Source organism: Anopheles gambiae, chromosome 2 (assembly GCF_943734735.2).
Source record: "Anopheles gambiae chromosome 2, idAnoGambNW_F1_1, whole genome shotgun sequence".
Classification (NCBI taxonomy): Eukaryota; Metazoa; Arthropoda; class Insecta; order Diptera; family Culicidae; genus Anopheles; species Anopheles gambiae.
In genome coordinates this window covers 74,619,303-74,883,067 of record NC_064601.1, presented here as the reverse complement: position 1 = coordinate 74,883,067, position 263,765 = coordinate 74,619,303, and the positions used below count along the sequence as shown (strand labels likewise).

General features: G+C 42.5%; 18 protein-coding genes and 3 non-coding genes across 43 annotated transcripts; 11 read left to right on the top strand and 10 right to left on the bottom strand.

Moving 5' to 3' along the window:
• Positions 1–2,147: 2,147 nt before the first annotated feature.
• LOC133391776 (fibrinogen- and Ig-binding protein-like) lies at positions 2,148–6,558 on the bottom strand. Of its 2 annotated transcripts, none has more exons than XM_061647960.1 (10): positions 6,260–6,558; positions 6,074–6,188; positions 5,886–6,010; positions 5,781–5,832; positions 4,143–4,183; positions 4,019–4,070; positions 3,838–3,932; positions 3,706–3,757; positions 3,470–3,618; positions 2,148–3,397 (listed from the first exon to the last, which is right to left on the bottom strand). In XM_061647960.1, exons 1-10 carry the CDS (start codon positions 6,407–6,409, stop codon positions 3,293–3,295), a joined length of 936 nt encoding a protein of 311 aa, XP_061503944.1. In that variant the 5' UTR covers positions 6,410–6,558; the 3' UTR covers positions 2,148–3,292. The 2 variants fall into 2 exon arrangements, with proteins under 2 accessions (XP_061503944.1, XP_061503943.1); XM_061647959.1 differs by having other exon boundaries at positions 4,131–4,183; positions 6,260–6,557.
• A 10,546-nt stretch (positions 6,559–17,104) lies between these two features.
• Positions 17,105–19,032, top strand: LOC133391624 (uncharacterized protein K02A2.6-like). Of its 3 annotated transcripts, none has more exons than XM_061646935.1 (2): positions 17,105–18,795; positions 18,869–19,032. In XM_061646935.1, the coding sequence occupies exons 1-2, from the start codon at positions 17,529–17,531 to the stop codon at positions 18,883–18,885; spliced, it is 1,284 nt and encodes a 427-aa protein (XP_061502919.1). In that variant the 5' UTR covers positions 17,105–17,528; the 3' UTR covers positions 18,886–19,032. The 3 variants fall into 3 exon arrangements, with proteins under 3 accessions (XP_061502919.1, XP_061502918.1, XP_061502917.1); XM_061646934.1 differs by having other exon boundaries at positions 17,105–18,806; positions 18,869–19,004; XM_061646933.1 differs by having other exon boundaries at positions 17,105–18,812; positions 18,869–18,958.
• Positions 19,033–32,171: 13,139 nt separating this feature from the next.
• Positions 32,172–36,910, top strand: LOC133391962 (putative nuclease HARBI1). The gene is made up of 3 exons (XM_061649147.1): positions 32,172–32,382; positions 33,244–33,539; positions 34,801–36,910. The coding sequence occupies exons 2-3, from the start codon at positions 33,244–33,246 to the stop codon at positions 35,651–35,653; spliced, it is 1,149 nt and encodes a 382-aa protein (XP_061505131.1). The 5' UTR covers positions 32,172–32,382; the 3' UTR covers positions 35,654–36,910.
• A 40,307-nt stretch (positions 36,911–77,217) lies between these two features.
• LOC1275743 (cAMP-dependent protein kinase type II regulatory subunit) lies at positions 77,218–115,488 on the bottom strand. 9 transcript variants are annotated; one of them, XR_009767173.1, is made up of 11 exons: positions 115,183–115,474; positions 113,536–113,846; positions 100,184–100,418; positions 85,864–86,045; positions 84,825–84,925; positions 84,640–84,741; positions 84,427–84,574; positions 84,262–84,337; positions 83,973–84,155; positions 82,492–83,424; positions 82,091–82,202 (listed from the first exon to the last, which is right to left on the bottom strand). XR_009767173.1 is itself a non-coding variant. In XM_061663454.1 (10 exons), the coding sequence occupies exons 3-10, from the start codon at positions 100,395–100,397 to the stop codon at positions 82,072–82,074; spliced, it is 1,137 nt and encodes a 378-aa protein (XP_061519438.1). In that variant the 5' UTR covers positions 100,398–100,418; positions 113,536–113,846; positions 115,183–115,488; the 3' UTR covers positions 77,218–82,071. The 9 variants fall into 9 exon arrangements, 8 of the variants coding, with proteins under 8 accessions (XP_061519438.1, XP_061519441.1, XP_061519440.1 ...); XM_061663454.1 differs by lacking the exon at positions 82,492–83,424 and having other exon boundaries at positions 77,218–82,202; positions 115,183–115,488; XM_061663457.1 differs by lacking the exon at positions 82,492–83,424 and having other exon boundaries at positions 77,218–82,202; positions 115,380–115,488.
• Positions 115,489–116,634: 1,146 nt separating this feature from the next.
• Positions 116,635–120,791, top strand: LOC1275741 (palmitoyltransferase ZDHHC15). 3 transcript variants are annotated; one of them, XM_061645040.1, is made up of 6 exons: positions 116,635–117,104; positions 117,184–117,305; positions 117,441–117,785; positions 117,844–117,967; positions 118,040–118,169; positions 119,919–120,791. In XM_061645040.1, exons 1-6 carry the CDS (start codon positions 116,933–116,935, stop codon positions 120,073–120,075), a joined length of 1,050 nt encoding a protein of 349 aa, XP_061501024.1. In that variant the 5' UTR covers positions 116,635–116,932; the 3' UTR covers positions 120,076–120,791. The 3 variants fall into 3 exon arrangements, with proteins under 3 accessions (XP_061501024.1, XP_315027.5, XP_061501023.1); XM_315027.5 differs by having other exon boundaries at positions 118,874–120,791; XM_061645039.1 differs by having other exon boundaries at positions 117,844–118,169.
• Positions 120,792–121,295: 504 nt separating this feature from the next.
• On the top strand, positions 121,296–134,784 carry LOC1275740 (cold shock domain-containing protein E1). 2 transcript variants are annotated; one of them, XM_061650665.1, is made up of 13 exons: positions 121,296–121,384; positions 121,856–123,098; positions 123,178–126,552; positions 127,043–127,410; positions 127,508–127,920; positions 128,006–128,213; positions 128,296–128,742; positions 128,850–129,173; positions 129,345–129,641; positions 129,704–130,126; positions 130,204–130,380; positions 130,532–130,727; positions 130,850–134,784. In XM_061650665.1, exons 3-13 carry the CDS (start codon positions 126,516–126,518, stop codon positions 130,870–130,872), a joined length of 2,913 nt encoding a protein of 970 aa, XP_061506649.1. In that variant the 5' UTR covers positions 121,296–121,384; positions 121,856–123,098; positions 123,178–126,515; the 3' UTR covers positions 130,873–134,784. The 2 variants fall into 2 exon arrangements, with proteins under 2 accessions (XP_061506649.1, XP_061506650.1); XM_061650666.1 differs by lacking the exons at positions 121,296–121,384; positions 121,856–123,098; positions 123,178–126,552 and adding an exon at positions 126,910–126,943.
• Positions 134,785–135,202: 418 nt separating this feature from the next.
• LOC4576352 (neurogenic locus notch homolog protein 1) lies at positions 135,203–137,311 on the bottom strand. Its single transcript, XM_061650667.1, has 4 exons — positions 136,661–137,311; positions 136,235–136,383; positions 135,953–136,082; positions 135,203–135,854 (listed from the first exon to the last, which is right to left on the bottom strand). Exons 1-4 carry the CDS (start codon positions 136,713–136,715, stop codon positions 135,790–135,792), a joined length of 399 nt encoding a protein of 132 aa, XP_061506651.1. The 5' UTR covers positions 136,716–137,311; the 3' UTR covers positions 135,203–135,789.
• Positions 137,312–137,512: 201 nt separating this feature from the next.
• Positions 137,513–140,866, bottom strand: LOC3289870 (uncharacterized). Its single transcript, XM_557569.4, has 3 exons — positions 140,775–140,866; positions 138,958–140,704; positions 137,513–138,896 (listed from the first exon to the last, which is right to left on the bottom strand). The coding sequence occupies exons 2-3, from the start codon at positions 140,405–140,407 to the stop codon at positions 137,680–137,682; spliced, it is 2,667 nt and encodes an 888-aa protein (XP_557569.4). The 5' UTR covers positions 140,408–140,704; positions 140,775–140,866; the 3' UTR covers positions 137,513–137,679.
• Positions 140,867–142,357: 1,491 nt separating this feature from the next.
• Positions 142,358–148,436, top strand: LOC1275738 (tectonin beta-propeller repeat-containing protein). Of its 2 annotated transcripts, XM_061650662.1 has the most exons (4): positions 142,359–145,290; positions 145,359–146,430; positions 147,441–147,896; positions 147,972–148,436. In XM_061650662.1, exons 1-4 carry the CDS (start codon positions 142,817–142,819, stop codon positions 148,011–148,013), a joined length of 4,044 nt encoding a protein of 1,347 aa, XP_061506646.1. In that variant the 5' UTR covers positions 142,359–142,816; the 3' UTR covers positions 148,014–148,436. The 2 variants fall into 2 exon arrangements, with proteins under 2 accessions (XP_061506645.1, XP_061506646.1); XM_061650661.1 differs by having other exon boundaries at positions 142,358–145,290; positions 147,441–148,436.
• A 490-nt stretch (positions 148,437–148,926) lies between these two features.
• Positions 148,927–150,643, top strand: LOC1275736 (ankyrin repeat and MYND domain-containing protein 2). Its single transcript, XM_315022.5, has 2 exons — positions 148,927–149,053; positions 149,132–150,643. Exon 2 carries the CDS (start codon positions 149,145–149,147, stop codon positions 150,393–150,395), a length of 1,251 nt encoding a protein of 416 aa, XP_315022.4. The 5' UTR covers positions 148,927–149,053; positions 149,132–149,144; the 3' UTR covers positions 150,396–150,643.
• A 3,547-nt stretch (positions 150,644–154,190) lies between these two features.
• On the top strand, positions 154,191–155,141 carry LOC133392107 (cilia- and flagella-associated protein 251-like). The gene has a single exon (XM_061650660.1). It carries the CDS (start codon positions 154,266–154,268, stop codon positions 154,899–154,901), a length of 636 nt encoding a protein of 211 aa, XP_061506644.1. The 5' UTR covers positions 154,191–154,265; the 3' UTR covers positions 154,902–155,141.
• Position 155,142: 1 nt separating this feature from the next.
• On the bottom strand, positions 155,143–207,142 carry LOC1275734 (sodium- and chloride-dependent neutral and basic amino acid transporter B(0+)). 4 transcript variants are annotated; one of them, XM_061650656.1, is made up of 9 exons: positions 206,621–207,142; positions 191,129–191,487; positions 185,407–185,997; positions 160,551–160,782; positions 158,601–158,758; positions 158,444–158,487; positions 158,206–158,298; positions 157,857–158,123; positions 155,143–157,748 (listed from the first exon to the last, which is right to left on the bottom strand). In XM_061650656.1, the coding sequence occupies exons 2-9, from the start codon at positions 191,159–191,161 to the stop codon at positions 156,125–156,127; spliced, it is 3,042 nt and encodes a 1,013-aa protein (XP_061506640.1). In that variant the 5' UTR covers positions 191,162–191,487; positions 206,621–207,142; the 3' UTR covers positions 155,143–156,124. The 4 variants fall into 4 exon arrangements, with proteins under 4 accessions (XP_061506640.1, XP_061506641.1, XP_061506642.1 ...); XM_061650657.1 differs by having other exon boundaries at positions 206,990–207,142; XM_061650658.1 differs by lacking the exons at positions 185,407–185,997; positions 191,129–191,487; positions 206,621–207,142 and adding exons at positions 161,490–162,864; positions 168,765–168,947.
• Positions 207,143–208,777: 1,635 nt separating this feature from the next.
• LOC1275732 (RAB6-interacting golgin) lies at positions 208,778–216,720 on the bottom strand. 2 transcript variants are annotated; one of them, XM_315018.5, is made up of 4 exons: positions 216,544–216,719; positions 216,048–216,468; positions 215,836–215,976; positions 208,778–209,683 (listed from the first exon to the last, which is right to left on the bottom strand). In XM_315018.5, exons 1-4 carry the CDS (start codon positions 216,617–216,619, stop codon positions 209,413–209,415), a joined length of 909 nt encoding a protein of 302 aa, XP_315018.5. In that variant the 5' UTR covers positions 216,620–216,719; the 3' UTR covers positions 208,778–209,412. The 2 variants fall into 2 exon arrangements, 1 of the variants encoding a protein (XP_315018.5); XR_009764698.1 differs by having other exon boundaries at positions 209,567–209,683; positions 215,769–215,976; positions 216,544–216,720.
• A 581-nt stretch (positions 216,721–217,301) lies between these two features.
• LOC133390979 (uncharacterized) lies at positions 217,302–221,637 on the bottom strand. Its single transcript, XM_061640487.1, has 3 exons — positions 221,627–221,637; positions 221,226–221,400; positions 217,302–221,109 (listed from the first exon to the last, which is right to left on the bottom strand). The coding sequence occupies exons 1-3, from the start codon at positions 221,635–221,637 to the stop codon at positions 217,408–217,410; spliced, it is 3,888 nt and encodes a 1,295-aa protein (XP_061496471.1). The 3' UTR covers positions 217,302–217,407.
• Positions 221,638–225,470: 3,833 nt separating this feature from the next.
• Positions 225,471–228,046, bottom strand: LOC1275731 (protein trapped in endoderm-1). Of its 2 annotated transcripts, XM_315017.5 has the most exons (5): positions 227,650–228,046; positions 226,940–227,544; positions 226,432–226,799; positions 225,855–226,351; positions 225,471–225,727 (listed from the first exon to the last, which is right to left on the bottom strand). In XM_315017.5, exons 2-5 carry the CDS (start codon positions 227,061–227,063, stop codon positions 225,550–225,552), a joined length of 1,167 nt encoding a protein of 388 aa, XP_315017.5. In that variant the 5' UTR covers positions 227,064–227,544; positions 227,650–228,046; the 3' UTR covers positions 225,471–225,549. The 2 variants fall into 2 exon arrangements, with proteins under 2 accessions (XP_315017.5, XP_061503333.1); XM_061647349.1 differs by lacking the exon at positions 227,650–228,046 and having other exon boundaries at positions 226,956–227,046.
• Positions 228,047–232,498: 4,452 nt separating this feature from the next.
• Positions 232,499–233,811, bottom strand: LOC1275730 (eukaryotic translation elongation factor 1 epsilon-1). Its single transcript, XM_061645532.1, has 4 exons — positions 233,613–233,811; positions 233,129–233,341; positions 232,965–233,060; positions 232,499–232,879 (listed from the first exon to the last, which is right to left on the bottom strand). The coding sequence occupies exons 1-4, from the start codon at positions 233,691–233,693 to the stop codon at positions 232,727–232,729; spliced, it is 543 nt and encodes a 180-aa protein (XP_061501516.1). The 5' UTR covers positions 233,694–233,811; the 3' UTR covers positions 232,499–232,726.
• A 1,704-nt stretch (positions 233,812–235,515) lies between these two features.
• Positions 235,516–240,470, top strand: LOC1275729 (LITAF domain-containing protein). 2 transcript variants are annotated; one of them, XM_315015.5, is made up of 3 exons: positions 235,516–236,126; positions 237,452–237,726; positions 239,131–240,470. In XM_315015.5, exons 2-3 carry the CDS (start codon positions 237,452–237,454, stop codon positions 239,234–239,236), a joined length of 381 nt encoding a protein of 126 aa, XP_315015.1. In that variant the 5' UTR covers positions 235,516–236,126; the 3' UTR covers positions 239,237–240,470. The 2 variants fall into 2 exon arrangements, with proteins under 2 accessions (XP_315015.1, XP_061498670.1); XM_061642686.1 differs by lacking the exon at positions 235,516–236,126 and adding an exon at positions 236,379–237,376.
• A 133-nt stretch (positions 240,471–240,603) lies between these two features.
• On the top strand, positions 240,604–263,558 carry LOC1275727 (ionotropic receptor 75a). 2 transcript variants are annotated; one of them, XM_061642683.1, is made up of 10 exons: positions 240,604–242,411; positions 242,983–243,344; positions 245,447–245,719; positions 246,199–246,366; positions 246,465–246,616; positions 249,966–250,326; positions 251,413–251,735; positions 257,434–257,645; positions 258,609–258,904; positions 262,652–263,558. In XM_061642683.1, the coding sequence occupies exons 1-10, from the start codon at positions 241,986–241,988 to the stop codon at positions 262,977–262,979; spliced, it is 2,901 nt and encodes a 966-aa protein (XP_061498667.1). In that variant the 5' UTR covers positions 240,604–241,985; the 3' UTR covers positions 262,980–263,558. The 2 variants fall into 2 exon arrangements, with proteins under 2 accessions (XP_061498667.1, XP_061498668.1); XM_061642684.1 differs by having other exon boundaries at positions 262,620–262,720.
• Trnav-cac (transfer RNA valine (anticodon CAC)) lies at positions 243,830–243,902 on the bottom strand. The gene has a single exon. It is a non-coding gene; the product is annotated as a tRNA-Val (tRNA).
• On the top strand, positions 247,503–247,574 carry Trnap-cgg (transfer RNA proline (anticodon CGG)). Its single transcript has one exon. It is a non-coding gene; the product is annotated as a tRNA-Pro (tRNA).
• Trnap-agg (transfer RNA proline (anticodon AGG)) lies at positions 249,490–249,561 on the top strand. Its single transcript has one exon. It is a non-coding gene; the product is annotated as a tRNA-Pro (tRNA).
• Positions 263,559–263,765: the final 207 nt, after the last annotated feature.

Here is a 263,765-nt window from a genome sequence, read left to right as displayed (position 1 = left end):
TTCGGCATTTCGATTATTTTTATCCTTAATCTAAATCCTTTAGGCTTAAGCGTAATCATATCATTTTGGTTTTGATTTTTGGGGAGGCTGGAAATTACATTAATTCGTCTTGCAGAATGTTAGGTACAAATAATTCCAACTTGGCTACAATCATTTTTATTAACATTTATGGTGGCATGATTATGACAAAAAAACAGAAGTGGCTTCAATCGAACATCAAAGATGTAACTTTTTAAGGTCGGAGCCATGCAAATCCGTTCGGAGAAATTCGGAGCCGAATGAATCCTTTACTCGGCAGACGGGGGCATGGAGATTGACAAATTCGGTGGGACAACCGATGACTCCAACGGTTCTGAATGGCTCTAAACGGCTCTATACGCTTCGGACGGCACCGAACGGAACTGTTGGTTTGATTTGGCCGGATTCGAAGTCGGAATAGCTATGATCGGAAATGGTTTTGAGCCGTGGATGCGATTCCGACAATCAAACACTAGTTGTTGCAAAGTTTCCTAGTGTATGTATCAAGTTATTTTCATTCCTTTTTCGTTTGTAGACAGTTGACGCAAATCTATTTTTCCATACAGAATGTGCAGTCGAGTGTGCACAAAATTATGTTAATATTCAGAATTTAATCGAAACATAATACGACTGAGCTTGCATTCGATTCAATGATTCTTAAGGGTCTCGATTGATATGTACGTTTGTGCAGAATAAGTTTATGAGATGTGATGGGTACATTCATGTTAGTTTAAAAAAATATACCAACAAAAGGATTGTTCTTCTCTGGAAAATTTAATACACTTTGACACTTTGATAGTTTATCATGTGTACAGCAGAATCCCACACGAAAACAACTCCAAACGATGTTTTTAAAAAAACATCATCGGTATCAATTCGTAGCTTTTTACACCGGCACCCACAGTCTGATGACAGCTCCACAGTACGCTTGCAACATTCCCCTAATCGATTGCACAACTCCCCTAAGTGATTGCACACATCCACAGCTTGCTTGCAACATTCCCCTACCGATTTGCAACATTCCCCTAAGTGGTTGAACTATTCCCTTATATGATTCGAAACCCTGTAAACGAATCAGAAGAGCCAAAGCTAGTGCGGCGTTCCTCCACGTACCGTTCGCAGTACCGCTCTAGCTCGGAGCGATCGCAGCGTGACTTACATTACGACTTACGAAAGAAGCGTCGGCGAGTCGATCCGATTGTCAAAAATTCCCGCGACAAACAGCTTCTGAGCGTTGCAGATCCGTTGCTTCATAGCCCCTCATAGCCCAGTTGGACACTCCAGGAGTGCAAAGCGAACCGCGTGAACTTGCGCAGGATCGACTCAAAACATGCCAGAAGGCGAGCAGCTGAAGGCCACCATATTACCGAAGCGTATTCCAGCACTGACCGCACCAAAGCGCAGTACAGCGTCTTGATGCAGAGACCGGGTCAATGATGTCACGTGCAATTTGTTTTAGTAAGCCGATGAATTAGTTCAACTTTTCATCAAGGAGCACTCCTAGGTCCCTGACACACTCGAACATAATCGAACACTGAGGGCCATTAAAGACCACTCCTAGAGCATCAGGACTGGAAAGCACTTAAAGTGACTTGAAGGCGGAGTTGATCTGACCGGTCGCGGATCGGCAGGAATAGTTAAGTATAGTAGGTGGACATAAGGATGAGGCACCCCTGTTACGTCATTTATATAAATGACGAACGACAGCGGTCCAAGGTTACTCCCTTGAGGCACCCCCGATAAAGCAGCAATACGGCGCAACGCATGGGGTCCCATTTTCACGGATTATGTGCGATCGGTAAGGTAGGAGCGAATCCAGGCACAGGCAGGCCGAGCGTCTGGAGCTTTGTGAGTAGCAAGGCGTGTGGAACGATATCGAAGCCAGCCTTGATGTACGTGTAGACCGCGTCGATCGGCGAGCCGGCATCGATAACTAACTAAGATAACTAAGCTATGCCTATGCTAAGCTATGCGATATGCCGCAGGCTCAGTCCGTGCGTGATTTAAACATATTACCGACATGTTTACTTGATAACCGATAAACATTTCTAGCATTTTAATTTGACATTTCAATATTTTATTTTATTATTTTTATTTTACATTAAATTTTGGCCTATGAAAACAACATGTGATGAGAAGAAGGATAGTAATTACTCAACATTTATTGTTATCATTCATTATATACTTTGAATGTAATTGGAACTAGCAATGCATTACAAAAGCAATATACAAATTAGGTTATAAATATAACATAGTTCACCCGATGAAAGAATAATGAAAAATATCATGTTATATTTTGTAGCTAATGAACAATATAAATTTCGCCGTGATCATTTTCGACCTTTCCTTCTGAGCAAGAGTAAATTTATAGGGCATAATATAGCACGAACACAAGCACGAATACAGTAACATCAACATGGAAATTTGCATTAGTTGTTATTCTGTTTCCCTAAAACAACCGATGAACAAGTTTCCTAAACGTTCTAGATAACTCACACTAGAGATTCGTGATGGTTGCAAAATAAATGCTTCGTCTTCTATAATGAAAACAATCTCCTAATATTCTACAATTTTCAATAATTTTAATACATAAACAGACTAGCGGCTCTACATCATCGTCCTGGAATATGATCAATTTAGCCAACAATGCGGTCAAGAACGGTCTATATAGCGATTTTAGCTGCAACTCGTTCCATATACGATACGGCTTTTCTTACAATCATAATTCTATGTGTCGAGCAAACACTTTTGTTTAAGGACTTAGATACAATATATATAATATTGAATTTTAAAAGAAATTTGCCTTTGCAGTGCGAACTCCAAACTATATGTCTGCGCCTACACGCGAGGTCCAAAACAGCCGAAGTCATACAAAATCATGAAAAAGTCTGCGCCCTTTTGTTCCGGCGTCCTCATGAAGTTTACCGAGCCGAACCGAATAGTTGTGTTCGATAAACATGTGTTGCGTATCAGGTAGCAGCATTTGTACTGCTTACCTGGCGTATGCCGCTGTGATACTGAGCGAGACGCATAGACAACGCATCAAAAGGACATGTGTAGCCGTGAGGAAATTTTTCTTTGTCTCTTTTGCCTTGTCCTTGCCTTTAGATCCTGATGAGTAGCAGCATGCTTACATTTCGGGTACGTTCGGGGTATAAGCTCTGTCCCTCTCATGTTAAAATTAATTAATGGTGAAGATAGAATCGTATGCCATCGGCTCTGCATTCGGACGTGGGCAGGCCCGTGGACGCCGTCTGTTCTCACGCTATGGGTTTTATTTTGATTGATTTTCAAGCGCTGTCAGCTTCTGTTGCAGTAGCGCATTGTCACGTAAAGCCTGATGTTCCCGTGCTATTGCAGCTTGCAATTCACCATGAAGCTATTAGTTTTCAACAAGTTGGAAATAGTGTAAATGCTTATATCTAAAGATTACAGTGTGGAATGATTTTACCAGTCTGATTTGGCAATCCAGTTCAGCTTTCTCATACTCCGATTTCTGCAAGGTTTCGTGTAGCTTTTTCATTTCTAAACGTTGCTGATCATCCGTCTCATCGAAAGCTCTACTTAGATCCTTGCGTTGTTTTGAAATTTGATTAAGTTCTGCAAATTAAATGGTAATTTTAATAGTAGTCTTGTTAACAAAGTTTTAGGTGAATATACTATATCTATAGAACGCGAGATCCTGACCTGTTCTACAGCTTTCCAAAGTTTCCTCCAGATCCTGTGTCTTCATTGATTGCTACAATCGAAAATATGTTTAACACTTATTGTAATCCTCGAAATGTGTACCATTTATCGTTATTAAATCAAAAACCATACCCTAATCAACTCTGAAGCAGCTTTTGTGAGTTCCAATTCAAGTCGGTTAACTTCTGTCTTATGATCTACATTTTGTTTCTGACACTCAAGCAAATCTATGTAATCGAATGGTAGATTATTAATTTAGTTTGAATTGATCAAAACAATACAACTTCTTTTCAATAAATACTTTCTTACTGACCTGTTTGCAGGCGAGCATTATCGGTCTTTACTGTCGAAAGCTGCCCTTCCAACTGAAATAAAAAAGAGACATTTTTATCTTTTTCTTTTCGTTTTGTTCAAACAACCGATACCTTCGTTATTACCTCCGACAGTTCTCCAATTTTAGTTTTCAATCGTATACATTCTGTAACATTTTTTTTCCATCAGTAAACGTGGTACATAAAGTAGATGCTCAAAAAAACTTATGTTATAGTAATACAGGGTTTTACCAAGTCATTTTGCAATGTTACTACGCTAATGACTCAGCGAATACAGGGTTTCGAATCATATAAGGGAATAGTTCAATCACTTAGGGGAATGTTGCAAATCGGTAGGGGAATATTGCATGCAAGCTGTGGATGTTTTCAATCACTTAGGGGAATGTTGCAATCGATTAGGGGAATTTTGCAAGCGTACTGTGGAGCTGTCATCAGACTGTGGGTGCCGCTGTAAATACCTTAAAATATTTTCGTCAATCTTACTAACTTATCATGTTTAATTATGGCTCCACAGCAGGATTTATTTAGTTTATCATGTGTACAGCAGAATCCCACACGAAAATAACTCCAAATGATGTTTTTGAAAAAACAACATCGGTATCAATTTGAAGCTTTTTACACCGGCACCCACAGTCTGATGACAGCTCCACAGCTTGCTTGCAACATTCCCCTAAGTGATTGAACTATTCCCTTATATGATTCGAAACCCTGTAAAACGAGTTATGGGTCAAACGACCCATCATTTTAAAGCTTAAGTCTTCTTCTTTCCGTTTTTGTGCATCAAATGTGTCAAAAAGTGTAAAGTAATATAGAAAACATAGGAAAACCTGCACCTCGATAGGGCTGTCAAAATTAACATTGGCCCAGTCCAAGTACGCACTAGGAGTCAAAGTAAATTTCGTGCTCGACAAAATATGTAGCACACATTGCAAAATGACTTGTAAAACCCTGTATTACATACTCACATACATCATATTTTCATTTTTGGTTTAAGGAGTCTAGAGTGTGCAGCTCCATGGAAAACAATTATTAACGCAAAAATTTGGTTGTACATAGCTATGTTACGCACTTTCAATAAGCTTTACCAGCACCTTGACTTCCGTCCATCAACGAGCACAGAGAACGCTTACGCTTTGTTCAATAAGATGTTAATATAAAGTAGGGCGTTTATTTATGTCCTCCTTATTTTGCCATATGTCGTTAAGAACAATTAAATTTAAGTTGAATATAAACGGGTGAAGTCGAAAATTGGCGTACCTATTATTGGTTAATAAATAATAATAATAAATAATATACTGCATTTTGTATTTTCCTTCTTTTCTTGTTTATTTTAACTAGTATAGAATATTTAACCAAGAACGCAAAGCGGTTGTAGCGCCGGATAAGTAAGTAAGTAAATAAAATATTTATGGAATTCTTTGGGGACCACGGTGAGTTTACTTTAGGTGCTAGGATAAAAATAAAGCATTGGATATAATCATAGGCGAAGATATTGGTTCGCTTACGAGGTAGATAATTAAACATATTAATTCAATATAAATTTAAAATTTTCAGGTAATAAAAAAGTGTGAGGAGCCATGAGTATACCATATTGTCCTGTGTAAATGTTGAATATTTTTATGCTTTTTTATTCAGGAGGGACGGTTTTTTAGGATTATATTGCAGCAATTTCTATATGAAAAACGTGACAGTACCATTGGACATTTGTAGTTTGTTTATAGCTATTATGTTTACACTACTTACCATTATGTTTAACTTGTTGCATCTTTTTCATCTTTTCAATTTTGTTTTCCAACTGAAAGTAATTGAGTATTTAAACCAGTGTATTTACGATAAAAAAATACTTACATTTTTAATCGTTTCTTTATCTTGCGAAAGCGATTCATCGCGCTTATTTGCCACTGGTTGCGATGGATTGGTGTTCTGATTTGTTGCATTTAAATTGATATCTAAGTCCCACTTGCATAATGAACCTGGAGTTATGAGAAAAAAAACTAAGCGTAACATGTAAAGAAATATTTTCCATCATTACTCACAACAGTGTTTTCCAAAGCGTTCAGGGCAGTTGGTACAGGTTATACAGCTCACACAGCTCAGACTTTTTACTATCCAATCACAAAATTCTTCTTCTAATTGTTCATGATTCACCTCCTACCATCGAAACACAAAATTATTAGCTCTAAAAATAAAATAAAAACCAGTCGCTCCCATTGATACTTTACAGCTGTTTTAATTTCCTCGTTTTTTTCCCCTTCATTGTCTTCAAGATCTTTATCACTTTGATCGTTTAATATTGACTTGGAATCAACATTTTTTTCATCACCAGAATTTTCACTCTCAATTACTACCACATCAATCGCATCTAAATCCATAATATTGTTTGAAATTTTGGTTTATCTTTTAGCAGCGTCGACAACACCGGAAAGTACTAAATGTTTGATGCGATAAGAAAGCTGAATCAATTAATATACGTGTTTGTAGAATGACAGTGGGAAATAGAGTGTTTTGAGCACTTTGTTTCGCTTTCCAATCTTTAGAATCACGCATGCGTGTAACAACATTGCATTTAAAAAAATATGCGCAACACTCATTTTGCACTCATTGTACGAGCCACTCGGTTAAAAAAAAAATTAATAAACATGATGTGTTTGGAAATGCTTGTTGTATATGATTGTTAGAACATGTAAATTGAACCCAATTGAATGAAAATAAATTTGTGATCTTTTTGAGTAACAGAGTCGTCATTATGCTCGTATTTAAATATTTCACACATATTTTTAGTGCTTTAATATTTGCAATTGAAAGTACGTCCTATACAAATAAGAAGTAAGAAGTGACGCTCACATGTTATTCTCACGTTACGCTCACGTTACGCTCATAGGTGGCAATTGCTCACTATAGAACGGTGGTGGTAACCAACCATGGGTGCTTGTATGATATTTATTTCTTTGCGGAGTTTCCTTTCTTCGAGGCAAAAAGCAATGGTAGAGTGATTAAATCATTGAGGTATTCAAATTGCAAGAAGTCTTTGTTTTCTTCTACCGACGTGTTGTAAATGTATAAACAATTACCAAATTATTCGCAGTGATGCTAAACAATTCTGTGGCAGAGATTCTACCCCGTTCCATCCATTTGATCGTGCGTTGTAGTGTTGTCTGGTACAAAACGTTTGAATAACAAGTAAGACAAATATGTTGTTTGCTATGAGACGTTTGGTTTTGTGAATTGGGAGATGACAGACGTTTATGACGTTAGGATGACAGGTTTTGTTTTGACAGAAGGAGTTGTACACACGTCCAGATAGAGAAACAGAAGAAGAATTAAGAAACACAACGTAGGATCTGAATATAGGAATTCCAAACTAAACATTGGTGCCGTAGTGACCAAGATTGTGAAAATTGTGGAAATTGACGGATTTCAGCTCGGACGAAGAAGCTTTCCTTGGGTTTAAAGATTCATCTGTTAATGAAACGATGTTGCCGGCCTGCCAACCACAGCAACCTATGTCAAGCAAGATGGCGGACAAGTACGATGAGCAAGCGCAGCTAGCCCGTAAAAGTAATGAACAAACGAAAATAGCCGGCAAGAAAGCGCAGAGAGACGCCATCTTGCGTTGCATCGAACGGATCGACAATTTTGCAGCGCGAGCAAACGGCATAACGCAGGAGCAAGCAACGACTCGACTCAATCGATTGGAAAAATGCTGGATGGAATTTGAGGCAATTGCCAACGAGTTGCGACTCTCACGTGGGTTAGTGGTGGTCGATTCAGTCGTTAACCCACCAAATTTTAGAACAATCGGACCTGTCAGTTCTAATAAGATGTATTGACCTTGCCTGCGCTTGGCCCACCTTTTCCAAACATGTTGACGAGGAAAAGATGGATGAAGGGCGGGCTAGGGTAAATATGCTTAACAGGATTTAACACATCGATTACTTTAACTCATTCACTTATATCACAGCATAACTTCGTCAATATTGTAAATGTATAAACTGTGCACTGACCAGCTAGATGGATGAGTCCATTTGCAAATAAACAAACACACACAAGTATGTTTTACAACAAACGAACTTAAACCCACGCGTTTAATCGCTTCCTTTGCATAGTTAAACACATTTTAGGGTGTATAAAAACTTACTTCAACAACATTGAAGTGGCCGCTTCTGTGGCCGTGTGGCTTAATCCACCAAACTGACAGTGCTTTGGCTTTGTTTGATACAACTGGATTTTTAGTACAGGAAATTGGTGGCGTTTTCGGTATCTTGGTTATTTGGGTCATCAGATTGAAGATTATTAAGCCCCCACCAGTAGAAGCTCCAGCAGTGCGAGTGAAAGAGTCGGCAAGTCAAATGCAAGATAGTATGAGTGAATCAAGCTGCCTTATCAAGTTACCAAACTTGTCGCTTCCAGTTTTTTCAGGAAAATACGACGAATGGCTACCTTTCCGCGATATGTTTGAGGCAAACATTCACACTAATACAACTCTAGCGCCTGTGCACTAAATAGCTTATTTGAAGCAATCGTTGAAAGGAGAAGCTGCTAGCCTGATTAATTCTTTTCCATCGACAGGAGCAAGCTATATGCCAGCCTGGAACGCTCTTGTTGAGCGATTTTCGAATGAGTATGTACTAAAAAAGCGTTACGTTAATTCTTTATTGCAGTATCCCGCTTTGAAATCCTCCAGCCAGAAGGAAATTCACTCATTAGTGGACACGTTTGAGCGAAATATAAAGCTTCTGAAGCAGTTAGGAGAGAGTACCGATGAATGGAGTATGCTTATTATCCAAGTTATGCTATCAAAGCTGGATGAAAAAACACACCATGATTGGGAGAAATATGTAGAAAATTCAAAAAAACACAGTTTGGATGATTTAGTGAAATTTCTTCATGTTCAGTCTCGAGTTCTAGATGCTGTTACAGAGGATCGTGTTCAAACCGGCAAATTAAGAAAGACAGTAGAACGACAATTGGCAATGAACGTAACATCCCAGATTCAGATTTGCGTAAAATGTGGAGAGCAACACCTACTTCATACATGCAATCTATTTAACAACATTTCAATTGATGACAAATATCAATTTGTAAGCGAAAAACGGCTTTGCCGTAACTGTCTACGCCCGGGGCACGTCTCTATGGCATGCAAAATGAGATTTCGATGTTCCGAATGTCATAAAAAACACCATACTCTTCTGCATAGAGAACAGCTAAATGGATCGCTATCGGAACAAATGAATGAGTTGAACGTGAACGAATCGAATAGCACCACATCGTCAGTAAATGCAGCTATAACCGCATCGCAAAATCATATATTTTTATCTACTGCGATTATTTTTGTTAAAAATTCTTCAGGAAAGCAGAAACAAGCAAGAGCGTTGATCGATAGCGGTGCACAAGTAAATATTATATCAGAAGCTCTATGTCGCAGTTTGCATCTGAACGGAAAAGGTCGCAGCCAAGAGCTAGTAGGCGTAGGCAAATGCCCGGTATTTACAGCTAAAACCGTTGAAGCGGAAATAGCATCAAGGAACTTCGCCTACAAACGTCGAATGAATTTTTCGGTGCTACCAATGATTACTGGCTACCATCCGGAACGTATCGACACGTCACTACTTAATCGTGATTTTCAATTGGCTGATCCCGAGGCTGGCAATGGCGGTCAAATTGATATTTTGCTGGGCTCAGAATATTACCATGAATTGTTGCAGACAAAGGGCCATGGTACAGTCAAAGTTCGGAAGCCTGTCGGAAACATGCCAGCGTTTATTGATTCTGTCTTTGGGTGGTTAGCGACCGGTAAAGTAAAGGGTGAAGCTGATGATAATAAGAGCATCGTTCCGCAGTCGATCATGCATGTTGGTACTAAACCTTCGCTCGAAGAGCTCATTGTTAAATTTTGGGAAATAGAGCAAATTCCAGAGGCCGTTAAATGGACGTCCGAGGAACAAGAGTGCGATGACAGCTTTCAGCAACAACATGATCGCGATTCCTCCGGGAGATATATTGTGAGATTACCGTTCAAGCACGCTGGAGTGGCTAAAAACATAGGTGAGTCTAAATCTTTTGCTATGCGACGTTTTTAGCAGCTAGAACGCCGTTTCGACCGAAACCCTGCTTTGAAAAATGAATATGCGGCAGTGATTAATGAATACGTTAGTCGAGGTTATCTGCAAAAGGCTAAAGGTGATAACGATATATCCGTACAATGTTTCCTGCCTCACCATCCTGTAGTAAAAGAATGCAGCACTAGCACTAAAATTCCGTCCAGTGTTTAATGGATCGGCTAAGACAGCGAGCGGCTGCTCGTTGAATGACGTATTAATGAAAGGCCCGGTCATCCAAGATAGTTTGCTGAACCTTTTGCTAAGATTTCGATTGTATCCAATCGCTATAGCAGCCGATATAGAGAAAATGTACCTGCAAATAAAAGTCCATCCAGACCACACCCCGTTACAACGTATACTTTGGAGGAGCGATCAATCTCAGCCGGTAGAAACCTATGAGTTGCAGCGAGTAACCTTTGGTTTGTCACCGTCTTCATTTTTAGCGACTCGTGTTTTAAAACAACTTGCTCTCGATGAAGGCGATAATTTTCCGGTCGCAAAGAAGGCACTCTTAAATGATTTCTACGTAGATGATTATATAGGAGGCGCCGATACAGAAGACGAAGCCTTGCAGTTATATGAGCAACTCGTGAAGCTACTTGCGAAAGGAGGTTTCCGTTTACAAAAATGGAGTACGAATTCAAAAATGTTGTTAACAAAAATCAACCCTGCTGATCGCGCTTCGAAAACTGCTGTTAATTTTATATCTGATGATCCAGTAAAAACTCTCGGAGTCGTTTGGCTACCAGCATCTGATCATCTTTATGTTCAAGCCAACACCATAGAAGAGAAGAATTTACTCCATGATCGCCAGGTTGTTTGACCCGTTTGGTTTGATAGCTCCAATTATTTCTTGGGCAAAAATAAGGATGCAGAAGCTGTGGATTGTGTTGAAAGTATGCAATTTCCTACCCCTCAAATATAACGCATATGCGAATTGTCACTTGGGCAGGGAAACATTTCACCAACACTGTAAATACATGTAAGCGATTCATTCCGCCAATGTGTTTCGTACAATAAACACACACTTAAATACGACTGCGCAAGTGTCCTGCTATTTCTCCCTTCCAACAGGTTATGGGCCCAGGCAAAGTTCCAAGAAAGGTTTCTCGGAAAGTTTAAGTCGTGTGTGTAGAAGTTAATCTTCTGTTTTCTGGCGTGAATCGAAAAAGGTCCAGTATGGCAGATGCCGGAAAGTTTTCGTTTGCCAGGTTGAATAACCAAAACTATCAGGGCTGGAAGTTTCGCATGGAAATGCTTATGATTCGCGAAGAGCTCTGGTACGTGATCGACGAACCAAAGGTTGAACCAGTGACGCCACAATGGATCAAGGATGATAAAAGGGCTCGAGCAACTATTGGACTATGTGTTGAGGAAAACCAATTCAGCATAGTGAAAAAGGCAGATTCGGCGAAAGAATTCTGGGAAAAGCTGCGTGAGTACCATGAAAAGACAACCGTTACCTCAAGGGTGTCCCTATTGAAAAAGTTGTGTAATCTGAACCTGGGCGAAAACGGTGATATGGAATGCCATCTTATGCAGGTTGATGAACTCTTCGATCGACTCACAATTGCGGGACAGGCAATGGAAGAATCGCTTAAAATCGCCATGATTCTGCGTAGCTTGCCAGAATCATACGGTGGCTTGGTTACGGCGTTAGAGAGTCGCCCAGATAGTGATTTAACCATGCATTTGGTAAAGTCGAAGCTACTAGACGAGTACGAGCGAAGAAAAGAGCGATCATGTGGTACGGTGAGTGAAGAAAAGGCCATGAAAAGTTCCACCAGACAACCGCCCTCAAACAAAAGAGTTTGCTTCAGCTGTGGTAAGCCGGGCCATCTTAAAAGAAACTGTCGTTCCCGTTCTGATGCACAACAAAGCGACAGAGTGAGAAGGCCGAGGGAATCGAAACATAATGGCTACCAAGCCGAGTGTAGCAGTATGTGTTTTATGGTGGGAGAAGCACACCGTGATGTGTGGCTCATCGACAGCGGTGCTAGTTGCCACATGACGAACAACATGCGTTTCTTCAAAGAGCTGTACAACACAAAAGGACCGAGCGTAATTTTGGCGGATGGTAATGTCGCGGAAGCAAGCGGTTACGGTCATGGATTACTGTGCTGTGCAAATGGAAATGGCGGCGTGGTGGAAATAACACTACAAAATGTGTTATACGTTCCGTCGTTAAAAACGGGACTCATTTCAGTGGACAAAATTACCGCCAACGGATTTTCAGCGGTGTTTAAAGCAGATAGTTGCGAGGTTCGCAATGCGGATGGAAAATTGATGACTGTGAGGACGCGTTCCGGTTGTTTATACCAGCTACAATTAGCTGAAGCATCAAGAATGGCTAAGGAAAAGGAACATAACAGCAATTGCTTGCATTCGTGGCATCGGCGACTTGGACATCGAGACCCAAATATGATCCTAAGGATGGTAAACGAGGATTTGGGCACAGGAATGAAGTTCGTCGACTGCGGTATTCACCAATCCTGCGAAACGTGTATGGAGGGTAAGTCAGTACGTAACCCTTTTCCTACAGCAACTGAGAAGAGATCGACGAAGATTTTGGACCTGGTTTACACTGATTTATGCGGTCCAATGCGTACGGCTACACCCGGGGGAAAGAGATACCTGATGACGATGATAGACGACTTCAGCCGGTATACCTTCGTGTATTTGTTAGAGAGGAAATCCGAAGCAGCTGAAAAGATAAAGGAGTATGTTCGTTACGTGGAGAATCTCTTTGCACGCAAGCCTCGAACAATAAGATCTGATGGTGGTGGTGAGTACGTTAATGAAAACCTACGTATTTTCTTTGTAGAAGAAGGCATTAAGGCACAATACACGACAGCCTACTCACCACAACAAAATGGCGTAGCAGAGAGGAAAAATCGTTCTATAGAGGAGATGACAACAACGATGCTTCTGGATGCCGGATTGGATAAGCGATACTGGGGCGAGGCAGCTCTAACGGCTGTATACTTGCAAAACAGATTACCATCACGATCTGTAAGTACTACTCCCTATGAGCTGTGGTTTGGTCGGAAGCCGGAAATAGATCACCTTAAAGTGTATGGTTGTCCAGCATACGTACACATTCCTAACGTCAATAGAGGAAAGTTTGACAGTAAGGCTCAAAAACTAATTTTCATAGGGTACTCGCCAGATCATAAAGGATACCGTTTCGTTAACACTGAGACCAACAAGATCACGATTAGCCGGGACGTAACATTTTTGGAAGATGGTATGATGTCTACCCATTGTAATAGTCCCGTAATGAAGCAGAGAAAAATAACAGAACCGTCGCAAGAACAGGAATGGAATGATGATTCCAATGAAAGCGATATAGAATATTTCTTATCGAGTCCATCAAAGCGTAATACTACGGAAGATAGTCCACTTGTATTTGCTGATGACGAAAGCGAAAATGTCGAGTTTTTCGATGTCGATAATAACGAGGATCCGCTCGCATTTTCACATGAAGACAGAGATGATCAGATGCAGGAAGATACAGATACAGGTAAACGGGCTGTTATAGTGAATCGTGGTAAACCTCCTAGTAGATTGGGCGACTACGTAGTGGGGGTTGTGACCGAAAGGACAGGAGAGCCTTCTAGCTACAAGGAAGCGATTTCGAGCGTAGATCGAACGTCTTGGAAGCAAGCGATGGAGAGTGAGATGCAGTCTCACATGCAAAACCAGAGTTGGGAATTGGTTGAACTTCCCAAGGGAAAACGTGCATTTGGTAGCAAGTGGGTCTTCAAACAAAAGCGGAACGAATCAGACGAGATCGTTAGATATAAAGCACGGATCGTAGCTCAAGGCTTTAATCAACGATACGGTGAAGACTACGACGAGGTTTATGCTCCGGTCACAAAATACAGTACTCTTCGAACACTGTTGGCCCTGGCGGGAAAGAAGAATTTGTTTCTTCAACATTTCGACGTACGTACTGCCTATCTCTACGGTGATATCGATGAGGAGATCTACATGTGTCAGCCGCAAGGGTACGAGGTTCGAGGAAAGGAGGAGTTGGTGTGTCGCCTGCGGAAGAGCATTTACGGACTGAAACAATCGGCTCGGTGTTGGAACGAGAAGCTGTCGAAAGTGCTTGGAAAGCTGGGGTTCATAGCGAGTTCGGCCGATCCATGCTTGTATACGGCGAACAGGAGTGGTGAGACGGTGTATCTCATCGTCTACGTCGATGACATTCTCGTGGGTTGTAAGAACGAGAAAATCATAGCTGGCGTTTATGAACATTTACGAAGGCATTTCGAGATAGCTAATCTTGGTCATGTAAAATTCTTTTTAGGATTGGAAATTCGAAAAGAAGATGGTGTATACAGCATCGGGCTAAACAACTACATTAACAAGCTAGTTAACACCGTGGGATTTGTTGAGGCGAAGACATCAAAGACACCAATGGACCAGGGTTTCCTGAAGGACACAGCTGACACCAAGCTGTTGGAAGACAACACCAAGTATCGATCCGTTGTTGGAGCAATACTCTACATAGCTGTTTGTGCGCGACCCGACATAATGGCAACGGCTACTGTACTAGGTAGAAAAGTTAGTGCCCCAACGGAAAAAGACTGGACGGCAGCCAAGCGTGCGGTAAGGTATCTTAAGGATACCAAAGATTGGAAGCTGAAGATGGGTGGAGAGCATGGTGTAACCGACTGCGGTGACTTAATCGCGTTTTCCGATGCGGATTGGGCAGGCGACTCTTCATCACGGAAATCAACAACCGGTTACGTGGTGTACTTCTCAGGAGGAGCAGTGTCCTGGGCTAGCCGTAAGCAGAGCAACGTTACGTTATCTACGATGGAGGCTGAGTACGTTGCGTTGGCCGAGACCTGCCAGGAGGTACTGTGGTTGCGTAGACTCCTTAGTGATTTGGGGGAAGTTCAGCATAGCGTAACAATAGTGAATGGAGACAATCAAGCTTGTCTTTCATTTGCTCAATCGGAGAAATCCAGCAAGCGCTCCAAACATATAGAAACAAAACGTCATTTCATACGGGATCTATGCCAGCGAGGCGATATTAAGTTGAGGTACTGCCCTACTGAGAGCATGAATGCGGATATACTAACTAAGCCATTAGGAACGGTAAAGCACAATATGTTCGCGATTCGTTTGGGATTGATGAGAGGTAATTTGAGGGCTATTAATTGAGGAGGAGATTTGAAAGTATGCAATTTCCTACCCCTCAAATATAACGCATATGCGAATTGTCACTTGGGCAGGGAAACATTTCACCAACACTGTAAATACATGTAAGCGATTCATTCCGCCAATGTGTTTCGTACAATAAACACACACTTAAATACGACTGCGCAAGTGTCCTGCTATTTCTCCCTTCCAACAGATTGCGTGTCACGACTGGGATGACCCATTATCGTGAGAGCTTGCAGAAGAATGGAAAGGATTTCATGCTAATCTACCCTTGCTATCCGACCTCAAGATTCCGAGATACGTCCGTTTGCCAAAATCGACATCGATGCAGCTTCATTGTTTTGCCAATGCATCCGAAGCGGCATATGGAGCAGTCCTGTATTTAAGATCAACGGATAGTGATGGGCAAATAAAGGTCGAAATACTTGCTGCAAAATCTAGACCAGCTTCGTTAAAGAGAATCAGCTTGGCCCGATTGGAGCTTGGTGCGGCAGTGGTGGCGATAAATTTGTGGAATCATGTAAGCAAATCAATGGGCATGCAAGAAATCGAAACATTTATGTGGAGTGATTCTAGAGTGGTTTTGCATTGGCTCAAATCTCCTTCGTATACATGGGTCACTTTTGTAGCAAATCGGGTATCGTTGATACAGGACATCGGAAAGTGCTGCAAATGGATGCACATTAGAGGTACAGAAAATCCGGCTGATGTAGTTTCAAGAGGAGCTCTACCTCAACAGCTATTATCGTGCGATTTGTGGTTCCATGGCCCTAGTTGGTTGTCATCGCCACGAGAAGAGTGGATGGAAAGTAAGATGATAGAAATTCCACCTGAGGAAATGATGGAGCGCAACAAGCAGAACATAGCAGCAATTTCGATTGATTCGGTGAATTGGGTAAAACGTTTTTCTTGCTATTGGAAGGCACTAAGATTCACGGCATACTGTTTGCGATGGAAAGGGTACAGGCGCCAACAGAATCCCTCCAGGGAAGCATTTATTGCCACCATAGATCTGGAGAACGCAAAAATAACGTTCGTCGAAATGCTTCAAAACGTCTACTTTCCGAACGACATGCGAGACTTATCATCCGGAAAACCTGTACGTGCAACTTCTCGTTTGAAATCTCTGCATCCTTTTATCGATGCAGATGGATTACTCCGTGTTGGTGGCCGTCTACAGCAAACTGGGATCGAGTACTCTGGAAAACACCCTTTGCTACTACAAGGAAGTAGTCATTTTGCCAAACTAATAGCAGTCGAATATCACCGCCGATTGCTTCACGCAGGTCCTCGCACCACGTTGGCTGAAATGCGAAAAGAATATTGGGTGATCGACGGCCGACGAATTGCTAATTCGGTTTGCAAGAGCTGCGTAACGTGCTTTAGAGCAGATCCTAAAACAGTATCTCAACCTATGGGGCAACTTCCTGAATCTCGTGCTACGCCTACGCGCCCTTTCTCGGTTGTAGGAGTTGACTTTACGTGGTGTACTTCTCAGGAGGAGCAGTGTCCTGGGCTAGCCGTAAGCAGAGCAACGTTACGTTATCTACGATGGAGGCTGAGTACGTTGCGTTGGCCGAGACCTGCCAGGAGGTACTGTGGTTGCGTAGACTCCTTAGTGATTTGGGGGAAGTTCAGCATAGCGTAACAATAGTGAATGGAGACAATCAAGCTTGTCTTTCATTTGCTCAATCGGAGAAATCCAGCAAGCGCTCCAAACATATAGAAACAAAACGTCATTTCATACGGGATCTATGCCAGCGAGGCGATATTAAGTTGAGGTACTGTTGTGAGCTAACCTGGACCGGATGGATTGCTACTAGTAACTCACCGTTGGCGCGTGAGTGATCATCGGTTGATGTGTGCGTGCAATCCCTCCGGGTCATCGTTTGCGCGGTCAACGGGGTCGACCGGCGAACACGCCGGCACTTGGCAACTGGCAATATAGGATAGCGCACGGAACGGGAACGGCGGGAAACAGTCTTCGTTTATTTTACGTTAGAACGTCTTTTATGTTAATACAGTTTTATGTTCGTTTATGTTACAAACGCGTGTACCTCTCTGAGTAATAATAGCATAGAAAGAAAGGAACATAACAGTGGCGACGAGGAGTAAAAAAAAAAAACAGAAAAAGGCTTGTGATTAGTTGTGTGCGAATTTAGTGCTGTTCATAAAAAAAAAAATTACTCGACCGCGAGCAAAGCGTAGAAGGATGAACACCGGCGAAAATGGTGCACCGGACTTCTCTATGGAAGTGGACCAGAGAAGAGCATCTCTGCTGCGTGCGAGTGCGTTTGCCCCGTCGCAGCATCTTTTGCCGCCCACCAGCGAAGGGCAAGCGTCGATGGTGCAATCGCCATCGCAGAATGCAGCTTCGCAGCCATCGCCAGCCGCAGTTCCAGCGCCCACCACCGATTCGGCGATGATGATGCAGATGATGCAGCTAATGCAACAGCAGATGCAGCAGCAGCAGAAACAGATGGAGCAGCAGCAGCAGCTCATTTCGCGTATGCTGCAACAGCCACAGTCACTATCACAGCCGAGCCAGACTGTTCCCTCACAGGCCGTTGCCCCCGGCAATCCCGAACTCATCATGGAAGCGCTGTCGGGCAGCATCATGGAATTCCGCTATGAGGCGGAGTCGGATATCACCTTTGCTTCGTGGTTTGCCCGATATGAGGATCTTTTCGCGCAAGATGCCTCTCGTCTTGATGATGCAGCGAAAGTGCGCTTGCTGGTACGCAAGCTGGGCCCTGCAGAATACGCGCGCTACGCCAGCTTCATACTGCCAAGTGTCCCTCGTTATGTGCCGTTTGATGAAACGGTTAAGAAGCTGACCGCTCTATTTGGGAGAGCGGAAACCCTCGTGAGCAAGCGATATAAATGCTTGCAGCTGATTAAATCACGCAATGAAGACCTGTTGTCGTTTGTCTGCCGCGTTAACCGCTCTTGTGTTAATTTTCAGCTATCGGCGATGAGCGAAGAGCAGTTCAAGTGCTTGATACTGGTGTGCGGCTTGAAGGACGATGCCGATGCAGACGTGAGGACGAGATTGCTCTCCCGCATCGAGGAGAGAGCCGATGTCACGTTGGAGCAACTCTCCGCTGAGTGTGAGCGAATCTCCAGTCTAAAGGTGGACAGCGCCATGATCGCTACTCAGGCGGAGGAGAAAGTCCTAGCGATACACAGTGCAAGTAGAAGTAAAGTGCAGCAACAGAAACAACAAACACAGGTGCGTAGGTTTCAGCAAGGGCAGCAGAATCAGCAGCGGAAGAATTTCGAGGGAACAAGCAAGCCGCCCAGATCTTGTTGGTTGTGTGGCGATCCACACTGGGCCAGGGAGTGCCCGTATGCCCTACACAAGTGTTGTGATTGCGGAAGAACGGGCCACCGCGAAGGATTTTGTAACCAGCGGAAGAAGTGGTGGCCAAAGAAGAGAAAGTTCAACAAGTGGAACAAAAATACACCGGTGGACACACGTACAGTTACCGTGAATGTACACAGCGTGCGCCATGCAAGAAAATTTGTTAATGTTTTGATCAATCGCTACAGGGTTCGCCTACAGCTAGACACCGGCTCCGATATAACTGTCATTGGACGAAAAATTTGGCAGCAGCTTGATGAGCCAACATTGAGACCGGTAGAAGTCCATGCGAGAACAGCGTCTGGTTCTCACCTTCAGCTGGATGGTGAATTCTGTGCTCAGGTAACGATTGGGGACATAACGAGGGTTGCCGTAATACGGGTAATAGCTTCTGATTTGCAGCTTCTGGGAGCCGATTTAATAGAGCTATTTGAGCTTGGTTCTGTACCGATGGATCATTTCTATAATAGAATCGAAGCTGAATCTGGAAAATGGGAGAGCCGATTCCCCGAGGTGTTTAGCGGCACTGGACTGTGCACCAAGGCAAACATCCAGATAAAGCTAAAAGAAAATCACCGTTCGGTGTTTTGCCCGAAGCGCCCTGTGGCATATGCGATGCAAGCAACGGTGGATAAAGAGCTCGATCGCTTGCAAGGCTTAGGTGTGATTACCCCAGTCGACTATTCGGACTGGGCAGCCCCAATCGTAGTGGTGCGGAAGAAAAATGGCAGAATAAGAATATGTGGAGATTATTCGACTGGCCTGAACGCTGCTCTCCAGTCATATGAGTATCCACTCCCACTGCCAGACGATATATTTGCCAGATTGGCACAATGCAAATTTTTCAGCAAGATAGATTTGTCCGATGCATTTCTGCAAGTCGAGATAAACGAGCAATATCGTCCTCTTCTAACTATTAACACGCATCGCGGATTGTATCACTATAATCGTTTACCGCCAGGCATAAAGATCGCCCCAGCCGCGTTTCAACAACTAATCGATGCAATGCTCGCTGGATTGAAATGTACTTCTGGGTACTTGGATGATGTAGTTGTTGGCGGAAGAACAGAACGCGAGCATGATGAGAACCTCCTCAATCTTTTCCGTCGTATAAAGGACTACGGATTTACAATCCGTGCGGAAAAATGCTCATTTAAAATGGTGCAGATTGAGTACCTGGGCTTTGTGATCGATAGACAGGGTCTTAGGCCAAACCCAGCGAAGATCGACGTTATACGCAAAATGCCAGCACCAACAAACGTGAGCGAAGTTCGGTCCTTTTTAGGAGCCGTGAACTATTATGGTAAATTCCTACCGAAGATGCGAGAGCTCCGATACCCGCTGGATGAACTACTGAAGAACGACAGAAATTTTGTATGGACGCACAAGTGTGAGCAATCTTTCAAAAGGTTTAAGGAGCTGTTATCGTCTGATTTGCTGCTCACGCATTACGACCCAAATGCGGAAATAGTTGTGTCTGCAGATGCTTCGTCGATAGGTCTAGGCGCGACGATTAGCCATCGTTTTATGGATGGCTCCCTGAAAGTCGTGCAGCATGCATCGAGAGCCCTCACGAAGGCCGAAGCCAACTACAGTCAGATCGACCGCGAAGGATTGGCCATTATCTTTGCTGTGAAGAAATTTCACAAGATGCTGTTTGGGCGCCATTTTCGACTACAGACCGACCATCGACCTTTGCTACGGATTTTTGGGTCTAGCAAAGGTATTCCGGTGTACACAGCCAACAGATTGCAGCGATTTGCATTGCAGTTGCAAATGTACGATTTCAGCATCGAGTATGTGCAGACCGAGAAGTTTGGCAATGCGGACGTGCTTTCGAGACTGATTAATGAGCACGCAAAACCGGATCCGGAATACATTATCGCAAGCGCTGAGTTGGAAGATGACGTAAGATACGTAGCATTAAATTCTATTAATATATTTCCACTCAATTTTAGTGACGTTGCGAAGGCTACGGCATCCGATCCGGTGCTGCAACAAGTTTACAAGTACATCATGAATGGGTGGCCCCAAAACATCACCTACGCTACAGAATTGGCTTGCTTCTACCACAGAGGCGAGGCCCTCACCACGGTCCGAGGTTGCATTCTGTTCGGGGAAAGGGTGGTAATCCCAACCAAACTTCAGCAGCGATGCCTAAAACAGCTGCATGAAGGGCACCCAGGAATCCAGAGGATGAAATCCATAGCTCGGAGTTATGTCTATTGGCCGTCAATAGACGGAGATGTAGTAGACTATGTTAAAACATGTCATGCTTGCGCGATAGCGTCAAAGTCCACGCCACGCGAGATACCGATGTCCTGGCCGAGGACAAAGAAGCCGTGGCAGCGCATTCACATCGATTTCGCCGGGCCGATCGAAGGTGATTACTTTTTGATAGCGGTAGATGCGCACACGAAGTGGCCAGAAGTGGTAAAAATGCGAACAACAACAACCAGAGCAACCATCGCAGTACTAAGAAGCATTTTCGCGAGATTCGGATACCCAGAAACACTGGTCAGCGATAATGGGCCGCAATTCGTCAGTGCAGAATTTTCAGCGTATTGCAGCAGTCGTGGCATTCAGCACATCACAACGGCGCCATTTCATCCCCAGTCAAACGGGCAGGCCGAGCGCTTCGTAGACACTTTCAAGAGGTCAACAAGGAAGATTGAGGAAGGCGGAGCAACTCGTGAGGAAGCTCTTGACATATTTTTAGAAACCTACCGTACGACTCCCAATCCGGCGCTAGAGAATAAACAATCGCCAGCGGAAGGTATGCTTGGGCGAAAAGTTCGAACGGCTCTGGAACTGCTAAAACCTCCTCTTGCGGCACGAGATGAACCGGCAGTTTTAGTTCATAAACGTTTTCAGCGTGGTGACCGCGTTTATGCAAAGCTGTTTGTGCGGAACTCGTGGAAATGGGTGTCTGCACGAGTAAAACGGGAGCTGGGCAGCGTAATGTACGAAGTGGAGACGAATGATTTTCGGGTACATCGTCGACACGTAAACCAGCTACGTAGGCGTGATTCACTTAGCGTGCGTGAATCAAGCAATGATTCTGAAGAGCCAAGTCGTTTACCGCTAGACATTTTAATGGGCAGAGCAACAGCGGAAACGGTTGTTACACCAACGGAGCAGCAAAGCAACACATCCCCTGCACAGCCGTCCCTGAGTCCAGTCCCTTTGGCAGTCCAAAGGCGTCAGCAGCCGATACGATCGCCACGCCGATCTTCTAGAGATAGAAGGCTCCCGCGTCGGTTCGAAGGGTATCGTCTTTATTAAACAGGGGGAGATGTTGTGAGCTAACCTGGACCGGATGGATTGCTACTAGTAACTCACCGTTGGCGCGTGAGTGATCATCGGTTGATGTGTGCGTGCAATCCCTCCGGGTCATCGTTTGCGCGGTCAACGGGGTCGACCGGCGAACACGCCGGCACTTGGCAACTGGCAATATAGGATAGCGCACGGAACGGGAACGGCGGGAAACAGTCTTCGTTTATTTTACGTTAGAACGTCTTTTATGTTAATACAGTTTTATGTTCGTTTATGTTACAAACGCGTGTACCTCTCTGAGTAATAATAGCATAGAAAGAAAGGAACATAACAGGTACTGCCCTACTGAGAGCATGAATGCGGATATACTAACTAAGCCATTAGCAACGGTAAAGCATAATATGTTCGCGATTCGTTTGGGATTGATGAGAGGTAATTTGAGGGCTATTAATTGAGGAGGAGATTTGAAAGTATGCAATTTCCTACCCCTCAAATATAACGCATATGCGAATTGTCACTTGGGCAGGGAAACATTTCACCAACACTGTAAATACATGTAAGCGATTCATTCCGCCAATGTGTTTCGTACAATAAACACACACTTAAATACGACTGCGCAAGTGTCCTGCTATTTCTCCCTTCCAACAGATTGCGTGTCACGACTGGGATGACCCATTATCGTGAGAGCTTGCAGAAGAATGGAAAGGATTTCATGCTAATCTACCCTTGCTATCCGACCTCAAGATTCCGAGATACGTCCGTTTGCCAAAATCGACATCGATGCAGCTTCATTGTTTTGCCAATGCATCCGAAGCGGCATATGGAGCAGTCCTGTATTTAAGATCAACGGATAGTGATGGGCAAATAAAGGTCGAAATACTTGCTGCAAAATCTAGACCAGCTTCGTTAAAGAGAATCAGCTTGGCCCGATTGGAGCTTGGTGCGGCAGTGGTGGCGATAAATTTGTGGAATCATGTAAGCAAATCAATGGGCATGCAAGAAATCGAAACATTTATGTGGAGTGATTCTAGAGTGGTTTTGCATTGGCTCAAATCTCCTTCGTATACATGGGTCACTTTTGTAGCAAATCGGGTATCGTTGATACAGGACATCGGAAAGTGCTGCAAATGGATGCACATTAGAGGTACAGAAAATCCGGCTGATGTAGTTTCAAGAGGAGCTCTACCTCAACAGCTATTATCGTGCGATTTGTGGTTCCATGGCCCTAGTTGGTTGTCATCGCCACGAGAAGAGTGGAAGGAAAGTAAGATGATAGAAGTTCCACCTGAGGAAATGATGGAGCGCAAGAAGCAGAACATAGCAGCAATTTCGATTGATTCGGTGAATTGGGTGAAACGTTTTTCTTGCTATTGGAAGGCACTAAGATTCACGGCATACTGTTTGCGATGGAAAGGGTACAGGCGCCAACAGAATCCCTCCAGGGAAGCATTTATTAACACCATAGATCTGGAGAACGCAAAAATAACGTTCGTCGAAATGCTTCAAAACGTCTACTTTCCGAACGACATGCGAGAAATATCATCCGGAAAACCTGTACGTACAACTTCTCGTTTATCGATGCAGATGGATTACTCCGTGTTGGTGGCCGTCTACAGCAAACTGGGATCGAGTACTCTGGAAAACACCCTTTGCTACTACAAGGAAGTAGTCATTTTGCCAAACTAATAGCAGTCGAATATCACCGCCGATTGCTTCACGCAGGTCCTCGCACCACGTTGGCTGAAATGCGAAAAGAATATTGGGTGATCGACGGCCGACGAATTGCTAATTCGGTTTGCAAGAGCTGCGTAACGTGCTTTAGAGCAGATCCTAAAACAGTATCTCAACCTATGGGGCAACTTCCTGAATCTCGTGCTACGCCTACGCGCCCTTTCTCGGTTGTAGGAGTTGACTCTTGCGGGCCATTCTATCTCAAGCCCGCTCATCGTAGGGCTGCTGCAACAAAGGCACACGCGGCTGTATTTGTCTGCTTTGCAGTCAAAGCAGTACATTTGAGTTAGTGGAGGATTTGTCTACGGCGGCATTCCTTGCAACATTCCGTCGTTTCGTTTCGCGTAGAGGATTTCCTACTGAGGTTTACTCAGACAATGGGCTAAACTTTCGAGGAGCAAACACTGAGCTAATGGAGTTGCATCGTCTTCTCAACGATCCGCATCATAAGGAGGCTGTACTGGCGGAATGTGCTAGAAACAAGGTAGAATGGCACTTCATACCCCCGCGTGCGCCTAATTTTGGTGGACTATGGGAGGCAGCAGTCAAGTCGGCGAAACGTACCTTGCGAAAGCTTTTTCGCCTGCAATCGTTTGGGGAGATGTCAACAGTGCTGGTGCAAATAGAGGCGCAAATGAACAGCCGCCCTTTAACTCCCTTATCTGAAGATCCTAGTGAAGTAGATGCCCTAACACCGGGGCATTTTCTCATCGGGACGGCTTTGATGGCGCTGCCTGATAATAATGTTGTGGACGTCCCTGAGAACCGCGTGCGCCGATTTCAATTGCTTCAACACCTAGTGCAGCGGCACTGGAAGAGATGGAGGACCGAGTATTTGTGTGAACTACACAACAACAATCAACGGATTCTTGTTCCTCAGCGTGTGGCCGTCGGCCAAATGGTGATCTTGAAGGAGGATAACGATTTAGGTGGGCGTAATGTTTGCTATGAGACGTTTGGTTTTGTGAATTGGGAGATGACAGACGTTTATGACGTTAGGATGACAGGTTTTATTTTGACAGAAGGAGTTGTACACACGTCCAGATAGAGAAACAGAAGAAGAATTAAGAAACACAACGTAGGATCTGAATAAAGGAATTCCAAACTAAACATATGTACTTGCTTCGAACTATCATCCCCGACAAACCGACGTGACACTTCGAACAAAATTAGCTTCAAAAGTTGTCTCCTTATTTCAAATGAAAATACGTTAAACACTAGCGCCATCTCTATTATGATTTGCTTACTGCACTGACACAGAAGAGAAACTGCTGAAACCCCTTTTTGTTTTTCTCCCCAACTTCCAACGAGGAATATTTTCTCCACTTCTCACATCATTTGTATTGATTTGGAAACCCATCAAATGATTTTTCTGGGTATTTTGTCCAATTATTTTCATAAAATCTTGCCAAACACTTCCTCCACCATTTGTACTTGGAAAAGTTGTTTCCATCTAATCAGCCGCGAACAGAGCTCATGTTGGCAAAAGTGATCGCCTTCATTGCAAATGACAGTACTTTCGTGTGGGACAGTTTTGTAACGCAAGTGTCACGTCGGTTTGTCGGTGCTACACTTTTTAGGGTCAATTGTGCTTTTTCTGCACAAAACCTAGTGTAACTATACATTTCCTTCTCATGTACGTGGCATGGAGTAGTTTTTTCACTAATTCATCACTTAAAAAACGACCTCAATCAGAAAACTAGCCCCTTAGCTTTAGTCCTCTTGCGCTGCACATGATTTCGTCCTAATTTTGGGCACTGATCTTGTTATAATCAATAATTGTACTATAATTTTATCTTTTCTTGATATTTGTCAACTTTTTAAGTGCAATATTACGAACAAATGTAAAAATGACCGTTAATGCATTCAGACCACTGCATGCACAACAACTAAAACCTCAACGTATGCTACGATGAAACTATTGAAGCTTTTTCATCCAGCTGTCAAAACTTTCCCACGCTTTTTGATCAAATGTTCTGGACGACTCGACCTCTGTATTATATAGACTTTGGGTGCTATCATCCTATTGAAGTTAAATGCTCGCTTGAAAGGATTGCAAAATCGTACGCTATGAACGTTGAACAATTACAATTTTTCATTATAGATTAACCCAAAAATTCGTGGTACAATGCAATATAGTGAACCCGTCGGAGCTGCATAACAAGGACTTTAAAACCATCTTTAAATCTTTAAAACAAAAATAAAAATATTTAAAACATGCATATAACGGTGTTGGATCCCAGTTACCGCACGGATAATGGAAGTTGAACAGATCCCAGCTACCACAGGGATAATGGAAGACGAAAAGGCAATGGAAACTCATACCAACATACAGAGCAAGATCTATTAAGGAGAACAGGTCGATGCAAAGCCCGTTGCTAGGTTGCCATTTTCAGCTCGCTTTTGACAGTTTCATGAAAAGGTGTTTACAAAAAACGGCTAATAGTTAACGTGGAAAAGTGGACGAATTTACTATTAGGAAGATTATATTGGTTAAATTTCTTGCGGTCAATCACTGCTGAAGAATAAAGGAGAAGTAATTGCAGTCTCTGCTCTCATTGCTCTGTAATGGGATGGGATCCGAAGCCCTCCGAGGGATAACATAGGCTCTTCCATCCAACTCCTATTCCGACACGTCCTCGTCGTGCAGAGTGGTAACATGTGCCTCCATATATCCTAGCTTGGGTACACGGGCTAGATCCAACCCCTTGGACGGATGGTGGCATATGGCGAACCAGGAGGGGGGTGGGTATCCCGGGAAACTGGGTGCCTGAACGTCGGGGGGGCAACCCGACGCTAAATAAAACGGCCACGTGGGCGCAGGGCCAGTCACCCAGTCTCATGGAACAACTGACTACAGAAAGCATCAGAAGTAAGTAGAATTGCAGTCTACTCTGTATACTGATAACCTCATTGCTTGCCATTCCGTGGCCACGAATGACTACCGTTTGCAACGGTCCTGCTGGAAGAACGATAAGTTCAATAGGCATAAAACAGTACAGTACATGTTCCAAGTGGGTAATAGAAGTCCTATTTACTTTCATTTAAACACTAAGAGTAAAATGAAACATCGAATCGGCACACACAAGTACAATATGCATACCATCAACGCATCTGTAGCCGTGAGGAATTTTTTCAGTGTCTCTTTTGCCTTGTCCTTGCCTTTAGATCCTGATGAGTGAAGCATGCATACCTTTCGGGTACGTTCGTGGTATAAGCTCTGTCTCTCTCATGTTAATGGTGAAGATAGAATCGTATGCCATCGGCTCTGCATTCGAGCGTGGGCAGGCCCGTGGACGCCGTTTGTTCGCACGCAATAGATCTTGGTATCTATTGCGGGAAAAATAATCTTATTCAGCCGTACCGGCGAACTCGTTCGACGAGAAACATTCGTCGCTCATGAGTGGACAGGGTTGTACTGGCAGGTTGACCAGAACAAAATCTATACGGTTTTCTAATTTTTGATCTAGAGGGCTATGAAATGAGTGAAAATGAGCGTCGCGGCGAACGTTCCCAGGAACGAACGAGTTCGCCGGTACGGCTGATTGGCTGGTATTATTGAATCCGTTCGTAGCGGCGACGTACGTCCCGACACTCATTTTCCTAACGTACTAGATGGTTGCTACAGTTATTCACCGCAGCGTTGTAGGACCGGGCTCAAGAAATGTGTTGCCATCCCTAGAATTTCATGTGAGCGCCGTACGTCCCCGCTACGAACGGATTCAATAATACCAGCCATTGTTCAGCAAAGGCATTCAGTGTTGTAAACTGTTGATTTTTTTATTATTATTATTATTTATTAATCTTCAACGGGCCCTATGGCCTAATTAAGATGTAACAGTTCATTAAAAAAAACATAACAAAACATGATTTTCAGCGCAATTCACTGCGGCCATGGCAAAAGCCGGAGACGTTCCTTGAAGCACTGAGTTGAGATGTCGAAGTCGAAGCAATCCGAGACAGTGTTGAAGACAGCCGACATGCGGAACATAGGGTCAGGCCGACCAGCGCTGGAACGGGGTTGAGCCAGCCGTAGAGTTTCTCTAGACCTAAGTGTTCGGGATGGTGCATAGATATCGACTCGATGCAACAAAGGCGATGAGTCAATAGAGCCATTTAGCAATCCAGCGATGAAAGAGCACTGTGCATTGCGTCTTCTAACCGAAAGAGGTTCAAGGCCTAGAAGACGGCACCGCGCAGCATACGGAGGAAGATTATTTCGATCCTGCCAGGGAAGTAGGCGTAGGGCATATCTCGTGAGCTTACGTTGAATCGCCTCAAGTCGAGCAATTGAAGAAGCGGTAGTTGGGCTCCAGACTACGCACGAATATTCCAGAACCGAACGAACGATACAGTTGTACACAGCTTTGATGCACATGGGGTTGCGGAATTCATTAGTTGTCCGGATAACCACGCCAAGTAATTGATTTCCTCTGGCTACAACGTCATCGATATGCTGTTTAAAGTTCAAACTAGAGTCAAGCAGAACGCCCAGGTCTTTGGCATGATTCTGTCGATTAAGTGCAGTGCCGTCCATGAAGTAGGTCCCAGTCACTGGGCTCCTGCATCGACTAAAAGACACACAGTAGCATTTCTCGATGCAGATAGTCAGTCCATTACGCTTGCACCACGAACAGAAAATTTCGATGCAGTCTTGCAGGAATGTACAATCACCTGTGTTGTGAATAGGCGCAAACATTTTTGCGTCGTCGGCAAACAGACTTATACTGTCGGGAGGTAAAGCGAGGGTAACATCGTTGATAAACAATATGAAGAGAAGCGGGCCAATATTGCTTCCTTGTGGCACACCCGAGCTGCTGACTATTTCTTTGGACATGTGCTTATCAATTTTCACGATGTATGTGCGATTAATTAGGTAAGACTTAAGCCACTGTACGAGCGAGCTGGGAAGTCCTAGCTTATCGAGTTTAGCGAGAAGAATTGCGTGCGGAAGAGAGTCGAATGCTGCTTTCAGATCTGTATAAATTGCATCGACTTGAGCTCCGGCATCAATTTGACTAGTGCAATAGGTTACAAATTCAACCAGGTTCGTGGTAGTCGACTTTTTTTGGCACGAATCCATGTTGATACGGGCTTAGGTAGCTGCGGCATGCATGTAGCAGATTTTTGTATATCACTAGTTCGAACACCTTGGCAATTGGCACACAAAGATGTAATACCCCGGTAGTTGATGGCATCTGTCCTGTCGCCCTTTTTGTAAATAGGAACCATCCAAGATTTCCTCCATGTTTTGGGAAAGTAGCCATTGGCTAGCGATGCATTGAACAATTTTGCAAGGATAGGTGCTACTGTCGTTTGACAGCGTTTCAGCACGGTAGAAGGAATTCCGTCGGGTCCAGGAGCGAAGGAAGGCTTTAGTTGCGCTAGGGCAGATAAAACGATCTCACTGTCGATGAAAGGAGTGCTCATGTTAATTGCGCCAGCCGGAGTGTTGACGAGAGCAGCATCAATGGTATCGGTATCATTCATGACCGGTGAAAAGCAATCTGCGAAGCGATCCGCGAAGAGATTGCACATTTCATTAGTGTTGGCACTTGTTGCTCCTTTGTACGTAATGGATTTCGGTGTATGCGTGGATTTTGTTTTGCTGTTGTAGAAGCGCCAAAACGAGTCAGGCCACCTGCAGAGGTTACGTTGAATTTTACTCAAATATCTGCCATATCGAAACCTGTTATAGCTGCAGTATAAAGAGTGCGTGTCAAAGTAGATCGAGCGAGATCTTTGGCAGCGGCGCGTTTGGTAGTGACGATAAGCAGCTCTTTTTACACGTTTGAGTCGTTTGAGTGTGCGGTCCGCCCAGGGGGGGTTAGGTTTAGGACGCTGAACTGGGACGCATACAACAAAGGCTTGCAGCATGAAGGACGAGAATGAACATACTGCTTCGTCAAGTGAAATAAAATTGGAACAATGAAAGCTATTGTTAAATATTGATATCATGTCGTTCAGTTTCACATAGTCAGCTTTAGCAAAGTTATAACGATAAAATGCGGTTGTCGTCGAGTTTTGTCGAGTCGTCGAATTGCGTCGGGTCGACGAGTTAATACGTAGGGGAAAGCGGGGCAAAATGGGCATGTTAAGCAATTTACTGAATATTCCTTTGAATATTCCACAAAACACAATTTTTGTTTCATTATGGTATACCTCCACCATTTATCTATGGATTAAAATTGCCACATATAATGAAAACAACTTAAAAACAATAAAATAATGTAAAATAAAAGTTGATGTTTTACGAGAAGCTATTTTGACACACGGGGTAAAATGGGCATAGCCCTGGGGCAAAATGGGCATATGTAAACAAACTGTGAAACGTCAAAACACTGGGGTAAAATGGGCCACAACAACTGCGCTTAGGTAATGGTCTATGCTTTTGCGCACGTTTCGTGAAATGTATTTTTCGTTCTATCTTTTGATTTGCTGGTCAGAAAAGCCCTTAAAATTCTTCCAAAAATATGTTATCAAAATTATAACAGTTTTTACACGTTTAAATCTACAAAATCGAATGTTTTGAAGCTGTGCCTGTTATCATTATTGAGGCGACAAATACAACACCATAGCCTCACCACGCGCCGTATGTCAAAAGCATCTGCCCATTTTGCCCCAAGCGTAACTGCCCATTTTGCCCCACGTGAAGCATTTTTGTACTTTTTATTATATTAGTAAAAATACGCATTCAATTGCCTTGCTTTCTTCAGACAAATTGTAAAGAAATATCATATCTTTAAAAATATATCATGAAAAACTTCAACGCATCCCTGTGACACACGTTTAAGCTTATTTTCGAAGTGGCAAAAATTACATCAATATGCTGCTAAACCTTATTTTGCATTTTTCTTAGTTATTTGTTATGTAAGGGTTATGAAACTTACATGGTGTTCATAGAACACTCTAATGAATACATTTTGAGCATTGGAAAGCATCTTTGTAGTCAAATAATGCTTAAATAGAGGGTGCCCATTTTGCCCCACATGCCCATTTTGCCCCGCTTTCCCCTATATTGAAGTCAAACGCCGGATGGTAGGAGTCAAGAGGTACAAGCGGAACAACACTTGGAAAGACAGGCGAACACAATTTAGCTGCAGCATTGTTAGCGTAGAGCAGGTCAAGCATGCGTCCGTGCGAATTATTGATGTGATTAAGTTGCACTAATCCGTTAAATTTAAATCCATCCACAAAGGTGTTGTTGGCCAGTGAGCGCGCAGTTGGTTCATAGTGCGTGATTGATGAGTATGCTGGCGAGGACGAAGGATCAACTGTGGACCAGCTTATGCTAGGCTGATTGAAATCGCCAATAACAAACAGCAGCTCCGAAGGCTTCAGTGTGAGAGTGAAGCTACTGATACAAACATGTAGAGAGCGAAGAGTCGATACCTCGGAGCTAAGCTGCGGTGGAATGTATACTACCATGACGTACAGATTTGCGTTATTGCAGGCGACGCGCACACAAATATACTCGAGAGAACGATCACGGGAAGGTAATTCTATCGACTCGTATGCGTTAGAAACGGCTAGCAAAACACCACCACCGCGAGAGCTAGAGCCGCTGAGAGAGCGATCACAGCGGTAAACAGAGAAGTTGTTGTTGAAGAGAAGAGCAGATGGAATGTTGTCAACAAGCCAAGTTTCCGTGAGGGCGATGAGATCGAAGTCAGCCTCCGATACAGCTAAGGCACTGGTCTAATCTTGTTGCGCGCAACATTGTTGCTGGCAAAATGTATGGATTTTGACAGCTAGCGCAACTTTGTTGCCGGCCAAAATCAAACCAATTTGATTTTTGTCTGGCAACATTTTCTATTTACCTTGGCCATGGTAATCGGGTGTATGAAATGACACAGCAGCAGTGTGCGTTTTGTTGACATCCGCTAAATTTGGATTTTAAGCATTTATAATACATTTTTTGGTGTATATTTTGTTTTTTCAACACTTCATTCAATAAGTGAATGATAAAAAATAAACTCTGAGCTGTTAATTGGCAATTTTTTTACGCTAAACAATGTCAAAGCGAAATGTTGCCAGCAACATTCATAGACCACCTCAGCGATATGTTGCCGAGCAACAATGTTGCGCGCAACAAGATTAGACCGCTGCCTAAGTGAAATTCTTTTGTTTTAGTACGCAAACCTCTAACGTTTTGATAATAGCAGCTTAAATACTCAGCGGTAGCGTTGTCATTGTGGCGGTTGGATAAAGCGGGTATACGGTAAGTCAATTGAGCTGCGTTGTCAGAGCATGAGGCTTAGCGTGTTTGTTGCGTGCAATGAGCGGAACTTCGTCTAGTTGAGAAAAAAGCGATCGATTGTAGACTGGTGTAGGTGCGGAGATGAAGCACGGTGGTTTTGGGGCGGTCCAGAAACAAGTGTTGAGTTGGGTGCTTCAATTTTTTTTTTACATTTGCAGTAGGCTGCTGGACCAAATCATTTTTCTGTTGAAGAACGACATTCATTTCTGTAGTTAGGCCCGTGTCTGTGCTCCATCGGATGCGATTTTATCGTAATGCGAATCGCAAGTGGTGTCTGTGCTCTTCCGATTCGCATTGCGATTTTGAGTTTGACGTTTGGCGAAGGAAAACAAAACATTATCGAAGAATAAACAAACCAGAGAAAAGGCTGTTCTATTCGTTTAACTAAACAAAGACTGTTCTGTTGTATTGACTGTAAATAGAAGTGTCTTAAACGTAAGTTAACTATTAGAATAATGTACTGTAAGTTTGAGATATTTTGTTTTTATGTTTGTTCAGTAATGCATTTGGTTTTGTGCAATGAAATCTAGAACAGTGTGGTTCATAATGGCTCTAGCATCTAGTTTTTTTTCCACCACAGGTAAAATCATTTTGGTTACTCATGAAATAAACTTTCCAACTTCTTTTGAGTTCTAGATGCCGTTGATTTTGTTGGCCACCATTCCACGATGAGAATTTCTGATCAGATCAGCTCCAACTCCATCATGCGGCTGGATGTTTTGCTTCCTCCGATCAAGGGTATTACACATGGGTGATAGGCAAATTCATAAAAAAAAATCCAGAATCGGTTCCGAATGACTCCGCGAAAATCGGAAGCAGAAGGTAGGTTCCAACACTCCAAACTTGGAACCGTCCGTAGTTGTCCAGAACTACTAATCAGTAGTCGGAGTCGTCCGGAAAAGGAATTGTCCAGAAACTCCGGCTGCACAAAGCTAAGGAGAAGCCTTTGGGTCAATTACGATACCTTCTGTAACGTTTGAACACTATCAAATATTGGCGATACACTTGATACCCACGGAAATTTCCCCGCCAATACGTTTTCCGTTATCAGTGCACCACCTAGAGGACAGAGCTCAGCGCAACTACTTTCGGAATTAAATGACAAAGAGTATTATCAAAACGAAGAACTTATCCAGGTCGAGCAAGAATATTAATTTTAACGGGTATCTCTGTTGCTTCTAATCGCTACTGCTTTTACTTTATTCTTGAGCATAACGGCGCTCTACGAATCAATTATCATAACCATCAATCATTTTCATGTGGGCTAAACTTTTTTCTTATTTTTTTTATTTGTAGATGGATTCGGATTCTGACTCTGAGGTCATGTTGAGTACAAATTTCTCTTTGCGTTACATCTTACTAAAGAAACGGCGCAATAAAACCAACGATCTGTGGAAACATCGTAAGCGAAATGGACAGTACTATGTGTTATTTCCCGAGTTATTGAAACAAGAAGACAAGTTTTTCCAGTATATGAGAATGTCGAAAAAAACATTTTACTTTATATTGAGAAAGATAGAACCTTTCATCGCCAAGTTGCCTACACATACTCCATATATCTCTCCGGAAGAACGATTGATGGTAACTCTCAGGTATATGTTATTTATATTTTATTTTCAAATATTTTGATATAAAATAACGTAAACGAGCGTGTGACGTGGTTGTTCAAAATAACTTTTTCGTTTTGACTCGTTGAATGCTAAACCTGAACAAAACCCAATGAACTGAGTGGCAGCTTGGCTGGACATCGGCTGGCTCGATGGCGAGCTGGCTGGCGGGATGGCGGGTTGTCAAGCTGACAGGCTGGTCGCCTGGTGGACAAGCTGGCAGGATAGATTGTTCAATCGAGTATTACTGAAGTGCTGGCCGAATGCGCGCGTCGACACGCAGGAGTCTGGTTGCTGTTGCTGGGTACACCGCACAGTAATGTTGCGTTGCTGTTACTTGGCGTACGCGTAAACACGTGGCAATAGCAGAGCTATATGGTTAACTATATTTAAAAAAAAGTAATCGATAACAACTGTTCCACTATAGTTCAACTTTTTTTTATTTTGTCTTAGTTTTAGTCCATAAAAATAGTTCATAATAATTTGTTAAGCATCTAGTAATGTACTAATTTAACTAGTTATAATATCCTTTTTTTTCACGAATAACCCTATGAGCAAATTGTATTATTTGCTCACGAGCATCCATTTGATCCTCTTCTGACAACGAATCCAGAAGAGGAACAAAACTCATCATAGCATGGTAGTTGCCAGTTTTTTCTTTATGCTCTTTTAATATATTATGTCTCTCTTTCTCTAAGTTTACTAACTCCTCCAAAACAGCACCATCTTGTCGCCGTTTTTTTCCGGCTGCCTCCTTTAACGAATTATCAACTGGTTCCGTTTCAAATAAGTCGTCTTCACAAACGTATTCGTCGAGATATTCCGGAGCAGTGGCTGTTTAGAAAAATAGCAAAAGAAAATTGCTAGTTACTATAAATATCAAAATTCAAACATTTTTATATTCATATATACCTTCTACTTCTTCCAAATTTCCCGATCTGGGTCGGGATGTAAGCGTATCCTTCAGGAAGCTCATCTGCTCAAAGTACTTCCATCGAACATGCTTATATCCCGACCCAGATGGCTGATTTAGTTCAGCGAGTTTTCGCGAGAATGTGTCGCGTAAATTTCTCCACTTATTTTTGGCGACGATACCTAAAATATTAAAGGAATTTACAATTTCAGTTAATAATTTATACGTTCGCATCTGCATTATGTAGTGCTATAATCAAATCAAATAGTATTTACACTAGAAAAATGATTTAATATCAATGTCTAAACAATGTTTTTTTCTTCTATTTTTCAGATTTCTTTCTACAGGATTGCCGTTCAAATCACTGTCGTTCACTTTCTGCATCGCTCACAATACGATTGGTACAATTGTTTATGAAACATGTGAAGCAATTTGGAAGACATTGAACGAAGAGTTCATTCCTTTTCCAACAACGTCAGCTTTCAACAAAGTGGAAAGAGAGTTTCTTAACAAATGGAAATTTCCTAATTGCATTGGTGCCATCGATGGCAAACATGTAAGGGTGAAGGCACCGTCAAAATCCGGTACTCAATATTTCAATTACAAGAAATATTTTTCTTTGCATTTGCAAGCAGTAGCTGATGCCAATAGCAAATTTATAGCCGTTGATGTTGGTGAATATGGGAGTCGTTGTGATAGTGGTGTTTTTAAGTCATCAACGTTGTATCAACTAATACAGTCGAATCGCCTGAATATTCCTCCTCCCAAGCCACTTCCTGGCACTAGACAAGATGTGCCTCACGTGCTCATTGGCGATCAAGGCTACCCATTGAAAACTTTTTTACTGCGTCCCTACCCAGATAGTGAAGATCCAGCCAAACTTCATTTCAATGAATTGTTAAGCATAGCAAGACGTTGCGTTGAATGTGCTTTTGGCATACTAGTCGCTAAATGGCGATGCTTAAAAACAGAATTACAAGTAACTCCAGAGCATGTCACGTTAATAGTCCAAACAACATGTTTGTTACACAATATTTGTATGGAATTTAAAGAACCACTACCAAATCCAGCTAAAAACACAAGGGCTTCAGATATCAATTATAATAGAGCTAACAACCATTCATCTCACCAGGCAACGGATTTAAGAGATTATTTCAAAAATTACTTCTTTAATCACATCGATTGATATAATATAATGCTAGAAATAGATCTACGTAAACATGTTTCGGTAAAATATATGTTTCTCAATTTTTTCTTATTTCAAAATAGTTACTGAAAAAACATTTTAAAATGATTTTGTTTCCTGATAAATGGCTGGTTGTGGTGCAGAAATTTTCCTACAGTTTGTGGTGTTAATAAAATAATGCATTTTCTTTCAAAATATCACCATTTCTTCGGATGTTACTTTCAATACTGGCTCGTAAAATTTCATGTGGGATAAAAAGTGAAATTTATTAATAAAAAAGTGCAATCAAAAACATCTATCTTTAGTTTCATCCGGAGCAATTTCATGAACTATACTTTTTTATAGAACAAATGGTATGAGAACACACAAATTCGTACATAAGAGTTTTGCGGTAATTATTCGGTAGGCTGGCATGAATTGATACGGTAGGGTTGCATGGAATTATGCTTATAGGGATGTGATATTTGAAATTAGTATAGAAATTAGGTCCCTCATGCAAGAATCCATGCAGGGGCTTTAAGGCTAAAAAAACATAAAATAAATGAAATAATCTGCTATTACCAATACACCTGCCAGCGAAATGCGTCTGAAATGCTCTGAACTGCTTAGGATAGTGGGACTCAACATCACACATTTCCATTTGCCGGTGTCATAGAATGTGCAGATGGTATTTCTTTATTCCAGTTTTTCTATTGGACATTTTCGGATGTTATTGCTTTAGGATTTCGGATGTAGTTGCTTCCGGGTTTAGGATGTCGCTAACAAAACCATGTAACAAGTGACAATTTTACCAACACCGTGTTAGGCCCGACCATCCTCGATAGCAAAGCTTCTTGCTCCCTTTCGTTCAAGATGAAGATAATACGTACCGTTTATTTGAAGCTGATTTCCGATCATATCCCATGTATTCTTTTTTAAAAAATTGTCTTTGTACCTCGAATCGCGAAGATCCCAAAGAAAAGGATGCTCCTGTACCAAAATTATAAGTTTTTCATCATCAACACGTGAATTCGCCATGGCTCTAACAAGATTGTGTTTGTTTACTTTCGCGCTAACATTTCTTGTAAAATCAACTCTTTTCTGAGTTTATATTCCTGAGTTTAGATTGACAGATAAAATCGGATGCGGCGTCCGACGAAATCAAAAAATTTTGATTCCGTCGTACGACGAAATCGCACGTCCGACGTTATCTGTCAAATTCCATATAAAATTTTGACAGGCCTTCCGATAAAATCGCATCCGATGGAGCACAGACACGGGCCTTAATGTCAATGTCTTTGCTATGCCATGATCAAAGTGTATGAATATCAGGTGGTCTCGTCCCATACAAATTGACAACTAATTTCGAAATCAAAAAAATTTCCTTTTGACAGAATGGGTGAAGTGAATTTCCATAGGAACCGTTCGCTTTGTTCTTAGCAACACATACGTAGTACACATTGGTGTCCTCATCGACGGCATTATTTTGATCCAAAAATGGATTTTAATTAGTTCAGATTTGGTTTAGCTTACAGTAACATATATTTTGAGTGCTTTTTAAGATATTTCAGTGCAAATAACAAAGATTCTAAGATTGTTTGTGTGTAGGGCAAGTCGTCAGAAAGCTTGCTTGGGGAAATGTTTTCACCCATGCTGTCAAAAAGTGACGTTCAACTTTTGCTATAAAAAACAGGCTATGAGACCACCTGATATTCATACACTTTGCCTTTACCAATCGTAAATGACTGAAAAATTAAATATTTTCACTCGACCAGTCCGAAAATCACTATCATCTTGCTGGTGTACACAAATTTAAAAGAAAAAAGTTTTACAAAGGAGAAGGAAATCTAGTGCACTCGGAAATGAAAGTCAAATGAATTTCGCCAAAAAATGTCGTCGAATCGAACGACATTTTTTGACGTGACTGTAGAATGAAAGAGTGAAAACTGAATGCGAAGCTTCAAATCGTGTCAAAGTAGGCAATTTCATGTCGAAGAACGTCATCGCTAACAACACTAGTCAGAACATCAAAACAAAACAATACGGTACCCGTTTGCTAGTGATATGCAAAAAGATTGGGCAGGCGCATACAGGCATCCCGATAAAATTTCTGGTGAGATTTCGGCTTACAAAATTAATTTGACACAATTGCCAGCCGTGTTAGTGTGTAAAATCTTACCTGTGCTCGCTGAAATTTCGTGGTGTCTGTGAGCGCTTACTGAATCATCAAAACTTGTTCTAAAATTCTAAAATTAATGACATTTGCTCAATCAATACGTTGTTAACCGGTTTATTTAAAGAGCTTATTATAGTTTTCAGTAGAAATAAGGTTCACCAATTACGAATAAGTAAAAACAAATCGGATCGATGCTACGATAACGACTAAAACTCCGAAAAAAGGCGGGAAAAAGTAGTAGATAACGACGTAACATACTTAAATCATTGACTGTACAGTCTTACCCCGAGTTACGCAAATAATGCGTTCCGGAGAGATTCGCGTAACTCGGATTTTCGCGTAAGTCGAATATCAGGTTTTACAGCCAAATATACTTGATTAATAATGATTTTTGATTGAGTTCAGTTCATATATGTAATATATTACTTATTTAATGCAATTCGTGGGGGAAATTCGATTATTTCTGTCTTTTTAGTGATTTAAACCTTTTGGAAATCTTGAAAATTATTTTTCATTTGACAATTGATGGAGAAAATTGTACTGATTAGACATATGAATCGTCGAAAAAAAAATTGCCGTAACTCGAATTCGCGTAACTCGGAGGAAGAATGTATTACTAAATTGTCATAAAATAAAACCTCGGACTAATTTATATCCGTAATAGATTTTTGATAATGCTGGAATCTAATACGCTTATAACGCGCTACGATAGGCAAATTATACGTGATAAAGCATTCCAACCGGAGCCCAATTCCACACCAGACCACAGTGTTCAGTGTTAGACATTTACGAGCAGATATCTCAAGCGTGGTCTGTCCGCGTTTCGTCGCGGATTTGGCGAAAGCATTAATGTATTCAGTGTAATTATTTAATTTTTGTTTAGTGTCGTCTATACCCGGTTTGATTTTTTGTTTTGTTTTGTTCTCTTTAGGACAAGTTTTATTTGCAGCGCTTCTTTGCTGCTGCTAGTACCGTTGCTCTGTGCAGCATTCATGTTTTTGTGCGCTGACATGACGTGTACCATAAGGAACTGGTCTCCCAGCGAGGAAGGCTCATTTTTGCTTTGCCACATCCCGAACGCAACTTATTTGTTAAAGCTTATCAATCTTAAAACCAACACATTCAACTTTGACACTGTGAACAGGGCGATAAACAATGTAATCGAGGTCGAGGTAGAACGATCTTCCGTTCAAAAGGTGGTAATACCGTCTGCCGCTACCATATCACGTCTGAAGCTCAAACAAACGTATCTCAGCGATATTACGCTCGAAGTAGGCAATGAATGGTTAAGCTTTCTTACCATTACCGACAGCCGGATGAAAAGCGTTCCGGCCACGATCGCGCATCTGGTAGTGTTGGAGATGCTCGAAATATCAAAATCATCCATTGAAACGGTCAACTTGAATCTATTCAGCAAACTAACGCAACTGCGTCATCTGAACCTGTGCGATAACAAAATACTGTTTCTTCATCTGTCCGACGCAGCGAGGGGCAATTTCGCGCAGCTGAGAGACTTGTTTCTCAGTGGCAATTTGCTGACCACGATCGACTTGAGCGGCTTCAGCAATATGAAGCTGCTGCAGACGCTAGATCTCCATAGAAATCGGATCAGGCGAATGCAAGGGGCGTTGGTGTCGAATAGCTTGACATTTCTCGATCTATCTGAGAATCGTATTGAGACGCTTAACTGTTGCGAGTGGAACATTACCAGCTTGAACCGGTTCATGCTGAGTAGTAATGAATTGGTGACGTTACCAAGCTGTCTACCGTTGACCATGCCCAACGTCATGTACCTCATACTCCAAAGGAACGCGCTGACTGATGGCGATTCGTGGTACAACCTTTTTACGCTGGAAAGATTGTTTCAGTTAGACATTAGCTACAACCGGCTGACGAAGGCGGTATTCGACAACGTTTCGCTATCGTTATTAATTCTCGGCCTGCAAAACAATAACATTAAAGTGCTGAGTGTTCCAGCAGCGGGTTACGGTCTGAATATTCTGGCATCCTTTAATTCGATCGATACGTTCGATATCAAAAGCCTGTCACCGAACGTTACGTCCCTGGAAATGTTAGGCAACCCGATCGACTGCACGTTCGATCGCGCACGTATGCTGATTGGACAAGAACCAGTGTGCTGCATCCGTAACACATCTCAAATACTTAATTAAATTTATTAGGGTAAATCAATTGTGGGAAATATTGAGATATTTCAAAATGTTTTGAGCCGTTTTCAATTTTAGCTGTCATCTAATCGATTGAAGAGCATGAAATTTATTAAATCTTATATAGCGCCTAATATAGATCAAAACAAAGGTAGATCATCTTTCGACGTGGATTTTGTGTAGAATTCTGCTTACTGGTGTGCAGTTAACGGACTCATTTCAACGGACAATAAATATTTATTAAGTATTTAATATGTATCCAAGCTGGCAATCACTTGACTACCGGGCGAATCGTACTACGTGTTATCTGTCAAATTGCTAAAAATAGATCTCATAATCAATACTTTTGTATTATTGCCAATTAATTTTTGGGGAATTTGTCAATTAATATTTCTGCTTATTACAATAAAGCGTATAACATTTATGAACCAAGATTAAGAGCGTGACCGTCCTGCTCCCGCTCCCTGTTTCCAAGAGAGGCATGATCCTCCTTCCGATCGTACCGTGTGGCATCTCGGGCTCGCTAAGTGATCAGCCAGTGAGAGCCGAACTATTAATGCAGGTAGGCTCACTTCTCGCATTTCATCATAAAACTCCTCCATAAGAAATACACTAGAACACCGCTAATGGGTCACTTATGTGGCTAATAGATTTTTAAATAGGTGTGAGGTTTTTACTCGCTTCGACATTTGGCCCGCCAAAATGCGATATTTTTCCACCGTAGTTTTCAAAATTTTGCTTATAAGGTTATTGGAATGGTTCGATTGTAGTATATTTCTACAATCTGCAGTATCTCAGTGATGTTATGAAAAACTATATTTATTTCTTTCGCTCTTCTCACGCCATCGTTTTCAACTAAAAACTGGATTCAATTGTACTAAATAGAGTCAGTGATGATCGTGACCTTGGTACCCTTCTTGATGTGAAACTTCTTTTCAATCGAAAATTATTATAGATACAGCAATCGCTTATAGCCTAGCCTATCGAAGTAGTCAACATCAGCATAGTGTAATAGTTTTAATAAAACCCCCAGCCAGGGCTGACCTCTTTAGGTTATGGACCTAGACAAGTAGAAAGAAGTAGCGGTTCAGGAAATCCCACACTTTTCCAGAGCAGGAAAATGGAACACTTGGTCGAATTGTATTTGAAAGCCTTGAAAGTGTCGGGCGCAGTTGTAAAGCGTGTTCTAGCAGCGACTAGTGAAGTGGCCATGTTAAAAAAATAAACACCAAGAAAATCTCTGCTTTGTTTCAGATGATTACTTGGGATATATTCGAGAAAAATCCATCTCTTGGGATATATCATCTAAAGTTAAAGGGAGGGACATCATTACGCGCTCATATTTAACAATTTGAGGATCTAGTTCATCAGCTGGATGGGTAACTGCATCGAAACATGAATAAATTTACGTCTGTTCGGCTTTATGTTTAACCCTTCCAAAATCCTACGATTCCCTGATGACTGCATTGGAAAACCCTTCCGAATCTTTATTAACTTATGGGTTAATGAAGACTCGATTGCTAGGCGACGAATGCAAGCGCATTGATTGAATTGAAAATTCCGAGAAGAAGCATACGACATTCGCTAGGAAAAACGTAATAGGAACGGATACGAAAAAAATAAACGGAAAGTGTTCCAATTGCGGAAAGAAAGGACATATGAAAAAGAACTGCCGAATTAAAACGAAAGCCAACGATGTCAGTGGATCAAGACAAATTGTGTTCATGGCGGATGGAACCAGACATACGTTGCAAACCGGTAATTAGCTTCAATTATCAGCTGGGTTCAGGACCCACTGTCTATATGGTTATATCAAAGCAGTATTTTTCATCCGTAAAAACTTTCAATCAAGGAAATAGACACGTGAGCACTCGTCAAACGAAACAGAAGTGTTGCGTTTTGAATTCACTTTATTGAAAAGAATGTAATAATGAGGAGAATAAAAGAGTGGAAGTTCACGAGCCAATGACGCTGACTCGTCTAGAGCTCTTTTAGTTGATGCCAGGTCGGGGTGCATCAGGAGCGATGACAATCATCACCGCTCATACATAGGGTGTTCCATATACAACAAGAAGTATCGAAAAAGGGTTCAGATAATACATCTACTGGAGGCCATGCGAGTGTTAAGTAACTTCCAACCACCCAAACAGCCAAAATTGCTTAAGCAGCCAATGTGAATTGAGCGGTTGCAAAATCTTTTTACGCGTATTGCGATCCGATGACTATTTGGACGAGATTCTACTCCTCTACTACCTTACTCAATTCGATGCCAAATGCTAGGACTTTCAACACTTGAATATCGTCGGCACGAGCTCAAGCGGTGTTCATCGCTGACATTATCCTCGGTGATGCGGATGCTCCTTCCCTTTCTCTCTCTTATTCCGTTTTACGTTCCGTGTCACTCCCTTCGTCCCAGTCCCATGTTAGCCCTCCTAACCCGTCGCACGCGCTATGGTTCTGACGACCCTCTCTTGACAGATGTTTATAGTTCTGATGATTCTAATGTTCTGACCTCTTTGAGTTATCTATGTCTTTTGTAGTAGATAAACAGAATCAAAGTTCCATGTTCTCCTTCTAAATAGCACCTAAACAGCTTCCTTATGCCAGGGTGCCGGGGATAAAACTTTGTTCGAAGCGGACTTTTCAACACTTGATCGTCCAGGCGATCATAAAAACCTTTAGGAGGTTTCCCTTACTGGATACGTTGGAGTTTAGAGGCCTTACCTTGGGTAGGGGGACATAACTAAACTCTTTAAATGAGAAGTCTATAGATGTTTTATGGGCATAGTCCTATCCTGACATTCCGAACGAATCTGACATGTCACGGTCGGAATTGGTTTTATTTATACTCAATGCCTGCGCCTACACGTATGGTCCAAAACAGCCGAAGTCATACAAAATCATGACAAAATCTGCGCCCTTTTGTTCCGGCGTCCTCGTGAAGTTTACCGAGCCGAACCGAATAGTTGTGTTCGATAAAAATGTGTGCGTATCAGCTAGCAGCATTTGTACTGCTTACCTGCCGTATGCCGCTGTGATACCGAGCGAGACGCATAGACAACGCGTCTAGAGAACATGTGTAGCCGTGTAACTTTTCTATGTCTCTTTTGCCTTGTCCTTGCCTTTAGATCCTGATGAGCATTCGGACGTTGGCAGGACCGTGGGCGTCATATGGATGCTCGCAATAGGGTTCGTACATTTGGTTTTGGAATGTGTTTTTGTCCTAATTAAAGGTTATTGATATGAGGTGCAATTTATACATTGTATGGGAGTGAGGTGTATGTCATGTTGTGCCTATGCTGCACTTTTAGTGTTTTTACGAAGGTTCTGGAAAGTTTCAACTGTTCTAGCCAAAGAACGAGTGCGTTCGTTGATCTTTGCCTACACTGCGCTTTTAGCGTTCTTCTTCTTCTTGCGAGAGGGGATGTATCCTCCTATGTGGTTCAAACTCTTGTTTGAAACAGCATATTCACAGGCTTACTCTCTCTGTAAAGACTTCGACTATCTAGAGTCATATGTCTTTTGGTTCGGGAGCGTATTTTCTTTTTCCTGTTTTTTTTTCTGTGTTGTGTTGTTTGCTCTTTCATTGTGTCAGTTTTCTAAATGTATCTGTTTATAAGTTGGTGTGTACTTCTTGTATTGAGATTTAAGAATATCTTTTCTTCTAAATTTCGATGTTGTTTTCTTTCATGAAACGGATGATTTCTTTTATCGTTGTTCCTGTTTTTTCTTTCCAATTGCATATAAAATTATTCCAAGATATGAGAGGATTTGAGTCTCTTTGAATTTTGTATTTTGTGCAGTAGAAAATTTTATGGCGTCCCGTTTCTGGAGTATGGCAAGTTGGACAATCACCGTTTTCTTCGATCTTCATTTTAGCTAACCAATATCTCGAGAGGTCATGGTCAACCAGTAATTTATTTGTAGTTTTGATTTCATTTGCGCTTAGTGGGATTTCGTCGTACCAAGGTTTAAATTGGAATTCTTTATGAAATTCTTCCAACTTCTTCCCTTTCTCTCTACACTCTGCTGTGTACCAATCTTCAGTTTCTTTTCTCATTGTGTTCTTTATGTTGATTGTTGTGTCACTGATTCGTAGTTTGTTTTCAATTATTTTTTCTGATAAGCTTCCTTTTTTGGCCAATCGGTCGGCTTTCTCATTTCCTGCTATGTTCATGTGTGCTGGTATCCATATTATCTCAGCATTGAGTTTTTCGCTTGTTTATAGGATGTTATGTATTACTTCGTCAATGTAGCATTTCTCTTGTGCTTCTTTTAAGATATAGCATGCTGCCTGGCTATCTGTATATATTGTCGGGTTTTTTTAGATTATTTTGATTTGAAATTTGTAGGGCTTTTTCAATTGCTGTTATCTCTACAGAAGTTATTGGAACCGTGTTTTTTAGTTTAAAGTGGGATGCTATATACTGATTTGGTTTGTTGTGTGGTTTTATATATATGCCAATTCCACATTTGTCTTCTATTTTGATTCCGTCTGTATATATGATCGGTTTCATTTTTTCTAGGTTTCTGATTTGTTGTTCAAATTGTTGTCTCAATATTATTTCTCTATGAGGGGTATCTTTTGGAATTTCTTCGTCTGGTTTTATGATGAATTAGAATTCTCACTTCTATGTTATTTATCTTTATTTTTGCCATTTTTTCAAGTAGTTCCCTGTTTTCGGTAATAATTTTTTCTACGTATATTTTGTCTTTTTTTCTGCGATGCTGTTTATGTTGGTTGTTATTTGGTTCTGTTGAATTTTTGAATATGTTATTGTCTTTAAGGTTTCTTTTGTTGCTATGTATTTGCTTCTTATATGTAATGGTACTTCAGCAGCTATTGCCATTAAGGAGTTGATTGGTGTGGTTTTAGTGCAGCCTGTTATTTTTCGTAAGGACTGATTTGCTATTGTTTGCAGTGATTTTTTTAATGTTTTTGACGCATTTCCAGTGCAGGATGCCCCTTGTTCCAGTATTCCTCGGATTATGGATCTCTGTACTGTGATTGTTTTCTTCGGACTAAATTTATTGTTTTTATTGCATATGCATCTTATTATATTTAATCCTTTCCTGGCTTTGCTTTGTAATTCCTCAATTTGCTTTTTAAATTTTAGGTTTCCGTCCATCCATGTTCCCAAGTATTTAAAATTGGTGACTCTTGGTATGTTTGTGTTTTCTATCTTAATACTTATGGTTTGTGATATTTTTCCGAACATCATATAGTTGGTTTTTTCAGTGTTTATCGGGAGTTTCAGTTTTTTTGCTTCCTGTATAAATTTGTTTAATGTTATTTGAAGTTGGTTCTGCAATTCTTGTGTGGTTTTTGCTTGTTGTATTATTGCGAAGTCATCCGCATATTGAATTATGGTTGGTTTTCCATTTTTTTTAATGAAATTGTTCGGTGTAAATATTGAAAAAGGTAGGTGAAAGTTCGTCATCTTGTGGTAGTCCATCAGAGACTAGTTTTTTAATTGTCTTGTTTTCAGATGTTATTTCCACAGTGCGGTTATTTAAAAAGGATGCAATCCATCTTATGATATCTAGGGAAATGTCTTTTTCTCTTAGTTTTTTTAATTAGTGTTTCTGTTTGTACATTATTGTATACGTTTGTTAGATCTACAAATATTATACCAGTTATAGTTTTATTTCTCTTGTTGTTGTATATCTCGTTGATTAAGTAGTTTATACACTGATTGATTGAATGGTTTGGCCTGAATCCTAAAGATGATGTTGGTATTATTTCTTTCATTGCGCATTGTTTTTGAATTTTTTTTAATACGGCCATATTTATTATTTTTGTTCTTGTGGGCAGTAATGCAATAGGTCTATAGTTTTGGATGTCATTTGGGTTTTGGAGTTGCTATAATTTTTATTTTTTTGTACTGTTTTTTAAGCTTTCCTTTTTTCCACATTTCGTTGGCTTCTGGTATGAAAACATTTGTCGTTTCTCTATTTAAGTTTTTTAGGATTTCGTAAGATATATTGTCTTCTCCAGGTGCAGTGTTTTTTTATGGTTTAACCTTTAAGTTGGCAACCGGATACCCGGGTATTTTTTTCAACTTTAAACTGCCATAGCTTTTGATTCATTGCTTTTATTGACCTGAAATTGTCCGTAGCCTCCCAACTTTAAATTTATGATTTTTTGGTGCATAAGTTGTAATTTTAAACAGCCTGTAAGTATTTTATTTTGAATTTTTTTTAACTTTACCACGTAAGTTGGCAACCAGCATACCCGGGTATTCCATACATTTTGTATGGAGAATGACGTTTCCCATATAACCAAGATACCGAAAACGCCACCAATTTCTCGTACTAAAAATCCAGTTCCATCAAACAAAGCTAAAAAACTATCAGTTTGGTGGGTTAAGCCACACGGGTACAGAAGCAGCCACTTCAATTTTGTTAAAGTCAGTTATTATGCTCGGGCAATTTATTTGCTCAACATGTTTCACCTGTGTTAAAATGTTATTGAATTGTGCAAAGGAAACAATTAAACGTGTGTGTTTAAGTTGGTTTGTTGCAAAACATTCATGTGTAATATGTGTATATGTGTGTTTGTTTACTTGCGAATGATCTCTCCATATTGCTGAAGTTTAAGTGCAGTGATGTAAGTGAATGAATGTAATCAATCGAAGATTTAAAATCCTGTTCAGCATATTGACCTTAGCCAACCCTTGACCAAACTTTTCCTCAAAGCATTTTTGGAAAAGGTGTTAGCAGAATCGTAATGAATTAACGCAGCACACTTGAGGGGTAGAGTTCAGAACGCAGAGAGAGAGTTTATTCAACATAGCAACTTACTTTATACCCTACCTCCTGTCACTTAACATTATATTCATGCCAGGTAGCATCACGCCTGACAGTGGTAAACCATTATTCCACACTCCTCCTCATGAATATATTGTTCGATCGGATCCTACATTAACGAGTCCTAATCCTATCGATAATTCCTTAAGCTTTTGTGCTCCTAGAGGTTTAGTTAATAAATCGGCTAACATTCTATCTGAAGCACAATATTTTAATTTAACAATATTCTTCGTGCAAAGATCTCTTGTGTAATGGTATCTAGTATCGATGTGTTTCGATTTTCTTTTTTCATGATGTAATGATGTAAAATCAATACAACTTCTATTATCTTCGTAAATTAGAGTTGCTCCTTCTTGTTTTAGATCCATGTCCTCTAATAACCTACGTAGCCAAACAGCCTGTTGACTTGCTTCCGAAAGAGCTATGTACTCTGCCTCCATTGTAGACATCGATACGCACGTTTGCTTTCTACTAGTCCAGCTAATAGTGCCTCCTCCTAAACAGTATAGGAATCCGCTACAGGATTTTCTATCACTGGTATCGCCTGCCCAGTCCGCATCACAAAAACCTACAAGTTCAATTGTTTCATTTGAACTTCCTAGCTTTAAAGCATAATTGATCGTATGTAGCAAATATCTAATCTTCAAGCCAATCTGCTTCGGTAGGCTTGCTAACAAATCTACTTAATATGCCTGTAACAGCTGCTATGTCTGGGCGTGTATAAGTTGCTAAATATAGCAAACTACCTATAATTTTCTGATAAGTATCATTACTTTCCATTTCTTTACTGCTCATTCGATTATTGAAATGGTTTGGATCCATAGGGTATTTGGAATCTCTTGCCTGGTCTAAATTGAAACGGGATGCTATTTTTTGTATGAAACTGTCCTGTATCAAGCTGTAAAAACCGTCTCTATTCTTGATTACACGCATCCCTAAAAACCAGTTAATGTCCCCTAAGGATGATACTTGTAAAATTTTACTAATTGATTTAACAACATCTTTGATCATTTCCTCATTATTTCCTGCTATGATCATATCGTCGACGTATATAAGCAAATATATTATGTTATCTTTACGCCTCATTTTGAATAAACATGTATCTCCTATGCATTGATCGAATCCTGTTTGCATCAATATACCGGATATCGTTTGATACCAGACTCTTGCAGCTTGCTTGAGTCCATACATACTTTTCTTTAAGCGACAAACTAACTTTTCTTTTCCTTTCTTTATGAATCCTTGTGGTTGATACATATATATCGTTTCGTTCAGCGTTCCGTATAAATATGCTGTTTTTATATCCAAGTGTTTTACGTAAAGTTTCTTATGCCCTGCTATGGTTAGTAATATTCTTAACGTGCTCTGATTTGCTACTGGTGCCGAAACTTCTTCATAATCGCATCCTTTTCTCTGTCCGAAACCTTGTGCAACAAGTCTCGCTTTATAACGTTCAACCTCTCCTCTCGCGTCCAACTTTTTCTTAAAAACCCACTTGCATCCGATAATGTTACAGTTAGGTGGAGGATAAGTGAGCTCCCACGTGTTGTTGCTCTCGAGGGAATGAAACTCATCATCAATAGCAGCTATCCACTCCTCCTTTTCCTCGGAAGCAACAGCCTCATTATAGGACACTGGCTCATCGAAACTCGTCTTCACCAGACCTAAAAAATAATCAGAAAATTTAGCTGGTGGTTTACCTCTTGTTGAGCGTTTTGAAGAGGTTGCAGCAGGTTCGTCTTGGCCATCAGAACTCGATGCAGAATTTTCGTCACTTTCTGCCGAATCGAATTCCTCCTCCTGCTCGTCAGTCGGGCTGCATTCGTCATCAACGTCATCAGGGCTACGTTCTCCATTAACGTCATCAATGCTGCATTCGTCATCAACGTCATCAGGGCTGCATTCACCATTAACGTCATCAGGTCGAAATTGTTGATATCGGTTGGAATCAACGTCGAATTCAACCACCTCAGCCGGACCACTATTTCCTTGCTCGGATGATGCAGACGCTTCGTTGAATATAACGTCACGGCTAATCACTATACGATCGGAGCTCGTATCCACAAGCCTGTACGCTTTCTCTTGAACACAATAGCCAACTAGTCTCAATCGCCTTGCTTTGGGCTCCATCTTGCCTCGTTTTTCTGTTGGTATTTGTGCCCACGCTTCACACCCAAACACTTTAAAATGGTCGTAAGATGGCTTTTTACCGAACCATTTTTCGAACGATGACATACCAATTGTACGCGATGGTAGTCTATTTTGAGTGTATGCGGCAGTGAGAATGGCTTCGCCCCAGTACTTTATATCCATGTGTGCGTCTTGCAACATGCACAATGCCATTTCTTGTAGGTGCCGGTTTTTTCGCTCGGCGACACCATTTTGTTGTGGCGAATATGGCACTGTTAGTTGGCTCGCTATGCCTTCATTTTTGTAGAAATTTTGTAGCGTCTTTCCCGTGTACTCTCCACCATTGTCCGACCGTATGGCTTTCGGAACCATGCCAAACTGGGTTTTGCAAAAGGCTACAAAATCCCGTATAAGTCTCTCCGCGTCGGATTTATTTTTCAAGAGATACACAAACGCCATCCTCGAATAATCATCGATAAATGTGATAAAATAGCGATTACCACTCGGTGTATGTGGAAAGGGACCACATACGTCAGTGTGAACAATATCTAAAATATTTTCACTTCTTTTGTCCAGCCGCTTAAATGGCGATCGCGCCATTTTTCCTTCTAAGCAACTCACACACACACTCTTAACACCGCACTCCTTCAGCTTAGGATCACCATTAAAAAGTTGCTGAATTATCTGTGTGTCGCGATGCCCGAGCCTTCTATGCCATAAATGTAGACAAGCATCTTCTTTTCTAGCGGTTGTACTCACCAAAGCATCCACGCCGCTGCTCAGCTTGTACAAATTTCCGCATCTCTCCGCCACGGCGATCACTCTGTCCCGCAGCTTTATTTCACATGTATTCACATGAAACACCACATGCATGCCTTTTTTCACCAAACTGCTTACAGATATTAGTCCGCTTGCCAATTTCGGTACGTATAGCACTTCACACACTTTTATTGCCGCTCGTTCTCCATCCTGGTTCACACACACTAATGTCCCGGAACCAACGCCTTCGATCTTAGCTTTTCCACCATCGGCTAGTGTTACGTGCATTTCACTGCAACTCTCCATTCTTTCAAAGAAAGTTCTATCGCTCGTCATGTGTCGCGATGCACCACTATCGACGTACCAGTTTCCTGGCGCTGCACTGTTTGTCATCCAAGCCATCGGTTCTGCCGCTTCGCTGTGAGCGACTTTCGCCGAATTACCGCTCTCACCTTTGCTTTGTGCTTGAGCACGGTTCAACAAACGACAATTTCGCTTCATGTGGCCAGCCTTGCCACAATGGTAACACACTACACTTGTATTAGTGTCTCGCTCAGACCTTTTGTATTTGCTCGCCGATACACGAAATACTTTGTTTTCTTGTGAACCACTACACGCGCGTTCACGTCGCTTCTCTCCTTCAGCAAGTAATTTGCTCTTCACCAACTCTAATGTGAGATTATTGGCGGAAACCTGTTCTAATGCCGTCGTTAAAGGATCGTACGATTCCGGCAAAGAACACAATAACATGGCTACTTGCCATTTTTTCGGTATTGGCTCTCCTAAATCTGCTATCTGCTGGACGATATTGGAAAACGTCTGTAGGTGGTTTTCCATGTCGCCTCCTTCCGCTAATTCAAGGCGCGTAAGCCGCTTTAGCAGGTACACCTCCGACCCCGCCCCGTGGTACTCTTTCAACGCAGTCCACGCATCCTTTGCCGTTGCCGCGTTTCGCACTAAACTCACTTGGTTATCATCAACACACAAACCGATTGTCGCACGAGCACGCGAATCTTTTAGGCTCCACGCAGGCGTCACTGGCTCTGGTTTTTGTTCACTTATTGTGCACCATAGCTCATCGCGTTCGAGGAGCATTTGCATTTTAAAATTCCACGTTTGGTAGTTTTGGTTCGTCAACCTTTGCACAATAAATCGTTGGGAGTCCGCCATTTCGCCTGGGCCCATAACCTGTTAGCAGAATCGTAATGAATTAACGCAGCACACTTGAGGGGTAGAGTTCAGAACGCAGAGAGAGAGTTTATTCAACATAGCAACTTACTTTATACCCTACCTCCTGTCACTTAACATTATATTCATGCCAGGTAGCATCACGCCTGACAGTGGTAAACCATTATTCCACAAAAGGTGGGTTAAGGGTGGGCAAGATAAATACAGGCGGTCCCCGAGATACACGGTACCTCTTATACGCGGATTCGGAGATACGCGGTTTTCTAAATTTGACAGTTCTTTGAGCAAATTGTACTGATTTGACACATCAATTGTATATTGCCAAATAATTTCCATTTCGATCGAATGTTAAAAACTATTTCAAAAAGTTTAAAACTGTTATATACAGTCAGAATCATATCAAATAACTCATAAAGTGACTAAAACCGCCCCCTACTTGCAAAATTACACGAAAATTAGTGAAATTTTAGCTGGAAATCACGAGATTCGACTTACGCGGAAATTCGAGATACGCGGTATTTTGCGGCCGTTTTCGGTCCCCATTAACCGTGTATCTCGGGGACCGCCTGTACATCGGATCGGAACTGGCAGCTCCGATTGTTTTAAAATTTGGTGGGTTAACGACTGAATCGACCACCACAAACCCACGTGGGTTTGAAGTGGCTTTACAGTGGGTTAAGGACGATTTGGTTATTTGGGTTCTCTTCTTCCTCTTTTCGTATTGTGCTTATTTTCGAGTCAAATTCAAGCGATTCCAAATTTCAATATGACCGTTATTTTTATATTAAAATGAAAAAAAACTTAATGAATAAATGAAATAGAAGAGAATATATGGTCGGCATTACTTGCTTACAGCATTAAAATACAGAAAGCATTGTTTACCTATGAAAATCGATAATTTTTTGCATCAAAACGTGTGGAATACCCGGGTATGCCGGTTGCCAACTTACGTGTGTAAATCTGGTTGCCAACTCTACGGTTAATATATGCTTCCAATTTTCTTCGTTTAGTATATCTTCTGGTGTTGGGATGCTTTTACATATGTTTTTGTCGCCTCTAGAATTTTTGTTGAAATTGTTTTTTAGAAATTCTTTAGCAGCTTCTATGTTTGTTTCGATAAGGTTTTCTGCTTTGTTGTTATTTTCTTTTCCTTCTATTTGTCTCATAAATTGCCATAATTCGGTGGTTTTTGTGTTTGTTTTATCTATTTTGTCCAATTTGTCTTCTATTTTTTTGATTTTGTTTGTTCGTTTTTGAAGTCTAAAAATTGCTATGGCCTTCTTGTATTCTATTTCATTTTCAATATTTTTATTTCCATTATATATTTTTTTCTTTTTTCTTTTTTGAACTTCCATGCCTTTTCAGTTGCAATATTCCACCAGATGCGCGGTTTACGGCTTGTTAGTTTTGTATTTTTTTAAACTATTGTTTATATTTTTTTGCACATCTCTGTTGAAGTTGAGTCTTGAAATATTTTGAGGTCTTTAATTTCTTTCATGATTTTGTGTTTGTTGGTTACTTTAATTTTTCTATTATTTGTTTTTTCTTGTATTTTTGTTGTGATCGTTTTGTGGTTTGTTGCTCCCATGTGGTGTTCTAAAATTTCTCTTTCGCATTGTTCATGATATCCTCGGATATTATGGTTAAGTCTTTAGGGGCGCCACAAAAGTGGTCCCTATTTTTTTAAAAGATACGCAACACGCTTGGCGAACTACGTTTAGGTAGAATTCGATTTATTTTTTTCTTTTAAGCCGCGGAACGGTGGGTTCGGGAGAGACGCGAAAATTAGTGTTGTTCGTTCGAGAGTTGCCGGAGAAGAAGTGTGTGTAGCAATCCACCGGATAATCGAGGCGGTGAAGCGTGCTGTCACTGGTTGTCTCGCTCTAGTTCGCCCGTCGAACATTTTTGGTCGTGGTTCTAGGTGTATGCACCAGATGGAACTCTGGTCGCTACAGGATTCCCCTCCTAGATCGGTGTTATCGGTATCGCAGAGGAATTACTACTCTTCGTTGAGATCTGGTAACACCGGTCGATACGTTTTGATCCTTGCGTAAGATAGGCGGTGGTGGGGCGAAGCTGGTGGTTGCTTTGGCTGGTTGTAGCGACGGCATGGGTGATGTTCGTGTGGCGCGGTTCCGGGCTATCGGCGGTTGGTTTGTTGACGGCAGCTGTATGGTCGAAGGCAATTGTGTGGCCGTTGGCTGTTGGTCTGGCAGCGACGACTGGTTGGACGATGGCAGCTGGTCGAGCGTCGACGGTCCGGGCATCGGAGTTGTGAGACGCTGGCTCATCGTCGATTGTTGCGTCGACGGTGGTTGGGCCACCGGAGTAGCATGTCGTTGGCTCGTCAGCAGTTGGTCGGGTGACGGTTGTTGCGGGGCTGACGAGATTATTCCTTCGGTTGTATATGCTGGCTTTAGGCGGTCGACGGACACAAGCGAGGGGTGTCCGTTTAGTAGGATCTGAAAAGACTTTGAATTTCGAGTAAGTACTTGGTATGGGCCGTGATAAGGTGTGGTTAACGCGGGACGGACGGTGTCATTGCGCACAAACACATGCGAGCATTTGTTCAAGTCGGAGTGCACAAACGATGTTCGGTTGGTGTGCCAGGCGGTGTTAGAAGGTCGAATTTTGCTCATCGCTTCTCGGAGTGACTTGGCAAAGTCGGACTGGTTGACCAGTGCTGGTTGCGGTTTTTCGACGAGAAATTCGGCGGGAATGGTGAGGGTCGTTCCGTACACGAGTTCTGCAGGCGACGCATTAATGTCGTTCTTGAATGTAGTGCGTAATCCGAGCAGTATGAGTGGGAGATGTTCGCTCCACTTCGATGTATCTTTACAGCAAATTGCAGCTTTGAGAGTGCGATGCCATCTCTCGATCAACCCGTTTGCCTGCGGGTGATACGCGGTCGTTCGAATGTGTTTTGTTCCAAGAGCTCGCGTCAACTCCTTGAACAGGGAGGACTCGAATTGTCGTCCCTGATCGGTTGTCACGTGAGACGGAACTCCGAATCGTGCAATCCAATGGTACAGCAGTGCTGATACAACCGTAGTCGCGGTGATGTCTGGAATCGGTATAGCTTCCGGCCAGCGGGTATATCGGTCTATGATCGTGAGGCAGTATCGGTTGCCGTTGCTAATTGGAAATGGCCCGATGATATCGATGTTTATATGGCTGAACCTGTCTTGCGTTGCCGGGTACGGTACGAGCGGGCTTTTCGTGTGTCTGCCTATCTTAGCGCGTTGGCATGCCAAGCAGTTTCTGGCGAATTCCTGAGCGTCCCTTTTGATATCCAGCCAAACAAATCGCTCTGTCATTAATTTGGCAGTGGCTCTCGCTCCAGGATGGCTAAGGTCGTGTACGGCGTGTAGAAGCTGATTCCGGAATGATCTTGTGATGTACGGTCGAATTATTCCACCAGGGCAGTCGGCGTATAGCGATTGGGTGCTTCCTGGTATCGGCGTTTTTTGAAGGAAAAGGTCGGTTCGTGTTTTACCGCTGAGTATATCGGCGAGCTCAGGGTCGTTTGTTTGCTCTTCGGCGAGACGTTCAAAATCGATTGCAGGTGATGTGTTTACAATTTCGATTCGTGAGAGTAGGTCGGCGGTGATGTTTTCTTCTCCCGATACGTGGCGAATGTTGGTGGAGACTTTCTTGATCGCACCCGTAGATGGAAGCACACACAAACGGAAAATTCCCAGTAGCACGAGGTGTAGAAACAGCTTGCGAGGCGGTGACCGGCGTCAAGGAGACCACCAGCGGAGATTGTCGTCGATCCGCTTCCAGGAATTGCGTCGATTGCGTCAGCCGTCGAAAGAAGGATGGAATTTTTCTGCTGCGCCGATGATGGTGTGTGTGCGCTTGTCGCGCTTCGAGGCGGCGCGCGTGTGTGCGGGTGGCTCTTTTGTTCACCGAATGCAGGAACGCTCCGTGTAGATACGGGCGCACTAACACGGCGTTGCTGCGTTTTTCCGTCGGTCCGCACTCAACGTCCTGTGAATGATGAAAGGGCGCTCGTTGCACACTTTACAGGGAAAGGGGGGAGGAGGCCAGCTGCGTTGCCGGTACCTCTAACGCTGGTAGCACTCCCGGTCGTAGGCCTCACACACACACGTTGTCTTCTCTGCGTCGATCTCCGCTGCCGGTGGCACGTTTTAACACGTTCAACGCGGTACAAGTTTGCGATGCGTAGTACACACACACACACTCACGTACGAATTCGCGGCGTCGGTTGCGGATCACGTCGGGGTCACCAGTTTTAGGGGCGCCACAAAAGTGGTCCCTATTTTTTTAAAAGATACGCAACACGCTTGGCGAACTACGTTTAGGTAGAATTCGATTTATTTTTTTCTTTTAAGCCGCGGAACGGTGGGTTCGGGAGAGACGCGAAAATTAGTGTTGTTCGTTCGAGAGTTGCCGGAGAAGAAGTGTGTGTAGCAATCCACCGGATAATCGAGGCGGTGAAGCGTGCTGTCACTGGTTGTCTCGCTCTAGTTCGCCCGTCGAACATTTTTGGTCGTGGTTCTAGGTGTATGCACCAGATGGAACTCTGGTCGCTACAAGTCTATTGCAGTACATCTTTTTGAAAGGTCTGTTGGAATAAAGGTTAAAATAAAGGGTTTCGTTTCTATGTAGTAAAATGAATTTTGTTTCTTCTATTTCTTCTATGAGGAATTTTCCTTTTACATCATTGTACGGGTTTCCCCATGCCGTATGATGGCAATTTAGATCTGTGGCAATGAATGTTTTTGTTGACGTATATGGATCGTTTAATATTTGTTCAATCACTGTTTTGAATTTGGTTATGTTTGTGGTTGGTGCTGCATACATAGCTATTATTGCTAGTTTATTTTCTATCAGTAAGATCTCTGTAATTTGTATGTCGTCGTCATATGTGAATCTGTTTTTAGTTCTGTATTTTATGTCTTTTCTTATGTAAATTGCGGTTCCTCCATACCCATCCACTCTATTGTTCGCTATGAGGTTGTAATTTGTTATTTTCGATTTTTTTTTGTGTTTCACTGTCTAACCATGTTTCCATTATGCAAGCTGCAGTTATATTTTGAGCTTTTAGTATTCTTTCCAGTTCGTTTTTATTTTTGTTTAAGCTAATTATATTTGTTTGCAGTATTGTAATATTGGCCATTTCTTATGTATTGAAATTTTATGTTGTTCTTATTTGTGTATCTTATTTTTCTTTGTAACTAATTGAAAATTATTGTTCTCATTATTTTCATTTTTTTCTACACCTGACGATACATTTTCATCAGATCCCAGTCTTTTGCCCGTTGCACTTAGCACTGTGCTGGCGCCTTTCTCATAATTCATTCTTTGGAACAAAGTGGGTTTATTATACAGGTGGGCTTATCCCGAACAAATTGACAACCGTGCTATAGAAAAATGAAAACGAAATGACAGGAGGGGATTCGATCATTTGTTGATGTATGCGTGTGAATTCCAATGGCTGTTTTGGTTGATGTGTCGTAGTGTGGGTGAAAAACTACGTATCACAATCGAATCCACTTCTGTCATTCGTTCATTCAATATGGTCTTCCCGCCAAACCTATAAGCCCACCTAGTCCCTATACCCACTTTGCTTTGGAAATTAATATTTTTTGGGGGGTCCATTTTATTGATCTGTCTTGGTGTGAGTGTGCCGATTTCTGGTTGCTTCACACTACCACTTGGTTGCGCATTCTTTGTGCTATTGTATTGCCCACTTGCTGTCCCACTTGTCGTCACTTCTGAGAACAGCCGGCTGTTCACACTAGTCTTTGGATTCGATGCCTTTCGGTTTTGGGTGCATGTTACACCGTAGTGGTTTTTTTCGTCGCAAAAAGCGCAGGTGGCTATTTGCCCACGATATGCGATTTTCACTCTTTCTCCTTTGATGGAGATGTAAGATGGGATCGGTTTTTCAATTTGCATTGTCGCCGCTCTATTGCCGTCCTTTATTCCTGTGATAGGAGATGGGTGTAGTGACCGGAGGGGGAAATACGCTTTTCGGATCTCATTAATACGCCACGCACTCACAGTATATGTGTTCCAGCTGACAGTTCTAACTCAACTGACGATTTATTTTCTTCAATTCCATTCCTTGTCCTTCTCTCGCTGTTGATACAACTATCCATCTATCTCCTTTTTTCTCTTTTTCTCTCTCACTCTCTTCCTCCCATACCTTATAATCCCTACAATCTACCTCTCTTCTACTCTCCGGTATTGAAATTTCAAATTAGTAATTATATGTAAAAACAATTATTTTATAAAAATACAACAAAAAATCCCATCCCTTAAACACCGAAACCTGTTTTTTATATGTTTTTTTTTATCCAATTTCGTCTACTTATTCCAAGAATCTAGTACAATCTAATATAATTCCATATCGTTTAACCATACTGGTTTTCGTATCTGGCGTTGTGGTCTCTGCATTTCTATCCTATCATTCGTACATGGAACCTGTGATGAATCTATTATCTCTTCCATATTTTGGTCATTTTCATCTTCCATTAAGCCTTCATTTCCTGCACTGCTTGGGATTAGTTTAACGTCTCGCACATTTCTTGTAAACTCAGTACCGCTCTCACCGCGAACAACCACCTTTGCGCCGTCCCTAGCCAAAACTGTGTAGCTTTCTTTAGAAAACGAAGGATCTGTCTTCATGATGTTTGCGAGTGTTATGTAGGTGGACATACTCCTCGAGGGCTTCACGTCAGTTTCGCTTTTCTATTTTCGCCGCAGCTATTGCTTTAATAATACCTTGGTTTTGACGTTCAACAGCTCCATTGGACTGAGCGCTTAGTGGTATGGACTTACGAACCTTTACTCCCTTATGCTCCCAAAATTCTATAAACTCTTTACTTTGAAAAGGAGGCCCATTATCACTTTGGATAGCTAGTGGTAAACCCCATGTCTTGAAAATCTTGCATAATGATGCATTGGTTGAACTTGCATCAATAAGCCTTAACTCCATAACGTGCAAAAAACGAGAATACGTATCTATGCAAACCAGTAAATGACCTGAGCTACACTCTTGTACTGAAAGAAAAGCAATTTGTAGTACCTCCCACGGCCCTTCCGGAAGATTTCGACTTATTAATGAGACTGGTGGATTTCTCTTTGACATGGATAAACAGGTCATACAGTTACTAACGTAAATCTGGGCCTCTTTAGACATATTGGGCCACCAGAAATGGTCCCGTAGAATTCTTTTGGTGGCGCTGCTGCCCACATGACCTTCATGTGCTGTAGTCAATGCCTTTTCCCTTAACGATTTAGGCAAAACAACTATATCGTCTTTGAAAACTAGGGAATCAAGGGTCCTCAGCTGCTTTGACAAACATTCGAAACGACTCAGATGCCGTGGCCATTTACCTGATTTTATACCTAGCCGTACTTCTGCTAACTCTTCATCTTCTTCTGATGCAAGCTCGATATCTGACCATGACATACTCATATTCAACGTATCAAGAGCGTATAACATATGCCTTTCGTTGTCGTCGTCGAACGGCTCATCTACTTGAGACTCATTTATCAGGCGAGACAATACATCTGCAATGTTCTGATCTCCGGGAATACATTTAATTTGGAAATTAAATGGTAAGAGATGAAGGGCCCACGTTTCTGCGCGTGTAACCGATCTTTTCCCTGATCTATATTGGCTGCCAAAGATAAATTTGTTTGCTTCCGAATCAGTCCAAATGGTAAAACTGATATTCGTAAGGTAATAACTAAATCGCTCGACTGCCCATACTATAGCTAACGCCTCCTTCTGTGTGTGAGGGTAACGCTTTTCTACTTTCGTTAACGACTTCGAGATACAAGCTATTATTCGAGGCTTTTCAACTTCATCGAACTGAACCAGTACCGCTCCTAATCCAAGTGGGGAGGCATCCACAAATAACTCCGTCCTATCTTTGTGATCAAAGTATCCTAGTTTTGCGATTGAATTTAAGGCTATCTTTTTTATCTCGTCGAACTCAAAATCTTCATACTTCGTCCAATAAAATGTATTTGAATTTGCTAGTGCTCTCAACTTTTCTGTCTTTTCGGCTCTGCTGGGAGTAAATTTCTCTATAAAATTTGTTGTGTCTTTGGTTTGAACTCAGGTACTTTATTACATACAAAATTACAGTACACATAATAAATATAAACTCACAAGCACAATACACATTAAAATACTCGGCCGCGCGCCAGCCGTACCGTGCCCTGCCGGGAGCCCTGCTCGACCGGCTGCTCGCAACACCTGCTTGTCCGAGCACACAACACACACTAAGCGGCCCGCGCTTAGTGTGCGTACGACAGTGTGCGTGACACACTGTCGTCCCCTGGACATTGACCAGTGGTAGCACAACTACCACGGCAAGTCCAGGGGTCGGCACGGCTGCCCACAACATCTCCCCCTTTTACTTATCCGGAGGGGGTCGAACCGACACGCGCGTATTCCATTGCGGGAATATCGTTGTGGTGACACCCTTCGGCCATAGACCCTTGTCCTGGGGCATTTTTGCGCAAATGCTGCTCCTAAGCTGCGACTCTGCTACCCGGCTACCGCAACGCTGCTACGACGTTGCAGGAAATCTCCCCGGCGGCGACCGTAATGTCCCGCTAGCCTCATCCGGCAGGAGAGCATTACCCAGCAACTCGTTCCGCACGCTGCTACGCTGCTGCTGGCGATCTCTCCGGCAGCGACCGGTTTGTCCCGCAAGCCTCATCCGGCTGAAGAGCATATCCCAGCAGCCCGTTATGGCATCCTGTAGCGGTGGTACAATTGCTGCAGCAAGGACGGCACACATTTCGCCCTTCACGTCGGGAACAACACGTCGGTGCTGCAGCTGGGGACGGAATGCGACCTCCCCCTCTCTCCGACGAATAAAAACGGCAGCAGCGGGGCGGCATGGGACCTCGCCCCCTCTCCGTTGACACAACGGCAGCAGCGGGGCGGCATGGGACCTCGCCCCCTCTCCGTTGACACTACGGCAGCATCGGGGCGGAATGAAACATCGCCCTCCTCTCCGTCAAACACAACGGCAGCAGCGGGGCGGCATGGGACATCGCCCCCCTCTCCGTTGACACTACTGCAGCGGGGCGGCATGGAGCCTCGCCCCCTCTCACTGGTCTACGACGGCTGCAGCGGGGCGGCATGGAACCTCGCCCTCCTCTCCGTCCAACACGACGGCTACAGCGGGGCATGGCATCTCGCCCCCTCTCCGTCGAACACAGCGGCAGCAACACAGTGACCTCTCGCGTCACCAATGATGGCCCGGCAGCTAGGCAGAAAGACAATTCGCCTCTTACACTGCCGGCGCTCCTTGGGCTGCAGCCCGACGACACCTAGCGTCGCCGCAGATGGCCCGGCAATCAGGCTTCGACCTTTCCATTGCCGGCGCTCCCTGGGCCTGCAGCCCGGCGAATCAAACATCGCCGAGTGTGTGTGTGCGGGACGGCCACGGTCTTAACGGCGGCGGCGGCAGCGGTCCTCGTCGAACGGCGTCCCACTGTCGCGGGGACCCGTGCCATCGCGATGGCGCCGGCTCCAACCGACGCGCTCGATCGCGATGGCGACCGCGGGTTCTTCTAGGGATCCTCCTTACGCAAGAGGATCCCATCCTCGTCGCCACTGTTGTGTCTTTGGCTTGAACTCAGGTACTTTATTACATACAAAATTACAGTACACATAATAAATATAAACTCACAATACACATTAAAATACTCGGCCGCGCGCCAGCCGTACCGTGCCCTGCCGGGAGCCCTGCTCGACCGGCTGCTCGCAACACCTGCTTGTCCGAGCGCACAACACACACTAAGCGGCCCGCGCTTAGTGTGCGTACGACAGTGTGCGTGACACACTGTCGTCCCCTGGACATTGACCAGTGGTAGCACAACTACCACGGCAAGTCCAGGGGTCGGCATGGCTGCCCACAACAAAATTTATAAGACCCAAAAAACTTTTCACTTCTTGAATAGTTTCTAGCTTGCGGAATCCTGCAATAGCTTTCCTTTTATCTTCATCAACACGCCAACCGTCGTGAGAAAGAAGGAAGCCTAAAAATTGTACGGATTGTTTACCAAAAACACATTTAGCCGGGTTTAACATAACATTATGTTGTCGCAAGCGAGATAAAACATCACCAAGATTTCGATCATGCTCTTCTTTCGTGTTCCCAAATACGAGGATATCGTCAAGGTAATTCACCGTACCGGGACAATTTCCTAACACAACTGTCTGCAGAGTTTCCTGGAATATGTCTGGAGCATTGCACAGGCCGAAAGGTAAACGAATGAATCGATATGTATCGCTCCTAGAGAAAAAATTTGTTGAGTGTCGGCACGACTCGTCTAAAACGATATGGTAAAAAGCGTTGGTGAGATCGATGGTTGAGAACCAGTGAGCCTCTCGAAGTCTAGCAAGTATTTCTTCCAAAGTAGGCATCCTAAAAGGAGTTCTTATGACGCATTTGTTTGGCCCTCTCAAATCTACAACTAATCTAATATCCTGTTTACCCTTAGGCACTACTAATAGTGACGAGCAAAACGATTTATGGTTACCTTCTCTATTATATCGGATGCTAATAAGTCCTGCAGCCTCATCTCAACCTCTGCTTTAAATGCCGGAGGAATGTTTGTAAACACTTTCCTTGATGGTGGCAAATTTCTGTCATAGGAAAGCAATACCGGTGGCACATTAAACTTTGGAAAATGCGTTTGCACTTCTACAGCACACATTTCTCGTGGACTTGCAACATGTTTCATTTCTTTTGAGTCTATTATTGGAACCTGTAGACCTAGCTGTAATACGCTATACCTAGTTGCTGTGCTACGCCCTAACAGTGCTTTCGCTCCCGGAACCACATAAAATTTTTCAAGCAAGCAAGGGCGGTCTGCTGTGATGGTAAATTCGGCTAAGAAAGAAGCCACGACCTTTATCGGCTGGGTAGTTGCGTATGCCTTCAATGGTTTGTCAGTTCCTTCCTTTATGGCGTAAATTGGGTGAGATAAAGGATCACTCATCAGCCGATTGAAAACGCCGTCCCCGATAGTGTTCACCTCAGCACCCGAATCTATTAAAAAATTAACAGCAACTCCGGCCACAGAACCTATAACAGAACCTGTGCTTTCCATACCAAGCCGGTCCAATGAGCACATCACGTATTCCTTTTTTACTTTTCCTTCTGATGCACCGTTAAATAATGCTGTAGCAGGATTAATCGCTGCACATGCGTTGTCCTTCGATTCTGCAATAGTCTGTGGATAACAGATCCGCTGAACAATAGTACTTACTGGTCCGAATGTGCCCCCGCCTATTGTTCTGATGGCGTTGCTCCCTGGTGAATTTGGTGCAATATTCTAAAATTAAAAAATAAGTATGAATACACAAGGCAAATTGCATTTTCTTTTCCAACGAAAGAACTTCTAATCATAATTTATTCTAAATAGTGAACAACATAATGTGACCCCTTCAGGAAGGATTAGAGCCCTCATATCCCGCACTTACAACTTGCTCGTCTAATTCAGCCGTCAGTGCTGCGATTTTTCGTGTTTTTGGTAAGGGTGCCTTTTCTCCTTCTTCAATGTTTTCACGCTTCGTACTGTGGGAGCGATTAAAAGACGATGTAAACCGTTCTAAGAGTGAACTAAGACTAACTACATTTATTCGATATTCAGTGTAACCACGGTTGCTGTAACCAATGGCTACTTGATTACAACCAAGACATTGCTATAAGCAATCCACCACAGAGTCCCCCTCAGTTACGCCAAGAACCGAACACGGTGACCGGATGGCGTAACTTTTGTTCTTTCGTTATCTTCATTCGAATCCTTTTCGCAAATATATGCTGGTTTAATACGATCAATCGAAATCCTTCGTTTCTCACCGTTCATATTTAAGTCCATATACTTTTCATGCCTTTCGATTATTTGAAAAGGTCCCTCGTATGGGTGTGTAAGAGGCCGCTTGACTGAATCGATTCGAACAAAAACGCTTTTGCAACTTTGCAAGTCCTTCGGAACAAATACCGATCGTTTGTCATGATGCGAGTTTCTGATTGGTCCAATTTGTTGCATGGTCCGGCAAAGCAGTTTGGCAAATCGCCAGGATTTCGCAGTGGCTGTCCGTATGTCATCTCGGCAACAGAACAATCGATATCTTCCCTGATAGCAGTTCGCAAACCGAGCAGGACCAACGGCAGTTTATCGCACCAACGTTTCGAATCGACACAAGTGAGCGAAGTTTTTAACGTTCGATGAAAACGTTCGATAAGACCGTTAGCTTCGGGATGATACGCTGTAGTACGAATACGGAGAGCCCCAAGAAGCCGCGTCAATTCCGTGAACAATTCGGATTCAAATTGTCGTCCTTGATCGGTCGTGATTGTTTCTGGAACACCAAACCGATAAATCCAACATTCGCAAAATGCTTTAGCGACTGTTTCAGCTAGTATATCTGGCAAAGGAACTGCTTCCGGCCAACGACTAAACCGGTCGATCATCGTTAATAAATACCGCTTTCCGTTCGACGTCGGAAGTGGTCCAACCAAATCGATATGAACATGGCGGAAACGACTTTTTGGAAGCTCGAATTCGTTGAGCGCCGCAGATGTATGCCGATGGATTTTCGATCGTTGACAATCAATACAAGATCTGACGAAGCGGGCGACGTCTCGATTCATTGAGGGCCAAACAAACCTTCGCGCAACCATTTTTCTCGTTGCTCGAACACCGGGATGAGAAAGGCAATGGATGTTGCGAAGAACTTCTAACCGTAACTTCTCTGGTACATACGGTCTGACATGTACATTATCCGACACATCACAATACAGCAATTGATTAGTTGAAACAGATGATCTTAACTGCAAGTTCATTGATGTAGTTCGATCAGCAAGTAGCTTCTGTAGTTCTAGATCGTCATGCTGCGCTTTCGATAATAATTCAAAATCCACTGTTGAAGGAGCTGAGATGGTGTTGACTCTGGATAATGCGTCTGCAGCAGAATTGTCTTTGCCACTAATGTGCCGAATATCTTTTGTAAAACTCGAAATGTACTGCAAATATCGTTCTTCATGAGGAAGATGATTTGAATTAGAATTCAGAGCATACGTGAGCGGACGATGATCAGTATAAATAGTGAATTCTCTCCCTTCCACTAGATGTCGAAAATACTGCACCGCTAATTTCATGGCTGTTAACTCGCGACCGAAGACAGAATACTTTTTCTGTGAAGGGGAAAATTTCTGCGAGAAGAACCCCAGCGGTTGCCATGCGCCAGCGACATTTTGTTGTAGAGTAGCTCCTGCCGCTGTATCCGAAGCATCAATCATCAGTCCCATTCGTTTTGACGAGTCAGGATAGGACAATAAAGCTGCGTTTGCTAAACTTTCCTTGCATTTCACGAAAGCTTCGTCTGCTTCGATCGTCCACTGAAGTTTTCTTGTATCGTTTTTTCGATTCCCAATAATGAGTGCTTGCAATGGTTGTTGCAATGAGACAGCATTCCGGATGAAGCGTTTGTAACTATTCAGCAATGCCAAAAATCGTCGAAGATCCTTCACCGTAATCGGACGAATGTAATCAACAACGGCTTGAACGCGATTAGCTTGAGGTTTGATACCAGATGCATTGATGTGATACCCCAAAAAGTTGACTTCTGTTTGGACAAACTTGCATTTGTCCAAGTTCAGTACCAAGCCGTTTGATTTGAGACGCTCAAAGACAGTTCGCACGTGCGATAGGTGTTCCTCCTCATTAGACGATGCAATGCATATATCATCGACAAACACCACCACAAAATCCAAATCACCGAAGACATGATGCATAAAGCGCTGAAATGTCTGGCTCGCGTTGCATAATCCAAATTGCATCTTGGTAAATTCAAAGAGCCCGAACGGAGTGATTACAGCAGTCTTTGGAACGTCGCTTTCCTCGACCGGAACAAAATGATATGCTCGTACCAAATCTAGAGTGGTAAAACAATTCTTACCTAAGAAATTGTTTAGCAAATCGTGAATATGTGGCACAGGATAACGATCTGGCACAGTTATCCGGTTTAAACTCCTGTAATCTCCGACAAAGCGCCATTGACCATTCTTTTTCGGTACGCAATGAAGTGGACTTGCCCAACTGCTTTTGGAAGGGCGACAAATCCCGAGCTCCATCATGGTCTCAAATTCTTTTTTAGCGGCTTGAAGTTTGTCTGGCGGCATTCTACGAGGTTTGGAAACAACTGGAGGTCCAGTGGTTTGAATATGATGGGTTACATTATGTCTTACCTCAGTGCGCATTGTCGGCGGGGCGGTGATTTCTCGAAATTTGACCAGCAAGTCTCGAAAAGGATGATCTTTTGCTATAGTTGTTACACCGTAAACCGAAGATTTCGATAATCCGCAAACAGTGTGTAATTTCGTACCACCATCAATAAGTTTTCTGTTTCCAAGATCTACAAGAAGACCAAAATGCGCGAGGAAATCGGCACCAATAATTGCAGAAGTAACGTCGGCTTGCAAAAAATTCCACGAAAACTTTCGGCGTAGTGCGAGATCCACTGAAACACACTTGCTCCCATACGTTCGTATTTTCGTTCCGTTTGCTGCATGGAGTAAAAACGGCGATGGTTCTCGAGTCTTCTCTATCTTGGATGCAGGTATTATCGATACATCCGATCCCGTGTCGATTAAGAACCGAATACCAGAAGATTTGTCGAAGATTTGCAGACGGCGACTGGCTCTTAATCCGCCCACCTCGCCGATTTCGGATGGGCGGAAATCTAGTTTTTTGACTGATGATACTGGCAAGGGCTTCGACATCGCGTAGCTCGATTTCCATACTTCCGGTGATACCAACAGATGTTTTCATTGGTACGATTTTGAGAAGTGGAACGCAATCGACCGCGCTCAGGTTGCCGTGCTTTCATTTGGCGTAGCTCTACTTTCATGGCAGCAACTTCTTCTGCTAAATTTTCCATCATTTCTTTTTGCACAGAAGCATGGATAACTGATGTTTGAGGAGCCATTTCTATCATTTTATCTGCCATCTCCGCTAGCTTCGAAAGACTTCCATCATGGATGCTAAGTATTGCACGTATATTAGCTGGAAGTTTTTGCAGGAATAGTCTTTTTAACAAGGAATCATTCACATTCAATCCGGCAGCAAGTTCCTGCATCTTCGTTAAAAGATGCGTAGGACGAAGGTCTCCAAAATCGTACGATCCAAGTAGCTGATCCATTTTGGCTTGTTCCGTGAGCTCGAATCGAGATATGAGGCGCTGCTTAACGGCTTCATATTTTCCTGTCGCAGGAGGCTGTTTTACATAATCGGCGATATGACAAAGCACGGATTGTTCGAGTTTAGCGACAATATGATAAAATTTTGTTTCATCCTTATGAACGCCGGCCAACAAAAACTGAATTTCAGCTTGCGAAAACCACAACGATGGATCGTTCTTCCAGAATTCCGGAAGTTTAATCGAAACGGCTGCAGTAGCAGGGGAAGTTTCTTCGTTAGAAACGTTTTCGGTAGACATGTTCGTTCACAAATTTTCAAATTAGGATAACAAATAACAATCCGGAGATCACGTCGGGGTCACCAATGTGGGAGCGATTAAAAGACGATGTAAACCGTTCTAAGAGTGAACTAAGACTAACTACATTTATTCGATATTCAGTGTAACCACGGTTGCTGTAACCAATGGCTACTTGATTACAACCAAGACATTGCTATAAGCAATCCACCACAGTACCATGAGATCAAGGTGTATGGATATTAGGAGGTGAAGTGCTTCAGAGCAAATTGACATTTCACGACTTGACATAACAATACTGGGGGCTCCGGTATTAAAATCGGGGAGGGCTGTAGGGGGGTATAGAAAATTGTATGCGATTTGACATAACAATACTCAATGATGGCGCCCGGAAAACGCGCTAGCAATTCACCTCCTTAATAAACACACCTTGCATGAGATGTACACGCTCTTTGAATGTGGCCCTTTGTTTGACATCGATGACAGAATTTTTCTGAAGCAACTATCTGGGCGATGACCCGTACTTGTGCAACGCCAACAAGGTTTTGTCGTATAAAAACTAGGCCCATTCGCACGATGCAATCCTCCTCGATTCCGCGGAAAATGACCCCGTCCTCGAAAGTCTGATGTTGATATGCGTAGGAATCGAGGGTCTGCATAGGACACTGCCATTACACTCGCCATGTCTTTCTTGGGATGATTCTTACTAAAAATCTCCTCAGCCTGCTTTTCTATCTCCGTACTCCGTACCCAATCTACAAGTTCTTGAAGGGAGCTTCCCTTACGAGCAGCTTTTCTAGCAACGTCTCGCACTTTCCGATGATTGGCATTGTGTTGAATTACATCAGCCACTGTTTCCACGAGTTGATCGTTCACGTACCTACAAAGTTTAGCCACTGTCGCTACACGTCGCACGTACTTAAGATCCGGTTCATCCGTACCCTGTGGCATGGATCGAAGTTTTTGACGTTGGAACAAAACATAGTCTCGCGAACCAAAGTATTCTCGAAGCCGATGAATCGCGTTCGAGTATGGATGAGAAACCACGTTAGGGCCGTTCTTGCTTAATGTACCGTCAAGCATATCTAGCAACTTAGAACCGGCTTTCATCTTAAAAATGTTGGCTTTTACTGATTCATCGTTGATGCCGGCCAACGCCATTGATGATTCCAAAATATCGAGCCATCTATCGAAGGTGATTTAGTCGATCTCTTCTTCTCCTTCCATTGGCTTACATTCGCCAATCTGGAGCGTAGCAAACGATAGAGAAGAAGAAGTAGAGGGTCCTGCGATGAACGCCACTGATTCTCTAGTCTTGGCACAATCTGATGAGCTAGATGTATCGCCTTGATTGGAATTATCTTCGACCAACCACACTGAATTCTTCTTGTTATACGTTTTAGCGAAACCGCGCTTCATTTTGCTTCAATTTGATAATTTGCGATGATTTAAAGTTTACTGGCCTTGTCAACGATCTGAACACGACTATTCTCTATCCAAAATGGACGAAATTGATAGATGTTGTGCAAGGTGTATGGATATTAAGAGGTGAAGTGTTTCAGAGCTAATTGACATTTCACGACTTGACATAACAATATTAGGGGCTCCGGTATTAAAATCGGAAAGGACTGGAGAAGGGTATAGAAAATTGTATGCGATTTGACATTGTTAAGTTTTCCTGTACTTTATTGTTGCACTACCCGTTCTCACGCGTCTCTTGTGCAATTCTCTTGATTCCATGTGCCCCCGGTATACGGCAGCTGTCACTTGTTATTCCCCGAGGTGCGTATAGAAAAACCGGTGGACGCACTGCTAGCCAAAGCCGGTCACCTTCTAAATAAACACACCTTGCGTATTGGGTTAAATAACACCACTACTATGAAATAATCACCTCACAAATGTATGTTACAAGGCTTATACGCTTATACGTGTGTATATTCCTGGTTGCATCGGTCCCCGTAGGAATGTGCTTCACTAGTTATTTATTCCTGCATCGATCCCATAAAGGAATGTGCGAAACAATTACTTTCATCGACATCGATTCCCTTAAAGGAATGTGTGTGAATCCGTCTGTCCGTGCATGCGCATCCTGTTTATAGGTGTGTGTATTCATGTTTGCATCGATCCCCGTAGGAATGTGCTGTACTAGTTATTAATACTTACATCGTTCCCTTGAAGAAATGTGCGTGAGTCTGCTCTTTTTAATCTATATCAATACATATTATCCAATCCAAAATGCCAGAGCTACTCACCCATGACGCACAGATTGATTCACTCATTTTACCAATGCGTATGTCTTCCGCAATACTGATTCGTATCCCTCCTAACTGCGCCATTGTAGTGACCGGAGGAGGAAACACGCTTTTCGGATCTCATTAATACGCCACGCACTCACAGTATATATGTTCCAGCTGACAGTTCTAACTCAACTGACGATTTATTTTCTTCAATTCCATTCCTTGTCCTTCTCTCGCTGTTGATACAACTATCCATCTATCTCCTTTTTTCTCTTTTTCTCTCTCACTCTCTTCCTCCCATACCTTATAATCCCTAAAATGGGGTTTCCCAGAATAACTCTTTGACTTCTTGTACTTTACCATATTGTGCCAAGGATTCCTTTATCTCCTCATTGGAGATGTTTGATGAGCAATCCATGATTTTTATTATCTCAGAGTTGTCATCCATTCGTATTTGAATCTTGTATTCCACACCGTCAAAAACCATGCCGTGTTTGTTGTCGTGGTTTTCCACGAATTCTCGTGCTTCGTTTGCCTTTTTCATCTGTATCACTGCTTCCTGTGATGCATGTAGAAGTTGTACTTTCTCCAACTTTTCAGTCACTAATTGTAGTTTTTCAGATAGGAACCTAACGATGTCCCCACGATTGATCTTCTTTTGTATTATGGCAAAATCTAAAGAAGAACACTCTTTTCCGCCATTTCAAAAGGATTTCGTATTTCTGTCACTTTCCAAAACTGTACGTGTTGTCACTATGACTGTCGACACTGAACGGCTTTTAGCGTTAAGTTGCTATGCGTTCTCTGTTTGTCTATTTTGCTACAGTAACGCTTGAATTGCTTATGTTGCGCATTTCGGTTGTTTTCGATAAATGTGTCTCAATTGTTTTTTTTTTTTTCTATGAACTGGATGGTCTGGGTGTATTGCTATGGTGTGGATTAATTTGCTGATGTGTTATAATGAACATGTCGCAATGGTGAGATTTGGCTCTCCGAAGTGTATTACAATGTGGCTGTTAGGATTCATTCATAATTTAAATTAACGGAATGAGGAACTACCGTTGTGCGGATTTTGTTAGTTGGGAACGGATAGGATTGTGTCCGTCAGGAACGACAGGTTCTAGAGAAGGGTATATAAGAAGTCTGAATTTTGTATCGTTCTCTTTTTGCACTGCAATTTCGCTCAAATAAAAACACAACGTAGGAAAACAGACATAATCTTTTGGTCCCAACAGTGGCTATAGCTGATAGTGTGTATTATAATAAGTTATGTATAGTAGATATGATACACTGTGTTGTCTATAACAGCAGGCGTATCATTCGAGTTTTCATGACATGTTTCTTCCCTATTTCCAACAATATCGACCGATCTGTTCGTAGTTTCAATGTTTGTATTTTTCACGTTTCCAATGCCCTCAGTCGATGTCTTCAAATAATAGCCAAATACTTCTAGATGTCGAACAGTAAATTCAATATTACGATGACAAAATACCATCTGAAACGAGACACATTTGGCTTGTGCCCGAACCACAATTCGTATGGAGTTTTGCTCATACTTAAAGATGAGGACGGACTTCGATTGATCAGATGTACTGCCGTCAAAACCGCTTCATTCCACATCGATCGTTTGAATATTGAATCGTCCAAAATAGCTCGTTCACGTTCCATAATCATCCTGTTCATGCGTTCAGCAACTCCGTTTTGCTGCGGTGTATTTGGATCGATTGGTTCCATTACAATGCCCTGTTCCTCACAAAAATGAGTAAAATTTGAGTTGATATATTCACGGCCATTATCGCATCTTACTCGGGATATTCGACGATCAAAGTGAGCTGTTGCCATCGCTGGGTACTTAACAAAAGCGTCGAAAACTTCTGCCTTTGATTTCAACACGTACACTGCTGTAAATGCGTATAATCATCAATAAAGCTAACGAACATCTTCTTACTATCCCAGGAAGCTGGTTTGAACGGCCCACAAACATCGGAATGGATCAATTCCAATGGTCGCGAGGATCGAGGTCGAGGAACTGTTTCAAATGGTAGCCTTGTTTGTTTTCCCATTATACACGATTCACAGACTCCTGCGTGCGGTTTCACATTTCCACAGTTGTCGATTCCTTCAACCATTTCAGCTTGGATGAGCTTCACTAGACCCGTATTTCCAATATGACCATACCGACGATGCCATATTGTCCGCAAATCTTGAGAATCAGTAACCATGGCAGATTCGATACTTGGTGTTAAAATATCCAATTCATATAATCGACCTTTTCGACCTGCAGTGCACAAAACCTTAGATCCACGCATGATTTTTGCACCATTTTCGCAGAATTTTACTTCCATTCCTCATTCAACGGCTCGTTTCACGAAGAACAAACACGCAAAAAGTCCAGGTATATACAATACATCGTGTACTGTGTAAGGCAACTGCTCGTCTTGAATTTTCACAAATATCTTAAAATCTCCAATTACATTATTGGTTAGTGATACTCCCGACTTGGCTACATTTGTAACAATCGATGAATTCAGTTTTCGTATAGGGTAACTGTACCAGTATTCGGCAGTGTACCTGTTTTCGGCAGGATAACTAAACACGGGAAATTACGCAAAAACGCGTTGAAAATAGTCTCCACACATATTTTTTAAATAGAGATATACTCATTTGGTATTCATTTACGAAGTATCATATTATTTCCTTGCATATTTTTCAAAATATCAAACGAAATGTGCAGAGTTCAACATGTTTCGGCAAATTTGCTGTTAGCCAATAGTTCGACAGGTTTCATTATTAAGGGAGTGTGTTTCTATGAAAGATTCTATGGTTGTAGAATTTATTCTAACCCGCTAAGAATTTTAAAATCACAAAAAACAAATAAATATTCACTTTAAATGCTGCCGAAAATAGGTACACGGTGAATGTTGATTTTTGACAGATCAATGCCGAAATTTGAAACGAAAACACACTTTTGATTTCGTTGAATATTCCTTTAAAACTTTATCAGAAAACTGCAATGCGTATGTCGACACATTAAAGGACATTTCTTTTATCAAATATCACCAATTTCATTATAAATTATCCAATAACTGGAGAGAAAAATAATAATGTGTAAGCCAGTCGGAGCCGTACTCTGCAGCCGCCAGACTGTCTCATTTTTTCAGTGCCTACTTTGTTTGTAACTCAAATCAAAATGACTGTAAAAATTGCCAGCAAAATGCACAAAATTAGCAACATAAAATTAATAATTTAAGTACTTTTCAACACCAATCTTAGAAAAGTGAGAGTGTAAAACTTTTTTAAACATTTTTGTCTATCTATTGACATTAATTAAAACATTTACCGACCCTAATTCACGTTGCCGAAAATAGGAGCACAGCCTGCCGAAAATAGGACCAAACTGCCGAAAATGGGAACAAAAACAGTGTTTGCATTTTCACGAATATCTCTAAAAATACATTTAAATTGGCAAATAAAAAATATCACAATACAATACGATAGTTTATCGTTCAAAATAATGTCATTTTCATGTAAAATGATAAAAATTGTAAGTGTACCAGCAGTTTTAGTGAAACTGCTGCACTAACCTGCCCAATACTGGTACATTTACCCTATTCTGCAGATACTTTTTAATGTTTACCATATGTTCTGATGCACCACTATCGAGTATCCATTGGAAATTATACGCTTGTGTGTTAAGCATGACATTTCAAAACAAATACTCCAGTATTTCCAGGTTTCCCAACTCTTCCAGAAAAGGCTGTGCTGGTTTCGACTGTTTCCACGTTGAATTGTCGTTTAACAGCTTCATCTAGCAAACGTGCTTTAACAAATTCCATCGAGCACTGTTCAACCGGCAACATTTCCAATACCGTAATCAGGTGTTCAAATGATTTCAGCATCGATTGTAGCAAAAAGAACACTAATACCGACTTATCTAACTTGATGTTAGCCGATTCAAGTTCCCTGACGAGCTTTTCGAATGATAGAATATGTTCTTGCAATGTTCGCTTTTCAACTAACTTCATCGTAGATAGCTGTTTCAGCAAATAAAACATTCCGGAAACTCCTTTCTTCTCGAAATTTTCCTTTAACATCAACCAAATTGCTCTAGGAGATGTTTTTCCTCGAATATATTCCAGTTGATTATCGGCTATTTTATGAAATAAAACCGATTTACACTTCGCATCCTGTTGCTTTCGTTTTTGCCGTTTTTCTTCATTTAGCACTTCAATAACTGTCGTCGGATTCACTTGAAAAAAATCTTCCTCTTCCAGAAAAAATGCGATCAAAAACTTATTTTCTATTTAAAGCTCCAAATAAAGCTTGAGTGGCTTTATCAATTTCTCAGAGTGAGAAAAATTGACAATGGCTCACGTCTGAGAACAAGTTTTGAGTGCTTGAGAAACTTAAATGAGTGCCTGAGAATGTTTTCTCAGCTTGAGAAAGCCCCGTGGCTTTATGTTTTCGAATCGTCTAGTGATACCAGAAGTCTTCAGAAAACGTGTTCAGAAACAACTTCATAGCGGAAATCGAGGAATAGAGCGGATAAAAGCATTAGCTCGCAGTCACGTTTTCTGGTTCAGGATTGATGAAAACATCAAGGAGTATGTGAAATCTGAGGTCACCTTGCCTCTGGGAATCTGGGACTCTCCTGTCTGCTCTTCAACATCGCCCTGGAAAGTGTCATGCGAAGCGCGGGGCTAGACAACGACATCCGTGGCACGATCCTCTACAACGCACGGGTCTCTCCAATTTCTTGGCCTCGTGGATGACATCGACATCATCGGCAGAACAACATCGAAGGTGCGTGAGGCGTACACCCGACTCAAACGCGAAGCAGCAAGAATTGCATTGAGAATCAATGCGACGAAGACGAAGTACCTGCTTGCCGGAGCAGACCATCTGGGAAGCAGTGTATAAGTTGACGGCGACAATCTCGAGGTAGTATAGGAGTTTTGCTATCTCAGGACGTTCGTTACTTTGGACAACGACAACCGCAGCGAAATACGCAGACGCATTGTCAGCACAGCGAACTCGATAGCTGGACCAGATGAAGCGAGACCTGTCGCAGATCGGGTGTCTGCATGGATGAACAGTATTCAACACATGCGTATTCCGCACTACTACCCACAAACAAACGGACAAGCGGATCGTTTTATAGACACTTTGAAAACGGCATTGCGAAAAATCAAAAAGGGGGAAAAGTCTATGATTCTCTTCAAGCTTTTATGCAAGTTTACAGGTCGGATTTTTAGAGGGTCAAACACCATGCCAGCTGTTGATGCGCAAAAACATACGGACAACATTAAGTCTGCTGCAACCCAGTGAACCCAGTAATTCCATCAATTAATGTTGCACAGAATGAACAATCCAATCGGAAACATGGTGTGACATGGCGAAGTTTACGTGCAGGAGACAAGGTAGGTAAAGACGGACACTGCGGGTAAGATGGACACTTCTCATAAATGCATGAAAAAGGCAATTTTCGAGTAATTCAACAATTTAGAATCCAAACTGAAGGTAAAACAACACATTTGAGAACATTTTTGACATAATATATATAAAATTGGTTAAATCCACGAACAAAACAAATTTTCAATCATGTGCACCCTTGTGGATCTAATTTAACTACTGCCGATCTTAAGCTCTACAACTTGTATTGTTTATATTTCCGGAAGTTTTATTTCATGAATGGGTTGTCGTGATCATTAATGAAAAAACTGGCGAAATAACGAGGGTAAAAGCAATACAAAATATTGTTGAATTCATTGATTTCCCCCCCACCTTGTTGTAGGGAAAAATGGACACCGAATTCATTGATTTTTTACATCTTATATATTGGTGATGAATATATTTCTTCAAATATCTTAAATAAGGGTATTCCGATGCTATAAATCAATCAGTAACTAGAGAAAGTATTGAAATAAGCGAGAAATGAAACACCGGTCAAAATAGTAGTCATTCGTTATGCTATTACTTGCTCGACGCTGATGAGTCGCTTCACGAAATCCAATATCTTCTCACGACTTGGACAACTTTAAGCAATAAAAAGATGAGGCATTTATACGACATTGTTCAGGAATAGATGAGAAATTCTATTGGATTACAAAAATCAAAAGTTGAATTTTGACAAGGTGGAAAATGGATTAAACTATTAACAAGTCCCTCATAAATACCGGGGTCGTGGACTTTTTGCGGAGTAATTTCCTAAAAGGAAGTTCTAGACTGTTGTTCTGTAAGCTGGAGCAACGTCAGCTGTAAGTGCGCGATATGTCAATAATGCTTTAGATGCTGCATTCTACGATATATTACAAGCGCCGTTTACAATTCCTAAATTCATGGCTGAATGAATCGCCGTTGCAATAGACCAAGAATTTGTTTATAAACGTACCAGGACGTGGAAAGCGATAGAATTTGTTAAACTGCTGTAAAACTCTTCATTTTCTAACCTTTTCTACAGGTGTCCATCTTACCCTTGATGGTGTCCATCTTTCCCATATCAGGTGTCCGTCTTACCCGAACATTTCAAAACTGCACGAAAAAAAACATGTTTTTCATTCATGAACAAAACGCAAAAATCGATGGAAACTAAAAAGTTTCAACACATTTTCTGATAAAACATGAGTGTAAGGCTGGAAATAGACGAACCGAGATCGTCGCGGTACCGCGAAATTCGCGCCTTGTTTATAACAGTTGTAGAACAGTAGAGCTGTCAAATCTTCCGCGCCTCCAATCGCGCCTGCTGTTTCGCAGAGATACAAAACTTCGGTATTGCTGAGATTTTCGCGGTAGCGCGAACCGATTATTTTTACTTTTTCTGGCGGATTTGTGTGAAAACTCGTGTCGAGAAATGAGTTTTGTATTTTATTTTGCATAAACTATGTGAAATAAATAATTTGATTCGCAAATTGATAGAAAAATATTTCTTCTTGGCACATTCAATCGTCACCAGACCTCGGATGATTCCATACACGAACCGCGATTATCTCGCCTATCTGTCAGATTTTATAACATAATTGACAACTCAAGTCATACGCGCTTTTCGCGGTACCGCGATGATCTCGGTTCGTCTAATGTATGCACATTTTCAAGGTCGTTGCACTTATATATCCCTAGATTTTTACCATTTCCCTTAACGTGTCCGTCTTTACCTACCTTCCCCTACGTCCCGACACTCATTTTCCTAACTAACTAGATGGTTGCAACTTGCAACAGTTATTCCCCGCGGCGTTGTATGACCGGGCTCAAGAAATGTGTTGCCATTCCTAGAATTTCATGTGAGCGCCGTACGTTTCCGCTTCGAACGGATTCAATAATACCAGCCAAGGTGTATGCTAAAAATACACCAATCCAACACCAAATGGAAATTGTGTCCTGGGCATATCACTGAAGTAATCGGGAAGGTGACGTACAATGTTCTTGCGTAAGAATGGCACGGAAGGCGTAAATTGATTCGTTTGGATGCAAATCAATGGAGACTTCGAAGAAAACTACCATCAACCTTCTTTATCTATTGACCAACCAACATCTCCGTTAACTATATTCGTGGATGAATTGACTGGATGAATGGACTTACCTATCCTTCAGAAGTGTCTAGGTTACAAGTAGAAGAATCAGAAGCGCCAGTTCCGGATTCTACAATAGCTCAGGAAGTAATTCCTTAAATTCTGCAAACATCGAGGATGAAGGTTCAAACGATGACAGCGAAGCTTTCGCGGAATGTGTAGAAGAACCGATACAATCGATTCTTTCGAACGACCAAGAAGACAAATCAGAATGTGTTGAGCGGAGTTATTACACAGTGAAAAATATCAGAAACTAAATACCAACTTGAGTGCAATGTATTTGAAACAAGACTAACTATAATGAACATTTCTTAAAGACTACTATGATGTGCGTTACTTTCTCAACAGAATGCCTTCCATACTTCGTATTCTTGAAATAAGAAGGTAGTTGAATGTTGAAATGAATGAAAAAGACAAAAATAACCATTTGAAATAACCAACGACAAAACCGCAAGAACATAGAACCCAATACTACACCACAAACAAGAACATATAGAAAAAAAAATAATTTGAAAAACGAAAAAAATGCGTTCCTACAAGGGAGCAGAGTACGAACCAAAAGCAAATACCTCTGGACAGTGAAAGTAAGCCCTTGAATATGGGAATTCGGTAATATTCAGCCGTACCGGTGAAATCGTTCTTCGAAAACCATTCGGCGCTCATGAATACGGCTGAATATTTCTAAACTAACTAAATATAATATAACTAAATCTTACATATTCCGTTGTCATCATCACATCAACTCGGTTATTTTTTGCATTTTCTTCTCAAACAATATATATATTTGTATTGAATAATATCGTTTGAGTTGCAATTATACAGTGTTTCTCTATCTCAACACAGTAAGCTTCATTTGTAATCCGTAAAATCCCTTTTCAACATTGTCAAATATATGTCTAGCGTACATCAAGCAACCAATCACCGATCATTCAAGTTTCGATTGTTATTGTTTAAATGTATTTTACGGGATTGAATTGTTCGGTTACGGTGTTGAGCTGGCTAGAGAAACCCTGTATTTAGAAAAATAATTATTGTACTTCATTGGCGTATGATTTGTTTCTACTTTCATTTTTATTTCCTTTTATTTCATTAAATACGACACCTTCATTAACGAGACAGCAACATGTTGTTTTTTTTGTTATTTTGTGTTGTTTTGCTTCATTTTCATTTGTTTGTTGTTTGTTACGCATATTTGTGTTGTGTGATTTTTTTTGTCTTTAAAATTAGCAACTCAATCGTGTAATATTCAACGAAATCGAACTGTTAACTACACTTGATACATGCTTTATATTCTGTTTGTGTTTTTTCCTTTTTGTTGTTATGTTTTCAAAATAGATTTATCCTACATCCTTAAGCCAGTTCGGTGTTTCTAAACCAATTCGCCCGATTTATGTGTTCAGAGGAAGCATAGAGCTGCTCATTTATAGTAGCATTTGGAATTTTACGTCACTTTTCATCTTTACCGGAAAGTAGAAAAGATATAAACTGCACAACAATAGTAATTAAATATGCAAAGAAACTTCATTGTTTTATTGATGGAAAAGATTAGTTTAAACTTTCCATTCAATTTAATTAATCGGTTTGCCCTAAATGTTAAAATATAGTTTTGTTTTTCGTGAAGAGTTTCCTCGAATCAAACTAAGTTATTGTATTTTTTCTTTATTTCTTTAATTATAATTTAAGTTTCAAGTGTGTGTGTGTGTTGGCCTACAATATCATTAAGCGCTTTTACTATGCTAAGGGTAAAATTTATAGTAAACAATGAAATAAAGAAAGGTGAAACATAAACGAAAACATTTTAATAAGGAAACAATACACAAACCACTAGTTGTTATGCGCTTTTTACCTCAAAATCTGCTATTAGTGCTATCGGTTCCTTCTACCCAAAGCGGAGCTAGCCGAAGAGTAGCTTGAACCAACCTTTCATTGTGCCGTAAAATTAACATTAAATAAACAACGCTTAAAACGAAAATGGCCAGCATTTTCCCTAGTGCGCTATATGTTGGAGCAACTAGTATACGACCAGCCTTGCGCCTTGACTGTCCGCTTAGCAAGCGTAAGCCATACAAACTGTTGGCCCGATTCTGATACGGAGTTTAATATATTCATTATGCCACATGATGATGCATGATTTCGTGGTTGGGAAAAGCAAAATGAACCTTCTTAAATCATTCTTGTGGGTTACGTTGCAAGCTGATCTTTTTATTTAAAAAAAACGTAAACGTAGTAAAAGGAAGTGTTTTCTCAATAAATGTGCAGCGGAAGTGTAGACAAACGTACGTACGTTGTATTCCATGCTGTGACCTGTGCTGTGTGTATCATGTGGAACGCATTTTGCGCCATTGGTTGCATGATTGACTGTTTTAAATCTGTTACAAAAAGCATGTTTACACTGTTATCGCACTCTGCACGCACGTTTTTCTGCGTTACTGAGCTTGACACGCTCGATTTTCACTTCTCTTTAAATGTCACTGGCACTGGCACAGCTGCATTGCAAGATACGTCTGATTATTTCCCTCTTTTCCCTAGATAAGCTCTTCATATACCTAACAGAAAAAAATACTAGAAGTGTAGAAGTTCGAAAATACCTTCCTCTAACGAATGCCTCTGGCATATCTTGTCAACTTTTCCTTCTGCATCGGTGTGCAGGTAATGCCTCTGCATTCTATCCCAGTGATTGATCAGCCGTTTTGCAGCAGGATTCCTTGGCGCGGAATCCAACGAATTTATATGAGCGTAACTGCTTGCCTGTCTTGTAGCCTTACTTTTCGTGCGCGACTAAGTATGATTAAGGATATTTCATCTCATTTTGTGTGTGTGTGTGTGTGTATGTATATTCATCTCTTTTGGATAAAAGGGCACATTTAAGATGTCAACGAGTTTTTTGTTTGTTTGTTTGTTTATTATTTGTTTACTTTTGCCATCTACTCTTCGCCTCACGCATTCTTTGCACAAGATCTTTCTTCGTTAAGCTTTTTAAAGATGTGTATACTTCTTCTCATCTCTGCATACTTTTGATCTTTTACTGTTAGCACTGATTTTGCTTCTCAAGAGGTACTGTGGACAGTGTTACAGACGCGGGTGTGATAGAGATGGATCCATTTATTACGTTTATTTTACGCGATTGTGTTAGGGTATGTCACATAAGCCCGCCTCGGCGGAAGAGAAAGCTGCGGTTGGGAAGTTTAGATTTGGTTCTTGTCCTATAAGACTGCACACCTTTGCCATTGTCAATAGGCAAAAAAGAGCCAACAGTTTGCCGCGCTTGCCTCACCGGGAACTACACTGGAGCGTTTTCTTATATCGCTACTAATGATACTACTACTAATGATGTCAATACACAGGATCACCAATGTGTAGGCTAGCGTACACAAGGATCCATTTGGAGGCGTTATGGATACGTCTGGTACGAATTGCGGGACAAAGGGTCTGCGTGGATCCTTCTCATCAACATGCATCGTACAAATGCTATATCATGATATGTTGAATGTTAAAACAAAACATGTAAATTTCAACGCAACACTTTTAGACGAACCGTTCCACAGTAGTATCTGCAGTCCGCTCGATTATATCTGTTCTGTTTTATGATTCTCTGGATGTTGGTTGTGTTTGTGTGCTACTTGAAACCGTTCAAAGCGTCAGGAAAGGTGTATAGAAACAGCATTAAGGTGAAAACATAGATTTTGATTGCCGGAGTACTGATGAGAGATTCTTCGAAAACGCTTTAGAAGTGTGTAGTGAATGTTGCGGAAACGTATTTACTTTCGTTTTACGTTTTTTTCTCTAGCAAACGTCATATATGTATATGTGGGCATGAGAATATTCCATTACAAGGGATCCATAAAACACTAATATCAGAGCTTTCATTCATCGTTACATTCTCTTGTACGTTTAGCAAGTATTGTATCGCTAAACTAAAACAACTCCCAACTCAAGTAACTGTTTCTTTTCCGTCATGTTGCCTTTCCACGCACGCTTTTTTCTATAAGCGGAAAGCATACATGCATTAAGAAACTCCCGAAGTGGGATTTTCCGATCCTTATTATGCACAAAATTATGTTTCATTTTTGAAGTTTGCACGGCGGTAAACGTTGAATGGAAACTAATCTGACAACATATTTCTTCTGTTGGTATCATTCTTATTTGCCATAGATGCCTGGTTGAAGTGTATATCTATTTCATTATATATCGTTTAATGTTGTATCCACCCTCTCTTCACCATCACGCTGCAAACATCTACCCTTAATGCAATACAAAACCATATATTCTTGATATCATCTCAATTGTTTCTGCAAGCAAATCTACGCACCACCTTATGCGTTCTTCTACATTTTTGTCACCTTGATACGTTTTTTTCTCATGTTTATTACAAGTGTTTACTGCTTACTAGCTATTTCATTTCGTTTATGGCATTTTATGATCGTTTCTGACGCTGTATGATACGTGTGTGTGTATGCAAATGATGATCATCTATCGCGTAGCATTTTTTTTCTAATATAATTTATATGCAGCCATACATTTCACGTCATCCATGATGATCCGGACACATCATTCCTTCTTTTCGATGAACATGTTCACGAAATTATTCCGTCACGTAAATTCTTTATTTTTACACGCATGAAACGGCATTCCAGTGTTTTTGTTTTTCGTTCTACTGTTTCTTATTTTGGTCGTAACCATTGCAAAATAATACTAATATAACAATCACCAATAATAACCATCCTTTTGCTGAACCACTATAACGATGTTTGCTTCTTTTTTGCTCATTGGCAGCATAATAAATAACAGAGAAAAAACACATACCAATAAATTAGCATTTCAAAATAATACAACGCACTTCCTGAACTAAAGGCCGAAAAAACTCAGTTAACGTTTTCTAAACATTTAGCCGTAAAGGATAAACTACAGTCTGCTGCGTTCGTTATTTGTTTTTAACTCAATTTTAATACACTTCTCAGCATACACACTTAATGCTTTAATCGCCCTAAGGTTATCATATCGAACAACACGACATAATGAGTAAGAAAAGTTATTTTCATGTTTTACCATAAAGTCTACATACACAATTACGATGTATCTTACTCACTACACGTCCACCCTCATGCTCGATTAATGTGTCCGTCATCTGAATATTCAGCGTCAGCTTAATGCACACACGAATCGCCACTTCACACCACGTTCAACAGACTCTACACAATTTCAGTTTACAATTTTAAATTTACTTGCGCATCAGATTCGTTCAACTAAAGAGCTTGGGTCGTGTCTTACTCCATTCACCATGATGCATTTCATGTATCTGCGTACTTGTATCTATAGCATGTACGGCGGCGGTAGTGGCGACTTTTTCAAATATTTATCTTTTAAGTTTTTTTTTTTGTTTGTGTATTCATCAGCCAAAAAAATATTTCTAATCTAATTTTATCATCCTACCTTCAAGTCCATCGCGTTGTTGCTCAATCATCGTCGCTACAATCCCGAAACATCGCATGTTTACGAACCTTGGTTTCGTTACAATGGCAATGGCTTTTTACGTTTCAGCACTGTCGATGATTTTGTGCGATCACGATCACGAGCAGCCACTAATTTGGTTTCAAGTATCAAGTAACATTATCTATGCTGGCGACTCGCAATGTGATTTAATTTGGAGTAAGTGGCAGGTAGGCTCTTATTCAATCATCATTCTTACCCTCCTCGTGTCTACAATGTTTGTGAAGCAGGATCCCTGCATCCGTAGAGTGTAGCCTTCTAGTCCAAAAGATAGTTTCGTCTAAAATTATGGCGCTGTTTATCCCGCTCGATTGGTTTTCATCGTTTTTCGTCGTGGAGTGTAGAATTTTTCATGCAGCATATATTTCTAGTTGATTAGAATTCCCATTTGATTGATTTTGAACCAGCAACGCTTTATCGGATGTCGGTGATGTTGTTTTTGCTGCCAAAGATTTTAACTAGCTGCGTTTCGTAATCTCCGATGTTACGCTTCATAATATTCATGCACGGTCCGAGTAGACGTTCGAACGCGTCCACATCCAGAACTGTAAGGCAAGAAAGCAAAATATTGATTGTTTTCATTAATGACATAAATTAAATTATTTGTACAAAAGCGCATTGAGTAAAATGACACCAAATATACAACAAACTATTCTATTTACCTACATTAGGAGTAATTTTGCGAACAATAACATAACGACAAAACAATATCTACTCAGTGCATTCTTACGAACTACTTAAAGTTATCTTTCTTTTTTAATTTAGTTTCACATAAAGTTGGCTGATTGAGGGACCAATTAGTGATTTGTGAAGGTTAAACTGGTTATCGCTTACCTTTTTCGGTTAACCATCACGAAAATATTAGTGAGTGCAATACATTGTGAGAGTCACATATGGTAGTGATGTGGTGTTGCAATGTTGAACATTTATATGTATGTGTAGATGTTTTTTTTTTTAATTAGTATATCGAACGTTAAAGGATTATAATTTAACATAAAATCTCTCAAAAAATGCAATTAAAACTTGGATCTGGATGCTTGGAAATGTATTTCGTATTAAGTAGCGTTATTATATCATTCCATAAATGGAATAAACAAAATAAAAAATGCATTTCCCAACAAACACTAAACCAACATGCTGATATAAACCATTAAAGTAATAACCAATAAAATTTTTTACAAAAATCAAAAATCGATAGAGCAATTTTGGCGAAGGTGAATGGCAAACAAGATTACAAGCCAAACACATTTCGTAGCAAGAACATAAAGCAAAGCAGGGCAAAAATTTACTCGTTCGTTTGACCGAAACCACTTGCCACACAACCCATAAAAAAGGTATTTTTACATAAATAGTATTAAATTGCATCATCGCAGTTTTGTTTTGAGCCTGCTTACTATGGGACTTGATAGGCATTGTAAACACAGTGGAGCATAAAAGCTTTTTTAAAATTGTTATTTGCTTTTTACATTTGCACATGTTACCATTAACTTAATTAGAATAATGTAGACAATGAAATCAGTAAATCTATAAAACATTGAACTAAATTGAAATGTTATAACGTTTGGCATCATTATATTCCAAATATAGACATTGTTTTCATAACAAAGCTTAATTGAAACACACTTCCAACAGCTTGTTATGCCTTTTGGCAAGCTTGTCGAATCATTTCATAAACAGCATCATCAATGTAACGATAATGTTGCATGCTTCGAAGCAGCAAATCAATGCAGTTTCCAAGTAATCGTTCGAAGCATTCTGTTTCTAAAACTGTTTCACACGCAACCAAGTGGAGCACATTTATGTTTTAATATATTATTATTCGAGGCAAATTATTATTTCAGTAAAAGGTGTATAACATAATGTATGGGATGTTAGATAGTTTTCAGATGTGTGTTAAAGGAGTGGGTAAGTAGTGTGATTGTATGTTGTGAATATATGTTAAGTGAAGCGAATCCCGTTATCCAGGAGGTTGAGAAGAAACACACGCGTCACACATGGAGGAATTAACAGAATATGTTAATGAAAGTCGTCATGCAAAAATATCGAAAAAGAAAGAAAAAAATTAATATGATATAAAATTATACACAAAAGGGCTCTACTACCAGCATTACTAACATTAGATGGTCATACAATACTCAAACTACCACTCAATTACAGTAGCCAGAGCGATAGATTCAATAGCTAGTGATAATGTAATATGCATGCCTTGCACAGTTACTGGTCGCACACTCGTATAGATACAGATGCAGTGCTTATGCTGCTAACCACGTTTAGGTGCACTATAGTGCAATGTTAACGCACTGCACAATACTTACATGCCACTTTTACATTGTCGACTGCGTATGCGGATGCAGCTCGTGGCCTATGTGTTACCAGCGCAAGCTCGCCGAAGTATCCGCCCTTTTCTAAATTGGAAATTTCTACCTCGCCGGCATCCTGTTGGATGCGAATGGACACTTTACCATCCTCAATAAAGTACATGCCATCGGCAGCGTCACCTGAAAAGGAAGTAAAAATGACACACGCAAGCGTAAGCAAAGAATGTAAAAAATAAACCAGTAAACATTTTCAGTTCAGTACTGAAAATTTAATTTTCATACTCACCTTGTTTGATAATTCGATCACCTTTAGCGTATGTTTGAGGTATCAGCGCATCGGCCAAGTTCATCCGTTCATAGTTCTTTGAAAAAAAAAGCGATTTAATTAAGCAAAATTGCAACGATGCATCTGAATTTTCTTTCATATGAAAACCTTATTCAATAGTATTACCTGCAGCGTTTTTAGCATCGGCACAGCATCGAGAAGAGCTTCATACATTTTCCGTTTCCTGAATGCAGACTTTAGTAAAATCCTTCGGAATGTTTGACGATCCATTGCCCACAATTTGCCGTCCGTTTCTGCTTGAATAGTAGCAGCTCTGAAAAAGAGAACAAAAAGGAGTATTAAAATGCCTCCACAAGATGAATTTTTATGTTGGCTTACCTTGGCATATTGTATAGCAAAGCCAACTCTCCAAAGCTTCCTCTATTATCATATGTGTGTATGTGCTTTTGATCTTCACCCACATACGCGTTGTAGATTCCACTATAGGAATGAGAATAATTTTACATAGTTAAACACTGAAACACTCATATCGCATCGTAGCTCTCCACATCCTAAACACTTACGACTCAATGACGTAAAAGTTGTCGCCATCATCACCCTGCTTGATGATGTAGTCTTTCGCTTGAACTATCTTTTCGAACATCGCATCTAGAACCTCATTCATCTGCAAAGATATTGCATACCACACAAAATAGTAATTATATCGAGCTGCTTCCAAACATTGACTGTTTCGGTGACAAATTATTAATAATCAGCAAAAATACCGTCGGGTATTGTTATCGCATACCGCTCGGTACTGCTACTCATGCACTCATCCCTGCCAAGACAGTGGACGGTAACAAAACGAAACCCCATTACGACTTTTGACGGCCAATAAACTAGATTTCCGCCGACTCACTATTGGCCTGGCGGACGTACGACAAACTCCATTAAGCAGTTAGTAACTTTGTCCATTAAAATTGCATATATTATAAGCCGTCCAATCTTCAGCCGACAAACCGAGCCTGGTGCCATCAGCCGGCGATGGTGGTACCGCCGTACAGCACACCGAGATGGAAGAGAAGAAAACGGTCTGCACACTGGCACGGGATACGGTATTCCCTACTCGGCTGGGGTCTTCAGCCCAACTCACACACACACACCTATCGCAGATAAAATTCGATCATCTTGTACATTGTGCTTTGCACTCAGGTAGTAATAAAAATTGTAATTGAAAAAGTTTTCGGAGCAAAGTAAAAGAGACTTCATAAAATGCTCTAGATGCTAGCGTCTAGGTGAACGGCCATTTCCACAGTTAGTCAATTTACTTATCTATTTTTAAATAACAGATTGTTTGACTCATTCATATTTACTCTTCAAGACGAACAGATTCAAGACACATTGGATACCATCTAAGAAGTGTGAATTTAATTTGTAACGATCAATATAGCCTCTGTTTATGCCACATAGGACACAGCACAACTATACAAAAAAGCTATTTTCCGTATAACTGAAACACACGTTTCATTTTATTGCAGATTATTTTTGCGTAATATTGAATAGTTTGATTGCTTTTTAACGTATATCAAAGAAAAACATGTCTTGCGAGCTACCCAAACATACCTGTTCCTTGTCCAACGATCGGAAAAGTAGAATGTTTTTGACTGAATCACACAACCGGGCCCGCTGTTCGTCCGTTTTGGGAAAGATTGCTCGCGCGCCCTCGTCTTCGTCATCGTTTTCAGGATCGTACGTTTCGGCAAACACAGATTTCCTACGCGATGCATATCGATTCACTAGCGGTTCTGGAAAAAAAATAGAGAAAATAACAAAGCAAATGGTACAAGGTTAGTGGTATGATGATGATTAACCAACTCCTGTCGAGATCGAAACTAATGACAAAGCGACGAATGAAACCGAATCAATCTTATTTATAAGATTCTGAAACTTCTGATACTGGAGTGGTTGAAAAATTGGGTAGATAGAGCTTTATCAAGTGTTACATAAGCCGGACGCAAACACTTTCTTTAAATTATTCTCAAACAAACACTTTCACTCAAACACGTTAAAGCTTCAATGGGAGTAACTAACACACTAACACTACGCAATCATATACGGGGCCTCACGTATAATGTGAATTACAACCTTAATGCCTACAACGTGTCACCATGTGACCCCGTACATCTCCATCTTGTTTAACATTTTTTATTGCATCTCTCCCATCTTGTTTGCTAATCCACACGCGCTTGAATGCTCTCAACAAATCCTAACGCAATCACCCACCAATGTATTCTATCCATAATCCTTTCTACACTAGGATATGAGTCACAATGGTTGCCGGCCTGACGCTGGACAAAGATTAACCGTAATAACACTGATTCATCGTATGTCAGGCAATTAAATACTGCGTTGCAAATTGTATAATTATTTTATCTGTACTCCTCCATCCAATGCTACACAGATACCCCCCGCGCCATCGTGTGTCCACGGCAGCAGTCATCAGCAGTCTCGTGAAGCGTATCCCAACAAATGAGTGGTTAGCAGGAATACGTACATCTTTTTATATTATTATTCTTAATCAGCCTTTAACCATCCCGTCGGCATAACGACGGGTGGCCATTCTAACGCTTTTAGAGCGCAAGAACATCCGCAAACCACAGGCGGCACCAGCAGCAAAGCATCGAAACAGTGGCGTAGTCTGTCGCAAAGTGTAGCATAAATTTTCATTCTCTTTGTCGCTGCAGCAACTATAGAGCGCACAATATGCTCTCCAGCTGTTGCTTTGGCCGAGACAGCGGCCAACACCGACAAACCAACGCCGGGTCGTTTGAGTGTTGCTCCTTTCACCTTCAGCACGCGCGCATGTAAGACTGTTTGCCGTGCTACAGCAGAAAATCATCATCCCGAGGAGCTCATCGCGTTTCGCAATTCACATCTCATTCATCGTTGCATTTTCATCAGCAACTGAAGACAAGACTCGTTGGCTGGTTTCTGCTGCTCTGCCTAGAAAGATAAAATAAAACATCCAGGCGAGGGGAAATTCTTTTTCCCTGTCTTGGAGCATTCATTGCCTTGTTGTACCATATCAAACCCCTTTTTGCGGCAAGCTATTATCGTTGCAGTGTTGTACCAGTCGCTGTAAATGTGATTCTAATGAGAAACGGGTGTAAGCCGCTAGGACCAATTTGTTGGTAGTTGTTTGTTACTTGAATAAATTAAAGATCGCTTGCGAACAGTTTGTTGGTTTGCATGCGCAGTTGAAGAAAGTATATCTTTTATGAATTATCATAACTTTTTACTTTATCGAGAGGATACATACATCTCATTTCTGAGGAATACTAACTTAATTAGACTGCATGCATGTGAGGATGTCTCGAACTATTTCATTCAAGAATAGATGTAAAGCCATCAAATCAAACACCAATGTTTCCCTACACAACCTGTACTCCAATGTGCGTTCAATTCGGAAGAAAATTGAAGAGTAAAACCGGGCTAGTGCTTTCTCCACATCATACGTAATCTGGCGAGTGATGCACTTTCAAGTTGCATTTATCCGCCCATCCAACCCACGCCAACACAAAATGCACGCAGTCGCGCCCACTCTTTCTCTCTCTCTCTCTCTCTCTGTGCGAAACAAACTACATCGACCTAGAATCGAAGGTTTTCTCATGCACCTCCCAAACTAACAGCCAGCCGGCAATCAGTACACGGCACAGCAACATGCAGCCACGTGTGTTTGTGTACATGTGTGTGTGTATTCGCCCTTTGCATCCGCCAGCGGGGCACTTTATCTAAATTTAAAATCTGTTAACTGCTCAAAATGCAAAGCAATTAAAGCAAATCAGTGCCGTCGACGTGCGACGTCAAGGTGGAAGTATTCGTGTCAAACCCAATCTTTGCACGCCAGTCGGGTGAGGGTGGGTACCACCATCGTCCCACAGCACACATAGCGGATGCAACGATGCAACATGTGCAAACGTGCGCCTGGGTGTGAGATGGCTGGACAAGAGCTACACGAACCCACACATGCACGTTGCGTGCAGCGGGTGAGGGGAGAGGGATCATTTCCAATACCCCAGGCGGCGGGCCTGGGCGACGAGGGGCGATAATTGAAATGTTGGTACTAATTCAAGTGAATGAACGTAGCTTCAAACCCTCCCACCATCCACAATGTGTTGTACTGCTGGTACGAAGTGCTACAAACCGAATGTAGCTCGATGCGCTACATCAGTTAAGTTCCCACGGTGTATGGTGGGGTAAATAGCGCTGCTCTAATGAAACGTGTGCGTATGTTTTAGTTAGCCGCTCCATATCAACCAGCTTATCTAATCCACCCGGAGACGTTGCCACACTACAGCATACCAACTTCTCAACGATGATGCATTCTTGGCAAAGTGTCGACCTACGACCAGCTCCCAATTAACTATGCACACACTCACACACGGAAGTTCGAGTTTATAACGCACCATTGGTTGTGTGCATATTGTGCGGGGTCGTTCGGAGTATTCTTTGAGTCTGGACAACGCTCCATCACCGTTATCGATGAAAAAAAATCCTATCGTGTTTGCGAAACGACCTCCCCCAGCCGACAGGATACCATGTTTAATCCTGGCGTTTATAGCCCGAAGAGCAGCACACAAAGCCGGATCGGTTCAGTGAGCATATCTGTACACTCCATATGTACGCTTGTTTCTATGTTGCGAGACTACTCCTCTCATTAAAGCGTTTCCACGGAGATTAAGCTTTTCTGCCAGCGGAAATCCATGCACTACCTACAAAAGCGATGCATGTAGAGAATATATTATAAAATTTCCTGAAATTGAGCTTGCATGAGTGCACTTTAAAGCGTGTTTCCTTTACAAATAAAGACCAAAGAATCAGAAGAACACTGCTTCCGAATGAAATATGCAAATGTAAAGTTTCACACTAATTCACCGCCACCGTCCCACCAAATGAATTGTTAATTAAAAAATTGTAAGATTTGTACCATGATTTCCCCCATTCCCATGGCAAATTAAATCAACAATCATAACAAGAAAACAATACTCTGGCCTTTTACCATTCGATGCTTATCTCCCTCCTGAGCAAATACAATTATCATTCCAAAACAGCTATCTGATACACTCGACATGAACACCACCTCTTACAGAAAGAGTGGGGAGGGCCTTCCTTCCTCCCTTGTGGACCCTTCTCTTTCTTATCAATATTTACACGCTGTCACAACCTTATCAAATATCATATAATTTTTCCAACTTTCCACCCCCTCCTTCCCACCTATCTGCTAGGGAGCTGCAAATTCTCCTCTCGGTTGAACGGAACATGCAACAGGTCGGATCAAAATTGACTGCCAGACATTCTATACGCACACCCGTTCCACCGATTTCCGCCCGTTGTTCGACCAGCATCATCAACACGACCGGTAGTGCAAAGACAGCCAAAAGTACATACAGAGGGCGCGCGCGCGCGCCTCCGTTATCACAAATATTTACCCTAATAAAAGTGGTTGCTGGTGGTGTTCAACTGTTGATAACATCGCCAATAGAGCGTCCGATAGCGCACCAACCCGTACTACCCCCACACTACGACAATGTAAAATGAAAAGGCTCTGCGGGTGTGCCACCCTGGTACGCCTCACTCTAAACAAGAGCTATCAGTCTTAATAAGGCTGGAAACACCAACCAGATAACATTGTCCTAAATGATGCTCTTCCCGGTTTTGGTGTGGGCTTTGTGCCTAAAACACAAGCGCCAAACACTATCCATTCGTCGCTGGTGGTAGGTGACCAGTTCGAATTGGCTGCCCTAGCATTTACTACAATGGTGGCAATTTTTAGTCCAACACCTACATCCATTACTGTTGGTCGGAGTTACCCATCAAATTAAAACCATCTCATCACACAAACACACTAAACACAATCACCAACAGGATCTCCGGCTGTTAGGGGTTTAATTATCTAGAAAATGGTTCATGATTGTAGCACTTATCCAGTAATTATCTACGAAAGGATGCGGCACCTGGCCACCAGTTTGCTTACCGTTTACCGACGACAGGACGTCGTAATTTTGTGTCTGTACAGACATGTTTCTTTGGCTAGTGCAGATGTGTGCCAAGCTGATTTCACCCAATGCGTGCCCGGTGGTGTACACTACTACTGTGACGACGGTGCCAAAATTATACACACTCCACGATTTGCAAAAGGATTACCACAACGCTGTACGGTTTATCACACACTACAAAACACTAGTGACACAATTTACATGTTTGCCAGAGAATTTTGATAAAATGACAACCACAACAATGTCTACCACCTGTTAACAGATAGTATAAAGGATGCTCTAGTTTCTGTAGTTGTATAAAATGAATTTCACTGAAAAAGTTTAATTCGTTAAAGCTGTCTAAAAAATAACTTTATGAAAAGATACAACATAGATGAAAGCTCCTTTGACAAGTAACATCATTATCTAAACAAATGGAGAAATACATCAGGTTCAAACAGCCATATCCAGATTTTATTAGGATTGTTTCAACGAATAACAAAGTGCCATGCCATAAATTTCACCGATGGAACTATTGTCTATCGTCTTGGAGGCGTGTATGACTCGGTCAGTTCTTCCGAGTGTTATCCAATGCCATCGTTTTCTCGAATTTTATTTCTTTAAACCAAACTTAAGAGTGACATTATCTTAAAGATACTTCCGTCTTTTTCGTACCTGTATTGAGGAAAGAGAAGGGACTTATCATCATATTAATTCCCTATATGCAATACGACCGAGCCGTCTCTATTAAATAATAAATTAAATGTGCCAATTCCCGTCCAATGTGCCATGAGTAAATGAATTGTGTATGTTATACCGAGCGACCATTACCAATACCGCGTGCACGGACACTGATCTCACCTCGGGATTTTTTACGCAAAAAGCGTCCAAAGAACTTCCGATTTCTTCGTTCCATTGGAGTGCTACCGTTACTTATAATTTACGAAACACTCAACTTTTGCCAATTGGATGCTAAATAAAAACTTTCCCACTATAAAACCCACTATTTGAATTCTCAACTGTAAAAGACACTTCTCCTCACTAACGTTATACACACTCAGCTTCACCAGTCATCAACCAACATGCTACTGCAACGCTACAAAATCCGACACTTCCATCCGTTGGAGCATTCAGAAAACAACACTGACACATGTGCCTGCACTGCAGTGACACCATTATTCCTACGACACAATGCATTCGGGATCGAACTTCACCTAACGCAGCACAATTCAAATAAAACAACTACCGGCCCCGAGACACATTGGCCATGTTTATCCAGTTGCAAAAAAAAACCTGTTTGGCCAAACCTTCCAGACACCCTGGCCTTTTAAAGGCCCGCCTACATACAGACAGGCGTATGGGAAAGAAGGGGAGGTCATCGGGCAGACTAAACGCCATATTCACAATGAATTGAATAATGAAACACACATCACTCCTCTGCTGGCTCTAAACGCAGCGAGCCGCGCGATCAACCGGACGGAGCGAACGTACAACGATGATGCAGGCCACACAGTTCTCTTGCCCACGTGTTGCACAGTTTTGCCCGTCGCGCACCATCCAGATCGCATGTCAACCGTGTTTTCGCCAGTCTGCAAAAGTTGACCGTTTCGTTCGCGTACGAAATGAATCGAAGGTTTGCGATCAGCTATTAAAACCAACATTCAACCGGACCGACCCCACATCGATGATTCTTTCATCCAACGATGGTGATGTCTATATACGACAATACACAAACACACAGACAGTTTTGTGAAACTGAAAGCAGAAGCAGAACCTCGCGAGAGTGGACGACGGGTCTGGGACCTTTTTTGTGACCGATCACTGCAAGCTCCTTCGTACGACTGACCGTGCGCCGTGCTGAAAGAAGTCGATCTTTTCCGACCAGCGCACTACACACGGACAAACTTGCACCCTCCAAGAGTGGTGGGCGAAACTGCTGGATGGGGGGTGGAGTGGTTAGGAAGTAGCGATGCGTCCTGCAATGCAACGACGACGACGTGTGGAGTTGGGTAATTGCTGGACGGTATGAAGTAAACACGATACACGACGACGGCCAACCAACATCCGAGGCCATCGGAGACCAGGCGGGTGTGTGTAGTATGTTGTACAGAAATCAATATTTGATTCCCGCTCTCACCCCCAGCATTGCGGAGGCTGCGAAATAGAAAACCAACGTGTCCTTGTCTAGGCAAAGAGCTGGAGGGTGAATTGGGAGGGTCGCTGCCTGTTGCTTCTCTACCGGTCAAAGGGATTCGTTCACTGGAGTGAAAAATCCTGTCCAAGCGAGGTGAACACAAAAAAAGCTCCCGCCCCGGTCGGTTGCAAAGTGAGGCATGAGGAAAATATTAAAACTCCTCGCTTCGCTTCACTTTCACCCGTCAGACATTTCTCCGCTCTTCCACCTGTAGCCTGGATGAACCGCAAACTTAACGCCCTATTCAAAGGCTACAGAGTTTTCCAACCAGTGTGTTTGTGTATACCTGTGATCAAATGAGTGAGGTGTAAAGGGTGTGTAGATATAGAGGACATAAAGCATATATTCTCTCTTGGGTGTGCTGGTAAATGGTTTGGGGTAGGTTTATGTAAATCCATGCTTACATGGTTCATTGCTACTGCGAATGGGATAAGAGAACATACTACCCCCCCCCCCAGTCAAGTTTCACGCGACTGCGGACGGATTCTGCCCATAAAATATAGCACACCGCCTCGCGATACAAACGCGATGCCTGCCACTCTCTTTAGGCATGAATACGCACCGAAGCCTATATTTGCTTAAAAGCTGATCATCATCTCAGCATGTCGTCCTTTCAACCCAACCGATATCGAATCGATGGTGATTATCATCAGCACGAAGAAGCCTCATACCCAGATGCTTTTCCATTGACCTTCACCGTTTAACCGATGTTTCCCAGTAGGCCCACACTTCCTAACCCTATTGCTTTTTGCTGGCAGTAATGTAAGTACTCGAATAACGTAAAAAAACACACACACACTTATTACTTTATGTTCATTTCGTCACCGAGCAACTAAATGCTATTAAACCGATCCCCAATTTCGGACTGCACTCAGCAGAAACATCTACGGCTATTAATAGGTCAAACGAAGAGACATAAACCCCAATTATGACAGTAGTTGCTTTTTTTCGCATCCCAACACAAGAAGTACACGAACAAAATGAGAAAAACAAAGTACCGAAAACGACTAACGCCAGGTCAACCAAGCCTCGGTCCATCGTTCCAAGGGTCGGGGGAGGTTTGCTTTAAATTGCTTTTACGAGCTCGTTTGAAGTACAGCCGAGAACCGAGGCAATGGGTGGGAAGTACTACGAGAGCGCGAGCGCCCATTTTGGAGGTAATTAAACTTTCTACTTTGGCGATGGTGCTCTTCCTCCACTTCTGTGCAGCCCACAATTTGAACCGAGGCAACAGTGCGTGGGACACATCCCTAAGACCGGCCATCAAAGCGATCGGGCTACGACCAAGCTACGCGTTAGCGAGAGGGCAGAAATCGGTGGAACAATATGAAGGTCCTTGAGTGCCGCACAGAAGCATCGAACTCAATGTCCAGCCGTCATGATGATACAGTCGATGGAAAGCCTGTACTTTCACTGTATCGAACAAGTTAATTTAGGATAGTACAGTTATATTTACATTCACCGTTACGGAATAATGTTTTTTTTTGTCTACGCTACAGTCCACCAGACCAGTCAAACAAACGCACGTTGACATCGAAATATAGTCACAGCGAATGATTACCGATGTATTACGAGACTCAGAGTTTGCCTCTGTGTCTCCTTGTGCAAAAGTCAGCAAACTGGAAGTCACCGTGACCGTCGTCCAAACCGAGACAGGCAAACCGACACCGGATGCTTCTGCAATGCTCGCTTCCTATGAAGCACATCTTCAACAGCATGACAAACAATCTTCGATATGTTTCATCCCTCTCGCTATCAATTCCGGACAGCATTCAATATGCAACAAGTAGACCTTTGACTTTGCAACAAACATCATTCGTTGTGTTCTGTACAGCTTCCCGTTCCTCTAATCATCAATCATCCTGGACTCCCTCCCCCGCCGCCATTGCATTAGCAGCAAACCTGGAAACACCGCAGCTTGCCGGTTTGCCTTTCTAAATCAATACTGAAAGATGAGTTGAAGAAATACTTTTCCGCAAACGCTTTTTCGTTCGTTCGAATTTCCACTTCAATTGCGCGGGGCTTCAGATAATGTACTTTGAGCAAACGAACCGCTCAAAAACTCACTCTTACGAAGGATAATTTTCGTGGACCAAAGAGGAAACATAAAAAAGGCGTGCAGTAAATCTCTGAATAAATAACCATCAGGCCCGCGCTCAGATAGCTGCGGCAGCTCCGACCTTGGCTGGGAAGACGGAGCTGGCCTCGCGAGCGCTCGGAATGGATTATGTAACTGTCTCCCGGTTGAAAATGTATGTTATCACACCTTCGTGATAGAATTTGTTCTCTCCCGCCCCGCAAAACAAGCACACACACGCTCGCACTCAGCCGACGTTGGAAATAAAGTTCATCCACGCATAAATCCCGTTTCATATCAAATCAAACTCAATCGCCTGATTTGACAAACCTTCTCACCGGCTTCAACCGCTATTCACCGGCACTGGCGGCAGAAGATGCTGGAGCGAAAATACATGCGTGATTGTATGAAATATTCAACCACTCTTCACACCGAATTATCCGTCTCAATCGGTGGTGGTGTTGTGTTGCCACCGTGTGGGCGTTCTGAAATGGTGTGCGAATCATTTACATGTATCAAAAAACGGAGCACATGAAATCGATAGTCTTGTAAAATAAAAGCTTTAGCGAATGATGGCTGGTGTAGAAAAGCTTTCGCAGAAAAGGCGTAGACATGTTGCTAAAGCGCCTAGCCGAAAAGCAACAGTTAAAAACACCAACATTTACATGGTTGATACATTTTAAACGGAACCAAAATCAGTCATTTTTTCATTTATACAAGAATATGTATTCATGTTTTACATTATTATTTTACTAAAAGTATTTGAATAAAATAAATACAGTTGTTCAATATCAGTGATATTGATATGGTTTACATATTAGAGCAGGATACAACCAAATAACTCCGAACTGATAAAAAAAATCAACCCTGTAAAAGCACATAATCGGTTGCGCACTTTTTTGTAATACACAACAGGCGAGCAATAAATTTCCCTACTGCTAATTTGTAGTCTTTTGCAATCGTTGATGGCGGACCGGGGAGACAAATTGTTCGAAAAGATGTTCGATTACAATCTACAAACGCGCGCGCTTCTGGTGACGATTGCCATAAAGCGCAGGTCGCATGCATGATCACGATGTTGTGACACCACACCAACAGCGAACGAGTCAAGGGAAAAAATAGCTTTTAAGCATGAAGCAGAATATACGTATATCGCGGCAGTACGATCGATCGTACGCAACGTTTAAAAACAAAACCGGACCTGCTTGCACTTGCAGCAGAGTGGCGGCACGCACATTCTCCACCTTCACCCTGGGCCCCCTCTCAAAACGCATATCCGTTGGCAATTTTCTTTCCCCATGTTCATGCTCTCAACCTGCACAGACGGTGTGTAATGAGGGCTCGACGAATGAAAAGAAAAACAAAACCGGTACCGAGGAGCCCACGGTTCGCGAAATTATAAATTCGTCCGTCTGCCAGATTGTGCCCGCTTTTGCATCGATCGCATGACCAAATCAGGCCACACGCACACGATCTATACGCAAGCTGAACAACAACGGTCGTCAGGTATGACAACAAGGGTCATGTGACTTGTGCGGAACCGCTTTTGCCACACTCATGACGCGATAGTTTCACCAAGGAGTACACATACCGTACAATACACCACGCACAGTGTAGTAAGAAGCCCTTTACCATTCTAATTGATTCTGGTAAACCATATTTTCCAGAACTTTATATTATGTCATTTTCAAGAAATTTTATGCTTGGTATTACCCACAGCTTCATTAAAATGCGTATGCTATTTTTATCTCACTTTTGAACGAAGGAACTGACTCAAGCTGGAGATATTTAAGAAATAATTAGATATTCAGCGAATTTCGCTACATCTTTCATTGAAAAATGCGATGGTTTCCACGTAACGCTAGCTTGATGTCTTAATATTCCTATAATTCTATCGCGTTAAACACACGCCATACATCGCAGCCAGCTGAAGCAGTGGACGACTTTTGCACTCACACGATAGCGTAGCGAAAAAAAACCCCAAACAAAAAGTGGATAGCTTCATCAATCTTCATCACCAGCATCATTAGACGAAACCTTCCCCGGACCTTTTTCGAATACCGTGGATTTTTGTTGCCGTCGTCGTTGTTGTTGTGTATTAATGCAGCACTGGACCTGGGCTCGCTCCTCTCTCGGCTGGAATCCATTTATTGCTATCGAATCAAGTAGATCGCTGTTGGGTTAGTGCTGCACGGCTGGGTCGCCCCGGTACGCGTCCTGAATGCACACGAGGCGCACGTGTAGATTGCAAGTGGTGGCGCAGCAGATAGCAGTGATTAAGCAAGTAATATATCACACCACTGCCGCTGAACGAGGACACCCGATGCATCGACGGTGCACCAGCCGGTGCTAGGACGCAATGCTATATCGCGTCAGTTTGAGAAAATCGTGCGGTGCATATCAACGTGGCACGCACTATTGGCTGAGCTTGCCTTACACCGAGCAGCAGCATGTGGCCTTGTTATCGCTTAATAGAGGCGCGTTCGTCCAGCCAGCGGCCGAGCTAGAGATAGTGGGTGTTTTAAATTTGGATCCAAAGAGAGAGAGAGAGACAGAGAATTACATCTAATTAATGGCCACTTCGACAGAAGTTGGCAGTGCACTATATCCTACACTTCGCTGCAAATAACTTTCCCAGGACGGACGGCTTTTATGATCCATCGCAGCGTGTGTCGTACACATTGGAGCTCGTGTGACGCAAAAACAAAATCAGTACCCTTAGCGGGATCGAATAATAGAATCAGCTATGTCGGTTTGCCGTCAAAGCGCACTTTTAAATTTAGCTCCTTTAACAGTAGCAGCACACGCGTCCCGATCAATTGGGCGATTGGTTCAAGGATCTAAAGGGCCCGCGGGCGAAACTGGGGCCAATTGACGACTAACGACATCTTCCGATTCCGAACCCTGGCACGCTGTGCGTTCCCCCGAAGATCGGGAGAGTTCTCGGCACACCAATAATAACACTAATTGCCCTGTACCCACACCACCACCACCATGCTCCTTTTCCGATGAACGTCTAAGTTCTGCTGCATTTTCCACTGATTGTGTTTATCTATTCTTAATTGAATATTTTAGCGAAACAGAACGATTGTGCGCGAAACTAGGCAATTGATTGGCTGGTTGCTTCGGTTCGAGATGATGCTTCAACTGACGGGGTGGTGGCGGACTGATGAGGGGGGCACTTCCTAGCTTCCATTTGCTTTACCCCCGCCTCCAAGCAGATCGCACCTCCAGTCTAATGAACGTGCGAGAAACACTTAAGCCCTGTTCTGTTTACACAACAGAATACACATACGGGAGAGGAGGGCAGGCAGAGCCAGAAATCAATCGATGAAAATGAAGTTATTTTTCATTTAGTTCTAGTCCAATCCGGTCCACGAATTGAGCTGTACCCGTGAAAACAAATTGACGTATATCGGGCGCCCTTGGCAATTTATGGACAACGAGCGCTAGAGAGGCCGACCTAAAGCAGTCAGCAGTCCGTGATGAATAATTTGTCGGACAATTTTATAGTTTATCGATGATATAATAAAACTCTTCCATCGCGTACGCGTACCAATTTGGACCAGTCCTGTTTATGCAACAGTGTTGGTTTCACAGCGTACTTTAGAATAATTTGCAATAATCACCTGATACAGTTGTGCGCTTCTCGTAAAGCCCGCTTACATAAACCATCTGCGAAGGGAGCCACTCGTTGAGTTTGAGTGGGAGAGTATTAGCTAGTGAGCCAATCGGGCAACAGAACAGCAGCACGCTTCAGCTAAGATAAGGCAACTGATACAGCAAAGGCTTCTTCTTTCCAGGAACGTACGCACTTCTATTTGCGCCCCTCTCTAACCCGCCTCCGACCGCCGTCAGTGAGTTAACACTGCCAAGCTGAACAAATAAAGTAAGTGCGAAGGGGCCTATTGAGCAAGGTAATTGTAGGGCGAAAGGCCTATGAATGATGCCCATTGTGTGGCGAGGCAGCAAGACTCCGAGATCCGACCGCGAGAGCCATTAAAACAATACGAACGGTAAAGCATGGGCGAGGACATTGAAAATGGAAAGACGCATTTGTTGTTTGCGACATAAAGTACATCCATTGATCCTCATCTACATTTTACACCCAGCGAGGACGACCGAGTTGCTTTGCCTCACCGCTACTGTCTTTACCTTCGTACACATAGTTTGTTTGAAAGCATTCAAAAACAAATCAACACGATTAACGAAAGCAGTCAAATTAAAGCATTCCCACTCTATCGGTAATGTTAAAATTTCCAACTGGTTCCATTCCCACCATACAATACACACACACACACACACACACACACACACACACACACACACACACACACACACACACACACACACACACGAACACCACGTGTTTTCCCGTTTCATGCCATACCCCGACAAGTACACACACGGTGCACATAAATTGCAAAATGAATACTTTGTGTAACACACTACCCCCAGTAGGCGCACAACAGCACGTCGTGTCGTATTCTTATCTCACAACCGCTGTTGTGCGCTCGCCGTAAGATCCGCAAAGCCCAGGGTGTAAACAATCGTTCACGAACATATGGTGTACTACCACGGAGGCGGACGAATAATATCGTGACGCATGTATTGTTGGACCGTATTTGCCCACTCTTTCTCACCGTTGGCGCGCGGAGAAGAACCCAACCACGCGCTGCGGGGACAAAACCACAAGCCAAGAAAGTGGCAAAGGCGTACATAGCTTCTGTCAGCTCCGCTTGACGTCGTGTAGCGATAGAACCGTGTTAGACACGGTACACGAGACACAAAGATGTACGTAAAAGCTAGATGGATACGATCGAAAATGTATACGCAGCATGTATGTGGATTTACTGTGCGTACATTGCTTTCGTAGGCGACGCTCTTCATTCACTCTAGAATTAACCCATTCACCTGTCGATGGCGTCAAACCGCTGTTCTGGCAGCTACAATAAATGATACATATTGCATATATACTATTTCACCGTACCAAAGAACAATTATCATTCTTTCGTTTGCACTGGTCGGACTGGAAAAATCAATAATTTTGCCAAATCTTGCACACACACACGTACACAACCAGTCACATGTTAAGCCGCCCGATAGGTGTATGAAGCCTATGTAGGGCATGATAATTTTAGTGTATCCTTGCCAAGCGACATAGGGCGCCTTGGAAGTGGATATGGTTCTTTTTTCGTCATTGAGCGTGTTAGTTTCGGAGGTGCTAGCTGTGGGTGAAAACTTGCCAACTCAAACCCCCCAGCACGCGAACATATCACACCCACCCACATACACACCAACATTAGAAGGTGGAAGGTTTCATTTGTCCACGTTGGAAGACCATCCGTGGTGGTAGAGCGCATGCTTTACGGCTGGATACACGCTGCCCGACGGAGCTTGGCGATGGAACCGTAACGTTTCGGTCAGTTTTGACACGAAATGCCATTGAATTTTACCACTACGTAATAGCACCAGGGGCATTATTGGATCTACTGTGGACGGTACCGCAAAGGACAACGAATTATCCTACTACAGCACGTGAGACCAAATTTCCCAACATTCCGAACAATCTTGTCTAACGTGGCAGCATATTTTTCATTATCAAAATCGAAATCAAACCCATTTAACTGTACCTACCTTCGTCATGTGACATTATGCTCTCGTCAGGCGAGGTTGGCTCGGCAGACGTGATCATCGTTGTTTTGCGGTCCTCCTGCAGCTTTGTAAAGAACGTTACCGCGTAATCGATCACATCGCCCGGCTGCTCCAGCAGGTACGCTATCGAAAACTCCAGCAGCACATCCCTTAGGCCGTCGGGAACCTGAATCCGATGCTTCTGTTGACTCGACATAGTTCGTTTGTCTTGCGTAATCTGCGGGAGGGGTAAAAAGCATACAAAAACACATTAAATCAGATACATAATTTGGCTACGGCCACACGAATTGTGAAGTTTGCGCTTTATTGAGAATGAAAGAATACAACATCTGCGTGCATAGCATCGAATGAAAGGCTTCGTATCTAGAGCAAATCACGACGTCCACCATGCAACAGGAAATCTCTGTGGAGCAATTAAGAGGAAAAGTCAGGGCACAGGGATCCCCCGCGTCCCTCGTCACTCTGCCGCCACTGTGTCTCCACACTCAACTAGCTCACATTGCAAGACCTAATCCAAAGTGCCATCAATGAGGGAAACGCGAGATGCGACTGGAACAGAAGAAGACCGAACCGCCCCATCCCCTCGCAGCGAAACGCCGAGACGTTTAATTGACTTTAATTAAATTCGCAATCATGTCCGGAGCGAAGTCAAAGAATGGTTACCCGATCTTGCTTTTCCAACTGCACAGGCCGACTACTATCTCTGACTGGCTGAAGTATTGCTGCTAGGTGTTAGCAAAACCGATGGTCTATCTTTGCCAATCGGTAAACGGTTTGGTTTTATGCGGTGCTAATAGCCTGAATCCAACTGTCACGATACACTTGTACATCACATGCTACTTAACAGGCAACAGGGATCATTCCATTAAGTACGTGCAGCGTCGAATATAGACAGTTCATTTAATTTGTATAATTACTTGTTATGTCGACACGTAAATATGCGTTACATACTACATCATATATACTTGTTCGTTTCAGCTTGCCTTTTAATAATTCGAATGTGATTAATTTCTGTTTTCGTCTTCATATGAGCAATTTTGGGAGACCAACGTTTGTAATTTACAAAATTTTGATGTCATAAAGCTGTTCACAATGTTCACAATTCAACAATGTTCCGAAGTATTCCAGGTTTAACAATTGACAAGACAGGCTAATATAATATCTACTTTCAATTCTCCATTTGATGATTATTGTTAAAAACATAGGACTAGAAAATACATTCACACAATACAATACCAATATTGTGTACCGTTTAAGAAGATGTTGAACATGTAGATACATAAATTAAAAATAATGCACGTGTTTTTATACACACAACCATTTGCTGTTATGGAAAATTATGCCACCCCGACATTACCCTGGCTCTCTCTTCTCTCCAGATCATTGTCGAGATCGAGCGCTGTTCTCCAACTCTCCCCGGAGCGGGACACATTGCTTTCGAGCCAACTGAAACTGGCTCAAAATCACGAAGGCATCACTATTCATCCCCTCTCGCCAGGGACGTCCTGGGATGACCTGGGATTCAAGCACGTACGAGCAGCAGAACGACCAAAGGCGAACGAGTACACACCATGATGCCACGCGCCACTTCTTTCCCCTCAGCGGTGTCTATTCCGTACCATGACATCACGAAGCGTTCGATAATCGATACTACACACAGACCACGCAGTTTGAAGAGCACAGAAAAAATCACTCTTGTAAAACCAGAGCATTGAGGGGGGGTTGGTAGTACCATTTAACCGCCGCTGCCGCAGCCGCCGCTGCCACAGCCGCCGGTCGGCAGAAGCTGTTAAAACACAGTCAATAACATAGATTCCAACGCTTTATTTCCTACAATTATACTACTGCCCCAGGCCGGTCCGACGCGTTCGATACCTTCTTCCCTGCTTTTTCATCTCTGCCATTAAATGACCTTCCCTTCCCGCTGACGAATGCTGGTTCCGTGATGCAAAGTCGTACATCCGACCCCCCCTACGAACCCCCGCTCTCTTCTTCTCGCTGTGCCAATCGGAAGAATGTTTGCGTAAACAATCGAATTGTTTTATTGCTCATAGACTATTTATTTTTGCCCTGCTTCACTCTGCTGGCTGGCCCCCGGAGCTACGATTTGCTGAAACTCATCTCCATCAATAGCAGCAGCAAGTGGAAACTCCAGTTCCGCCACTACAGCTACTAGAAATACTAATATTTTCAACCGTCGTCCCCAATTTGCTACATGGTTTTGTTACAATTTTTTTACATTATTACTGATGAACTGTATACCGGAACTATATCCGCACAGAAACATGCATATTGCAAGATATTTTGACAGGACAAACCGGGGAGAGTGCAAGAGCCATAGACCATAACAGTACAACTTACTTCAACGCGAACCGCTAACGTGTTGAATGAGAACAGTCACCTGACGTCTACTTGGCACGTACGCCAGAGCTCTACCAACACTACCAAATCCACCGCCAATGCAGTACTACTTCAGTCTCACTCATCTCGCTGACATTTCCCAACGCTCCTGCTGCCCTTTCCCCGCCGCCAGTAAGTTTACAGCATTTTGCTGGCAAACCAGATGCACCAAAAGAACCTGATCTACCACTGGTCGTTGCGCGTACCACCGAACACAGCATAAGGTACGTCGCCATTACATGGCCAAAGAGGTATGCTCACCTTCGCGTGAAAGACAGAGAGACTTAGTTCTTTCATCTCGGCTGAGCGAAACGAATCAGTAACGAGTGTATGAAAACGGTATGCCTACAGATGAGCGAGATAAGACACGGGGGGGAGGCCAAAGTGCCAAGAAGTCGCGTACGCTGTATCATGCTCAGAGCAAACACACACATACACACACAGACACCCACCCCTCCATGCACTTCAAAAGGTAGCAGCTGAAAACTCTTAAAATTAGGAACCACGCGTTTGAGACCGCTCACAATACGAGGGCGTATGCCGACGACATGTTAGTTGGCTTCAGAAGATGGTCCCCGCAAGTATCGTTTTTGCTTCGCGTGTACAGCCAACACACTGCGCGAATTCGCGAATTGTACCATAAGTTTAACTCTTTATCGTTCCCCAGCTACCCTGTAATGACACAGGGCTGGCGCAACACATGCCGGCCCCATCGCCACCGCTGTGTGTATGGAAGAATCTCGGCCAGTTGATGATAAGAGCAATAAGCGATGCACGTGGTCGTACGGTCCAAAACGGCGCAACGACGACGACCACATGTCGATCTCTCACTCATTACGTAGAAACATTCCCTACCCCCTTCCTAACGCTACTTGACGACACCGTGGTGTCACACGCCTCGCACCGCTAGACACACGGTCACATGATGGACAAAATGGGTTAATTTGGCCGGCACGACACACCGGTGGTGTTGGGCGGAAGTAGGTGAGATGATTCTCTCGGACTTCCAATCACTGTTTCCTTCCAAATACTGTTTTATGCTAGTGACGGCGGACCGGCCGACGTCGACAACGGCGGCGTGCCGACCGAAACCAACGCAAACCAGCGTGCGGAAGTAACAGGAATGGGGAGCAAGGGTTATAATTGCGTCACAAATAAGAACACATTAGCACGTGAGACATGAATGCGTCGTCACGACGGATTGTTTGCAACGGGCAGGCGGGCGGCAGGCCGATCCGAAGTCGAATGCGCTGTTGCTGGCCTTGCCCTTAGCGCGCAAACCACACCGGCTCGTACGGGAAGGAAGCTTGTAGTCATCTTTGGGCCGTGATCATTTTTGTTTTTGTTTTTTTTTTTTTGTTTTTTTTCTATACCCCCTAGTACATCGTTTATATAATCTCAACCAAGAGATCTGCATCATTTCGAACACATCTCATCCCCGCTGGGTGGTTTTCTTTTTTGCATGGTGTAGAGATGATGGCTTGGTTTTTATTGCGCACCCTGCCCCAGACTACATCAAGGGTAGTGGAGCACACCACATATCACTGGAGGTGGTGGAATCATTTGTCTAAATGAACTAAACTAAATGCGCTAGCGCTAGCCAATCTTTTCCCCTCTCATCCAGAGCCGGAGAGTCAAAAAATCATCTCGATTTTGTTTACACAAACCGCCAAAACGAATCAATCCTTGCAGCACAATTTGTTTTATTTTCGTTGCCCCACCGGCTTGCAAAGAATTCCAGCTGTCTGTGTGTTCCCGGGACAGGCGCAGGCACAGGCGTACAGTAAATTCACGCAGTTTTTTAAAGATATACTTCCAATGAGCGCAACTCCTTCACGGCAAAAGCAGTTAGCCACCCGTCGACTTTTTAGTTCTAATTTCTACAACACTCGCTCGTGATGAGCTCGCTGAAGGTTCTCGCGGCCGGTGGTGTACCACCGACCGTTCCACGACCGATCTGCGCATAACATTTGCACACGCTTGTGGGAGAAACGAGCTCTTGCCAGTCTCCCGCGTCCTGTTTCTATGACTGTTTTTGAGCTGATCGATAAATTACCCAAGTTTGTTATTTTCTCCCTGTCAGAGAGTGTAAGAATCAAAGTGGTGCTTTATAAGTTACCACCGATCAGGAACGAAATTTTCAGGAAATGTAAACAACCTTTAAATGACCTTAGATTGTGTATTTGCAACAGCTTTAAACCGTATCATCTGCTAACAAAAATGATCATGTAGAACATTATACACATTAAATGACACTTTTTCCGTATAATTACCATTTTACCCACAGCAAACTGGCGATGATTATCAAATAAGAAAATGCAAGAACCAATGACAGGATAAAAAAACATATGAATTTACACCCCTAACGTCCCGCATATCGCGCAAAAGACCCGCAACAAACTAACCATTGTTAAGCGCAATAAGGTACGCATCGTCATGCAACTTCCATAAACTGTTGGACCAGAGTGTAGAATTCCTTCCGGCTAATTACACGCTTGAAAGGCAGGGTTTGTGAATTTTTCAAAGTGCGACACGTACGACAAACACTCCGATGCTTCGCTGGCGGCCATTTTTCTACATCTTACTGGCGACGACTCTGTGTAAGCGCTCGTGAGACTCGCGACAAATGCCACCCAAACGCGAAACAGCACTTCACCGTCTGTTGAAAGTACTTAAAACTCTAAGATAACGGTTGCCAAGCAATTCTCCACTGTCGCAACTCCAGCAAAAGCTCACGTCTCTGCCAAACTCTTGTCTTTTAGCGCATTTTCTTTGCAGCGTTTTTTTTCTTTGTTCGTATGGCGTATCGTTCCTGATCCCCCTTACCTCTGAGCTGGCGAAACCCGTGAAGCGATGCTGGATCCGGTCGTAAATTTCGCGACCTTCCTAAATTTTCATTATTTACCAAGCACAACGGAGCACACGGCCGTCCGCATGCTGAAAGGCTGGCTCGGCAAACAAGAACGCCGAAAAGGAAACTATTCCATAACGCACCGGAACCGTCGCATACACAATGGTGCTGCCAGGATTTGCGCAAGGCTACACGTCTGCCAGCAAAAAAAAGGATAGCATGGTGTCCTCCCGTAGACACCAGAGCGGATGTGTTTAGAAGTAGTGTTGTTTCAATGCTTTCACCCAAGCGATCGACCACACACCGAGAAGATGTTAGGAACACGACCAGGAACACCACAGAGCATAGCCGTGTGTCAGTCGCTGAGGGAGTTTGGGATGGCTAGTAATGAATTTATCATTGTATCCAGCGCGCAAGAAACCCCTGGACATTAGTTGGAGCGTGCAGCGATCGCTACCTTCAACACAAGGAACAAATTTCTCTGTGTGTTCTTTCATGTCCCTGTAGGGCCAGCAGTGGACAAACACGTGCAGAGCATAAACTATAAGATTTCATGAGTATCCGATAAATAATGCGTCGTGATGCTAACTTCACGCAGACCAAACCCAAAACGAAGGTAGCGTCATAACCCTAAAGCCGTTTTTAAATCATGTTTGGATACTTTTGTAACATTAGCAAACAAGTGTGAAAGTACTGCAAGAGATCCACCACATTAGATGTGTGATTCCACTAGACAAATTCTGAAGCAAAAATTCATTGTAAACAACAACGATTAGAAAACGTTCTTCTGTCACGACCAAAAACAAGACCACCAAAACACCCAATTATGCAGCCGAAAATGGCAGCAAAGGTAACAAAAGGGAACAACAAATCGAGCAAAGCATAAGAAAACCACACAAACATAGCCAAGAGGAGTGTGCGCCGCGATACGATTAATCTGATGCGACGAAGCATTCGCCAAAGATGAATTGCAATGTGATGCATCAACATCATGATGCACCAATTTGTTTCCTTTTCCAGTGAGCTACAAATGCTACAAATGCATGCACGTGCTGGCGGCGGCTGCTGTTTCTGCAGTTGCAGCATAATTTGCTGCTCTGGATTTATGCAATGAAAAGATTTCTCACTTTGTCCCACTCTCTTTCTCTCTCTTTCTGGCTCACACAAAATCGACTTGCAGAGCGGGGATAGTTTTGTGGCCTCATTTATGTTCTTGTGCATGTACATGTGAACACACACACACACACTCGTCTTTCGCTATCGCAATGTCACCCCGTTCGCTGCGCTTATGCTCACCATTCCAGGCGCACATGAAAGCGCACGGGAGCTTCCCTGCTGCGCCGGCTGCTACCATACGTTCCTCAAAGCAAAAGTGCTGTAGGCAGCATAGCCGGGCAAAACGCAACAATATGGCAACTGTTCTCCCCACATTCAAGTTATTTTAATGTTTTTGCGTTTGTTTTCCCCTTTCGTGTTGCCGCACACACACACAGGCACTCGGGTAAAAGAAAGCAAGGAAGAGAGTGAGGGGAACACGAACATTGGTTAAAAGTGGTAAAGATGCAGCCACACAAATAGCAGCAACAAAAACAAAACAAAATCACTGAAAATAATGACGAAACAAGATGTTGCTACCACTCCATGGTACCGAGGGGTTGTAATATTTCACGACTGCAGGATAACATGTTTTTACTCTTACCATTCACAACACCACCACCCCCCCCCCCCCCCCCCTTCCCCTTTGAAGAGTGTCTCGCAGCACGGGCCGTGATGGATTTTGTGTCTATTTTTCTTTTCCTTATAGCTTAATAAACTCAAACGAACACATCGCGAACCTTGCGTGTTGCCTGTATCCGTCTTTGCCAATAGAATCACTTTTTACCATAAAATGTTTTTCCCTCCCCAATCCATCCTTTCTTCCCCATACAAACGGTTAATCTTGCAGTGGGCGACAGTCCATCATAAGTGGGCACGCTCCGAACAGCAATGCTGATAAGAGATGGAAACAGCAGAACAGAATCGCGCTATAATCTGTTCATTTTTTTTTTTTTTTGTAATAAAGCCCAGTTTTGGTGTGCAAATCCTTCAATATACCAAATCGAAGGATACACGTAAAGCAAACGCGTTCGGGAGGCGGTGGATTACCCCGTTTTGCATATCGAACTCTTGGGCTCTTTCACATCATCGTCGTTGTCGTCGTCATCCCATTTGAATGGTCACCAACGAACCACAAAAATACACCCTCTCGAAAACCACCCCAAGAGGCAATAGAGAAGACGGTTCGTGTCGATGCGTGCGAGCCCGTTCGTATGCCAGTCGGCGGTTTGGGTTGGAGCACCCGGCAAACTCCCTACCTATCCGCTCTACACCGGGGACAGGATTTGAACTACTTCGGACGCTGAAGAACCCGGCCATTCGATCGATAGCAGACGCTTCGGCTCCTGCCAACCAGTTGCCCCCCCCCCCCCCCCCCCCCTTGGGTCGCTCGTACGCAGCAGCAGCAGCGGCAGCAGCAGGACAACACTATATGTGCCCATCGAGAGAATAAGTATCCATTTTTAATGCTCTTTTTGTGCATAAAGGGCCCGCGCGCAAGCAAACTCTTTCAGGGCCACTGATCCAATTGAAAAGATTTTAGGAGGTCAAAAGGTGTCGTCGTCGAGCGGCGAGCAGAAAGGCATTTGAAATATAATCAGGTTCTTTCTGCTTGGGTGCAGCTAGGGAAAAAAGACCCGACACCCCGTTACCTTGTTTTTTTTTTTGGCCAGCGCGAGCCAAACGAAGCTTGTTTGTTAGTTTATCGAACCGGGGGCGCTGTTTTGGGCCGAGTGCTGCAGTTTTGGTGCAGCCTAAAAGCAGCCCACTGGACTGGATAGCTGGCAGTTAAAAGTTCACCTGCTTCGCGTTACGCACACAACGCTATCCTTCCTTTGCGCAGGCACCGATTGAATCATGCTGGCAGCAGCGCTCCCCATTTCTACATGTTGAGGGGTTGTTTATTTGCTTCCTTTTCTCGTCATTTTTTGTAGTTAGAGTGTGCATACCTGTCGTTTCCGAAAGTGACGCATGTAGAGCATCATTGACATTTTGACTACCCCTTTTTCCTCCCCCCCCCAACTCATGCTCTGGCACCTATTGCAAGAGCATTTGCTGCACACTGTTGTTGCTGCTGTTGTACGCAGCACTAGCGTCGTTCACAAAACTATTTTTAGTTTAAAATGAATGACCCGCAGCACGGCAGAAGGACCTGAACAACAACAACGAAAAAACTGCAATCCAAGATACTGCATGTGTCGGCCAAGAACTTCCCCCTTCTTTCTATTTCACCGAGCCGCTTTTCTCGTTGGGCTGTTGTCTATAGATAGGTTTTCTTATGAAACTGTTCTGCACTGTGAAGAGGTACTGTTTTTTTTTTATTTTCTCTTTTTAACCATTGCCGCTCGGCTGTCAAGTTTTGCGAGACATTTTAGTTTTCGTTCACTCACTTCCCACCAAACTCACAGCTTGAAGGGACATTTTTCTACGCCATTGAGTGGACATTCCTGCGCTGCTGAGTCGTTTGCTGCCGTGGTCCCATACTAAACTTATGAGCATACCGAAGCGGTTGGTTATCGAATTGGCTCCATCGCCGCACGCCAAGTAAATCTGTCCTCGCAACAATGTTTCCCGCATAAAAAGCGGTACTGGGGCACAGCAAGTGGCCCAAGCCTTTCCCATACACAGCCACGTCTACGTCCAAATCCCTGCCGGAAGTGGTGCAGCACTGTGTGTTACCACCATCGGAACATAAACTTGCTCCTGATGAAATATTCACGTAACCTTTTCCAGCGGAATGTCCACGAAATGACCGTGTATAGCGCTGCTCCTCCGTGCAGCCTTTGTGAGGGAATACACACAACAACAAAAACACGGTAACGGTAGCCACAGCAAAAGATTCGAGTTTACAGTCGCGGGTGACAGGTTTATGTTTCGTACCATTCCCACCGCCAAGCCTTCCTTCTGCTCACTGCTTATGGGAATGAGTTTCCTGACAGATGATGTCTATAGCCACGTTACGCCACCTTTACCTTGTCCTAATTATACATACACACACACACAAGTACAAACATTCACACGCACCGTTCTTCTGTGTGTAGACACACGCGTCCGACATCCTTGCGCAAGTCCTTTTTGTTATGCAAAACAAACCCGCACCACTACACCAGAAACGGAGCTGCTGACCTTCGTTTGCGGACCGATTCCCGGACCGTGTCATGGCAGGGCAGGGAAGCAATGAAACGGCCAGCCAGCAGCCAATCTTTTAGAATCCTTTCTCCACAAAAAAAACTCGAATCGAGCGAAGAATACGACTGCGGCGCGACGAACGTCCTTCGCTTCGTGAGGCAATGTGCGGGCGGAGGTGATCCCACCTTTGCCGGGCAATAGCACGGTCGCTCGCTAAACATCCTGGCTGAGGGGGCGCCCAAACCACAGCCGAAGACAAAAATATCAAAGGGAAATTGAAAAGGAAATGCAGCAGGAAATAAGAAAATTCCGCAATACATCGTTCGCATGGCGCATGCATGGAGGACACTCATTCAGCAGATTCTGTAGCTCTCTGGTTCTTTTCCATTTGAAAATCAATGAGAGGCTTGGTGGAGGCGACGCAGGGTGTACTAAATGCGGGAAAGCTTTTATAAAATAATGAACGCAGTTATTATTGGGGACGCGGAAGCAAATCCTCACGAAAGGTCACCAGTATCAACGCAGCAAATGCAGATGTTTTAAAGAATCCTCGCCAAATCACGTACATCTGTCTACTCATTTACTTTCCTATTTAAGTAACCAAGTGTATAAATGGAAAAATAGACGTGGAAAGTAAACAGTCCGGACATAATACAATAGTTTACTCAACGAATACATAACGCAATACATAATGCAAAACAATAATTTATTTTCTTCTCTTAGATCTTTGAAGAATTTAATTTGCTAGGCCCTAGAGGCCTTGGATGCTTGCTTCAATAATGTACAATAATCGAAGCTTATCAACACGCTCTAGATACATGTCTTAGTATAAATAATGCACGCCCTAGAGGCCTAGTTGATTGATTTGTTTATAAGGATATAGCATTGAATGACTATTCGACTGCTCCATGTAAGCATATAATGAAGTTATTGAAGCCAAAAATTAGATAAATTAGTCGAAATTTTTGATGAAAACTGATACACACATCGCAAAAGATTATATTGTAAATTTTATTTTTGTGTTAAAATTGATACAAATAGTATTTCAAATACAACAGTGTAATTTATAAGCGCAGTTGTCCAGACATCTAAAATTTATAGAACAATTTGACATAATAGTCCCAAAATTTTAAACATACAACAAACTTTTTTTTGTAAATACAGTTGAATAAATAATTATATTGATAAAACCACCAACATCAGTCAAAAATAACCCATAAATTAGATACATGTTGGCTGCGAACAACGTAATTCGACTTCCAACAATCCTACGAGTTACCATTACTAGTGTATCTCGAATAAAACCAGGACTAAAAGTTTAATTTCTTCTATGTTTGTACAACAACCACTATCTGGCGTATCTGATACTGCATCATCCAGTGATCTGCACTATCGATATCTAGTGGCTAATGTATTGGATCAACTTATATTTTGCTTCTTTAGCACAATGCATGAGAATGAACTAGCCATGTCTTAGATCTCTTCAAGGGCTATTCTTCACACACATCGGACAGCATCGCCGAATACGTATTGTAAATCTATTACAGTGGACAATCCCATAACGAGTATCCTTTTAAGGAACTGCATAACGTGCAAGTTGAATTGGACCATAAATCCACCTTTAACGATCAAAATCTCGCATATCAAACAACAATATTTGCGTTACTGGTGTTTTTTTATAACGAACGTTATTGGTGTTAGAATAAAAAGTGAAGTTAAAAAACTATAATTCTTTTTGTGCTAAAGTGCTTTTTGTTCCCAAAAGGCAAGACTTTTTATGCTCAACATTGATTTGTATGTAGCGGCATCCAGGGAGAGAACTGTAGAGTATATTCTCATTAACAAATGAAAAATTTGTAAAAAAATATCTTACGATTTTTTACGTTTGCAGATTAATAACAAAAAAGTTCACTATGTTCTAGCATTGCCTTAACCCTGGAACTGAATCATACGAATAAGTATATGAATAGTAAAGAGTTTTCCAAATAACGAGTTTTTCGTCCAACGATTGTGTCAGTGGGAAGCATTAAACTCGTTATGCGAGAGTTTTCTGTATCTTCATTCATTTCATTGCTTTTATATAATTAAGTTTCACTGGCATACCAAATAGATTGCTATTATCCTGCTTTCAGAAATGAATAATATCATTTATCCATCTAAACGATAACAACATCGTTGACAGAATGTATGCAATATACGTCCATTTTCAATTCGAAGAATCAAACACTTTGTTTTCGTGTAGTAAAATGTTTACAAAACTAAAGACAATTATAACTCATTTTGATTTAATTTTTACTCATTTTCAAATATTCCCAATGAATATTTTTTTAGAGAAAAATTGAAAATTTTTATACAAAAAAAATGGTGCTTTAGCATCAAATTCATATAAAATCGTAAGTGTCGTAAGTGTAAAAAGTTTGACTGACACATACAGTACAAATTTCAAAGACTAACAAATGAGGTAATGTTTTGGTAAGGGCAACAACATAATAAAAGAGCGAATGCGGCGGATATTGCCCTCTTTTGACACAAACACACTAGTGAGGTTATGTTGTAAAATCGCGTACAACATAAAAAAATGTTTTTCAAGATTACGCTATAATATACCTACGCTAGTATTTTCTAACAAATACGAAAAAGGATGTTGGTTTTATAAAACAAATTTTCACAAGCAGGTAGATTAATTAAAACAACTGTACATACGTACTAAGCTTCTCCAGTACTCTCGCTATACATTTACAACACCAAAACGAAACATATTGTATAGTACAAATATTACATATTTCTCATCCTTGCGAGCGCAGCTAGCTTTTTCGGGTTTTTCGCTCGAGGACCCTTTGGGGCAGCTGGCAGCCGTGTGTCTATGCGCTCTGCGTACTAGCGCTAGCGCTGTATTGGTGAAGCTTTGGGAACTTATGAGAGCACACACCTGTGTGCTGTGAAATGAAAACTTGTTTGGTTTACAGCAGCTACAAACACTACGCCAGCAGTACCACTACTACAAGCCGAGCGAGCGCGTTCGTCTGCCGACGAAGGCGTAGAGAACTTTCAAGCGGAAAATTCTGCTCCTAGCAGCGCTACACTACGTTGCCAAGATAGGGGACAGGCTTCCAAATAGGAGTTGAAAAAAGCTACTAAGTAAAACCGAATCGTGATGCCATCTTTTGCTGGATTGATTTAAAAATGGTGGAACTTCAGCCAGACTGCTCACAATTCAAACCGAACCGAATCAAGGCCGTTAATTACTATGAGGCTGATTAGAAGTTTAATAATAGATCAGCCACAATAGTCTACCCACTCGAATGCCCATTAAACTTTGCCACCTTTAAACCACCTCTCGCCAACCTTTTCTATCAGCCGTCTTCTCTCGCTCTTCCCCTCCTGAACTCTCGTTCACGATCTTTCTCTCTCGCTCTCCAATGTTTTTTGCGTTTGATATTTTCTCGATCTAGTGTATCCCTTACGCTTCGATTTCTTTCCATCCTAGTGCACCACCTGGGCTGACCTAGGGCGGTCGGACCAGTGTGTGCGTAAAACGTATACAAATACATTTTAGGGATTATCATGATTCCAACAACAGCGTTCCCTCGCGGCGGCCGTCAACGGCGGACGCGAATCTTTTTGGATCAGAAAATATCCTTCGCTTCCGCAGTCGGTGCTAATGGCTCGTGTACCATAATGTTCTACGTGATTGGCGTAACATACTGGTGTACCTTTTCCACTAATGGGCAGCAAATGGTTCCAACTTACGAGCCACTTTGCAACGGAAACCAAATTTTAATCCAGAAAGTTTTTGTGTTTCACGCAAGAAATTGAAAAATGTACATTTTACGGTGTGCATATCTCAGTATTAAATTACCTGTCTGTCGAGCCTTCGAGGGGATTAATGCTGGGTTATTCCTTGAGGTCGCAATCAACTATCGAAACTTTATTTCACCTTGAATGGGACGATACAATGTGACGTATCCAAAAGGGCCGAGGAAGTATGGTCGAGAGTTTCAACTTTACAGACACTACCGACACACTATCGTCACGCACTTCTCGCACTGCTCGCACCACTAGCTCACTAACGATGCACGAATGCACTGCTGGAAAACGTTTGAAGTAACACGCACGCTGTGGATGTGGTCAATGGGTACAGGATACGGACTGTAGACGGATGATTTGGTACTAAAAATAAACAAAACAATTCGAAATAAAGCTAGCTACACTATCTCCTGGTAACACACTAGAGCCTATACGGTCTATTATATGAAGCTTTGTTGTGTCTTTAGCACCCTTGTCAAACGTTTTTGGGCTAAATTTTTCGTAAGCTCTCACAGTTTTCACTCCACACCGAGCGTTGAGGTACGCTTTTTTCCCGGCAAGATCCGGAACCAGCCAGCTTCTCACAACTTGTTACACATCATCCCCTGGAAAGCTGGTCTTTTTCTTTTTTTTTTTTCTTACTAGCTCCCGCTCTCACTGCTAGTGGTTGCTGCTGCTCTCGAAAAGGAAAATTTATCAATCGAACCAACTTTCGCACGCAGCAGGCGAGTACGAGAGGTGAGGGAGATAGCGCAAATATCCAACATACACACACACACACACACACACACACACACACACATCCGCTCACGCACACGCACCTTCGCACAGCACACCAATTCCGGAGACAAACGTTGAAGAAAGAGAAAGAGTGAGAGAGAGATAGAGAAGGTAGAGGAGAGTGAGATGGAGGATATGGGGTCAACCGAAATGATAGCTGCACACGATATGCGAGGAATTACCGGTGGAGGGAAAGGGAGCGGACGGGTGGCAAGTCTCATACAATCACAAAAGCGCAACCAACCAAAAACGCGACACGCGCGCACACTTTGCCAGCGACAGAAACGTGACAAACGCACACACAGCGAGCACCGTGAGCTCACCTTGCACCGAACGTTCACAACACGCACACACACACGCGCGCGCGCGCAAGCACACCTGATGTCAAAAGTGATTTCCTTTGAATCACAGCCAGCCAGCCCATTCTCCTCTCCGGTGTGTTTGTTCTCTACGCTCTCACGACAGTGTGCGCTGCTCTTGCTCAGTAAAGTTAGGCATGTTTGCCCCGCTTCGCAAAGGGACGACCGTTTTCTTCGCAGCTCCACATTGGGAGTTGGGGAGAGATTCGATCATCTCCTACCACCTGTCCGTACAACAAAAAAAAACCCTTAACGCCGGAATCGATTTTCAAATTTTCACATTTTTCACACGCACTGCTTGCAGTGCAACAGCACCACCTTGGGACTTTTCACGACGAGCTACACAGTACGACGATCGACGAATTCACCCCTTTAATCTACAAACCGCGGCCAAAACCCGTCACATGCCATGCAAAAGCGCACAAGTGCCCGCAGGCTACGAAAGATATTCCCACAGCACCCTTTTCGAAAGGTCAACGAACAAACTGGCACTGGCACATTTTTCAGCCACTGTTATGTCTGCAGAACACGAACGAAGAAATGCCCCTCGTAATACCAACCACTGTCACACGACTGCTTCGATCCTCCGGGCAGCAAACACCACCTTTCGCGACGCCTTCTGGACACACTGGCACAGTATGACTTGGAGCACAGCACCGTCGCCTATCGATGGGTAAAACTGCACCAGTTTCGGCCGGAAGCACGGAGTGCGGGACCGGAAAGCGCTTCAATGGCGGCAAAGAAAAAATAAAACAACCTTCACAAGGTGGTCACTTTTTCACAGCTCGCACGCACGGCTGGTAGCTTTCACTTCAGTTCTAGCAGTGAAGCCGCTATCTCTTTCGGGTCCAGCCTGCAGCTTCACTCTCTCTCACGACTGTACGCGCGTTCCGTACAGCTAGTGCGCTCTCGCACATTCTCTTGCATTTCGCCGCTCCGGGTCTCTCATTCCTTTTTCGCCATTCTCTTTCTCTCTCTGTGTGTGTGTGTGTATGTGGCCCGTGGGGCATGTTGGGCTTGCTTGAAGGTTTCTTGCGCAAGGAACGTATGCGAGAGCCCTGCTCTCTTCAACACTCCAGGTGGGTTTTATCCGGATAGGCTTTTTTGCTCACATGCTGTTTCTATTCCGCTTATCACATCTCTGTTACCAAGAACCATACAAAAAGCGTAAAAGCATTAGGAACCATTTGATCCCGCAGCATTGATGAGATTTTGTCTGCTTTACAGTGTGGTACGCTTCATTGTTTATGCTTGAACGTAAAATAACTGACAAATTGAAAATCTTTACACCCATACTATGAGGTTGTTAACCATTTGTATATTGTTCATTTTTTACATGATAAAGAATACAACTAAAAGCGCTCAAAACAAATATCAATACATCAATCAATCAAAATCAATACATGTTCAAAATTAAAGTACAGGCGGTCCCCGAGATACACGGTTAATGGGGACCGAAAACGGCCGCAAAATACCGCGTATCTCGAATTTCCGCGTAAGTCGAATCTCGTGATTTCCTGCTAAAATATCACAAATTTTCGTGTAATTTTGCAAGTAGGGGGCGATTTTAGTCACTTTATGAATTATTTGATATGATTCTGACTGAAAATAACTGTTTTAAACCTTTTGAAATAGTTTTTAACATTCGATCGAAATGGAAATTATTTGGCAATTTGAAATTGATGTGTCAAATCAGTACTATTTGCTCAAAGAATTGTCAAATTTAGAAAACCGCGTATCTCCGAATCCTCGTATAAGAGGTACCGTGTATCTCGGGGACCGCCTGTACAACATTTAATTCTTAAAGCTTGCACCGCAATAAATACACATTGTTGTGCGTATCGCTTAAATAATAATAATAATAATAACCGAGATATTGAAATTTTTAAATGAAATTAAATTAAAATCATTTTTTCTGCAGACTGTGACTCTTGTGCTACCGTGTAGACTCTGCTTATCTTACGTCAAGATTGTTGAAGCTGTCACTCATTGCAGCATAAGGTAATTAGAGTATTTCGCCCTCTATGTAGCTTGGTTGCCTTGCAAAACAAAAAGAAGCTGACATTCAGATTTCCTAATGTGATGGGAATTGCAGCTCGCAACTTTTTCCTTGTTTATCGGTGCTAGTTAGTAGCGAAAAGGTGCATAATTTCGTTTTTACAATCGCCAACCTTGAGCACCACTCTTCGCGCCAGATCGCATTTTAATTCGAGACAACTGTGGCGGCCAAGGAATTTGCCGCAAAGGGATCGTCCTCACTGGTCCCACCAGCAGTAGAAGGTCGGGGGAGGTGTAAAGTAACGCTACTGCATGATGTCGATGCCTCACGGACAGAGCTATGATTATCATCGAACCACGTTCGATGGGGAACGAAACGAGCGCTGCGGATGCTGCGTTCGTACGATGAAATGGTTTCCAGTGCTGTTTATTGCCTCTGTGATCGGTTGGTCATACTACGCGTTTGTGATACAACTTTCCTTTTGTAAGTGTGACTCGCTCCCCTTTCTCGCGATGTAATAGAAGCTAATGCGGGCTCACACCGTGCTTTCCACCCATCACAGTTACCGTCACCAACATTGTTCAGAGGATATTGTTCCTGCTCTTCTACCATGCCGTGCTGGTTATGTTCCTGTGGTCGTACTACCAAACAGTATTCACCGACATCGGTCGGGTTCCCTCCAGGGTAGGTGGTTCGGGGCGACGATTACTCATCGCTTCGCTGGTCAACCCGTTTGCGCTCCAGCGCACACCGCGCCAGTAATCTTTTGGATGGTGTGATAAGATAACAATAAACCGTTCACGATTTTTACCATTCCAGTTTCACGTTCCGCGAGCAGAGCTCGACCGAATAGTACGTGCTACGAATGAGGTGGAGCAGAAGGAAATACTCGAAACGTTTGCGAAGGAACTTCCGGTGGTGACGCGAACGTTAAACGCATCCGTGCGCTTCTGCGACAAATGCCGGCTCATCAAACCGGATCGGGCACATCACTGCAGCGTGTGCGGCGTTTGTGTCCTGAAGCTGGACCATCACTGCCCCTGGGTTAACAATTGCATCAATTTCACCAACTACAAGTACTTCATTCTATTTCTGGGCTATGCACTGTTATACTGTGTGTATGTAGCATGCAGTACCATCCCCTATATGGAGCTATTGTGGACGGTAAAGGGATGAACCATGCACTTTTACAACATATTCTGACCGTGATTCGTACTTCCAGGGTAAAATTGATGGTAGATTTCATATTTTGTTCCTGTTTTTCGTCTCCGTTATGTTTGCAATCAGCTTGGTTAGCCTGTTCGGCTATCACGTTTACCTGGTGCTTCTAAATAGGACGACGTTAGGTAAGCTTTCGTCGATTTTTACACATTTGATAGCATCAAAATCACACCACATCCATTGCTACTTCATTGTAGAATCATTTCGTACACCAATTTTCCGATTCGGCGGTCCAGATAAGAATGGGTTCAGCTTGGGAAAGCTGAACAATTTTCAGGAAGTTTTTGGAGATGATTGGCGGCTGTGGTTCGTTCCAGTGTATACTAGGTAAGTGAATGATTAAAGGGTAAATTATTTTTTTTGCTTTCTTTTTTTCTCTCTTTTTTGTGGTTTTGGGTTTCAACAGTATTGCACCTACTTTTGCAACAGAGCACGATCACAAGCAACTTCTATCAGTCTTTCGTGCATTGTAGAAACAACAATGATGGCTCTATTATGCAGAGTTGTATCTATGTTTAACCGTTGGGTTGATGGATCTTATGGTTTGAAAATTCTTACTTCTGTTTTTTGTTTCTCGTCTATTGTTATAATGAAAAAATCAGGATGGTTTGGAATTCAGCAAATGCAAATGGGATGTGTATTTCATTTAATGAGTAACTATTAGTAAAATGTTGTGACTAATCCTATTGAACAGTAAGCTAAATCAAAACGTAGAGCTGAAACAGCTCAACTAAACATCACTAAACACACTTTTGGATCGAACTAATCATGTACATAAAGTATTTTGGAATGTTTTTTTTCGCATGTTTTTTTCTGCAAAATGGTTCCCAGTGAATAAAAGGTGAATTTTATCCTTCAGAATCAATCAATTACTCCTGGTCTCTGGCCTGAACTAATTTTGTTTAATAATTCTCTTCTCCTTATCTACTTTTCTTACACCATCCAATACGTTCTTGAAAATCAAAATCGAAAACCACTCGCCTTACCGAATCTCTCTCTCTCTCTTTCTTTGACTTTTCGTTCATTTGTAGCCTTGGGGATGGGATAGTATTTCCCTGCCGCGATGTAGCACCATATAGCATCGAATTCGCCGCATGAAGTAATGTCCCCGTAGCGCCCCTGACCGCTATCACCATTGGCAGTCAATGTTGTAACGGCGCGGTTGCAAGTAGCACCGTTCGGGTCGATCCAAAAGCTCAAACGATCATATTAGAACACCTCGACGAAACAAAGGAGGGCGGTGGGCACCGTCGCCAGGGTCAGCAACAAACTGTGGTCATGTCGCTCAGCACAAACGGCTTGCCCACTGTAGGAAACCAAAGAGTGCTTCGTGTCCACTAAACCTTCCTGGGCAGTAGTTAGAGCTAGTGACTGGTAGAGAGCAGGAGGAGAGTGGTTATGAAGGATAAAGTTCTTAAATTTTGCTCACTGGTGGGTCGTACTCAGTAACAGCCCTGATTCGCATTGTGCGTTGCCTTAATCTTTGAAAAACAAAAATGCTGCTTATGGGATTCGCAATCCAATGGACTTCTGTTATTCAATCGAATTAGATATTAAGAGCCTTAGTTGTCTTATGTCAAACGTTTCTTCCTTGCTATTTTGTACAAGTAACGAATGACCCTAGAGGAGAATTGGAATACAAGATTTCGTATGTTTCTAAACTTAAAATAAGGTACAAACGACAGAATCAATATGGATAAATATGTAATGAACTCTAGAAACTTGAAATTCGCTAATAACAATGGATTCCATTCCTCTGTTCAATGATACTGTTAAGTTGTTCGTAAGCAATGCATCGACTTAATTAATATCTTACAAAAGTATTTGATGAAAATGGTATTTATAAAAAGAACTGGAAATAAATGTTACATATATCCCGGGAGGAATAGGAGCGGTCCTTGATATAAATTTTGTTTTTTTTTTTTACATTTACGTTTTAAACCAATACAAGATAAAACATTTTTTTGTTAATTTTGTAATTTGAAATTCAATCAAATAGCAATAATGTGTTGTTGTCCGGTGATGATTTTTCAAAACAGAACGATAAAGAAGATTCACTACTTTACTCTCTTTCAGCATGGGCGACGGCGTAGTGTACCCAATGCGATGCTATGACGAGGACGCCGAAGCATTGCTAGGTGGCGAACAGCATGGTAATCGTTCCGGAACGGAAAACCTTCACGATTTCGAAGCAGCAACGTTTTTGAATGAATATGGCAATCTAATGAACTGAACAATAATAATGCTATGTTTTAAAACGCGTAGTTAAGCGCTTAGAGTGTGGATCGTAACTATTGTTTAGTTAGTTAATTTGCTATAGGCATAGCACGTACCAGACTCGGCAGCAGTAGTATGCAAATAGGCAAAAGATGGATATTAACAATGCAATAGACCGTAGGAAACGTCAACTTAAACACGAACAAAATTACGATATTCCAGCTTTAATGTTCAAATGTGATGTAAGTCATATCCATCAAACAGTCTTTAAGGAAAGCATTTAAAAATCACCTGTAATTCAATCGTTCCCCCAGATGCTGACTTGAGACTATTTTACGTGAGCCAGTATGCATTTATTTATCAAACTCAACACCATTCCAGTGATGCGTAAATGACGAAATTCTTCTTGGCAGTCCGATTTGTATGTGTTTTTAAATGATACTGATTAGTACTGTTAACACATTCGATAGATATAATATGACATCGGTAGCAAATAAAAGAGTGTTATTTACCGTAAAGATAAATTGAAACAGTGACATCGCTACGGACTGAACGCTGTTCATACAAGGGAACTAGGAAAGCGATAAATCTACGACAAGGAAAAGGTTTTAGCCGCTGCTGTACCATTAGGGTGGGCCTTGTACAATATAAAAGGGACGAATGTTGGACTGAAGAAAATGAAACACGGTAGAAGCTTAGATTGTGTAAGAAATAAAATGTCTTTCTATATGATATCAGTTCGTACTTTTTCGTAAGTTGAACGTAAATTATAAATATCACGTCAGACACCAAAGCGTACGCATTTGCGCGCTATTATTTTGAAATAATAACCCACAGGGCAAAACGAGCTTTTTGACGAGCCTCAAAAACCCTCGCTCGAAACGACAAAAACCGTCACAATTTCTTTCAAAAAGCATCTCCAGCGAGGGAAAATCGCACCGATCGCACCGGAGCGTTGGCGAGCTCGCGAAAACCGGTTTTTGGACCTGCGGGTGCCAACCGTTAAACCCGATTATTCGGGCCGATTGGTCAGAAATGACAAACTATCCAATATGGCGTTGAGAAAAACTTGGTAATTTTTTAATCTCGTAATTGTTGCGATTTTTTATTTTAGGACCAATATTTTTGCAGTTCTATATATTATGGAACAATTAAAGTCTGATTTAAGGACGAATTAAATGATGAAACATTCGACACAAAACACGCAGACAAATCATGATCCAACCCATTTGCTGCATCTTGTTACGCTAGTGCCATCTACCGGCCGCTAAACCAAGAACAAAAATGACATGGCTGACTGTGTCGTTAGTGTGTGCTTGGTCGTGGTAAGATTTTTCTTCATCTAAATTTGCTATGCAAAATTGTTTTATTCTGGCTAAAAATACTACCCAAAGAAAGTGGAAAACTTGCTGAACAATTTAAGATAGTTAGATTTCCCGTTTCGCTCGATCCGAAGCTGGTATCATTGATTGAAAAAGTGAAACCCATTCCTTGCTTGTGTTAGCGAATACCGAAAAAATTAGATGAATGTGCGAAAGAGAGCTAGAACATCGGGGGTGCATGGTAGAGTGAAACGGCTTGAGTGAGAAGTAAAAAATGGAGAAATTGGAGCCGTCAAAGCTTTCACACGCACATCGGAACGGAGCTACTTTTGCAACCACTTTGCTACCTGTCTCCGCCACACCACCACCACACCAACACCAGTAGTCTAGAAACTGTCTGCACATGACAAATCTTCCGATTGCGATACTTCTTCATTGTTCTAACAGGTCTTGTTGTGCTCTTCTCTTTCACAGCTTGTGTAACTAAACCGCTATTTTAGACTAAAGAGCAGTATAATCGAATCTACATCTACCAACAACTCCAAAACCAACAAAACAGCTGCAAAAATCAAACAAAATCCCAACAATATTGTTTCATTAAAGACAACAAAAAAAAACTCACTGGAAAAATACTCAACCATTTTTACCAAAAAAAAAGGAAGGGAAAGTAAAAGGAAACCAAGAACTATTACCGAGAAAAAATCGAAAAATCGATGCATAGCAAAACCCTTGCAGGAGGCATTTGCATCCGCTAATGCAACCAACGGCATCGGTGCATCGATGAAAATGATGCGCGAGTAGTCGCAAGCAAATGTTTCAATCCGCATGGACTGTGCAGGAACGCTAAAATAAGGGAAGAAAAACAGGGCGTAAGGCACACCAGCGAACCCGAACCGTGCTAAGCGTAACAGACAGAAACGAGCGTAAAAAACACACTAGCATAAAGCCTTATGAACCGTAAAAAATTGTGATCTCCAGTTTTCATCTTTTTTTCAAATTCGTCAAATCAAGCTACTGGACGGAGCAGAAGAAAAAAAAATCGCACCAGAACTGCTACTCCCAGCAGAAGGACGAAACACTAGGAAACGAAGAAATAGTAGTTAATGCTACGGAGCAGCGGTAGAAGTAAGCAGTAAAACGGTCAGCAATTTATGCCTAACATCCCGGAGGATCAGGAAGGATCTGCAGCAAGAGTGAGTGTTGCGAAAAGTTTTGCACACGCGTTCGTTTGAGGTAAATGTGAGTGTATAATAACAGCAGCATTCATCAGCAATAGTCGGCCACAAAATTCCGTACAGATTCAAACACACAAAGGACAACTTAGCACGCATTTACGACATTTACGGTTCCGCACGCAAGCAAGCGAAGCAGGCGCACGGGGTAACGAAAACAGTTAAGAGAGAGAGAGAAAGAGAGGACAAAACAACAAACTGTATAATTTGCCATCATTTTCTCTCGAGTACCGGAACCATCCCCCCGTGTCCCGTATAAAGAACGCACAGTTTGTTTGCGCGACGCCTCTCAAGATCAAGGAAGGGTGGAACAAAAGATCAGCAGCAGTCATATAACAATAATATCAATATACTGAAACAGAAACGAGGAACAAACGACATCAGCTCAGCCATAGCAGTCAGATATAAAATACATTAATATTCATCATAATCGTAGCCAGCAGCAGCAGCAGCAGCGGACATTTGCCTGACGACCAAAACACACAGTACGTACGTCTGGAAGTGTATGGGAGTAATCCGACACTAGTAGTAACACCAAAAATCAATTCGCAATTACGTTTTAAGCGATTTTGTACCACGCAACACAAGGACCGTCGAAAGAAGAGCAAAAAGGTGGAAAAAGTCAACAGTAACAGTAACAGCAGCAGCAGCAGCAACAATAACATAATAGGAAGTGAAACCCATCGTGCATGGTGTGTGGTGTAGTGTTTATACGAAACTAGTTGGTTCACTGATTAAACTATAGAACGATAGAACTTTTGTGACTAAACACCGAGAAGTGATTAGTGTTTCAGTTCAGTTTTGATTTCCCTTTTTTCGTTTCGATTTTTATGTGCAAAGTGAGTAGCCAAGTCAAGATCGCGACCGTTTTGCATTCGCAACATCCTTTTAGCTGGTTCCCGTTTTGATCGTAAGCAAACAACACCGATTCTGCATCGTGTGTACAGCGCTTATCGCTCACGTGTTAGTGGTGCTCCCAATAGAAATAGCAAAACATTCATGAAGATTTGTCCAGAAAGAGTATCTGTGCTGCCGATCGGAAACTGCGAACTACAAAAACCAAATCGTCAAAAATAGAAGTACAAACTATCACCACAATACAGTCATGTTGCTGGCACACTTCATCGAATCACACGCATAATAGTGTGGGATAAAATAGGAAGCCACAAGTTCTACCCGGTAACGATAATCGACTCCACTGACACTGGTCTGGCCATCGCAAAATAAATGGTGGAGTAACGAAAGCAACCAACAACACGCATAAACCCCGTTTGGTCGAGAATACACCGTGCCGAGGATTCCAAAGTGCATCGATAGACGATTGGGAAACCCTTAACAAACAACAACATACAGCAATATTTTTCGCTTTGCCTACATACGTTTACACAAGAGCTGGGCAGGACAACCGTTTTATTACTCTATCCCAGTGTCTAGTGAGAAACAGCAAACACGCACATAAAGTATACTTCCTCATCTTTGGGCACCCTAATACCGCCCCAGAGCTGTTGTTAAGCTGGAATATCGTGTACCGCTTCCGTTGATCTGACGGCGCTTTGAAAAGCAACCCGGTAAACCGCTTTCCGTCTCCGCAACAACGGATGGTTATGTGTTGGTAGTGTGTGTTTGTGTGTGTGTGAGGTGAAACACTATAGTGCGCACAGTGGTGTGTTGTATTGTGGACGTAAAATAACACCGGACTGATAAGGTGCGTTTCGTGTATAGTTTGCGTGTGTGCGTGTGTGTTTGGGGTGTAAATTCGCTGATAGTAAAAGTGATTAGTGTACGCAAACCATGAACACTTGCCATTCGTCGGAAATGGTAGCTTGAATAATTAAAAAAAAACAAGACTGTCGTAAAACAATTTGCAGCGAAGCGAAGAGAAAACACGGTGAGAAACACAAAAAATAAGTCAAGCGAGGGAGTGATAGAGAAAAACATACAAATAAAACCATTCTGTGATAAAATTTAAAAAATATAACAAAATAAGCATATGTTTATTAAAGTGAAACTAAGTTAGGCTTACCGTAACCAAAACACAAGACAAACGAGAACGTAAAGCAAAACAAAAAAAAAACAATACAAGAAAACAAACACACACTTTTGTGGCATAATGCTACGGTGCTGCGTTATAGCGAGACATTGAAACAAAGAATACGCCTGCAAATTCGTTCCTGAGCGAGTTCGTCTAAACTAGTAAATAAAAACTCAACGCATTTGGATGAAAATCATCGCCAGCAGCTACGGCACAAGTGTGTTCTATTCGTACGTACACACGTGCAGGTGTGGGCAGCATTATCCGCGGTTCTGCTGTATGCATTTGAGAAGCCACATAGGACAAAAGTAAGCGAAACATTCAGCAACTTCGTATGATAAACCGTTCCCCCGTTCATCCGTCGCGGTATTTTGTTCGTGCGTTCCCGTATTGCGGCAACGAACATTATTTCAATCTATCCAGTCCGGTTGTATGCTGAATCTCCGATATATCATGTACATTCGTTGACTTGCTCCAAAAGCGTAAAGTGTTTGTGTTATAGCAGTTCAAAAAATCCGCCGAACAAAGTAGTGAATAAAGCTCCGTAAAACAAACGGTCGTCGTAATTGAAGTGTGATTTGGCTCTGTGAAATTTGCAAAAGAATAAAAACTGTTTCAAATTCCAAGGAACAGATTCCGTTTGCTGCAAAGCGCTCAAATGCTCGCGTAAGATCTTGGACCCATTACGAAGATTACACGATTTTACGCTTCACAAAATTGTTTCATCAAACACGACGGATTGACGGAGAGCTGGTATCTTCCAGTCCCGAAATAGTGATTGTTCTAGCTTCTCATATTGAAGAACACTTCAATTTTTCCTAATACTGTGACACTTGTTTTTTAAACCCCATCCCGTGGTGATACAATCGCATTTGCTAAAAACAAAAATAATAAAAACCACAGCAAAACAAACTTGTAAAGTGTTCGGAAACGTAAAACACACAACAATCGGGGTAGTAGAAATCAACTACAGCGCTTGTCGTTGCAGCATAAACATAGCGCGCCACATACAAAAAAAAAAACACACACACACATACATACACGAATATCTGATAAGGCTGATTTGTGAATATAACGGAAACCAAACTAAGCGATAAACAAGCGAAACAATTGCATACTACTAAAAATAAAAGTAACAAAAAAACAACAACACAACAAAGCGCTAGCGTGTAAGATAGTAGCGGAGTGTTAGAAACAGTAGAACACACTTGAAACAAGTAAAAGTGACGATATACAAACATTAGTAACAAATTCAGGACGAAAAGAGCTGCATGCAAACTTCCCAAACACGCACGATAAAAACGGATCGTGAGAAAAATCGCTTGTGGGATTAGTGAAGTGTGAGCGGTGCGTGCGTGTGCGTGAGATAGAACTGAGATAGAGATTAACCAGCAGTCGGAAAATTGTATCAACGGAATCGAACCAAAGGCGAGAACGGTGAAATTAATAGACCTTTTTCGGGTGAGGCGTAGAAAACAATACAGGCAAGATTTGGGTTAAACCAATATACTAAAACGCATTACAATTAGTCCACCATTGCAACCCGGTTCGTGAACGGTGAAGTGGAAGAAGAGTCGATCCTCCGGACACCAACGCAGTCCGTAGCGACGGCGAAGTGTGTGTGGTTCTTTTAAGTTTTCCATCCAGAAGAAAGTGTCAAATTTGCAATCTGTGAGGCTTCTAAACCCGTAACGTGATCACATTTGCTGTTTATCGGAAGGAACGGTACGCATTACTACTCATTGAACGTGTCACTTTGACGGCGAGTCTATCGTTTTTTTTTGTCTGATTGGTTGATTTGTCTCAACAAACAAAACAAGCAAACAAAAGCCAAGAACCTTCTTTTCGTGTGTCAACGATCATCATCACCATGGGAAGCCAAACGAAACCTTTTCGTTCTGCCGATGGTAAGTGTTGCTTGGATGGGCGTTAGCGAAATGATTATGCTATAACAAAATGGGTTTATAAGATTGAAATTATAATAAGTGGCGCTTCGTTATTTAATTGCTCTCGTGTTGGATTTTTAAAACTTTGTACTGTACGAGCTAAATTCTTTATCTTAATTGTTCATACCATAATGCAAATCCAAACGCTAAACCTTTAAAGTGATTTTGTGTTTTACCTGTTCATTAGGAACGGGGCTGTTCGTATTGTTTTTGAAAGCGATCATAGTAACATACAAAAACATACACCATTCTAGTACATATGCTCTACGAGAAAATAGGGCCGTGGGAACAGGGATGATCAAAATTTAGAACTTCTAGTTTACGCCGTAGATTATGGAGTATTTGAAAATCGGTGATGGCAATTAACGATCAGTGACCAGTTTGACCGAATCAAAAATGAATGTTACAATCATTTAATGTAATGTTTTTTGCATTTACCGTTTATTTATAGCTTCATTTATGGATTATGTTGCGTACGGCCAGCGCAGCGATGTGTTCTACAGCGGCCAAACGAACCAACCGTCTGCTCCCCGGCAATCTATAAACCCATCGAATGTTTTCCCACCGATCGGTACGTTTAGCATCGAAGCGACTACGATGGCAGCTCCAAATCAAGGTGTTTTCGGTGGTGGCGATGCCATGAGCGTGATGGGCAATACCGGCACGACGGGCACTATCGGAGTGTTCAATGCTAACGCCATGATGAGCGTTCCGAACAACATGAACAGTGCGAACAATTCGTACTCGTCCGGCCAGAACACGAATGGTGTCGACGCTAGCCAGGGAACGCGCGAGACTGGCATCATTGAAAAATTGCTGGTACGTTCGCAATCGGAGGACATGTAAAGCAGAATGAGCGACCAAGATTCATTTGATGATGTTACAAATGTGTCTGTCACCTTCCATTTATTTACAGCATTCGTACGGGTTTATCCAGTGCTGTGAGCGACAGGCTCGACTCTTCTTCCACTTCTCGCAGTTCGGTGGCAATATCGAGCATCTGAAGATTGGCGATCCAGTGGAGTTTGAAATGACGTACGACAGACGTACCGGGAAACCGATCGCTAGCCAGGTGACGAAGATCGCCCCGGAGGTAGTACTGTCCGAGGAGCGCGTTACCGGCACCGTTACGACCGAGCTGAAGTGCGACTCCGCCCCTTCGGGAAGCAATACGAGCTCTTCCACCTCGAGCGACACTACGACCGGGCGCATTAGCTATGAGAACCGGGGCGAATGCTTCTTCCTACCGTATACCAAAGATGATGTCGAAGGAAACGTTTCGCTACGTTCGGGTGACAAGGTTAGCTTTCAAATAGCTACGAATCAAAGGTAAGCGACACTTCTGCTGCATATCCTTGCATAGCTACAGCAGTAGATCATTGCATTGTATTGTGTTTCTGTTGGAATTGTACAGAGGTAACCTCGGTGCTTGTCACATCCGGCTGGAAAACCCGGCACACCCGGTAAAGTATCGCGGTGTCGTCTGCTCTATGAAAGACACATTCGGCTTTATCGAGCGGGCCGATGTGGTGAAAGAGATCTTTTTCCATTTCTCGGAAGCGGATAACACTATCGAACTTCGTCCTGGCGACGATGTTGAATTTATTATCCAAACCAGAAATGTAAGTGTTCACTAATCCCTTTACTCATACCGGAAATGAGTGCAATAATGGACGAAATATTTTCTTCTTGTGTGTGTATCAGGGGAAAGAAGTGGCATGCAATATTGCTCGTTTGCCACCGGGATCGGTAATCTTCGAGGATGTCGATACGACCATCTACAAGGGACAGGTGCTGAAGCCACTTGATCGCAATAATCCGGCACGTCAGCAGACAAACGATCCGCTGCCGGGGCGCATTCGCTACCGTGCAGCCGACCACTCGGAGGTAGAAGTGCCATTCGGAGACAAGGATCAGAAAGGAGACTACACGCTGCGTCACGGAGACTGGGTACAGTTTTTGCTGGCGACCGATCGCCGCGATCAGTTGCAACGGGCCACATCCATTTCCCTGCTCGACGAAACATTCCAAGTGAGCGGTGAAAAGCGTGAGCAAGGCGTTGTCGCATCGTTAAAGGAAGGCTTTGGCTTTCTGCGCTGCGTCGAGCGAAGCGTTCGTCTATTTTTCCATTTTACTGAAGTGCTAGATACGGTAAGTGTAACGGATTTTAGGATAGACGTTACTGCTCTTAGACTGGTGCTAATCTTAATTTTCATCTTTTTCATCTGATTAATTCATTCCTTCCGTTTTTTTTTCAGAGCCGTGAAATTTGCGTTGATGACGAGGTTGAATTTACCGTCATTCAAGATCCTGGATCGAGCTTTGCTAACAACCGCCAAAGCGCTATCCGTATCAAACATTTGCCCATTGGTACGGTTAAGTTTGAAACTCTGATCGAGAGCAACGTTGAAGGCGTCGTATCCCGAGAGGCGCCTAAAAGTCCTATCAAATCACAGGAACGCACCGAGGGCGGCGTCATAACATACGGCCAAGGTCCAAACAAAAAGACTATAATGTATTTCTTGAAAGATTGTGATAAGCCACCACGTGTGGGTGATAAAGTCAGATTCAATATTTGTCAGGTAAAGTAAAGGCTGGTTTAGTTCTCTTAATGCGCTTAAACGCCAATCATCCCATCAATCGATGACGTGAACAGAAAGTCCATCGAGGAGGTTTCGCGGGATCAGTTTGGCGTTTAGCGAAATAATTTCCATGTTTCAACCGAATAATGTTCTTGATCTTGGTTAATGTAGGTAAAACGTAACAAAGAATTGATCGCAACGAACATTGTGGAGATCACTTCTAACACGCATCAAGCTCTGCAACAGCCGCAACTATTGCATCAACAACCCATGCAGCAGCAATTGCAGCAATCTCCCATTGCTGTCGATACGCAGCTAACGGTTGGAACGGTTCAATCGTCACAATCGCCTACGTCTGGCCTTAGCAATGGGTCTAGAGCGAATGGTAATTCGGTATTGAAGTCTAACTATACCAATGGCAATATTAAGCCAGGCAAAATTCACCATGGATTCATTGCGGTCTTGAAGGTACGACAAGTGCGTCCGATATACTATTATTTCCAACGATAATCTACGAATTTATTTTGCAGGAAAATTTCGGTTTCATTGAAACGGTCGAGCACGACCAGGAAGTATTTTTCCACTTCAGCAACTTTGTCGGCAATAGCAATACATTGGAGTTGGGACATGAAGTAGAATATACGCTCTCTACCCGTAATGCCATCAATGCGGGCAACTGCATTCCGGCAGAGAACGTTAAAGTGCTACCGAAAGGAACGATTCAGCAACCGAAAGTTTTACCCTCTAGCTTCAATGGATCCGTCCTGCGTCCGTTGCGCTGCATCAATCCGGAACAGGTCGAATACAGTGGTTTGGTGCAGGTGAAGAACGAGCACGGCGATACATTGTCGACCCACGAGTTTGGTATTACCAGTCTAAAGAATCATCGCGATCTGCTGCAGAAGGATGATGTAGTAACATTCAAGATCGACGAGCTAAATCGCGCAATGGAGGTATGTACTGTTTGTGATACTGTTCATAACTCGTAGCTTCTATATGATTTTCCGTAATTCTTGTTTTTCCGTTCCAGATTGCTCCCGTTCGTACCAAAAAGCAAGCCAAGGTAGATTCAATTAAGGGACAGTTCGGATTTTTGGATTTCGAAGTGGACGAAGGGAAAAAGTTATTTTTCCACATGTCCGATGTTCAAGGCAACGTAAATCTCTATCTCGGAGATACGGTGGAGTTTTCCATCGTTACTAATCAGGCAAGTGTATAGTATGCGTACCACTGTTTATACAAAATGAAAATGATGTTTTTACATTGTGTTAGAAAATAATTTGGATGTTGATATGAAATGTCATACTGAACGGGTTGGTGATATCATTATTAATCCCTTGTCATTTTCTATTGAACAGCGGAATGGTAAAACCTCTGCATGCAACGTTGTTAAAATAAACGATGCGAATGGACCGCGGCCCGAACGACTGATTTCCCGCATCAAGCTAAACTCCGTAGACGATAGTGGACCACGTCTAACTGTCATTCGTGCACCGAAAGGGCCGGACGGTACGAAAGGCTTCCATGCATCTGCCAGAACTCCTCGTTTAGTTGGTATGTAAAATGTTCATTTCTTATGTTTCTTTCTTCAAATTGTTTACGAAAGCTGAGAGGCCATTATTTTATTATTTCGTTCTTATTGGTTTATTTTTATTTTTTCTTCAATTATGTCGCAGGTATATATCCAGCAAATGAATAATAAGTAACGAAAACGAAATTAGCAGATTGTAATAAAATTATACCAATTACTCTTCATTTTTACTCAGTTTCATGTTTGTATTTCGGTTTCTTTGAAAAACAAAAAAAAAACAAAAAAGTTGTGTATGCCTATCCATTTTAGTTAATCAATTGAACGTTTAAAATAATTTGCTGTAAAAAGTAACGCGTTGCAGGAGGCATACGAAACAATAATAAATACAATGCAAAAAGTATCATCAATGGAACATAAACAACACATGTGATGAAACCAAAACTTTGTTTTCTGGTTACTGCTTGCGAAACGAAGCAAAATACTACGCTTATTGTTGCGTTGATCATTTCGCACTGCCAAACAGGATGTGTGAATTAAAAAAAACTATCTTCATTTAAAAAAAAGAAACACGAAAAGTGTTTGAAACCTTAGTTACAGCCTAATTTACATCGAAGACTAATTTTAACATTCATAAACAAACAACAGGATACCTTATCTGGAAACAAATGTGCCCGAAGATTTAACGTATATTTACATTATCCTTATTGTCGGTAGACAATTGATTAGCTATTATTTAGAATTATGGTAAAAAGTACCGGTTCTTCATTTCTGATGTGATGATTTCGTCAGAATATTCGCAATCGATGTTCGCAATTCTTGCGCTAGTCGAAATATTTCATTATATTGAATGCATACCGAGGTGTAAAATTGTGTGGACGTTGCGTAAATCGATAGTTTTGTTTTATTTTCAAACGATACAATTAACTAATTCAAACTAAAGAATTCTAGTGTCATGTTTTTTTTTATTGGGGCCTTGAATAGTTTTTTTGTTTTTTTTTGTTGGGATTGTATACAAAATTATTAAAAAGTAAATATAATTCTAACCGATCACAAACGATGTGGTGCACAATTATGAAAACTTCTTTTTTGTTTTGATTTCATGCTAAACGAATAGTATCGCTACGGTTTATAAAATGTGCTTTAAGTTAACTGAACTAAAATCGAAGAAAAATATGTTTTATCTTTTTATTGCAACGTCAACATTTAAAAAATGACCCTCGGAAAAACGGCATGAAATATGTAATGCTTTGACTTTCAGCTATAGAATACATCACGAACGAAAAGAACACATTAAGCTAAAAGATGTGGTTTTGCAACGAAACAAAACCAGTATGAATCAGTTCGATCCTACAATACTACAAACACATTACATTTGGAATCTGTAAGATGCGTAGGAACTAAGTATGAATCTAATTCATCACTTTCTAACTGTATTCATTCGTTTCCTCCCTGTTACTCTTTGTACCACACCAAACCAAATGTTCCCTTTATCTTCCATCATACGACATGCTCTTTGGGATAAGAGGTAAACTTGTCTCAAAAACGGTACAATTTACATGGGAATCATCTCTTTCTTCTTTCTTATCGAAGAATATATTGTAAGTCGATGGAAATATATGAAACAGCGATAAGATCGGAGAACGACAAACATCTGCTTTTCAATTTGAGCACCGATGTTTGTGTTTTCCTGCAAAACCTCGCTGTAGATTGACTATTTTCCATTCATTGCCAATATGTTGGGCGTAGAAAAGCGGAAATGCATAACTCTAAAAAAAAACAAGAAGACGATGTTTGTATGATGCAACTTCCTGAGAAGCTGGTAAAAGAAAGAGAACATCAATGAAAATGAAACGAATCGTACTATTTTATACTTGATTATGATTATTTTGAAATTGGCTTTTATGAACTCTGTATCTATACGTTAAGTCAGGTTATGTTTTCAATATAAGAGCTACGTAACGAAAAAAAAACAACTATGTGTAACTGAGCAAAAACAAAAAAAGTATGAAAAGCGAAACCATTTGTGAAGTTAAGAAGAACATAAAGAATGGAAAGGCTATTGAAAGAAACACGTATCCCAACGCATATTTCCTCTTATAAAACATGATCTAGTCTGTGCAACAAATTGATACTAAAACAATGCAAAAGCAAGACATACGAATGATGGCATAGGTAGAATTCGTTAGCAATTAGTGGACGGCAAATGAGAGAACACACATAAACACAAAATCATGAAGCGAAGGAAAGGAAGTAACGATGGAACATGTATAGTGATATTAGTGTCACTTGATGACGAACGCTTCTACTGCTCAGCAATACAAATAATGCAACTGTAATGAATGGTTTGAGATAACAAACACAAAAAACTGTGTAAAACAATTGTCTTATGTTTTTAAATTCGACCACTGCTACCAATTCTATTCCCTATACGAGAATGCAGGAACTGCTAACGAGTAAAATCTGTAATGCTAACAAAATAACAATATGTAAACAAAACAAACATACTCACGTATACACATACAGCCACATACACGTACACACAACAGGAAGTTCTGTTGGCTTGAAAGAACTCTCGTATAGGTTTTAGTTACTTTTATAGAACAATAATTGATGGAAGAATACGCAGCAGCAGCATGGAAAAATATACAATCTCCATCAGCAAAGCAAAGCAAATATACATCAACACGTTAATAAAGGTTATTCGGAATAGAGAAGCCATCTTGTCTTGTAACATGGATGGCAGTGCGAGAAGCAATTGACAACCGGTGCCAGCAACAACGATACATTACAGGCATAGAAAGGAACATGCGGTAGTGAACATAATAACGCTTGTAATGTAGATGAGAACAGAAACAAAAGTAAGAAACAAACAAATATGAATGAATAATTAAAAGCAAAACTACTATCATACAATAACTGCAGGCAAGAGGAAAAAAAGAAGGTTGGCTTTAAAGTAAAACTTTAAGCTAAAAAAAAGAACAGATAACACAACAGACACATTCACACCCATAGAACACATAGAACGAAAAAGAGATAAATAATACAACAATTATTAACATTTCGGGATCAAATGAAGGAACGTTTACAGGAGTGAACGTAAACGTGTAACACACAATGCTTAGTAAACGCAATCATTGCAACCGCCGCCAGCATAATAATAGGGCAACAATGGCCTGATATTTATATTCGGTTGGTTTTTACGGTTTTCTTTCCCTTTTTGATTGTCGCGCAAGCAATCATGCTACAAAAGAAAAAAAGAAACTGCAAACAAACATATGCAAAAAACATTTGCGAAAACTGTGTCTGTGCCCGTGTATTGCAATGGCGCAAACAGGCGCGCGCGTAACGTGTTTTAGTGCGTAAGTTGCTTTAGCTCAGGATGGCCTGGTTTAAAACTATTGTTGAATAGTTGATGTGCAAAGCGATAAAAAACGGAAACACAAATTGTCAGACACAGCGGACGAATGACGGCAGCACATAAACGACGACGGCGTCCTGGAGTAGCATACGTGAACCCTGCATGTGGAGGTGGAAAAATTTATTCTTATCAAGCTATGCTACCCTCTTGTTTAGATGAACTAATGAACCTGGAACGTTGTAAACGAGCTAGTTTCATCTGGTTCTTTGTTTCAAGTGAAATTGCTTGCAAAGGATGACATTTTTGTTCTGGGTCGAGTTGAAGTTGAAAAAGAAAAACACAAAATACACAACACACACAAGTAAACTTTCCGAGCGCTTTTCTGAAGACAGCGAGAGGGGGAAGACCGATCCCGATAATAGGAAGGAATAAAGCGAAAGAGGGGTAAAGAAAGGACAGTTCAGAACCAGTATCTATGAGCATGATTATAATTCTACAGGTGAACAAAATAAAAAAAATGAAACATAACAGAAAAAAAACAAAACAAAACAAAAAAAACGTAAAATTTAAATAAAACAACAAAAAACAAATGAAATCAATACAACATTGTAACTGAACGAAGTAAACACGCAAAGCTCTGATGTAACCAATAAACCAAGCAAGCAAACAACAACAAACAAACAAACAAACAAAACAACCAAATAAGCATTACACAAAACAAACTAATGTTTCTGCTTTCGTTCTCTTTCTTCGTTTCTGGTATGGTATGATGACATTCAGGTGTTTAGTGTGGTTTTTGAGGATATATAAGCGTTGCTGGTTGGTCCAGTCTGGTGGTATAGTCGTCAAATCGCACGACCTAATGATAACATGGTCGTCATGGGTTCAAGCACCGAATGGACCGTGCCCCCATATTGTGTAGGACTTGACTATCCTGCTGTGTGTGTGATCAATTAGTCACTGAAAACCAAGCCTCCATTAGTAGGGGGTGGTACAAGCAGGCCTTGGCCGACAACGGTTGTTGTGGTTGTGCCAAAGAAAAGAAGAGCGTCTACAACAGTTCACATTAATAACGTCCTTATTAATTGGCTGTAATCTTATTAATTAATTTCATCTTATTTCTACTAGTGTACCATCGGATTTTTCAATTCAACAAATTTATTGAAAATAGAACTTTATTGTGAAACAATATTGTCTAAGAGCTAGTTTGATTCAAACTGTTCGTCGTATTTGCTAGAGTAGTGTTTGGTGCGAGGGACTTTGTTGTTGTTGTTTTTATCAAATGGTTCTAGATCAGTGTTCTGTATCATTCACCAGTACGTACAGATATTACATTTGCTTTATAGGCACTCCGTCCGTCCTAACCGCTTCGTGCATTACAGTGCTATTTCATCTGTTTGCGGCTGCTGTAGGTAGTGTGAAAGGGGTGCCCATATGATGTGGGTAAGCAAAGGCTTATCAATGCGTATTATCGTCATGGGTTCGTCGTAACAAATGATGCCGCGTGTAGAGTGTGCCGCGCGACACATACAAGGGTACAGTATGGTTATAAGTTTGGTAGAAACGGGCGTGCAGGGTTAGTGATAAACAAACACTTTGCTACTCTTTTCATTGTACTAAATCCGTCTCTCTTTCGCGCCCCTTTCCTGGTAGAGATTCGACTTATACGTATACTGATGTAATTGGATCTAACTATGTGACGGAGGAACGAAATCAAAAGCCAGTATCTAAATAACGACACACTCGTGAGGGAACTTGGTGCCCGGGGGCAGCTGGTCGGGTTTAGGGCACACTGGAAAGCAAAAAGCAGAAGAAAATGATGCCGATAAGCCCACGCATCAATAATATGCACCATATGTGCACATGCACTCTCTCTCTCTCTTTACTTACTTCGGTGACATCGGTTACCCCAGTAGCCGGTTCCTTCGCAGCGACACTTGTACTGTGGCATTGTCGTTACTTGCGTGCACGTACCCCCGTTCATGCATGGCTGTCGGTTGCAGATGTCACTGGAGCGTCCCTGGGAAAATATGAAAAGGGTCAATCTCTTTGTCATTCTCTCTCTCCCTCACTCTCTCTCTCTTTCTCTCTCTCTCTCTTTCTCTCTTTCTCTCTCTCTCTCTCTCTCTCTCTCTCTCTTTGACTGTAGTGTGCATAAGAAGGGGAACGAACCTTCAATGCATCCTGGCACTCCTTCTTGGTGGCGTAGCGAAATTCCGATTTGCAGCCAAACGCACAAGTGCACTGACCGTTATCTATCCGGCATCCCTGTTGCGTTTGGTCCAGATCGCAGCTCTGCGTCGACCTGATAAGTACGGCCACTGTAAGATCGTGAGGGAAAACGGGAGGGGCCCCAAACAGAAACAGGAAACTAGACCGTTAGACTGATAAGCGATATAACTGTTTGACGGTGCTGAAGGAACGAACCCAGACCACGGCACTATCTCACAGAGCTGGGAAGGCAATGCGTTTTACGTGGAAGGCATTTCAGCAATTTTACTCGATTTATTTTTGTCTTCCCTTTTAACCAAAGGGAAGAAAACACATTTGTATTTAATTTTGTGCGAATTAATTCCTATTTAAATCGAAACACATTACCTAGTGCGATCGCACACAGCAGAGTAAATGAGCACGGTGAATGAAATCTAAACATCGCTCCCGGTGGCCACTTTTGTAGCTGTGTCGTCGTTGGCGCTCGATTGCCTTTGGGTAGTACACTGTCACCCGTGATAGTGGAAGCACAATTCACAATATTCAATTGCACAGAACGCTTTAAACGCAGTACCGACGAATACACCTGGCCAAACTACAACGCTACATTAAGCACAGAGGAGCACCGTGCGTACGCTCTGGTGGCTTTTCTTGCCGTTGACTCTGCCCTGCCGAGTGAAGCTGTTCGCGTTCAGTCAGCGACTAACTTGGTCGCTGGGGTTGGTACAGCATCCGAAAGGCTGGCTGCGTTCACAAGCGCACGAACCGATGCATGGTTGCACGATGCTCGGTGTGTTATTTTGTTTCTCTTTTCGTCTGCACTGGACCGTACGTATAACATTTCCATGGAAGCAAGCGAGATAACTACAGGAAGAGCGGGACGAGCCTGACGAAACGTGGCTGATAACAACCCACAGCAGAAGAACGAGTGCCTGATAACGTTCTGAAACGTAAATGCCCCACCAGCGTGTGGGCAAGCCAGAACGGTTCTCCGGGCAAGCCAGCCAGCCAGCCAGCCAGCCAGCACACGATCGCCAGCATACGCGATACGCGATCTCGTAAACGGGCAGCAGTAGAGTTTGTTGAACATCATCATCATCATCATCATTCTCGACAACGTTGCTTCCGGCACGCTGATAAATCCTTATTGCACGGCACAGCAACGGTAGCTGGGTTGAGGAAGAGTTCGTTCTTTCCATTCACACATCAACGAACCGGCAATAAAATGTACCATCAATATGCGTTGCTCCTCCATCTCCTTTTACTCCTCCCTGCCCATCTATAGCAAGGTTCTATATTTATTCTTGTTACTATTTCTAGAATACTTTTCGAACTTGTACTTTCTGGGCTTACGTTTTGAATCTTTGGTGCATTGCGGCTCTTCGACGCGTCCACTTCTCTATTCCCTAACCAAGGAACGCGTATAAAGGTAGCAAACTTTTGCGAACCATCTGGTACGGCAGCTTTTGTGCGTTGTTTTTGAGCTTCCTATCTGCACCGCGTGCCATTAAAAGCTCCGCCAGCTCGAGCTGCATTTCCTCAAACGCGTAATGCAGGGCAGTGTTTCCACTATCATCCTGTGCGTTTATTTCCACACCATGATCAAGCAGCAGCTCGATGGTCTTTAGCGAATGGCCGTACCATTGAGCGCTCCGAAAACGGTGTGCAATTGCAATCAACGGATTTCGCCCCCAGTTATCCCTTGCTTTCAGTGTTACGCCCTTCTGCAGCAACCGTTCTATCACGTCCAGATTGGGTTCCTCCATGTACACGAGCATACCCAGCAGCGGTGTGCAGCCGTACTCGTCGCGCACGTCGAAATCGATTTCGTACCCATAGTCCAAAAACCAACGAGCCGCGTCGTTGATTGCCCGGTGACACACCTTCCGAAAGAACTCGGCCGCTTCCGTTCGGGAATGGTTGTACAAACTGTCGAATAGCGTTTTTCGTATGTCGGGATACTGTTCCAGATATCGACCGCAGCTGCAGGTGAAAAAGTCACGATTCTGATTGCCCAGCATCCAGGGCAGGAAAGCGTGCGCAATCTCGGGGAACCAGCTGAGGTGTGCAATTTTCGGTAGTAAAGCCCAAGCCGCACAGTGCTGCTTACCGTGCAACGTCTGCACCAATGCGCTTCCATTCACTAGCTCCACGTCGGCACCTTGCTTGAGCAGGTAGCTGACCGTCGAACAGCAGTTTGCTAGGGACAGTGGTACATTACCGTCGTGCGTCGACTGGTTTATATCGAACCCGAGCTCTAGCAGCTTCGTGAGGATCGCTTGGCGAGAGTAGCTTCCCACCTTGCTGGCGAAATGCAGCAGATTGTACCCATGGTCGTTGGTGACCGTTGGATCTATGCGCATTTTGTCGTAGAGCAATTCAAACGCGTCCATACTTCGAACCGAAAATATCGGCCAATTGCCTTCGTCATCCTTTTGGTGTAGGTCAGCGCCACAGGCCAGCAGGTTTTTGATCAGCTGTAGCTCATCCCAATCCACTGCCTGGTGAAGAATGTTCCTGTTCCGCTCGTCCACCACGTGTTCCAGTGGGAGTCCTTCCGCTTTCAGCGCTGCCATAGCATCATCGAACGATTTTTGTAGTGCGTAGAATCGGTCGGTAAAAGCTGCAAATGTGATCGAGCGTGAGTGACAATTACGCTAAAGATACTTCCACTCAATACTTACATTTAGTCTGCTGACGTTTGATTGCTTCCGCAATGGTTTGGTTGATCACATCCTGCTGCTCGGGGAATGCGGCTGCCAGCAATGTAAACGGCTCCCTGTACACGGACCTGTCGAACCAGGGCTGACCGGTAGCGTACTCCTGCAGTTTGGCGGGTTCGGATCGTAGGTAGTCTTTATGATGGTCCAGGATAAACCTTAGCATTTCCACCTTTCTGTGCCTCAGTGTGATGCCTAAGATTGGAAACGCGGCTGTGGTTTCGAAGATGGGTTTAACAGAGGGATTCTGCTCGTACAGCTCCTTCACAAACTCCAGATGATCGTGTTTGAAGAGATGATGGAGCACGTTATCCCCATCATGAGCTCCCAAATTCAGAATGTCCACATTTCGTCGGATTCCCTCGAAACAGTACTCGAGTGCTATCTTTCTCGTTAACAATTCTACAACATTCGCGTTTTCCCCGTTCTGGTACGCTAGGTCCAGCCCATACTGTACCACGTATTTGCTGCATTGTTCTTTTGAATGTGATCGTATGAGTGACCACGTGGTCATGAAACTGTATTCTTCACACCGGTGGGTAAAGATGCGATTGAATGCTTGCGATTCCGTTTCACCAAATTGCTCTCTACGATAGGCAATCAAAGCCTTCAGTACGTAATCCACCATTTGCGGATTGCTCTGCTCTACCGCGATGTGAAACGCATTTCTTTGTCTGCTGTCCTGCACGGTTGGATCGTACCGGTTGATGTACTTCGTGAGCAGCAGCTTAACGATGTACATCTTCATCGTACGGATGGCAGTCATCAGGGGAATGCTCTCGTACTCTCCCGTAGCAGACAGCTGTGAGCCGTGGGCAACCAGCAGGGCCACCATGCCGGCACGATCGTACAGACAGGCGGTCTGCAGGTAGGTCAAACAATCCGACCGCAAATCGGTCTTGTCCAGCGAAACGACCCCGTTGGGCAGAAGCGCATTGATGCAGCGCATTACGTCGGTTCGCTTTTCCGCCGAGCACACGTCCAGCGCGACGAGCCGGTTGACGTCGTCCACGGTGGGCGAACGAAGTAACACAAACACTTGCACATTGAACGGGATAGCCGAGGGGCAGGAGCTGGCCAACAGCGCCACTTGCTTGCACTCCTCCTCGGTGCAGGCCACCAGGATGGGCCGCTTTTTCCAGCAATTGTTTTCCGCTTTCCACATGAACCTCTTCTGCATGTGCTCTTTCACGATCGCCACATCGGAGGCGTAGCACTCGAGCAGTATCTTCACGGCCAGTGTCGCATCATGCGCTATGGCCGCGTGCATTGGCGATAGGCCGTCCTTGTTCGCACGGTATGGACTGTCACCCTTCTCCAAACGCTTCTGCACCTCTTTTGGCCAATTGTTTGCCGCACACCAGTGCAGCAGATCGTCCTTAAAGTTGTTCCTATGAAATTTTCTTCTATCCATCGTTGATGTGTCGTTGATGACTCAGACTTTGCGAGCACTGTCCAGGCACTGTGGCAAACCCGCCCGACATTGACAACTGATGGGCGCCCGCGCTCCGTCCCGGTGTTTTATATTGAACGTATTGCGATAAATATCGAAATGTGCATACCATTGCGTCATATAGCGACACTTGCTGCATTGCACACATTACCGCAACAGGAGTGATTAGATGAAGGGCTTGCATTGGATGAATCACCTTTTGGCTGCTTCCAACTGTCAGTTACAGCGGGATCGGGAGGAGTTTAGGGTTGGTTAGATCTGTAAGTGAAAACATTACAAGCATCGTACTTGTTTCATTTAAATTATTTTACTTATAGACTGTACTTACGCGTCTTTTTGTTTGCCTTTTTGGTACTTGATAATTATGCCTCCTTTGTTTACTGTTGATGTTTTGTTGTAGCGATGGGAAAATTGAAGTTGTGGACGGAATCGATTCCGACTAGCTCCGAATTTTTGTGGAATTGATTCCAGATAGTAGGTCCGGAATCAATTTGTGGAATCGGTTCTGGAATCTGAATCACCTCGGGTATCGGAATCGTCCAAGGAACCGGTTTCGGAATCGGCTACGGAATCGCAGTTGGCTCCTCAATTAGAATCGGCTTCGAAATCAAATTCGATTTCGGTATCTCGATGAGCATAGGCGTGTTTGGTTTCTTAAGGCCGGGGGACATTGTCCGTAATCGCTAGTGTAATTTAAATTTTCACCAGCGCATCTGGCGGCGGCTGGCCGAAGTATTTTGCCAAACAGGTTTCGCTTCAGAAAATATGTTATTTTTCCTTGTTTTTTTATTTAAAACTGGACTGGAAAAGGTTTTTTTGGAATTGATTGAATCAAACTGGATTTCATAGTAAAGCATGTTATGCATGTGTTTCAGCCATTTTTGCTAAAAAAAAAAACTTTAAAAAGACTACTTAAATTTGAGATCCAGCACGACCATTCCCTCGAGGACACAAAAGAGATTCTACCAGCCGTCGCCAGATGCGCTAGTGAAAATAGAAATTAACACTTTCAGCCTGGCACTTATTTTCATTAACTTTCCGTTCCGCCGGCATCTAGAACGCAAGCAGTGGATTTTGATCCAAACATGCATGTAGAAAAAAATAGTTTTTTCGCTATAATTTCAACTCTACTCTGTTGATCAATCCTGTGTGTGCGGGATGAGGTTTTTATCAATCGCAATAATTCTTAGAACATCATTATTTTACCTGCACACTGCTGTTATTCTTGCGATTAGAGTACAGTTGTTCGCAATGTTTTTTGTTTCCCTAGCAAAAGACCAATGGCAGGCCCCAGGACTTGTAAACGATCCATTCTCATGGAGATTCCGGGGACTGATGTCGTTTCGTAAACTACTGATTTCAATTCTAGAACTGACTCTGATTCTGAAGCCAATTCTGATTACGATTCGGGAGCTGGTTGCGAATTCCGTACCGATACCGAATCCGGAGTCGATTGTGACTTTGGAATCGGCTCTAGAACCGGAATTGGAATAGGAGTCGGCTTTCGAATAGCTCCGGAATTTGATTCCGAGCACGGAATCGGTACCGGTTAGTTCCGATTTCGAGCTCCCACCACTAGTTTGTTGACATTTATACGAATACCAAAAACCGGGCAAACGACAAATCAGCTGTTTGTCAGTGGATGAAACAAAACATTCTTTTTTTTGTTGAATTAAAAAAAAGCTTATTTTTAAAAGAAAAATTACACCAACATTTGTTTCAAAACTGCATTATTTGCATTTAGTAAAAAAAAACCTCCACATTCGTATCTGGCCGTTTCTATCGACTAGTGTGTATGTGTGTGTGTGTTGGGTGAAGGGGTAGGGGGGAGGGCTTGTTTGTTTACATTCGCTCGAGGTGTGTTTGTGTGCGATGCTTGCCGACAGGGCATGACGGGCATTGTTTGAGAACTGTCAAACGAAAATTTTCCGATCGCTCTATGCATAGCTGTGTGTGGAGGGGTGGTGATTTAAAAAACGATGATACACTTCACTAGTACACACTAGTGGCTGTGACTTGTGTGTACATTGTAATAGAACGTAATTACACTGCAAGCTCGCGATGGTTCGAATGTAATCTGCTCGGCGTACATTGTGTGAAAAATCCCGTGCGTATGCTGGCTGCTGTGAGCGGACGTGTGAACATTCTGCACCAATCCCTACTTCCCCCTTCGGATCGACCTCGGTTATCGATTATTTGCGACAAGGATACACACCAGGCTGATTTGTTTGCACAATCACAGTACCTGCTCGCCGTTCGTATCCCCACCGACTATTGACTTGGAATTCATCGTCGTCATTGTCGTCGTGCTCGTTCAAGGATAAGTGGCACCGTACTGCCCATAATAAGAGAAGTTTGTCACGTCGAGCCATGCCCAGCACGCTGCTATTCGCCAACAGCAATGAGGGCCGTGTCTATGCACTCTCCACTTCCGGATCGGCCTGGCGCGAGTTCCTCTACCTCGGGCTGGAGTTTAAGAAGATCTGCGTGGTGCCACACTTTATGTGGGCGATCGGGGGCGACCGGCAAGTGTACGTGCACGTGCACGGGCTAGACGTGCCGATACGTCTCAAGGAGGAAGCGTACGAGAACGAGCGCTGGCTGCCGATCGAAGGCTTCTCTAACCGCTTGCTACCTACGGATCGGTACCATTTCTCCAACGCGGACGGTACCGTCGACCGAAACATCGACAAGGTGCGGCTACCCTCGATGGCGTGGCAGTGGGAGGGCGAGTGGCAGCTCGATCTGACCCTCGACGGGCAGCCGCTCGACCATGACGGGTGGACGTATGCGGTAGACTTTCCCGCCACCTACCATCCGCAGAAGAACTGGAAGTCGTGCGTCCGGCGCCGGAAGTGGGTACGCTTCCGGCGCTACTGTGCGCTAAACTCCTGGTGTGCCGTCGCCCCGCTGCACAAAGACCCGACGCAGGAACCGTTCATCGACGTTTCGATCGGCGGCGCGAATGTGCCCGGCGCATCGCCGGGACTGCTGCTGGTGTGGGCCGTAACGGCGCACGGCCGGGTGATGTTCCGGTCGGGCGTCAGTACCACCGCACCGGAAGGGTTGCGCTGGACGGCCGTTACCACACCGTCCGGGTGCGAGGTGTCCCAGATATCGGTCGGTGCCACCGGACTGGTCTGGGCCGTGCTGTACAACGGGCGAGCGATCGTGCGGGCCGGCATCACGCGGGACACACTGACCGGCAACAATTGGCTGGAGGTGAAACCGCCCGGGACCAATCTCAAGATCGCGCAAGTGGCCGTCGGCACCAACTCCGTGTGGTGCGTCACGAACGACAATCATGTGTGGTTCCGGCGCGGCGTACACGGGGAAGCGTCGGGCGTTAGCGAGGATGCCGCCATCGGGGGCGGGTGGGTGGAGATGGTTGGCAACATTTCGTACATCTCCGTGGCGGCCAACGATCAGGTGTTTGCCGTCGGGTCGGAAGATCGCGCCCTGTACTTCCGGTCCGGCGTGTCGGCCACCGATCCGACCGGCAAGAAGTGGCGCCTCATTCAGCTGCCGATGCAGCTCAGCCGTACGTCGAGTAATTTTTCCTTCTCCAGCCGGCAAAGTGGAAACAGCTCGCCTACTACGACGAAGCACCGCAGCTTGAACAGCCTGTACAAGGAGCGGCTGCAGCAGGAAGCGGGCAACGCGGGTGCCGCTGGCGGAGGAACGATGGCCGGCGGGGCGGGCATCGAGGAAACGTCCCGTTCGGCACCGACAGCAAACGTGAAGAACCGACCGGAACTGTGGCATAAACCGGAACTGTCGCCTGATGCGCTTGCGACCCAGCTGGAAGCGAAACAGCATCTACAGCAGCAGCAACAGCAGCACGTGGGAAGTCTGGTGGAGAGCAAGCTCGCCAAGAAGGTGTCGCTAGAGAGTGTGGCCGGCACGAGCGTCCCGGTGAGCAACGAGGTGTACGAGATTTCGGGCAAGCAGCTGAAAAACTCGCGCGCCTGGAGCCCGGTCCGGTCGGTTGGTTCGGTGGTCGGCACGGAGGCACACCCGGAGACGGACTCGAGCGTGTTCGAGGGCGAAACGTCCCGCGATTCGGGCGTGTTTGGCGAGTGTGAAGACCACGGCGGGTCGCAAAACTGGACCGACTGTGAGGTGCAGTGGGTGGGCTGCTCCGCCGGTGCCGTCACAGTCGATCCGGCCCTGCTGCCGAACTGGTTCAACGATAGCTACTCGCAGAACGCGTCGGAAGAGCTGAACCAATCCTGGCGGCTGCAGCTGCTGGACGATCTCAAGAAACGTCTGCCAGCGGGCGAGATGGAGAGCGGCGCCTTTGCACACTACGAAAAGGCGATTGAAATGAGCTCGTGGGTGAAATCGGGCGAAGCGCGTTGTGCCAAGTCGGGCCACCCTTTCGAGGACTGTCTGATCGAACTGGAATGGGTGAACAATCAGGGTACCGGGCCCGACTCGGGCACGCTGACCGTGCTCAACTCGGACGGCATTACGACCAAAATGCAGTTCTCGCTGTCCGAAATTACGTGCATCATGTGCTGCAGTGAGCCCGGTTCCCCCCGGCTGGCCATCCATGCTCCCCGGCTGCCACCGGGATCGTCGCCATTGAAGCTGCAGTTCAGCGGCGATACAGATTTGGAGGATTGGATCTCGCATCTCACCTCGGTCTGTTGCCAAATCAACGAGGTGCAGGGTCGACCGTCGGCCCGCTCGGTGTGGATAACGTCCGGGATGGGCGATGTGTTCGTGTTCGATCCGATTAATCTGGAGTCAGCGCAGTGGGAGGAGGCGGCCAAGAGCTATCGCCAACGAATCGATCTGACAGCGACCGAAACACCGTACCTAACAGCTCTTCATAATGGGTGAGACATGGCTCGTTCATCCTACGGATACTGAAGCGTTTGCTAATATTGTTGTTCGTTTTCCACAGTATGCTTATCGGTTCACGGCTGGAAATTTCGGGCTTCATATACGACGACGCCGACCAGGTGCGGTTCGATCTGCAGGGCCACCCGACCGTCCGGTTGCGCCACAAGCTGGAAACGCAGCGCAACATTCCGCTGCACATCAATCCAAGGTTTAACGAGAACCTGACCGTGTTTAACTCGATGGCCGCATCGGCGTGGAGTGAGGACGAAATACGCGACAAGCTGGTCACGTTCGCACCGGGGGCAGAATTCAAGCTGGAAATCTACAGCGATACGGACGGGTTCCGGGTGCAGGTGAATGGCAAAGAGCATCCCAAGTTTCACTACCGCAGCGGACTCGCACCGGACACCGTGTGCAGTCTGTACAGCAGCGGCCGGGTAAAAATACTGCAGATCGTGTACGACAGTCCGCGAATCATCATCCCGCTGCGTGATGTGTACTGGCGCCAGATCGGGGGCCACATGAAGCGGGTCGTTTCGAGCAAGGCCGGTGTCGTTTGGGGCATCGGGTACGACAACACGGCCTGGGTGTACTCGGGCGGTTGGGGCGGCGCGTTCCTGAAGGGGCTGGAGACGAGCAGCCAAGGCATCAACGTAATGACGGACACGCAAAACTACTACATCTACGAGAACCAGCGCTGGAATCCGCTTTCCGGCTTCTCCTCCACCGGACTGCCGACCGATCGGCACATGTGGAGCGACGTGACAGGCAAGCACAAGCGCAGCAAGGAGCACGCCAAGCTGCTGTCGATGCACTGGCAGTGGATCAGCGATTGGATGGTAGACTTCCACAATCCAGGCGGGGTCGATCGCGACGGGTGGCAGTATGCGGTCGATTTCCCTGCTTCGTACCATGCGAAAAAGCAGTTCACGGACTACGTGCGACGACGCCGCTGGTACCGCAAGTGTCGGCTAACGACGAGCGGACCGTGGCAGGAGATCGGCAACACTAAGGTGGTGGACGTAGCGCTTCAGCCGGATAGCGATGATGCGGACTGCACCATCACGGTTTGGGCGATTGCGGCAAACGGAGATGTACTGTACCGTCGCGGTGTTTCCCAGTCTCAACCAGCGGTAAGTGGCGTTTGTATTAGTGATGTGCTCATTGGAGCGCACCCACGACTCTAATCTGACTCCGCCTATTGTTAGTCCGATTCCGATTCCGAAGTCGGAGTCGTCCGAAGCCGTTTGGAGTCGTCCGAAGTCGTCCGAAGTCGTCCGGATTCGCCCAGAGTCGTTCGGAGTCGGAGTCCTCCGAAGTCGACCGGAGTTATAGTCATTTGGAGTCGTCCAGAGTCTATCGGAGTCGGTCGGAGTCAACAGGAGCAATGTGCTTGTGAACTGGCATTTCATTTCGTTGTGTTTTTGTCACTCACTTTGCACGTGTACTTTATATACAGCCCTTTGTTTCGAAGGCCGACTCCGGCCTACTCTGGACAACTCCGACTCAAACCGATTCCGGACGACTCCGGAAGACTACAACTCCGGCCGACTCCAGTCGACTCCGACACCGAACGACTCCGATCTGACTCCGCCTATTGTTAGTCCGATTTCGACTCAATGGGAACCACCAGTTCCGCCCGGAATCGGAGTCGCTCGGAGTCGTTCGGAGTCATTCGGAGTCGTTCGGAGTCGTCTCGAGTCGTTAGGAGTCGTCTGGAGTCGTTAGGAGTTCTCCGGATTCGCTCAGAGTCGTTCGGAATCGGAGTCGTCCAAAGTCGGCCGAAGTCGACCTGAATCAGAGTCATTCGAAGTCGTCCAGAGTCGATCGGAGTCGACCGGAATCGGAGTCGACACGCGCGTGCACTTTATATACAGGTCTTTGTTACGAAGGCCTATTCCTGACGGCTCCGACTCAAATCGATTCTGGACGACTCCGGACGACTTTGGACGACTCCGGGCGATTTCCGATGATTCTGAACGACTCCGGATTATGCTGGGCGGACCTACCTTTCAGGGTCGGTTACGAAATTATCGGAGTCGGATCAACTCCGGATTTTTGCCAACTTTATTTATCATTAATATTGATGTGTTTTTTCTGCAATCTCCCCTCACGGTGGCTGTTTCGATCCATTGCTTTGCAGGGTACTGGCTGGGAACACGTTCCATGCGATCAACCCCTCACCAGTATTAGTATTTACGACAACAAAGTTTGGACGGTGGGCAAAAATGGCAGTGCATTCCTGCGATGCGGTATTACGGTGGACAATCCACTCGGCAGCAAGTGGCAGCTGATTGAACCACCGGGAGGCGTTAGTTTTAAGCAAATCTCGGCAGGAAAGTGTGGCATCTGGGCACTGGATACGGTTGGGCGGCTTTCGGTACGGAAGGAAATTAACGGCACCTTTCCGGAGGGTAGTCACTGGCAGCTCCTGCCCAACGTTCTGAACGATCCACCGCACTATGAGGGAAACAGTGGGTTTAAGAACGTTTCGGTTAGCGAGCACGTGTTTGCCGTCTCCCAATCTGGCTACGTATGCAAACGTAGCGGTATTACGCCCTTGAATCCAGCAGGCACTGGATGGATCCTCGGTATTCAGGTACGTAATTCAAGCGAAGTACTACGGTTGAATCTTTTTAGTGTTTAATTGACTTTTTTCCCTCAATATTTTTAGGCAAACTGGAGTTCCGTTAATGTGACTGGGTTTTACGATTGAACGACGAGGTGATAAAAACAATCTACTTACTTTAAAGTGGTGTATTTAGCTTAAGGAAAACGTTTAACAACAACGCTATAGCCCAAAAGACGCTATTGCTTTCAAAGACAAATCTACAAAAAAAAATCTCACTGTACATGAATGTGTAATCGTATTTATTGACAAATCCTGCTTATAATTCCAGCAATAACGTCAAAGCTACTGTTGCTTCAAACCAAAATGAAGGATTTATTCCTGTTCAAAGCCATTAGAAGTTGCTTTACAAGCTATTTATACGCTGCAACCGCTGTGTGATGTTTTAGTGAAAAACAAAAATCAATGCGTTCCACCCCAATACATAGTTTTAGTTCAAAATTGACTGATAGGTTGAACGCGGAATTTTCGGTAAAATTGATTACAATAAACTTTTTGCTGTAACTGTAATGCTGTATTGTTTAATTCTTGTTTTCTTGAGCAAATAAGGATACTCATTATCTAAATGTATCCATACGAGTCCTGATTACTCAAGACGACTCACGATGACTCCGGTTGAGTCCGGATGAGTCTGAATGAGTCCGGGTGTAAGTATAAAGTATAATTAAAATAACAAATTAATAGGACCTTTAAGTGTTTCGCCTAACTTTTCGAGTTCATCCGGAATCGTTCAGAGTTGTCTGGGCTCGTTTAAAATTACAGGATTCGACTTCTGTTTTAATTCATTGCCAGAGTCGGAGCGGATCCACGACTCCGTTCCGTATTTAACATCACTAAACCATTTGTTTGAAGGTTACACTATGGGCCTTAGACATGGCATGGCATATGAAGGGTTATCTGAACTAAATAGCATGTAAATAATTATTTTTTATAAACTAAAACCACTATAATTTAGCAATTAAGGATCAAAATTATTTAAACTATCTACATGTTAAAACATTATATTTTTTTATTTTTCCGATTGTCAATCGCTTTGTACTGTGGAAGACTCAACTCCATGTTGCCTTCTGTCAAACTCTTCGAAGCGCATGTTTGTAGTCAAAATTTTGCTGTGAGTTTGCAAAGAAGTAAGTAGTCTTATCTTTATCAAATATTCTGGTGCAGAAAATAGCGAGCAATTGAAACACTTTCGATCAAAATTACAGCGTTACCCGAATAATGTCGTCCGAAAAACCAAACACTGCGCAGGATGCCGCCGACAGCAGCGATACGAAACCCGCCGCACCGAAGGTGGTGCTGACCGCCGACCAGCAGGCAATATTTAATCGCATTGCAAAGAATGAAAATAGCGAACTGCGCCTGCTGCTATCGCAGTACAAAGCCAGCGTCGATTTTGTGGACGAAAATGGCATGACACCGCTGCAGCACGCGGCGTACAAGGGCAACAAGGAGGCGGTGCAGCTGCTGCTGGACCAGGGCGCGGATGTGAACTCCAGCAAGCACGAGTACAACTACACAGCGCTGCACTTCGGAGCCCTGTCCGGGAGCGCTGAGGTGTGTCTGAAGCTGCTGCTGGCCGGTGCCGATGCGAAGGCAATTAATTCCGTCGGTCGCACCGCCGCCCAGATGGGTGCATTCGTGGCGAACCACGAGGCGGTCGGTACGATCAACAACTTCGTCCCGCTGAAGGACGTGGAGTGCTATACGGTTGCACGGGGCCAAAAGGAGGCGCTGCTGCCGGTGGTGCTGCTGGAGCCATTCCATAGCTTTATCATGCAGGTCAATATCCACCCGGTGCGAATACTGCTGAACCTGCAGCGGTACGGTCTGCTGGCCTCGGACATGAAGAACCTGCGAGCGGTGCTGGTGGAGATGATGGAGCGCGAGATGAAGCGGCGCGGTGAGGTGAACGAGGTGATGGCCTTCAAGTACCATTATCTCGGGTACGTGATGGGCGAGATTGTGAAGCACCGCGACTACGCCAACTCACGGCGCGATGCGCAACAGGAACAGAAGACCGATTTCGTCGAGCTGTTTGCCAAGCGGGTGCTGAAACCGAACAAGGACGGCACGCTGGAGTACGTGGAAGCGCTCGTGCGCGAGTGTGTGCGAGAGTTCCCGTTCCGTGACTGCACCATCTTCCGGCAGATGGTGACGCAGCTCGCCAGCAAGGAGAATCTCGCCCCGGCCCTCGACATTGTCCGTGCGGCCATCAATGGGCAGCGCGGCTTCCAGGACACGATCACGTACTGCAGCTCGTGCGGCGAGGAAAAGCCGGACAAAAAGTGCTCCAAGTGCAAGGAGGTGCAGTACTGCGACCGGGAGTGCCAGCGGTTACACTGGTTCACCCACAAGAAGGTATGCAGCCGACCGTCTGGAGCGGCCGGCGAGGCACCGAACGCGGCCGCCGCCAAGGACATCGATTCGACGGAGATTAGCGAGCAGCTGCAAAAGTTGGTCGCCGGTTGAATGGAGAGGTTGGTGGCGGATTGCGGCGATAGGGAGGACACTTGCAAAGAGCACTATTTTATGTATGTCCCAGTGTACTGTATGTGTGTGTGTGTGTAATGGCAGGCGAAGACGAAGGTTAGGCAATATTGTACCGTAAGTGAGAAGAAGCTACAGTGTGTCTCGCACTTTTCGCATTTGGTCTGTGTCAGTAATGTGTAATAAGCTAAAGCTGATATGGAATAAAGAAATCAATTCCATCAAACAAACTTGTTGCACTGCTATTTGGTAAGTTTTAATTGGGTTTCTTTTTATTGATTATTTTCCCGGCCCTACATTGACGTTAATTTGTACCAGGGGCGAACGTCTTTCCTTGATATCCTTTACATCATCTTGTTTTACAACTTTATCATCGCTCTTAGCTTTATCCTTAATATTTGGTTTCCGGAGTTCATCGTTGTTGTGGTTTTCGGGTGTTTTTGGCTTCAATTCTTTGCTCTCGGATTCCTTCACTTCGTCCAATTCATTCTTTTTTCCTTCCTGTTCTACGTTGTTTGATGGAGCATCCTTCGGGGGTATATTCGACTCTTGCCGTTCTTGATCCTCGGCCAGTTCTGTCTTGTTGCTTCCAGCAGGACCTTGCTTTTCCTCCATATTACCCGATTCATGATGCGCATCTGGTTGAGCTTTCTCTTCTAAAGCCTCCTCCTCCCCATCCGCTGAACGCTTCTCATGCTGATCTACCAATCCGGGATGTTTAAGCGGTTGTATGTGCAGGAACCTTTCGTACAGCTGGATTAAATAGTCGTCAGAAAATCGGTTTGCTCCGAAGGAAAGTCCCTTCAGCGGGGCAATTTCCTCAACTGGATGGTCAGCTTTCTTCTCAGTGACTTCATAGGGTTTGGCAAAAACAGATGAAGCAAGGGCAACAATAAGGAGGATGGTAACCTTTGCCATATTTCTGTACTGTTGACTGTTTGAAAGCGTGAGCACGAGTACGGTGTAACTGATATCGACTTCAAAGATTGTGGTTCCTTTTATACAAGTTTAATGTTGTTTAAATCGCAAACAAGCATGAATATCAGCGATCAAATAATCCTTCTTACAACTGCTTGAACTGCTTGAATTCAGGTGGAACTGGTGATGACAAATAAATTATTCGATGAAGAGTGTAGTTTTATCTCACGTTTCTAGCTCGCTCGTACTTGAATGAATGTTGTTTTACAATGAGTCTTGTTTTGAAATTGAACTCTTGTTTGTCTTGGTCGCGTGTACTGCCACACAATCGATTTTTTTACATTTGTGTATCAGTTTAGAATGATTGAACGATTTAATTTGACAATTTAAATTAAGGAGGGTGTAGTCTTTCCTTGTTTCGTGTTTTATTGTGCCTTTAAAATAAATTTTGCTACTTCGATTGATTGAGTTGGTCCCTTGGTACATTTGTCAAGTCATTCGAAATAATAACATTTTGGTCGCGGGTTCGAATCTCTCGGGGACCGATCCCTTATGGAGGCTTATAACTTTTATATGCGTAATCGAATTACGATGCAATGTTCTGTTGAAAATTAAATTAGTTTCTATCTATTTCTATCTATATGTTTCTCTATATCTGCCCTTAAACCGTATAACTCTTAATTGTTCTTATGTTATAACTTTTTAAAATTGACAGGATTTAAAAACAATATGTAAAAATATTTATTTCAGTACTCAACAAAACAATTCGAAGTAACGTGGCTCTTGATGTTATTATATTGTATATTTTTATTAAAAATTCAGATTTTTTAGAATTTTAGAAAATGCTTTATCCTTTTAATACAATTAAGAAAAATCTGAAATATATGTTAGACGTGTAATATTTTGTTCGAAATAATCGAATAGTCATTGTGATGCGAAAATTGTGTGAAGTACTGAAAAAAAGTAAAACTATATTTACGGCATGATTTTTTTTTTTATATTTTAGCTATAACATAAAAACGATTAGGAATTGTACGATTTATGCACCTGAACTTAATCGACCCGATGGGTCGACCGGAACATAATGGTTCGGAGCCTTCCAAAAACGACCCAGAGTCCCCACTAAACTTAATAATCTCGTATGAATCTATCGGACTCATGTCCACCTACCGAACTTATGTGAATCTATTGAACTCGTTGGAGCCACGGGTCGGACTCGACTATACTTTGCTGAACCTACTGAACATACCGAACTCTCGTGGGACAGCGGGTCGATCCGTTAGTGTGTCGAAGAATGCAAAAAAAAAGAATAACGTAACTTCTTCTTTTTCCTGTTCTACTACTAATACTACTACTACTACTACTACTACTACTACTACTACTACTACTACTACCACTACTACTACTACTACTACTACTACTACTACTATTACTACTACTACCAATATTTTCTTTTTTCTTCTTATTCTTCTTCTTCGTCGTCTTGGCAGAACATCATACTATTAAATATTAAATATTAAATAAAGCTAATTTTATGCAACGTAATCGAAATGTCCGACCTTGATACGAGAGAACGGTTCAGTTGGGATGAAACCACCTTCGTCCTTTATAGGAACCGGCGTTTCTAGTAGAGTTGTGCCTTAAGAACCAGAACTGTACGATTCATTCAATTCATCATAAAGAACGAACGACCTACGTTTATCTAATCATCGTTCATTGATTCTTTATAAATCATAATGTACTGAGGTGGTAATCAAAATAACGTCCTATCCGCCGAAATAAAGAACGTCTTAGTAGGCCAGGTCGTTCATTTCCCCCATACAAATATGAACGTGAACCATATGACCAGGATATTCACAAACAGAACGACTTATCCGTCGAAATAAAGAACGTCTTAGTAGGCCAGGTCGTTCATTTTCCCCAAACAAATATGAACTAGAACCGTACGACCAGGACATTCACGAAAAGAAAGACCTATTCGTCGAAATAAAAATTGTCCTGGTCTGCCTAATAATTTTCAAGATGTAATAAAGTAATTCTTCTTACGAAATTATATCATTTACAGTGGCGGATCAAGGGTATCAGGGGCCCTAGGCGGAACGACGAGTTGAGGCCCTCTGTAAATGGTAAATGTTGTTGGGGCGGGGGTAGCGGCACTAAAGTTGCTGTTGGTAGATTGAACAGTAAATTTGAAATGCCGTCGGGGCCCCCTTCGATCAACTGTTCAATTTTTGCTGACGGGGGGGGGGGGGGGGTCCATACGGCATACTATAGAATGGCGATCTACGGGGCCCCTAAATCGGCGGGGCCCCAGGCGACCGCCTAGTCCGCCTACCGTTAGATCCGCCGCTGATCATTTACCATATTTTCATAAACTGAAATGAACGAATGAATCGCGTTTCACGTTCAGTTCATCTAAATGAAAGAAATAGTACGTTCACGTTCATGGAAATGAACCGAATTATCAAGCCTATTGCCTACCGTTTCATCACGCGGCTATTACTAACATATACCATTTGTAAGTTGTAATATAATTGACATATAAGAAAAAAATCTTTCTGTCACAATTAAGCGTTTAAAAATAGTTCACAAGTTCTACATACTATTGAAGGACAATTTTGTGATTTGAAACCAAGCATTGGGCAACACGTGATCGTACATACGTGCCGTGCCCATGGGGAAAGTCCAATTACGCATCCATCTCAAGTGTTGATAAATAAATTTTCAAACACTCACCAGAACTCCTTCGTCCGGGAAAGTACGCAGCATGATAGGGGACACACAAATAATTATCTCGACGATGATTTGAGATTTTATATCGCCAATATTATTTACATACCCCTCTAGAGCAGCAGGGTATATAATGGCTGCATTCCGAACAAATCACCATCAGTACCATTTTTGCCAAGCATCCGTTTTGTAAAGTTGTGAATAATGGGAGCAGCAATTTTGATTGTACTACTTGGGCTCGTTGCCATCGGATCGGCCAAGCCGTACGAGCCGTATCGCAAACCATCCTCACCCAATCAATATCCGCTCTACCCGTACAATTTCAATCTGCTGTACCCGGAATCAGGCCGTGTTTCGGATGAGTTCTTAAACCGTCTCTTTGCCGAACTTCCCAAAGATTCTGCAGGAAGTGTGCCGTTTGTACGCCTTGACGATAAATCATCGAACGATCAGTATCAGGAAGATGGACCAATTTCCCAGTCGCTCGATCCTCGACCGGAACAAACGATCGATAGTGAACTACCTAACCAAGGACCGGCCGGTAAGAACGAAGCTGACAACGAGCAATCACTAAGCAATCCCGATGCACAGAAGGAAGCCGCTGTTGAAAAGCCGGTTGGAAATAATCCATCCAAAGATAGCGAAGGGCAGCGTGAAAAGCAGGAAATCCCCGAGAAACAGGCAAAAGAGGATGAACGTGAGGTTGAAAAAGCTCACAAAGGCGACGGAAAAACAGCACACGAAAGTGATAAAACCAAAGAAGCACCAGAAAAGCATCACAACCGTCCTCAAGCTGAGCAGTCTAATTCCAAACCTCGGTACAGCAACGGTCCCAAATAGGGTCCTTCGCGTCGTGAACGTCCTCCATTCCGTGCGGACAAAACTTATCCACGCGGTCCCGGACCAGCTCCACAGCCAGGCGCTGGTGGATCTCGCCAACCGGCACCACCGCTAGTTCAAATCAACGTTAATGTCGCTTCACCAGTTGCTTAATTTGCTGTACTAAAGTGTGTAATTTAAACGAAAATAACGAGAATGACACAACAAAATAAAAATGTGTAAACACAATTGCAAAGCCCAGTTTTTAGTGTTTTTAACGTAACCGTAATTTTTATTATTACCAACTTCCAACTTCCAGCGCAGGTCTCACTAGCGTTGCGTTATGTACAATTCTCCCTTGAAACACGCACACGCGTGCCATTTTTGACAGGAAAGCAATGCTCGTCTTCCAGCCATATCCACGCTCTACTAGGCTACATTAAGTTTCAGTACACCCGGTCTCTTAACACACAGCTTACTTAATATTACTTTATCCCGGCCGAGTCGGTCATATCAGCGTTTGCCCAGAACAACAAAAAACTACTTAACTACTCTACCATCTTTTAGAAACGCGGGATCGTTCTCTCCCGCTTGGTATCGTTGCGCCTCTGCACGAAACAGTGTATGCCGCGCTAGCATGCCACAAAAAAGATCTTCCAAGATCGTCGAATTAAGATCGCTCATGAGCACACTTCATTCCTTTTCCCGTAAGTGCATTGCTACGGATTGGTAACGATAACGAACAATGATGTTGCGTGAACGCAGTAACACATGCGACAGGTTTAAAGGTTCACAAGTTGCAGCTTTTATTTTAAACACCTTCCTTTTGAAAGACGCGCCATGCAAACCTGACCCAAACACTCACATTAGAATGAGTTTTTTTTTGCTTTTGCTATTCGAATAAATAATATAAACCGATGAACAGGACACCGGTTAGGTCCTGCTTTCTCCCAAAACCCTACCCTCTTCGAATGAACAAACATAAACACACACACGTCCCCATGAAATCAGTCCTTTGCCACCGGCCAAACCAGTTCGGAACACACATACACACCACGGTCGGGTGTGTAATCGTAGTGGCAAAGTGTTTTTTTTTTCTATGTCCCTCCCATACCCTTGTCTTAGCACTCGTGTCTAACAGTATGTACAAAACTGCAACGTTGCAAACGCATGCAAACAGAAAGATACGGAACGAAAACGAAAAGTGTAACAATATTCTATTAACAGGCGCCATCCTTCCCTGCTTACAGCTCCGTCGAGTATTCCTCCGAGTTGATGGAAAACTTTCGCCAGCAGATGTGATCGCCGCCAGCCGCACCGCCGCTGGTCGGCGCATGCCCATTGCTGATGAAGATGTCCCGATTGTAGCCACCCTGCAGCCGGTCGCCATCGTTCGCCGGCCCACCGACGGCGGTCCTCGGTCCGTCCTGATGGTACGAGACGGCATTCTGTTTGGCACCGTGCACTGGCACCATGCCACCGTGCGGATGGTAGTGCCGCCCATGGACCTGCTGGTGGCTTTGGTTGCCCTTGGCGAGCGGATTGCGCACAATGGCCGTGCTCCGAGCGAACCCGGTCGCTTCCTCATCCCGCGGCATGATGTCGATGCGCGAGGAAAAGCTGTTGTCGGACGTTTTGCGCGAGTTGGGCAGCAAATCGGCCCCGCTGCGTTCGCTGGGCGTCCGCTTGGTGTGATCGGTCGCGCGGGAAGATTTCCGCGAGCTGGCCGATATGCGGGGAGAACTGTCGTCCGTCGTTTCGGTCAGGGGAAGTGGTGGAAGCGGCGGTGGCGTATCCAGCCCATAACCTCCGTGCCCACCCAAGGTCGTGGTGTGATGCTGCTGCTGCTGCTGCTGCGTGCTAGAGTGCTTGTTGTAGTGTGGGTACTTTTCCACACTCATGTCCTCTTCGATGGCCGAATCACCAAACACCGATCCGCTGTAGTTGGGCGAGTTGCTGCCCGTCGTCGAAAGGTTCCGGTTGGACGAGGCACCGTACTTGTGCGAGTGCGTGTACTGGCCCTTCTTGATGGAGTTGGTGTAGTCCTTGGTGCCGCGCCGGCGCAACGTAAAGTCCCGCTCGCCCGTATCCTCGCAGACCGATTTCCACTGCTTCCAGGCGTGCCGGACGAGCGGATCGGCCGGGCCCCAGTCCTTCGAAGGTTTGGTCGCACCGTGTATCATGCTGAAGATGTTGTAGTCCACCTGCTTGCTGATCTCGACGCAGGCCAGTAGCACGATCACCGACAGGCTGAACACGACCGGCAGCCACTTGGGGAAGTAATCGATCAGCAGATCGTTGTCGTAGTAGGTGATCGACCACCAGCACAGCAGCGCCATCAGCAGCACCGGTATGAAGCCCCAGATGAACAGCCACGCCTTCAGCACGGGCCGGCCGAGCGAAAACTCCAGATCGGTGTAGAGATTTTTCGACCCGTACACCCAGATGATGAGGATGATCTCGAAGATCATGGCGCACACGGCCAGCGCACCGACGATGCGCGTGTCCAGGATGCGCGGGAAGATGTAGTTGGGACAGAGCAGCCCGGCGATGGCGACCACCAGCCCGGCGAGGCACACCGTGTAGTTCGGGTGCTTCCGGATGATCCGGGTCGAGGTGTAGATGTAGATGACGATCGAAACGAGCGACGAAATGAAGATCACCGTGTACGATAGGGCGGGAATGAGCCGCTGCAGGGTCGGGTCCGACTCCTGCACGGAGATGGCCCGATCGTATATGACGGTGAGGGCGCTCAGCTCCGGATAGAAGGGATGTGCCTCGGTGAAGCTGTTGTTGTACTGGAACACGTAGAACACTACCGCGATCGCTGTGATGAGTATGTTGAAGAAGATGTACACAAACGAGGTCCTGGTGTGGGAGGAAAGCGTGCAAAAAAGAAACATGTTTAGTGGTTTGCAGTGAACAACAAGGACATAATGTGTGTCCATTCACTCTCAGCCCAACGAGATAACTTACTTGATCGCATCCCCCTTGTAGAGGAACTTGCCCGTCAGTACTGGCACTGCGCCGAAACCAATGTTCAGCGAGTAGATCACCTGCACGAGCGCATTGAACCAGACCGTACTATCCGCGAACGACTCCGGATGGAAGGGCCACAGATCGGGGAAGTACTGCTCGTTGATCGATTTCGTAACTTCCCACCCGGTTTCGAAGATCAGCAGTACCAGCGCCACAAAGCCGAACAGGTAAATCGATCTGCGATTAATTTTCCCGCTGTGTGTGCTGTGGAAAGGAGTGACGCAAGAAAGAGGCATTTTCAGTGAGCATGACATTTTGGAGCGTTCGAGCAGTCTGTGACACCTACCAAACCATCGAAATGACCCACAGCAGTATGAGACTCAACGCCAGCAAGCCAAAGTACAGCGAGCTTCTCCACACTGGACGGAGAAATGTTAATCTGTTGAGGGAGAAAGTGAGAAAAGTAAGTGTAAGTAAAGGGGTAAGAATTTACGCATGAGTCAAACAGCTGGACGAAACAGTGTCAGCCAATCGCTGAATGCAAAGTACGTGCGTGCAGGGTTATAGAAGGGAGAAACGCTTACTTCAAACATTCCTGTCCACTGCTTTGCTGTACGTCGTAGCCATTCTGCAAAGGAGAAGAGAGAAACCCAGCGGACAATGCATGTTAAACAAAATGAACAAATTGGTCAGGTTGACGGATTTCGGTGTTTTGGAATGGACCGAACGGGCATGACTCACATAAATGGCTTGCGGGTTGATCGTAACCGATTTGGAGCACTCCCGCAATGGCACAGATTTGAATGCTAGCATTCCGATGTAGAGCAGTGCAATCACGGATTGCATCGATGTCCATATCGCCGCCAGCCACGAAGCAATACGTCCCACCAGACTGGCACCTGTTGACGGTGAAACGAAATATGGACATTTGGTTTGGCTTGCTCGGTATAACAATTGTTACGTAAATCGGTAATCGATTAAGATACAAACTAAATGCTTCACTGACTACATTTTCAGTGTTGGGATGTTGAAAAAAAGAGCTGTTTAACGCAAAATTTAAAAAAATATCGATAGCAAAATAAAAAAACGCACAACTTTTAGCAAAACTGTCTAGTAATTCCTATAAAGAAAAAGTCTATTTTTTGTTATTGAATTATTACAGGTATTCCCCAATGTAAGCTATTAATGCGGATCGGAGGAAATAGCGTGTCTCGAATATTATAGTAAGTCGAATTTCGAGATTTTCAGTCAAATTATAGGTCAATTTTCGTATAATTTAGCTGGATGTGATAGGATTAAGCCACTAAATGAGTTAAATGATCTGATTTTAACTAAACATTATAATTTTGTACTTTTTAAATTGGTTTTTAAAACTCGATCCAAAGAGAATTTACAGTCGTTGCCTCTAAATTTTGGCTTTTACCCGCTTATTTTTGTCTCTAAGGCACCAATTTTTGACACGATTGACACGATTTTTGCCTCTAAGGCATTAATTTTTGATAGTGTGCATAATTTTCTGTCTTTAAAGCGTTAGAGCCCCGGGGAAATTGAACGTGAAATTTTGAGTTATTCTGCTATATTTCTTTTTATTATCAGAATATTACTAATTGTACACCAACAGAGAGGATATTCAATTTCCCAACTATCTAGATTATAAAAAAAATAATAAATTAAATGCATTTCCTTGTGATTCTACGCTTTTTTTACGTTGTAAAAACAATGGTCAGCGGGGAATTACAAGAAAATGTATTTAATTAAATATTTCAATATGTTTCACATAGTAAATTGTTGGAGAATTGAATATCCTTTGTTATGTACGGTAAGCCATTATCTGATAAATATTCAATGAAATATAGCAAAAAAGAAAAAGAAAATTACACGTTTATTTTCAGGCAAAGTCTAAAGCTACCTTAAGGCATCAAAGTTAGACTGTAAGTAAATCGCTTTATTTACTAAATTTAATGTAATGTCTGAAATTTTTTGTTCCAAAATGATTTAATTTAAGTTAAGTACTAAATAATTGAATTGATAGAATTTGAAATATTACTATTGATATACTAATTTTCAATGTTAAAGGATTGAAAAAAGTTGGCATGTGTTTTTGGTGTAAACAATGGCTTTATTTTATATTGAATTTTATTATTTTTTCTCAAAATTTTTTGTTTTTTGTAGTTTTAAATAATAGTCATACATCTGCTCAAATACCCTGTAAATTTATCCACTGGATTCCATCAAGAGACGAAAATTGCCTTATAGACAAAAATTGGTGTGTAAGAGTCAAAAACAGAGCGAAAATTTGGAAGTAACGACTGTATTTTGTATTTAACAATTGATGTATCAAATCAGTACAATTTGCTCACATTATTGTCAAAATAATAAAATCGTTTGTCGAGTATGAAATATATAGGGGAATACCTGTATACTATTAATACCTAGGTCAATTTCAGTCGTTTAAACATAAGTAGGAATGATCATTTAGAGTGCAACGAGCTAAAAGATACATTGTAAGAAAACCGACTAAAGATTAAAGTGAAAAGGTAATTATTTGAAAATGTAATAATTATTTGTGTTGTTTGTCTATTAAATGATCTACTTTTTCTAAGATTTTTATTAAACCAAGATTCTAATAAACAAATCTATTCAAATAATCCACTCGTCTTTGGTAATACAATGCTTCTAAATCCAACTTACCCTTCAGGAAGGGAGCTGCGCGCCACATGTGCGCCGAACCTTGGCCAAGAAACTGGCCGAGCGATATTTCGAGCAGTACCACCGGGAGGCCGACTAGAAGGAGTAGTATAACGTAAGGTACTAGGAAGGCGGATCCATGCAGCTGCAGTTCCCGCGGGAACCGGACCACGTTGGCGAAGGTAAGGTTCAAGCAGAGACATAGTATCACACCGCGAAATATTGATGATCTTGACTGTGGAAGAGAACGAGAGAACGAAAGATTTCAATGCCACTGCTGCAGACGACGAACTCTTCTCGTATAAGTGGTTGGTTGAAAATAATTGTATAAAAATTGGAGCTAAAGCTTCTTCGTCTGCTCGAATGCAATAAAATTACGATGTGTAATGCATGAACTGTAACTACCGAATGAGCTTATAAATAATTTAATTTAACTACACAGAGAAAAAAAAAACAGTTGCTCTTGACACAGTTCAACGAGCGACACACAGTGTGCGAAGATAGAAGGAATGCATTTAGAAGGGAGTATTGCATTTGTAATTAAAACAAACGATTCTACACACGCATGCATTGAGCAATTGTTTTGGTCTGCATTTGCTTCCAATCTTTTTTCCTTTCCATCCTAGAGAAAACGCGAATGGCGAAACAAGTTTCCCGAACCAAGTCCGATCTCAGACGAGCGTCGGCACAGAACGAACTGCTCGAATGCGTACTTCATCAAGCGTAACAGCTCTACTACAGCAGACAATGCAAATGCAACGCTAAGGAGACAACGATTGTCTTTCAATTAACCTCCGCTGCATGGAAAGCTGCGTTTTGTGTGTTTTTTTTTTGCTTACTTAAATAATCCGCACTTTTTTGTGTTTCATTTTCTTCGTTTCAACGTTGACACCATATCGAATGTACGGTGTATGTGTGTGTGCGTGTGGTTCTGCTGCTTACCTTCTTGTAGAAACGAAACTGTTCATCATCTCTCGTGTAGTAGAGGTAATCGAGCAAATATTTAGCATTGTTGACATCCATTTTCCTCATGTTGAATGGACGGTCGCGTTAAGTACGCCTTTTTTATGTGAGCGTGAAACTGTGCGTTTACCGCCACTTGGCCACTTACTTACTTACTAACTTACTAAACACTCCCCTCAGCGAGAGCTTTTCAAACGCAACGCTTGGCAATGTGCGCCGCGTGGTTGTTAAAATTTGTTAAAACTTTTACTAACATTGGCACATGAAAGATTTAAAAAACCTGGCTGTGTTCGCTTCCGCGCTAATCGTTTCTGTTTTCGTTTATGTTTGTTGTTGTTTTTTTGGCTTCTCTTAGTACACGTTTTACACGTCCGCCCCACACCGGTTCCGGTTTGTGGGTTATTACATTACGTATGCGACAGTTTGTTGACACTCCATTTGTTTGCGGAATAAATATAGAGGAGCAAGGGGTTTTTTCCTCTTAGTTTTTGACTGTTTAACGTTCCCCGGCACTTCAATCACCTTTATTGTGTTTGATTGTTTGCGCCAAACGGGAGGGCGGCTTTACCAACCGGCACGGGTCGTGGTGATTGTTTTTCGTTTATTGACTCCACTGATCGCTGTGCTTTCGCAGCCGAGGTTTTTTTTATTATTTGCTTTTGTGTTTGTGGGGATCAATGCAGGGAAGCCAAGCTCCAAGCTTAAGCGTACACACCGTATACATGTATCAACCACTTTTCTTCCACACTTTCGCTCTCGCGCTTAACTATCATGGCATGGCGTCGTCATAATTTCATAGCCACTAACACACAAACATACGAACACAGTAACACTTAGAAGAGGACGAATGGAAAAGGGGGGGAAAAGGAAGGCCACCCGAGCTTCTCAGGTCCCCTCTTCTAGCCCGCGCCGTAAATTGCTTCACGGCCGCTGGTCACAGGGCCACGGTGATTAGCATTCCCGGTGATCTCGACGATCGGTCGAGATTTGCGCTTAAGCCGTTTGTCACACTTGCTTCGTTCTGCTCAGCCGCCGGTGGCAATGCGCCTGCGGATGCACCAATGTTCACGGCCCACCGATAGGGCGACAGCATTTCACCCGAATGCAGTACGATGCGGTCTTCCGCCGTCTTCCGTGTATTGCCATCGACTGGTGCGGCGGCGGGTGTCCGATGACAAAGCGACATAATTAACAATTTCAAACCATAACGAGGACGCGTCGCCGTTTTTTCTCGCCACCGTGCCACCGCAGGATGACACTAATCACATTTTCACACACCGTTCAATAATAACGGGCACAGCGGCGAGGTAGTGCTAAACAGCAGGAAACGAACACTCACAACGAACGTCACAAACTATGGAACAAAAATGTAAGAAGGCACGAAAAAGACATAAGAAAGAGGTACTCTTCAAGGTAGCGCCGTTCCCGTGACGATTATGGTAACCCTTCGAGCCATCAACCAATCACCCCGGTTAGCTGCTGCATCTCCCAAGCGATGCATCCCACCCCAGCCACGAGCATCACGGGCGTGAGGTTCACCTTTGCACGATATCGACTCGAGCAGAAAGTCGAATCCTAGCGGCAAAAACCATCCACACCCGATTGGTTCCGATAAGAAGCGGGTCTAAGCCCCATTTCCTTCAGGGCAGCAGCAAAGCAAATTGGCGAATGAAAGTTGAACAAAAACACGCTGCTGCTGCAAGCGGCTTATCGATCACGTACCAATATCTGCAACGTGGGGCCTCTTCCCCCGGATGTGATGCACTCATGCACATGGTACAGAGCAGGGCGGTGAAAATGGAAACATAATAAAAGCAAAACTATTTTAAATCACGCTATTCACGGCACACGAAAACCTTCGCGTGGGTTCCAGGGGAGTTATGCGAGATTGGGAGATATTTTCGTTAGATCATTATCTCAGGTCGCGAAATTGTTCGACGCTTTTCGTGCAGCGTTGCTAGCTCGACCGTCATTGTCAGCTGGTGGTTATCAAACGTTGGCTTCACTTTTGGACGGAAAAAAGGAAAATTGAAATGGTAATTTCGTTTTCGTCAGTTATTCCTATCTTCAGGATGAACAGTTATTAACTATTCATTTTGTTAGAGCATTGTGGTCGTTTAATCATCTAATTTATTACTTTAAATTACAGAGATTAATATTTGGATTTTGTAAACGTTTCAAAGCTAATGGGCTGACGCGACTTTGATAATGGAGTAGTGTAAGTAAGTATATAAAACAATCTGGTCAAAACTCAAAACTTCAATTACTAGAATTTAGATCCCATGTGTCAAAAAGAAACATCTAAAAGTCAATCCTGAAACATAATTTAATCCTTGCTTATAGTATTAAAAATTACCTATTTCGATTTCCAAATTTTACTCTGATCTAACATTTCAATCGTTACATATTTCCACTTCTTGATTTTTAGTTCGGATTAAATTGTCTTTCAATCGATTTATAAAAAAAAGTTTAACATAATATTTTCAAATAGGCTATTAGACAAAATTAAAAGTAGAAACTACCACAAAGTACGCACTAAAAATATTTCACGAGCTCGGTTAAAAATAATGCCCAAATCAATCAGCTATAGCTCACTTTTCTGATATCTCAGTACAAATATTATGATTTCCGACAATGAGCTTTACGAATAACCGAAAATACAGTTGACATTATTTTTTAACCGAATCTCGGCAAATTGAATGGCCAAGCTCGTACTTTAACAATGCTGTCACCGTTTTCAATTGTCAAAATGACCAAGATATCAGTTTAATTATTGTGTTTGCCGAAATTCGGCAATCGATCTGTCACACGTCATGTTGTTAATACCGTGCAAGGGAAACACGGTTTGGTCGAATGATTGTATTCATGCAACAAATACACATAATTTCAGGAGTAAGAATATGTAAGATAATACGATGTTTTAAGAAAGAAAATCGTAGTTTTCCCTTACACCTTGTGTCGAATTTGTGATGTTTGCAAAAAAAAAAACAACTTGACCTAAGAGCTGCAGTGGTGGAAGATTTTTATATGCTGTAGCTACTAATAAATGTTTCTATCCAGAATAAATCGTTAACCGAGATCATAGCCGAGATCTCAGTAGTGCGAATAGCCGAGAATCGGCGAAAATTTTAAAGCGCGTACTTTTTCATTTATTGACGACTTCTAGTGGCGGATTAACACGAGTTGAGGCTCTAAGCGGTCACACGAATGTAGGCCTTTTTGAAGTGTCGAGCGAGGAGGAATTCTAAACCAGGAATTCTTAAGAGGGATTCTAAACCAAAGTAAGATTGGGAAGCAAATTTACTTGTGAGCGTGAGGTGGATTCTTTTTCTCGGGCCTCCTCCAGACGTCGGGAGTGTGCGTAGTGCTTAATCCACCCCTGACCACTTCATTCACAAATCGAACGAATGCGTCAAAATGAGTCGAACTTAACGAAATATAACAAACAATTACCAAATTCCTTCAAACTATCGCTAACAAATTCGAAACATGTCTAATTACCATGTAAATTTCGCCCCATTACCAATATTCATCTTCCGGAATTGTGCAAAAGATGCAAAGAAGGAACACATGTTTTCCTCCAACAGGTGTGTATCTTCTCTCATAAATTATGACAACAACTTTGTCATTGTGGCTGACACCGTCCACTACTATCGCTCTGTACCAGAGCCCCAACCTACTATCTTACGGCGGGAGCTCAAATGCAGTAGTGCGCAACAAAGGCGTCTAGCTAAGGGATGTGAGAAATTGGATGCTTTTGTTATTTCAAGCCGTTTCCACTTCCAGAGAAGGCCAACTTCATGCATCAGCTGATGATGATGCTGGCAGACCGACTGCTGCTACCTCTCCCTCCTCCATAGCTGATGATATGCATATCTGGATCAAAATTGTCGATGCGTGAAAAATGTTACAGTGGCAGCATTAGAAGCAAATTTCGTATGCCAGTGTCGTTGTGCGCTATCTGTCGACGAGCTGTAGCTTGTGCCCGTAAGCTCAGGTGTACTGAAGCGTTTGTGATTGAGCTGTGAACAAGAGGATTGAGACTGAAGCTTTGTCCCAAGTTGCACCGGGGAAAAGAGAGATACATCCCGAATGCAACAACCGAAGGCTTCCAAAGTGGTGCTGTTCCGCACTTCTTCCTTCACAAACCACGAAACGTCCTGTCCGAGGGCGTTGGATGGTGCTGTATGGAAATGAGATTCCAATCGAAACCGTATATATTTCCGAATGCTCCCACACACTCTACACAAACACCGGTTGGGGATCACTGACGTTGCATTCGGCGTTGAAAGCTGGCCTTCGACTTTAACACCCATGTCTGTCCGAGACGGCAAGCACATATAGTTCCGCGTTACAGGGTATAGAAAACATTAAAACCATCCCGCACGCTTCAGGAGGCCACCTTTTTCGGTATGAAAATCATCCCACGTCTCGATTCGCTTCGAGGACGCTTTCTATCGTCAAACTTCCTCCATAGAGTAGAGTAGAATACGAACAAGACAAACAGCTCATATTTTGTGAGTCCATGTGTGCGTGTGGAATTTGCGGAATTGAGTTGTAATTGTAGGTGAGCGCGAATCAGCACAGAACTTGAACTTTAATGGCCTCTGCTGAGTGCGCGGCAAACGTTACCCCTAGTAACACCGTTGTGGGCGGTTAGAAAGCTTCACACATGATTCAAGATTCCAAAGTTGTAGATCGTGAATCGATGCTGACGGCCCTCATGCGGAGGGGGAGTGTAACAATGCCGCAAGCCTATCGCCAACCCGTTGCCAAGAAGGAAGGAATGTATGAAAGGACCCCAGGAAACTGGTTCTTGGAAATATGTTTCATTCAACGAACGGAAGGGATTGCGTCATGCGGATAGCAGTCGGTAGTGAGTGTTTGCAATATCATTTAACCCGTTTGTTTCGATACAACAAAGTAAACAAAAAGAGGAACAAATCAATTTGAGACGCCAAAAGCCAACTTAAAAAGATTCTGCAGTGCAATAAAAATGAATAAAAAATTGCACCTTTAAAATTGCCTAATGACGGTACGATACAAAGGCCAACGTACAAATGTTCATATTTGCTGCAGCACTCAAACCTCTACGGGACGACTCGGCCACAGGGCATCAGATTTATTACCGACTGCATTGTGCGAAAGACGGCCAGTGACTGGTGGGGCCACACAATAGAGAGCTCCGATACAACAACAAAAAAGGTATGTACGCTTTCATCTGCATTGTCGTTTGCAGTTCGGCACCGTAAATGCACTGTAAATATTTCATTAGCATAAGAAAAGCTCCAATTAGTAGATGATAAAGCGATTAAAGTCGCTGGTTTAGATGAGGTTTTGGGGAAACATTTCTTGCGGGAGATGCCGTGTTGTCCATCTCGACTATTATCGTATCGGTTTGATACTTTCGCAGTTGCAATAGATGGATGATATAAAAAATGGCCACCGGCTATAACGTTCCCTGGGAAACACTCATTGCGGTGGGTGTATTTGCGATTAATAGTAGGCAAGCAGATGAAGAAGCGAAACGAACGGCCGCCCAACGGTCGTAAAACGAAAGTCTCAATATTCTGTGGGACTGCTGTGCCTGTGCAAGGTGTGGAAGGTGAGCAACAACAGCCCGAGCGATTGTGGTCACAACCTGGCTGGCCCCGAAAGAATCGATGAGAATTGTTCCAGTTTTTTGTTTTGTTTTGTGCGGCGCGGTTATTTGTATCCAACACTCGTTTAAGTTTTCATTTATTGCATTGCAGCCATTTTTCTTTGGAAAGTGCAATAGTCTGCTAAGGCGGCGGCTTGCTTGTTGGCTTTTAGGCGCAATAAGAAAGACAATATCTAATCAAACACAAAGATGTAATAATAAATCTTCAGTATTGTAATGCACCGGTGATGCAGAATCATCGATAAGATGTGAACATAAAACGATTCAGGTTGTTAACAGCCATGTGGCTTGTATCTTGCAGTGTCTTTCACGAATATTGAAATTAATAATTATAATCAAATGAACAATGATGTTTTTCTGCATTAAAAATAACATCAGTATTTCCGTACATCCTATTAAATCCAAATCTGAACTCTACCGTCAATAGCTAACTCCCATCTATTACCACCCGATTCTTCCACACAAAGAAAGTGCATCATTCAACGTAATACAATCACTACATCCAAAATAGCAAAAGTAACGCATAGGTGGAGAGGATCCATTACTAACGATCCCAGCAGCAGCACGATCACCGGTCCTCTTTTTACGTGCCGATCCGAAAGTGATCAGCTTCCTAGCTGGGCACAAATTAATTGCCAACAGTATGTGGCTCATAACGAGATCCGCACGGAGAGCACCCGGGTTGGTTGGTCTGTGATGGCTCATTACGGGTTTGGCACGAAATTTCAAGCATCAAAACTGCCCTGTACTTCTGTGGTCATCCCAACCCACACCCTGGCCGGACAGAAGCAGCACCACACGTCACGTTTAATGCAGAGCTTAGTTTTAATTATGTGGCGCTTTTGGCAAGGCCGCTTTCGTGGGCTTTCTTTTTTATGTTGCTCTTATTTTTGCGGGAGAAGGGGTGCAGGGTGGTTGGTCCTCCGTTGGCAAGGTTACCATAATCGTAGTAGTGTACTTGTGTATTTTCTTATTTCACTTTTAAGCCGCACCGGGAATGGAACGAATCGGATGAGATGTAATGGTTGTAATGTGCTTCAATGGGAGAAAATCTCCCAATATTATGAGCTCATTGAAGCAGTGATGCACTAGCAAAATATTACGACGAGAAATAAAATTGCCACAAATACACTGATGCTCAGACACAAACACACACACAAACAGGTACACACTTTCTGGGCACTTTTGCGGTGAATGTAAAATGCACTTGCTGCACTTTCTGCCGTCGATCGATCGTCCACAATTTGCTGCGTTGCTCAAGGATCGAGTACGACCTTTCGGACGTGGGTAAGCTGTGTTTTCGTTTCCTCCTGCACACACCCTGCAGTCAACAACAATGCCCTACGGCAATACACAAAGATTGATGCAGCAGGACACCAACATCCCATTATTGCCCCCTTCAGCCACTCAACACACACTGTTGGAGCAAATTCTTTATCACTTCGAAGCGAATTGTCGAATATTACACTGCCGTTGTTCCACCCGAAAATCAATGGCAACACCCGTAGCACATAACGGGTTGGGGGTTGGGGTAAAATTTCCAAAAACCTTGAACCACTTTTTGGGCAATTTATTTATTCAACTTTTGCGACCTTCTAGCGTGCTCTTTTGCTGGTTCGTTCTGCCCCATCGGCGATTGCACACTGCCGAGCGCGTTCCACTTGTCACCGGTAAAGAAACAACGGGCCCGACCGAAAACAACGAACGGCCGCGAACAGAGCGGTGTACGACCGTACGCGCGATGCTGCACCATCCGTATCCGAGAGAAAACTGAACCGCAGGCCGGCAGCCTGGCAGGCGAGTGGCTTTGCTTACTTTGCGCTCCGTGTGCGTCTGTTGTGCCGGTATGGTCACGGAGCATGGCGCACGCCAAGAAACACGAGAAGGCTAAGGCTCACTTCCTAGCCCACTCCTTCCCCTAACGCATCGCACACTGGCTGAAAGCAGGTTGAATGAAAGCGCTTTAAAAAAATAGCAACAACAACAGCTCACCCAAAGAACAACCTCTGCCAACCCTGCCTCACCCGATTGGAGTGCATTGCAGGTGGCCACGTTTCCCGTCACCCCTTTTCTGTTGAGCACTCGTCGAAGGAAAACAGTTGGGGTGGGCTTCAGAATGCAATTATTTCGCTCTCTGCGTTGAACATACAGAGAGACAAACATAAAGAGAGATATAGAGAGAGAGAGAGCGCGCTGGTTTGCTCTCGTGGATGAGAGAGTTGGTCTGGTTGATGATAGCAAAGCTCAGCGGTTTTTGAATATTTCCCAAGCAACAGTTGCTAGGTAGCGTACAATAAAAACGCGACCGCGTCGTTTTGGATTGCCGTGGCCGTTTTGGATTGCCGTGACCAGGATTGAAAGTAAGAAAACATACGCCAGCAAATGCTGACGGCCACTGGGTAGCATCGTCAAGTGGGGTTGACTTTCACGCCTGATGACACACGCACTTTGTCGTCGATCGACCTGTCACGCACCAACAGGGCACAGACGAATGAAGCAAGTGCAGGGAAAACGCTCTCACGATCATCATTTCATATTGCCCCATACTCCACCTCAACCTCAGTGCATGTGCCGGTTCGCAGTAGCTTGTCAAGCAAAAAACTAACAACCAAAGTAGCGAGCGATGATCGTTGACAGACGCAAATCAACTGAACCCTTTCTGCACGCCAACCCTTACTTTTGCGCACACACAAGAACAACACGGCCGGGAGAAACGTAAAAAGAAGAGAAAATAATACACACACACACATAAAGACACACAAATCAACAACAAACTTGGAAAGGGAAATCAACAACAGGCGCAAACCCATTTCCCAGCTCAAGTGGGTCAGGTTTGGATGCGTTTGTTGTTTTGTTTCTTTCTTTTTTTATGCTGCTGTCGCTACTACCTTCTTGGTTGCGATTGAGGCGGACATGCCGGTGTACGCGCACATTTCGCAAGCTTCCGGCCTGGCTGGATGGATGGTACACACAGCGAAAGGTGTTTATGAGCGGCCAAGCCCCCTGTACAAGGGTGGCAGATTGGCACCACACACCCTTTGCGATTCAAATCTATTTCCCTGTTGTTTTTTTGTGTTTTGCCGAAACGATTTGCATTTCCCTAATTGTGAATGGATGGGATAATGAGATGAAATATGAAACATTTACATTAACAACCCGGTAAATGGTATAGATAGTATGAAAATGGGTTCGTGTATTGTTGTTTGTGTTTGATGCAGTACACATTTTAATTGGGAAATTATTGTAATAAATTAATAAATGATTTGCTTTGAATAGCTATATTGTACAACGTTGGTACCTTCAACCTTGAAATTAAATTTATGGTATCAATAAAAGTTCTTTTCATAATTAATAAACCATAATTGAACATGAACAACCAGAATTCCTATCGTAACTGAATACAATTTGTATAAATACTTGTATAAATTTAAATTTGGGGCACATTTGATTGACCCTTTCTTGCGTTCAAATGAACTTAACGTTAATAGGACTCTATAGCACTATTGTTGGACAAATCCAATAAGAATTCCCAAGAAGCCTGTCCAAAATAGGTCCCATAGAGTCCAATTTCCATCATGTGAAGTTCATTTCACATGAGAAATAGTCAAGGATGTGTCGCACAACTATGAGAACCGCTGGAAAACCCTGTAAAGTTAATGCTTCACGTTATCTCCTAGCATAGTGACGGCATTTCAATATCATCATTTTGTATAATCTAGCCAAATTTAGAACTTTGGAAGCTGACAAATAACCCAATTGTGGATTTATTAACGCTATTGTGGATTTATTGTTCGACGGTCAAAGCTCCTAATGCACACATCATCTTTGTCACAGCAATACGTAACCGCAACAAAAGCGCATCGTATGTCCACATCCAACCGTCCTACCTATTTGAACGCCATCATCCGTGGGCTGTGATGGACCGGCAATTCCTCCAACGCATTCCGCCCAAAACCGACTAGCTGCCCACGTGCACCATTTTACTGCTGGCATTCTGCCGGCCAGCGTGGTCTAACACCTCCACCAGCAGTCATGGTAAGTGCCGGTAAAACGAAGCGCTTGTACATTGAAGCCTTTCTGCTTCGATTCATTTGCACGAGCCAGCAACAACAAATGGGCATGGATGCGTGCGTGCGTGCGTGCGTACGTTTCGATACCGAGTCCACCTTTCCTTCTCGTGCTGCACTGAAGATAGCGATTGGCTAGGGCGCGGGTGTGCAAATAGATGCACCTTTACACCACCGCAAACATCAAGCGGGGGGAATGACGTTAGATGAAAGTGCGGACGGTGCTGGCTGCAATTAGCGAAGCGTTGGTAAATCGCGAATGCACCCAATGCACAGTTATTGGTTGTCGATGTGTACAGAACAAGATTTTTGCAGCAGACGGTGCGCGCGTTTGTGTGTGTTTTTGTATCCGAAGAATATATAGCTGTAAAGTGGTACAGTATTGCATGGGAAACGAAACAGTGCGAATGAAGCTGGTACGAATGTGAAACACGCCGAAGCACGTTTAGTTGGTGCATTGTTGCTAATTAAAGCTACGTACACGAGTATGTTGCATTTCTCACTCATATTGGCAAAGCGACGAAGAGAACATCGCAATTATGTTGTACAGAATCTTACACGTCCATTCTGGATAACTTTATAAAAGCTTCTTGTGCTAAAATGCATCTTTTTGGTTAAAATCCATTGTTTTATATATTTGGATCATTGGTTTAATATTATTAAGCCACTCTACATACCACAAAACAGTGCGTGAAACCGTGCTGTAGTGTCACCAAACCATCGGCTGATTCTATTAATTTCCCTCCACCAAATTATATCATCAACAAACATCATTCCGGTTTGTTTTATTTGTTTTTTTTTTTTCTGTTTGGCCAACGCATTCCATAACCACAGATGCTGTGTGTCGTAACACGGTTTCCTGCTTGATGATATTAACATTTTAACGAAGGCGAACAGCGCCGCACCAGCAGCGCGCGAACAGGAAATAGAAATGGTTTCAAACGGCGTGGCCTTGTGGCTTTATGTTGCGCTGGGAGGACCAGAGAGAAGCGAAGCATACACCAACGGGAAGAAAAAAATAATACTAATCAATCGAATCTTTCCTAAACTGTAGGCAGGAGTTTGGAACAACTTTCTCCAAAATTTGTGCCTTCCATGTCCTCGTTGGAGGACGGTTTAGAGGATGTGAAAATTTGTATAATCCGTCCATTAGGCGACGATACACGGTGGGTTTCGTTTGATAATGCCGAATTACTAGAGATCGTTCGAACGCGCGTCGTGACCGTGTAAGCAAGAGGTTAAGGGTTTTGGTGTGACTGCGGGACGACAGTGACGGACAAATCCCTTTCTTTCTCTAGCGAATAAGCGATCAGCATCATCATTATCATGCTCGGATAGTGGTGAAGCGAGGAAGATGCACCACACTTCTTGCGTGCGTCCCAAATCCCACGATGAATGGTGCTTTTTTTATTGGTTTACGAGATGCATTTTCAGTGTTTTGCCTGCTGCAGCTTGCGATGGTAGGTGACAAGGCAGGGAACCAAGGAGGCCATTTGCCGCTCACCTGCACTGTGGTCTGAATCTGGCCTGTAGAAATTCAACTTCTTATTCAACCGAACTCATACATGCTGCACCTTCATGCTGAATCTCAGCGAACCAGCTATAGACGGCGAAAGCATAGGGCAAGATTTCATTGCACTATAGATGCTCATCCTTCACCGAGCGACAAACTCCCACGCACCGGAATAGTCAAGTGCACGGGCTGGGCTGGGGCTGCTGGCCCCCATGGTGAACCATATTAAATTCTATCCACCCCAGAAACGCGAGGGTGTGTTCCCTTCGTTCAGTTGCCGTGTGCGCACAAGTGAGTGCCGTAAAGTAATTCAATTATCTTTTCGAGATGTGCTTAATGGCGACAATATGCACCGGTGGTCTTTGTGTGCCGGCTGTCTTCCAACATGAAACCGTGGCGCACGCGTGGTGTGTATGATTTGTGGTGCAATGTTCGTGGTTGAGATTGGGACAAAATTTAAATATTTCGCTTTTTATGCACAGCGTTAATGTTTTGTGTGGTGGTGGGTAAAAAATGGGTTCCATAACATTAACCTATGATTTAAAAATCAAACGTGTGTATCTAGAGTACACTTTAGACACAGCAAGATTTGCCGTTCGTGTATGTGGCAACCATAATTTCTTTAGCGCTTTTGTCTCGCCACCATCATATACAACCTTCAGCATTCTCCCTTTTCTAGCACACCGGTTGCGTGCGAATGGTAAAGATTGAGTGAAAATGATACACTATTATAAACAAAATCGACCACCAACGGTCTACGGTTCCGGTGAGAAGCTGTGCGTTGGGATGGTGTACAAAAAGACAAGATTGAAGTTTTAATTTAATTTAGAAAACGTTACATTTTCTACACTCTGCTCGAAACAATCGACAGTGAAAATATTGTTGCACTAGCGGGAAGATGATCACAGGAAACTCCTTCAATACCTTTAGTGCATGCTGATAATGAAGAGTGTGTAGAGAGTAAAAATGAGAGAATTAAAAGTCTACAGAAAGAAAGCAAAAGTAGTCTTGCCAATGTCGCGTTCGTGCCGACTATTGGAGCGTATTGGGCGTTGGGCTGAGTGATTATTTTACACCATCGGATTTTTTTTTGTGTGGCTGTAACTCTCTAAAGCTAAACTGTTTGGGAAAGATTGACCAACCAGTGGAGGTTTAAACTCCGCACGGCACACAAATAGTATGTTTTGGGCAATGGGTACCGGCGGTTGCGACGGTTTTAAAAGGGTTGAAGAAGACAGCCTATCCACAGGTAGGCAGCTACAAGAAACCCAAACGTTAGTTGCAGTTCAAATGCAAGGCAAACATTGGCACACATCCTTCAAACAACCGTGTTACTATTTGAGGGGTAAGTGGTTCGATTCCATCGATTAACCGTGACCGCGGGTGGACGGCTCACGGAGGGTATTTCTGAGCTTAGAGTGCCTAATGCCGGAACGGGAGCGATTGCGAAGCCCTCCATCACACGCACCACGGCTATGCAATACCTAGTGTATCTGTGTACGTTTGTTTGAATGAAAAAGAATAAATCACAATTCGCGTTTGTTTGTTGTTGATTTCGAAGCTTTTCGAAACACAAATCACAAATAAAAGCTTTCTAAACAACGTTTACACTCAGCTCGTTATGTAAACGTCCGCTATACCGGGATACAAGACGGTCGGAGAAGAAGATATTCGAGCTTCAAACAGATATATCTTCAAACTGGGTTTTGTACGAAGATGTCACTGCATAATGGACGATTTGCATATCCGGAGGAAAAAAAGTGTGATGAGAAAGCGGGCCTTAAATGCAAAACAAACGCCAAACAAACACTTTTAAAAGCCTAAACTCACTCAAAATGGTAGGTATATTAAATTATCTCTGTCACTAATTTACTTCGTCACATTAATTGCGAAGAGAAGTTTTGTTGTGGAATAGTTTCGTCGTGTTTGTTTGTGTCTCTTCCAAGATTTGATCTGCTACATGGAAAGCGAATTAAGGTTGGTCAATCATCTAACTTCCATCCCGTCCGTACCACACCGGCAGAGAGTGTGATCTGAGCAAATGTGCACGAATGTAAATCATAACATTTTATACGAAAAATCGTTATCGTTTTCCCTAATGATTGTAATTTGAAGAAACCAGTTAAAATCTCCGCAACAACAGCTACAATAAAAAAAGGCTGTGGCTTTGAAGCGCTCTGGAAACTGCCCGCGGAAAAACTTCTACCCGTGATGCTTCGGATGGCCATTAAATCGTAATTATCCTGCACGGCGCTTTCTGTGTGCTGTGTTTCTTCTTTTATTACATTTTTTTCATTGGGTGGGAGCACGAAACTGGTGGTGGGAATGGTGGGACCGCTTGAACGACTAGGCGTAAAAGCCGATGGTACGATAATGAAACGAGCGTAACTAGAATCATTAAAAAACTAGTAGAACATAGCCCAAGGCAGCGTCTGATGAATCTCGACCAAGATTCTGTTCGTGGGTGTGTGTGTGCTGGTTGGAATAGATAGTTAAAAAACTGGTTACGGATAGAAATTACATTGACCCATTTTTTGGTTTGTTTGGAGTACTGTATTCTCCCTCTTGCGCATTCGTCTTTTATCTTCAGTTCCGCATTCTGATATTCAGAACTCACAAGAGTTAGCACAGTTTCTTGCTCACAACTTCAGCCGATCTGAGTAAAATGCTCATCCCAAAAGGCGGAAGTAGTATTGACTCTAGGTGGAAGCTCGTTCCAGTTAAAATTTGCAACACGATCACAGCTCGAATGCTATAGGTATACTTTTGCATTACAATTTCCCACGCTATCGCGTCAGTCCAAAAGGACAGATTATGCTAAAGATGGAGAAAAGGAAAGTTTTTATTGTACAGTACCGTTAGAAAAGGTTATGCCCCGCGAGAACTAGTCGCGTGTCAAACGTTAATTCATTTTTAATGCTGCTTACTACCGCCATTGAGCTTTCTCAAACTAATAACATTTATCTTTGACAGATCGCGTGTACGTGATGGCGTCAATTTTTAGGCGTTTAATTTGATGTTCTCAAAATGAACCTCCCAAAAGGGTTTTATGTAAAATGAAATTAGGAACGGCTTGCAATTTTTATAATGTACACAAGATAACATTTTGCTACATTACATCGCAAAGTTTAATAATGAACGCCAAAGATAATCAAAAAGTCGTAAAATGGAAATGAAACAACCTAAAGCCATCCGTGACAAGTATGTATTCGAAAATGAAATAACAATGGTAGACAGTATGTAAGAATATTGTTCCGACTTTTATGACGAGATGTCGTAGAATGTCAGAAGACTAAATTGATGACCTCGCCAGCTTAGTCAATCTTGTTGTCCCAAGTGACAACAAAGATTAGTAGTCGAATTCATATGGCTCCATGATGTAAAATAATACATAAGAGTATTTATTTAGAACGTATAGGCCATGTTACTTATTATTATTTAGTTATCGAGTTGAAATAAATGTGAAAAACATTTTAAATTATAGGTTGCCGTATGGGTTATCAATTATGGTATATTATATACCAAATGAAAGAATTTCATGTTTTTGATCTATTTCTCTCTCTCTCTTCTCTCACTCTCTTCTCTCTCTCTCTCTCTTCTCTCACTCTCTTCTCTCTCTCTCTCTCTCTCTCTCTTTTCTCTCTCTCTCCTCTCTCTTTCACACTCTCTTTTTCACACTCTCTCTATATCTTACTATTTCTCTGCTCAAAATATAACTATTTTCCTGGTCAAAATACAGCACGTCGTGGTGACATGGCCCGGTTTACAATAATTCTCCGTGATACTCGGTCCCCTGGCTGCAACTTTCCATCCAAATGGACACCTGATTTTCGACAGGGTTGCTTCACGTGATTCTTCTTCAACTATTTTCACCAAATGATATGCAATCAAATACTATAATTAACGATTAACATCACATTGAAAATACAATATAAGAACAAAGAACGGCCTATGTATTGTTTTATACTTCTTACAATTAGGGCAGATAAGCCCATTACTAGGACAAAACTACAAGGAGGTTGAAGTACCAAACAGATTAGTTCTGGAAATTAATGAGTTTTATTTTAAAAAAAAATAGCTTAGTAAAAATAATTATAAAATGACAGTTAAAAAATCATTGGAGGAACCGTTGAAGGGCTACGCGAAGTGATTTGTAGGAACATATACAGGCAGCACACTGCTCGAATCGCGTGCTGAATAGTGGCGCCTAGCGCGATACGCGTGTTGCATACATTTTGGCGTATATCAACAGCAGGTATGCAATTCGCTCAACATCGTTTGAGCAATGTGTCTAGCTGATAGTTGTTAAACTGATTATCTGTGTAAGAAGTTTTAATAATTTAGTAATTTTAAAATTTTAAGTATTAAAGAGAGTTTGATCAATATTTTATACAACTAAAAACAAAAGCCTTATACCAATAGAGAATGTATCGTGGATTTTCTGATCGAATTAAGTATTTAAGCTAAATTTAAAATAAGCAAAAAAACATAAATGCATAATATGGTATTTATTTCTGAAGCAAGAAAAACACAACTACTCTAAACATTTGGTTGTGACGTCCGGATTTGTACAGAGTTTCTCGATTCGGGCTATCGTATTTGGATTATCCAAATCAAAACAACCCAATGTATGACGCAGTGTGCGCTTCGCGGAAGAGCCCAAAAAATTCCAGTTTTCCAACCGGACCTCGTGATGTAACGAAGCATAGCTGACCTGATGACTCCGCGTCGAGACGATAGCAGCGCGTCATCGATGGAGAAGCCGACACAGACGCATCGGTTGGTTCGCGTTTCCATTTTGCTTTAACTCATGCTTTTGTCTCGGAACCATTACTTACGCGGTGCGGCTGATCGTGACTTTGAGAAGATACATCCAATCTTCCGATTCCTCCAGCACACTGGTTGGCCATAGAGCAGCGCGCTAAATCATTCATATGAACGACCCTTAAATGACCCCTTCGATGAGTCCCTTGCTAAATGACGCCATTTTGAGGAAATAAACACGTCCGGATTCACATATCGGGCGTACTAATTGCGTTGATTTTTATTCTTGCATGACATCACGGGACTATACATTTCCGTACCTAAACATACACAAGTCAACCTGCAGCAGCCTCGTCATCAGCAGCTTTGATCGCGATCAAAGACGAGAATACACTTTATCACTTCCCAATCCAAATAAACTTAATTGCTGGCTGCCAAGCATTCGGTGCGCTTGCGAAAGGGTCGTTCTAGCCCATAGCAGAGTCCTCGTTTCGTATGGGTTGGTGCGGTTCGGTTCGAAAAGGCAACAAACAGCACGTTAAAGCCGTAAGTAATTACCTAATTGAAAATAAACTGGCCCAGTCAGGTAATCTTTGGACGGTGTAATTAGAAATACGATAATGAGCAACAATAAACACTGCCGGGCTGTTAACGACCAAAGAATTGGGACCATACAAAGCTTCATCCTACGATAAACTGGTCAAATATTCTAGACTGAAGTAAAAGCGGTGTAAATCTGACAGAAAAGCAGAAGGTTTCAATGTGGTTGCTCCTGAGCAAACATAATTGGGTGGGGATTTCGTGAAATTGCCCTTATATTTTCCGAAACAGCAAAACATGTTATTCTACTTCACATTCTCAACATAAGTAAACGCTGCAGCATCCTGGAAATTGATCCCATTTGCATGCTATCGCCCACAAGCATCAGTGTATGTTAAATAATCCTGCAAAGTATTCCAGCGCTCGTCTACCGTACCTGGAAACACGTTACAATCAACTCAATCCCATCATTAATTAGTCTGGCGAGAAAAAAAAACTCTTCTCGCACGTCAGAAACGAGCATGGCGACTGGCTGTAGCTTGAGCACATGCAACAAAAATACTCCCATTGCAGCAATGTAAAGGGTATGCCACTCGTTAATGTTTTAGGATTTATGTTCAATAAAAAGTTTCATCATTCCCCTGGTGCCATGAAATTGTGATAACGTTAAAATTGGACCAACGGGTGTATGCTTGCGTTCAATTTTGGATTGTCAGATTCCGTCGACATTTTTCTGTTGTGGGTGGTGATTATTGATCCTTTGACTGGTTTTTTTTTTATCGCGGTTTTGCTCTCTCTCCCTTTTTCCAAAAATATCCTGCCACAACACGCTCTCCTTGTTGTGAGTGCTGGACCAAAACTCCGGGCTAGGAGTGTGTAGGTATCAATTTGTTGGGCTTGCCAGCACACTGTACGGGCCATAAATAGAAGGCTAGATGAGCTCGGCCAAAATCCAGCTTTGGACCGACTAGACAAGGTTGGAGGAATGTTTGTTGTTGAAATCGTTCCAAGAAAATATCATAATTCTGTGCAGTGCATGGGTAGAAGAACCATCATCAATCAATGTAGCAACCAAATAGCTAGTTGCAAAAAAGGTGAATATGTGGAAGCCTATGGTGGGATTTTGGATTTATAAATTCATTGGAAAATATGATTGGAAATGTAATTTTTTATCATACGTTGCAAATACTCATTCCTAAAAGGGAATATGATAACACGAAATAATGAAGCTATCAGCTTGCATCGTCAAAACATGAGAAACAAAATTATACAACAAATACATATGTTTGTTACCACTTATTGCGTAAACCGGGCTTCTAAAAGGCATGCTGTCCCACGTTGTTTGCGGAATGTCACATCGATTTCATATCATGCCCAATAAACCGTTTCAAACGTTAGCCAAGACCAATCAACATACGCTGGGCACAAGAGATGTATGAGCTGTGTTCAGGACAACTCATTTCCAACAAAGCACATATTTTCAACGACAAACAAGGAGAAGAGAGAAAACAAATAAAGAAAAATAGGAAAATTGCAATTCAATAACGTGAGCCTCGTATCGGGAAAACAAGGCTGTCCAATTTTGCCATCCATCAAACTAGACCAAATCATAACCGATAGCTGGCCCGGCCAACCGCATTGGACGGATGGCGCTTTCTAGCGAATGCAAATGCGCTCAACAACACCAAACTGCCCACACCATCCCACACCATACCTTACACCTCAAAGCCATAGAAAGTGAGGAAATGTGGTGAGAAAAAAAAAGTTACACACTTACACAGAGGCACACAGAATGCGAAGTAAGTCAGGGCGGACTCATATTTCTTCGAGCCTACCCCATATTTGACACCCGCCGAGGGAGAAAACGAGGATAATGAAAACAAACCGTGCCGCCGCCCGGGGAAGGGTGGCTCCGAAACCAGATGAAACAATTCAAAGCGCGTACGACCCCCACCACTGCCTTCGCCCACAATAGCACCAGCAGCAGCATATCGTTGCCTCATAAGCGTATGATGAAAACTGAGATGACCGCTGGGGAGTTGTACAGCAGCAGAGGCAGAAAAAAAATGAAGTGCCCGGCAGGCACAAGCGCAATACGATCGCTGCCACAACAAGCCCCGAGCGAGCTGAAAGCAGTACTTGTGTTGGGCTTTTTTCGTACCTCACTTCCAATTGGTGTAATACACGTACGCGATACGATCGATATGCGTAAGAGCGGGTAATGGAAATTTGAAAAAAAAAATTAAATGAAAACACACAAAAAACCACGACGTCACATGGAGGAAAGTGAAGCCCACGCAGCCCGCAATGCGATTGAAGAAATGAGGCACAAGAAATGCTCAGGATCAAATTGAAACGAGATACTCTCATGGGCGTAGAGGATGGGTACATTGATCGTGTACATTGTATGTAGCTAGCTGCAATCATCATCAAAATTTGCCTTTTTCCTACCGGTTGGCCTCCTAATAATTTCGCCACATGTCTCCACCGTGTGGCCTCCTTCCATCCATCGTCGGCATCATTCCGTGTCGTAATGGATGCGGTGATATCTTACCGCTTGATCGGTTTATATCGGGCTACCCGAATAATTGCAACCGACGCAGTCTTGACGCAAGAAAGTGGCCAGCTAATGGGGCGAAGCTGTAATCAATGTGCGGGCTCATCTCACTCTGGGATCCAATTTTTACGCCCACGCTCTGTGTGTCTAGTAGTAGTAAAATGCACATGACGTACATGTCCAGTACGCAACAAGGTTTAACAAAAAAACAACAACGGAGACACAGAAAAAAGGCTTCCGCTTTTATGGCACAAAGACAAGTTTTTTTTTTGTGTTGTCAGTATTTTTTTTTTGCAGAACAAATGAGACCACTGTCAAGATGTGATACAATCGGAAGATTGTTTTATCGATAGAGGTGATGAAGGCGACTAATAGGTGTAAGGTTGAGTTTGAGATATGAAGGAACAAATGCAGTTGTATTTAACAATATTACCAGAATTTAATATTTTGAATAGTTTGGCAAAGCAATTAAAACTACTTAAAACATGAATTATTGGCGTTCCATCTTTTGGAAAGCATAATTTCCGTCCTAGCTTTGAAAAGAATAAGGAACTGCACAATACTCGTACATACAAAAGTCTCACACATACGTTTGTATTGAAAAACTGACAATAATCCGTTAACAATTGTTTTAAATGTTATTTTGAAATTTAAATTTGTGAAAAAAAAATAATTCCATTAAAATTACATTAGGATTTTTTTGCAATTAAATAATCTCCCTTAACACGGTTGACTACACGCAATTGCTATTTCCGCTTAACACATCTGTCAGAATATGAAATATTTACTCCAAGCAATGCTGAAGATTAATACAGTATGTCTGATTCCAAAATTTGCCCCCAATTTTGGGCTACTCTCAGAGTCAAACTAAACACTTTGTGCATTATTAGCCTTCAATAGGGACTTCTAGTTCAATGTTTTAATTGTTGCACGCAATAACAATATTGATTGTTAGCATTTTCCAGCCGCAAAGCAGGCAAATATTAAGCAATCATCAAAGGGATGCAACTGTAGCGTGATAACTTAAGTGGTCTTTGCCAGAGCTCTCTAGAACCATAGAGTAGCATCAGAAGAAGAAAAAAAAAAACAAAACACAATCTTTTACTTCAATTTCATACCGACTTCAGCCCATACCGTAGGGCTGGCGCGAAGTTTCATTTATCTTGTTTGTAATTCTTTTCTACAGATAAGCGAACGAAGCGACCGGTGCCGCTATTGTCTCTATCGAAGAACGTCGCCATAGTTCAATGCTTTCAGCCGTCTTGGAACGGCGTAAGGAATGCAAAACAAATTCTTGCTTTGTTCGGTGTGAGCAATCGAGAGTGTAAGGCAACCATTGCTGAGCTTGGAATAGCTTTTTTTTATCGCACAACACACCAGTGAAAGTATGTTTGTGCGTGTTTAGGTGGGCTTAACATACCAAAGTATGGCTGTTTATTGGAGGAATGTTGAATGCTCACACAGAAAATGAAAATAGCAACCAAATGGTTGCGTACGCGTAGGAAACCAGTGCCCTCAAACCCCGTGACACAGATCGATCGAGCGTGATGAGTTGAGTGCTAAAATTCACTTCAATCATATCATTATCAGAAGAGCCTTTTAACCACCAGCAGAATGGGTCAGCTACGGTGCATTTAAATACAAAATCTGCTGTACGAGGATCGACACTTTTCTCCGGTACAGATTTCACTACGCGTTTCTCCACCCGACGTTGCCGACGCCAGTGCTGGATTGGGGCGTCGTACGCCCACTAAGAAAGCGAAGGGCAATGAGACTGGACCGTGGCGGCTTTACAGCGGGTATCTTTAATGATGCGATGTTTACATTGGAAGATTAACTGTAAGGTGTTGGTGGATGGCGCCCTTGCGAGGTGGTGAACAAAAACAAAAGGCAACTCTCCGGCAAGGGCTTGCCTAGTTTTCTATGCATTGAGTGGTTTTACTTTTCTAATTCTGCTACCACTTTCCAAGCCCACAGATCGGGGTGGATAGGTCAAGTAACCAGCAAAGGAAGGGCGCATTAAGAAGGGCGAATGGACAAACCATCAAATGCCGAAGCCCCATTCGAGCCGTTCCCCATGGACTAGCGTAGGAAAAACAAAGTAATGCCGAAAACAAAACCAAAAAATCATCGGCACCTGTCCTAGAATTCATGATGAGTTAAGTTTGCTTCTGGTAGCAAATCAGCACCCTGGCGAACGAACGAACGAACGAACGAGACCGCAATATGCTGGGAATCGGTTAGGAAAGTGGAGAGAGATATGAAAATTATCATCATGAATCGGGGCTACAAATGTTTCAGCGTTCCACTCTTTAGTCCCATTCATCATTCCAGCGCGGCTAGTTCAGGCAGAAAAGCTCCCACAGCCGTCGCCTCAATGCACATTTACTCTCGCTTTCGGCTGAATGATGATGATGCTGCTGCTGCTGCCGCCGAGGCGTCGGAGTTTTTCTGAGGCTCTATTTTATTGTCCGCATCATACTAGCGAGAGTTTGTTTTGTTTTTGTTGCCTTTGGAGTTGGAGTTTGGAAGTGGATTTTATGAGGCAGAAAATTACTGATACTGTAAATTGACACCTTCGAATGCGGACGTTGCCATTGCGTACAGTTGCGTACGAGGGATTTTCCGTGTGAGTGCACCAACCGATGGGCACATCGCACAATGACGCGCTGGCGATGGGTTAAAAAAATTATTAGACCTGTTTTAAAATCATTCAGCAGCGGCAATGTTTAAACAGACACATCCTTCACATTGCCCAACTACAACTGCTCATTAGTTTAACTTCTCGAGGCCCTTCGACCGCACTTAATATGCTAATTTATGCAGCGCAAATCAGAGCGTGCAATTTGATAGTTTCAACCAAGTACAAAGCCCGTCCCAATCAGCCTTGATTGATTCCGTCGAGGAAACCGCAAAACCAATAATCCTAACCTACACCGCAAGGCAAAAAGTCAACCGACGGTACGGTTGCAGTGGGATACCAAAAAGCGTCATCCTTTCCAGTGATGAAGCCATCGAGAATAGAATTTCCACTCGCATGCATGCACATCTAACGTCCTATCGCGGACAGGTTTGGTTTGTGGGTGTCCGTAGTGATCGTCACCGTAAATCATGAGGCGAGTGCGCGCTATGAATCGCACTACCAGCATTCCTGGCGCGAGTGGTGCAGAAATAAAGAATGAGCTTTCCATGAATTTATGGGTCCCCCGTTGTTCGACTTGATGAATCCTGGCATAACGATGTTGTGCTATCGGGCACGCAGCACCGATAGGAGAATAGCATAGAGTAGCGTTACTTATCGGCGGATGGCACACTCAACCGTGCTGCTAAACACGTTCGGTGAGGTTAAGCGTAGATTGTTGTAGATTCTTTAAGTGCCAGAGTTTTTTTTGTCACTGTTCTTGTCTTTTTTTCCTGCTGTCCAGTGAATTGTATAGGTCTTTGGAGAATATCTAAACCACGTAAGCAAACAAGATCGCCGATGTGTGATACATTAAAGTTTTACGTAGTATTTCAAATTAAAAATAAAACACTCACACATGTTTAACTGACGAAGACATACAATTTAGTGACGTACAGTGACGTACGGAATTTCATTTTAAATGTTACGTCAAGTGGAGAAAAATGTTTGTACATTCTTTATCTTTGACGTAACATCCTACTATGTCGGCCTGTACAGGCTTCCTAGACTTATGAGTATCACGGAACGGGAGAGTCGTATTAAAGCTCAGGTTGGATAGTAAGCAAAGACACGTTTTTTTCGTGTTGATGTATGGGAGAACAAGTTGTAGATGTTAGTAGTCGAAATTCTGTTAAGTTTCCAGATATCTCCAAAGTAAATGACACAGGGCAATACTATTTTTGACGTAAGCTATCAACAGTCCAGACATACTGAAACTTTGTAGAAGATAGGAAAAAACAAACAACATAGTAATAACTTCCCATATTATCCAACGAAGAGTTGAAAATGATTTCATAAAAACGAACGGTAGAATGAAACCGTTACTTTATTGAGCTAATAAAACATTAGAACGTAATTCCTTTTAAGCATAGATTATCAGCCCCAATTCTATATTCTACTTCCTTGCGAAGCTGCTGTGAAATAATCGCCCAATGTGACGACCGTTACTGCAATCGCTCTAAACTTGCGAAATTGAAAAAAATACTTCTCTTGGGTTCTGATCTTAACAACAAAAATAATGCTAAAAACATTTCCCGTAAGAACAACGCAGAAACTAAGCCGACCGAACCGAGAGAACTTCCATAACATTACGGTAAGAGTCTCTCGGTTGATTCTGGTATTAATATTTCACCCGTTTCCCTGCCATGCATGCGTCCGAAACTGCTGGAACCGGCGAAAAAAAGTTCTATGAATAAAAGATGGTCCACCCGGGGTGGTCCAGTTTCGCCACTCTAACGGAACCGGGCGCCTTCCCAATGGGCAACACTACCGTACGACGAACCACGCGAAAGAACAAATGACCGCCAACGAAACACAGCGGAACGAACGTCGTGTAGCCACGGTGCCTCGAGGGAAGGGTGCTGAACGCATATTCAGTGTGTCACTTGTGCAGAAACAATCCGGATAGCGTATCGCATCCATCACACGCTCTTCAGGAACCGTTGGAATTGGCCGGCCCCGATCTGTGGCCGGCCAGAATTGCTGACCGACACGTGTAGCGAATCAATCCGAGCGGATCGGGTGTGCAGCAGCAGCAAGCAAAAGGAGCAGCGTAACGAAGAAGCTTCCACCCCAATACCCCGAATAGTACGAGACAAACGGACGTACATACCTGCTTGTTTGACTGATCATCGCTTGGTGCAACGGTGTTGGCGCTGACTTTGGTAGAAATGAGCTTCACGGTAGACCCGTTCTGGATCATGCTCGAGTTGTTCGGATTGGTCGAGGGCGAGGACAGATAGCGCAGATCGCTCAACGTCGGAATGCCGGCCGTTGTCGTGGAACCGCCGCCCTCGCCATCGGTGACATCACCGACGGGTGCAACGCTTCGCGGGCGGCCTGCGTGCCGACGGTTGCTGTTGGTGATGGTGTTGGTTGTGTAGTTGTTGAAGGATGCGTTCGTCGTCCAGATCGGGGACGAACCCGTCGTTGCCTGCGTGTAGGAGTGCTTTCGCGTACGCTCGATCGTGTGGCTTTGACCTCCGCCGTCCATGGTGCCAATGGCCGTCGATGGTGGGCAGGGCTGTTTTGTGTTGGGTCCACCGCTGGCAAGAGTCTTCATTGGTGCACCGCCTCCTCCACCGTCTAGAACGTTTTGCATCGACTTTTTGCGCTCGGAGGTGAACGAGATAGTCCCATCGGAGAAGCGATGAAAGGTGAGATTTTCGTCTGACAGGAATGACATTGACGTAACACTAGAGATCTGTGAAACGAAAAACAAGTGGAAACACTTTAGTTTATCTGTGTTCTGGAGAGTTACGAAAGAAACGATGCCAATATTACAACGAGAATTAAAGTATGAAAAGGGGCACTGGGCACGCTAAGGTCTCTGGGGCCTACTCTAGAACCTATCCACACATTTCATACACAACACACAACATTGCTGTGCAAAGGTGTTAATCATATATAGTATCTCTGTGTCACTATAGTTCATTCCTACTTTTTGTATATAAAATCGAGGTTGGTTTTAGCAATTGTATCTCATTATCAAATACGTACTCGATGGTTGGGTTGTTTGTTGGACGTTGGTTACGATGAATAACAGAGATCTCAGTGTAATCATAATCAGTGATTTTGTGCTCAGAATACTCTGTGATTCAATATAAAATACAACACAAGGGCTATGCTTAATAGCCTGATGTTCTTTCTACCTCATTCTACCTTCTACCTCATTTTACCTCATTGGGCAACAGACAACCCAACTATTGATGTACCAACTAATGAACGGCCCAACCACAAACCCAACCAGTGAGATTCTACTGCAAAATGTGATAAAAAACGCAGTAAAAGACATGCAACCTTAAAAGGAAAATGTGAGTGAATTTTTCTTACAATGCGGTAAGTAGGTATAATCAGTATCGCTCTTTTTGCAAGAATTGATAAAGATACCAGAAATACTTAGAGCAATACATTTAGATACTGCTTAAGAAAAAAAAAAACACACACACAGTTATGTTAGCGGACATAATACGGCTGTGTACCTTAATAATTTCAAGTCACCTTAAGTTACATGAATTCAAGACCCTTTTCAATTTTATTCGATTTCGATTGGAGTTTCGTTACCAAATACACCGGCCCATGGTCGAGTACATCGATCTATTTGCTTACTTATAACATGATCCGCATCCTCAATCAATCAAACACCAAGGCACTCTTGGAAAGGTGTTACGCATGGTGAGCAGCAAAGTAAGTGTCCTTAATTGTCAGAGCATTCATCAATTAACAAGCTTCTCATTAATCCAATATCATCCATACGGTGAGTTATTTAAGCAAGACGAGCATTTCTCCATTGACGCAGTGCGCCAAGACGGCAGAGTACAAGATTTCTCGTGCGTGCGTGTGCAATTTAGCCCTGTCGGCACATATATTAGATTAAGAGTAGCAATTCAACCCGCAAAACTCAACTCGCCTCGTGCAAGGAAGAAAGAGAGCGCGCACTAAGGTAGAAAATAAAACAACATTGCTGCAAATCGATCACGTGCGAATCGTCCAGGCGGAAGAAAACTCGCTGCAGAAGAAGGGCAACAACTCGTAACACCCCCGTAATAGGATCGTGTTGCAGTTTAAGGTTGCTCTGAATATTCATTGCAAGCTAAGAAGCTAACACGGGTTTCATCCTACTTCCCCAGTTCGAGGCAGCTCGCCTTTTTTTGTTTTTTTTCCATACTTCAAGGTAGCAAGGCGGTTCACAGCGCTGCCGAAGTACCTATTTCCCACCGACACAAACCCAGATGCATAAGGAAGTGTGCTCCACTTCGCAAACACTATCATTTTCCGGGCCACAGATCCTGGCCGATGTGTTCGATGGATGGTGGTGGAAAGCCCTTCAGCGGTACGGGTTTGTGTTTTCCTGCAGGTAAAACTTTTCTTGCAACTGTGCAACGTGAGCCGGTGCATGCGGCATCAAGGAATGAAGCTATTTAAGGATTCGGTTATGATGCAAGGATGTCGAAAGGCACGTTCTGTGTCGTATGCAGGATGGGAGCCATGTGACAAAGGCAAACGGAAATTGAAATTTAATTGCTGACAAAGTTGAATAGCATTTGCCTTTGAGAACCTTTTTGCCGATTTGTATAGCTTTGCTTGTATTTTGCGATAAGCTATGATTCAAGGTTTTAATTTATCAAAATGTATATATCATAGTTATAGGTTTATTATTTTTTTGTTCATAATAAACCTTCAACCACAGAACCACGTTCGAAGTAGTTCGATTATTCAAATCAACCAAATCCTTCCTGGTAAACAAACGCATGCTGCTGTCCGAATTGGTTCATGATATTATGCAACTAGTTTTTTCGTTGTTTGTTTTCCACAACCCACATAGTTGCCATAAAAGGAAATTTACTTTCGTCCAGATGAGCAGCATGTCAGCACGAAGCCGGTAAAGCGGCCCGTTTCCCTGTTCGTGCCTTACGTTTGTGTAAGCACGTTTGAAACCGAACCGGTGGAATATGAAGGCATCGATCCAAGAAAAAAGCGCACAGGAAAAAGACGACCCTACTTAAAGGTTTAGAGTAAAACAAAGTATGACGGTTAGGCTTCTTGCACAAGCAAGGTTTCCGTGTAGTCTTCTCCGCCGTACGTTCTCATACGATTCCCTCAAGACACTGCCACGGCTCGGCGGCAGCGGAATGCGGAAAAGTGAAACACAAAATCAATATCACATGGCACATTGAAGGACAAAACAGAAAAAATACTTATCACGCATACAAAAAATAAACAACTAAATCGAGCAAAGAGATCGTTCACATTCTTCCCGCCCGAGTGGTTTGCGATAGTTCCCAGTGTTGCTTCCGGTAGGGAACAAGGTACATTTTACGCAAAACACTCTCTCGTGTGTGTGTGTGTGCCCGTACGAGCGGAAACGAAACGGTGGAGTGGCGAAAGCTGGCCAGCGAGGCAAAGAGCTTAATCAGCCGTACTCCAACATTCCCAACAAATTCCATACCGAGGTGGCTCGCGGCCGATCGATTGTGTCTGCCATAGGGGACAGTCACCTGAGGTGATGTTGACGTGTTTGTCCCCCCCACAAACCTCTTTCATTACACTTCGCCCCATCGGAACAGGTGCTTCGAACGAGGAACATCATGCTGGATGAACCGTAACAGCTTATAATGGGGAGGAATTTTCACTTTTCATGTACGATGCTTGCTGCCCATCGTGTACTTGCCGTTGCCTGTTAGTGTTGTTTGGTTTCAATATATCGGAATCTATTGGTTATTGCGCTAAGCGTGCGGTGGCCGGCAAGCCCTCCCAGCCCTCCACAATCCTCTTAATCCGGTCGTGTGAGCCAGACTGGAAAATGTTCTCTTAATGGACCGTGCACGTGCAATCAGCGTGTACCAATCATGTCCACCCTACATGCTGTGGTGTCCGTATGTCCGTATGGAAGCTAGCAAGCGGTCAAGTGGTTCAACACTTTTTCGACAGCAATGCTTCGAACACGATGCACTCGAAATTAAATCATACGCAACATTTCCCACTGCCTGCCAGGGAGTGTGTTCGAAACACCGATTCGAATGCCCTTATCAAAACATCAAAACGACACGATCCTCTCGGTGCGCAAGCAAACGGCGATGGCACAGTGATTGTTTTGATCGCAAATGCGCTATTTACAGTGGAAACAAAACCGTTCTCTTCAACAAACATCGCTTAGCATCCGGCCCACGGACACACTGTTTGTTTGTTATTTCCAACACACCGTGTGTAGCAACCGTAATCAATGCAAACACTATCGCTCGCTACTAAAATCGATGTTTGCCGAACCGGGTTCCAGGACCGGCTCAATGGAAAGCGAAAAAGACGCGATTTCGGAAGTGGCTGCTTAATGAAGCTAGAAACATCACTTAACGTTACGGATGCCATCACCGCTTGTGTGTGTGTTTTTGTCTGTTGCTGTTTTGCAGACTAACCATTTTTGCTAAAGTAAGCGATAAGCTTACCAATTGGTTCGGGTGGAAGGGATCGGAATCGACCACTTGAGTGATGGGCTCCGGTTCGCATACGAGAATGCTGTTGTTAGTCACAAATCATATGTGTGAAATGGTTTGTTGCAATTATGTAAAACGTATAGATAATCTAAAATCTTCCAAGTCAACTCGCACGACTGAACAATATGCCCATAAAGGGATGAAGTGCCGTATAGATCGACCATCCATAAGCAGGACTATGCGTGAGTTGACCAACAACTCACTGAGATAGCCAAGCTCATTAGTGACTTAAGCAGACATAGATATATCGACCATGGTTGTTGTGCGCAAAAGCCTCAAGCCGATGATAATTTTAAACACAGAATAAGTCTAAAATTCCAAATTCCAAATAAAACTAATGATAAACCGGTTAAAAATGGATCTCTTTCCTAGTTATTATCATGATCTCTTTACTATCCTTCTAGCAATCACATCTCCCCCCTCCCTCAGGCCACCATTTCGTTATAAAATCTCTATTTTAACTACGCGGACATGCCGGTCTATACATTCATTCATTCATTCATTCATTCTTGCCTTGAATCTGTGACGGGCATGTTATTGAGTCGTTCGGGTTGACGACTGTAGCGCGGGACCGCCCCTTAGCAACATAAATTCAATAAGTACAATAATGGATTTGATATTTTTATAGATAATTTAGCTATTTTTGTTGTTTTTTTTTATTTTGAAAATAAAACTGGAGACAAGCTTTTCGTGAAATTAGTTGAATAAAGAAAAATGGACCGCACTAACTAATTCAAAACAACTGAAATTTTAATTTAAAACGCAATATATACATTTCTTCTTATCTATACCTTGTGTACGTTCGGTGATAAAATTGAACAACGCACACGGCAAAGGAAGGCACCAAAACAGATAAACGAAATGCACCTAGTACAACTTACAAAACTTTCTGACGTATGATTTACACGATATTTTAATTGAAAAATGATGTCACCAGGGCTGCAAATTAGGTACAAATGGTGCAGAATGTGGCAGAACATCCTGTTTTCGCCAAACCCAATTTTAGTACACTTATTTTCAATTGCAATCGTAGTGCCAGTATCGGGAAAACAAATTCAAATGCCATCCGCTGCGAAATCGAAGAACTCATTAAACGACCTTTGGTAAAGGTGAAGGTGAATGTCAGCATTTTCAATTTCAAAAGCTCATAAACCAACTCGTTGCAAGGGGAAAGGAACGTGCTGCCGCATCGTATCATGTCACATCAATCGATAACGTGCACTTTTTTAGGTACAGTTTCCCCCCCCGGACGCTACACCAATTCAATGCATCGTACAGGTTTGCATAACCTTTAAGCTTTTTCCTTGCGTAATAGGTACACGTTTTGAGCTAGACAACACTTACCGACTGTTTTGGCTCCTTATTTTTCCATTTCATGTTGCCACTGGTATGAAGGTCAGCAGGGAACTGGGGGAGCAGTGGTGGGGTCGGGTAAAATTCGCCAAAACTCGTTCTGCCCTGGTTCTGTACGCTTTACATGGACGCTCACATAACACTCAATAGCACATGCACATTGGACGATTTGATTGAAACTTTCGTTAACAAAATAAACACAAATTTTGAAATCCTGCTTCTGTTCTCACTTTTTTTGTCGTCACTTTCGTTTGCACTTTATCGCCGTAGGGCGATCACAGCACTGCTCGTAGGTACCGCAGCATCAGTCGCACTCATGTTGATTTCGCAAGGAAAACCATCACTCATTCCTGGAAAATGGGAGAGGAATTATGGAGCCGCCTGGGAAAAATGTATGCCTTGGCTGTCGCAATGTTGCCGTGGATGGCGTGTCGGTGGCAGATTTTCGCAATAGTTTGCAAGTGTTTTCGTTGACAGTCAGCGAACACAAAGTCTCACACAAGATGTTGACGTTTTGCTTGTTGTTGTTTTAAAGCTTTTTTTTGGGGGATAAAATTCGAAAAGAAACGTGGCAATGTTTTGTGGAAATTCGTTGGCGTTCCTTTGTCCGCTCGGGCATCTGGGTGTTGGTGTTTCGCTAAACAATAGCGCCCGCTGCCGCCGCCGACAACCGTACAGACAGAAGGGAACCAGAACAGAAGGGGCCAGCACGTAGGTTAGGGGCGGCTAAAGCCGGTCAGCATCGTACACAATCCATTGCATGATTAATTCAACGTCTATAAATGCTCACTATAAAAAAAAGTGGCATGCACAGGTGCGGGAAAACCCTCGCCGAGTATGCTGCATGACCGTAACGTAGAAGGAAGGCGAAGCGTTCTCATGCCTTGCGGTACACGTGGGGCGGCGCTAAGGGAGCTTTTGATGGTTCACGTGTTGTAGTGCAGTAAAGTTTTATTCTCCCACAGCAATATTTTGGCATGAAAAAAGAACTTTTAGTTCGGAGCGCCTGCTCGAAGCGTTACAGCTGGTGTGACATAAAATTAAATTAACAAGATAATTTTGTTTTCTGTTCAGTCGTATGAAGAGTGTTAAATAATAAATAAACAACAAAAAAAGATAATCGAAAGAAGAATTTTTGAAATAAAATCGTCACATAGCAGTAGAACGTTCCTATGATTTGCAAACCTTTTCATCTACGCGATATGTGACCGATTTAAAGTAAATTTGCATACACTTTTTTTAAACGATTGCTCCTTGCTGTCGTCACTTGTCCGTGTAGCCGTGTTGCTATTGCACCTCCAAAAAATATCACGTGTGAACTAAACAACACAATCGACCCGCAGCTGATGTCATAACCCTCCATTTAAGTGTGTGCAGCCATCTACTCCGTCCCTTCGACTTGGGGCTAAAACGCACACACATTCACACACAATAGTTCCCGATCGTGACCGATCGTGCAATGCGCAGCTTGGATAACTCAATTATGCCGAGATACGGATGCACTTTGGCTAGGAAAGATCTGACTTAACACCATCTTCACTTTGCGCCCTCAAACGTCTTTCAGTGTGGGATGTGGGATCGCCCGAGCAGGCTGACAAACAATAACGAAGATGAGGAGCTGCAGCTTAATTGTGGGTACGGATAGGAGGAGATTTTGCAACGGTGGGCGTTTATTTTGAGATGTCTTCATCTGCTGTTATGCTGTTGTGCTGTTTGTTCAGGCTTTTGTTTGTGTTTCGCAAAACCGGACGCGGAAGTTTAGCTGCGGACGAGACAGACGGCTGTTCGGAATGGGCTTTTCAGCAAGCTTCGGTTTCGACCATGATGAACACTGTAAAGAAAAGCGGAGATGAGAAAGAAAAACATCAGGTAAGTATGCTGCATGTGTACGCAAATATGGTAAGACAAACAAAACAAAACTACCTCACCGGAAGTTTTTTCGAAACGTATCAATAGAAGCAGTAAAAGGGGAAAAATACGGAACCGAGGATGCAATCGGTAGATAGTTTGTAATCACAAGTGAATTTGAAGGAAATGTTGTGAAGATAATACCCTGCACTGCATAGGTATAATAATTATTATTATTTTTACAAAAGATAAAATTAAAATGAAAGCTTATGTATGTGTATACCGTGTGGATGGCACAATTGAATAAAAGCATTTCATCGAGAGGATGTTAAAAGAAGTTTATAAAATACTATTATGATAATGCATTTGTAAGACAATAGAACGAAAATGCATACTGTACTGTACGCTAATGAAAATATGCATCACCGGTGAGTCCCAAGCAATAATGATCGGAACGTGACAATCGTATCAACATTAATATAAACTGTGTGGCAATGCCATCGCTTGCCAGCAGTAGCTATCGAGCGAGTTGTTGGATGATAAACAACCCCACTCAAGAGAACTACAGAGTATAGTTTCAGTTCCTCTGTTTTGTTTACTACTAGTTTCAATGTAAAAGCAGTTGTTTCAATAGGGATAAAGACTTTACCAGCATGTGATGTTCATGCTTTGATGCATGACCTTTTAAATGATGTTCTAATAACGTATTGCGTATTTCACTATTATAAAACTTTACAAATTTAATATAAAGCACAAACAAACGCATTTTGGTAAATCATACCATACTAGTTGAACCACTAGAACTAAAACCTAGACTAGAACCACTTAAAAACTGGAAGGGTATCATTCACATTGAAACTTTATTTGTGTACACACGAATTAACAAGTCGCCCGAGCTGGGATCTATTTACTTTCAATTAGAATCTGAGGAAATGGACGAAGGAAACGAAAAAGGTCAGAGCAGATAAATATTCATATAAAAAAGAGCACTTGCTACAAATAAAAATGATAGGCAATACTTTTAATTGTACCAATGTTCAATATTTCTAAAATTGTTCTTCATTTTGTGATAATGAGTGGAAAATTGGGATATTGATTAGGCAACATGTACTCTATGTAGTATCTGTTTTAACCTGAAGAACTTATTATGTCTTCTGTCTCATTTAAAATAGATTTCGTTCAGAATAGATTAGGTCAAAAATAATATTTTTATTACTTAATTGATTATTTTACTGAGCTATCTTGGTTGTCTAGGTAAGTTTGAAGTTGGTTACTTTCATTCAGTAGCTTTTGTCATTAGTCTATCTCGACATTTATATAGGATGCCTTATAACGGTTAGTAATTAAATGTCCACGTTTGCCAATTATCTGACTGAAGTTCTTTGAGTGTTATTTATTAATTCAATAAATTAAATATATTCTGGATGAAATGGCAAGCTCATTTTACAAATGCATCCAAATTTTACATTAAACGAGATAAACCTTTTTTTGATACTGATCAATTTATAGCTCACCAAACCAACGCACTTCCAAATCCGAATCAGAAATCAGAACACAAGGTGACGGAACTGTTAGACAACTTGGGTGAAACCATACTTCAAAAAAGTAGAAACATGTCCCTGAACTACCCCACAATCGCGACGCGTGTGTATGTTACACGCTGCACGCTTCATTTCTACTTCGAGCCTCCCGCCTGGTCGTGTGGAACAATGGGTAATAAAGTGAAATATGGACTGCACGTCGGTAAATATCACAGTATCACGCACACGCCCCCAAGGTAAGCTAGTAGTAGCACTAGCAATCGCTATCACCACCGCCGGAAGTTGGCCTCTACATCCGAAGGCGAAAGGAAAGCAAAACTCGCGCAATTTACATGGTGGCGGCGGCTATTGGTGGCGCCCTGAACTCATCATCCGACAGGTGAATCGAGCGCATCAGCAGGTTGGGCCCAATAATTCGCCACCATTGCCATCCATTGGCATCGTTGACCGGGGTGAGAGTTTTTCATAATGGACATTCGAAATCGATGCGGCGAAATCGAGCCCGAGGGGTCAAGCACGATGGCAAGAAGCTGGTCTCGATTGGAAGTGAAAAGGCGATCATTAGCCCAGTGACACTGTAATCTCAATCTTTCCTTCTCCACCCACATTAGCCGCCCCATGTTCTCCTGGCCACGTCGAAACGATTAGGTGCAATCGATAAAAGGCGTTGGTTTAACCTCTCTCCAGCAACCTGTCGAGCAGTTCCGATTCGGAAATGGGCCTCGGGGTTGGCCGGAAACACGACACCGAACAGGTCCATTTACGTTTCGACTCAAGCGACATCATCTTATCGTGTTTGCTAACGATGATCCCGAATCCGGTGGGTGCGGTAGTAGCCGGACGGGCAAATGATTTTATAGCCGTGTAGGCACGATCTGCCGGAAACGTTCCGACACGCTACACTGGAAACGCGATTGGTTTTTTTTTGTTGCTGTTGTGTGTGTCGTGCTGCAATTGCAATCGATGCACTGCGAATGAGAATGCGTGCTGCCGCACCTGAAGCGGAAGATGATCGTCATCGGTTGATAACCGTCAACATTCGCTGGAAGTGGAATGCAATTCATCGTTTCCTCCCTGTCTCTCTCCCCCTTTGTTGCGTACCAGTTGACCTTGTCTGAGGTGCGGCCAGTCGCGCTCTGAGCTTCGAGCAACAAACAGGTTATCCCGTGCTGGATGATTAGACGGTTTCACCTGAGCGTGCTGTGCACGTACTGTCTCACCTTAACCACCGGAGGGGTCTCCCACTGCTCGGGATGCTAAATTCCCAGAAAACAGCACTGAGTAAGAGTACCAGGGACGCACACAAGTGAGAAACCATTAGCATCATTTGCGGTTCGAAACGGTTCGAGCGGAATGTCCCTTGAATGTGCTGAAGGCAAGGTTGAAGATGAAGAATACCTGAAGCTGGGCGGAATGTATCAATGGAATCGCCATCCATTTCCTCGCCCAGCGTCCGGAATCACTTCTCCTTTCGTTAGCGACCTGGTTTTTGGTTTCCCAATCCACGACGGGGGATGCGGGTGTCCATGTTTGCCGAACGAATTCGCACACCTCATTGACGCTCCATATTTAATGACACCCCAACAGAGCACGTGTTCGCGTGCAAAGGAAGGAGGGAGATTTGAGATCAATTTGTAAATGGAAACAAAACGACAGACCGGCAACAGAAATGGAAACGGAATCGAGTGAGGCTTTTAGCAAAAATTGAAGCTATTGTCAGTGTCGGTTAGGACAAATAGTAAGCTCTTTATTGTAGTACGCTAGCTTTCCTTTCACGTGTAAAAAGAACGTTTTGAGATGTTTTATTAGCTAAATTTGGTAAACAAGAGAAAAGTTTTAAAAAATATAATCGTAAATTATTGCAGATACACCGGATACAATTAAAATTGATTATGTGTTTGCTCGCGCGGCAACGTAATGGAATAAATAATGAAAAGGTAATGATGCGAGGCGGATAAACACGACGGTACCCTATAACTTAGGCCGGTTTATAAATAAACATGGATTGGCAATTAAATGACAAGACAGTTGCAAATTCTTCATAATGTTCAATCATCATCACACTCTTTAGTAAACAAGACAGTTTTTTAATCTATTCTATCCAATTCTTTTGTGAGTAATGTTTTAAAATTTTAAATTCTTATTACAATTACGGCAAACACAAAGGCTTATGTTACATCGTAGAAAAGTTTTAGATATTTTCTATAAAGTGTAATTTTGACTACCTTTTGTTTATTTTCATTATTGAATTTGATAGAAAGCTACATCCTTTGACAATTTAATGATAGAATGTTTAAGTTTTAATGTAGAATGTTTTATGTAAGAGTATAGATTCGTTTTTCAAGTGGCACGATTGTTCTTCTGAAAAAAAAGCATATTCTTTTTAAAGATAAAAACCTTAAAAAACGTAAAACTTAAAACATGAAATAAAAAATAAAAAAATCATATTCGTTTTCGTTTTAGAAACAACAAAATAAAAATAAGGAAGCTAAAATGAAAATGTTTTCCATTACTAGCTTTTCTATTCCGAACGATTTACAAAATAATGAATGATCACATTGCTGCATTTTCTCATTACTTAAAACAAACATGAAAAGCGCGTACTGTCATGTGTCATTTAACAAATTGAGACCTATAGGTTGAGTGTTTCGTATTTGCCACAAGAATGAGATAAAACCGGAATTAGATTATCTACTATTTTCGGGGCTAGTGAAAAAATGTTCCTTAAGTTTTACAAAATACTCATAACATTGATGTGAAAAATGATTAAAACTTAGAAATAAAGTAATATCCTAAAAATAATGAGCCCAGCAATCTGAGTTTTCTTATAGTAATAACTGATAATGCGATTATTTAAAGAACATTACAAGTCTAAGGTCTAATAGTAATAGTAGATATGATAATTGAAATATGTTTGTTTTCGCACAAATAAAAAATAAACACTCGCAAACTTGTATGTTTACCTCATTAAGTCCTCAACTGTGTCATTTGTGCTCAAACTGTGCCTCTTCAACAAGAAAGCTTCGATCTTGTTACCAACGTCATCAGACATTTAAAAAGTGTTTGTAAACAATCCACAAATCAATCGAATTGTACATAAAACATAAAAAGCCTCATTCTCACATTACAAAACTTTCGACATCTTGCAGCAACCTCGACATCAACCTTTAGGAAACACCTAAAAAAAGATCCCCACATTCAATTATTCCCATGCCTCTCCACATGACCGATTTGCGTGTACTTTACCCCACCCCGAATGGTTTACAGCGTGATGGGAAAGTGGTAGCGAGCGAAAAGAACGATTTGTGTGTTAGTTGCATCTTTCAGCAGAGGACCGTGAACAATGGAGCTTTCGGACAGAGGGCCCTCCCCGTCCGAATGCTGGATCGTGCCGCTTGGATCGTGTACGCCTCTAGCATGGATGCGTATGTGTGGGACGCACAGTAGATCCGCTACGCGACGCAAACAACAAAGTACGAAACAAACACACCAAACAGCAGACATTACCGAGCAGAATGTGCACAGTCTGCTGCGGTGCGTGTGTTTGTATGCGCAAAATAGACGATTATTTTACCGACCTTCCCTGTTACCCTACTCCGGGTACCTTCGCCCGTGATCGCCCTCATTGCCGCTGAGGCGCCAAACCAAGCGAACGCAGAAACGCAATCCACTTCAAATGATGAGTTACGCTCATTACGCGCGCGTCCCGAGGCGCACTCTCAGTGGTCACCAGCGGGCTGTGGATCTCGCAAACGGTTGTTGAAACGCAGGCAGGTGGCTTCCAAACCTAAACTCTCCCTTCCACCTTCAATCGCGCGGTCCACATCACCTCAAAGCGTCATTTCGCATCACACACACAGCACAAGCTCGAGCTCGTCTAAACGAGAGGGAGATACTACTCAATGCCATGCGTGTCTGGTCCGATGTATGGGGCGGTTTGGTTTTTTTCACACTACACAGCCCAGGTGACCCTTGAGGCTCGGTCTCAGTAAATGCGTTGGTACGGATGAGCGAGTGTAAGGTGTTATTTGACCCTCTGTCAAAGTTCGATATTTCTGAATTTTGGGCAGTTATTGGACCGTCAAAATACTCCTAAAAATATTTGATTTTTACATTTGATGATTTTTTAGGCAAATTAAAAGCAATTTGATTGAAGTTTTTTTTTTATTTTTACTGTTCATCAACTACTGTTGCATACTGATGCATCAACTACTGTTTGAGCATTGTTTTTATTTTGAAATAGCTTTAAAAGCATAAATTTTATTAGGAAATTAATTAAAGCTAAAAGCTTTAAATTAATTACAATTGTTCACACTTCAAGTTACAAATAATCTGACTTGATGCTTACAATACAGATTTTGAAAAGACCACATGCGAAACAACAGACTTTGAGATTGAGATAGAAAATTCTGTTTGATTTCTGCTAAAGCATCTTGCGATCGCACCTTCACACAAGCACAACACAGAAATCAACCACCAACCCGACTCCCTCCAACCGCTTAGTACTTCCACGCGCCCTTCAGCCAAACTTCTTCACAATTGATTTATGCTGAAAACAAATTAACAACTCTCACACCATCGCACATACACATCATCGGGAGGGCTAAATGCTGTCGCGGATCGCATCAGCATCCCCTGGGCACATTCTTGAAGCGAGGTAGGGGGAGGGGCTCCCTGCTACAACTTTGCCGATTACGTCGTAGGTACGTGGACACGCGTCGGATTTCTTTGGGAAAGTTTATTACAAACTTCGTCTGTAGGCATCCCGAGGGCGGAGTACACGCATGACCAATGCAGATAGGTGGTCATCTTCCAATAAGATTGGTAAAGATTTATGGAAATTCTTGCACACATTCTAGCCCAGTTCGCTATCCAACGTGTTGGCACGTGTCCGCTTATCATGGAGCCGAGTTGAAGGTCGTCGTAGGCAATGTGGCCTTAGCGAAAGTTTCTTAATTAAACTTCAGTGCTGCAGGAAGTTTGCAAGATTTTTCTTTATCGGCTGATTAGCACAACGGCGTAAGAGCATTGTTGTTATCGATATATATTAACATATTTTAATAACCTGTAGCGATCGATTACATCAACAAAATCCTATAGCAGAAGGATGAAACTATTCTGGTCGATTTCTCAAGCTTTGTTGAGAGCATCACTGCATAATAAAAGATGAATAGCTCCTCTGTACCGTGGCTTACGGGGATATAATTAAGAAAATCTCCAAAGAAATCTTACCTTATGCATTATGATTATGATTTCAGCTTCAGCATCTTACGTAAGCCGTTTGTGGTGCAACTGGAAAAGCTAATATTATATCTCTCAACTAGCCTCAACTTCTTTGTGTCTTACGGGATGAAGCTTACTGCTCCAAAAAATCCAACGCGCTGGTACCAATTTTAGCCGCGTCAAACCTAGATTTTGTTTTCCTGCTCCGACCTTCGCGCTAGTTCGCGTACGGTGAACGGGCCATCCTCAGGAATAGATTCACATTCGCCCGCCGCCCAGCAAAGCACGGCACGGTTCATGGGAAAAACTAGCACGGGTCAGCTCGGAAACGAACCAATCACTTTTGCTATAATCAAACGATTAACCGTTCCGCGTGGCAATAAATAACCGGCATTTGGTGTGGCTGGCGGTAAATCAACAATTATCCGCGTGTGCATCGTGTCGATTTGCGACCACAGACAGACTGCGCGGGGCAAACCGATGATGCCAAACCAATACACCGACGGGAAGTGTACTTTTCCACCACATTTTTACTGTTGCTCACGTTTGGGCAGAGGGCGGACGGGTTTCGGTCACTAATTTATTCACCTCACAAAAGCGACGATGTTGGGGAATCATCGTTAGTGGATTGGAGGTCGGAGACCCACATACACATAACCGGAAGGAGCAGGGTGCGAATATAGGTGCGGTGCGGCTCGGGTAACATTTCCGCAAGGAAGAACCACGAACACAACACCTCACTTATGCCGCTTTTCCGCGCTCGTTTAGGCCCACGTTTGGTGAATGCTGAAGGGGTAATTGCAAGTAACCTTCCTGCCACCGATCGATCGTCAACGAACCTCCCGATCCGTGAACGTGATGAATCGTTCAGTCGATCTGCTTGATGAGAAGTATTTACAGCCCAATAAACTGAGATGCATATTTTATCGTTTTTGCATTATCACCTGCATTATCTGCGTTATCACCATGGACTGGCCCTTCTCGAGAACGTCCGCCATTCGCCCGGCTGAATCTACCTGAAAACGTGATACGATCTCCCACTCGAGGAAGGGGAAAAAGTAGATCATGTTGTGATCGCGGACGTTTGTCACATGACATAAATTGCACTCGATGCACATTGGAATGACGTCCTGCGTTGTATGTTAATGGCATCCCGCGTCACAAAGCCGCGAACAATTAACATTCAATTCACTAACGTGCGTCTTCCGATTGACTCATCCACAGCGGACCGCGACACAAGAACCTTCGGAACGGACAACGGCCACAAAAATGGGCAGAAACGGGGGTCCGTGAACTTGCGACTGCTCGCTTGTAATGAGAAGGGAAGGAGGGAAGGACCATTTTTAGCCATTCGATTGCTTCTTTCTGCCGTCTCATACCCAGATAGATGGACCCCGCGGTCGTCCGCGTAAAGCTTGCCCCCCGTTCAGGTGAAGTACACGCTTCGACGGACGGCTTTTGCGGAGGCTCATCTTCGTTCCGGTGGTTAGCTTGGACGGGGAGGGGACGGTCCGGTCGCGTACCCACCATCAGTAACACAAGCGTTTCCTCGCGCCAAACCGCAGCTCATCGTCAGCTGGGAATTAATTGGTTTATAAGTATGATGACCGTAGCAAAGTTGAGGGTTTGTACCGTGTGGTGGTGGTGAATGTTTGGCCACTTCTTCCTATTCAGACCGTGTAATTCGATATGCGTCTAAAGATGTACTAATGAACACACGTTTAGCGGCTTCCTACCGTTAAGAACCTTGTTCTTTCTATCCTTTAAAATCAAGAGAAAATGATTGATTTCCAATCAAAATAATTGCTTGATAGAACAAACAAGTTCACCCTGTTTTTGTGATGCCGGATTTTACGAAATCTGGTGGAATCTCAATGAACCAATCAGTAGGGTTATGGACAATAGACCCCAGACAATTACACTAAGCCCTGCAAAGCTTCCATGTCATCCAAACCACCACCAGCGTTGAAAGATGATCCAGAGTGAATTAAAAAAACAGTCACACATTTAATCACCTCACTAGGTAAGCCTCGACGTAATTGATCGGTAAAAGGATCATCCCGCAAGGATGCCCAGGAAACAGGGACGGCAACGGACAAAAACCGTTGCGTTTTGTTTGGCTGGCTGGCAGACGCACATGACGGGCTTCTCGTTCCAATTAAACCACTCAACTATGCACACCATGTGCGAGACCAACTTATTTAATGCTATCCTTCCCGCGGGGTTCTTTTCTTTTGTGTCTTCAAAAAGCACATGTGCGACCCTTCTTTTGCATTTATTTTCTTTGCAAACAATACGGTGAGAGAAGAAAAATATGCTGTTTTAATCGTTTGAACTTTCTCCGGTTGTTCAGCTTCGTTCCTTTTTCCTAGAGTTGCAGTAGGTAGAACAAAAGCTTGTGCAATCTCGAACCTTTCTAATGTTTCATTGTTCAAGCCGATTGAATATTTCATTTGATTTTCAAACTAAAATCCATAAGGGGGATAATAAATAATAAAATTTTCTTTCAAATGATCAGATTACGGACCTGTTTATTGCGTTGGCACTGTTTGAAGGATCTCCAAGGGGTTTTTACAGACATGTACACAAAGAGCATCGATTTCTCTATAAAATCTAGATTATGTACGTTATTGTGAAAAAACGGTACAAAAATGCCTCGTTCGATCGATACGCATATAAAATATGAACAGAAACACGCAAAGCAATTCCCTATGCACCATCTACTATCGCTATGAACCCAATGAACCAGTCAGTCAGCTGGGTGTTCAACCGTAACAGCTACCGAATGGGTATGGTTCGAAAAAGGTTCCAAATTGGATTGTCATCAGAGCCACCAGAATGGGAGAGTTCCCATTCTGATTTCACAATTGAAAAAAACTGATGCGACCTGACCCCAAATGTCAAATTGCCGTTCTGGTAGTGACCTTCGGCACAGGTGAGAACGGAACATAGGAATGATACAAAATCAATGTTGATTTCAATTGAATTTAACGTCTCGCACATGAACCCTTAACGAACCGCCCCCGAACACTGCACACCAGAGAATGTGGAGCCCTTGGGATGGTAAGGGCATTTCCGGCCTCGAATGCACCTGTACGCACCAGAGTGTGTGCGTGCGTGCGGGGGTTGAATTGTTATGCCGGAAGCAAACCAATGTGCGTCCGTTCTCGATTTGCCTCGCCCTGAACTATCCCGGCGAAGGCAGTGGTTCTGAATCGTGCTCGTTGTTGGCGGCTTCGTGATCGTCATCGTATTTACCTTTGCCAAACATTCAACGGCCCCGGTGTACGGCGATTCCCCTTTTTCTTTTTAAATGTGTCATTCTGGCTGCTACAAATTCCCTCGCCGTCGCCAGCAATGGACGACTTCTCACATGGACTCTCCAAAGACTGTTCGTGCAGTGTCTTTCGTGTAGGAAAGTAACTGAGTCGGAACTTGTGCCAGGGCTGAGGTATCGTATTAAAAGAAGGGTGGAAAAAAACACATCGCCTCAGAACGATTCACCCGAACACTGGTGAATAATTCATAATTACTTGAGGCGTTCACGCATCGCAACCCACACCGCCACATGGTGAGAGATGGCGCCCGGTAGAGGAAGTGAGATGCGATCACAACGAAGAGAAGAGGCTCGAAAAAACGCCCAAAACGGGGAAGCTCATTCTGGGCAGACTGGCATTACTAGCAGACAAAGCATAAATGCAACCGAGTTCTGCGCCCGAATACAGAAAGCCCCTTGTGTAGCTCCTTGGATGACCGGTACCGACACTCGGAGGGCAAATCGGCCATCAAGAAAAGGAAAGAAAGCCAAGGGCTTCTTCTTGCAGGCAGGTAACAGCGACGATCACCTGCTGACCGGGTTCATTTCCTGTTCGAAGAGGATTTTGTTCAAGTTTCTACCACTTTTTGCACTTTGTACTGTTTGAAGAAGAGGTACAATTACGTCCGATAGGTACAGACTGTAACATTTGGTTTAGGTCACATTTGGCTGACTGCACCAGGAAAAAGGTGCCAAAGTTACATACCATAACAATAACAACAAAATAACTCAGTCAGGTTAAGAATGTTTGTGATCCAACCAGAGACTTAAAGTGACTGTCAAACCATTTTTTACCCAAAGATGACCAAAACATCTTCAATAAATGCCCACAAATTTGGATTTCTCCTAATTCTTTGGAGCAAACCTGCCCATCGTACCTGCCTAACGAACTCAACAAAACGGCTGCAGGAAGGACGTAATCTTATTACGACGATAAAAGGGTTCCTTAAGGGATGCAATGCTTTTCGCCCGTGTTAGGAAAATAAGTAAAAACCAAACCGGTTCAAGGATGATACTGTTTTTACCTTGGATTTAAACACAGCTTCCTAGCGTGTTAGTTTGTACTTTTTGTGTTTGTGTGTGTCTGTGTTCGGCAATTCCCTTAATCATGAATAAATCCTACGTGGAATTCAAGGAGAAGAGGAACAGGAGAAAAAAAGTTCAAACATATAAAATGATTGGTTGGGTTGAGTTTTGTGTTGGTTTCTTGCGTTCTTATTTTGGTATCATTATTAACAATGCACTGTCGACCGTTTCGTTTCCTTGCTGTTTGATATGTGATCTTCTCGGAAGGGTATTATAAATTTGGTCCCCTTTCCAAGTAAAGCTCAAGGGTTTTTTTTTTTTTAAAGATGGCAAAATCACATTTACATTTTTTGTATGTGTTATGGTATTAAAAATAAAACAGATAATCTTCGTCTTGCAAACAAGGTATAAACATCATAAGAACAGTGTGAAACTGTGTTTATGTTTCAAAAGATTTAAAGAACATGGAGAAACCTACTTATGGAGTCCATAATCGTTGTTGGTTTGAATGATCATACCACACTGTCAAAAATGCTGGACAGGAAAGCCTCTATCATCTGGAGTCAGGAATCATAGCGCAGATCGATCACGTGAAACAGGCTATGAATCGCAAAAGGACCCTATGGTCAATTTCGAATCATACTCCTTCACGGTAACGGGCATGGCTTCCGAAATCGATCAGGAAGTCCTTCAGTATACATTTCTTAATACTAACCTTGCATCGATTCCTTTCACTTGGGAAGCGTTTTGTTCGATCAAGAACAGGACCCCAAGAACTGGCTTGACAACTCATTCATACTATACAGGTTTAACGAATAAAAGGTATCAAATTTATAAGAAGGAGTGAAGGGAGCAGGTCGCATGTATCGCAGGAAAGATGTAGGTCGCTCAAAATATCTTGAAATCAATAATTTTGTTTAAAAGAGATAACATAAAATGAACATTTGATTTTTAACTGCACATTGAGCATTTAACTGCAATGAGATGAAAATGCCCTGCGTAAGTAAACATTCTACGGTGCATTGAACATAATTGTTTTCAAAAATTGACAGTTGGCACATACTACATGCTTAAAAACTTAAATATTTACCTTCCATCCACCGTCTGTAGTCGATTTCTACTTCTGCTGCATGAGGTACTGAGATTAAGCCACCGTCCAATGATCATCATGACACGTTCGTTTGATTGCCACATTTACAGGCTGCGTGTAAACTTTTACAGGATCATTGGTTTTCCCTGTACGGTAGCAAACAACTGCAGCAATTGCACAAACAAATGACCAACCCTCCCGTACGTGTACCATAAAACACACATACACACACACTCTTGTAACTCAATCATTCCGTCACCTGCAGTGAACTGCCGTTTGCCATCGATCGATCGGATTGCTTCGGTAGTGTAGTTTCAGATCACTCGTCACGCATTTGGCCCCGCCAAACTGTCAAACACTGATCGAAACGAGTCGCACTGCGGTTCATTAGACACAAACTAGAGGCTCTTGCTTTCAATCACTTTGCCACACATTTGGAGGGCCTCGTTACGGACCTCCCCCCCCCCCCCCCTCCCCCGTCCGCTCGGTTGGGAGATATGGGGCACTAAGAGATGAAGAAACTGAGGTGTTTTTTTCCACATCGTAAGACACATCCGCCGTTTAAACCGCAGCCTCGTATTTCCAAACTCGCACACACTTCCACCGATAATACCACGACGGTGGCAGGAGAGTGTGGTGGTGTTGTTAGTGATACACACTCACAAAAGAGCCCAATGGTGACGGATGTTCCGATTCGATGTAACCACTTCTAACGCATTTCTGCTTTGCGGTATTTTAAAATGGTGACGATAATGATGGTATTGATGATGATGATGATGATGATGATTATTCAAGGCACTTTGAGCATCACTATCACTAGCTGGGATGAGTGGTTTTGAAATTGGCACGTTTTTTCCCTACTGTCTTATCGGTCATTTACGCATAGGAAGGATAGCTTTAACGCATTGGATACATATTTTCACTCGACACATCGGCATTTATACGATTAGACTTTTTTGAAAACAAAACTGGTTGAAAGTAAAATACTAAACTTTGTGCGCTTGAGACATGAACATGAAGTACTCTGTTTCGTGGCGTTGTTTGAACAGCTGCACTGACTTTTTTTAAACAACCGTCATGGCCCACTTGGAGATATTTTGAGGTACGGCGAGGAATGGTTTCGTCACTTGTGAATCTCCTCAGCCAGTTGTCATTGGGGCATAAAGCCTCCTGATCCGTTGGCTTGTTATCCACCAACAGGAGAAGCAGTAACAGCAAAAAAAAACAACAACCCGCAAAGAGGCACGCAATTATCGTAAAAATAGTGTTCTACGCCGTTGTTACTGCTGCGGCCGTCCGATACGACTTCGCGGGGGTACCTGTTGAAGTGCGGACAGCCATAGGTCGCATACAGAAAACAACAAAAGAGCCACCGAGCGAGCAGCAAACACCGTGCCTGGCCGCTAGAAGTTGCCGCAGTTAGAAGAAATAAAACCTACCACTTGACGCTGGAAAGGCATCGTTACGACAGAGCGAACCACAAACACACCTGCGATAAGCGCGGCACGCGGAGCACGTTTTGGATTGCGAACGATTTTTCTCACACTTTTTAAACACTTGGGCACCTAAGAACGATACGTTTGCAAACCACACGCACGCAAAGGAAACGACGAAACAAAAGGAAAAGCACCAACGACAAACGATAGAACGAAAAACGGAACTGCACAATATAGCGTTAAAAACAAAACTGCACTCAAAATCGTTGTCCTTTTACTGTTGCACCGCTGGACTGTGTCGAGGTGTGAATGATTGTGTACGAAAGTATTGCAACACTTGTATGGTAAAACTGACGAAGAACATTCACTTACAGGTCTGGGTTTTTTTTTTAAGAATACTTTGGATAATTGTTTTGATTTTCGTTACAGATTCCGGCACCTGCGAAGGACACGCACCGCAGCCGGACGAACAGACACAACCGACAAGGCACGCGAAACAAACGAAAGTGTTCGGCCAGCGCCACACGGTTGAGGATCGCACGCGCAGGTTGTTTCTCTCCCGTAAACGAGCGTTGAACAATGGGCCGTTTGAAACTGAGCATGGAAAAATATTGCTAGTAAAATAATTGTTATGTATCATTAAAAAAAAATATTCACATAAAAAGGGGGTTTAAAGGAAAAGTTAAAAATGAACGGGGATCATATATTTTATTATAATTTCTTATTTTTAATAATAATATTTTTTTAACCTATTTCTTTTTCTTGGTATAAAAAACGCGATGTTATGAAATGAAGTAGTTTAAAATATATCGCATGCATTTCAGTACAATACTTATTTTACTATTCAACAAAAAAAAGTTTCAAAAAAGATTTTAACATATAAATTCAAGATTTGTTAGCGATCGTTGCACAGCGCCTCGTTGCACCCGACAAACATTAAATTCAGCACAATGGTTAGAATTTGTTGATGCATTTTTTGGAACATTTTTTTAGTGAGAACAAAGTATATTTTGGGATAAGCTGCTATCAGCTACTTGTAATATGTTTTAATGCGTTTTAACTGCGTGTAGATCAGGGCTTCACAATTTTTTAAAAACATTTTAACGCTTTTCTATCGCCAATGTCCCATAGTACAAAAGCTTGCACTTGCGAAAGAGCACTCTCAACGTGTGCGAGAGAGAAGAGAGCGAGAGCGAATGCATCGATGAATGCAGCTGATTTGAACTTGAACGGTTGAAGTCTTTTCCCGAAGCGGTGCATATTTAAATAACAATTTAAAAGGCCGATTACTAAATTGGCCTTTTTCAAATTGAATAAAGTCCGTGTAAATATGATGTAAAGAGATGTGGCTTGTTTGTTTCCGAAAAAATAAGCATTATATGATGTATAATTTACCAGAAAAATAATTTATGATAAGAGTTTTATGAAAACTGCACCAAAACAACGATAATTGCACGCATCTAGTCGTAAAAACTTTACGCAATAAATCACTCATCGAACCGCTTCCTCGATCCTCATTTCAACTATCAAACTTACACGCAGATAATACAGACGCTCACAGCAACTCTCATTCTCGATCGAATGCAGTTTTAATGATGTCGGCGTCGCATGTCACCCCCGGTTGAGCGGAGGTGATTTGTCGGAGGCAAAACTGGTAGTACAAGTAATGCTCTACTACTTACCCGCCCGTACACGACTGGTTCGGGTCCGATCTGCTGGTCCCGTAATGGTAGCGATGCTCGAGAAAGAGTTACAACAATTCGCCAAAGTAGCTAAAACTGGCCGGAGCCTAGACCGATTCCCGTAGCAGCCCGTCATCAGTCGCTCATTAGGTGCATTTTGCCAATTCCTGCAGACGCTTCCCTGCCGCATCAAACAGCATTAGAGAGGGGAGATGTTGCTGGAATGGTTCACTTTCAATTTTGCTTTCGCTCATTCGCTAAGATTTTCTGCATTGCGATGATTGCACGTTCCAGTTTTCTGTCCGTCTCTAGGATACGTTAGTAAACATCGATATCAGTGTTTTCTTTTCGCACGATTGACGACCAAAGGGATTGCAGCGAATAACTCTATTGAATGCACACCTAGCTTAACGAGAGGAGTTAAAATCAAAGTGTATGGATGTATGGAAAAAATCAATCAACAGAAAAAAAAAACATATTTTTAATGACAACATGTATTCGTATAAAAAGAGTTACAAAAGCAGACCGTTTAAATAACATCATAAATAGAGATTCTTTTGGATCGAAACATCATATATCAGCTTACCATGCGATATACTGCTGTGTAATTTGCACGAATTTCTTCCTTTCCTATCAACGATAATATCTTCTCTTCTGTAGAAAACGAAAACCATTCTCTTGTAGTGTAAAAGTGGTGTAGAAAATATTTATAATATTGTTTATTGTCTGCTCAGAATAGCGACGCATTCTTGCCATGTTTGTTTCAAAAATTGCAATATCCTACAAATACTTTAGTGTGCGCTCGTGAGTACTGAACAATCTTAGAGTCTAACATTGCTTTTGTGTGTTGTTTATCGTCTCCATGTTGCAATTTAAGAAACAGTGGCTAAAATCGTACAGTAAAAGTGTAAAATGGTTAAAAATGCATTAAAGGCAAGAGGTTACCCCGATTCGTGAATATAATATTGTCTCGGAAGTACTAATACACAGTCCAGATGTAGGACCAATGTTATGAGATTGAGTTTTGTTAATCAGATTTGGTTATGTGTTTGTCATGTGTATCTCTACTTTAGTAAGCCGTATCACACCGTCGAAAACACCAGCAACAGGGGTTTAATTTTGTGTCGATTGATTGCCGTCTTGTCCGGGTCCGGTAGAGGCGTCCGCTGCACAGGAGCTATTTCCATTGATTGTGTCATCTAAATCATCGGTCACAGAAATGCCTACCTTTTCCATTAGCTCGGATAAACGCCTTGCCTTTCGTTCCTCGTTGTGGGAAATGATTGCACACAAATGTTCGGTAAGCATTTCTTTCTTCTCCAGCGCTTGATGCAGCTCCACCTTAGCTTTCAGAAATAGATTTTCTATAGTGAGATAATTTTTCCTGGTGTTGCGTTCTGGAACATGGTTTGTTGGTTCCTTTCCCCCTTGACGCCTCTACGCCCTACGTTGTGTTTTGTTGTGTCGTCTTCGATCGCCAAAGGAAGAAAGTAAAGAACACGTCCGGCTCGTATCGAGTTTCATGCGCTAGTGCCGCTTTATTCGCACACATACTTAATCACAAATTGTCGATCGGCAGTGCTGCCAGAAAATACATTTAACTTTTAATTCCCAACTGACAAAACAACCGCAAACAATTCAAAATGACCGTTTCATAACCCTTACATTCCAACATAGCGGCCACCTAAATTTACCAAATTTACCTCTTTCCATTACTTCACAAAATGCCTGACTTTATGATATCTAATTCACTCTCTCAAACGGAAGAAGACTAATCCTATTCGCTGGCCTCTTATACAAGCCGTTCCTAGTCCTGATACTAACGACTCTCACTACGCCATCTGGGCCAGGAAATACTTCAGCAATCCGTCCCATTGGCCAATGGTGAGGAGTCTTCCCATCCTCTTTCAACAGGACCATTTGTCCTACCTTTAGCTTTACTACTGCCTTGCCGCGTTGATGTTCGTTATGTAGTTCGCTAAAATATTCCCTACGCCAACGCGCCCAATGATTCTGTACCACTCTACGCAATTCCTCGTACCGCTTCAATCTATTGACTGGTACATCACCCACGTCAGGCTCCGGTAGAGCGTTCATCGGAGCCCCGATTAGAAAATGCCCCGGCGTCAATACATCAAGTTCTTCCGGATCCTCCGACAACGGTGTAAGCGGTCTGCTGTTGAGTTGAGCTTCCACTTGTGCCAGTACCGTCGACATCTCCCCAAACGCCAGCTGCCGATCACCAACAACCTTCAGTAGGACGCGTTTTGCCGCTTTTACCGCTGCCTCCCAAAGGCCGCCAAAGTTCGGTGCATGGGGTGGGATGAAGTGCCACTTAACGCCAGCGCCAACAGCATATCTCGATATATCCTCCACCGCCGAATCGCTGTTCATCAACGTGTAGAAGTCATCGATCACCTTACTCGCTCCTTGGAAGTTGAGACCGTTATCGGAATAGACCTCGCTGGGCAAACCCCGTCTTGCCACAAACCGACGAAACGCCGCTAGAAATGCATGAGTTGATAGAGACTCCACAAGCTCGATGTGAACAGCTTTTACTGAAAAACACACAAAGATTGAAATATATGCTTTTTCAGCTGCCGCTCGGCGATGCACCGGCTTCAAGTAAATGGGTCCACAGAAATCAACCCCTACGATCGAAAATGGTCGAGCTGGCATAGCACGCGACACGGGTAGCTGTCCTGGTGGTTGTTGAACTAACGCGGGATTCATCCTGAAGCATACCAGACAGCCTCTGCAAACACTATTGACCAAAGATCGTCCTTGAATTGGCCAAAATTCTCTCCTGAGTGCGCTCAATGTTGCAGTTGGCCCACCATGAAGTGCCAATCGATGATAATATTCTGCCATTAGCCTAGTAAATCGTGACTTCTTGGGTAGCGCCAACGGAAATCTGCTACAAACTTGCATGGCTTTAGCGCGATGCAAGCGGCCACCAACTCGGAGCAAACCATCACCGTCCAAAAAAGCTCCTAATGTCTTCAGTGATGATTTGGGACGTACCGTTTGTCCAGCAGACAACTCCTTGATCTCAGCCGCAAAGTATATCCGTTGTTCTCTTTTCACCAGTCGAATTTTCGCCTCTGCTAGCTCGCTCACCAACAAAACACCTTTGTGTTTAGGATCCAGCTTTCGTTGGCAACAACGAATAAATCTCATACAATACGCAGTGATCCGCAGTAATTTGTCATAGTTGGAAAACCTATCACACCAATCATCGCTCTCGCTACTTACTGCGGCCACCAATGAGCTCTTCCTTCGTTCCAATAACTCCTCTTCGGGAATTGCCAACACACCGCTGGCATTCTTCTTCCATTCTTCCTCTGATAGTTGTAACCACCCGGGACCATGGAACCACAGCTTCGATGCTAACAGCTCGTTCGGCATAGCTCCACGCGATACAATATCGGCAGGATTGTCAACGCCCTTCACATGCATCCATTTGTAGCCATGCGTCAATTCCTGAATTTCGGATACCCTATTCGCTACGTACGTAGCCCAAGAATGGGATGGTGCTCGAATCCAATGCAACACGATTGTCGCATCAGTCCACATAAAGGTTTCCACGTCTGGAATTCTCAACGCTTGGCGTACCACTTTCTGCAACCTTGCTGCCAGTAATGCTCCACAAAGTTCTAACCGGGCCAAACTGACTCTTTTCAGCGGCGCAGGACGAGACTTTGCAGCAAGCAACTCAACTACCACTTCCCCGCTGCTACCAATCGTTCTAACATACACGCATGCCCCATAAGCCGCTTCAGATGCATCCGAAAAGCAATGTAGTTGAACAGCAACAGGATTATGCACAACAGCATGGCGCGAAAACTTAACCTCCTTCAGCAACCCGAGTTGTGATTGAAAAGCATACCATCGTTCTTGCATGACAGCCGGTATTTCTTCATCCCAGTCATCAGTTGCCAACCACAACGATTGCATATTTATCTTGGCCCAAGATGTCACAGGAGCCACCAGCCCCAAAGGGTCGTATATACGTGCTACCAAAGAGTAAACCTTTCTACGGGACCAGCTCTCGTTGTTCATCTGAATGTTCGAGTCTATGTACAGTTGGTCCGATTCTGGTAGCCACGCGATACCTAGAGTTTTTATTGGCTCCTCTGGAACTTCAAACATTTTAACGTAGGATGTTGCTCTGTCTTCCGCTGAAACGCTAGATAAAACATCTGGTTTGTTAGAATTCCATTTAGTTAGATGAAATCCGCCCTTTCTCAACAATAGCGTCAGCTCAGCTTGCAACCTAACTGCTTCTTCTTCGCTAGAGGCACCACCAATGTAGTCATCGACATAGAAGTCCTCTAACAACGCCTGTCTCGCCAAGGGAAAGTTTTCCCCTTCATCAATTGCCAATTGCTGCAGTACTCGAATGGCCAGAAAGGAAGACGGGGCAAGTCCAAATGTGACCCGCTGCAACTCGTAGACTTCGATGGACTCAACAGATGAGCCTCGCCATAATACACGTTGAAAACGAGTGTCGTCGGGATGCACCTTGACTTGCAGATACATCTGTTTTATATCTGCCACTAATGCCACGCTCCTCATCCGAAATTTCAGCAACAACGCCAACAAGTTCTCCTGAATCACAGGACCAGTCATTAACAAATCATTAAGAGACTTACCACCGTCGGTAGAGGCCGATCCATCAAACACAGGTCGTACCTTTGTACTGGTACTGGACGCCTTGATTACCGGATGATGCGGTAAGAAATAATGACCATGAGCTTCCTCAGAATCAGGGTTCGCAGCCACCTTGACTAAAATCCCTTTGTCGATGTAGTCGTTGATAACCGCCGTATACTTTTGTTTCAACCATGGGTCCCGATTGAAACGTCGTTCTAACTGCAAGAACCGTTTTCTCGCTATCGCACTGGACGGTCCCAATTGGTTCTGTAAGTCACACTTAAATGGCAGCTTCACTATATATCTCCCTTCACTATCCCGCTGATGAGTTTGCACAAAATGTGCTTCGCAATCCCTTTCCTCCTGACTATGTTGAAGCGGCTCACGTATTTCTTCAATAATCCAAAAACGCTCAATTAAATCGTCCAACCTAGTACACGTGCCACAAGTAACATAATTGCTACCTTCAGAAGCCAGCGGAACTTTCCCAGTTGCAACCCATCCAAAAACAGTGCTAATAAATGTTGGGAGCGCTGGTAGCTCGAGCCTAATTTTACCACGGTTGTCCGGTTTCAAAAAAGTCGCGTAAAATTCGGAGCCCAACAATAAATCCACTTCAGCATCACTATCGAAATTAGGATCCGCGAGCACAAAATTCATCGGGAGATTCTGCCTGCTAATTTGATTTCCAGTTACCGGCCTGTAGCTAGAAATTCTCGGCAACACTAGAAACTGCATACGTTCTTGATAGTTACAACTTTTGGAACGTATGACAGTCGTTACCGACGTCGTTATGTCCACTTTCGAATGTCCAACTCCCGATAATGCCGTTTTACTTTCATACTGCGGTAACTTAAGCCGCGCAGCCAAGCCCTTTGTCATCAGGTTCACCTGAGACCCACTATCAATCAATGCTCTTGCTGACAACCATTTGTTACCACACGCACGCACACTCACTATCGCCGTTGATAATAACACAGAAGTGCACTCTCTGTTCGATGACGCGTTCACCACCACATTTTGCGTGCCACTGGTAGATGGAAGTTCTTCACGAACCGACGGACCGATCGTTTCACTTACATTTTCACCGTGTAGAAGGGAATGATGTTTACGATTGCAAATATTGCATCGTGCACGTGACCAACACTTGGCTTGAAAATGCCCTTGCCTCAAACAATTAAGGCAAAGCTTCTTAGCTTCAACCACTTCACGACGACGCGGCAACGTTAAACTCCGAAACGAGTCACAATTTTCCACCATGTGCGATCCATCACATTTTGCGCACTTTGCTTCTGCAGCCACATTAGACGCAACACGACGTTCACTTGTAGATTTGCCCGCCGCCATTGGCCTATCCACTGCAAACGCGTCCATTATGCGCGTCTGTGTGCGCAAAAAGTTTAACAAATCCGTCACCGTTTTTTGATCACTTTCTTCAACGTGCCTTTCCCACTTTTGTTGGGTGCTTTCGTCCAACTTTGAAATGATTATCTGAATAATCAAACATCCCCACTGTTCGGTCACTTCACCTAACTGCTTTAGAATTTTTAAGTTCCTTTCGAAACAATCGATAAGCCCATGAATACCCACCGTGTTCATGACTTTCATCCGTGGCCATTGTAGCATCGCGTTAACATGACGCTTTTTCAAAATATATTCGTTAGAATATCGCTTCTTCAAAGCATCCCAAGCCACATCATAATTCGAATTGCAGGCTTGCAAAGTATCCACCACCTTCAGCGCTTCACCTTTCAGAGAACCCTTCAAATAAAGCATCTTTTCAACCTGCGACAATTTCTCGTTCTCATGAACAGTAACAACAAACATGTCGTGATACGGGAGCCATTCGTCATATTTTCCGGAAAATTGAGGAAGCGTCAACTGAGGCAAACGAACACTATTATAATCATCGCACACGCGTTCCTGTTTCACACTCGGTATCTCCGCTCCAGCCCGCAGCTTTCCCAAAAATTTTCCTTTCAACAGCATGACTTTGTCTTCGATCTCACCATAAAGCACATCGTTATCTTCACTGTAATCTTTTGCGCCAATATTTCGAGCCAAAGCCTTAAACTCCCTCCAACGCTCGTTCAATAGATCGAGACGAGGCGTCAATTCTGGGAAATCACTCTCTTTGTACTGCGCCAAAAACGTGTCGATTCTTGTCAACGATTGCACGACTCGGTCGCGCTCGCGCTTTAGGATAATCATATCCAGATCTTCTGCTTGTGTGTATTGCATTGTATTGTTCGAACCCGACGCGTCAGAGAAACCGGCAAAATCTTCACTAACCGACATTTCTAATACGCGACACAAAATGCATACACACGCAAAGAACACCCACTAGCACAATGATTTCTCACGCTTTCGCGATTTTTTCTTATTCAGAAATCCACCAACGCTCGATACGGAACTTTCAGATTTCACACGCGTTACGCGATTTTTGCCAAAAGAAATCACAAGTTCTTCACTTTAACCATTCAAACCAAACCGCAAGTATTAGACCATCCTGGTCACGGCACCAATGTTGCGTTCTGGAACATGGTTTGTTGGTTCCTTTCCCCCTTGACGCCTCTACGCCCTACGTTGTGTTTTGTTGTGTCGTCTTCGATCGCCAAAGGAGACAAAGTAAAGAACACGTCCGGCTCGTATCGAGTTTCATGCGCTAGTGCCGCTTTATTCGCACACATACTTAATCACAAATTGTCGATCGGCAGTGCTGCCAGAAAATACATTTAACTTTTAATTCCCAACTGACAAAACAACCGCAAACAATTCAAAATGACCGTTTCATAACCCTTACATTCCAACACCTGGAATAGGGAAAAACCGTTAGCTAGGAAGTAGTACGACCTTACATGGTGAGACGAATACACTTACTCAACGTTTGAAAAGTGTAGGCTTGCCGCATCAATTTGTTTCCGTAAAATCGCCACATCCGATGCCAGCTCGGAGTCCAGCCGGGTTAGCTCTGATTTTATCTCCTGAATTTTGTTCGCCTCCGCTGCTGTTTTCTGAGCACTGAAAGAACGGAACAGAGACCCATTTAATTAAAAATTGCACCATTTCATAACAAAACTGCCGTTCCTTACTGTTGCTCTATTGCTTTATGGAGAATATCCCGCTTTTGTCTGTTCTGTTCTTCCATCAGTTTTCGCTGCTGTTCAAAATCCTTGAGCGACATACCTTTGAAGGGAGTTAGCACCTCATTTACATTGGTCCGCATGCCGGTGGCGCCTAGCATAGTGCTAGCAACAGTTGGTTCGAATGTCCGACTTTTTACTGGCTGATTTGGAAGCACTAGGATTGACTCATCCTCCGGAGCATTTATCATTTGAGGCAGTGGTTTAAAGGCGACGGCTTGTTGAATAGGGTGTTGTGGGTAAATGCTGGAGTCGACACAACTGACTGTGCTAAGATTGCCATTATCTACGATGGTAGGCGGCGGAACAAATTTCACCGCGCCTGGCGGTGCTTTGGGGTGTCTGCTATGCGGTCGCGACAGTTCCTTTGCTGCAACGAGAGAGCCCCATATGAAGAATCTGAATAACTGCTGAAACAGCGGCTGCAAACATGGCAAATATTTACCCTTTTCTTTGCTGCTTGTTTGTCGCGTGATCTTGAAGATGTCATCGTCAGAGAAACCAACAAATTGTTTGGACATTTTTGTAAAAATTCCGTAAAAGCAACAGTTTTTTTGTTCTTCAGGCTCCTACTCGAAGTTTGTTTACGTAGACGCTGTCAGAAATGGCTTGCACAAGTGGTCAAGCGTTTCAGTAGCCAAGATGTATATAGTAAAGTGCGCTGTAAAGATCTTGAGTGCCGTGCAACGCTTGATCATGTGAAATTTAAATTGACTGGTAATATTGATATTTATATTATTAGTTTATCACTATTTTTTGCTATAGCTGAGAGAATAGTTAAAGCTTATCAGTTAATAAATTTGTCAGTCAAAATTAAAATATTAAAAAAATGTGCAACTGTTCTAGTACAATGTAAATGGATATTCCAAAATGTGTTTCTTTCTAGCAGTACGATTTTTCACTAAACGACGATCCGATTTGGACCGTGTAATACACATACTAACACTACATTTTGGAAGCATGAAATAGTATTGTGTTTGGTAATTTTATTGAATATCAGGTGCTAAATTAGCACTGTATATCTAAGTGTTCAACTACAAGGTAATAGCAGAACTTATAAAGATTAATTAATTTAAATTTAACAGTAAACATCAACGAAAGGTTTTGTGGAAAGCTTAACGAATTAATTTGGTTTTGTTTTTTTGCAGTAATGGATCGCTTGTCATCATTTGCCAGAAAGTCGTTTCATAATTCATCGTTTCATTTTATTATATTTTTATGATGTTAGATATAAAAACTCATATGCTTTTATTTGACGATTGTTGCATATAAAAATAATAAATAAGAAAAAATATAAAGGCTCAATAGATTATTTATCAATCCATTGATTAATGCATGATCTTATAGCCTCATTTTGTAAGCGTTCGACTCGTTGTTTGGACTGTTCTTTAAATAGAAGCAGCGTTTCATTATCCTGATATAAATCCAGCAATGAGATAATTTTCTGTGTTAAATCTAAACGATCAGCTTCCTTAAATTGTTTCCCTTGCGGTACACTTTCAATACTGTTAAGAAGTTCCCCAAGTAAATCGAAACTTTGAAAGCAATCTCGAACGAAGTCTCTGGGAAGCGTGGCTGCACACAGCTGTATAAGCTTATCAATAATCTTTTCCTTATTTTCCGCATAACAGTGTCTGATAATTGTTCGCGCATATCTTGGTATTCGCGCAGTTAGGTAGCGCTGAATATCCAAGCTGAAATGTTCCGTGCAGTACGCTACAAACCAATCGAATACCTCCGGGAACGGTTTTCTTAGAGCTACCTCCAGTGTATCTTCTTCGTCAGGGTTGGTTTCAAATAACATGCGTTGCAGTATGCTCCGGTCCTCATTCTCATCATCACTCTCATTATCAGCATCATCGTATTCATCGTCGCATTCTTTAAGCGTCTCTAGCAACAGAATCGTCTGCCTTTCCCCGAGCCGTTTTAGATTGATTTCATTCTTCTCGTCGAATTGATTGCCTTGCGGATTGTTGGTACCTCCAAAGCGGAAATGTACGCTTCGGAGCAACTCCTTAGGAGCGACCGACAGCAGCATCCGCAACGTATTGAAAGTGGCATTGTTTAACGCCATTCTGATGCACGTTGCAAGTATATTAGAGCTGCTGTAAAGGTATGAGCTAATAATGTGCTTTTTGTGCGACGTAAGACATTTCAAATCGTGCAGGAAAAAGTCAATAAACTTATCCGCAATGTTTGCCCGCGAGACGCAGAAATAGCGCCGAAGAAAGTTAAAAAACATTTCTCTATCGACATCATCTAATAAGCAATTCCGCACCAGAAAATATTCCATCACCGTGCGATGCATAAAGTCGACACACTCCGAAGCATCGAGCTGAATCATTATTAATCCAAAATGTGCCATCTGCTCGTACTGCTTGGGATTATTGCAACAATTATATTCAAGCTCGCACGCCAGCTGTGAATGTTTCGCGTAAAATTCTTTTTGTATCAGTTCTTTAGCCAGCCCGTGTAGCTTGTCCATTTCATCAAACTTTCCGCGCACTGTATTCTCAAACTGACTTTGCAGAAAAGTATTGTAGATGGAGCCAATTTCATAATTTGTATGCCACTGAATGTTGGGCTTCCGAATGCGGTCTTGATATATAATACCCATGATTTTGCACAGCTGAGGCACTTCTAGGAATGATTTGCATCCGACACCTTTCAATAGTTGATCAAAATTGGAAATAAAAATGTCTACATTTCGTTGTACTTCCGGAGAGATCATGTCAGGATTTGCATCACTAAGCCAAAGTTGTTTAAAATATTTTTCATACGGAAACGTTGCCAAATTATAGTAGGAAGCGTTCTTGAAAGCTTTTCGTAAAATTGGAACCGATTCATTTCTTGTAGCTAGGATCAACAAACAGGATTGGCACTGCAGAATCTTTTGCAGAAATTTGATGACTAGTGTTTGATACGTCTCCACTATCTCATCAAACCCATCGATCAAAAAGCATACTTGGGCTGTAGCTAAACATTGATTGACGATGTCGTCAATCAAAGCGCTTTGCGGTGTAATGTATAACAATGTTTGCAGTAATTGCAATCCTTCGAGTGAAGACGATTGTTCAGCTTGGGTAACAACACTCTTGGCTATTGTTTTCGCTCTTATGTACAGACATATTCTACTCTCAATATCGTGCGCTATTTTAGCGATCCGTAATAGCTCAACGGTCTTTCCTTGACCAGCTGTGTCACAAATAATAGATACAGCACAGCCTTCATTGAGGATCAGCTCGCTGTGGGTCACAATCTTTCCCCCATCTCCTATCAGACTCCGCTCGATATAGTTTTGCTCGTTATGTTCATAAAAATCCGATTTAACTACGATATTTTTAAGTGTACTCAATTCCGCCAGCTTCTCACTACTATCAATGGATTCTTTCCTTATACAGTTGGAAAGAGTCATATCCTTCGCGTCAAAACTTACACGTTTCAACTCAAGGTGTTCATAATTTACAATCACATCGTCAAGCACAACATCATCTGTTATGAAAGGCGAGGATAACGGCGTTTCAATAGTGTTACCTTCAACAATCAGTAACAATTTTACATTCGGTGCTAATTCGAGTATCGTTTTCGAATCTATTTCAGCAATGCCGGGTGCATGCAAAAGTAAGATATATTTTACTTCTCCACTTATAAGGCAGTCTCCGAACTCAACATTCTTAATACGGTTCAGTGTGTCAAGCAAATATTTCATTTCCATTGCATTACTAGCAACTACTGTATGTTTTTCATATTTAGATTGTATCCGAGCTGTCGTCCATTCGACTTTCGGTCTCGATAAGATGGTAAGCTCATTTGGGCCTTTCAGAAAGTACGCCTCGATTCCTGTGCACAGTTTGTCGAGACTTTCCTTTTTAAAATCTATACCTTTGGGCGGAATCATGACTAGTTTGCTTTTAAGCTCTTTCATCTTCATTATCGACTCTACCAAGTCTTTCACCTGCTGTAGTTTTTTATCTTTTTTTGTCTCTGGGCGGTCCTTTATCAAGTATTTGTGAAACATGTGTTCGTCCCATTGGTTGTGAAACAGATTGTTAATAGCTGTGATCATTTTTTCATTTTTCGGTACATTTACATAAAATATAAAATGTTCGAAAAACCAGTTTAATTCGTCTTCCTCCAAGCCATTGTACTGGAATCCACACTGTTCACCGGACTCAGCATTGAGATTTTGCATTTGAAAAGCGTCAGTCGAAAATGTGACCGTCCTTAAACTGCTTAGGTCAAATTTGGTATTTGGATTTTTATGTTGCATTTGATATGCGATGATAAAACTTAACCGGAATTGTTTTGCATTTTCCGACAGACGCGTGCTGCCTTGTAGAAACTGTTCACGAAATTTCACTATTGGTTGTTCAGTTTGTTCCGATTTAGCTGTTGGTTCCATCATCTCAATGATTTCGTGAGCAAATGATTGTGCCATCGCTTTGGATAGATACGTTTGCGGTTTAGACATATCTTGTTTCGATAGCGTGCAGTGATTAGCCAGCTTCTGAGCCGTATCAAACATAAGCAGAGCTTTCCAGTGTTTTATCGAATATTTCCCAATGGTGTCTATCGTGAGCTTCAAATGTGGTTCTTTGCTGGTATGTTCCTCCATGAATGCCAATGTAGTTGAGTGCAAACCGTCCGACGTCCAGTATATCATTTCAGTAGGTTTACCGTCTCGACTGCATGCTTCCGATTTGCTGTACTGGACATAGGAATCTATGTACTTGGAAATCTTGACTTTATGATGCAGCATGTCCTGAATAGATAGCGTTAACGACTCGTCCATCCGTTGTTTCGCCTGGAACAAGTAGAGTCCTTCATTGTGCCCCCGTTCTCGGTTCGGGTGGATTTTCAAGATCACATCGTCCAATGCTTTGTACGTTCCTTGATTCCTTCCTACGTTTCCTTCGTAGAGTATGGAGTAGTCGTACGTATTGTGAACTAGCCCGATCACGTAGTAGTAAAGGTGATGCTGAAAATCAACTCCATCCTTCGTTGCCATTGCCTAGAGATGACGCACGTGTTGGAAATAACGATCGTATGAAAACTGGGTGGTCTCGGGCTTCGGTCTCACTTGTTCGGACGTTTAGCAAATGCTAGTGATTCATCAAAAACTTTTACCTGTGATGAAATGTGCAGCACAAAACGATGACGAAACGATGGAGGATGATGTAAATTGATGAATATTTCCAAGTAAACGCGAAGAGAGTTAACAGAAATGTTGTAATGCGCACTTGTGTTTTTCTTTTTTTGTAATGGACTATCAAAACAAACATTCGTTTCTCCAGAGCGAGAACTGTCAAATGTGTTTTAAGGCGCATCCAGAGTGACCAGAAATACCGATTTATCTGTATTCCTACCAATTTTTTATATGAATACCGATTCACAGATGACCACCCTAAAACTACCGATTTTTCATTTATTCTACCGAAAATCACAGATACAGTAGAGCGCGGTTTATCCGGGTACCTTTTATCCGGATTTCCGTTTATCCGTGCTGCTGAGAAATGATAGTTCAATACAAAAGTGACATTGCGTTATGAGGAGGATATTTGAAAAAGCGGTTATAAGACCACATTGTCATAACAAAAAACACTATAATTCATGGAAAATTTTAAAAATTCTCTATCGAAAAACATGAAGTTAATAAAAACTGGGTTATTTTTATCAAAAAATAAGAAAAATTTCCAAAAAATAACCAGGAATTGGTGATAAAATATATCATTTGACTCATCCCAAGTGCCACAAATCCACTAAACGACCACTAAACGGCTTCTAAACGACTCAAGCACTCTACCTAAAAGGAATATAGAAAGACTTCGTTTAGCAGACGGCAAACGACTCATGCATTCTAAAAATAGCAAAAAGCTGGTGGCGCTCTCTGTTGGTGGGATACCCCAACCAGTTGAGCTTCATCGCTTGGAGGAGAGCTTTCTCATTTCCTCTGTACTGTTGTATGGTTTCGCATTGAAGTTATGCATCGCTAGAACTAGAACGGCGATACGATTGTTTAAATACTAAACTCCAACGGAAACCACCAGCACTGAAGCAAGTGAGATTTGAGTAATGGTCGTGGGTGTTGATACCCACGTATCTGACCACACAACCATTCATATAGATTTTTGCTCAGAAAGTTAGAAGGCTATATAGGTCATGATACAGGGTTTCCCACGATTTATTGGTCAGTTCCCATGATTTTTTGGTGAATTCCCACGAATTTTTGGTCGTATCCCATGGATTTTTAGTTCGTTCCCATAATTTATTGGTATTTTCCGAATGGATATCAATACAATTGGACCAAAAAAATCTGGGAAACGACCAAAAAATCGTGGGAACGCACTAAAAAAATATGGGAACCAACCAAAAATTGATGAGATCCAACCAATAAATCGTGGGAAACCCTGTAAGATAAAACTTGTCGAAACACATTGCAAGAAAAGGATAGCAGTATAATAATCAGTTTTAATACGCCATCTATGGATCAAACCAATGAAGCTGTGGAGCTTTCATTTTTTTTTCTATGGATATTCAATTTTCCAGTCGTTTAAGCTTAATCTGTGGCGCTTGGGATTATCCGTGTTATTCGCCTATCCGGGCGAAGTCAAGTCCCGAGAAGCCCGGATAAACGGCGCTCCACTGTATTTGATTTTCCAGTCGTTTAAGCTTAATCTGTGGCGCTTGGGAGTTCGTCCTTACGATTTAGCAACACATGTTCCAGAAATATTTTCATAGAGCCGGGTCTAACGCTTTTTAGTTGATCTATTGTTTATTTGTACTATTCGATAGTAGGCTGACAGTGAAATGAAAATTCAAGCATTAAATACAAACTCCGTTTTGTAAGCTGGCTGAAAATCCATGGTTTATTAACCCTATTCCAGGCAACCGACAACACGGGTAGCCAAATCGATTTTGATTGCTTATTTTTCTGATATTAGGAATTCGATTAACTTGAAATTTGGAATATGTGTGTAAACCATAGCCATCTTTCTCTGGATTTTTTAGTTAATTTGTTTGAGTGTAACTAACCTGTTTTTTATAATTAATTTTTATAATACCCCTAATCCAGGCATCCGGGCTACACGGGTAGCCAGCGACTTTGGAGGCTTATAACTTTTGAATGCGTTATCTAATATCGATGCAGTATTCTGAAGAAAATTAAATAAACTAATGCAGTTTCCATAACTGTGCATACATTGGTTCAACTCGCTAACGTTTTTAAGCTATAGCTATTCTAAATTGGAAGGATTAAAAAAAATTAACCCATGAAAAATCATTTGTTCACCAATTCACAAAATTCAGCCATATCAAAACGGATCTAATAGCTTTGAGAACTGTTCATTATACGTCTAATGTTTTTTGGTTGCCATTGACAGGGTTAAGAAAAAAACTGGTTTTATTTTGTATCAAAAAACGTGCCAACTAAAAATAACATATTCAAAAATCAGAGTCTATTCGATAGATGCGTCGGCTTCTACAAGGTCGGACATCATCGATTCCTAACCAGATAGTCTCCTCGAAGCAAGGATTGACTGTCTAGCTACGTGGTACTTATAACTATTGCCAACTTTTGTAGGCCGGCCGCATGTACCGCATGTAAGGTCATTAGGACAAAAGTTGAAGAAGAGTAAGAAGAAAAAACTCAATAGTTGGCAGGCAAACGAAATTCAATGCAGTTCGGATTGTAATAAAAATTCACGTCAAGTTATAATAACTTGATTTCTACTTCTAATTTCTCAACTACTGCTAGCGCTAAACAAAGATCTCGAAATGTCAAAGCCTCATGGTATCAATTCCTGTGTCAGGGTAAAATCAGGATCAGTTCAAAGATCTGATGCCAGCGGCAGATTTAGGGTGTCGGGGGCCCTAAGCGGTAAAAGGAGTTATGGCCCCCTATTGGTGTCGAGCGAGGGGGGGGGGGGGGTGATTATTGCATTTGGCTTCAAATCAAACTCACTGTAATAGTTTACTGGCGGGGGGTGTTGGGGGTACTCGAGATAGATCGACTACTTGGCTCCTAAACTGTGTTTATTAATTCATTAGTTAATGTATTTATTCATTGATTAATTAATAATTTATTATTTTTTTTACCTATTCAACATATAATCCCTATCTTATTTCCCTAACATCTGCCTTAATCCGATGTGGCCAAAATTGGAAATTAATAAAATATTTTCTTTAAATGCGTTGGTCGTTAAATCAAAATCAAAGTGACCGTTGTACCCATATAAGGTACGCCTGTTCTCATAAACAAGCAAGTTACGAGAGCGAAGAGGTCTCAAAGGCACGTAGAAGTTGCTCTTCTCTAAAAAACAACGTTTATTTCGTTTTTGTTATATTTTACCAATAAATACACATTGGCTAACCTTAAAACGGTATTCGAGCGACTGTAGGCCAAGCAGAAGGCAACGCAAACGATAACTTAGCATAGTTGCATGTCCTCTGAATTGATCGCATTTTAAAGCAAGTCTTGTAAACTTCCGTTGTATTGCCTCTATTCTGTTAATCGTCGTAGTGAAGTTCTGGGACCATAGTACCGAGCAGTACAGTATGCACGAGCGCACAAGACAAGTAAACAACGACTTAAGACACAATACATCATAACATTCATGGAATTGTCGAAAGATAAAACCTAGCATCTTGTATGCCTTGCTAACAGTGTTGTCAATATGTAGACGAAAATTTAAACTAGAATCTATTATAACACCTGATTACAAACTTCCTGACGACGATCTAACACACTGCCTAGCAACGCATAATTATACTTGATCGTTTTTTCAAGTCTATGAATATAATTATATAATAATAAAAAAATATCAAGGGATAGCTATAGATCATTTTTAGACACCAAGTACCTAACATCAATTATGAGTCGCTTCATCCTTGGACCTATTGAGCACAGAAGTTTTCTGGGCACTGTTGTATATGCTGGAATTACCATCCACGGGGCCCCCAAAATTGACGGGGTCCCCCGCGGCCGCTCAGTCCGCGTACCGTTAAATCCGCCACTGTCTGATGCAGCTGATCTTCGACTAAGATAAGTTGTAGATCAATTCATGAACATGTCCAATAATACCAAGAAACTTGCTCCCTGGCCATGGATCATGGAGATGGATATAGATTGGTTAGTGTATGGGCACACCGGCATTGCATTGTGTAGTGCTGTTGTTCTTTGTCTTATTTGGCTTATTTTGCCTCTTTAAACTTTCTGAAATCTAAATTATTAATATCCAATAGATGTGTAGCATAGTAGGAAAATGCAAAGTCTTCTCTTTCTAAGATCCTGTTTCAAGGAAATCAGTCACCGAGCCAGCTGTTTGAATTCAGAAAGCAACGCAACTCAACAAACAACAACAAACAAAGACAACATTATAAAAATTAAAGTATCAGTTTTATTTAATCTACATATGGCATGGGATCTAGCTCTTTAGAAAAGAGTTGGCGTTCGTTATACGTCCGAATTATTTTGTGTTCCACTTCCGGTGTTCTCAGCAGTGCAGCTTCCCATCTTAGTGGATTTAGTTGCACATGGCGTCGTAGGTGATTGATGTCTACTAAATGTTATTCTTCGTTGGGATTTAGTACTCTTGCAATCTGCACAGCGTAAGACAGCCCAGTAAGCGTTTCTATAAAGCGAAAATTTACACACACATTAACTCAATATGAAAATTCATTCCTATGATTGTGATTAACTAACAAACTGATAAATAATAACTGACTTATTAGAATCCTTTACTTCTCTGTGATGCTTACCGGTAATGGCGACTCCCCAGCGCATAGATGAAGGGATTAAGTACGGCCGAGTGCCAAGTGAGAATCGATGCCAGCACATGCACATCACCCGCCTCTCCCACCGATTCGGCATCCTCCAGCAGCACATTGGCGATCGTAAGTGGCAGAAAGCAAAGCATGAAGCACCCGAATATAGCGGCCGTTGTTCGCGTCAGATGCCGCTCATCATCGTCGTTGCTCGGTGCGGCAATGCTGCCAGGCGTGGAAGCAACCGATGTTGCAGCTACTGGTTTGGCCGCATACCGCTGCATATGGCGACGCTGCCTGCGCACTGCACCGATGATGGCCGTGTAGCAGAGAACGATGGCACAGAATGGCAGAGCGAATCCCACGATGAAAATGAACTTCTTCGGGCTGGCAGAAAACTTCCCGGTCGAAGTGATCGAGGGTAACACCGTACAAGAGAACGTTCGACGATCGAACCCTAGCCGACCCCACAGTTCAAACAGTGGCAAAGCCTAGCAATCGAGAGCAGCAATTTAAAGAATACATTTGGAATACACGCACGCACACCGGGCTGCAGTTCAATCCAACTCACCATTAAACCGTACGGAATGGCCCAACAAATGGCCAGCTGAAGCGGCACCATACCGGCCGTTCGATAGACTGCCCCGTACCAGGCGGGATGTACTATCAGCACATACCGATTGACGGTCAGGGCCACCAGGCTTAACACGGAGGTGGCGACCGTCCCGTACAGTGCCACTGGAAACAGTCGGCACCATAAGCTGTCGCTGACAAAGGGCCATCTTCGGCGGCCGTATCGAAGTGCCATGAGCGGCATGACGGCGACACAGAACAGGAGATCCGCGGTGGCTAACGACATGACGAACGCGGTGGTCGGTTGACGGCGCCGTTGTCGCACGGCTCGGTTCCGACCGAGCGCTAGCAGCGTGGTCACATTTCCTGTTGATCACCGGCACGGTTCCCAGAATTTTGAACCGATTCGTTTGTGGAAGAAAACAAGAACCAACTATTAGGGAGAGGCGCCCGCTTTACACATATGGCGTTAAAGTGGTTAGGATATAAATAGACAACAAACAAACCGATTGTTCCAAGTACCGCGATAAAGGTAGCGCTCGATGCGGCCACGATCGATATTTCACTGGAGCAGAAAACCCCATCCTCTTCGGGGCTGCGGCCGAGATGGTCGGCCGAGTAGTTGCTCATGATTTGCCTGGTCAACGCTACACCGTAACTGGATTCGGTACTTCTGTCTTACGGGATCAGTAGAATATTTGTATTTTCTCTCCAGGCTCGTGTATCATAACGTTTGTACAGGCAGCTCATGTATTTGCTGCAGCATAATGATTCCTCTTTTTCACTCAAAAAACACACTCACGCACTAAGATGATGCCCAACAAAGCACAACAGCACAGCGCAAAACCTCACAAACGCAATGCGATCACTCCGGAAGCGTCGACGGCCTAGTTTTCGTGCGTGAACGTAATTGATTAAGCGCGGTTCAACATCGGTGTACTAACGGGCAATGGGCAAAGCGTGCACGCAATCATCGACACCGAAACCGTGTTTTGGCGTCCAAAAGCGAACCGAATTTTTGATAGTACAACACTACGGCTTTCCAGCCTGCTGCTGCTGCTCCAAGATCACGTCGACGTCACACACGATCACCACGATCATCCAGCGCAAACTGCACCAGGCCCGCGTACAGCATCCCCGGGAGAGTACAGACAGAGGGAGGAACGAAAGTGAGAGTGATAAATATGAACACAACAGAACGCCTCCGAAGACGCACAGGCAGGCACACCCGTTAGAGATGTGGTTCGCTGAAGACTCAAACCGTAGACCAATAACAGCGTACGATCGCAACCCGGCGTGCACCACTGACGGACTGAGCAGCGCGACGAGACGCGCGAGGAGAGTGTGCGATGCGCGCGCGATTAAGCGGACATCCCTTCGGCAATATGTGCGCGTTCTGACTGGAAGATAAGTCCTCAAAGAGAGATGAGGTGGGGTGATCTAGTGTGTGGCAAAGAACACTACCACCGCTAACCGCTAGCGCGAAACCACCACCCAAACAAACGCCGTTGCAAACCGTTGGTGGAGAAATGTTCAGAACAGATGCGCTTACCCACAAGGAGCGTGAAGCGCGGCGCGCATGGAGTGGTATGGTGCGCATGGATTGGGGCGCACTGATGGAAGCCTTCAGCGGCGGGGGCAGCTGAGCAAATGAACTGAAACGCGTGCGTCCGAACCATCAACCGGGATGGGGGAGGGTGAGGGTGGGGGGGGGGGGGCGTTTGATGATGTGAGGTGGTGGACAGGGGTTGAAAGGAACACTACCGGCAAAATGAACGCAAACACCCGGAATGCAGATGTGTGTTTTGTTGTTCCTCGCTGCCTGCCTTCCTGCTTTCCATTCGAGAGCCCAAGTGGAACTATAGCCAGCCCTGGGCTGGGCTCAAAATTCTGCGCTGTCGCTTCAACAAACGCCAGAACCGCGTTGTTCAAGAAGCTCTTGCGTCGCGTTGCACGGAGTAGGGTGGTGTGCCATGAATCGAAGTGATTCACCATTTGGTTTGTTTCACGATACACGCGATGATGCTCTTGAGAATTGGGCGAAAACGAAGGCGAGAGAACGCGGCTCCAACGCATACACATTGCCAGTAGTAGCTGTTGTTATGCTTCGATGCAATAAAACACACAGCAGACGGCGCATCGGCGCGCAGTATCTGGTGGGACAGCATGCGCGAGATGCTCTTGATTTCATTCACAAAGAGCATGCATGTGGGGCTTTGTATTTCGGGCAGACAACATTATTTGTTGCGGGAGGAGCTTGCTTGCTTGGGGGTTGCTTTAAAGCAGCGGCACACATTTGTTGTAATTTCCTAATCCAACCACATTATTTGTTTACTGCTTCAATAACAAAGGTAAAAGGAATTGATGCTCGTTCGGCCTTGTACAAGCCGGCGGCGTATGTCCAAGAGACAACTAGAGCGCAACGCTTTAGTGACAATAAGCTAATGTTATTCGAAACTACATCGTTTAATTCTAATACCAGAATAGTCAACGGTTCTACGTACTGTCACGGCATGGTGTCCCTATGAGATTTGAACCCATTACGAGCTTGTCGATAAAGCCATGATTTAGACAGATGTTCCAGAGTTTAAAAATATTTTCCATTTTTTTCAGAACACTCCCTAGAGTTATTTGCTGCTTTGATCTATTATAGTTTCAAATACTTCTGCTCGCGAAACGATCGGCTCAATATCGAGTTGCATCAGCGAGGGTTTGCATTGAAAATTGTTGATGCGGACTGTAAAAGTTTAACTGCGGCTATCGGACGGACACTCTATGGCAAGAATGGACACAAGGGCCTTCTGGAAAGTGATTAAGGTGTTGAGGAAGCGGCTTAAGCCCTTTTTTCTCTCTTGGTCAGTCCTGTTGACAACCAAACCGTGGTTACACCTGATGACAAAGCGAATACACTTGCAGTGCAGTTCTGCACTCATCGACAGGCGGAGTAAGTGAGGTAGTGTCTTTAATTTAAATGCTCCATTTTCTTCCTTCTTATTTAACAATATGTGAGCCTCACTTCGGCTTCCGTCGTGGAAGAAGGCAGGATGTGGATTTTATTGTGTAGTGTACCTCCCTAAAAAGCGTGTGTCACAAGTGTGAGGTGTATTGATGAGTGTGTTCTTGCATGCATTCTTGATCTACTTGCTCTTGTAGGCGAGAATTTCGATACTAAGAATTGATCAATGCATCACTGTTGCTACTTGGAGGTGTTCCATATGGTTATGATACATATAATTTCTATATACCTGCTCTTTTCTTTACCTGGAACAAATGATTTCACACAAATTGTATGAAAAAGAGCCTCCCGCATAACGAGTGAATCATTGGAACGGATTAAACTCGTTATGAGGGGTTCCACTGTATACCTAGCCCCTACGAGGCAGAGATACCTACTAGCTTATCCTTAGTCGATGAGGCACAGTACACGGTACTCCCAGGCGGTAGAGTATCGACTGGACGGATCATAGTAGCGCTGAGGCAGTAAAGAACGTGAAGGCTCCTTGTTTCCATGGGGTTCTCAACATCCTACTAAGGCACTTCGCAGAGAGGGCCATCTGCTTCATTAGCAATATCTTTCACAGGTGTCTTGAGCTGAGCTGAAGCATGCCAGTGGGCAAGGGTAGTACCCATTCTCAAACCAAGGAAAGACCCCATGAATCCCATAAGCTACCGTCCGATCAGTCTGCTTTCCTTCCTAGGGCAACTGTTGAAGAGAGTGATACTTGGGTCTCTTCAGGAAACTGTGGAGACACTTGATCATATTCCTGAAGAGTAGTTTGGCTCCCGTTCTGATCACTCTACTACTCACCAGTTATTAAGGTTTAAGCTTTTCGAAAACAACAAGAGAGAGGCCAGATTCACGGTGGTCGCAATGTTAGATGTCGAAAAGGCATTTGACAATGCCTGGCACGGTGGACTTCTCCAAAAACTTGTCAGAGTAGCACTGGGTACGAAGCTCTAAGACTTGCACTTGCTTTCGGCTGGTGTACCACAGGGTAGTTTGCTGGGTCCACTGTTGTATTTCGCAGAAGATACTGCTATTGCGGTGAAGGGTAAATCACTGGCAGAGGTGAGCCGTCGCGCCTTTGTACAGTATGCTACAAGCTAGAAAACCCGTGTCAACGTGGCCAAGACTCAGGTCATGATTGTCTCACATACGGATACGGATACGCATACGGACTTTGTTTCCAACTAAGTGCAGCAGGGTTCAGATTAATAGTCTTCTGGTCCATTGGACTAGCAAATTGAAATATTTGGGCCTATCCAACGTAAGGTAAGATGCTTCACCACGGACAGGTTGAGAGCATCCTACGCCAGAGTCAAACGCCCTTAATGAGCTTATATGAACGTATTTAAGCAAATCATCCAACCAGTCGCCAAAAGATACGGGTGGTGCAGGTTGGATATAATGTTACAGGTGGAATATAATGTTAAAAATGATAGCGAATTGCGATCGATTCACTATGAATTCATATCTTTATGCTATCTGCGGAGTAATTCAACTTTATGATCTCATACAGCAGCTATCGAGCAAGTTAATAGAAAAATGTAGGGTTTCTACAGACAAGGCAGTACGTGAAATCGCCTTTTATATAAATTTAGGTTTACGGTAAATTTGGTTAAAAATTAGATTGAGATAGGATACGGTAGATACCATTCTTTTACAAATAGAAAATTCTGCTACAGTGTATTGAAAATACAGCAAGAAAATGAGGCCGCAACGTAGGAAGTATAAGTATAAATAACTTGTAAAACATACGTGCTGCATCTTGTAACACATAGAAGAAAAAAACTTGTAACGGAAAGCAAAGTACAAATTACAGTACGTGTAAGTGTGAGCAAGTAAAACGATAAACGATTTGCACTTCATTTTTCAGGGATTCTCATAATTTTGGATTTCTCACACTGTCTTGACTCTTTCTCATACGAAATGAACTATTTACATTGGATTTGTTCAAAACGGGAGCTATAGAGTCCAATTCTTATCACATAAAGTTAATTTCCCGAAGAGTCAAAAAAGTGTCCCGAAATTATGCCAAATAAGCCTAATGTATCCAGAAGAAGACGGAATTCGAGTAGCTTAGCTTTGCGCTTAGATTGTCTTTTCACTCAATTGGAGCCTTGTACTTGGAGTATCTTCCTTTAGGTGTTTGATTTGTTTTGTGTTTCGATTTCCATGTTTCTTGTGTTATGAATCCGAGCAAAAGATGAATTTCTAACAGTAAATCTATCTATTCAATTTTTATAGTTTTTGTACTAATTTACTTTTAATTACATTTCCGTAGTAACTACCAAGTATTTGAAAGTAATAATAAAACAATAATAATATACAGTTGGATTCGTTATTCGTGCCGTGGAATCAGTTAATGGATCGAAACAGCCCCACTGTATCAGTCCCATAACCATAAAGGTTCACAATTCGTTGTGGACCCGGTACACGTAGTGGTACAAGTTCAGGGCCGGAATAAAATCGAGAGCTGTTTCCGGACCGATGTGGGTTTAGTTTCAATTTAAGGTCCGGTACGGGCACAAGATTGGCTTCAGGATCGATACAGGCTTGTGATTGGTTCCAGGACAGGTATGATTTCGTCACCAATTTAGCGATGAGTAAAGTTAAAAAAATCCGGAATCAACTCCGTTCCGACTCCGGCAGGCAGGTCCACCATTATCAATAATCGTCCCGAGTCGCCCAGAGTCGTCCGAAGTCGTCCGGAGTCAGCTGAAATCTGCGTCCACAGAAGTCAGTCAGTGTTGGGACCAGAACAAAGATGCTATCGCAGCGACTCCAGTTTGATTCTGATTTCGGCCTACTCCGGACAACTTCGACACCCGTCGGAAATGACTCCTGACTAGTACTAGTAGTCCCTAGGAATTCATGGTGCATTGTAACAGGCTCAAATCAACTAGTAATAGTAAATAACAATAAATGTAGAATCAGAGTGTGAAAGTATTCAAAACTTACTGCGAATTATTAACATTCGATACCGAACCACTGCACTGAAAATATACTATTAAAATTATTTAAAAAAAATCACTAGGGGAATTTTAAAGTTACACAGCAAAAGTAGGGTACACATAATTTATTACAAATCAGTTTGAGACACTTGCTTCCAGCTTTAGAAGTTACAGAAGTTTAAATAAAAAGAAAATAATTATAACTTTTATTACCGTGTTTCGTCCACGGCCAGGTAATTTAATTTGGCCAATGAATTAGCCCACGCAAAAAACAGCTATAATAATTTCATTAAATTTGAACAAAACTCTTGAAGCGGATAGAACCATAAAACCAAGGTTTAGGTATGAGTACCAGTAGCCCATTCCAGCAGCTGCAGGGTTGAAAAGTTGAGCAGATTTTTTCCTTGACGAACCTCTCCCAACTGCTGAAGGTGATGGAACCACCGGGAAACGTTAAGGAAGTTTTCCTTTTCGAGTGGTTGAAGATTTGCCTGCAATGTGGTGGACCGGAATTGGTGAGAAAAATGCTGAGGAAACTAAAAGTCCGACGACCAATCGATATGCTGAATGGCTTACCATAGTCTCGTGGATGGTATGAAACACTACTACATCCGCTACGCTGAGGGTATCATTTACCAAATAGGATCTGCTTTGCAAGTAGAAATTAAGTTCCTGAAAAAGGGATTTACGGAAGTTTTAGAACAGTCTTCCCTCCACCGCGGTGCCATAATGAAACTTACGTCCAGCAGGCTCTTGGCGGTGTGTTTGTCCTTGTTTGATGGAGCCACAAACAGTACGGCGTAATCCAGCCACTGCAATATCTGGCATTCTGTTTCGAAATCAGAATGAGCCTGCCGAACCGACGACTTTTTCGACTCTCGGATTAAAGACTGGATGATTGAGGAAAACCCGGAAATGCTTGGTTCTTGGGCGGATTTCGTTCTCGTCAGGATCTGAAAGAATAGCAAAAGCGTTAAGTCCAATGATCAACAAACTACGGCAAGGTACGGCGGTTTTTTTGCTTCCTAAATGACGGCTCTTTTGTCTTCATAAATTTTATATAGAACTTTTCAAATTTTTTACGCTTGCTTTATCCATTTGACTCTTCACGTGGAACACTACGAGCATTGTTCTAGACTTTGGCTCTTTCGGCCGCAAACTATTACCGACCACCACATTAGGTCAATGTGTATGCGGCCTCAAAGATAAACGATAACACCATACCTTTTCAGCATTGTATCCCACTTTTCCAAGCGGAACCTCCAGGAAGGTTGCGATACGCTTCGTATTATCAACACTGCACATGTTTAGAATTTTGCACAGATCCGCACCGATCCAAGAGAAAATGTTCTGTTTTCTTTTTTTCCGCAACGTTTCGACCCGTTTGTCATCAGCCGGTACTGTCAAACAGCATTCAAGGGTTGATTCGTATGCTGATTGACAGCAACCTGCAACGAATAATATTCGTGCGAACATGATTAAAAACGTTCGATATTGATTATGAATTGCAAACAACCTCAAGCTATTTTAATACATATCCGAAAAATCATAAATTGCAGAGCAAAATTAATAAGAAAACCCGCAAATATTGCTCATCATATTTCAATGTACTGTGGTAATGATTTGGTCATACAGGCGGTCCCCGAGATACACGGTACCTCTTATACGCGGATTCGGAGATACGCGGTTTTCTAAATTTGACAATTCTTTGAGCAAATTGTACTGATTTGACACATCAATTGCAAATTGCCAAATAATTTTCGTTTTGATCGAATGTTAAAAACTATTTAAAAAGGTTTAAAACAGTTATATTCAGTCAGAATAGGGTAACTGTACCAGTTTTCGGCAGTGTACCTATTTTCGGCAGGGTAGCTAAAAACGTGAAATTCTGCACAAATGCGGTAAAATTTCTCACAAAATACAATTTTGCAGTGAAAGTGTACTTATTTGATATTCACATACGAAGTTTCACACCATTTCATTACGTATTTTCCAAAATATCAAATAAATTGTGATTTTTTTCGGCAGCTTTGCTGTCAGCCAATCGTTCGGCAGGTGTTGTGATTAAGAGAATCAGAACAGTAAAACAATGAAAAAGTGGTGTATATTAAAGATTTTATGCTTACTTAATTTATTCTAACTTGTTCGGAATTTTAAAATCACGATAAACAGGTTATTTTTCATTTTAAATGCTGCCGAAAATAGGTACACAGTAAATGTTCATTTTTGACAGCTCAATGTTGTGGGCTCCTGCCGAAACTCGGAACAATAACACACTTTGAATTTGGATGAATATTCCTTTTAAAAATGATCAAAACACTACAATGCGTATGTCGACACATAATATGACCTTTCTTGTACCAAATATCACCAATTTTACTACAAAAAATGCACAAACTTAAGAGAAAAATAAATATTTGTAAGCCAGTTCGCACCGTACGCTATAACCATCAAACTGTCAATGGCTGCTCTGTTTAAACGTCGCATCAAAATGGCTGTCAAAACGGGCCAAAATAAGCAACATAAAATTAATAATTAACGTGATTTTTAACACCAATCTTAGAAAAGTAAGATTGTTAAATTGCTTTAAACATTTTTTTGTACATATTCACGTTGATACAAACATTTTCTGACCCGTATTCGCGCTGCCGAAAATAGGAACACAGTCTGCCGAAAATAGGAACAAACTGCCGAAAATAGGAGCAAAATCAATGTTTGCATTTTCACGAATATTTATGAAAAAGGACTTTGAACCGGCAAATAAAAAATATTGTAACATACTATGATAGTTTATCAACCAGAATAACAACACTTTCAAGAAAAATAATGAAAAATATTGATGTGTGAGCAATTTTTGTGAAACTGCTGCACTAGCCTGCCGAAAACTGGTACAGTTACCCTAATATCAAATAATTCATAAAGTGACTAAAACCACCCCTTACTTGCAAAATTACACGAAAATTAGTGATATTTTAGCTGGAAATCACGAGATTCGACTTACGCGGAAATTCGAGATACGCGGTATTTTCCGGCCGTTTTCGGTCCCCATTAACCGTGTATCTCGGGGACCGCCTGTATACTGTGGGTGTTATAAATGTCTTTTCGTTTCATATGATATTGACGATTGTATAATTCGTATAGAATAAAACATGCATTTTTTTTCGACTAAAAATTATTATAAAAGCTAAATACAACTTTTGGAACAAAAGTAATTACCCAAAACGTCACACAAATGACCAATAGCAATGTACGTTGTAGACAATTTGTTTCACAAGGAAACCCCGCCTCCGTCCTCTACCCTACACCTCATAACAACGCAGTTCCAAGCCCGAATAAACGAAAAGAGAAACAAATAAAAAGAAAATCGCAAAACATAGCACTAAAAATACATGCTACGATTGAGTCATATAGACACACCACCAGTGAAGGAAGCATCGAAAAGAGTGCGTACGACGTCTGTGCGTTGCCTCGGCTGCTGTGTGTTTTTATTAGCGCAAGTTCCTTAAAAGGGGTAAATTTTGCGGATCTGACGTCGATTGGAGAGGCACAGTTTTCGTTGAGCAAGTATAACACATTCCACCGGAAGGTGAAACGGCCAACGCCAAAGGCAACGAATTTGCACAACCTCCGACAATAAGCGTCATCGAGTGCGAAACACACCAGTCTGAGGATCGCCCAAGCTGCCACCGAACGCAGAGAGTAACGCAGCTGCACTTGTGAGGATTTAATCACACAAAGGTATGGTAGCATCATTTGCACCCGTGATGGATGAAATTTGTAGGGTCAGAATGTTCAAAATCTTTCCTGAGTATTTGATAAGCCCGAGAGGTGTAAGATGTGTCGATCTGGGCCCCTCATCAAGCGCTGGAAAGACACGGACCATAGCGTTCTGCATTGCAGAATGTGGGATCGCAACGGTACGAATTACGTCAACCAGTCAAAGTAAACCATGGGGACTCTGTATGGGAATCGAGCATCTATCAGTGGTGTTCAATTTGGTTGTTGGCGTTGTGGTTGGCCGTGCTTGTTGCTCCGTAGCGGCAGCACTGTGTGGGCCATGTCAAGCTCACCTGTGCTTATTGAATAAAACAACAAGCAACCGTGGAGCAGGAAATGTGTATGTGTGTGTGTGCAAAGGCAAAACGCTAATTATTGAACTCCCGCTTTGGGCAGGAGAGGGGGACAACGGCATGGCAGTACGTACGGCGGATACACAAAGGCGGGCGTTCCGGGCCGTTCTGTAAAGTTCTATTGGTTTACGAGCGAGACCTTCAGATGCGTGACGCTTGAAGGGCAGCCGAGCAAAGGGACAGGATGGGACGGCAATGGCCTTGGACGTTTGTGTGTGTGTGCGAGTGGGAGTTGTGTCGAAATTTCGTTGCTTCTTCTCACCAGGCAACAGTGAAATTTCGCTTGCAACGGAAGATTGTTAGAAGGCGATGATCGTTTGAAATTCGCTGTGGCTTATTTCATCATTTCCTTATCTTTAAACTAATTGCCAATACATGTTATCAGTAATGGAAGCCAGCTTAAGAAAGTGGTTTAGAAGGCTCCAGAAGATTTTTCTTACTGGTTTAAGAATTATTTACTTTTTGTTTTGATAAGTATTTACGTTGTACTAAACTGAATGCTAATTTAATTATAAAAAAATACAAAGTAGAACAAGTCTGATTTGTTCTAGATAAAGAAAGTACGTTCCATTGTTCCTTGCACGAGTTTTGGAGTCACACGTCTCGAAAGTTTGTTTTCTTTTTTTACACGAGAGAAGAAAGAACACGTTGACTTTGTAGGTACAAACGCAATCTCGAACCACATGCTCTTGAGGTTTGCTTGGTTGTCCGAACGACAAATTAAGGGCATATTACAAGCGACACTTCACAACCCCTCAAATTTTCCAATTTACAGCTTCCTTTCATAATACATTCTGACCACTACTTAAGAAATTAATCGCTGATCGGCGTCACATAGCTACCGTGGCCTCAATTATGGTACAAATATATCTAGCGTTATGTTGAATGTTCTTGGGCTAATGCTTCATTTTTGTTAATTTTGGCAACTTGTAGATGACTAAAGATGGACCACCACCGTACGGGTTTGTGCCGCCACAATCGGCACCACCGAGCTATGCGCAAGCCGTAGGAGGTGTTCCTCCGTCGAGCCCGTTCACACCGCAGCAACCGGTACTGACCGGAGCACAGATCGTTACCACGGTCGTGCCGATCGGGCCCCAGTCGACACACATGATATGCCCCAGTTGCCATGCAGAAGTGAATACTAAGACGACAACATCGCCAGGAATGATTGCCTATGTGTCCGGGTTTCTGATCGCATTGTTCGGGTGAGTATGGGAATGGGGGAGACGCACTATTTTTTTGTCCGTAGCGATTTTAGACGGCTAGGAGTAAATTGGAGGAAGAAAAAAGGTCATATAAATGATCCATAACATCATTTGCTCACTCTAAGCTGTCTTGGTACTGTGAGCTCGCGATTGAGGGGCTTAAACTTAAAGAGTAATGGGCTCTAAATTACGATCAAGAACTATAGGCTATAGAACAACTATCCTGCGTTTTATTCATTTTTTGTCATTTGGAGTGTCATTTGTATGGTATTATTAATTACATCTAGTAAATCACTTAAATATTATCCAACTTTTTAAGTAGCAGTAGCATATTATCCAACTTCTTAAGTAGCAGTTTAAAGGATGAAAATCATATAATATAAATATAAAGGTTAATATAAACGATGAAAGTCATTTAATTACAAACAAAGTGTGACATTATTCCCGTGATGCCAGTTGCAGCTATGATAGCAAGCGTTAAATTTTAGAGTTATCGCATATATCGCATTAGCTAGCTTAGTTCTCAGTGGTGGTTGGTAAACTTTGCGATAGTAATAAGCCAAAATCCGTAAAAATTCTCGTTACCTGCCACATACAAGCCAAACCGATTAACCAAACTCAATTGGTAGAACCAAAAAAGAGCCGCACACTCATTTCGCTAGCCGACCACTGTTCTACAAGATATTTTTTTGTTAATTTAAGCTGGTATTTCAGGTGCGTCGATCTCACCTATGAGCAACTTAGGCATAAATCAAGGCTGTATGCCTCGTCTCAAGTTTTTCTATGCTAAACATTTCGCCCCTGTTCAAAACGCAGGACAAAAGTATCATTTTTCACTTGCACCTACTCTAGCTTGTTTGAGCTGGAGGAAGGACACCAGACCACTGCACAAACACTAAATGATTCAACGAACAAGAGATTTGTTTAACACATATAATATTTCTGAAATGTATATATATATAGCTATTTTATTTAAAGGAATTTTATTTGGAAATGCCAAAAAATATAAATACTACAATATACCAACATACACAGTTTGATGTAGTGGAACAAATTGTTCCTTTTACAATAATTTGACACTATTAAACACCCTTAGATAAGAGCAATGCTGATGATTAATAGCATTACGATACTACTAAGATGTTTATTAAACAACCAGCTATGATAATTCCATAAAAAAAAGTCGAAAAGAATCATCAAAGTAAATAACGTAACGAGCCATTTCTTTAGAATCAATAGAAAATTCAATTTCAGTAACAGTGCCTATCAAAGTTTTCAAGCAAACTTGCAATTTTTGTCTATCAGTCTATCTTCGCTCAAGTTCTGTTAAATTTAAGTGTTTTCTTTAAAAATCTTATAAATATTCATTTAATAATTCGTATAATTCATTTCATGTAATTTTAGATGCTGGTTAGGATGCTGCCTAATACCTTGCTGCATTGACGAATGTATGGATGTACATCATACGTGCCCACACTGTAAAGCATATTTGGGACGGCACAGGCGATAAACCTGCGCGACAGCTATAACAGAACTTACCCCGTCTGTGTGGGTCTGTAACAGATGGTCTGATAATTGTTTGGCCTATGATAGTAAAACACATTTTTTGGCTAACTTTTGTTTTCTCAATTCAAAATATATCGATTCAAGATATACCAATTAAAGTGATTTTGTGACCCAACAACTCTTTGTTTTTGGTCCAATGTGAGCTGGCATAGAGCTTCTCATATCCAAATATTTGTGAACGATATAAGCAAAATATTATTTTGATATCTTTCTGGATCAACTTCACTTAACGGTTGTTTTTCATTAATTTGTGGATTTTTTATGTTTTCGTCGGTATCTTCTAGTAGTACTATCTATGTGATAGGCCGAACAATAATCAGCCCACCTGTTAGTTCAATCCATCGATAAATGTCGAAGGACATTGCACTGCCCAGACGGAAGTAAACAATGAACGAACGAAGAGAAATTGTATCGTATGTGTGTGCTTAACAATTCCAAATCCAATATGCTTCAAAGGAGACTATCGACTACTTGTGTTCTTGAAACTTGAGCTACTCTATCATCACTACCCAGTACTACGTGCATGACGAATTAGCACCGATCTTCAGTGTTAGGGCAAATGTAGGGCTAATTGGGGCGTAAAATTGATTTTAGCAGCGGGCGGTGAAAATACATAAACGCGATAAAGTCCAAAAATCAAAATTTTATCGATGCACTTCGAATTCTCACATTAATAATATGTGTGTGTGTGTAACGAAAAGCTTAGAATGTGGTTAACATTAGCATTGTATGCATACTAAATTCTTCGTTATTATTCATAATTATTACTACCGTTATCATTAATTATTATGCACGACTTAACTTTACTGTAGTTCTCCACTTTTTGTTAATGCTTCCGTTAGATTCAAACGACAAAAAAGCGTTACAAATCGTGTAAGTGGTTTGGTAAATGGTTATATTGTTTACAGTTATCTTTCTGCTTTGTACCGGGGAGTAATTGATCGTGTTGCGTGCATCTATTTTCTATATTAACACACAATGTTCGGAAACAAGAGTTGGTTTATGCTCTCGCCAAGGGTATGTGCCATGAGCGTTGGCCATCGTTTTGATTGCGAGGATGATATTTTACGAAGGATTGCTTTAATGTTGATCTGAGTTGAACCCTCCCGTATACATTTTATAAAACGCTAGGTCAAATTCATCTAATAAATAAACCGAAATGATATTCATGTAATAAATATAGTCAGCGTAAAGTTCTTATTGGAGCATTCAGTATAATCAAGTTCAAGACAAAAATTATCATATCACAATACTGAAACTAACTGTGTGGCGTGAAAGGTTTAACACAAACTATTGCACATCGATACATAAAATAATACAGTATTGAAGAAGATCACATATGAGCCGCATTTTCAGGAGTACAGGTATTCCCGGATATACGCTATTAATGCGGACCGGGGGCAATCGCGTGTCTCGACTATTAGCGTTAGCTGAATTTCGAGGGTTTTGTGTTAAATTATAGCTAATTTTCGTTTAATTTTGCTTGAAATGGTAGGTTTTATGCATCAAATTAGTTATTTCATCTGATTTCAACTAAAGATAACAATTTTGTACCTTTTAAAATGGTTTTTAAAACTCGACTAAAAGGGAATTTATTTTGCATTTTACATTTGATGTGTTAAACCAGTACAATTTGCTCGAAGTCAAATTAAGAAGTTCGCGTACATCGAGTATGGCATATATCGGGGAATATCTGTACATCTCAATCTTTTCAATTAGACTTATCTGGCTCTGACGAGTAAGTGCCTATGTTATAATACAGTAGTGACAGTAAGTCTGTATTGTTCATGCACTTTATATTACAATCAACAAATATTATTTCGTACAAAATACTATTTTTCCGTACTATAACTTCCGTTTAGTGATTTCTACTTCTAATATTTATTGCCATATGGTGATAAAGTAATATGAGTTAAATTACTTATTTTTCGCCATACAGACCGTGTAAGCATTAAAAACGATATGTACCAACAAATGAAGTTTGTGCGAGGAACTTTAAGTTGTGAAATAACCAAAAATGTGTAGAGATAAGATTAAGAAAATCAAGTCATCTCTAAAAACATGTTTTACAAAAACCGAGCAAGCCCGGGATAAGGCAGTTGTAGGCAATTCTTCCGCAGAAACACCACTAACCACAAAATATGTCGACAATATGGCCCGGCCGTAATTACAAAGCCTTCGATATAGGTTTGAAAAGAACGGAATATCTATCGAAAGGAACTCGGCAGTTTGTTGTGAATTAATTGTATAATTCCACGGCACACGGTCGATCTACGAGAAAAAAGTAAAACATCAAAACGTCGATCACCAATTTCCAGTAATTTACCGCTCGTGCAATATACATTATGTTGCAATATTAATGTTCTCCTTATTAAACCGACCCACCAGACCACCACTAGCAGCCAAAAATTGATAGGCCAATCGTTTCGAAACCATCATGCCGAAACATAAATGCCCTGCCAACTTCAAATTGGCAATTGAAACACAGTGAGATCGTCTCATATCGCCAGTGTGTCGTGTGGTGCGTTATTGTTGGCCCAGTAACCCTCATCATTCATGCACCTTGTCGAACGATTATGGCTGACTGGTGATGGAATAATTTCGCCCGTATTTCCCCTTAATGTCAGGTATAAATTGAAGCCCCAATCACCCCACCAGAGTGTGTTCAGAGAGTGAGTGCGATTGTGCAACGGATGCACCGCGTGCGAAGCGCCATGCGTCTGATGGGGCACAAGCGAATGATGTTGTCGTCGTGGATTGCTGTACCGGCAATACTCCTAGCTGCGGTGGGTTTGGCCTGCGGATATGCTGTTAAGAGCAACGATTACAGTGAAACAGTTGCTACATTAGTGTTTCGGTTTATACGTGACCATAAAGGCTTAAAGCTGGGCATCGTTTTCGGGTGTGATCAGAAGTTTTTGCTCATTTACAACGTTTTATCGCAACTGGCGACCATAGGCGTCCGGGCGAGAATGGTCCACATCGGCCCGGGGCCGACACCGGACAGGAACGAACAAGAGCACGAGCGGTTTTCGAGCACTCTTCGGCAGTCGCTCGAATTTCATCAATTTGTGCTGCTCGATATGGCTTGCGAAAACGCACCGGATGTCCTGAAGCAGGTGAGCAGGTTGTTTATCCTAATGGTGCTGGGTCGGGTCTGGACCGCTTACCCGCCCATGCATGCCATGTACTCGTGAAGCCGTCGGTCGTGGGAACAATGTGGCGTGTCTGTAACACGATCCGGTATTGTATTCTTCCGATAAAGGTCAGTGGGAAGCTGCTTTATTCATAACATTTGCCTTCGCAGCTATCACTGCAGCAAGGCTTAACTTTGACAGACATTATGGTGGAAAGGCGAACGTGTACCGCTTTACCAAGTGGCGGCCGGTCGGTACAATTGTAACGGGAACGGCTAAGATCGTTGGCAACGTGTGGTAGCTCACACGTGCATTAAATGGCTTGCGATTGTAGGTGGAGTGTAAAGGAGGTAACAGGCTTGGATTAATTTTACCTGCCTCAATAATCGAACATCTGTTCGTGTGGTAATCATGAAACTGTGGTACGGGAGTGTACAGTTCAAGAATCGTGTTTTTGTTTTTTTAAACTGCACTTTGAAAGCCATAAAAAAGATTTATTGGAAAAATATCTTCAAATACTTTTCTCAAACACTCTTCTTTTACTGTACTGCAGGCATCGAGATATGAACTCTTCAATGCGTCATTTCATTGGCTAATAATTGATAACCATTACAACAGTGTCGAGGAAGAAGGTACCACTGGTGAAAATGGTCTCTTCACGTGTCCTTGGACTATGATCACCAACAGCACCGAGAATGGCGGAACGGCTAAACCGATACAATCCTTCACCAACGGCACCGAACCGGACGGTGCGATGGACAGCGACTGGACAGCTAGTAGCAACGGCAGTGAAGCAACTGCCAGTGGCCATACCTTCGACCTGCTTGCAGCAATGAACGTTAGCATCAATGCGGAAATAACCGTTGCAAGCCCTACGGATCCATCCTATCGGGGATTCACACTCTATGATCTCTGGTAATCATCCGTTTCTATTGTTTGCGCTGTTGCTTTAGTGTTAGACACACATTGCATTGCAGCTTTTAGCTGAAGCGAGGATAGCACCCCCCCACGTTTCACAAGCTCGTCATTATTGGTTAGCTTTTTCGCTTGTTTCTTCTTCAATACCGTACCATGCTCACAGGCTTACGGAGAGAATGAGGTCTCACACATTGCTTGAGTCCGTAATCTTGCGCTATTCACGTGCAAGTACGATTAGTTGTTATCAATGTGCACAAATAGGCTTGCTCTTGGGCTGTAGAAGAGTGTATACAATGTTCGAATAGCAATACCTACACACCATGGCTGAATCTCATCAGCGACGTGTATTTTCGCCGTATGCAAAGATTATTGGTAAATGGGTAGGAGTAGTAAAGAAATACTACGTAAATTATCCCATGGTAAAATTGACATATGGTGTGTTAAAAGTAATACCCTTAAATGGTTTAAAAATAGAATCTACATGTTTCCGCCCGGGTTCGAACCGGGGACCTTCTGCGTGTGAAGCAGACGTGATAACCGCTACACTACGGAAACGTTGGTGTAGGGAGGGCGCAAACATACGAACGGGTGTGGTAAATTATGAAATAAAATATTTTCTTAAAATTCCAAATTCTAGTAAATTTAAAGTAAAAAAGCAAGTTAAATGTCTTGTCAATAAGGTATAATTTAAGGAATAATAGCTAATAATCGCATTTGTCCTCTCACTTTTTAGCATGATGAACTCTTTTTTGAATAGTTTTGACGTGATGTCACTGTCTTGAAATGGGTTAGACACCTGATAACTGCCAATGGATATATATAATTCCATTACAGGGTTTTCCCTGTCACTTTCGAATGTAACCATTGTTATTTATCGCGTGAAAAATTTTATTCCACATCGATCTGACATGTCATTTCCATCGTAATAATTTTTAATTTCTTTAACGGGCACTTCGAAGGGTTGCTGCTATTGTTTTTTCACTGAGGTTTGTTTGAAGCCGGATCGCATCACCCGCATCACATCAGAGTGATGTGGAATAACATTTTGCACGCGTTGAAAACAATGTTTACATTCGAAAGTGTCTTGGAAAACCCTGTAACATATAGTGCTTCAACTTTTATCAAACTGAGCTTACAGGTTTTTCCAAGTCACTTTCGAATGCGCACATCATTATTCACCACTTCCAAGATGTTTTTCAACTGCTGTCAAGTAGTGTATTTGTATCAAAATAAAATTTCAATTCTTACACATGATTTTCAACACATCATAAAAAACTGCCAAACTCAATCCAGCTTGAGATGTGTTGAAAGTCATGTGGAAGAAGTGAAACATTATTGCGATGCAAATACAACATTTGACATTCGCTGTTGAAAAACACCTCGCAATCAATGAAAAATATTTTAGATATTGAAAATTGACTCGGAAAACCCTGTAGCGATTAATCAATGATTTGTAATCATGGTATTAAACTTTGGGGACTTTTAGACAAATTCTTGGATAAAAAAACGTTTTTTCTAATCAAATATAATCTTCCTAAAAACTTGCTATATTTTTTTTCTATACGTTGTGGAAACTTTAAAAAAAATTTACGAAATCGTGTATACAAATGAATCCTGGGTTTATTATCGTGTTATCTGAGTATCTGAGTTAACGGCATTCCACTGTATTCAGTTTCTTTGATTTAAAATATAATGTAAAATGTTTTTGAAAAAAAATTGAATGTACTTAAAAATATATATAAATCACTGGTTTGATAATAACTAAACTGAATAACTGAAGGATAAAGAATAGCAATCAAATTTGTTTAAAATAGTACAAAAGAAAGGTGAACGTCGTAAACCTTGCATTGCACAAAGCATGAATAGAGTTTATGAAACCTTTTTCAATGAAATATTTTTTCCTTTCTTGCGTTGATTAGATTAAAAGAGATTGGCGAAGCGTTGTAAAGTATTCCGCTTTTCTTTTAGCTGTAGTTCCTTCAATATAGAATAATGCAATTTTAGCAAAGTATAAGTAGCAGCAATGGAAAACGGGAAAAAATCTTACTGCAGTCATGTATAGCAAGCAAATCCAAGTTTGTTTTTGCTCTTTTACGAAGGAATCCCGGATTCATCAGTGGCGGTAAATTGAAAATAGAACCGTTGGGCTGCTACTCGCCCGCCGAAGGGCTGCAGATACCAAAGCGCGAGTCGACCGTCGTTCGCCGGCGCAACATGGACGGACTGCGGCTAAAGATAATGACCGTGGTGACACAGAAACCACACCAACCGTTCGAACTGTACCTAACGACGCCACAGAACACCCATCTCGACTCTGTCCATCGCTACAACTACGGGCTGATGGGCATGCTGAAGGAATTCTACAACTTTACGTAAGTGCTTGCTGCCGCGGGAGGCTAAAGTTCGATTCATTAAGATGATAAAGGGGGGCAGGCGGTTGGGGGGCGGAAGGGATGATTGTTGAGCTTGGGCAGCTCTTGTGGTTTAACTTTTCACACATGATTGATGATTATTATGACGCTAGCACCGGACCAGATACGTTCGATGATGATGGTGATGATGATGTTTGCCGATGAAGTGGGTTAGGTTAAGCGTCCGTACGCGAGACCCACCCAGGCTGACGATGTCCAGTTCTGATAAAGTGGCGCTCCGGGAGCCAGAAGGAGTCGTGGCTTGTTTGACAGTTTGGGGGTTCGGTGTCGTTTTTGTTCGCACTTGGCAAAACTTTTGCGGACACTAGCCGTAGTAGGGGCTTGAGCTTTAGTGGGGTGGTGGGGACAAGGTATATTGCAACTTCCGTACTAAAGTCATCAAACTTGTGCTTCTCTCGGTACAACGAACACGGGGGCAGTTTCGTCAACCGGCGCACCAAGAGCTGGGGATATTTGCGGAACGGCAAGTTTGATGGTATGATCGGTGCTTTGTCCCGGCGAGAGGTCGATCTCGGCGGTTCGCCCATGTTCTTTCGCCAGGAGCGCCATCGCGTCGTCAGCTACACTACCCGCACCTTCGTCGAGCGGTAAGTATGATGGGGTGTACCGGTTGGTGGCCCTTTTTTATTGGCTTTCTTTGGTTTTTCTTACCTTAGTTTTTCTATACGTACAAATATTGTTGCAGACCGTGCTTCATCTTTCGTCATCCGCCGCGCAATGATGCGGTAAAGAATCCGTTCCTGCTTCCGTTCGAAATAATCGTGTGGTACTTAATGGTTGGCTGCGGCTCAATCCTGGTGACAGTTTTGTGCTTCAGTTTTTTCGTCGAAGATGCAGGTAAGAGTGAAAAAAAGAAATAGCAAATGGAGAGAACCGAGAGTAATATAACTAGTGCTTTGATTGTAGCGTTGAATTGAACGAATTGCAATATCATTATTGTTTTCTATGTCGGAGCAGAATTTTATTTACAATTCAATGCTAAAACTAGTTGAGTTTGTTGCTTCCTGATAAAAGATACCAATGCCCAACTAGCTAATCAAATATTGTAATGATGTAATAGGCTCTAACTAACAAAGGACAAAATGTGTATCATGTGTAATAATAGCCGCCTATGTGTAAACGCTGATTGAATCCATAACGCGCATGTTGTTAAGCCATCCGACTGGATCTTTAAACCAAGACAGTCAGGGACAGGAACAGACAGGGATAGTCTGCAAATAAATTTAGGGTTGATTTTAGAGTTTGGTTTGACATTCTTCACATAAAGACTACTTAAACCATTTTAATAGCGATTAAATTGGGTAAGCACAATATAGAGCGCCTTACTTTATCACTAAATCGTTACAGCTCGAGATGAGTAACACTTAATCAGATTCATCTATACGAATCATCAAAGTGAATCTTTGCAATCTCAGTTGGGACTACCAAATCTTCTCTGTTTTATTTTATTGTAACATGTGTGTAACATGGTCAGTCCACCGGTGCCTGGCAATCACAACTCATACAATTCGTCGTTGTAGTGGCTCCTCTATTGTCTTTTCCCACACACAGCGTTTAAAACCCTTTTTTGGTTTCATGATATATGGAGAGTATCTATGTCTTAAAGACATATGTGAGTACTGGTATTATGTATTACGATATAGCTCGAGCTAGGACCGTCGGGACATATAGATTATATGGGGTAAACTTTTAACACGCATGTGTGTGTTCACTAATTTCTATCGGCTCAATGGTCTAGGGGTATGATTTTCGCTTCGGGTGCGAGAGGTCCCGGGTTCAAATCCCGGTTGAGCCCATGATATTTTTGAAGAAACCCAAGGAAACGATTACTATGATATCCAACAGCGAACACAACACTACTGCCAATCGTTGTGAAGTCGTGTAACCGCGCGGCTACATGAGGTGAAATATACAGCGAAATGAACTATTTGACAGATTAAATATCTGACAGGTACAGCTAAAGCAGCGGTCGGCAAAGTCCGGCCCGCGGGCTAAATGCGGCCCGCCGTAACATTCAATCCGGCCCGCGAAAGGATTTGACTGATTTTTAAAGATGGGAAGAAATGATTCGTACACAACTTACTGAAGATCTTTTAGTGTACCATATTATACCATCGTACTTTTTCAACTTTCATTAAAGTACTATGGAATGACGGACTGTTCAGTATGTTCGAACTCGCGGTCAATATCCCCGTAACTTTTGCATGAAAAAATATGCCATTTTCGGCTGATTGTAGAAAAAAAACTAAGATAGATAATTTCTTTACATTTACATCTGTTGAAAGGGAATTATTTAAGCTTGCACTAATAAGTTCAAGACTTTGCGAATTGCCTTTCGTAGGAATTTTCACCATAGTGCACGAAGACATGCATGATTTAAGTTCAACCTTCGATTTTCATCAATTCCTCCTAATTTGTCGCTACAAAATTGTTAGAATAAAGTTTTTGCATCACGTTGGTGCAGAAAAAAATTGATGGGACACAGGTGACGGATGTTGGACCAGTTTGTGGACTAGGGTGTTATATCGAAATTCTGTCGAAATTCACCTGAAATGATTGTATTGAGTTTTCGCGTAATTGTTTGCCACTGCGAAGCCAGTGGATGCGATTTCTAATTCCTGATCTATTTATTCATGTTTCCCAGGTATAATTTACTGTTTGGTGGGTTGCATCGATCTCCCGGTCCAGCTAACGCAGTAATATAGTCACTTCATTTCATTTCAGCTTCCTCAACCTCAAAAATGAACCTGGGTTTTCTTTAGATGCTTTGGTTGGTGACCAAAATGCCGAAACGGGTATATACGACGTCCATAAACAAATTTTGTCTGCTGACTGATGGGATACTACTACTCAAAGAGCAATTAACGTTTTGTTAGTCCGAGACCTAAACCCATGAAAAATAGACAATTGTTGTCCATGTTTTTAATGCAACCGTTATGTAATATTAATATTATTAATATTATTATTATTATTAATATTAATTATTATTAGAGGTGGTCCCGTGGTACAGTCGTCAACTTCAACGACTCAATAACATGCCCGTCGTAGGTAGAACAAGTCTAGAATCGTCCCCCCGTAGCAAGGATTACGCCGATTACGTTACGCCAAATAGAAGAAGAAGATGTAATATTAACATTATTTTAATACTACAATAAGAGTATCTAAATGAAGGTTGCATACGAAATTTTATGATTTCATGATAAAAAAAAAATAGATTTTAAGTAGGTTTTATCAATTTTGAACCATGCTTGGATGACACAATTATAGAAAACTGCAGTAATAGCAATCGCATTGCTTGATAACACTTACCAATTATTTTGTTTCTAAAATTTTGCCTCAAAAGTTTGCCGACCGCTGAGCTAAAGGGTTAGGGGAGACACAACATCCGCTTTCGAAATTCTATTAAAAATAATATCTTCTTAAACAGAACATTCCCTAATTGGAAGAAATTATTAACCGTTGACTGAAAATTGACGAAGTACTCGATATTGAAGTTATTCAATGGATTTAATTACGATTTTGTTTGATGTTATTTGTTTACATTGCACATTAGCTGGTTGCTGTGATGCTTTATCCGTTAGATATTTCGCCTGTCAAATAGTTCATTTCGCTGTATATTTCACCTCATGTAGCCGCGCGGTAACTTTATTGTGAATGTTGTCGATAAATGTTGTTGTCCAGTTTTGTGTTTGTTTTCTAACGTTTCTATCGGCTCAATGGTCTAGGGGTATGATTTTCGCTTAGGGTGCGAGAGGTCCCGGGTTCAAATCCCGGTTGAGCCCCATGATATTTTGAAGAAACCCAAGGAAACATGTGCAAGGAAATCCAACGGCCGGGGGCCGGCCAACACAACACTGCAAGTTGTTGTGAAGTCGTCTATCTGATTTTTTGTGTTTTGTAAATGTGCTTTTTCGTTATTGTATTCCCTAGATATGTTTCAATTTATGGCAGGTGGCATCAATTTGCTTTCAAACAAACAAGAGAAAAAAATATTCTTACTTACTTACTTATGTTTTGTAGATTATTTAACTGTTGATTGATTTATATTATTTGTTCAGATCTGCCCCAATTTAATAGTTTTAATTAATATGACAAATCTGACAACATGCATTGTTGTATTTTGCATTAAAAAGAAAAAAAAACATTAATCATAAAATTACATTTTAAATAACATTTTCCTTCACAGTATCTGAAAGACGCTTTTCCTTCGCACCTCATACGATACGAAGCAATACCTCAAATGATGCTACACGTTTGGTTCGATGCAATTTAGCCGACGATGTTACTAACGCGCGACACGGAACAATATTGAAGAAAGCTATCTTCTCTCACGCCGACGATGCCGGTGCAACAACGGCAGGCCTCGCGGGAAGAAACGTGCCGCCGGAAACGTGCCTGAACGAATCTCTTTTAAACCGTCCTAAGCTGTCACCGATGCGGCGAAGCTATTGGCACCGAGAAACGACAGGCATCAGTTACAACGTTGATGAAGATGATGATGTGCAGGGATCTAAGAGCGCATCAGCTAACGTGCAGCCTGACATACGGTAGGTGCAAACGGGGGCTAGGCTTACATCACATAGCGTTTGTATATTGTTTGCGTTGATGGGAGCTGTCGTTTAGACTCTTTGGGGACGGTACAGAGGTTGAAATGAAGCGACTGAATATATGTTTGTGTGTTCATACGAAGTGGGTGGGTCTACATGTTCAATAGATGTAATTGAATGCGTGTGGGTGCAGTGATAGGAAGATGATGCTCTTATGGTTAAATCAAACGATAGAATAATCCGTCAGCAACATCCAATATGTGCAACAATTGTGTAGCAGTTAAAAAAAAAGATTTTTTTTTGCGAACAACATTCCGTTGCAATTCACTAAATGTGATTTCGTGATGGGTTCGATAAGGTCTGACGGACTCCTTTCATCAACAATAGAGCTCTGCTCTACATGGTCGTGTGAGTTTGTGTTTGGGAAATCTATCGATACTATTTCAATACTCTTCAATTGCATTTAATGCTTTTGATTACGTTATATGCATCTTACCAAGGTATTGATCGATCGTGCAGTAGCAAACTAGTTTTTCCCCGCTCTTCAGCAGGTCGTCGCATAGCTACACATTGTATTGTCGTTGCTCAATCGGTTTTTGGACAACATCATTAGTGGAATGAGCTTCACCTTTGTGTGGCAGTGTGCATCGAAAAGTTTTAACAGCTGCACGAGCGAGTGCAGAGCGCTGGAACAATGTGCCAACGTGCTTCCCTTTCCGGACCGGTAAGGGAACAGGCGGTACTCGTACGATGATTGTGAATCATCTGAAGAATGTCGGAATTGGTATTGCCCGTTCACCGGAAGAAAATCATTATTACAAGTAACATTTTTCATTTCAATCAGCAAATGCAAAGTTTGTCGTATCGAACGGTACTGGTGCATCTTTTTAATGGTGCTCGCCTCGCCTCCTATTGCCGAAGAAACTAACGATGATCACAAAATGGTGTTTCTGCTCCGCTTTTCGTTCCATTCGTTGTCCTTGGCTGGCTGTAGTCGTTTCCATTTCTGGAACCACTTTTTTGCGTTGTTATTGTTGTGTGTCGTGCCTGTGCGATGCGACGAATAACGGTCGGTTTTCTTTTCAGCGGGTCTACTTTTTCGGGATCACAGCCCAGCTCCCCGAATGCAGCCGGCTCATCTCGACAGCGATGGAAAATATGCCACTGGCTATATCCGGTGGATTGTCGTCAGTTGGTTCCTTGCAACAGTGATGCTGCTGCTGCTGCTGTTGGTGGTGGCGATGGTACACTCACGGCACACAATTGCCATAACAAGACCGTCCCAGCAAACATATCGTCGACGCATCGATTCCATCCGGGAGACGGAAACGCAGGCGCCAAATGCAATTATAAAGCGGAAAAGGTATCCAAAAGCATTTTACTCTTCCTCGGAGGCGTGTGTCAACAAGGTAACTTAGCAAATGGAGTTTTTCTCCCCCGTATGTGTCTGTTTTATTGTTGTTATCGTTCATGAGTTTTGTTGAACAGTTTCTGCTTCTAGTTATTGTGATATTTGGCTGGAAGGGACGTAAAGGATTTGAATATGTACATCCAGTTCGTTGATATTGTGTTAACTTTGGAGTTTGGGGTTATGAATTGAAAACATACTCTGGTACTGCTGCCATGCTTTTGATTGTGATTGAGACACTTTTGATAGTAGCATTTGTGATTTATGAAATTTGTGAAGCGAATTATTATGGATTCTTGTGAATTGGTTTTTTTGAGTACTTGTTTTCTGGTTTGGAACTGTTTTTATTACCCTTAGCACAATGGGCATTGATGGGAATCAAGGAGGGGTCAGAGGAATTGATGAAAAAATTGCGAAATGTAAACAGAAAAAAGATATTGTAGTCTTTTTAATTTTTCTATGATTACATCTCTCAATAGTATTAGATCAGCGGTCGGCAAATTTTTGAGGCAAAGGGCCAAATTAAGTAAATGAACGAGTGCTGCGGGCCAGGAGAATGCGTTTTTTTATCATTGCGCTTAAATCATTACATTTGAAACTTTTACAAACCTTTTAGGTATTATTGTTGTTTTTCTGTAATTATATCATCCAAGCATGGTTCAAAATTGATGATACTTGCTTTAAAAACTAATTGTAATTTTTAATCATTTGAGAATCGGCGATAGATGGCCAAAAATGTGATCAGTCAAAAAATAACAAAAAAGGATCAATATCGCTTCTTGAAGAACCCATCCTTCTACGCCGCAAAAAAAATTGCGGATATTCCGGGGATGATACAAAAATCGTAACGGCTAAAAAATTAGCGAAGCAAACGTGGAGTCAGAAATTATTACAATGCTTTATGGCAAGTCATGCCATGTCAGATAAATTGATAACTGATTCCTTATGAAAAAGCACTTTGACAATCGTTGAACTCGTAAACAGCAGCAGTGTGAAATCGTCGTTCTCGTTAAAACAACAGGGGCTTTGAAATGTTCGCTTTTGCTTTCATATGCGATCGAAAATATCCCTCAAATAGTTTGAAGAGAAATCAACTGATTCTGTGAAATTGAGAAGAACGAATAAAACTAAATAAAAAAATTATCGCGTGAAAATGTATGGAGCTATTTTACAATATTAAAACATTGTATTGCATGTTTTGCGTTGGCGAACGTCAAATGCTCTCCCATCAAATGCATGTCGCATGCAAAACTTAAAAAAAATATTGTAACCAGGCTTTAGTGTATCTCATCAATATAAAATATCGTTTGCGATTTCCTTCATTCTGAATGTCTTATTGTCGTGTTGAAACAATGTTAAAATTACATGATGGTTGACAGTTGAAAATTGACAAATTTATGGGTTTATCAAGGGGTTACTTTCACCTGCTTTAACAAAACGTTATTTGCACTTTGAATAGTAGTATCCCATGAGACAACAAACAACCTCTATCACCTCACCTTGACACCTCTATCAGTCGAACCATGGTGGCCAAATAAGGGAACTAAACAACTTAGAAGTGTGCGCGAACAACGAATGACACCCCGTAGCGTCTTAAATAATTAACTTTCAAATGATTTTCATGTAAAGAAATTGTCTCTCCTAGTTTTTTTTATACAACTAGGAGAAAAAAAGGCATTTTCATGTAAACGTTACGGGGATATTGATCTTGAGTTCAAACATACCGATCGATCCGTCATAAATAGTACTTTAATTAAAGTAGAAAGAGTTCGTTGGCAAAGCTATTCTAAAAGATATTCAGTAATTTTTATACGAATAGTTTATTCCCATCTTTCAAAATCAGTCAAAAACATTCGCAGGCCGGATTGAATGTTGCGGCGGGCCGCATTTGGCCCGCGGGCCGGACTTTGCCGACCGCTGTATTAGATTATTGCAAACTTAAGGTATTTTAGTTTTTGTTAAACGTGTTTTTTGGAAATATTTGATATTTTGTTGTTAAATGCAAAGATGCGTATGAAGTGGCCCAAATGAAGCAAAACAGGTGCGAAATAGAAAAAAAAACACCAGTTGGTCTTTTGATCTTTTTTCATTGTAGCGTATCAAACATAAATTTTAAGTATATGATAAACATTTTAGGAATGAAAATACATGTAATTGATACAAATTAGTGCAATTTATCCTCAATTTAAGTAAACATTACAGTGAGTGATACTCGATCTGTTCTAAATGCACACAAATAGGGTATTTGAGAAGTATTATTCATTTTCCGACGATTCCCACAAAAGTTGAAATGAAAAAAAATCTTCTTCTTCTTCTAGTTGCACAACAACCGTTGTCGCTCAAGGCCTGCCTGTACACTTCCACTAGTGGGCTTGGCTTTCAGTGACTTATTGATTTTTATCCATAGCAGGATAGTCAAGTCCTATGTATGAGGGAACGGTCCTTTTGAGGCTTGAACCCATGGTGGGTATGTTGTTAAGTCGTACGAGTTGATGACTGTTCCACGAGACCGGCCAAAAAATGAAAAAGCTTACCAAAGCATGATTGCATCGCCATGACCGTACTGTAAGAGCTCTGCCTGAACCTAAAAACTGGTGTTTAAGTTTATCGAAACAGTACTGTTGCTATACATGTTAATCATCACGTTTCAGCTTAGTTTCATCCAGAAGGAGAACACCTTCACAGTCTTTATTGATAGAAAAATACTTTCCGAAAAATTAATGTAGAGAATCGTTTACATTGGTATTTATGCTATTGTATGTTATAATTTGGTACTGAATTTGATAGACCACTATTTTGAACACCGCGAATGCTAATCAAGCACGACTTTGAAAAGCTATTATTAAGTGTTACACAGCATTCCTGCATAATTGCGGAATGTTCCTGCATTATTGAAAAATGTCCCATCAATTTACTAAATTAATATGCTTGCAAGGTGTAAACCAGGTTGTTTCACCATGCTGAACTAAAAAATCTGAATCGCAAAGGTAAATTTATAATCATTGCAAAAACAACATGAAGGTGCTCTTTTAATTTCGCGCAGTGTGTCTATATTTCTGCTGGAACGTGTACAGGCGGTCCCCGAGGTACACGTTACCTCTTATACGCGGATTCGGAGATACGCGGTTTTCTAAATTTGGCAGTTGAGCAAATTATACTGATTTGACACATTCATTGTCAAATACGAAATAATTTCCCTATTGATCGAATGTTAAAAACCATTTGAATTGGTGTAAAATTTTTAAATTTAGTCAGAATTACATCAAATAATTAATTTGGTAACCCCCTACTTGCAATATTACACGAAGATTAGTGATATTTTGACTGGAAATTACGAACACGGAAATTCGAGATACGCGGTATTTTGCGGTCGTTTTCGGTCCCAATTAACCGTGTATCTCGGGAACCGCCTGTATTCTTTTAATTTATTATACTTTTTTATTGTTTCCAATTTATTTTAGATTTTGCATCACTATGCAATTGGTGATGGTTACTTACTGTAACAAGTGACACGCATAATATATTCTGAATTTCTTACTACACATTTATGACATTGTGAGTAGTGGTGGGAGCTCGGAATCGGTCCTACCCGATTCCGATTCCGTGTTCGGAATCAATTCCGGAGCCGATTCCGATTCTGGAATCGATTCCGATTCCGGAGCCGATTCTGGAGTCGATTCCGGAGCTGATTCCGGAGTTGGTTTCAGAGCCGATTCCGGAGTTGAATATGGGATCGGCTTCGGAATCAATTCCAGGATCGGAATCGGCTGCGGAATCAGAATCATCTCCGGAATCGGAACCGACCTGGCAATCGCAATTTGCTCCGGTAATGAAATCAGGCTTGACTCCAGAGATGGAGTTAGCTCCAGAATGAGAATTAGTTTTTGACTTGAAATAAGAAGTGTGGGAAGCAAAATAAGTCCGGAAATCTCCATGTGAATAGCTCAATTACAAGTAAATTTTGATTCTTTGCCGCTATTAACACGTAGCATCATTGGACCCGAACGCCTATTCCTATGAAAATGCCAAAACCGACTCCGTTTCGAAGCCAATTCTGATTTCGGAGTCAATTCCGATGTCGGAGCAGATTTTGATTCCAGTGCCAATTTCGAAACCGATTCCGATACCGGAGCTGATTCTGATTCCGGAGCCAAATCCGATTCTAGAGCCGATTCCGATTCCGAAGCCAATTCCGCTTCCGGAGCCGTTTCCGGAATCGATTCCGGAATCTGATTCCGGACCTACTACCCGGAATCGATTCCAGAAAACTTCGGAGCTAGCCGGAATCGATACCGACGAAATCTTAATTTTTCCCATCACTAATTGTGAGACTTTTTGTGGCGTTATGTAATCTATGGATGACGCCTTTTTTCGATTTATCCGGCGCTACAACCGCTTTGCAGTCTTGGCCTGCCTCAGGAGTGTCCGAAACCGGTCGCGGTCTCGCGCCTTCGTTTGCCAGTCCGTTATCCCGGCCTTAATGGCGGACGCCTCCACGCCATCTTGCCACCTCGCTATCTGGCCTACCACGCCTCCTCTGTCCTTGTGGACGGCCTAAAAAGACTTTTAAAAAGAGGGGGGGATGACGCCTTATAACCCTTTTAATAGAAATGATGCATTTTCTTCTCCACAAAAAGAAGCAGTCTCAATATTTGTTTCAAGCCAAGTCTGAAATAACATATTCCTGAAAAAAAACTACCCCAACTCAACAAACATACTCAAAACCATCAACAGAAAACAAATACAAATTACAATTATTAACTTCCTATCCAAACCATTTCCGTCAGAATGTTCGTGGTACGAAACATTTAATGTAAAACCCCCAATCGCAATGATTGATTCTGGTTTATTATTGTTTCTTTTTTTACGAAAACTTCATCCATTCTTCATTTTCTCTCTGCTTCTCTCCATTACGCGAAACGAGATGATGTTCGAAAATAAAGATAAAGTCACATTACCCTCTGCGCGGCCGGTTTGTGTGATTTGAAAAGTTTAACCACCCAATAGCGTTTGCCGCATCGCTTGATTCGCGGTATTGTTGGGCTGTCAGTTCGTGTTGTGTTTCGCATGTGAAGCTGAAACTGACAAGCAACATTTCTTGACACGGCCAATATCAATCATTTGGAGCACACATCCGGGCGCAAAACGGAAGCACACTTCCTTGGAAGGTGGCCGAGACGAAGAGGCGCAGTGAATCGACCCGCATGTGGCAAGAGAGATGTACGCTGTGTTAGAAGCTTCAATCGCTTATGCAGCTTCACACGGGCCTAATATTTGGAGTGAAATGTGGAGTTATAGAAGAAAGAAGAAAAAAAAACTATCTGCAAATCAAACACTGATTGAATGTGCAAATTCATAGAAAGTATTAAAATGTGAAAACATATCAGTGTCTTGTACAAAAGGCGGGCAAAAAGAGTAAAAGTGTGTTGCATTAACATGGGGTGACTTACGCTAATAGCTTCGCAAAAGCCTTCCCCACCCTTCGCCGAACTGCGCCACAATCAATAAACAACCCCGGATTGTATCGCATCGATAACGCTGCTGCTTTGTGTGAGTGTGTCTGTTTCTAGTGGCCGTATTGTGCATCCCCATAAAGCTTGTATCAGTTCTCCGCAACCATTCCACCACCGTGCGTAGAAGCGACGCGCCTGGAGGAGCGCCGGCCTTTTTTCTCGCATTATTTTCGTTCCATTTAACAGGATTATCCGAGATACCGCACCTATCATCCGGCAGATGTACGTCATTTTTCATCCTGCTCTTCGGCTACCTCATGTACCAGTACTACTCGGCCAGCATCGTCGGCACGCTGCTAATGGAGCAGCCCAAGAGCATAAAAACGCTGCGCAATTTGATTGACAGCCGCCTAACGCTCGGGATCGAGGATATTCCCTATTCCAGAGATTACTTTGTGGTTAGTGTTTGATTGAAATTTATGCCATCGCTGCTATGCGCTGTTGTTGTTGCTGCTGCACTTGCCGGAGTCGATAGGTTGATCCTGCACCTTGCATGGGGAGCTTTGGGGGACAGTTGAAGATGCGAACTTTCCGCACGTGTGTGTGTGTGTGTGTATGACATCCTTGAACAAAAAGTTGCCGTCCTTCGTCCCGGCATAGTTTAGAGCTAAAATCTGAAACAACCATAATTGTTTTTCTCCCCTTTTGCTTTCAATTGTCCTTTTCTGTTCCGGTCTACGGCATGAACTACCCTTTGGCCGTGTTTGTAGATAACTTGAAGCGTTCGGAGTTTCCAATTTGGGAAAAAGATGTCCGAATAACAATAGTAGGCTAGGCACAAGAACAAAAAGAGAGAAAAAACACCATCCCAGCACGGAAAGAAACGAATCGGACCGACCGAGAGAGTGTGCAAATATTTTCAGTTGCAGTTCTAACCACGCTGCCATTCACGCTACATCGCACCTCGAATGCACGTAATGCACATCCAGCTGTGCAGTGCAAATAGATTAGAAGCGCATGTACGCAAATAGATTAGATGGGAAGCACAAACATCATTCGCCCATCCTTGCGAGGCATTTTTTTTGGGGCAGCTTTACTCGGCATAAAAAGAAACAATAGGAGCTGCACCTTTGGGGGAGGGTCCGCCACGAGTGCTTTACCGTACCGGCCGCGTAACGGACGCGTCGAATGTCCGAATCGAGAGTGCTGGAGCATTTATGTTGTATCGTTTTTTTTTGGTGCTGTTTTGTGCCGGGGTATTGTTCTGATGCATTTGTTCTTTCTTTTTCTCTACCTCTTCTCTGTTTGCATGTGTGCGCGGAGGATTGCTTTATTTCGATGGATCCGGCAAAAATTGTCCTTCAAAAACACACTCGTACAAACCAAAAAAAAATCGTCTCCCGCATACGCCTAACTACCAGCGTACGACCGATGCTGACTCACTGGAACTTCACCGAACTCGGATCGAGTACTACGAGCCGAAAACGGGACGCAATGAGTCCAACTTCCTAGCAGCCGCCGACGGGTTGCAGCTGGTGCGGGAAGGTGGATACGCATTTCATGTGGCCATTTCGGCCGCCTACCGCATCATCCGGTTGACGTTCAGCGAGCGCGAAATTTGCGAGCTGAGTGAAATTGATATGTTCCCCGTCTGGTCGCAGTGGATGGTGGCGATCGTGCAGAAAAACTCACCGTACCGCGATGTCATAACATACGGGTAGGTAAGCTTACGGGGTGTGGGTGGAGAATAGCAACTCTGACGCACCTATTAACACGCTTTAGCCTCACGAATGCCATACGTTCGGTCGGTAGAGGTGGCGTTTCTTAGAGTTAGGCTGGTCTGTTAATGAATTAAATTAGCAATAGGTTTTGTATTTCTTTTTATTATCAAAAACATTAATTAATTTAATGTGACCTGATATCATATTTTTATAAGTATCACACATCACTCAACCGTAATTTTTTTTGCATATTTATCTTGTAACTGATAAAATAATGATTGACTGTTAAACGATTTTTTTTTTATAAAAATAAACTTACACAGTTCTTATTCCATCATTCACTTAAATATAACCACTCTATCTCTCAGGCTAGCATCTGCTTTAAACCTTGTTTATCTATATGCGGGTAGATTTTATTTTTAATTATTATCACGTATTTGCTGAATAACTTGATTAATTGTTTTCCCATATTGTTATTTACTCTGAAATCAGGATTTTTCAATCTATCGAACGGCAATATTTAAATTTTGAGCTCTTGAGCTATTTCACTGAATAGTTCCCAGTTCATATTTCTCTCTCGACATTCTTTTAGTTTGTGTTCAACATAGTTAAATTTTTCACAGTTAGGGCTGTTAGCTAAATAATATTTAAATTTTAATTCCTCAATGTATACTCTTTCTTTGGCCAACAATAAGTACATACAGCTTTTTTGTTCCGAGTTCAATTGTTTATCATTTATATATTAAGCAATACGTTCTTCTTCTTCATTGGCACAACAACCGTTGTCTGTCAAGGCCTGCCTGTAGCCACTAGTGAAATGAGCTTGGCCTTTCAGTGACTTATTGTTATAGCAGGATAGTCGTAGGACTGACGGGGGCACGGTCTATTCGGGGCTTGAACCCATGACGGACATGTTGTTAAGTCGTACGAGTTGACGACTGTACCACTAGACCGGCTAAGCAATACGTAGCAATACGTTATCCCATTTTATATTACGGTATTTTTGTATTATATGTGGTGTACTATAGCAACTGACTATTGAATTGTGAATTGTGTTTGCTGTTGATTTTGGTAATATTGCAGTTGATAGATAAGCCATTTCTATTCTTATTGTTTTCATGCATGGATATGATGGTGGAATGTCTGAGGTATCGGGTGGATTGTTATTTACTGTAATAAATTCCATAGTATGTTTTATGTATTCTACTTCCTTTAAATGTCTGCTAATAAGTTGTGCTTTTAATTTTGCCTCCGGTATTGGAATATTCAGTCCTCCTTTTGCCTTAGACATAGCTAACTGACGTAGAAAAAATCTAGGGTCTCCTTTAGACCAAACGAAAGAGCCTAGTTTGGATGTAATCTTCCCTAAGTATTTGTAACTTATTGATAATACTGATCCAACAAACCATAACTTAGAAGATAAGTATGTGTTTGCTACTATTAATTGTTATGAAAGTTTAACTCTCTTAGCATATAATGCCAAATTATTTGCTCAAAATGATGAGTGGTTGCTTCCCAGTTAAGTTTTATGGTAAGTCGTAAAGAATTTGTGAAAATTATTCCGAGTATTTTAATTTTGACACTGTCTTGCAACCAATCTACGATAATTTTATTGATAGCTGAGATAAAACCAATATCAATCGACCTCGATTAATTAACGTTAGAATCTAGCCCAAATTCTATGAATATTTCTTTTATTTCTTCTATTTTTTAAACTTTGTGTTACTATCGAAATATAATTTGCGTAAGCTCTACACTAAATCTTCTTGATCATTACATACTTCTAATAGTTTTTGCTAGTAGAACGATGGAAAAGTTTAGCTGCATTCACACCTTGGAAATGAAAAATCAAGCTAATCTAACACGTTCACACAAAAACACTCACCACAAATGGTTGTGTGAGCTGTACGATCAGCTGCTCTTTCTTTGGCCAACAACAAGTACATACAGCTTTTTTGTTCCGAGTTCAATTGTTTATCATTTATATATTAAGCAATACGTTCTTCTTCTTCATTGGCACAACAACCGTTGTCTGTCAAGGCCTGCCTGTAGCCACTAGTGAAATGAGCTTGGCCTTTCAGTGACTTATTGTTATAGCAGGATAGTCGTAGGACTGACGGGGGCACGGTCTATTCGGGGCTTGAACCCATGACGGACATGTTGTTAAGTCGTACGAGTTGACGACTGTACCACTAGACCGGCTAAGCAATACGTAGCAATACGTTATCCCATTTTATATTACGGTATTTTTGTATTATATGTGTTGTACTATAGCAACTGACTATTGAATTGTGAATTGTGTTTGCTGTTGATTTTGGTAATATTGCAGTTGATAGATAAGCCATTTCTATTCTTATTGTTTTCATGCATGGATATGATGGTGGAATGTCTGAGGTATCGGGTGGATTGTTATTTACTGTAATAAATTCCATAGTATGTTTTATGTATTCTACTTCCTTTAAATCTCTGCTAATAAGTTGTGCTTTTAATTTTGCCTCCGGTATTGGAATATTCAGTCCTCCTTTTGCCTTAGACATAGCTAACTGACGTAGAAAAAATCTAGGGTCTCCTTTAGACCAAACGAAAGAGCCTAGTTTGGATGTAATCTTCCCTAAGTATTTGTAACTTATTGATAATACTGATCCAACAAACCATAACTTAGAAGATAAGTATGTGTTTGCTACTATTAATTGTTATGAAAGTTTAACTCTCTTAGCATATAATGCCAAATTATTTGCTCAAATTGATGAGTGGTTGCTTCCCAGTTAAGTTTTATGGTAAGTCGTAAAGAATTTGTGAAAATTATTCCGAGTATTTTAATTTTGTCACTGTCTTGCAACCAATCTACGATAATTTTATTAATAGCTGAGATAAAACCAATATAAATCGACCTCGATTTATTAACGTTAGAATCTAGCCCAAATTCTATGAATATTTCTTTTATTTCTTCTATTTTTTAAACTTTGTGTTATTATCGAAATATCATTTGCGTAAGCTCTACACTAAATCTTCTTGATCATTACATACTTCTAATAGTTTTTGCTAGTAGAACGATGGAAAAGTTTAGCTGCATTCACACCTTGGAAATGAAAAATCAAGCTAATCTAACACGTTCACACAAAAACACTCACCACAAATGGTTGTGTGAGCTGTACGATCAGCTGCTCTTTCTTAACGCCGACGCGGTACCGTTGATTTTTACGCTCGATTTCAATCATAGTTTCAATAACGCTTCACCTGACTTTCATCCTCGGCTGTGGGGCCGTCTGTGAGAAGTCATTCTTGCTGCCGCGATGAAAATGTGGCAAAATCGTGATCGACAGTTTCGTGGGTGGCAGGGAGATTCCCTACCTACAAACTGTGGCCAATTGATTTTTTACTCAGTGAAACGCGAAACTACTTTCAGCATACAGAGGTTACCTTAAATTTTTTGCACTCTACAATCGCTTTGCACCGTACACCTGCTTCGACTGAATAAAAAATGCACTATTTCATGGCTTTCAATCGCTGCGCGTTGATGTTTCCAGTTTTGATAGTGGTGAAGGTTGATGTTTGTTCTGGTTTCATTTTGTATCGTTTTTCGGCCAATTTTTTTTGTCATCCTGAGTGGTCAAACATTTCTTTTTCTTTTCTTTTTTTGGTCGTGCTTCTCTGCCGTTCCGTACACTCACGTTGGATTATCCCGATGTCCTATGGCCTATGGTCGGGGAGGTGGCACTAAATCCCCCGGACTAAACTCACAGATTACGCCGGTTGAATGAAGCGGGATTAATGCAGCGGCAGAGACACGTCTGGCAGGAAGCGAAACCGAAATGCGTTCGCCAGATTGCCCCGACCGATTTGATCGTCGGCCTGGATGCGGTAGTATCGGCGTTCGTGCTGCTGTGCGGCGGTATTTGCCTGTCCGTTTGCGTGCTGTTCGTCGAAATCCTCTGCCATCGGATCGAACGTCATCGCCATGGATGTCATCGCCGAGAGCTGTGGCGAAATCGTTTTGTAATGATGACGAAGCAACCTAGCCTACCGGCACAGCCCCGGCGCGATGGTATGGAATTGTTTTACGTTGAATAGACTGGCCAGATTTGACCACGACAAAATGTGCCTGGTCAGGTTTGTCCTTTAATTGTAACGGAATGTGGTAGCAGGGGCAGCAGCAGCATTTTGGTGTTCTTAAGTAGTAGGAATGTTGAATGGAAGAAAATGTATCCGATGGAGTACAGAAGAAATTGCGTTGAAACGCTAAAATGAAAGGTTTCATTGGTGGAGTTTGAAGGTAGTATCGTAGATGCGTTTTTGCGTGTTGATTAAAATTGTTAGTAAAAGCAGGAGTGTTGAATAGTTGAAATAACTTAAATAAAAAAAAACTTAAAAATTATGAGCTTTTCAGGTATTACAACAATATAAAATGCTTATAAATTGCAATTTTCTTAAAAATAAATAAGGTTTAAACCCTTTTTGTATTATTTAGTGCGTTTAATATATGATGAACATTCTATAATATCTCTTTCATTGAACACAAGCATACCTTAGACACACTATATATTCGATCCTATTAAATTCAATATTTAAGATTATTCATTTACTATTTCTACTTTAAAAAACTGTATCCTTGTTAGGTATAAACATACAACAATTTTAATCTTATAATCAATTAAATTAATATTTCATTTATGTATGTACTTACAATATAAATCAGATAAATATGTACATTGTGTTGCTTCTCAATTTTACAAAATTTCCCCACAGTACCCAAAGAAAGAATCTTTACTGTATTGAAGTGTGCACCCATGCACACTCATCACCCCAAGAACTGAGCAGCTTCATGATCAAACATGTCCCTTCAATAAGTGTCTCGTG

Excerpts from the sequence above, each read along its gene's own strand:
- LOC133391776 (XM_061647959.1), bottom strand. The coding sequence starts at position 6,409 with ATGGATTTAGATGCGATTGATGTGGTAGTAATTGAGAGTGAAAATTCT. Across the intron at positions 6,189-6,259 it reads ACGAGGAAATTAAAACAGCT|GAGGTGAATCATGAACAATT; the intron begins GTAAAGTATCAA and ends TTTCGATGGTAG. Across the intron at positions 3,758-3,837 it reads CTGCTTCAGAGTTGATTAGG|CAATCAATGAAGACACAGGA; the intron begins GTATGGTTTTTG and ends TTTCGATTGTAG.
- LOC133391624 (XM_061646933.1), top strand. The coding sequence starts at position 17,529 with ATGAACACCGGCGAAAATGGTGCACCGGACTTCTCTATGGAAGTGGAC. Across the intron at positions 18,813-18,868 it reads CACGTACAGTTACCGTGAAT|GGTTCGCCTACAGCTAGACA; the intron begins GTACACAGCGTG and ends CAATCGCTACAG.
- LOC133391962 (XM_061649147.1), top strand. The coding sequence starts at position 33,244 with ATGGATTCGGATTCTGACTCTGAGGTCATGTTGAGTACAAATTTCTCT. Across the intron at positions 33,540-34,800 it reads CGATTGATGGTAACTCTCAG|ATTTCTTTCTACAGGATTGC; the intron begins GTATATGTTATT and ends TCTATTTTTCAG.
- LOC1275743 (XM_061663454.1), bottom strand. The coding sequence starts at position 100,397 with ATGTCGAGTCAACAGAAGCATCGGATTCAGGTTCCCGACGGCCTAAGG. Across the intron at positions 84,742-84,824 it reads AACTTTTACGTCATTGAGTC|TGGAATCTACAACGCGTATG; the intron begins GTAAGTGTTTAG and ends TCATTCCTATAG. Across the intron at positions 82,203-83,972 it reads CGACAATGTAAAAGTGGCAT|TTCTGGATGTGGACGCGTTC; the intron begins GTAAGTATTGTG and ends CTTGCCTTACAG.
- LOC1275741 (XM_061645039.1), top strand. The coding sequence starts at position 116,933 with ATGATGTCGATGCCTCACGGACAGAGCTATGATTATCATCGAACCACG. Across the intron at positions 117,105-117,183 it reads TGTGATACAACTTTCCTTTT|TTACCGTCACCAACATTGTT; the intron begins GTAAGTGTGACT and ends CACCCATCACAG. Across the intron at positions 118,170-119,918 it reads TTCGTTCCAGTGTATACTAG|CATGGGCGACGGCGTAGTGT; the intron begins GTAAGTGAATGA and ends ACTCTCTTTCAG.
- LOC1275740 (XM_061650665.1), top strand. The coding sequence starts at position 126,516 with ATGGGAAGCCAAACGAAACCTTTTCGTTCTGCCGATG. Across the intron at positions 127,411-127,507 it reads GCATCATTGAAAAATTGCTG|CATTCGTACGGGTTTATCCA; the intron begins GTACGTTCGCAA and ends ATTTATTTACAG. Across the intron at positions 128,743-128,849 it reads TTACTGAAGTGCTAGATACG|AGCCGTGAAATTTGCGTTGA; the intron begins GTAAGTGTAACG and ends TTTTTTTTTCAG.
- LOC4576352 (XM_061650667.1), bottom strand. The coding sequence starts at position 136,715 with ATGTTTAGATTTCATTCACCGTGCTCATTTACTCTGCTGTGTGCGATC. Across the intron at positions 136,083-136,234 it reads AGTGCCAGGATGCATTGAAG|GGACGCTCCAGTGACATCTG; the intron begins GTTCGTTCCCCT and ends ATATTTTCCCAG. Across the intron at positions 135,855-135,952 it reads GGGTAACCGATGTCACCGAA|TGTGCCCTAAACCCGACCAG; the intron begins GTAAGTAAAGAG and ends TTTGCTTTCCAG.
- LOC3289870 (XM_557569.4), bottom strand. The coding sequence starts at position 140,407 with ATGGATAGAAGAAAATTTCATAGGAACAACTTTAAGGACGATCTGCTG. Across the intron at positions 138,897-138,957 it reads CAAACGTCAGCAGACTAAAT|CTTTTACCGACCGATTCTAC; the intron begins GTAAGTATTGAG and ends TCACATTTGCAG.
- LOC1275738 (XM_061650661.1), top strand. The coding sequence starts at position 142,817 with ATGCCCAGCACGCTGCTATTCGCCAACAGCAATGAGGGCCGTGTCTAT. Across the intron at positions 145,291-145,358 it reads CTAACAGCTCTTCATAATGG|TATGCTTATCGGTTCACGGC; the intron begins GTGAGACATGGC and ends CGTTTTCCACAG. Across the intron at positions 146,431-147,440 it reads TTTCCCAGTCTCAACCAGCG|GGTACTGGCTGGGAACACGT; the intron begins GTAAGTGGCGTT and ends ATTGCTTTGCAG.
- LOC1275736 (XM_315022.5), top strand. The coding sequence starts at position 149,145 with ATGTCGTCCGAAAAACCAAACACTGCGCAGGATGCCGCCGACAGCAGC.
- LOC133392107 (XM_061650660.1), top strand. The coding sequence starts at position 154,266 with ATGGGAGCAGCAATTTTGATTGTACTACTTGGGCTCGTTGCCATCGGA.
- LOC1275734 (XM_061650656.1), bottom strand. The coding sequence starts at position 191,161 with ATGAAATGGAAAAATAAGGAGCCAAAACAGTCG. Across the intron at positions 158,299-158,443 it reads AGTGGACAGGAATGTTTGAA|ATTAACATTTCTCCGTCCAG; the intron begins GTAAGCGTTTCT and ends CTCCCTCAACAG. Across the intron at positions 157,749-157,856 it reads TACAAGGGGGATGCGATCAA|GACCTCGTTTGTGTACATCT; the intron begins GTAAGTTATCTC and ends CTCCCACACCAG.
- LOC1275732 (XM_315018.5), bottom strand. The coding sequence starts at position 216,619 with ATGTCCAAACAATTTGTTGGTTTCTCTGACGATGACATCTTCAAGATC. Across the intron at positions 216,469-216,543 it reads AACAAGCAGCAAAGAAAAGG|CAAAGGAACTGTCGCGACCG; the intron begins GTAAATATTTGC and ends CTCTCGTTGCAG. Across the intron at positions 215,977-216,047 it reads CATAAAGCAATAGAGCAACA|TGCTCAGAAAACAGCAGCGG; the intron begins GTAAGGAACGGC and ends CCGTTCTTTCAG.
- LOC133390979 (XM_061640487.1), bottom strand. Across the intron at positions 221,110-221,225 it reads TGCTGCACATTTCATCACAG|GCAATGGCAACGAAGGATGG; the intron begins GTAAAAGTTTTT and ends CGTCATCTCTAG.
- LOC1275731 (XM_315017.5), bottom strand. The coding sequence starts at position 227,063 with ATGAGCAACTACTCGGCCGACCATCTCGGCCGCAGCCCCGAAGAGGAT. Across the intron at positions 226,800-226,939 it reads CGCGGTACTTGGAACAATCG|GAAATGTGACCACGCTGCTA; the intron begins GTTTGTTTGTTG and ends GGTGATCAACAG. Across the intron at positions 225,728-225,854 it reads CTGGGGAGTCGCCATTACCG|AAACGCTTACTGGGCTGTCT; the intron begins GTAAGCATCACA and ends TTCGCTTTATAG.
- LOC1275730 (XM_061645532.1), bottom strand. The coding sequence starts at position 233,693 with ATGTGCAGTGTTGATAATACGAAGCGTATCGCAACCTTCCTGGAGGTT. Across the intron at positions 233,342-233,612 it reads TGGGATACAATGCTGAAAAG|ATCCTGACGAGAACGAAATC; the intron begins GTATGGTGTTAT and ends CTATTCTTTCAG. Across the intron at positions 233,061-233,128 it reads CCGCCAAGAGCCTGCTGGAC|GAACTTAATTTCTACTTGCA; the intron begins GTAAGTTTCATT and ends TCCCTTTTTCAG.
- LOC1275729 (XM_061642686.1), top strand. Across the intron at positions 237,727-239,130 it reads TTTCTGATCGCATTGTTCGG|ATGCTGGTTAGGATGCTGCC; the intron begins GTGAGTATGGGA and ends ATGTAATTTTAG.
- LOC1275727 (XM_061642683.1), top strand. The coding sequence starts at position 241,986 with ATGCACCGCGTGCGAAGCGCCATGCGTCTGATGGGGCACAAGCGAATG. Across the intron at positions 246,617-249,965 it reads TTTTTTCGTCGAAGATGCAG|TATCTGAAAGACGCTTTTCC; the intron begins GTAAGAGTGAAA and ends TTTCCTTCACAG. Across the intron at positions 250,327-251,412 it reads AACGTGCAGCCTGACATACG|CGGGTCTACTTTTTCGGGAT; the intron begins GTAGGTGCAAAC and ends TTTTCTTTTCAG.